Here is a 261,582-nt window from a genome sequence, read left to right on the forward strand (position 1 = left end):
CCCTTTCCTTCCCCTTCGCAGCTCTGAGCCAGCCTGTCCTGCTTCCAGGGTCCCCCCTCCACCCTCCCACCTGCAGTCCACCCCCTTCCCGTGCAGAGCCCTGGGCTCCGTCCCCAGGGGCTCCCCAGCGGGCCTGCCATCCTCACACCCATCACCTCACCATAAGTGGTCTCTTTAGGATCTCCCCTCCTTCGAAAGCAGCCAGAAAATCATAAATAGCAAGGAATTTTGCGCTCTTGTGACTAAAATTTTTCTGTCACTCGTGTATTTGTTGTAGTCCTGCTTCCCAAAAGGAGTAATCTCTTTAAAGGCAAGGGACCTTGCTTCTTCCTTGTAATTTTGTGTGTTCCATGTGAGTATGTGTGTGTGGATGACTATTAATGTCATACTCTTTCTTTCTTTATTTTAAACTTTTAAAAATTGAAGTATAGTTGATTTACAGTGTTTTAGGTGTACAGCAAAGTGATTCACTTATATACATATAGGTTATTACAAGATATTAAATATGGTTCCCTGTGCTATACAGTAGGGCCTTGTTGTTTATTTATTTTATATACAGTAGTGTGTATCTATTAATCCCAAGCTCTTAATGTATCTCTCCCCCGCCATCCTTTCCCCTCTGGTAACCATAGTTTGTTTTCTATGTCTGTGAATCTGTTTCTGTTTTGTAAATAAGGTCATTTGTATCATTTTGGAATTTGACACAATATTGTAAAATGACTATAGCTCAATAACAAAAGGTTTAAATAGGAAAATATGTATATTTCACATGTAAGTGATATATGATATTTGTCTTTGACTGACTTACTTCACTTCGTATGACAATCTCTAGATCCATCTAAATAGCTGCAAATGGCATTATTTTATTCTTTTTTAGGGCTGAGGAATATTCCATATTATATATACCACAGCTTCTTTATCCATTCATTTGTTGATGAACATTTAGGTTGTTTCCATGTCTTGGCTATTGTAAATAGAGTTGCTAAGAACATTGGGATGCATGTATCTTTTCGAATTAAGAGTTTTCTCTGGATATATGCCCAGGAGTGGGATTGCTGGATCATATGGTAACTCTGTTTTTAGTTTTTAGAGGAATCTCCATACTGTTTTCCACAGTGGCTGCACCAAACTACATTCCCACCAACAGTGTAGGAGGGTTTCCTTTTCTCCACAGCCTCTCCAGCATTTGTTATTTGTAGACTTTTTTTGTCACGGCCATTCTGACAGGTGTGAGATGATACGTCATTGTAGTTTTAATGTCTTAATCTTTAGATGTTTTGTGACTCTCAGAATAATAGCAACAAAACCTTAGAAATATTAATGTTGTGTATAAAAATGAATGTGTTGGCAATTAGGGGAATTAAGTTCTTATCTTATTTCCCAAAAGACAGAAAGCCTCTTAAGAGAAGTGGGATTTCATGGACTTTGAGCTAAGAAAACATAAGTTTTCTTTTCTTAACATAATCTAATGAGTATAAACACATTAATTTAGGCAGACTTTGCAGACTGCAAAAGCACTCTAATTCTCTCCCGTAACATGCAAAGAGAAAAAAGAAATTTCTATTTTGCTAGCTCTTTTCTCCTTTTCTCTTACTTCTTCCAAATGTTCCCCATCCCTGTTCCCTTTATTTCCCTCCCCCAACTCCCCCTGCCACGCACACGCATGCACACACGTACACACAGAAGCAGAGGAAAGATGTGTCAAGTTGGCATATAGGGAATTCCACCAAGTCAAAGTTGTATGATTTATGGTTGAAAAAATCTATTTTCCTGTAGCAGTGTTCTGCTTAAAGAGCCAGTTCCAGTAACTCAGCTCCTTTCCAAATGGACTTTGTACAGTAATGTTGTATCTCTCATTCCATCCCCTGGAACTTAATTTTTATTTGATTTTATTGACGCTGCTTGATTGGAATGTGTATCGCTTGAGCTCCCATGGAGACCCGAGCAGGTGTGAGTAAAGCAAAACATCTTTTGTTAATAGAAGTACACCCCGGGAGTTCACGGAGATGCTGTAATTTCAATTGCTTTTATGAAAATTCTGTAAATTCCCATGTTGTGAATTTCAAACAGAGCTTGGGAGACCAACCGTCTTTAACGCGAGCCAAAGATACGGTTATTTCTATGACTGAAAGAAGTGTTCTGCTTTCTTTCTTCCAAAAAATAAATTCAGGAGTTTAATTGGAATGTTTAAACTGGTAGAAAATCATATTAACTTTGAGTTTGGCTTTCAGAGTTCTTACTGTGATCGGCCTACAGAAAGATGACTTTGGGTTTCCCGGGTAACTTCTCCAGCATGAGAGTGCTCACCCCACCTTCCTTTGGGTCCAGAATGACTTCACAACAGCATTGCCCACTTCCAGCTCAAGTATTCACACATATTTATATTTAAAAACCAAGGGAACAGGAGGAGATTCTCCCCAAACTCTCAGCTTAAGGGGGTGATGTATGAATTTTAAGTGTCTTGGGTCAGCGGTCCAGAGAATCTAGGGGTGAGGCCGAGCCCCAATTTCGTCTTGGTTCAGAGCCAGGCATGGATAATGCTGTCTCCCAAGCTGGAAGGAAAGATGTAAGCTCAGTGTATTACAAAATTGCATGTGTCATTAGAAAAAGATGTCAGAGTGCTTTATTTAAAACTTTGTTTTCTCAGGTTGTGTTGCCCAAGTGTATGTTGGCATAGACAGCCTTAGCTTCAAAAATTCCAAGATACATAAAGAGGTTCACGTAGCTGAAGCTATTATGTTTGGTTATATGCCACTAACACCTTTTTCCCTCTTCGTTCTTGCAAGAGGAGCAAAGTGGTGACTGAATTTCCACTAAAAAATGTGTTCTCTCCTCCTTGCAGTCACAGGGTCTGTTCTTGGCAGAATTATTTATCCACTCCAAAAAGAAAAATGTGGAGTTCACCGTGATGTGGGACCTTGGGGGATTTCTTGGACAAGGCCTTCAGAGGCAAAGCTTTCCCCATTCCAGGACAACTTGCAGAAGAATTATCTAGCAGCCTGCCCTGGTGAACCTGCCAAATTTGCTCGTACTTGGCCAGAAACCACGGGCGCTCGAAAGTCTCTTTTCCCCCTTAGAGCAATGGAGCATCACTTGACAGAAACTCAGCGCACTCGTGTGATGTCTCTGGGAGTGCTTTTCAGGCTGAGGATAAACTCTTGTAAAGGATTTGTTTCACCTGGCAGCTTAGACATCTTCACATCCACTTGGGCTGAAACAAAGGTCACTTATGCAGAAGGATAGATGTATCTTTTTTAAACCTAAGCCCTCCTGGTCTCTGATGCCACTTGGTAACTGGGTGGAGGAGTAAGAATGGCTTTATTTTTTTCCCCAAACTTTAGACTCTTATGGGGTGTGGCCATTCTTAAGTGTAAAGGTTCTGATGGACTTGAGGGTGCTCCCGTGCACCCCATAAACTTCTCTGGAAACACAGTCCTCCTGGGCAGGGGCTGAGCCTCCCCTCCCCAGCCCTTGCCAATCACCCAGCACAGAGAAACTGAACTGAGCTGGATGCATCCCCAGAACCTCACTTTGTTTCCAAACTGCATTACCTCAGCCTCTCGAAGTTACCACAAGCAATGTTGGAATTTAATTTTGGTCCCCTTGGTCACACTGGGTAAGAACATTTGCTAGAAAAGAGCAAATGGAAGTCCAAAAGAAAAGAGAGTCAATAAGCAGTTAACAGAGAGGAAGAGATCCACCGTGTCACTTTCACAAGGGCTTAAGATCCCGCCGCCTAACACTGATGCAAAATGAGTTGCGATTGGAATATGCCAATAAGATGGTGTGATGCCTAAGTGGAACTACCTGGTGACTGGGAACGCGGGGACCAGCGGGAGGCCCAGCTGTGCCCGGCGTCCAAGTCTCCTGCGTCACATGCTCACCTTTTGCCCAACCAGAGCCAAACTGATGACGGAAAAGGAGGGGCTGTGTTAGGAATTAGGACACCCAAGGTCAAGGTGCAGAGGCGCCCTGAATGAGTTCTGAGCCCTCAGGTAAGTGACTTCAATTCTCAGAGCCACAAAATGAGAGGTCTAGGCAGCATCTGGCTCATCCATCCCGGAATGTGAATCTCCCCACATATCCTCACGCTGTCCCATTAATGCTGGGTGACCAAACCCTCCTTCCCACCCTGGTAGCCCATGGGAGAGTTTGGTGGTGAGGCTGCTGAGCTTCCGGGAAGGGATAAGGGAGCTAGGGCTTCAGAGAACACCCGCAAGGGACAGACTGATGGCCGGCTCCCCCTTCACTCCAGGAAGGGAAGAGATGAGTTCTGACGTCTGATGTCTCCAGCATCTCCACTGTAGGAAACAGCACACCTGACCTGGCTCGCGTTCTTCAGCTGTGTCCTTCCAACACCCTTCCAGCTGCCGCCCCCGCCTCTCTCTCCTGCTGACTGCAGAAATGCTGGCTTGAAATGTTTTAAAACCACAGGAATCACAATCATTTCGGTAAACAGATTCACGTTTGTGCCTAATTACCAAGCAGCATGACAGCAGTGATGTGTTTTAGGGTCATTGTAGTTGGAATGAGATTAATGCAGTGAGAGCGCTCTGCCTGGCCTGTTCATGGGTGTTCAGCCTTCCGCATTCTGAAAGATAATTGGATCATTGATCCTGTGTATCATCCAGGCACCCGGAGTTCTAGATACCGAAAACCGAAACCAGTGGTTCTCTGATATTAATATGTAGAAGAGTGTGAAAGTTTGCGAGTCCAGATTCCTGGGCCACCAGGAGTCCTGGGTTAGTAGGTCTGGGGAGGAGCCCGGAGTCTGCCCTGTTAACTAATCCACTAGTGAATCCGGTGCTTATGGTCAGAGGAGGTGCAACCAGAGAGATGCTGACCCAGACCCCATCCCTCGGCCAGCTCCCTTACCTGAATGCCTGCCTCCTGTTTCAGACCTTGGCTGGCTCCTCCTGCCTCTCATCTCCAAACCTGGTGAACACAAACATCTGAGTACCACGCTGGCTGCACAGCCAAACCTCATCCTCCCTGGTGGCTCAAGAATCATCTCCAATAAGCCTGAGTTCCAGTCTTTCCTGCTACATCCTTTATCTTGTTCTGTTGGCCTCACCACCTACTGTATTGAGCTAAAAGCGGTACCCCGTGTTTCTCCTGTTACATTATTTGTGTTTATACACCCTAAAACTTCTTTGGAAAATGCCTGCCAGTTCGAACAGGGGATTCCAGAGTCTCTTTTCCTGGAGCAAAGAGTCTAGGGGCTTATTGGTCACCCCAGACTTCCAGAATGATGGACTCGGTGACCTCTCACTGCTGGTACCGAGTAGGCAGCTCCCAGAGAAGGGGCTACCCGGGGATGGGTGGGGTCACCATAGGGGCTCCGCTCCCCGACCGCAGTCCCCTGGGCTGCTGCCTTGCCTGAGAAGAACTCATTCTTTTTTTTTTTTTTTCTCCCCAAGAATTCTTGGGTTTGTCCCATTGCTTTGATTTCCACTGCACCCACCTGTTTCTTGGGATCAAGGCTTCCTTCCTTCTCTGGCTACTAAGCCTTGGGATCAGCCATAAACACCCTCCTCCTCTCCAACCCCTGAAGTCAACCACAATCTGTTAATCCTTTTGAAGCTGGAAACAGCTGAAAACAGACTGAGGGTAAAAAGAGCAAACAGAGACCCACTGACATTCGTCCAGAGACTCCCAGGCCACTTCGTTACCCAGGCTCCTGGGCCTGCAACTGGAGCCAAGGTGGGGATGCTGACCTGCACGCTCCTCGCTCTTCGGAGGCCCCTCCCTCGATGCTTGAACCCCAGGCGCTGATCCTCCTTGGTCTCTCTCTTCCATAGTCCTCCCTGTTTCAATTTATTTATTCATTTCATGCTCCCCCCACCCTCAACCTCCCTGGAGAGGAGGAGGAGGAAATCAGGAAAATGCTAATGATGGATTTTAGGATTCTCTAAGGTCCCCAGAAAGTTCCCTTTGTACAGTCATCCCTTTGCATCCTTGGGGGATGCGTTCCAGGACCCCCGTGGGCACCAAAACCCACAGATGCTGTCATATGAAATGATATATTTGCCTATAACCTGCGCACATCTTCCTGTACATTTTAAATCATCTCTAGATGGCTGGTAATACCTAAAACAACATAAATGTTCTGTCAATAGTCACAGACGCAGCAAATTCAAGTTTTGCTTTTTGGAACATTCTGGAATTTCTTTTTCTGAATATTTTTGATCCGTGGCTGGTTGATTCTGCGTATGGGGGGCCCACAGATACGGAGGACCAACTGTATTAGACGCTAAGCATTACCCTTACTGTTTGGCCTCCATCTGCCTGCTCCTTTCTCGGTTGCCTCAAAGATCTCCAACGCTTTAATTCAAATTGTAACTCTCTTTCCCATCCTCAGAAGCAGCCTGTTTCTTAGCAAGCTGCTTTGGAATTTTTCTAAAAATGTATCCAATTTCTTAACACCATTTTGGCCACCTTAGATAAGCTACAATGCATGTTCACTCACATGCAGTTGATCAATAGGAAACGAGGTTAGCAGGACTGGAAGTTGTCTTGGTTCATGGTCTCTTTCTGGGCAAGGGGTGCTGTTAGAGCAGCAGCAGAATTATAACCTTGAGCAGAAAAGAAATAAGAAAGCCTTCTTATTAGCACACCGGCAGTTGGAACCTACAAACTGTATCTTTAAGAAAATAAACATGACCTCCAGGGGTCCCTCCCTTAGAAGTAAAGCCCAGCCTGTGTGGCCCTCACCTTGGGGCAGTGGCAGGACCTGGGGTGCCCACCTTCCCAGCAGTCCACGGCCTCCCCACCCTGTGCTGTGCAGCCCTGCCTTCTCTGTTCTGATGTAAATGAGCGGGGGCCGCCCCTCTCCTGTTTGCTGTGGCCTTTTCTAGACCCCCTGAGAGCTGCCTACCTGGGCTCTTGAGATCATTGTTCCAAGAACCAATTTCTGTTTTTTCCACTGCTCTGGTTGTGAAGTTGCATCGTTTTGAGTGGCCCTGCTCCAACCGTTTTTCTTCATAAACCCAGTTCCTTTAGTAAACCACACTGCAGAGCACAAAGTTTTGTAAGGAAACATATCACCTTAGAGCCGAAACACCTGTCTAATTATCATTACCTTGAAGACACATTTCAGTGCTTAATTTCAACGTGTCTGCATGGTCTCTATAAATGGATTTCAAGTGCTCTAAGTCTTGAAGTTACCAAAAGGAAAATTTAGATGTTCATTTGCCCTGAAATGAGAGGACATTCTGATACTCCTTCATCTAAGGTAGCATCAATCCAGCGTTGACTAGCTTGTCAGGTCAGTTGCAGATGCCAACTAGACTCGGGTTCTGAGTTACACAGTCATCTTTGTGTGACCATTTTAGTTTATTTTATGTCCTGTTTGTTCACTTTCATAGTTTCTCTCTTGCTCTGTCTCCCTCTTCCTCTCTGTCTCTCCCTTTACTTCTCTCTCTCCTTCTTTCTTTCCTTGTCACTCTTGGAGGGGAGGACTAATTTTATTAAAGCCTGTTTCTTAGTGACTGGCTTGTTTTCAGTGCTGTCAGTATGATCTACCACACTGAGATAAGAGAAGATTTTATATTCTTGGGAAAAGAAATGAAGAAAAAAAGATGCACCACATTAACAATATGAACTTAGAGAGATCTACCTGTCAGTATTTGTATATAAGGCCTCAGTTTCCTTCTAGTGTGACATGCGAGTCATTTGCACTTAGTGATGATGACATCAAGTCAGAAAAACTTAGTTGGTGTTCACACAGAATATACCTCTTGCCATGAAAGACACACAGATCAAATCCTTGTTAGAACATTTATTGAACACTTGTCATTTTCTTTCTACACATTTATTACTTTAAAAATTATAATATTTTAACAGGGAACTATGTTCAATATCTCATAATAACCTTTAATGAAAAAGAATATGAAAATGAATATAGCTGTGTGTATGCATGATGGGGACACTGTGCTAGACACCAGAAATTGACACATTGTAACTGACTGTACTTCAATTTTTTTAAATCTAAAACATAATAATAATAAAAATAAAAATCATGTCTTAACAGATTAGCAGCCTGTGTTGGTTTTTTATTTTAAATCTTATTTTGTATTGAAGTGTAGTTGATTTACAATGTTAGTTTCACGTGTACAGCAAAGAGATTCAGTTATACATATACATACATATATATATATATATATTCAGATTCTTTTCCATTACTGCTCATTACAAGAAACTGAATATAGTTCCTGTGCTACACAGTAGGTCTTTGTTTATCTCTTTTATAGGTAGTAATGTGTATCTATTAATCCCTGTTGGTGTAATGCTTGCTACGCATAGTCAAGTACTCTTCTAAGCATTTCAGTGGTTTTAACGCATTTAATCCTCAAATCACCCCCAAGAAGATAAGGACTCTCATTATGCTCATTTGTTTCCAGGAAAGGAAACTGAGAAAGGTTAATGGGTCAATCTGCTGGTGCGTGGAGGCCAAAACCCAAAGCCAGGCTTTCTGCCTCCAGAGCTTGCAGGATAAACATCCTGGCTCTCACCATGCTGGGCCAGAGAGGAAAGAAATGTCATTCCCATCACATAGTTGAAGAAACTGAGGCTTGGGAAGATAAAGAACCTTGTCCAAAGTTGCAGGTGTTCAGGAGTAGAATAGAGATTTGAACTAAAGTCACAAACCCTTGGCCACTTCATTTCTTCCTGAATTTCCTGCTTGTCCATCGTCTCAGGCTCCTGTAACTCCACTAGATCCCCTTGTCTCTTGAGTATTAAGACTTCAGGTTGGAAAAGCCTCAGTGCTTTTCATTTATTACTTTTATATTTGCATGTTTATCATTTATTTCTCAAGTGTATGTGGAAATAAGAGTATCTGGTTTAAACAGGAAGTCTTTAGCAAAAAGACTTCAATTTAAAGGAGTTCTCAAAACAGTCCTCAAATGTGCAAACACTTTTTTTCCCCCTCGTTTAAAAACTTCTGAATTAACTTGGCAGAAGACTGGCCGTTCCTAATAACTCTAAGAAGCCTCCCAATTTCTCTTTAAAATTCCCTGGAAGATAAACAGCAGATTAAAGTGAAATCTAAAAGCTGAGAAGACCAGGTACCAAAGGCCAGCCTGAGCCTCCACGCCTGATTCACTCAGGGGGTTCTGTAAGGGAGCACACTTTTGGATTAGAAGTCACACACTCCAAAGGCTGAACCAGAACAGGACATGTGCTCCCCAGAGAGACCAGAGAGGCTCTGACTCACATTCTCTTACTGTGAGACACCATGTTGGTGCTAACAAGGAAAACAGACATACCCCCCAACTTTTGAACCAGTAAGAGCCATACTTCTGCCTCTCACCTACTGTCTCCTTTCTGTTTTTGTCAGTTTCTTCAGCTGTTTACATGTGGCCCAAAATAGTGCAGAAGATGGGGTGGAGAGAAGGGGGTTGGGGTATGGAGAAACAGTTTAGTAGCTCCCGCTGGACGAAGTTATTGCAGATAAAGGGGCCTGTTGTTCCCAGGAGAAAACGGAAGAGGGTTAGGTTGGTAAACCTGACTGGGGTCCAGGAGATCCTGCCATAGCTGAAGACTAGACTTTATAAGGTGAGCTAGATTCTTCCACACATCAGTCATACTCTCCAACCTGGAGACAAGACAGATGCTTGCCAGTGTGTCCAGACCCCCATTACCAGCCAGTGCATCCATCCTCCAGGGGCTGTGAGCTGAACCCTCCTCCAGAGTTGACCGGAGCTGCCTCACCTGGAAACAGGGAAGATTCCACCCTCCCCCAGTCATTACCCTCCGCCAAAGACGGGCACCGAGCAAAAGACCAGCCGCTTGTTGAGGATGGGACAACCTGTGGGGCTGCTCACACTCCAGAGCTCCCCGTGGGCTCAGGCTGATGATAGACTTCAGCTGGACCCATAAATTCACCCAGTTTTTCCTCTGTCCCATCCCGGGCCCCTCACTCCCTTGCAGGTTTTATCTGCAAACACTCACTAAATCACTGCACAACCCTTCTCATCTCAGGCCCTGTTCCTGGGGACTCCAACCTCAGAAAAGCTCCTGGACGCATTACCAGCCATTCTAGGCATGCTGAGCATTGTGTAAATAAAGGTGATGCAAAAACATGTATGAGTTTAGCTTTTGCTCCCTAATTTTATAGGTTTCAAATTCAATTCCAAAAACCACAGAGCTAGAATATTCTCTGATTCTTGAAATGTATTGCCATTTTGGGGTGGTTTTTTTTTTTTTTTTGCATTCTTTTTTATTGAAGTAGAGTCGGTTTACCATGTTGTGTCAATTTCTGGTGTACAGCATCAGGTTTCAGTCATACATGTACATACATATATTCCTTTTCATATTCTTTTTCATTATAGGTTATTACTACAAGATATTGAATAGAGTTCCCTGTGCTGTAGAGAAGAAATTTGTTGTTCATCTATTTTATATAGAGGAGTTAGTATCTGCAAATCTCGGTTATTTTTACAGATTTCTTTTTGTAGAGCTTGTCCCGATTAGATCTCCTCCAGCAATGTTTCAGACTCAAGATAACAGCAAAGCAGCCAGCAACTTGGAACCAGCATAATTCCAAACCCTGAAGGTTATCTCATGGCCGTTTTTATTTGTGTGTCTTGGATTGCAAACAAGCTTACCCACCCCGCCTCCCCACATTTGTTAACGGGCTGTGGCTGTTTCTTAGGTGGACTTCCAATCTGAAAAGGAAATTACATGCCAGGTTTCCAGAGGTTTCAATGCAGCGAGATTAATCTCGTCGTGGGTGAGGGCGATTCAGGTCCATGTGAGACAATTCCAAGTTTAGAGCCGGGTCCAAGCCATCAGGGCTGCTTTTCCTGTGTGGAAAGGTTAAAGCAAAGCAGATGTGCAGCGAGCCTCCCACCTCCTTCCTCCCGCTGCATTGCTGGTCAGGGAGCGGCCACTCTTGAACTTGCAGGCAAAAGAATGGCTGAAGAAATAGTGACAATGACTTAATAGTCATTACCGTTACTTTTCATGTCACTTTCTGAACAAAAACAAGTGTACAAAACAACCAGAGCTTCGTTGTAATAAGTGACCTTCTTGGCCTTCGTCTCTCGGCCTCCACGGCAGACCCTCCTTGTGCTCCTCCCCGCCTTCTTCCCTTTCTGCTTCTCAAGTGCCCTGGATGGAGGTGTTCCCCTAAAGTTATGTCTGTGGTACTCCCTGTCCCTACCTTTCCCTTCTCTTCTCATAACTGACTTATAGCATGAAATTAAACCCTCTAGATGAAACACGCCCTTCACGAGGAAGTGCCACTGAGATAAAATGGGCGTTTCTGCATAATTCTCGCACCACTACCTGGCGGCTGACTGAGATGGCAGGACAACCTGCTTTCCGCCACTGTGGGCTTCTGTTTTGGGCATAAAACAGAAGTTGTTAGATGAATTCAGCCCTTGGACGTGTGCTTCCTGCCTGTGTTAAGACATTAAGTTACTCACCAATATCTAAAAATTGGGAGAGTTCATATCCAATTTCTAGCTTCTCCTAAAAAAAAGATAAAATATTAGGTTCCAACTTCCTGCATGAGAAGAATCTATAAGAGCCTGGTGATGGCTCCCTGCTTTAATGAGGCAAGTTCTCCCCCAAGTTACCACAGTCCCCACCACTCCCTATTGCCTTAAACCTCCTCACACTTCTTTGCTTCTTTACTTAGTAGCCTTCCTTCCATCCTCCCGTCCATCCATCCTCCCTACCATATTTTCTTTTCTTCTTTCCTTCCTTCCTTCCTCCCTCCGTATACAAACTCTCTCCCTGTCTGAGAGTCTCTCCCCTCATGTTTTCTTTAACTTACCCCTCCACGAGGCACAGCCTATTCAGTTTTAGAATCCTGCCTGCTGTCACCTCTTCCATAAAGATTTTCCTGACTTCCCACTGTCACCACTACCTAGTTGATCACTGACTCTCCTCTAGTTAACTCTCTGACTTGTTATCTGCACAGTTATCTGTAAGGACTGGGCAGCCAATGTGTATGGGGAGACTAGCATGCACTAGACACTCGGCGAGGGGCTGCCCGTATGAAATCAGATACAGTGTGGTCCTGGGCAGCATGGGGGTGCAGAGCTGGTGGAAAGTGCTGGGAGAAAAGGCTCAGAGTGTCGTGGATGACAGAGGAAAGGGCGTGCCATCTGAACTAGGCTCTACAGAGCAAGGGACTTACGTGATCCGAGATTTGCAGGATGCAGAATTCATTGCTTCACTAATAAATTGAGGAAAAGTGAATTTTAGGGAAGGAAACCATCCTCTGAGAAGGCACCTCAGCATAAAGGGAATTGCAGTCATCTCTATTTTGTTACAGATAAGGGTGCATTTCCCGAACTAGCCAAAAAAAAAAAAAAAAAAAAAAAAGAGGCAAGAATTGTTTTAACTTGCTCTCTGTTCAAAACCATGGTTCCTGTGATTCCATTTTAAATTGTAGAATGAATTAAAGATAACAATTAAATAGAGGCAATTGGATTTTAGAAGGAAGATTTAATTTTTAACTTATGAGACCTGTATTTTTTATCTTAGTTCTGTGATTTTATGTGCATAAGGAGACTGCCATGAAACGTTCTTTGGAAGCAAGAGTTTGGAAGGGATTTTGGAAGCAAGCACACAATACAGGCCATTTTTAACATCAAGTGGATCATGCTGCTTTGTTTTCTTAGGCAGGAATATAAAAATTAAGGAGAAAAGTTTCACAAATATAAGCAGTGAAAATTGGATAAGGGTAAACAAGGACTACTCACTTATTTGGGGTAAAAAGTTTTTATTTTACCCCCGATTTTCCCAAATTATTTTCTGGAAGTTACAATGAAATCAAATTTGATTCCCCAAATCTTCTCTTGGGGATTGTTTGGCAAATATGAAAAGTAAGTCAGTAAATGTTTCCTTCCAAACTTCCAAATGGAGTTTTCTGCCACAATATCACAAAAATATTACCTGAATTTATCTTGCAGGCAGACTAGATGTTATTTTACATTTTTTTCCCCTAAAATCACTTTCAAGGATTAAGTCAGAAAGAGAAGAGAGCATTTTTAACACCATTGTGCTCTCTTGATAGCTGGATTTTGGTTATAACTGCCAGAAGTATACTTAACACACATCAATATTGGTGTTTACTGCTTAAAATTTCAGGTTCCACATACAAAGTTCCAAATATGTCTGCCAAATATGGCAAACCCCAGTGAAAGTTATTAGTTTTGAAAGTTCAAAGTAATTGGTAATTGCTTTGGTGTTCTAAAAATAAGGCCCCTGCATTCTTCAGCCAAATAGCTTTCCTTTTGATAACTAATACACTTCAGGATGGAGTGTAAGAGCTTTGTCGTGAACATTCAAATACTCACAGAGGAAAGCGTATCCTTAGTACATTCTATGGCGTTGACTGCCTTGGTAATGATACATGAATAACTCTCTTCGATGGCTGGGCAGGGTTTTAGATGCTTGGCAGTGGATAAGTCTGATTATTCCCCCCCTGCTGAATTCCTCACTGTGTTTATCTCTCTGGTGTTGCTTGAGCACCATCAGTACACATCCCAATCAATTTTTTCAAAGCTCATTTGTTGAGGAGAATTTTGACAGGGCTTCAAAGATATTATTGGTGTGGTTGTAGCCACAAAAAGCTTGAGGAATAACTTCTTTCCTTCCACACTGTCTTTAACCACAGGTCATGCATAAGTACATGGTGAAGCATGAAGTTGTTGGCGGGGCAATCATAAGATGTGTCAAACTAAGAGAAAGAAAAGCAAGGATTTGATCTTTTGCAGAACTTAAAAGTGTGGCACCATCAGGTAAGACTTTCTAATGCCTGACTAGAATTTGAGAAAGAAAAATTCTGGAATACCTTCCATACATCCTCTCAAAATAACTTTTGACAGCATTTGGAATGCATTGTTCCCTGAGAATTTCTCCAGGGTTGTGAAGGTTGGTTCTTCAGTGATTAAAAGGGATACTTTATACAAAATCTTCACAGCCATGTGAGTTTTTTTTAATATGTTCTAATATTATTTAATATTATAAGCTGCAAAGAATTGTGCTCTAATAATGCCTACCCATTTAAAAGTAAAGTTTGTGTGAATCTGATTTAAATGCTGTTATAGCTGAGGTTAGGGCTACATGGTTCCTTTGATCAGTGTCCTTGGGCATAAGAAAGTTGAACTCTTGTTCACAATAACCCTGGATCAAACCGTGATACAAGTAAGCCTCATCAGATTTGTGTTTTAGCTGCATCTTCAGATGCCTTATAGAAAAATAAATTTTTTAATGAGGAGTATTTTCAAGAGTGCCAAGCTGATTTTGAAGAGTAAAGTGATGCTGATGGCAGAAGATGACCCTCAACTTTCCCCTTACCTGAGCCCAGGCAGCAAAATATTTGTTTTATGTATACACCTGTGTCAGCCTAAAATACACCACCATTTAATGGAGACTTAGATAATATTTACATTGTTTTATGAGCCTCTGATTTCTTATTTGCTGTTGGACTAAACTCCATTGTCAAACACTATAGAGATATCAAAAGAAAAACGTGTAATTCTCCTCTTACAAACTCATCCTTCTGAGATAATCAAGTTATCTGTCCACTCTTTCCTTCACGTTCCTACAAATACATATTTATATTTATTTGAACATACAAATGCGTAGTGTTTTTATTTTATAAAAATAGTGTTATATTGCACATTTTCCTGCAACTTTCTTTATTACTTAGCTTTTCTTGGATGAGTCTCCTGGTCCATACAAATAATTCATTTTCACCTTAAAGAACACCCAAAACTTCAGATTCTGGTTCAGTTTGCATTAAAATGTATTAAAATGGGGAAAGAATTTTAAAGTCATACTATATTTCTGTCTAGTAGCATAAGTTTTCAATTATTGAGGTTTTATGTCCTTCAAGGAAAAAAGTTTTCATGTAGATATTGTAATTCTTTGTTAAATTTATTCTTTTTAGAGTTTTTTTTACTGTCATGAAAAGAAGGGTTTTTTTAAACTGAAGTATAGTCATTTACAATGTGTCAATTTCTGGGGTACAGCACAATGTTCCTAGTCATGCATATACACACACACACATACATATATACACATATATATACATAAATATATTCATTTTCATATTCTTTTTCATTCCTTTCATTATTACAAGATGTTGAATATAGTTCCCTGTGCTATACAGAAGAAATGTGTTTTTTATCTATTTTTATATATAGTAGCTAACATTTGCAAATCTCAAACTCCCAAATTTATCCTTTCCCACACTCATAAGATCGTTCACTATGTCTGTGAGTCTGTTTCTGTTTTGTAGATGAGTTCAGTAGTGTCCTCTTTTTTTTCTTTTTTTAGATTACACATATGAGTGATACATGGTATTTTTCTTTCTCTTTCTGGCTTACTTCACTTAGAACGACAATCTCTAGGTTCATCCATGCTGCTGCAAATGGCATTATTTTATTCTTTTTTATGGCTGAGTAGTATTCCATTGTATAAATCTACCACAGCTTCTTTATCCAGTCATCTCTCAATGGACATTTAGGTTGTTTTCATGTCTTGGCTATTGTAAATAGTGCTGCTATGAACATTGGGGTGCATGTATCTTTTCAAAAAAAGAAGGGTTTTATTTTCCATTTATATTTAACTGGTTCTCACTGGTGTGGTGGATTGTATTATTGGTCATTATCTACTCCCTCTGTGGTAAAAGAGGTATGCTTGTTGGGTATACTTTGTAATACCTTCTTAGAGATGAAGCATGCATCCTATCTCCCTTTGGATTGGCCATATGACTTGCTTTGGCCAATGAATATATGACATAAACCCATCCGGACAGAAGCTTTACATCTGTGCGGCTGTGCGCAGCTTCACTTGCCCTCTAGACCATGTGGCTGCACTTGCCCTCTAGAGCTTCTGCTCTCTGGCATGAACATGTCCAGGTCGGGGCTCCTTCTTCAATCCAGATCCTAGAACAAGAATGCTTGTGAAGCAGACCTGCAGTCAACCCATTGCTTGGAGCAGAGCAGCAGCCCACTGTCAAGAACTGTGAAGAGGGTCATGTCTCGCTTTACTTTCAGGCTAAGATGTTAACTTTCCCATTTCCTGGATGCTGACACAACTCCTGGGTCAGAGACAAAAGACAGCAGCCAGAGTGTCAGTGTGTTTGTGTTGCTTCCCTGAGTCTTCCTTCCCACACTGGTGATGTGGAAGGGCCCAGATGGATGCCTGAACACAACGGAGGTTGCATTTACAGGAGAGGGACACTGAACGTGAAATCCCAGCATTTCACAGCAAGCAGTGTGCAAGCCTGCTCTTTGCCCCAGAGGTAGGTATTATCTCTTCCCTCAAGGTTGCTCACTGCAAACTCAACCCTGAGAAATGACTAGGAAAAAAATGATCAGGGTTTTGAAGGCTTAGCACACCCAGCAAGACATGTAGGGACACAAAAGACTCATGGAAGAGTATCTCCCAACACCAACCCTCAGTCCTCATGGAATGTCAGTGAGAAACAAATGTATCAGAGCTGTTTTGTTACAGAACATAACACCTCCACTGAACTGAGAGATCCTTGAAAATCAACACATCAGTACCTTACTATATAGTCAATAGCTCAGTGTCTTACAAGAGCATGTGACTGATGTTTGTTGAGTGACTAAACACACTTAACGTATCTAAAGTTAGTCTACTTTTTGAAGATTAGCATTTATTCTGTAATGTAAATTCTAATTTCCCACATTTAAAAATATTTGTAAGAAATTACAATACATAACAAGGGATACATTTGATATTAATTCAAGCCAATTTTTCTGAGCATATGTAGGCATTGCAGAACTCTGAAATTTTAAAAATTGCTGATTATCCTGTCTCCTTAAATGTTTCTTCATCGAGTTTTGAAAATTCTCTAACATTTAGTTAATAGCAACCATTATTTTGTATACTTTTGAGTTATTGCACTGTTTTGTGATGTAGATTGTATCAAAATTACTTCTTTTACCAGAGGATTAAAGACAAATTAGTAGAAGATATGCATCAAAGATTCTTAATGTATGAAACCATTTTCAACAAAATGCTTTTTATTTAAGTCAAAATTGGATTTCCATGGTTTGGGGCTTCAGGGCTTCGAAGGCTTTACTCCCACAGATTTAAGACTTGAACGAGACATCAAAGGTCATCACGTGGGCCCTTCAAGGCACTAGCTAAGGGATTTGGCAACTGTTTCCATGCTTTAGCTTTGCTTGAATCCTTCCCTTCAAAGCAGCTGTTACTATGTCGTTGAGATTAAGTTTAAGGACAAGATGTATTATAGTTTATTCGTATGTTTTTTAAATTGCATTTTAAGGACCTTCTCAGTGCACAGGCAAATACTGGCAGGCCGGAAAGTAAAAATGTATCCTCTACCACCAAGGATTCTGCAATATAAGGGAGAGACCACATGCAGCTCCAAATTTTACATAGAAATAAAATTATAGTACAAGCTTTCTGTTGCAATCCCAAAGCAACAGGAAGGAAAAACCTATTACAATGAAACAAGCACAGAGCTGAAGTGGCCCCTTGAGGGCTTTTCCCTTATTTGTTTTTGTTGTTGTTTTAATTCCAGGTTCTCATTTTATGTGATTTGGGGGCTAATGATTGGGCATTTATGATCATGATCACAAAGGATCTTTTTCTCCCATCCTCAGCTCATGTTTGGAAGCAGTAATGTAAACTATGGTAATAGAAATTATTCTCCAACTATTTGTTTTTTTTCACCTTCCCTACTACCCTAAAATTTATAACTCTAATTTTCATGATAAGGAATGATTGGTATATATCCTTTTTGCTGAAACATGGTAATTTTATCAAGCTTGGTCTGGATTTATTTGAGCAAATACTGTATTTTAATTTATTATGTAGCCTGAAAGTTCAATTTAATTTATTTATCTCAGCTTATGTGGTTTCCAGGGGAGGTGGGGGGGGGAGTGCGGGGGGGCGGTTATCATACTCCTGATGGTGAAAAATCCTACAGTTTTGAAAACTGCAAATAGAAAGAGCTATTCTGATGACTGTCATCTGATTTTAGAAGCAAATTAGGGCATAAACTATAGTCTGATTATATTAAATATGGTCTCCATTACTATCCTCTATTTTTAATCTCAGTTTTCACTTCGCCTCTGAAGGTAGATTCTTCTTTTCAGAGGTTTTCCTGAATTTTGATTTAAAGACAAGGAAATAAGAAACGCATTGAGTTTATAGGGTGGTAAGTGACAGACATGAGGATCTGTTGCAGGAAATTTAAACGGCAACTTGGGGGAATTTGTTTTTCTTTGAATTAGTTTTATTAGGAAACACAAATTTTCTCATTTACATCAATTATGTGATATTTAAAAATACTAGAAAGTTGGCCGTTTAAAATTTCACACAGTTGACTTTAAAGAAGAGGTTTGTTCAATGTTTTTCACCAACTTTCTGGAACGCCAACCATAGGATAAAGCATAAGACACACTTATCTATTTTTAATATGGTGTTGTCATATGGCTTAAGAACTGTTCAGTGTTCTCTACAGTTTTTTTACTGTTTTAATGTTTTTTTGTTTGTTTGTTTGATTTTTCTTAGTTCATTATTTTTGAAACAGTAATGCTATTTTCACAGAAAAAAAAAAAAAAAAAAAGCATAGACCAAAAGAAGAAAATTATGTTCAGCAAATGTTAGGAAAAATTTACCTAGGTTTTAAAATTGAATGGATGCTTTTGAGTTATGAAGTTTTGAGTTTTGTTTTAATCAAGATTTCTCAGATTTTATGAGAGTGATTGAAATCAGGAGACGATCCTGAAGGAAAAATAGGGGGGGAACGATGAAAACAGAAAAATGGAGAAACTTCAGCAAATGCGTTAGTCGCACAGCAACATCTTTTCTGTTTTGAAAATAAATCTTTGCAGGTGTGTTTCCGATCCAGCTTTCTTGCTCAAGGAAGAATGTTTATCATTTTCTGAATTTACCAGCAATTGGCGTGCGCTGAGGGCTCATTTATTTTGTACAAAATGTTGCTAACTCACTCCTGTCCTCTTAAATTTAAAACAGCTGCTACCTACTGGCAGGACCTAAATCTTAACAGAGACAGAAATCCAGACTCTCTCTATGGCTGTATTACACTCTTGTTAATAATAATCTCTGTCCATCAAGGTGACGACAGGATAATGTGGGTCTACACACTTATTTTCTCTGTCCATATGTAAAAAGCTAAGGCTTTTATTTTGTTAATAAAAAAAAGATTCAATTTTAAAACTCCCTCCATTTGAAGCAGTGTAATTTAGTTTTGCTTGAAGCAACCTAACTTGCAATGTTTCTTTTCTACGCAGTTACAGTTTTAATATCATCTGTGAGTTGGAGTAGCTTATTAACTGAGAGAAAGGAGCAGAGGGATCCAAACTAAACGTTAAAAGGCAAGGCAAATTTGGGGAGAGAAACATTCTTTAATTTTCAACTGTTTCGACTTTTATTTTCAGACTACATTTTCATAAATAGAACTTACAATCTCAACGTTTACTTGTAAAGAAGACAACAATTTCAACTTTTTCAATGACTGCCTTACTGTTTAAGAATTTTGACATAAACTTTAAATATCTGGATTTTCAGTCAAAACACACTTTTTTTTTTTTTTTTTTTTGGTCTTTAGCTTGTTTTCACCCTGTTACCTTACCAAAAAGAAATCATTTTCTTTCTCTTAGGTTTTCTTGCAGAACAACCATTCAATGTCTATAAAGATAGATTCATCTGTTTTAAAAAAAAAATGCTAAAGGTTATTTTCATGCATAAGATAAATCACTGAGAGATATAGTAAAGAATTCAAAAGGTACTTCATGTCCTACCAGAGCGAAATCCCAATCATCCTTCTCCACAGTGAATTCATGGTTTCCTGCAAGATAAGATCTCATCCTGCTGAGGACTTCATCTTCGAAGAAAAGAGAACATCATCTCTCAAGGGAACTCCAGTATCATAATTCATAAAGTCAAATATATCAGTAAGTACAGCCTTATTTTAAAAGTCATCCAAGTCTCCAGAACCTACACTATTGATGTTAAATTGTAATGTTCTATGATAACACAAATTTGTAAAAGATCATTGTTTAATTATTTAAAAGTTTCCATTCTCATGAATAGAATTTAAATGCTCAATAATCCTTAATTAATACATTTAGAATCCCTTCCTCAGTGGTTGAGAATTAACTTTGCCACTTTACAGCGTGAAAAAGAAAGATAAAAAATAAGCCTCTTGCAATTGGGAAGAAATTTTCCAGTCTCTCACCAGCCAATCCAATTTTTAATCAGCTCTCTCTCTGTCTCTCTCATTCTCTCTCTCTTTTCTGAAATCATTGGCATTTCCAGCCCCAGGACTCCTCAGTCCTTTTTAGAAAACATAACTAACTTTACAGATCTGAGTTTTGGATTTCATTTCACCTTGAGTTGTTTGCCTAGATTGCTTCCTGGTCAACATGATAGTCCAGAACTCAAAAAAGATTTTTAAAAAATTACAGGCTTTGCTAAAGAAGCTACATGATATTCTAAACAGAAGATACCAGGAACCAAATATAGCAAAAATTTCCAGAAGTTTAATACTTTTCCTACAGTGCCAGCTTGTCTTGGTATTTATTATTCATTCATTCACCAAACATTTATTGAAAATCTATAATCCACTGAAGACAACACAAGAGCCCAGAATTCGGTCTTTGCCTAGAGGAACTCACAATTTTGTAGGAGGATCAGATAGGTAAACAAATAAGTTTCAAGATTAGACAGTTAATTCTCATTTAAAGGGTTGTGGGGAAATACTGAGAAGACTTCCCGGAGGAGGTGGCATCCAGTCCAGGGCAGAACAGAAGGATAAAGCAGAAGGTGGGAAATTTATCCATGGTAGGGAGAAGACCATGCCCAAAGAAGTGGGTACGGGGAATTTGGGGATATGGACATAGGGAGTTGTCTGAGGGACAAAATCAGTGGTGACTGAGGATGGAGAGGCAGATTGAAGCCAGCCTATGAAAGCCTTTATATGCCAAATTAAGGAGTTAATACTTTAGTCTGCAGGCAAAGGAATTCTAAGCAGAGAAATGACATAATCAGCTTTAAGATTACCAGAGGTAGAATCCCCTAAGAGATAGGCACTGAAACCCTGAGATTTGCATGCAGCAATCACATGGGGAATAATTTTGGGAAGAGGACCTATAAGAGAGTGAATAGAAGGAGAGTTGTGGAGAGGGGATGTTGGGAAGCCATGCAGATGCATCAGAGCCTGCAGCTGATCCCACGGGGAGCTCTGGAGCTGAAGGGGCCACTCAGAGTTGTCCCATCTTCAGTTGTCCCACCAGTTGACAGGCCACATTTCCCATACTGAAAAGTCACTGGATATGAGCTGTCTGCAGGTGAGAGCAATTCCTGGAGAGAGACACAGCTGTGAGCCATCACCAACCCACACATCCAGCTGCTGGAATGAGTGTCTCCATCCAGAAGAGGCATCTGAGGGATGTGTCACAGAATCCACTACAGGGGATTTATGAGTTCTTAAAAAATCTTGTTAGTTTATTTTTTAAGCCTAAACCTGACTATAGTGGAAGGATGGTCTTGACTGAGGAAAGATTGGTTAGAAAGCGCTCAGATGGAACTTTGTGAATAAAGGATGATGTTGGAGATAATGTCAAAGTTGCCATGGTAACTCGGTGGGGGGGGAGATTGTCTTCACAAATGATGCTGGAACAGTTGGCTACCTCTGTGGAAAAAAGGACCTCAGCTGTTGCCTCACACTATACAAACATTTAACTCAAAATGGATCAGAGTTCTAAATATAAAAGCTACAACTGTAAAACTTCCAGAAGAAGTCAAAAGAGAAAATCTTTGTGACCTTGGGTTGGTTCAAGCTTCCTTAGATCAAACACTAGATGGACAACATCAAATGTTGTTGAGAACGGGAAGGAACTGGAACTCTCGCACATTACTGATGAGAGTGTAGAATTGTGCAGCCACTTTGCACAGCAATTGGGCAATTTCTTAGAAAGTTTAGGATATACTAGTCATGAAATCCAGACCCCTTACAAGGTATTTATCCAAGGCAAATAAAAACATGAGTTATGCTCCAAAGTTTATAGCTGTTTAATCTGTAATGGACAGAAACTGGAAACAATTCAAAGGTCTATGGACATGTGAGTGGACAAGTAAATTGTGATATATCTGTAAAAATGTATACTGCTCAGGAATAAAAAAGGTTTGACCTACTGATAACAACAGTATGGATGAATCTCAAAGACATTGTGTTAAGTAAGAATGCCTGACACAGGGGACTATGCCGTTCTATCTGTATGAACCTAATTTCTCTAAAGGTGGAAGAATCACTGGTACCAGGGGCAGGTTGGGGAGAGGGTGGGGAGGGGGTGGGGAGACTGACCGCCACGTGGTACAGAGGGGCCTTCTGGGTGGTGGGTCTGTTCTATAATACATACCGTAACTGTGTGGTGGGCACATGGCTGTATATACTGGTTAAAACTCATTGAATTGTATATTTATTATTTATGAATTTTATTCTATGCATCTAAATTCTAAAAAAAGAAACAAAAATAAATGAGCAGCACCTAAATGGCCACTAGGCCTTATTTTCTTCAGTTTCTGTTCCTCAGAAAAAGTGACTTTGAATAACTGTCAGGACTCATTCATGGAATGAGGACCAATGGTGTACCAGGCTCTGCAGGTTTTTTTTTTTTTTTTTTGGAAGTATAGCTGATTTACAAAGTTCTGTTAGTTTTAGTATATAGCAACGTGATTCAGACATACATATATATATTATTTTTTAAAATCTTTTCCATTATAGGTTGTGTGCTTTTTAAAATGGCCCAATTTTTTTTAAAGAGAAGGAAATCTAGGAATGAGATGACTGTAGTTTTAATGCTTTAGCTACTAGTGAATTGATCACCAAGCCCATATTAAGAAACTAGTCTATTTTACTTGACAAGGATAATATAATATTTTTAATCAAAAAAGAGGCTTTAAAAGTAATATATATAAAAAAAATTCAAAGCAACTTAGTATAAAATGGGCATCTCTTTTCCTGCGTGTGTGTGTGCGTGTGCGTGCGTGTGTGTGTGTGCGTGTGTATGTGCGTGTATGTCTGTGTGTGTGTGAGTAAAAATGTAGTAGAGCTCGCTTAGTTGATGTGGCAGGAATGAACATTTTAAAGTGAAAAAAAAATATTTTTGCTTCTATAAATAAGAAGATGCTGGTAGCAAAGCAAATGTCTAGATAGGAAAATATTTGACATTTTTCTCAACTGTAAGAGTCAGAAAACATAACCCTCTCCCTGTGTGAGGGCAGCACCATTTCTGTCTGGGGCTCTTTACATAACACCCCAAATTTCTGCCGGCATTCCTCTGCCTCTCTGCTTTGTATTTCACTCGAAAGTGTAGCTTCGTAGTTACGATGGGATCATAAGTAGAGCATAAGAACCTGTATAGTAACAATAAAGCGTTATTCAAATATAAGGTATTTTTCTGCACATATATCACTTTTTTCATATCCGTAATTTAGCTCAATGATACATAAGTTACAAGAACTATCAGATTTCTTTAATTTTTCTAAATTAAAACCAGTCTGACTTAGCTTCCAACCTAGAGAGGCAGAAAATGCTATCTATGTATGTATGTATCTATCTACATATCTATCTATCTATCTATCTATCTATCTATCTATCTATCTATCTATCTATCTATCTATCTATTCTCTTTCCTGGTTCCTAGTCCCTGCCTCGGCTTGTACATAAACCACAAAACAATGGGGAGGAGCCTCTGGTCTTCAGGGCCCCATGGCTGCCGTTCCTGGTCATCCTTGCCCTGGGCCTCATCTACTCACAGATGCAAAGCCTCATGCCCCTGAATCAGGTTTGACCCCAGGACTCTGTAAGCTGTGCTTCCTAATGTCAGGCTTCCCCGGGCACACATCCTCTGTGGGGCCCTGCGCACAGGTGAGCCCCTGTGCACAGGTGAGCCCCTGACAGCACCTACCATTGGTGGGAATCCCCTCCTCCCCCACCCCTCCCCTCCTGCCACCCCCACCCCCAACTATCAGTCCCTCTTTTGCCTCTGCAGCTGTTCTCCAAGTACAGACCCTGGACCTGCGGTGTCACCTGAGAATGGCTTTACATTTGAATGTTTGTCAGGCAACTGTCATGTGTGGTCAGGGTTGAGGATCACTGTTCTGGATTTAGGAACCATGAGGATGACAGAGATGTGGAAGCTTTACATTCCATGAATACACTTTAAAGTATTTAAATGATTAAAGTAGATTTTAGGTGAATTGAGAAGTTACCAGTCCAGTCTCTTAATTAGGTGAGAAAAGCTTCTTGGGGAAAGCGGGATTTGAGGAGGGTGAGCAGAGTACACTCAGGCCCTTCTCTTCCTGCCAGCTGCGGGGTTCCTGGAGCTGGGCTATCATCCTGGGTCTGAGGTGATGCTGGGGGTGTAGGTCTGAGCAACACCCGGGGCAGAGCCCGAATCCCTGCCAGCGCTGTAGGCGGACTGGCCCTGGACCACCTGTGTCCAGGCATTTTTATGCACTGAGAAATAAACTTCAAACTTGCTTAAGCCTGTTACCTCGGGGGTTTTTCCATCACTTACCACCAGACCTTACCTCGACTGATGTCAATAGCTGTACCGACCCCATATGACTAGAGAATCTGACCATAATAATAGACTAATTAAATACCCACATCGTATACAGCCTTGGAGCTGACTTTTGCGTATAATTCTAAGGTGACTGAGGCTACCATTTGTGGTATAGAACAAAAGATGAACGTGATAATTAACAAGATAATTAACTTTCCTTTTCCCAGTTGTTACAAGAGACCAGAGGCCAAGGGAAAGAAACTTCTCTGACTCTCCACTGGGACAGTGTGTCCTGTGAATGCAATTAGCACCACAGCCACGTGAGCCAGCCGTACTGTGCACCCATCTTCTATTTGGCACTTCAGTGTTTCTGAAGCATCTTTTTCTTTTGTTTAAAGACCAAAAAGCCATATCTTAGTGCTTGCTTCAGCAGCACATTTACAAAAAGCCATATCTTAGTGGAAATCCTCTCATGCACAAAAAGTTTATTCTCTAGAAGACAGATATAAAAACTGTGAAAAATCTATCTTCTTGAAAGGCAAAATGTAGCTACTGAAAATCATTAATTCACTTAGAACAAATAACAGATTGCTGGGCAAAGCTGTTTATTTTGCAGGTTTTCTGATCTTAAGCTAGAGACTTATCAAGTCCTTCACTTTCAAGATTCATCACAAACTCAAGTGCCTTCAGGGGCCAAGTGGACAGGTTAAGTAGCCCCCACGTGGGGGTATGGGAAAATGGGGACCATCTGTGTTTCTGAACTGGGCAGCTTCAATCCAGCGATGAATGGGGTGACTGCGGGGGCAGGGACCAACATCATCAGAGCCTCTGATTTTTTTGGAAGAAGCCAAAATGCTTGCTTGTTAAATGCCATCTTCTGATATTCAACTCAAAAATTTAAAAACACAATGTGGACCAAATCAAACATCTCAGTGAAATGAGTACCACCTCTAGTTTAAAGTCTAGATACAACTGATCTTTTACAAAAGAGTTCATAAAATCAGATTTTAAAATGTACAAAAAATTTTACAAAATCAGATTTTAAAATTTAACTCTAATTTGGCCTTATTATATTGCTTTAATTGATTACACATTGCGTGTACCCAGCATAAAGGGTGAATAATAAATGATAATTTGTCAAGTAGAGAAGAGACACCCTGAATTAATTGCCAAGGGGAACCATCACATACCTTTAAAGCCAGATAGAACTTAACTGGGAGAAAACTCAGAGAAGTTGTAACTTTGTTTTCCCAGAATATCAGGGCCTTGGGGATAATCAAGAGTTTTGGTGACAACAGTGATGACCTGTCACCTGTCCAGGAGATGAAATTCCTTCTTCAGCTGAATTCAGGAAACTTGTCCAACATCTTTTATCTACCAGAAACAATGTTAGGTGCTAAGATCACAAAGGTGAGTGAATCAGTCTCTGTGTTCAAATAATTCACAGCTTAGCTGGGAGAAAAAAGCAAAGCAATGATAATACAATATCCTGTGTGTTGTTAAATCAAAATGCTATCAACTAGAAGATACACCATTATTTTTTTATAAAAAAATTTGTGTATTATTTTGGTAAATCTAAGAAAAAATTAATTAAACTGTGCTATCCTTCCAATTTTAAGAGGCATTCTGATTTCAGAGATACTTAAATATCATGGGCTACGGAAGTTTCGATCAAGGAGCAGAGGAAAGAGGTAATCTGACCACCTGAGCAAAGCAGGGCCCTCCAGCGACGTACTTAAGGCTGAAATTGGGAGTCAGACAACTTTAAGCTGTGTGACATAGGGCAGGTCACTCAGCCCAACCTCTTCTCCGACCCATAAAACACCGTAAAAACGGTAGCTACCCCACAGATCTGTTGTAAAGACTCAGTAAAAGTTTCACATAGAGTGTTCATCAGTGATTAGGGTGGAAGTGGTCAATAGAGGTTGGCTCTTATTAGCAGAGGTAATTAATGATAGGACTGGAGCTTGAAGAAAGAGTAGGGTTTTTCCAAGAGATAAGGGGGAAGACAAATCCCAGGGAGGAAGGAGAGCCTCTCGAGACCTGTTTCTGGAACATTCTGCCTGACCACTGTGCCATTCTAGGTGAGGTTTCTTACTTGGGGAATTCTAAATCTTTTTGACACCCTCTTCTTTCTCCTGCCCCCTCCTCCCCTGCCCTCCAGTCCCAGCACACCCACAAAGGCAGCTGGCTTCTCTCCGCTTTTTACTCAGAAGCTTGCCCCCTGGTCCTGTGCTCAGTCATCAAGTTGGTTCCTCGGAGCAACACCACGAGTTTACTCGCCTTCCCTTTCCCTCCTCACTCTCCCATCCCAGCCTCTTGCTGTCAGGAGAAGCCTTTGTCCCACATCCTTTGTCTAAGAGGATTAATTGCTGTTCCCTGGTGCCTGTCAGTTTCTTTTAGGGAACTACATGCAAATAAAGCTTCAGGTGGCCTTCCCTGATTTCCCAGAGTTCCCCAAGGGGGACACCCTGTTAGGACATTCACTCTGAATAACGTTTAGTAAGCCTAACGCCCTCTGAGGTTTAGAGAAGTCACCGGACTTCTCCAAATAACCGGGCACAGAAGTACCCAGTGAATAACAGAGCTGGCCCTGCTCAGGGTTTTGCTGAGTTACACTGCACCAGCAGTCACAGTGTTTGTTTTTCACCCTATAGGATTTCTATTCTCAGTATTATTTCTATTAACACAGTGCCCCTTTTTCAGAAAGCAACTAGTATCTTGAGAAAGAAACCCAGCCAGTCTTTGGATTTGAGTTCATGCATCCATTTATTCCAACACACATATTTAGTGAGTATCTGTTCAGGGTGGGGTACTCAATTACAAGTGAAGATCTGAGGTCAGACAAGATCAACATTGTCCTTATTCTCACAGAGCTTACAGTCCAGCAGGGGAGGAATTTTTTTTTAATTGAAATATAGTTGATTTACAATGTTGTGTTAGTTTCTGGTGTACAGCATAGACATTGAGTTATACATACATATGTGTGTATATATATACATATATATATGTTCTCTTCATTATTCTTTTGCATTATAGATTATTACAAGCTATTGAATATAGTTCCCTGTGCTCTACAGTAGGACCTTGTTGTTTATTCTGTATATAGTACTTTGTACCTGCTAATTCCAAACTCCTAATTTATCCCTCCCCATCTTTCTCCTTTGGTTTGTTTTCTATGTCTGTGAGTCTATTTCTATTTTGTAAATAAGTTCATTTGTGTCTTTTTTAAAGATTCTACATATAAGTGATATCATACGACATTTGGATTTCTTTTAATGGCTGCATAGTATTCCATCGTTTGTATGTGTGTGTGCGGCATGCACGCGCGCGTGTGTATGTATATCTCACAATTTCTTTATCTAATCATCCAGCAGGGGAGGAAATTAAAATCATTTCCAAGGCCCAGAGCAAAGGCAGCTTAGGGAAGTCTTCTCAGAGGGGGTTTCTGCCAAGTAGAGAGCAGTGATGGAGAGACTGAGCTACGTACAGGGATGGAGAAAGAGATGTGATAAATGAAATATGAAATGGTACTTTGCAAATGGTGTGACAGCTGATGTGTTAGATCGTGGGGTTTTTAAACAGACATCACTTTGCAGCTCTCCAATCTCTGTCCTGGGTCTTCCTTCCACCAAATTCTCCATCTCTACTCCTTTCTCAGAACAACCTCTCTTTTGTTTAGTGTAACTCTTGTTTTATGGATGTTTATTCTTTTGCTAAATTATTACGACACTCTTGGGTTGTGCTGGAGACCAGAGTCCTTTCTGGATGTAGAAGTGGCCAGATTATTGTACTGATTACCTGGGAAGAGAGAGCTCAGACCAGATCCTGGAGCTGAGACGGATGCAAGGGGGCTGTAGGGGAATTTGGTTTCTCTTGATCTTGATTCTGAACAATGAAATCCACATAGAAGTCAGGCAAGGGGTGGTTATAATAGTGTTTCCCAAACTTTTTGGATTGCGGTCCCTAGTAAGAAATAGATTAACATAGCAACTCAGAATACGCACGAATTACAGAAACGGTAGGTTCTCAAAGTCTATGTTTTGGGAAAAATTACATGTGATACATTTTGATACTTTGGATTTTGGATTTTGGTTAGTGTTTCTCAGCGTGAGAATCCATCAGTGGGTCACAAAGTCAATTCAGTGGGTCGAGATGAGCAGCTTAAAATTGAAATACAAGTATCCGTGCGGAGACAGAAACAGTGAAGAAGGCACCCCTACATTGTTGTCAGTTTACAGGAGCCAGAGTTTGCAGAGCCAGCATTTCCCAAGTCCCTGGTTCTTGCACGGTTACATGAAACTCAATCCAGAGCAGTGGTTGTGGCTGCAGATTCTGGAATACTGGCGCAAATCTTGACTCTGCTGCTCAGAGGCTGTGAGACACAGGACACAGACTCCTGCACTCTGCCTGCCTCCTGTGCAAACGGGAGACAAGGATTAAATGAATTAATGCAGTGTCTGGTGCATATAAACACTCAACCAATATTAGCCCTTATATTTCAATCTCTTTTATTTTCTCCTATTTGCTAATAGGACAAAGGGAAGAGTTATGAGCTGAAGGACCCTGGAAGCCAGCTTGCTAGGGGCAGCAGGGACCAACGTGAAAGGGGAAACTGAAACCAAGAGGGACCAGACTGAAGGTCCTTAGTCCTTCCAGTGCTAACCCTTGAATGTCTGGGCATTTCTTGTGTCTTTTTGTTTTTTTGTTTGTTTTGGTTTTGGTTTCTTTAAAAAAGCAGTTTCCCTTACAGTTCCTTTCTCTAATATCAACACACGTTTGACCCTACCTTCTGGCTCCTTCTCTAGATCAGATTCCAGTCTGTTACAGAAACTTGACTGAATCTGATTATTTCCCACCAAATTCCTACTTGATATTCCCTGAGGTTCCTCTCCTGGTTTCGGGTACCCTTCCTGCTTGTCAGTCTTCTGTTGGCTGCATTACTTCTTTCCTGTATGTAGCAATACAGGAGGGTCTGGGTTTTGTTTTGTTTGAAAATCCTAGGGTGTCATGAGAAAAAAATACTAAATAACAATATGAGAAGAAAAGAATGTATCCTGTCACATACCACCTCACAGAGGCAAAAGTATTTGGTATTAAAAAACTTTTAATGCCTTTGGTGGTATCCTTCTTAACCATTTCCATTCCATAAAATAACAAAACATTCACACGTGGGACACTCCCATAGGTGTATCTAGAATCTCATTAAAAAGAATTCCAATTTTGGGGATGACATACATAAAATATTTTATCAGCATGTACATAAAGAAATAGCAATTTAAAGGTTTCTTAAAATTGTTGCTTTGCAAGGAAAAATATAAATAGTGCTCTTTTTCAATATGTAGATCTTTAAAAAAGCACTAATTTTCTATAACCCTGCTCCACAGAACACAAACATTATTTTTGTTAAAATTGTTACAGACTTTACAAATTTCTTACATTTGATAATGACCATTAAAACCTTGTATGATATATTAAGATAAAATGTACAAATGATATCCAAATCAGAAATGTTTTTCAACTTAAGATAATTTTTCCTGAATAATACACGTTTATTTTTAACCAGCCCAGATATCAAGAGTTAAAGGTTAACATTCGTCATCACTCTTTCCTATGAAAATACTACAGTATTTTCAAGAAGAGTGTAAACAAACCATTGTTTCATTGTTTTATTTACTCTGGAGCTGCCTGGCAAGATTTCATGCTTTATCTAACTATTTGTCTTAATTCCAAATAAGTTTTCAAAAGTGAGCCTTCCTCTCTTCAATACTTCCTCCTTAGGGTCTATTTCCAAGGCCTATTTTTCCCGTTCTTTCTTCTTCCCCAAGACATGTGTGTGAGCCACTTCTTACCGTAACGTTTGTTTTGTTTTCTGGCTGTAAGAGTGATTTAAGACTCCTACAAGCCAGAAAAAAACTGTGGGCTCTTCGAGCCTTCCTTCCCTTTTCCTTCTACTGAGCCATCTTTTAACCAGAACTGTCACTTGTGGGAACACATAACAAGCATGAAAAGGCGCAGATCCGTTGGGCACAGGAAGGTGTCGTCACGTGAGCGGGAGGTGGTGGAAAGTCTACACGAGTGAAGAAGCGTTTGTATCTGTTTTCACAGATCAGCGTTTGTTAAACTTCACAGAGTGGCCTTTAAGTAGCCTCACTGAGCCAAAGCGGAAAGTCCAGTAGGAGGGGGACAGGCGAAAACCTCCAGGAAAACGCCGGGTAGGCGCCGCAGCCGGGCGGGGTCGCCGGGTGCCCGCCCAGCACCGAGTGGGAGCCGGAAGGGCGGCCCCGAGGGGGGCGGGGCCACGTCGGGCGGGTCCGGGGGGCGGAGCCTGAGGTGGCATAATCGAGAACGGGCGGGGCCGGTCCCGTGAGGGCGGAGCTAGGGCGGGGCGGGTTAGGAGCAAGGGCCGGTGGGAGAGCTAAGCCCTCCCGGCCGACCGGCCGCAGCACCTGATGGAGAGCGAGTGGTTATTTCCGCACGTGGAGAACTTTTAACGGACACGTGAGGGAAGGAAGGCAATGTGTGTGGAAAATCTCTCTCACGACCCTGGCGTCCCGCTCCAATCCCCTGGGCGACAGCTGGTTTGCTGTGTTCCCGGGGGTCTCTGCCAGCTCCTGCGGACCCCCCGCCCCAGCCACACGCCTAGAGCGCCGCTCTCTCAAGCAGCCCCGCCCCCGGCGTCCGGCCTGTGGCGCCCGCCCGGCGGCGTCCACGTAGGCCGTGTGCGCCTGCGCCCGGGCCCCGCGGCGAGGGGGCGGGGTCCTGAGGAAAGAGGAGTCCCTCCCGCCGGCGCTCTGGGGGCGGAGCCGTGGGGCGCGCGGCCGTCGCCCCGCGGCCTGACCTCCCCGCGTGGGGCCCCGTGACGTCACCTCGCTGTGACGCGCTCGCTGTAGGAAAACTGTAAGTGTCCGAGGACTCCTGCAGCTCCCCGGGCCCGCGAGCTCGCCGGCGCTTGCACTCCTGGAGCTGGTGGTGGCTGTCGGTTCGGATCCCGGGGCCACCCGGGAGGCCGCCTAACGCGGGGACGGGACAGGTGCCCGCCCAGGGCGGGAGCGCGCCCTCCGCGGCGAGGGGACGGGAGCGCAAGCGCGAGGCCGCGCCCGCGGGCAGGGCCCGCAGCTCGTCCCCCGGGCCGGCGAGGAGGCCGGGAAGGGGCGGTACGGTTGGGAGAGCCCCTTTTCCGTCTTCCCTAATGCGGGGACTGGATGGAATTTGACAGGCTGGGTCAGGGTTGTTGGCTTCCTTCAGAAGCTCCACATGCGGGCTTCCTCTGGAATCCCGAGAGTGACCAGGTCGCTGAGGACACGTTGAATAGATAGCGGCTTGCCGCCTCAGTTTCCTTGTTGTGTAAAATGGAGGATATACAGCCTCTGGGCTCCCTACTGGTCATCCCACGGGGCCGAGGGCGTTGCGGGACAACGTGAGGTAACACAAGCATGTGACCCTGTGGAGACAGGCGGTTATGCTGAGAACGCGGTGGCCCGCGGCCGGCAGACGAAGGTCTTGTAGGTAGGGGTCTTTTCCCCAGTTTTGCCTTCTCACCTCCCTCCCCTCATCTGATCATGGACCATGCTTTGAACCCGATGGCCGATCTGAACTGTTGTCACTGAACTTGGTGGAACAAGGATCAAGAAATCACTGGTACCATTATCACAATGTTCTTGTCAGTTACGAGGTCCCCTTGTCTGGTTTCCGCAGAGAAAATTTGAGCGTCCTGGAACGAGGACGTACTCAACACCGACACTGAATTTTAGGGGTTGTTGCTGTGTCGGTTGTAATATCGCGTCATCATAGCTGGCTGACTGACTTTCTTGGCTTGCCAGGGGCTGGTACATTATTGATGAGTTAGTGCTATGCTTGAATACTTCTCAAATTCCGGGACAAGGATTTGTCGGGAACTCTGAAGGGAAGACTATTGGGCACGCCCCAGGGTGTATTTATTCAGGAGATTGAGAGATCACATTTCTGTAAATTCGGCTCAAGGGCGTAACACCCTTCCATCTTAGTCTAAGGATCCGTAGAATCGGAAAGCAGGGGTTCGCATTTTTGCGCTGGCAGTGACTATCTTTGTGTCCAAAGATAAGTCACCCAGACTTGGAACTTTCTTTTTCCTCTCTAAAACGGGAGACGATGGTATGTCAGCTGTTGGCTTTTCAAGGATCAAATGAGATCATGAATGTGAAAATGAAAGGGTGGCTAAGTATGGTATTGTTACTAAGAAATTTACACTGGTCCCCTAGCCTGGATAAGAGATGTGTGCTTTCAGAGTCAGGTTCTGAGTCAGAACTAGAAATAGAGCAGCAGATAAGATGCAGTCTCCACCCTAGTGGAGCTTATGTTCCAGAGGGGAATCAGGCAACAGAGAATGGGGACATGATACTGTTTCAGAGTGATGTGTACAGTGAAGCAAAGGAAGGCAAGAACAACAGTGGGAGAGCAGGGCAGGTGGTTTCCGATGCGGTCAGGGGGTACTTTTCAAAGGAGGTGACAGTAATTGACTGAAGAGAGAGGAAGAGCCTGATGGAAGAACATTTCAGGCAGGAATGATCATCTCAGTAAACACTTACATAGAGCTTACTAAAAGAGGCAGCCTTCTAAACACTAAATGAATTTTTTACAACCTTCTGGGATATGTACTGATATCTCTATTTTTATAGATGAGGAAATGGACACACAGATAGGTTAAGAATTTGCTCAAGATTGCACAGCTAAAACATAAAAGGGACAGTATTTGAATTTGGGCAACCCGACAGTTGTACAGTCCTGCCTCACAGCTGGGGCACCAACAGAACAGTGCTCTGAGGTGGGAGCAAGCCTGAGGGGGCCAAGGCACAGCCAGGTGAGAGTGTTTAGGACACGGCAGGAAGGGGGAAGGTGGTGGTGGATGATGTGACAGGGCCAGACAGACTCTGGGGGCCCTTGTAGGCCATGGTGGCTTGAAGATGCTGCTCTAAGTGTGGTAGGAAAAACCTCTGGAAGGTTGGCATCCAGGGAGTAGCATGTGCTTTCAGTTTTGTTGGATGGAGAGTTAGCTGGAGGGCCGTGGAGGGGAAGTAGTGAGTGGGGAGATGGGAGGCTGTCCCCTGGGGGAGAGGTGCTGGGGTCTTGGGTGGGGGAGGTAGTTGGAGAGAAGATGGTAACTTTTGAAGCCAGAACTGCTGATGTGGGCTTACTAGTTGGCGTGTGAGGAAAAGGAAGGAGCAGTGACTTCTTCGGTTTTACGCTGGAACAACTGGATGAATAGTGGTGCTGTTTATGGAAAAGGGAGAAAGGGGTTTGGGAAGAAAACCGTGACTTCTGTTTTGGACAAGTTTTCTATGCTGCATGGGCACAGCAGCAGCAGCACTGGTGCCGGTAAAGACAGTGAGTGAGCCGTGGCCGCGTGAGCTGTGCACTCTGTGGGGTTTTAAGCATTTTTACGTATATGAATTCATTTAACCCTTAAAACAGTTCTCTGTGCTAGGAACCATTGGGATCCCCATTTTACATGCGAAAGGAGAGGCATAGAGAGGTTAAAAGTCACCTGCCTAGTGGGGAGGGGATGGCTCAGTGGTAGAGTGCCTGCTTAGGATGCACAAGGGCCTGGGTTCAATCTCCAGTACCTCCATTAAAATAAATAAATAAATAAACCTAATTACCTCCCTCCCAAAAAAAGGGGAAAAAAAAGTGACGTGCCTACGGTCATCCAGCTTGAGAGCGATGGAGTGAGCTGGGATTCAAACCCAAGCAGTCTGGCTTCAGAGTCTGGGCGGTTGGTCCCAGTAGCTACCCCTAAGTCGACACATTGAGTAGGCAGTTGGATGAATGAATATGAAACTTGGGAATGGTCAGGGCTGAAGACATGAAGACACACATTTCTGCTTCTGAAGAGAAAGCCTGCTTTTGGTCCTCATCTAAGCCTCGACTGGCAAGCCCGGGGCTCTGCTACCTGGCCTTTCAGTACTTGACTCTGTTCATGTAGCCAAGAGTCAGTACCCCACTTCCGGGAGTCTCCAGAGGGTGAGGTCTGCGGCCCTGGCCCTTCTTTGTCTCTAGTCCCTAATCCAGAGCCTGCCATGGAGGGGAGGCGAGGGATGACTTTGCAGGACACTGGGTTAGGTTTGGGGCCTTCAGAGATGAATAAAACATAGCTGCCTTTCTGGAGGAGCAGAATACAGGGAAGGACCTGCGGGAATAAAACTAGAGCAGGCTAAAGGCATCACTGCAGGCTGATGACTTCAGTCTGGCCTTCTGGCCACCCCCTTGTCCCAGACGCTCAAGGAGTAGGGCAAGAATGGGTCAAAGGAGACAGAGAATGAACAATCCTAGGGTGGATTTGAGGCTCCTGAAGTGTCCTTTTCAACAAAAGAATTACTCAGAGTGCGTCGGTTACTATATTTGCATTCGTTTTGTTTGGCAACTGTATAATTCTTACCAAATGAAATAAAATTCGATATTTGAATATCATGGGGGAGTGATGAGTTTTCCCAGTTCTGTTACCTCAGTGTTGACAAGGCGCGCTAGTGAAATAAGGGAGTTGGCTTGAAATGTTGCAGCTTGCGTACTAGAGGGTGACGGAGGGGTTGTGTGAAGCATTTAGGCAGGTTTCCACCGGTTTAAGTGTGTCCTGCCAAAGTTCCACACATTGGAGTAAGTTTGAGTTTCTCTGCTGATCGTCCCTTTAACATTGAGCAAGGTTTTTTGTCATGGAAAGAGGATCTGGTGCTATTTGCCATAGGTGGAATTGTAGATCGCATCTCTTATATGTGGAATGAGGTGGAAATGAGAAACTTGAACAATACAGACAAAAATAAGGATTTTTATTTCTGTCGATCTCTTTTAGGGCATACAGTAACCTCCACACATTTCTCATGAGTTTGTTTCTTCTTAATAGAACTATTTCAGATTCGAGCCATTAAAAGATTGTATACATTTACACCAGTGTAGATTTTATGATTGATTTCAGTTTGTTTCTTACAATATATAAAATTATCTTTTGTTTAGCTTTTTGAGCTTTCAGTGGGAGAGTTGACCTGAATAACCAGAACTCTATATAAACAGGAACCCTCCACAAGTACAGATGTGGAGATGTGCTGTCTCATTTTGCAGGTCACAAAATTTTAGATCTGCTGTTGTGACATCCCTAAATTTAATGCAATAGAAGTGATTAGTTTTTTTTTTTTAAATCACAATGGCGGTTAGCTTAATGAACATTACATGTGGTAGGAAGTAGAACTTTGTCTTAAATGGCCTGTTGATGTCTTAGGCTTTGTCATTGCCTTTTTAAATTCAAATATTATTTTATCACTTTCAAAGTTCAGGCTCTGGGAGAGCAGGTTGATGGTTATTTAATTGTATCAGGTAGCACCCAGCAGAGAGAAGGTAAGCCCTTCTACTTTTTTTTTTCTTTTTTTTTTAAGCCTTTTTCTTTTAAAGGAGCTACTTTATAAAATTTTATTTATTTATTTATTTAGATATTATTTAGTGGCAGTACTGGGGATTGAACCCAGGACCTCGTGCATGCTGAGCTTGAGCTCCCACTGAGCTATACCCACCCCCTCAAGCCCTTCTATTTGAAGGCAGCAGAAACCACTCAAACACTGATCAGATGAAATATAGCATCCTAGGTAACTTATCCAAATTTCTTTTACATTTACATAAGCAGATTTAAATACTACTATGTTATGTTAAGAGTACTGATGTAAATATATGGAAATTGCAGAAAACAATGTGTCTAGCCCACTGATGGTGTGTAGTGGGCATTATATATTCTTAAAATCCCACTTGTGTTTTTTTTTTATTTTTGCATATTTCTTTCAGCATATTAATATGATATATTTGCAGTAATAGCTGAATACTAGTTTGTGTACTTTTACTTAATATTATAAATGTTTGAATATATTTAATTTTAATAATTTAAATAGATAAATAGCATTTAATTTTGATTCATTTCATATTTGATTACTTAGAAATTAAAGTTTTGAGGCTTGATTTTTTTTTTCAGTTAAACACCAATTAATAATAATTAGGAAGTCTGTGTAGAGACTAGCTTTAGTGAGAGATTAACCAAGTTGTCATCTTAGAGGAATTCCCAAGAAGGGAATTCTTAGAGAAGGGTAAGCAAACACAGCGTGTTGATGGAAGAGATCATTTAACCATAACTCCCTGCCATACCTATAACTCTTCTTAAGATGTTCCTGCCCTACAGACAGCGTTCTTAAAGCCAGTTCTCCTACTGCAAAACTGCTAGTTTCAAGCTGCACTCTAAGCCGTCAATCTACAGAGAGAGAAACATGAGGTAAGTACTGGAACTCAGTACTGTGACTGTAGCTTAGTGGACCTCAACTGGGGATGACTTTGTCCCTTCCTCCAACTCACCCTGGGGACATTTTTGGTTGTCACAACTGTGTGTGGGAGACATTGTTCCTGTCATCTAGTTGGTGGAGGTCAGGGATGCTCCTCAATATCCCGCAGTGCACGGAGCAGCCCAACATCAAGGAGCTTATCTAGTTCAAAATGTCAGCCCTGCTGATGCTGAGAAAGCCTGCAGGCTGTAACTTTCCTCTTCTACCTCTCCCTGTGCTTTAGAAATGGAAGTGGTAGTTGTAAATGGCAAACACCTGACCTGAACAAAAGACTGTGTTGAACTGTGGAGAGCTGCGTTCATTTGGTTCATTTATTGTATGGAAAAAAGTTCTTGTAGCTGATAGCCTGGAATTTCTGTGTGGTTGCCAGTCTGTCTAGTGTTTTGAGTATGTTTTTAGTTTTCAGATTTTTTTAGTAAAATTAGTTTATTGTAGCATTAATATTATTTTTATAATAGATATTTATAATATAATAATCAATAATTGGGCATCCTGGCTTGTAACAGGTTTGCTAGTATGAATCTTCTTCATTTTTGTGCATATGGAATGAACTGTCTCACAGTTATATGGTTTTGGTACATTTAAAAAAAATCCTTTTCACATTAGTTTTCATATGTGATTGTCATAAACACCCCATGAAATATGTCGAGCAGGCATCACGCTCCCTATTTGACAGATACAGAAACAGAGATCAAATGACTTGCCATATGTATTATAGCAAGTTAGTGGCAAGAGTGAATCTAGGACTCAGAGGTTTTGATGTTTAGGATATTTTTTAAAGCTGCTAGTTATTGTTATCTCATTTAATCTTTGTGACAGTCCTTTGCAATAGGGTTATTATTCCTATTTTGTAGATGTGGAAACTAGTTCAAAGATACTGGATTGGTCACACAGTTTATAATGTAGTTTTGACTGTAGTTTCAGCTGCCTTTCCACATACTCTAAGAAATAAATTTGGTACTTTCTGGATACATTTGCCAAATCTATGCCTAAGCTAAGTCGGTCAATCTCCTGACACTGTAGGTGAGGGGGATCCTCCTCTGCCCTCTTTGAGTCTCTGGCTGGGCCTAAGAGTGAAACTGACATAAGACAGACTAACAGGAGAAAAACATGCAGATTTTATTAAACTTTTACATACACCTGGGAGCCTTCACGGGAGAATCCAGGCCTGAAGAAGTGACCAGAGCAGGAAGCTGTTGTACATTTTAGACAAAGAAACAATACATTTGTGAAGAATTGACAAGACAGAGGGGTAGTAAGCGGGGAAGAAGGAAGAGGAAGGGAAAGGGTAGTGTAATAAGATTTGTTTGTGCAGATTTCTCAGCCCCCAGTTCCCGTCTCTGCTGATAAGAATGTCTTCCTTCCTCCTGGTCCAGGGAAAGCACCTTTCATGTGGGAGTTTTATCTCTTGCTTTCAGGAAGGACAGAGGAGACTCACCGTGTCCTTCGTGCACCTGATATTTCTTAAATGCCTTTAATTCAAAATAATCAGTATGTCAGAATGGCGTATTTTGGGGTGACTTTCTGGCTTCCTTCAGCACGTAGGCAAATGTTTGTGTGGTCAGTTGAATCCACGGGTAATTCATGTTTGTACTCCTTCTCTGATTGGACTTGAGTGGAGACTTCACTGAGTTGACAGACCATAAGGTAGCACCCCTTGCTATTTAGAATTTATTTTTTGAAAACACGAAGCCCAAAAGCAGGCTAAGGACGTGGCTCTCAGTATTAGAGTATACTTGGGGAAGGCAACCCTCTTGCACGGTTCACTTTGCCAGTCTGATGGAGGGATTTGTATTTGGGGTAGGACTCCCTTTCACTCTAATTTTCTTTTCCTTTTTTGGGGGGTGGGGTGGGGAGGGAGGTAATTATGTTTATTTATTTAGTTACTTTTTTTTTTAGAGGAGGTACTGGGGATTGAACCCAGAACCTCACACATGCTAAGCATGTGCTCCACCACGTTGAGCTATACCCTCCCCTCTCATTCTAATTTTCTAATTAGAATCTATATTATTCTCTTCAGCCATCTTTTATGTCAAATTTGAGACAGTTGCTCTTACTTTTTCCCCATGCTGACCTAAACCTCAAACTGACTTGACTTCAACAACAAACAAAATGATAACATAATGGTTAGGTTTTATTTTCCTTTCTGAAACATTTGGGGTTCATCTTACTCTAAGTGAGTACATGCATCCCTCTTTGTGAGGTGCTGGGAGCTGGTGACAGTCACTTCATCTTCTAGACTGAAAAATGTAAGAGGAGATGGTCAGTTTACCCAAGTAAACCAGGCTCAAAGATAGGATTTAGCATTTAGGTTTTAAAAAACCAAGCCACACTATCATTTCTATCAGATCAAAAAGAGTATCTACTTAAATATTTGATCAGTTACCATTTTGTTTGAAGATTATTTGATGATACTCAGTTGTTGCTACTAGTTTTAGTAATTGGAGATTTTAATATTTCATATGATATCCATCGGCTGGATTTGGACCACTAATGGTATGAAATTGTGGGTCTGCGACTTAGAGAAGGAAAAAGTACACCTTTGTTAGTGCAGCTGTCGATCCGGCAAGAAGGATTATAATTAGACTTAAAAGGTGAAGATTCCCAACTTTCCATAAAACTGAATTACCATAACAAAAATATTTTTCTTACCTCCATGAAGAAAAATGCTAATACCCAAGTAACCATAATATTTATTGTGTGATGGAAGGGCGAGACCGCCACTGGCGTGCAGCTGAGACAAAGCTGAATTTCATACTTGCTAAGCAAAGGAGAACTGTGCTTGCAGAATATAGTTCTCAAAGCAGGCAGAGATGTACTTACATCGGGTTTTGAAGAAGCATAGGGTTTTAGGATTGATTTTTATTGAAGTGTGAGATAATTTAAGGATTGGTTGACTTTAAACTTGGAGTTTAGGGACTGGCCGGCTTTGAGGAGCCAGGGCTCTGACAGGGGCAGTTGCTGGTCGGCTGCCTTTCTCAGCTGTGTCCTTCAGGGGAAAAACTGAGTGGAGTTTAAGGATTGATTGGGGCATTTTTAAAACCGGTTCTGTGTTTACTTGTCCTCAGCTTGGGACAAGCACCAAAGAATCATCTTTTCCTTTTCTTGAACTTGGAAAATAAGTACTTTGAATTTTCCACATTTATGTCAAACCTTTAGCAGTTGTGCTGATACAACACTTTTGATTTTACTTTTCTTCTGAAACTTAAAAATAAGAAATGAGCACAGAGAATATTATTTGTGTCCTGTTTGCAAGTCTCAGGGGTCCGTGACATTTGAGACCCAGGCCGTTTCAAGGATTATTTTTATATGTAGTTAAAAAAGGTCATTGTCATTTATGGAAATACTTTTAATGCTTTAAGTATTACGGCGAAAGCCGTGTCACTTTTATGTTTATCGGTCTCTCTCGTGGCAGTGTGTTGTATCGTATGCCTGCCAAAATTAGGCTTGCTGGATGCTGAATTCTAGATCTAAAAGATTTTTGTTTTTGCTGCTGTTAGAAACATGTCTAGAAGTGATTACCACTTGCAAGTTTGCTAGCAGTTCTTATCAACACGTTAGAAGGTTTCATAATTATGTTGTGTGTCTTTTATGTAAGGTAGGCTGAATCATTGTAGTTTCTGTGAATACCACGACTATTATTGTATCATTTAAAGTGTTTTGGTTTAATATTTATTTTAGAATATTTTTATTCTTCAGAATGAAATAGCTGTTTATGACTGTTAACCAGAACTACGATAGAAAGTAGATATTTTTCTAAATTGATCGAGTTTTCAAAATGTTTTCCTGTGGAGATGTTAAATTCGGAGGGCATCATTTATCTTAGAAGTTAGAGAAGGCAAAGTGAGTTGTTGGTATACCTTACTTATTGTATTGACATTTTATTTAAAACACCCTACATAGGATATTGACATGAAATAAGCCCATGATATTTAAAAAAGAATGGGTGCTGTGCGTGTTGTGTCTGTGTTTATGCAGCCCCTGTTTCCTTCTTGTGTCTGCCTTCCAGATAGGGATTACCCAGGCTAAAGCCGTGTTTGTGATTTAGATAAAGCATTTTTCTGTGAAAGCTCTTTGAGAATGTGAAGCCTGATTCTTGTTTTTGCTTATGGTCCAAATTTCTGACCTGATGTGATAGTTAACCTTAAGAGGTTAATCTTCACCTAGTATCAAAATTAATATTATGATTTTCTTTATGGGAGCACTGTTGTTTAACTACCACATGGTACTCAGACATATTCATCCTCAACATATAATTTTTCAAAATTTATACTGAATAAGTACTTAAACTTTCTAGGAAGAAGTCGTTGCTGCCTGAGTATGGTTATTGGTATTACTCCTGCGCAATCTACAGTATGAAGTAATGGATTTGAAATGTGTTTTTTCTCTCTGCACATGCGGTGAATAGTTGGGCTTTTATTGCCTAGTGATATGATCAAAAAAAGAATCTTACGCTAGGTGATCTTTCATAGTAAAATGGAAAAAAAAAACGGTTATATGCGCTTTAGTAAAAGCCTTTTTTTCTAGACTTTGCTAACACAATGTATAAAGTGGTATCACATAGTTTTAATTTGCATTTCTTTGATTACCAGTGAGGCTCAGCTTTTCCTCATTCTCTTGTTAGCCGTGTGGATTTCACCTACAGTTGCCAGATTTAGCAAATAAAAATACAATACGAGACTCTGTTAAATTTGAATTTCGAATAAACAACAATTTTTTTTAACGTAAGTATATACTATACAATAGTTGGACGCACACTAAAATTCTTTTCATTGTTTACCTTTAATTCAGACTTAATGGGGCATCCTGTATTTTATCTGACCCCTCTAATTTTACTTTTAGTGAATTGTCTGCTTCTTTCTCTTACCAAGTTTTCAGTTGCATTTCCTGTCTTTTTATTGTTATTTTCCAAGAGTTCTTGGCATACACTGGATATTAACTCCTTTGTGGGTTTTTTTGTTTTTTAGATGTTGCAAGCACATACTTCCAGTCTTTTGCCTATCTGTTAATTTTGTCTGTAGTGTCCTTTGTTGAGTTACAAGTCCTTAATTTTGAGGGAGTCAGTTCCATCAAAATTCCCCCATGTTGTTTATACCCTTGTGATCTTTCATCACTCAGGGTCACAAATGCATTATGCTGCTTTTTCTTTCATTAGCTTCCCAGTTTTACCTTTCATAGTTAGATGTTCAATCCATGTGGTGTTTATTTTATGGAAAGAGTATTAGAAGATGCCCTGAGAGAGGTCCTGGGGGTTCAGATTGCGTGGGGATTGCAGGCCGTTGTAAGGACTTGGGATTTTATGCTAACTGAAGTAGGAAGCCCGTGGAGGTTTTCACAGAGGGTGCCACAGTCTGAGTTGTGCTTTTTGAAAGCTCTTTGATAACTATATAGAACGGGGTGTGTGGGGTACAGCGCAGACTGCTGCGTCCTGCGCAGTGTCGTGCTCCTTCTTCCCTTTTCAGCATCCGAGCTCCTCTGGTCTAGCTGGGTACATGGCTCCTGACAAAAAGATGTATTTTCCACTTTCCCTGCCTGTAGGTGTGGCTGTGTGATTAGATGTTTGGGGCAGTTAGATGTGAGCAGAAGTGATACGTACAACTTTGGGTTGATCTACTTTAAGATAAGGTGCTTGTCCTGTTCATCACCCTACCCCACCCCCACCCCCTTCCTACCAGCTGGAAAGTCCCAGCAACTATAATGGTAACAACTACCTCGAACCCGGAGGTGGAAGTCCTGGGATGCACGTAGCAGGGCCTCCCCCCCATCAGCCTAGCTCCCTGAGTGACACTGTGGAGCAGAACCAACGACTGTGATCACTAAATAAGGTGACCCTTATTATGTTGTGGCAACACACTTGGTGAAACTGTCACCTCTGATAACTTGGAAGACAGTGTGTCTGTCGAGTTGGTAAATCAAGGGGAGCGATTAGAAAGACTACTGAAGTGAGGGGACCGCTCCCTTCTGCTTCAGCAAGGACCTGCAGGCCAAGGGTCAAATGAAGGGATGATGAGCTGGTTTGCAGCTAGACTTGGGAGAGAGTCTAGTTTTGCTAAAGGAGGTTCTTTCTGCCTGTGGCCTATGCTCTGAACAGACTGAAAGGACAATAATATGGAGTATTGCAGGGTTAGAAAAAGCTGCTTCTGTATCCCAAACAGCGAGAGGTAAGATTCATTCTCAGGAGCCTCCTGTTAGATTTTCTTGGCCAGACAGTAGAAGCCAGTCCAGGCAAGGAACAAATTAAGGATTTACCGTCCCGCCCGAACCTGTCAGCTCACCTAGGTAAAGCCCCACTTTCAAAGTCTCGGTCTCCTGCACTGTGAGGGTTTAGTTCTTACTTATGGCACGCTCGTGGCTCTGTTCCACGTCCTCTGTTGCTCCAAGCCAGAGGGACAGGCCTTTGGGGGACACTGCTGTTCTGTGGCAGAGGGAGAAGAGACGGCAGAATCAGGTGCTTGGAAGTGACCTGTGTTACTTTTGTTCACGTTTTATTGGCCAAAGTGAATCAAATGGTTGAGCCTGCAACCAGTCAGGCAGGAAGAACCAGCGGAAGAACCATCTCAGGTTACATGGCCTGCCCGGCTGACAGTGGGACATGGTGGTATAACCTTCCTTTCGTGAGTCAGATGACCTCAATGTAGCTAACCTTAGATCGAGGGAGAGAAAGATGGATCTGCCACAGAAGACCGCACATCAGAGGAGGAATGACAGCTTCATATCTACGACCAGACCAAGTCTTTAGTTGTGGTTACTGTCACGTGGTCTTGACTGAAGGCAAACAGACCTGTTGAACTTTTGAGAGGATTATATGGTCAAAGATCCCACAAGTTTGGCTTGCAAAAGCCCGTGGTGGGTTTGACACTGACACCAAATGCAACCCTGGACCCCCCAGTTTGCACCATGTCTTTGCTGCCTCTTTGGAGCACAGACTTCCCCTATCCACTTCATGCGTGGCCAGAACGGATAATGGGGGGAAAATCTTCTAGAGGCAAAGCCAGGCTCCAGCAGACAAGGTGACAAGGGAGATTTCCCCCCACGTCCCCAGACAACAGGACTGAGTGTAACCAAGGCTCTGGCTTCCCTGGCTGGTAGCATGGGGATTCTTTGCCGTTCTTGTCCAGCCACATTTCATCATTGGTAAGAATATGTATTTGCCATTCTTCTCTTTTCAGAATGGAAGATTTAAATGGATTCATCTTGTTTTCCTTCCACTGTATTTGGGTGGGAAGGTGGTAGAGAGGTGGTTACTGGTCTGTTAGTTTGTAGGTCACTGGACTGGGATGGAGCTGTGCCAATACTCGCAGAAGAGACCGTGCGTCGCCCAGAGATCGCAGGCTGTGAGCAGAATCCAGTAGCTGGATGGGACTTCGGGAGATGCCTGCTCCGGAGTTGGGGGAAGGATGCGCTCCCACCTCTGATACTTAGTTCAGCCCAAAGCCCCTATGTAGAAACTTTATTTCTTAAGTTTCTTGTAGGCAGTTGAGGCCACATATCTTTAAGTTTTGGCCAGTAAACGGGCGTGGACCTGATCTGTGCAGTTTCTAAACCTTATCTGCAATCAGATCTGCTTGTCAGTCATGTTCTTTTTTCCTCACCCCCGTGAACAAGGTGTTGGTGAGCAGCTTCTTCCATACAGACCAGGACAGCATCCCCAGGGAGCGGTGGGACACGACAGAAGGAGCCTCAGTCTCTGGACCTTCCTGGACTATTTGTCTGCCCCTGAACTATTGTGTGAGAGAGAAATAAACCCCTCTTTTGTTTGAGCCACTGTTCTTTTGGTTTTCTTACAGCAGACTGGCCTATATGTTAGTTAATACAAATGGCAGTGGTGTAAACAGGAAACAAACATGGAAAGTTAATTTGAAATTGTTCTTAGTGATTTTTTTCTCAGTGGAAGCTTTTCATCTATATTTTCTTCCTATGAAAAGTTATTTTTCAAATTGTTTGGCAAAAAGTTTAGAAATAAACTTTTTTTACTTGGACATCACTCCTATTGTGAGTATGGTATATTCCTTTTTATTTCATATGCATATGTTTTACATATTTATATAAAATTTCGTGTCCTGATATTTTCACATGATAATCGTTCTCTTTGTTGCTTTAGAGGCCTTGTACTTGCACAGTTACTGTTATCAAACATCCAGTTTTACCACCTTGACGTGAAATGTAATTACTGTTGGCTGCTATGGACTGAATTGGGTTCCCCCCAAATTCATGTTGAAGTCTTAACCCCAACTGACTGTACTGGAGATGGGGCTTGTGAGGGGGTGATTACGGTTACATGAGGCCGTCAGGGTGCATCCTGGTCCTGTAGAACTTAGAAGAAAGGGAAGAGACACCAGAGATCTCTCTCTGCCATGTGAGGAGGGGGCTGTCTGCAGCCCAGCAAGAGAGGTCTCACCAGAACCCAGCCAAGCTGGACTTCGGCCTCCAGAACCATAAGAAGGGAGGGTTGTGTTCTCGAAGCCACCCGGCCGTAGTGCTTGGTTACGGCAGCCCAAGCTGACCGAGCCAGAGCCCAGGCTTTTAACTGCGACACCACATACAGAGGCTTTTCTTAGATAGCAAAGCAGACAGCGAAGAAGTGTCCAAAAAAGTTGAATGCCAAGAAAGAATAATGTACCTGAAGCCAGGAACGAGCCCTTTAAGACGGAGGATGGCCGTATTTAACTGACAGGTCTAATACATCCAGAATGAATCTTCAGCTCAGAAGTCACCTGTTTTTTGGAGAGAGCAGTTTTGTGTTTGCAGGCAGCATCCAGCTCTCAGAGGGCAGGGGCGTGGCTTGGGAGCAGGGAATAGGAGCTGTGAAAATACTGAGTCCAGGCTGTCTTACAAGACACTTGGCTGTGAAGAGAAAGGGCCAAACAGGACGGTGGCAAGGGAGAGACATGACGTCTGGGGGAGTGTATCGTCCTGTTGGTTCATTTGTTTTATGATGGGAGAGATTTAAGCATTTCTGTGCAGTGGGGGGAAAGCCCAATGAGAGAGGGAGATTAAAGATGCGGGGTGGGGGAGGAGAAAGGATGACATCAGATCCCTAAGGAGGTGGGCTGGATGGCTTGAGTTCCAGGGCTCTGGCTGGAGGTTAGCTTCGGGCAGGAAGAGGGACATCCTTCCTCCCGCCGGCCAGGAAGGAGATCAGAGTGGGCGTGTGGTTGTTGATCGGTGGGATGGAGGAAACTGAGGGAGCCTGAGCTAGTGACCTCTCTTTTGTTTCTGTGGAGGTGAGGTCATTTGCTGAGTGGAGGGGAGAGCAGGAAGCTTGAAGAAAGTGCTGGAAGCTTGGAATTCTTTCTGTGGGCTGGGAGAGGGGGACCGGATTGGAAACCTAAAAAAGACTGGTGGACTCCTGATGGGAGACTGTGTGTTTGCAGGTCCGCAGGTGGCATGGGTGGGAACTTTTGTCACAGTGATCTCTGGATGGTTGGGGTGTGGAAGTGAAGAAGTAGATCCTTAGGTTGGTTCAGGAGATGGACAGGCTGGCAAGAAAGTTGAGAGTGCAGGCAAGGTGAGGGCAAAGCTGGGTGATCAGATCCCAGGTTACAGTGGGCAAGAAGGAAAGCTCAGGGTGTAGTTGATAGATCAGGATAAAAAAGGGGGGGTTTGAGGAAAAGCTGGAGGCCTAAACATACTTAAGATCAAGTATGACTTACTCATTCACTCACTGAATAAACATTGAACATTTATCTTCCAGACACTGTTCTCGGTGGTGTGGCTACTTTGGTCAAAACAGTGATCAGAACAAAGCCCCTGCCCTAGCGGGGAGGTAGGCAGCAAACAGATACATAATTGCAGACGGTAAGAAAATGGTAAAGAGGAAAATGAGGAAGGGTAAAGGGTTAGAGAGTGGTCATGGGAACCGGGAAGTGACCTCTGAGCAGACTTGAGTGTAGTCAGGACGGCAGTGCATGTGGGTCAGGAAGCATCCCAGTCAGAGCCCTGGCCAGTGAGGAGGGGAGAGGTGATGAAGGCGGGGGCCCGCGGTACATCCGGGCCACAGGGAGGATTTAGGATTTTATTCAGGTGTCATGGAAAAGACACCCATCCATCAGAGGAGAGGCTGTCTTACTTTCTGATGGTTCAAGTTGGCTGCCTTGTGGGGATTTGATTGGCTGTGGGAGGCAAGGAATCTGGGGAGCTAGAAGGGTGAGACTGCAGCCTGCAGGCAGCTTTTTGGAGTTTAAGATTTTGGCAGCTGAGTTCCTCTGGGTGAAGGCGCTCACCAGCTACGGTGAGCAGACAGACACACCCACTCCACAATAGGCATTCTTTTTGTGGATAAAGACCCGACCCTGACCCTGACCCTTGGCTTCTGCTACACCCTTTCCTGTTTTTGACTCTGCGCCCCACCAGCTTCATTATTCATTCTCCCCTTTTGTCCTTACCTTGTCTTTCAGATCTGATGCGCATTGTTGTCTGCCTGGCCAAGACTTCCTCTAGTTTTAGGTTTTCAGATATTTGTGTTGCAATCTGATTTGCAGTTTTCAGAAAACGTCCATGGAGGCATAGTGTTACCCAGTCCAAACTTGTTCTGCTCCTGCCACAATAGGCCAATAAATCAGGAGATGAGCTGTTGGGGCAAGGAGAACAACTATTGGGAAAGCCAGCAGACCCAGAAGATGGGGGACTAATGTCCTAGAGAACCATCTTCCCCCAGTCAGAATTCAGGCTCCTTTTATACTAAAAAGGGGATGGGGCGTGGTTGGTTGGTGCAAACTTCTTGGTGTCAGAATCCTTTGGTCTTGTTGATCTTTGTTCAGTCACTCCTTTGTCCTGCCCACGTGGGCCATGTCATGCTGTCCCTGTAAACCTCCAAGGAGACAAGTCTTATCTTCTATTCTTCAACTTTTTCTCTCTCTGTGAATAGGAAAGTGTTATCCCCTTAAAGATCAGAGCCTGGAGAATGGGCTGTCCTGTCTATTTCAAGCTCTAGGCCATGTTCTCTTACAGAAGGTGCAGAACCAGCACGACTGAGCACAGGCAACAGAGCGCAGGGTTGGGGCCAAAGGATTAGATCCAGTATGGAGTCAGGTTGGTTCCTCCCTAGGACACTAGCACGTGAGACGGGTGAAGTGCAGTACTCTGCCCACTAACTATTCTCTGACCCTTTAAAGCAGCCCCGAGACAGCTGCAGAAAACGCCCAGCCTCCCAGCTCACAGTGTGGAAAGCCCTGCCTTGCACCATGATGCTGCCTTCGGCAGTGGGCCCTCCCTGGGGTCCTCTCGGGTCACGCTGTCCCAACTTAGTTGTACCTTCTTAATCCTTAGGCACCTCCAGCCAAAGGGCAGTCCGGGAACCTCCGGTTACAAAGTGGCATGCTGGGGGCGCTCAGAACCATGAGGTGGGTGTGGTGTAGCTTCCCCTGTGTTAGTTTTACTTGCTGGCTGTTATTTAATTTATTATACTTGCACAGTAAATATGGATGTCATTCTAATTATAAGCCACGAGTTCTGTCTGTCCCACTCAACAAATTTCTTATATTGACCCTACTTTAAAAATGTTAAATGTTTTTTATAACAAAAGAATGTAGATGCGTTATGGTTTAGATTAGAACATCTTTGGGAACTCTTTAAGGGAAACAACATGCCCTCTGCTCTGCATTAGTAATTTTTTTTTTTCCCATTGAAGTAGAGTCTGTTTACAATGTTCTGTTAGTTTCTGGTACAGCATAGTGTTTCAATTATATATTCATATATATATGTATATATATATACCCTTTTATATTCTTTTTCATTATAGGTTATTACAAGATATGGCATATAGTTCCCTGTGCCATGCAGTAGAACTTTGTTGTTTATTTATTTAATATGTAGTAGTTAGACAGACAAGGTTAGAACTACCTTTTTAAGTTGGTGAGTTTTTAATTCTTTATTTTCATTTTTATGTTTAATGGAGCTATTATAACATTTGTATTCAGCATGGCATAGGAACTGGCCGTGAAGCTTTAGATATTTCTGATAAAAATAGGAATATTTCCCTCCTCTAGTCAAGTTTCATTTTGACAAATGTCATTAAAGTAAGCACTGCTGCATTATAAAAAGGATTTATAAGAAGCGAGTGATGGCCTGTTAAGGCTAGCACTCAAAACAAGGTCATCCTAGGCCACAAAATAAGTTTGACACTTTGGATTAATTTTTTTAAAAAGATATCACTTACATTAAAGTCTGTAATGATTCTTCTGAATTGACAGTGGATCTTTAAGCATTAAGATAAAAAATTACTCTCTTTGGATTATTTGCTATTAAGAAATTGATTCAGGGTCAGGGATTTTGCATAATTCTGCCAAATTATAAGACTGATGAAAGAGAAGGGTAAAGCTCAGTGGTAGACTGCATGCTTAGCACGCAGGAGTTCCTGGGTTCAATCCCCAGCACCTCCATTAAAACAAACAAACAAACTTAACCCCCTCCCTGCCCCCCCAAAAAACCACTGATGAGGACAAGAATTTGGTCGTGCTCACTAATGCGTCCTGAGCTAGGAGTCAAACACAGGCCTGCTGCTTAACACTCAATGACTGTTTTTCGAGTGAATGAATGAACCTCCTTTGATGTCACTTGGGAATAATATTGTCTGGTTATAGATACAGGGCAGCGTCAGGGTTGAACTGAGGGAAACTTCCTGGGTGTTCAGTCCCAATGTTGTTATCAATATGTGGCCTCTTTCAATTAAGAAAAACAGGGACACAGATGTAAACTTACTTTTGAGTCTACCAGTTGTCAAGTCTGTTTAAAGACATGACATGAAAATTCTGTCTGTAAAGGGGATGGCAACACAGAATCTGTCTGTATGGTGCAAGTAGCTGCACTCAGATGAGAGGAGATACCCAGAGTGGGAGAAAATCCACAAAAATTGTGTATCCGATGGTGTATTTGTCTCCAGAATTTATATAGAACTCTTATAACTCAGTAATAAAAAGGACAAATAACCCAACTGAAAAATGGGCAAAGGATCTGAATAGACACTTCTCCAGAGAAGACTCACAAGTGGCTAATAAGCACATGAAAAGGTGCTCAGCATCATCAGCCATGGGGTGTGCAAACCATAACCACCAGAGAAGGCACTCAGAGCCAGTGCTCGGCTGTGATCAAAGACAGGTCATGACAGGTGTTGATAAGGTGATAGGTGTGGAGAAATCGGAACCTTTGTGCATTGCTGGTGGAGATGTACGAGGGGGCAGCCACTTTGGAAAACAGCCCAGCAGCTCTTTAAATGGCTAAAACATGGAGTGACCGTTTGTTACCCAGGAATTCCATTCCTCGGTTTATACCCAAAAGAAATGAAAACATACGTTCACACAGACACTGGTGCGTGAATGCTCACAGCAGCATTATTCCTCATAGTTAAAAAGTAGAAACAACCCAGAGGTCCATCAGTTGATGAGTGGAAAAACAAAATGTAGCACATCCACAGAATGGAATATTATTCAGCAAGAAAAAAGGAATAAAGTACTGACATATGCTGCAACATGGATAAATCTCAAAGCATTATGTATTGTCTGATTCCATTTATCTGAAATGTCCAGAATAGGCCAGAAAGTAGGTTTGTGGGTTGGGTGAGTTGGAGGCGGGGAGACAGGGAGTGACTGCTGATGGGGAGGGAGTTTCTTTTCAGGATGATGAAAATAGTCTAAAAGTGCTTGTGGTGATGGTTGCCTAACTCTGTGAATATACTAAAATCAATGCACTATGAACTTCAAAAGGGTGAATTGTTATGATAGGTGAGTTATATCTCAATAAAGCTGTTAAAAAAAGAATAAATGAGGTAACATGTGGGAATATGCTTTGAGCTATTTTGAGAAGATACGAATAATGTTGTGGTCTGACTGAAAGGCTTTTACACAGTAGCAGGATAACTTAGATATTTTTCCTTGCTTGCAGGCCTGTGGGTTTTCTGCCACGACTCCACTTTATAAGGCTATAACTCAGCAATGTAAAATATTGAAAATGTTGAAGTGTAAAATGAAAACTGCTTGGCTTGCTATTTTTTATTTAATAGGATTTTCTGATTCGGTTAATTAGCAATAAGTAGAATGTGTCATTAAGGAATTAGATTTTAGAATCATAAAATTTTAGAGCTGGAAGAAATTTTAGAAGTCATGTCTCCTTGGCTCCCTCATATTGTGTTATAAGTGAGAACACGGAGTCCTACAGAGGGTAACCGAGATATCTTAGGTCACAGAGTTGAGTAAGCTCAGGAACTGAGTTCTTTGTGTTGACAACTGTTGGTTTTAGCTCTATTGATGGTATTAGCGCTGATAATACCAATAGCAGCCACTTAAATGCATTCTGTACTAGTACCATATGTGAGTTATCTTGGTTAATCTGCCCAACAGTTTATGAAGATGTTTTGCTTTACTTGTGTATTAGTTTCCTGTTGCTGCTGTAACAAATGAACAAACACTTCATGGCTTGAAACAGCACATGTTTATTATTTCACAGTTCTGGAAGTCAGAGTCCAAAATGGGTCTTCCTGAGTGTTGGAAGGGCTGAGTTCCTTTCTGGAGGCTTTGGGGAGGTAAGTTTTCTTGTCTTTTCCGTCTACGAGAGGCTGCTCACACCTTCTCAGCTCGTGGCCTCCTTCCATTTTTAAAGTCAGCAATTGCAGGTTGAGTCTTACATGATGTTTCTCTGGTTCTGACTCCTCTGCATCCCTCTTCTTCCTTTGAGGACCCATCTCAATAATCCAGGATACTCTCCTTATCAGTTGATTAGCAACCTTAATTCCACTTGCAGTTTTAGTTCCTCTTTGTCATGTAACCGACCGCATTCACAGATCTCAGCGATTAGGATGCGGATCTCCTTGGGGGAGGCATCATTATTCTGCTTCCCACAATCTGTTAATTAGATTAAGAGATTTAGGTTCAGAGAAGTTAGATAAATTGTCCAAATGTCGCAGCATTAGTAAATGAAAGAGCTAATATGTTAACCCAGGTCTTTCATGTTAACGTGGTCTTTTCCACAAATGCCATTTGATCTTGGTCTGGAAGAGTAAGTAAGATGCTTAGCAGTATTCAAGTAGTGAATAGCTCTTTCTTATCAAAGTAAAATCACATTTACTTTAGTAATCTCAAGAAATGGGCCATACTATTATGAAGCAATTAAAAGCATGATAGAAAATTATATTTATTAATGTGGGAAAATGTTTATGACACCTCAGATTTTAATTCATTAACTCCCTCCCCCATTTTTCTGTATTTATTAGTTCCCTCCTGTCATCAGTTCCTTCCTTATCCATCCTCCTCCTGCCCTGGTTCAAATGACTCTCCTGCAGATTCTCTCCCTTCCTCTGCACCTCTTTGATCTCTCCTGTCTGGCAAAAGCTCAGGGCTGGATGAGCCCGACTACCTGCCAGTTGGTTTTGCTTTAATGATATACTCAGCAGCCTCAGAATTGCTCAGCCGCCTTCCCACGTGTCTCTTTTATCTCACTCCGCGCAGCATGCCTCCTCCATTGTTTCCAGCCTCTTACCCACCGGCGGTACTTGACATCTTCGCCATCCTCCACGCAGTTGACCACAGTTGACCACGGCTTCCATTCAGGGACACCCTCCTCTTGGCCTGTGTCACACCACCCTCTCCTGGTTCTCCTTTTCCCATCCTGACTGATCCTTTCAGTCTTCCATGTCAGTTCTTCCATCTCCCAGGTTGGTTCTGCCTGACTTCTGAGTGAGGAGTCCTGAAGGTTTAGCCTGGCTGTCCTGTGAGTGGCGGGATGGCGAGCAGCGTCTCTGACCTCCACCCACTAGATACCAGGAGCACCCCCTCTGTCCCCGGTGTGATAGCCAGAAATGTCTCCACACATTGCCCAGTGTCTCCTGGGGGCAAAATCACCCCCAGTTGAGAACCGCTTATCAAGCCTGAAGCTCTCGTCGGAGGATCTAAGGATAATGCACCTCTGTTAGCCCCACTTGAACGTCTCATCACACATTTAACATCACCAAAGTGGCTCTTGTTCTTTCTCCCCGATTCATTCCCCTCCAGCTTTCCTCCCCTCAGATGGTTTATAACCTCGCAGGGTGTTGGAGCTTTTATTCTGATGATCTGTTTTCTTAGGGAGCTATCAGAGAGTTTGGGGCTAAGAAATGACAGGCTCTCACTTAGGTCAGCTTTTTGTTGAGAACAGACTAGAAGTTGGAAGGTTGAAGCAGGAAGACTAGCTAAGAAGCTACCGTGGTGACCTATGTGAAAAGGTTGACCAGGCTGGTAACAGAGGAGATGGCAAGAGGTGGTATCTTTTTTTTTTTTTTTAGAGTTTTGCCCACCTTTTGTTTTATTTATTTATTTCGATTGAGGTATAGTTGATTTACAATGTTGTGTTAGTTTCTGGTGTACAGCAGAGTGATTCAGTTATACATATATATATTCTTTTTCATATTCTTTGTCATTATAGGTTATTATAAGATATTGAGTATAGTTCCCTGTGCTGTACAGTAGGACCTTGTTGTTTATCTGTTTTATATAGAGTAGTTTGTATTGTCCAATCCCAAACTTCTAACTCATTCCTCCCCCTTTCCCCTTTGGTAACCATAAATTTGTTTTCTATGTCTGTGAATCACTCTCTGTTTTGTAAATAAGTTCATTTGTATCACTTATTTTTAGATTCTACATATAAGTGATCTCATACAAATATGTCTTTCACTGACTTACTTCATTTAGTATGATAACCTCTAGGTCCATCCATGTTGCTGCAAACAGCAAAAATTCATTCTGTTTTATGGCTGAGCAGTATTCCATTGTATAAATATACCATCACTTCTTTATCCAATGTTGATGGACATTTATGTTGCTTCCAGGTTTTGGCTACTCAGAAATGGTACCTTTGGTTCAGACTTTAAATACAAACCTCCCTGAGAAGAAGAACGCATTGTGCCATCATAAGATCAGTCTCTAAGTGTGGTTTGTTTATCAGGTGTTTCCTAAGATCTTACAGGAAACAGTGTTGGTGGATCAGAGCTAGAAGAGACTAGCCAGAGCCAGGAACCTGTGGAGCTGTGACGTGAGCATGTGCAGGCCAGGGCGGCCAGTGACATGAGAGACCCCACAGGAGGAGCTGACGGGATGCCCCATCCAGCCAGGCCCCGCACAGCCTCCCCGTGGGCCGGCCCTTCCGCTGTAACACAAGCACGAGGGCAGGCAGATAGGACAGTGGAAGTCCGGAGATTCGTCTGCACCAGACTTGGGAAGCAGGTCATTTGGGGCCGTAAGGCTCCTAGCTGCAGTGACGGAGTAGCTGCTGGCTTCTGGGGGGGAGATGGGCCGTTTTTGTGTAGGATGACCCTAGACGTTGTGGAACACTCGGGATCCCTGGTCCCCCACTGGTAGCCATGTGTGCTTCCTCATCGTGGCATCTGAAAGGTGCCCCTGCCCCCCAGCTTCCAAACTCCCAGGGGAGTCAGACATGTCCAGCTGCAAACCGCTGCAGACTGAGCCCTTTTCTCAGTTGGAAAATTGCCTTCCATAACAAGAAGTCCAAGGCTGTGGCATTGGCAGGCCCTTAAAGAAAATGCAGATATTTGATTTCTAGTTTGGGGGACTTACAAAGTAGAGCAGTGAATATTGCAAGCAATACTTTAAAATTAGGTCCCTAAGATGTACCTTAAAATACTAGTTCTTAATTTTTTTCTAGAAGGTGTGGGTGTTTCGGGGCCATCTCTGAGGACAGTGCACAGAACACCTGCTCCAGCCGCTCCCTTCCTGGCCTTGTCCCATGAGGGAATCGGGATGAGAGTGAGTGAGGAGTTGGGATGAAAGGGATTGCCTGGCTGTGTCTTAGCAAAGGGGTGGGAGAAGGGTTGGGAGAGGGAGGTTTAATGTCTCTCTGTGAATGTTTATGCACATCGTGCCTCCATCGGGTCTAGCTGATAGCAAGAGCTAAGTATGTTTAAAATCACATTTTAGAAAGAGGAGTGGAAAATAGAGTGTAATATTCATCAGATTTGTGAAAGATTGATAACTCAGAATTGGAGCAACGAAAAACTCACCAAAGATCATCCGTTACAATGGAAAAATAGCAGAACAGACGAGGGAAGTGCTCCTCTCCAGTGTGACTGAGGGTTAATATCTATAATACCTGAACAGTTCTCTCCAACTTAATGGGGAAAGAAATGCCAAGATTTAATGCATAAGAGGACAGAGAATTTTAGCAGATAATAAGTAATGCAGTTAGTACTAAAAATGGGTAATCAAAGAAATGCATTTACAGTCAAACTTGAGTTACCCCTTCTATTTGCTCAGAAGTACTGGAAATTAAAATCACTCCCAGTTCTGGCGAATTTTTGAGGAATTGGGGCCATTTGCTCTTGTCTGTGTCTTGTGCTCCACCTCCTCCCAGCCGCTGCCTTCGACCCACAGGACGTGTGATCTCTGACTCTCGTGCCGTGTCCATGCTGCATCCTTTGCCTCTTCCTCCTGAGTGCTCTCCTTCCAAGAGCAGCCGTCAGGTGGGAGCAGGCATCCCACCCAAGTCAGCACTGCTGGGAGGCCGCCTTCTGACTTGCGCTCAGACTACGCACCAGGGCGGCCAAGTCCTGGGTGAGTGGGTCCAGGGGCTCCTGAGATCAGGGGTGGTCGTTGTGCCTCACAGCCCTGCATAGTCCTTGACAATAAATGTTGAGCTAAATGATTGGAATTGGGTGAGTGTTTTCATGGACTACAGTATGTCAAGATGATGGGACAGCATGATCCCTGTAAGTGTAATTATAAGTGTAATTTATGGCAAAAGTGTGCAGCTGCGTAAAAACTGGTATATTTAGTGTGATGTCAACTGCATTTGAAAAGTAATATGCAAAAAATGAAAATTTGAAGATTTTAAATTGTAGGTTAAATGACTTTTCTTTAGTATATAAAGATAACTCTTTAATCTTTATGATACAATGTATAATTAAAAAAATCAACTGGCAGCCTGGACACCCTGGTGTCCTCATAAAAGGCTAAACTCTCTTGTGTCCAGTGATCTGGTGTGTCTCTCAGGAAACAGCTGGGCCTCCCTGGAGGGTTCGCTCCCGAGGATAGCTGATTTATGTGAATGTCAATTTGGTCTTCAGACATATTTGAACTTTTACTATGACTGGATGTATATGGTTTGAGAGATGTTTATATTTTTTAAAAAGAGTTTCTAAATGATCCATCTCATAGGCACGTATGTGGTACCTTGTATTTTGTGGTTTATAAACGCACTCAAGTGATCAATGACAAATTCTGTAGTTTTGATGATGTCACGTGTGAAATGGCAATTGACTGAAAATTTTTTTGCGTATCTTCTGTCTGCCAGTGATTGAGATACAGAACGCCTTTAGGGAAGTCCTGGTCTGGCAGGGAGGGTGGACGGCCATGCTTGCCTAATGAACAGGATGCTGGGGGAGGCGGGCCTGGAGAAGCAGCTCTTTACCAAGGAGCCTGGGGAGATAAGACACCTCTTCCCCAGTGAGGTGACTCTTGAACGGAACCTCAGAAGATGAGCAAGATTTTTGCCAACAGGAAAAAAAAAGAAAGATGCATGAACCAAAAGGCGGAGGTGTGGAGGAATATGGTACGTTCAGAAGCCACTGAAAGACCTTAGAGAGGGATCAGATGTGTATTTGGAAAAGAAAACTGAGGTCAGGATGGAGAAGGTAGCGAGAAGACTTGATTGAGAAGGGTGGTTCTCGATCTTTTTTGCTTTTAGTTTTGCATCCTTTCCCCTGTGACTTCTGTGATCATCCCTAGATTTTCCATTACAGCATAGAGGAGACACGCTTTATCGTGTGTGCAGCTCCAGCCAGCCAACCATATGGTCTACCTCAAAATTCATAGCTGTACGGCTGAAGGTCGCTTCTGACATTCTGGACGAGAACCGCAAATGAGAGGTTCAACTGAGAGACCATCACAGGGCTCCAAGCAGGAGGTGGCTGAGCCAGGACAGTGATTCCAGAAATGGATGGGAAGGAGTATACTGGGGCTGTTTTCCTGTGTATAGAGTTAGTGACAGAGTTGATGTGTGAGGGCTAGGGAGAAAAAGGAATTACAGGTCAGTGTTTCTCAAACTTTAATGGGCATAGGAATTGCCTGGGGGTTTTGTTAAAAGGTAGAGCCTGAGCCAGCAGGCCTGGGGTCGGGCCAGAGATTCTGGGTTTCTAACAAGATTCCAGGAGGTGGGCAGCACGGTTTGTCCACGGACCAGTCTTTGAGTAGGAAGGGTCAGGAAACTTGAGTGTAAAATTCCAGGGACCAGATGGTGATGTCGTTATCTGCAGTGGGAAACACAGGAGAAGGAAGGTTGGGGGGAACCTGGGAGATGGAGTGAAGTCCTTGTGGCACATTCAGGTTGAAAATTACAGACAGCTGGAAATTTGGATCCTTATACTCAAGAGAAAAGCAGGCCTAGAGATACAAATTTGGGGATCAGCCCTTCGTCAGTTACAGAAAGTAAAAGCCATGAGGATGAATGACATTATCTGCAAGAAAGAGATGAAGGTATTATTAGAAAATATACTTATTCCTGTTTGCTAGTTTTTTTTTTTTTAATGGAGCTACTGGGGATTGAACCCAGGAGGACCTCATGCATGCTAACTAAGCACACACTCTACCACTGAGCTATGCCCTCCCCCCACCAGAATTTTATTGTTCCATTTAAGTTACTTTATAAACCAGCAATGGAGAAGAAATTGGGTAGGTGAGCTTCCTTCCTTGGACAGGAGCACAATCTGTAAGTGTAAATTCAGAACCGGAGACGTCTTCTTTGGAAAACTCCTTTATTCCTTAGTAATGAACATAGATCAGGTTACATATTCCATAGATTAAGTTTTTTAAAGGCCTTGAAGCACCTTCTTTTATGAAAGTTCATTTCATACAAACAAACATGTTTTAAACATCTTCAAAATGCCAGCCACTCTTCTGATCTCTGGGCTTAAAATAATAACAGATAAGATGTATCCCCACCATGAAGGAGACTGGCAAAGGAATACAATACAGTGTAGCAGGGACACACGGCTCAGTGTGGGGCCAAGGGACAGCTTTCCTGCGGAAGTGAAATTTCAGCTGAGACCTGAATGCGGAGTGAGGGTGACCAGGAAGAGGGCCAGAAGCAAGGATTTAGAGAGGAGACAGCCCCACAAGTTGACAAGGGGCGGTGTAATGGGCGCATAGAGTGGGAGAGTGGAGATTAGTGAGGGATGAGGCTGGGGAGGTGGGCAGAGTCCATGACAAGGCTCGGTCCCCTGGGATCTGGTAGTGGGTGAGGGAGAAAATGGTGTATTTTCCAAAGGAAAAAGTATTATTCACACAATAGTCCTATGCATATGGTTTTATAAGACTTAGGGACTGGCGTAGTAGTGGAATGACTCCTAGTAACATTGTTTCTATAGGAAAAAGATTTTGGGTTTCAAAATCTGACAATTGAACTTTTAAAAAATTTTTTTCACCATTTGGGGACTGCTTGGACAGGCCCACAATCCTAGTGCTTTTTGTTATTTGTGCTCAAGTAATGCTTTCTCTGGTGTTTATCTCTGTGGCTGCCATGTGGATTTTTCACCCTCTGATAGGAATCAAAGGTATCATTCCACAGATAGAGTTGAAATTTTGTTTTCTTTTCTGGAACATACTTAGAAAGTATATGGAAATAAAAACAGAAATCTTTTTATAAATTGTTTGGTTTTCAGAGTGTTTGTTCTTTAAAGTTACGGATGCCTCTCTAAGCTGTGTTGTGTCGTGTTGTACACTATGTAAGTATGAAAAAGTGAAACTGACATGGAAATTGTTATAAACAGAAAGTAGGAGACATTGGCGTGGTTTCAGTCTTGAAGTCAAATGGAATGCTGAACGTAAACAATACCCGGATAAAGTATCTACCTTTTAAAAATACTTTAATGACTATGAGCTTAGCTTACATCATCATAATTATCAATCATTATCTTCATTACTAGCTTTTGTTATGAGAAATACTAGATTTTTTTTCAAAGCAGGAAAGAGCTGTTAAGGCCAGTCCCCTTATAAAGTAGGTCTATATAAGCTTCATTTTGTTTAATAAGTGAAACTTCAGGCTAAAACTCCCTCAAATTTCCCATGTCTCCAGTAGGCAGAGTTCATTTCATCCCCACCCATCTCAGTGAAAATGTGTCTGTCTGTATCAGAACGCTTTTGGCTGGCAAATAACAGAAGATGCAGTTGTAAATAGCTTAAATAATAAGTAAATGTAATGATCTCATATAATTAGAAATCTGGAAGCAAGATGGTTTTCTAGTTGATTCATGCAGCGTCGAACTGGCGTCATGAGGCTCTTGGGATCTTTCTGCCGTTCTGTTCTGCCATCATGGATGAGTTAGCTTTTGTCCTCAACCTTGTCCCTTGTCTCAAGACGGCAGGCAATTTTAGCTCCAGGATTTTTATCCTCATAGCAAAGTACCCGAGACTATAAGAAAAGGTGCCTCTTGTCTTAGTTTGGACTGATAACAAAATATTATGTACTGGGCGACTTGCATAGCAAATGTTTTATTTCTCACAGTTCTAAAGTCTGGGAAGTCCAATCTCAAGATGCCTGAAGATTTGATTCTTCTGAGCTTTCAGATGATGCCCTTTTCCTGTTTCCTCACAGTGGAGAGAGAGAGCGAGCTCTAGTAGCTTTCTTATTTTATAAGGACATTAATCCATTATGGGGCTCCATGCTCATAACCTTGACTAAGCCCGATTGCCTCCAAAGACCTCACCTCCATACACCTTCACACTGTGATTAGGGCTTTAACATACGGGTTTTAGGGGAACACAAACATTGAGGCCATAGCATCTTTTATGTCTTTTTTTGAGAGTGAAAAAAACCTACCCAGAAGCCTTGCCTTCACTAGCCAAATTTACATCATGTATCCCATTTCTAAACCAGTCAGTGGCAAGGGGTATAGAAGTCGTGTGATTGACTTTGGCTACTCCAGATTCGTGGCCCTCCAGCCCTCCTCCCAGGGGAAAACAAAAGTAGGATCCTGTTATCCAGCAGGAGAGTGGACTGGGAGGGCAGCCACTAGTGCCTGCCACCCCTCCCAGGCCAGCTCCTCTGCCTGGGCTCGCATCTTTTCTGCCGCGTGGAGGACTTCATTCTGTGAGTCATTTTTTTCTCATCTTTATTTTTCATCTGTCTTTTCTCTCTTCAAGCTTAGTGAAAGAAGAGTCTCCATGTGCTGTTTCATTTCTTTTCCTCCAGTGTATTCTTTAAATCTCCTGTAATCTGGATTCTGCCCCTCTGGATAATAAACCTCCCCTTCAGTCATCATCTGTGCCCATCTGATTGCCTCATCCTTTGCAAGTATTGCTGGTAATGTTCGGCAAGACCAGTGGTTCTCCGGGTTTAGCACCAGAATCACTTGGGTGATTAAAATATAGACCCCTGGGCTCCATCCCCACAGTTTCTAATTCAGTAAGTCTGAGCTGGGACCTGCAGAGCTGAGCTTCCTTAAACTCTCCAGGGACATCTCATAATATTGATTCTGCTAATTACTGCTTTCTTTCTGAGTTTCAAAACTCGAAATTCCCTCTCAAACCCACACTTCCTGTTCCTCTTGTATTCCTTTTTTTTTTAAATTAATGAATGGCAGGGTCCTTTTCCTCAAGTAAGAGGTCTGGAACTCACCATGATTCCTTATTTTCCCTTACCTCCATATGCAGTCCTTACTCTAAACGTTCCTCAAGTGCATCCTTTCTTTTCCATCCCTGTTGTCTCTGCTTTAGTTCGAGCCATTTCTTTTCACCCATGTTGCTGTAATGATCTCTAAAAGTGCTTGTCCTGTCTCCAGTCTCACACTTTCTCTTATTTATACTTCATACTGTTGCAGAGTGATTTAAAAAAAAAATATGCAAGTCTATAATCACATTATTCCTGTGCTGAAAATTCTTTGGCCTCCTACACCTTCCAGATACAATCCAGACCTGCTCCCACACAGGCCAAGGACTGCGGAGTCGGGTGCCTGCCTGCCTGCCTGGTGTTGGTCTCTCGCTCCTCTCTCCCCGGCTTCAGTGCCGACGTGCCTCCCTCCTGAGTTCTCTTGGGCTTTGGAGGCTTTGCATATTTTCTCTTTGCCTGGAAGACTTCTCGTTCCCCCTCCACTGCTCAGCTTCCCAAACGGCTCAGGGATGCCTCTGCCAGCTCCCTGCTGCCCTGGTCCCTTTTCTGTCCCTGGGGATTAGGTGCTCCTTTTCTTTACAGCCATGGCGGTGTGTAAGTTGCACTCATTTAGCACTTAAACATCCAGCTCAATTCTGGAGCTTTATTTGGCGTTTGTCCCCCTCTAGCCTATAATTTCTTTAAGGATAAAGATTATGCTTTTCATCTGTTTCTTCATATAGTGCCTAAGATAACCATTAGTCAATGTTTGTCGAGTGATTGAATGTTAAGGACCATTTGCAGTGAGAGGAATTGGTCATAAAACCCAATCTGAGGAACTTAGGACTGGGGGACAATTTGGAGGGTGACAAAAACACTGTAGACTTTAACAGTTAGTTGGATTTGTTCAAGATTCTGGTGGAATTCGTGGTTCTTGGTGGATGTGACAGGCCAGGGATGGATGTTGGGGATATATTGTAGACATCACCTGAGTGATGTTCAAACCAGGTTGCCATTTTCATTACCTTGAGAATTTGGATGAAATCTGGGAATAGGACTGCTGTTAAGAGCTCTTTGGCATGTTAAGAACTCTGTCCAGTGAGACAAGAATGTCTGATTCCAAACTTCTCTGATATATCTGTATTTATATGTGTTATCACTGTAAAAACAAATGCACTCTATCTTCATTATTTACAGATTCCATTTTGTGAATTCTCCCTATTCACAAAAATTTATTTGTAATCCCCACTTGGCACTTTTGTAGTCATTCAGGGACATTTGCCGAGTAAGAAAAAATCTGGATTGCCCAACATGCTTGTTCCCAGCTGAGTGTGTAAAGCAAGGCTTTCTTCTTTCAGCTCTCAAACTATAAATAAGTGTCCTTTTCATGGCGCCACTTTTCTTTGTTGTTGCATTTTTGTGCTTCATGTTGGTGATTTCACTGTTTATAGTGGCTCCCAGGCATCGTGTTGAAATGCTATGTGTTGTTCCTAAGTGTATGAAGGCTGTGATGTGATGTAATTTACAGAGAAAATACGTGTTTCAAATAAGTTTTATTCAGGCATGAGTGAGTGCTGTTGACTGTGACTTCAATGTCAGTGACTCAATAATGTATATTAAATAAAGTGTCTTTATACAGAAACATGCATAACACAAAGTTATGTTTGATCACTTGATGAAAATGTAGCCAGAGGCTCACAGGAACCTAACTGTGTATTTCCCCTGTGAGCAATAGTTTGATATTTGCTAATTCAGTGTTTGTGGTGACTTTATGGAACTTAATTACTGTGAAAAATGAAAACTGACTGTAATTGTATCTTTGTTGTTGAACTTCCCAACTGAGTTTAAATCACAGCAATGTCAGATGTTTCATGTTCTATAGAATGAACTTCTAAAAGCTTTACTTTGATCTGTGAATTGGATGAAAACAGTCAAACCTTTATTGGAGGTAACTGATTTCTATTTGATGTATCTCCTGACCGTGATAAAAGCTGGCATCATTTAAGTGTGAAAAATTTCTTCTGCTAATAGAGCCAACAGAATAACAGCTGTCACTTAACTTTGGCTATGTAAGCAAGATACTTTGTATCTTGAGCAAAATTAAAGACCAGTAATTTGATCTAAATGAAAAGTCATGCTTTATAGAATAAAATATAAAACATCTCCTTCTGCATTTCTTAAATTGGTATCTTTAAGGTAGTCATAGGGGCAGCAGCACTGACTGTTTCTTCCACCTCCACCCAAGACTGAAGGATGCAGATGTCCCTAGGCTCCTCCTGTCCCAGTGCACTTCCTTTTTCTGCCAGTGGTTTGTGTGCTGTCTTTGAGAATGAGGTGTCAGTTACAGGCCATCCAGAGATGTTACTGCTCAGGGTCTTTTCGTATTTAACCACATGTTGAATTGACAGCTGGGTTCACTGCACATGTATCCCACACTGCTCAACGAGAACATAGCAGAGCCTGGAAGTAAATGCTCTGACTTATAATGCTATCATTAAAAAAAAAACAAAACTAAACTAAAAAATGGAAAATCCAGGACAAATAATAAACTGGGTGGGACCTTTGGATAACGGACTTAAGTTGGGACTGTCTCAGGCAAACTGACACATATGGACACTTTACCAGACTCATGTCTTTCCAAAAATCCGCTAACCCCAAACTCTGGATTACTGTTTCCCCCTCACACAGGCTGTGCCCTCAATATGATTCACTTGTTTGTGACTATTTAGTAATTTCTACAGCATTGTGCACATGGAAAAGAATGTGAAGCATTCTCCCTAGTTTTGTTCATTGTGGAATTTCTTTTTTTTCTAGAACATTTTCTATTCATTTTTAAACTTTTATTAAATTTTTCATGCCTTCATTTTTAAACTAAAGACGTAATACATTTATGGAATTATTCTTCCTTAAACTGGTTCTTTTGTTGTCTTAATAAAAATATCATAGAGTAATTAAAAATGAAATTTGGGAATGAAAGGAATGCAGTTTTATGTATATTTGATAAAAATGGATTATCTGAATATGATTATGATAATACTTCATGTTCTGTTACAGGACTAATTAAAAGGATTTATCGTATGACTCTGCTGGAGCCTTGGGGGATAGGTAAGTGACAAGCATTTTTTGAAGAGATATTTCTGAAAATTAAATGATTTGATTCCATAGATTCCTGACAAAGTGGGTGTGGGGCATATCTTACTATAGTGATTTACCTCTTTTTCTCCTCATTAAAACATTAGTAGAAATATGTTTACATGAATCGTAATGTATCATTTCTCTGATATCCAGTAAGTCGTATTTCCTAGGGAGCTATAGGTTTATTTTCTATAATAATTATAATGAGAATATTGTAAATAAACATATGAATTTGGCGTATTTCAAAACTTAAAGCCCCCAAAAAATGATTAAATGCAACATGGTGCCCTAGATTGGATCTTAGAACTGAAAAAGAGATGTTAGTGAAATCCAAGCAGTCTGTAGCTCAGGTAACAGTAGTGTACCAGCATTGGTTTCTTAGTTTGACAAATGTACCGCGGTTGTGTAAGATGCTAACATTAGGGAGAGGTGGGTGAAGGAAATACAGGAACTCTGTAGTATCTTTGCAACTCTTCTGTAAATCTAAAATTACTCCAAAATGAAAATTTTTCTTTAACTGCCCCCCCAAATCAAAGTGTATTTATTAATTTTATTGCAGTATGGTTGGTTTACAATGTTTTGTTAATTTCTGGTGCACAGCATATTCAGTTACATGTATATAACTGAATATATATATATATATATATTCCTTGTCATGTTCTTTTCCATTATAGGCTATTACAAGGTATTGAATGCAGTTTAAGGTACTGTACAGTGCTGTACAGTAGGACCTTGCTGTTTATCTCTTTTCTGTATAATAGTTAGTATCTGCAAATCCCAAACTCCCAACTTATCCCTCCATCCCCCATTAACCCCTGGAAACCACAAGTTTGTTTTCTGTTTCTGTTTCTGTTTTGTAAATAAGTTCATTTGTCTCATCTTTTTAGATTCACATATAAGTGATCTATGTTATTTTTCTTTCTATCTGGCTTAATTCACTTAGTATGACAATCTCCAGGTCTATCCACGTTGCTTCAGTGGCAGTATTTTATTCTTTTTTATGGCTGAGTAGTATTCCTTTGTATAAATATACCACAGTTGCTTTATCTAGTCATCTGTTGGTAGACATTTAGGTTGCTTCCATGTCTTAAATTTTGTAAATAGTGCTGCCATGATCATTGGGGTGTATGTATCCTTTCAAATTAGTTTCCTCTGGATATATGCCCAGGAGTGGGATTGCTGGGTCATATGGTAAGTCTATTTTTAGTTTTTTGAGGAATCTCCACACTGTTTTCCATATGGTTGCACCAACCTACATTCCCACCAACAGTGTAGGAGGGTTCCCTTTTCTCCATACCCTCTCCAGCATTTATCATTTGTGGATGATAGCCATTCTGACCGGTGTGAGGTGATACTCAGTTTTGATTTGCATTTCTCTAATAGAGTTATTGAGCATTTTTTCATGTGCCTATTGGCCATGTGTATGTCTTCATTGGAGAAATAACTGTTTAGATCTTCTCACTTTTTGATTAGGATGTTTATTTATTTATTTATTTTTTGTTATTAAGTTATAATGAGCTATTTGTATATTCTGAAAATTAAGCCCTTGTCAGTTGCATCATTTGCAAATATTTTCTCCCATTCCATAGGTGGTTGTTTTGTTTTGCTTATGGTTTCCTTTGCTGTGCTAATGCTTGTAAGTTTAATTAGGTCTCAATTGTTTATTTTTGCTTTTATTTCTATTGTCTTGTTGGACTGCCACAGGAGAACATTGCTAAGATTTACGTCAGAGAATGTTTTGCCTGTGTTTTCTAGGAGGCAAGGATAGACAATGGAGAAAAGACAGCCTCTTCAGTAAGTGTTGGGTGTTGGGAAAACTGGACAGCTACGTGTAGAAGAATGAAGTTAGGACATTCCCTCCCACCGTAGGCCAAAATAAACTCAAATGGCCTAAAGACTCAAGGTGTATTTATTTGAAAATTATAGTTTAGAAGTAGCTTTTCTCAGTAGTAGTTTGCAAAATCAAAATTATTAATTACCTTTAGAAAAATTCAGATTCCATGAAATAGAGATACAGGGAAATATGTGACTGTAGGCTCCCTTCTTCAGTTCATAGGCGGCGTGGGGTTTCATCTTCTGGACATGGGCGTGGTGTCCGTGAACATCTTCTTGTACTTGGTTGCAGACTTGCTCTTTGATTCCTTTAAGGTATGCACGTGTTCTTGGGTGGCTTACGGCTCTTTCTATTAACACAAACAGGCCCTTTAAACAGTTCCCAGTGGACTGATTTTATTTTTTTTCTTTTTTTTATCTTTTTTCTTTTTCTTTAATGTACTGTTAGAGGCAAAGAGGCCAGTGATATGCCTCCGTGGTTTGGAGTTGAGACCCTTTTAGTGGAGCTGTGTTCAGTCACACCGACTTGAGCTTCTAGGTCAAGTGCTAGACACAGCTGACCTGTCGTTCAAGAGCATGAGTAAGGAGGAGCATGGCTTACACAGCCATTTCTGTAGTGCAGCTACGATGATTGATGGCTGTCAGATAATTGAAATTCTGTTTCCAAAATGAACTCTGGCAGTATAACTCTTAAATTTCTATAAATATTAAAAGACTGTAAGAAGGGAACTGTGTCATTTGCTGAAACTATTGCATAACTTTTCATTAATAAAAGTAAAATAGCCATGCTGGTCTTAGAAATGGTTTCCTGTTACTGTTGCCAACTTCAGTGATTTTTGTTAAACTGAACTTTAATAAAGGGAAATAGAACTATATTAGACTTAAAGGATTAGAGACATTTAAAACAACAGACTCAGGCCTCCATGACTCTTGCAGAATAATTGGTAGGCGTGGAGAGTTCTGTTTTGCTTGATAGTATTTATTCAGATTGGGTGTTATCAATCTCGTGTTAAAAGAATTTATATCTTTACTCCTGAGTTATGCAGTACAATTGTTCTAACCTTGGCAGGCAAGTTTAGAAAAAGGGAGGGGCATGTTTTTCAGGACAAGTTCAAATTCCACTGATCATATAATAGTTTATACATAAAAAACAAACAAACAAAAAAGCCTTTTAGTATTTTTCTATGCTTGAAGATCATTAAAAGTGTTGTTTCTGCTTAATGATCAAATATGGAAAACATTGTGATGTTTGTTCCTCTGTGATCAGGAACAATGTCAGGATGTGCACGCTCATCACTCTCATCAGCCTTTTATTGGAGGTGCTACCCAGGGCAGTAAGACAAAACAGATCAATAAAGGTAGCAATTATCAGGCAATAGAAATAAAAGCAAAAATAAACAAATGGAACCTATTAAACTTAAAAGCTTTTGCACAGCAAAGGAAACTATAAGCAAAACAAAAAGATAACCTACAGAATGGGAGAAAATATTTGCAAATGATGCAACTGACAGGGCTTAATTTCCAGAATATACAAATAGCTCATTACAACTTAATAGCAAAAAATCAAACAACCCAATCCAAAAATGGGCAGAAGACCTAAACAGACACTTCTCCAATGAAGACATACAAATGGCCAATAGGTGTATGAAAAATGCTCAATATCACTAATTATCAGAGAAATGCAAATCAAAGCTACAGTGAGGTATCACCTCACACCAGTCAGAATGGCCATCATTCAAAAGTCCACAAATGATAAATGCTGGACAGGGTGTAGAGAAAAGGGAGCCCTCCTACACTGCTGGTAGAAATATGGTTTGGTGCAGCCATTATGGAAAACAGTATGGAGATTCTCAAAAAACTAAAAACAGACTTGCCATATTACCCAGCAATCCCATTCCTGGGCATACATCCAGAGGAAACTGTAATTTGAAAAGATACATACACCCCAGTGTTCATGGCAGCACTATTTACAATAGCCAAGACATGAAACAAACCTAAATATCCATCCACAGATGACTAGATAAAGCAACTGTGGTATATTTATACAAAGGAATACTACTCAGCCATAAAAAATAAAATAATGCCATTGCAGCAACATGGATAGACCTGGAGATTGTCATACTAAGTGAAGTAAGCCAGAAAGAGAAAGAAAAATACCATATGATGTCACTAATATGTGGAATCTAAAAAGAAAAAGAAAAAAGAAGACACTAATGAACTAATCTATGAAAGAGAAATGGACTCACAGACGTAGTAAACAATCATGGTTACCGGGAGGAAGGGGGTGGGAAGGGATAAATTGGGAGTTCGAGATTTGCAAATATTAAGTACTATATATAAAATAAATAAACAACAGATTTCTTCTGTACAGCACAGGGAACTACACTCAATATCTTGTAGTGACCTGTAATGAAAAAGAAGATGAGGACGTGTGTATGTATGTGTGTGTGTGTGACTGAAACATTGTGCTGTACACCAGAAGTTGACACACTGTAAACTGACTATACTTCAATTTTTTCAAAAAGTGTTGTTTTTGGAGACATGCTTTACTGTTCAGCTGACTGGTTGTTGTTTTATGGTCATTGAAAGTATAAATGAGAAAAGCTAATAGGTACTGAGCAGTGTCTGTGCACCAAGTATTTTATTTACCATGATCTCATTTAATCTTCACAAACACCTACGAGACAGTTTGGAATTTCCATCATAGGTGAGGCTAGGAGCAGGGCAGGTGTCTCCAGGCCGGCCCTGAGGGTAGGGGCAGAAACAGCCAGTACCCGTGGTGTGTGGTATCTACAGTTCAGTTTAGAATGTTGCCAGCCGCCGGTGCACCCAGAATCCATGGACACATGGTAAATTTCAGGTGACTTCAACTCTCCAGTGTAAAAGGATGTCTAATCACACCAGGTGACCTAGAGCAGATTCCCCTGGGGGTGACAAGCCTGGCGTACAGCCTCCTGCCCCCCGTTCCAGCCTTGCTCTGGCTCCTTCTCCTGTTCCCCGAACTTGTCACTTGTTCTCTGTCACCTGATTAATTGCTGAACACTCACTCATTGTGTGCTTCATTGATCACCCGCCAAGAACTTTTGGCAGCTCTGGGGAACATGATCTCAGCATGCCTCCTGGTCAGAGTTGGGCAACTCGAAGTTGTTCGTGGGGGTGAAAACTTGGATTCGGAAGCTAGGACACATGCCAGAGGCCGAGGATGGGGTAATTGAGCAGCTGGCATGTGATATGTGGCGATCCAGAGTCAGTCTGCAGGCCAGGAGTCAGAAATAGAGTTGCCCGTGACTTTGAAAGTGGTTTTTGAAGAAGATTATGATGGCTGGCTATGGGTTTTGTAGTTTGTAGATATAAAATAATTCCAGTTGCTTTTTGAGGAGGACTAAGAATGTTGCCAACTGATTCATTGTAGCGTTTGTTACACTGGGTGAAAATATTTCTCTCTGTAACTTTGCCCGTTCGGTTCTAGCTCTGTCTTCCTGCGGCTTTAAATTTCCAGTCCCTCGTAAACTTGAAAGCATAAAATACATGTCAGATACAAAATCTCCTTTGCTCCCACCTCTCCTTCATGGTCTCTGAAAGTTGGCATTCTTTACAGCTTGGCTCTTGTCTGCCTTCTACATCATTCTCTTTGTGATGTCACGTGATCCCTCACTTTAAATGCCATCTGTCCTCCCAGGTTTATTTCTTCACCGTAATTTCTCCCTTGAGCTCCAGGCTCCCACCTGTGCCTGCCTATTCAGCATCTCTATTCGGAGGTCTAATGAACCTTGCATACCTAACGTGTCTGCGCTGAAACTCTTGAACTCTCTTCCCCAAGCCTGTTCTGCCTCCTCCTCCTCCTTCATCTCAGTAAGTGGTCCACTCAGTTGCTCAGGTCTAAAACTAGAAGTCACGTTTGATTTTTTCTCTTTCCTTCTTAACCCACATCCAGCCTATCACTAAGGCTTAGAGACTTAGATGTCTTCCAAAATACATCCCAGATCCCCTCTGCTGCGCCCCCCCCCCCCCCGGCCAACTACTCTGATATAATTTAACTTATCACCATCATCAGTTACTCAGCTGATAGGCATAGTCTTCTACTTGGCCATCCTAATCTCCTTGTGCCTTTCCGGTCAGTTCTACATATGGGAGCAAAAGTCTTGTTGTTGTTGTGGTTGTTTCAGTGTTAAACAGTTCCTGCTATTCCCCTGTCCAGAACCCTTCAGTGGCTACCCATCACACGCAGGATAAAATTCTGTGTCTTACCCTGTTCTGCCGGGCCCCATGTGCTCTGCCCTGGCGTTTCCTCCTGGCTCCCAGTCCTGCTCATTTTGCCCTAGGCACAGCTGCTCGCTTGCTATTTCTTACATTCTCCAAGTTTGTTTGGAATCAGCTAAATCCCTCCTACGCCCCCTCCCCCCTCATTCCAACCAGTTCAGCCTTTAGCCAGGTACCAGAGGAGACGGATTTCCAGAGACGTAAGTTTCCAAGGCTCTCTAGTGCATGTAGAGGGAGAGGTGGCCCTAGAAGTTTTGCAGCTTTGTTATTCCACATTTCTGTAACTTGAATTGCTTTCAAGTGTAAGAGGGGCTGGAGACCTAGAGCTGCAGAAAGACATGGCTGGGATTGCTGGGGAGAAGTGACTGGGAGAGAGAACTGATCAGTGAGCACTTTAGTGAATAAGTCGGTAACAATGACATCTGCATATAAATAGACCCGGCTGCTACCGAGGACAGTGGGTCCTTTGTCACAGGCAGTGTCAAGTTGAGGGTGACCGACCTCCGGGGATGTTGCGGAGGAAAAAGTGCTCTGGAGGAGGGGAGAGTGGTTATTAAGGGCTTCCCAACTCTGTGCTTTTATCGGGTCTTAGAATCTTCAGAGAAGTCATTCTCAGCATCCTCCTTGGGCTCATTCTCCTGGATTTGCTTTGGAAGCTTTTACCCCTAAAGCATGAAGCCCCTCTTAGGGGAGTTCCCACTATATGAGGTATGAAAGGAGCTACCGTCAAGCTAGTCAGGTGCACAAGTGCTCAGCCAAGGAATTCACTTTGAGGCATTTTTCCTTCTCTCATTTTTTATTTAAAATGGATTTTGATTGATTTTAGGTCCAAAATAAATTATATGTATATGCACAAATCCCTGAATGGATTCTATTTGTTTATTTATTTTTAATTTTTTTTTTTAGTGGAGGTACTAGGGATTGAACCGAGGACCTTGTGCATGCTAAGCACGTGCTCTAGCACTGAGCTATACCCTCCTCTCCCCACATAGATTTAGTTATTAAATAGAGTGTGCTGACTGTCAGAAGTAAAGAGCATGATATTTGGAAATAGCCTTTGGTCAGAGTTTGCTGGAGTGGGAAATTGACCTCGTCCTGTCCCTTAGACCAGAAACTCTTTGAGAAATAGACACTGTGTTCCAGTGTTTCACTGAGGGTGGTACAGCCATTCCCTCATCTTTCTCTTGGAAAGACAAAAATGTGATTTAAGTAATAGAGAACTTTAAATTACAAGTGCTTTTAGTTAGACCTGAATAAGGCTACCAACGCAAATGTAGATTTCTTATCACGGCGGGACGGTGGAACTTGGAAGGAGTGATACGGGGAAGAGTGACTTTTCAGGGCCTCTGTGGTACGGAAGTCCTCTCTACTGGACTGCTCTGGTAGCTAGCGCCTAGTAACAGGATGCCACATCCCGAAGTTGCCTCCCACCTGACCCGGCTCCCTGAGCACCCGCCCCAGTCCCACACGTGCTCGGCACCCCACGTGGAGTCAGTGTTCGGATGAATACACTGTTCTGACTCAAAGGAAGGCCTGAACCCTCTAACACGTTCTCACCTAGAGTCTCTCCTTGTTTCTCTGTCTCCTCCAGGCTCCTGACTTTGCTGCCCCCTCTCCCAGCACATCTCTCTCCCTCTTCGAGATTTGATGCCTTCTTGATTACTGTTTGGACTTCACCCAAACAAAACTGCTGCTCTGACCCAAAAACGTACAGTTGGGATTATTTCCTGCACTGACGTCCTGTCTTGACTTGAGCCAGGGACCCTCCCAGGAGGAGAGAAGCGGCAGCATCTCCTGGATTGGAAAGGTGCCAGGATCAGTGCACAGGTGTCACGGCTCGTCATCTCTTGCCCTAGACAATTAGATTAAGTTTTGTGCCTGGCCTTAGCAGAAGACCAGTTTATCTGCACTCCTCTTAAAGCCGATAATGAAGTACTAAAGAAAGGGAAAAAGCAATTTCTCAAATGCAGTGCACTTATCTGTCAGACTCAGCTGCTTAGACATGAGGTGAGATGAAAGATGTGTTTAACCTTCATATAGATGATGTTTGAAAGTTCAGACCTTAAGATGGAATATTAGGTTCACTTAGAGAATCTTTGTTTACTCATTTTTCCTCTCAGTAACAGTAGTAAACACAGACATAACTTACTGTGTTCTAAGTCCTTTATGTATTTTGGCTAATTTAATCTGCACGGCAATCCTGTGAGGTATATACTATTAAAAACCCCACTTAACAAATGAGGAAACTAATACGTCTCGGACAGTTTACATCATTGCGCAGTTACACAACTTGTTTTGTCAGAGCTGGGATTCGGGCTCAACTCTATGACCATTTGTTCTATTGAGCTTTGAATTCTCTGACTGAATTCTAAGAAACCTGGTTAACTGGTTTCTCAGACCACAGCTAGTTAGAAGTTACAGATTATCTTGTAGTAGCTCACGGTGAAAAAGAATATGAAAATGAATATATGTATATTCCTGTATGACTGAAAAATTATGCTGTACACCAGAAATTGAGGCATTATAAACTGGCTATAAAGAAGTTACAAATTTAAAAGCGAATATAATGACCTAGGATCCCCACTTGAATATGTCCCTCCTAATACAATAATTACTCGTGAACGGGAAGATGTGCAGGGGAGTTCTGTGTGATGTTGTCATAGCAAAGTAACTGAAAGTAATACAGCAGATCAGTAACGGGGAAAATGATTAGGCTGAGGACTGACCGCCTTTCAGACTGTGACGTAGGTACAACTCACTCGGAAATCTTGTTAAAATGCAGATTTTGATTAACTCACTCAGAAATCTTGTTAAAATGCAGATTTTGATTAAGTTCGTGGTAGGGCCCAAGATTCTGCATTTCTAACAAGTTCCCAGATCATGCAAATGCTTCTACATGCAGCCCACTCTGAGCGGCAAGAATTTTGCTGTGCTCCTGGTATGTTTGTTAAGAACAGGGCCAGGGCCCAGGGGCGATGGGTGGGGTACCTTACCCTAGTCCAGTTCCTGGCAAAGAATCACATTTTTGGACAAGCTAGTGACTCTCAGCTATGTTTGTAACAGAATGAAAAGGAGGTTCAAAAGTGGGATGTGTACTGTTATTTCAATTTAAATTAAGACAGATGTATGCATGTATATAAATGTATGCATATATGTACGTGTGTATATGCTTAGCAATATTTGTGGGGACACATGCCTTATTTTCACAAGTACTATCCTCTTACTGATAGATTTACAGATGGCATATGTTTTCATCCTTATATATTTGGCATTTTTTAGTTTTCAGCCGTGAACCTGCATAATTTTCTAGATATAGATTATAATTATGAATGTTATTACAACGTCAGATAACTATATACTCAAATTTGGTTCGTAACAGCCTAGCCTGGGAGGAATCATTTTCTTCCTGCCACCTACTTACCTCTCTTCAACTGCCCTCAAATCATCTGCTCACTTTTTTTTCTCAATCAATGAATAAGCTATTTGATGGTTTAGTGGGGGCTTCATTGTAGGGCTTGTTAGGTACCAACACAAATAATAAAGCACAAATATTTTTAAGAATAAGAATAATCAGATGAATACTTTTTTGTTTTCAATTTTTGTAAATTTTTTTGGTATTCAATTCCTAAAGAAAAAAAATATTGAAAATAAGCACCTTTTATCTTGCCACCTCCTCTCCTGGTGAGGCCTGCTCAGCGGGTTTTTTTTAGAGGGACAGCAGTTCTCCTTTCAACCTTCAAAGTTCAGTAACCAAATGTAAAAGTGAAGGACCTGACTCTTGCTATGGCTCTGGGAAGGAAGTAGCAAGGAGGCAGGTTAGAATAGCCCTATGCATTCAAAATCTCACCTTGCTAGAGAGGTGGGTGTTGGACAGAGCAAGAATTTCCGAAATCTCCGTAGGGGTGCTCTTGAAAATTTGACTGAACACCAAACTGTGTATGCATAGGGTAAAACCCCCCCGAAACTGGCAAGGACACCTTGCCAGTGAGAAATGAAAAATTACCAGATCCCTGTAAGATTGAGCCCTCGAGTAAAGGTTCCTCTACACAAGCCCTAAAAGAGCTTAAAACTAAGCCGCAAAAAAATCATGTTAATCCACAAGTCACAACTGTCTGCCAGAAACCCAACACTCTTTAAACAAAGACAAGAAAATCCAGCGCTCAGCCAGATGAAATAAACCACGGATTGCATCCAATCAGGTATCACCAGGTAAACAAAGCAGCAGGAGAAAAAAAAAATCCCATAACCAGGAGCCAATAGAAATAGACCCTGAAATGACAGAGATATTAGAGTGAACAGATAAAGACATTACAACAATTATTGTAGGTATGGTTCATATACATGAGCATAATGAGGAATGAAAGAGAAGATAGAAGAAAGAAAATATTGGAGCACCCAGAGAAATGGAGTAATTGAAATAAAAATTTTACATGATGGGATTAAGAGCAGATTAGCTCTTTTAGGAGGAAAGTTCAGTGAACTTGAAAACTTAGAATTTAACCAAAAGCACAGAGAGAAAAAAAAGATTTAAAAAGATGAGCAGCAACTTGGTGTCTCATAGGATCATAACCCCGGGTATAACATAAGTGTAATTGTAATCTCAGATTTTAGGGGGAAGGTGAAAGAGAAAAAAAATAATGGCTAAAATTTCCCCAAATTTGAAGAAAATACAAACCCACGGGTCCAGAAATTCAACAGACCTTGGCAAAATACACACAAATATCCCCCCCCCAATACATCAAGAAAATTGCTGAAAATGAGTGATAAAGAGAAAATCTGAAAAACAGGCAGGGGGAATACAAAAGTATTATATACAAGGGAATAAAATCAAGAATGGCAGCAGACTTGCCATCAGAAACTGCAAACCAGAATGCAATTTAATAGCAATTTTCAAGTGCTAAAAAAATTGTCAACCTAGTATTCTATAGCCAATAAAAATATCTTTAGAAAGTAAAGGAGGGAAGAAAATAAAGGAGAAATAAGAACTCTAAAGGCAAAAACTGAAACAACTCATGACCAGCAGACCTGCATTGCAGGAAATATTAAAGGAAGTTCTTTAGGCAAAAGGAAGATGATACCAGTTGGAAATTTGGACCATGTGAAGGAATAAAGAAAGCTGCAAATGGTTCACGTGTGGATAAACATAACATTTCCCCCTTCTGTTGTAGTTTCTAAAGAAACTGGCTGGTTAAAGTAAAAAATAATGACAGTGTCTATCTAGTGAGATTTATGGCATATGTAAGAAAGTAAAATGTATGACATCAATGGTTCAAAGGATGGGCTGGGGGAAAGAAAACACACTGTGGTAAAGGGTCTCATACCTGAAGTGGTGTAATAATATTTTTTGAAGGTAGGTTGTCTTAAGCTAAAGAGAGCATCCACTAAAATGGTTTTCAAGAAAAGAGTTTTAACTAGTAAGAAACCAGTGGTGAATGTGAAATGAAATCCTAAAGATTAATCCGAAAGAAAAAAAAAAAAAGAACGGAAGGAACAAAGAACAAATGGGCCAAATAAAAGAAAACCTATAATGACGTGATAGGACTGAGTTTAGCTGTATCAGTAATCACGTTAAATGTAAATGATCTCCCCCAATCAAAAGGCAAAGATTGTCAGATTGAATAAAAAGCCAAGATAGCCTTCCAAATAGGTTAGAAATAAAAGGGTGGAAATGATGTACAGTGTAAGATCTAAGTATGAGAAAACTGCAGTGGCTGTATTAATATCAAAGTGGGCTTCATTACAAGTGGTATTAATAAGGGTAAAGAGGTACACTTCACAATGATAAATGGGTCAGTTCATCCAGAAGAAATAATAACCTTAAATTTAAATGAAACCAATACTACATTGTCAAAATACATGAAGCAGAAACTGATAGAACTGAAAGAAGAAATCAACAGATCTTCAGTTACAGTTGGAGATTCTAATACCCATGCCAGAATTGATGGAATTAGTAGAAAGACTATCAGGAAGGACATAGATGTACTTAATAACACTGTAAGCCAACGTGACTTCATTGACATTTATAGGACATTCTACTCAACAATAGCAGAATATGCATTCTTTTCAAGCACGCTTGGAACATTCGCAGATAGCCACCATGTGCTAATGTGTAAAACAAGTCTCATTAAGTTTAAAATGATGGAAATTTTGCAGAGCATATTCTGTGGCCACAGCATAACTAAGTTAGAAATCAATATCAGAAAGATAGTGTGAAAATCCTCACTATTTGTAATTACATCACATATTTCTAACACATTGGTCAGAAAAAAAGGGGGTGATGAAAAGATGTTTTGGAATGAATCACAATAAAAACACATCAGAATTTCTGGGATATATGTAAAGCATTGCTTAGACAAATATTTAACTTTAAATGCATATATTAGAAAAGAAGAAAGGTGTAAAATAATTGGTCTAAATGTCCACCTTAAGAAGCTAGAAAAAGAAGAGCAAATTAAAACCAAAGTAAGTAGAAGGATGGAAATAATAAACAGAAGAACAAAAATTGCTGAAATAGTAAACAGATGAACAACAGAGATAATCAAGGAAACCAAAAGCAGGCTCTTTGGAAAAAAATAATTAAACCTCTAGCTAGTCTAATCAAGAAAAATAAAGAAAAAGGTGCATGTTACTGAATTATAATATCAGGATTGAAAGAGGAGGCATCACTACAGATTCTATAGAAATTAAAGGCGTGCAGAAGGAATATTACAAACGTCTTTTGGAAATAAGTTTGAAACTAATGAGATGGATAAAGTTCTTGGAAAACAAGAATTACTGAAATATTCAGAAAGAAGGATAAAAATTAGACTAGCACCATATTTATTAAAGAAGTTAATTTCCTAGTTAAAAACCTCCCCACACAAACTAACCAAACAAAACCAAAACCAAAACCCCCAAAAACCTCTAAACCCATAATCCCTGTTTTAAATGGTGAATTCTCTCAAACATTTAAAGAAGAAATAACTCAGAAAATAGAGGAAGAAGGAACACTTCTCAGCTCATTTTAGGAGACCAGCATTATGCTAATACCAAAACTAGGTGAAGACTTTATAAGAAGAGAAAACTACGAACAAATATCCCTCATGAACATAGGTGAAACATTTGTTAACAAACCACTGGTAAGTCAAATTCAGCAGGATATAAAAAATGGGTTTATTATAGGGATTCAAGTTTGATTTAACGTTGGAAAATTCACTAGTGTAAGTTGTCACTTTAGCAGGAAAAGGGAAAAAAAAGCAACATGATCCTGTCAGTAGTTACAGGAAAAAGCATTGGAGTAAATTCAGCATTCACCCATGGTAAAATGTCTCAGAAAACTAAAAATAGAACAGGATTTTCATAACGTGGTGAAAGACATCTACACCTAACCTCTAGCTGAAATCACATTTAATGTCGAAGGATGGAATGCTTTCCTCCTAAGATAGGAAATATGCCTGTCTCCTCCCTCTGTCTGTCTAGTACTGTAATGGAGGCCCCGGCCAGTGTAACAAGCAATGAAAGCAACAAACGGCGTACAGATTAGCAAGGTAGAAATAAAAGGTGTTTATTTGCAGACTGCGTTGTGATGTGTGGAGAAAATGCTAAGAAATCTCCCCAAAACCACTAGGATTTGTCATTTATTTGGCAAGATTGCAGGATACAAGGTAGATACAGAGAATCCATTGTGTGTGTATATACTAGCAATGAAAACCTAGAAACTGAAATTTAAAATTTGTATCAATATACAAGTGTCCTAGAAAAGTGAAAAAAATGACAATAATAATATTGGAAGGCTTTTTAGTACTTAATTTCAAGACTTCCTCTACAGCAAGATTCATCTTTAAAGCTACAGTGATTAAGACACTGTTGGCCTAAGGTAAACATACATATCAGTTGAACAGAATAGAGAATCCAGAAATAGAATCCATACGTATATACATGGTCAGTTGATTTCTGACATTGGTGCCAAGGTAATTCAGTGGGGAAAGGATGGTCTTTTTAACAGATGGTACTGGAACACCTCGATATTCAAATGTAAAAAAATTAACCTCAACCCTTACTTCTGTATACAAAAATAACTTGAATAGAATCATGGATCCAAATATAAAAGGCTAAAACTCTTAAAACTTTAAGAAAAAATTGCAGGAGAAAATATTCGTGAACTTGAGATAGGCAAAGATTTCTTGAGACCCAAAAAGCATGAACCAAAAAAGAAAAAGTGACAAATGGGACTCCCATCAAAATTTAAAACTTCTATTCTTCAAAAGACATCGTTAAGAAAATGAAAAGGCAGTCTTTAAACAGAGAACATATTCACAATACATATACCTGACAAACGACTTGTGGCCAGAATATATAAAGAACTCTTACAGCTCATTAATAATAAGGCGACCCAGTTAAAAATCTAGGCACAAGAAAACACAGGAAAAGGGATTCAACATAATTAGACATCAGAAAAATGCAAACCAAAATAATGAGATACTATTGTATATTCATCAAAACAGCTAAAATTAAAAATTCAAAAAGAACAGGTGTTAAGAATGGAACTTTCATATATTGCTCGATTAAAAAAAAAAGTTTGGCAGTGTGTTACAAGGTTAAACATATTATCATAAGATCCAACAATTTTACTCCTAAAAATCTACCCAAGAGAAATGAAAATATATGTTCATGCACCCACTTGTACATGAATGTTCATTGCAGCTTTATTCATGATAGCCTCAAGCTGAAAGCAACTTGGATGTCCATCAGCTAGTGAGTGGGTGAATGCACCGTGGTAGGTCCATATAGTGTTAACGCTACTCAGCAATTAAAGGGGATAAAGTACTGATACACACAACGACATGGATGAATCTCAGAAATAAGCAGGCAGATCATTGTCTGCAGCTGAGAGTGATGTGATTGGGCCTGGATGGGCACGAGGGAGCTTTTTGGTATGATCAGTGAGTTCTGTATCCCAACTGTGGTAGTGATTACATGGAGATATATATATGTTTGTAAAATTCACTGAAATGTACACTTAGAATATAACATATTTATACCTCCAGAATGTTGTTTTTAAAAAAATTCCACAAAATTTGAAAGTTACTTTACTAACAAAAGATTAAGTTCTGTCAAATATTAGAAGACCTCTGTGTGAGGCTGAAACTGAGTTGACCCGAAAATTACATTTAGATAAATCGGTATACCCAATATAAATAATAACACATGAATTAAATATCCTTAAACAAAGAAAGAGAGTTGATGAATTCTCAGCATACTTAGCATATGATTTGAGTATTGGAATGGGACCCTAGCATCCTTAGAATTCATTGATACACTTTTTAAATTTCTTAAATTGATATCAGGTTGTATCTTTAGTGCTAAGAAGAATCCCGCCAAAATGAAGTAATTACATATAATCTGCTCTTCATTTTGCTTTATTGTTCTTTTCTTTTTTTTTTTTAACTAGAAAGAATATGTGGAAGGTACTCTAGTGTCCCATAGAGTCTATTCTTTGTTTTAGGAGTGGGCCTCCTAGATTTATCTGAGCACATACATGGCTGCCCCTCTAGAAACTGCATTTATGATCAGTTTTGGTAAAGTTCCACAGAACTTTTTAAAGAAGTTGCCTTTTTTGTAAGATACCAAAATATTTATTTATTACGTTGTGCAACCTTTCTATAATCTTTTGCCTGATCTATCAAAGGCTTAAAGATATAAATCAGTTATTTCTTCCATTAATTTTTCTTTCTATTTTTGTCAGTTTTTTATTATGGTCTGTGTGTTAATGTATTATCTACTGTCAATATCTCAATTGAGAAATATATTTTATCAGAATAATATGACTTTTTTCCTAATGTATGTCTTGTGTTTTGTGTTTTAGTTGACATTAATATTGCTACCTTAGTTTATATTTCCCTATATATCTGTGTACTTCTTACTATATTTACCCTTTATTTGTCATTTATTTTAGATATATTTTCTATAAGTGGAGCATAGTTGAATTTCATTTTTCAGCCTAATGAGAGGAACCTTTATCTTTTAACAGATATTTTAACTCATTTATATTTGTTGTCAAAATTGATCTGTAATTAGTTTTATTTCATTGATCTCTTTTCTGTCACAAAGTCTTTTTATTTTCCATTGTGTTTTGGACTTTTTGCTATTTCGTTTAAATTTTGTCTTTGTTTAATTTCTTTTTGGATTTTGCCTGCTTTGAAATCTGCTATGGATTATTTTTAAGTATTTTTGAAATCTTAAATCTACATAGTATCTATAATTAACAGTCAAGAGTGAGATGGTATTTTTTGTTTTCCCTAAGTAGGAGATGAGAAATTTAATAAGATTTTATTTATCTGCTTCTCAGTTTTCATAAATATCTGAGATTTTATCTCAGACTGTTATTAAATTGCAATTTTAAATAATTTGTAAAATATTTTTCGATCATTTTTATAAGCATAAAAATTATGAAAACCCTGATTGTCACAACTTTAAATAAATTGCCATTGTTTTCCAACTCTATCAAAGTGAACCTTAAAGTCATTAAAAATATGCTATTGTGCCATATTACATTAGTTCACATTATTTTCTTGATTGCTCTCTGTATTGTATCTTAAAAGGTCACTTTTTCTTTTCATCGTTGCCCACCTTCAGGCCATTTCCCTGCTCAGTAGATCAGGAAGAAAGAAGAAATAGAAAAGTCAAATTTGAAATTAAGATGTCAAATTTGAAATTAAGATACCAAATTTTGTATTTGATGTTTGCTATAGCAAAATATAAGATTCAGAATAGGTTTGGGATTATTGAATTAATGGATTTTATGGTGATAAACATTGCCAGCTATTTACCAGTAAACTTGTTTTCTGAGATGTCCGTGTCAATTACCAGGTAGCCCAGGGCATAATCTTTACATTCTCATTGTTTGTTCGATGTCAGAGGCTGTCCTTTTGCTTTGAGTCTCTGATGGGCTTTTATCCCTACCTTGGATGCTCCTAGTCATGTAAGCTTCTTCAGGCGGCATCATCTCCATTCCCTCACTGTAATAAGGATATATTGTTACTTGTATATGGGGCTTCCCCATTGTTTCAGAATCTGCTTGAGGACTATTTAGGGAAGCAGGCTCTTGGAGGGCACTTAGCCTTGTCTTGGGAACAGTGTGGAAGGAAGAAACCCATAGCAATTGCAAGGGGTAATATCTTTAAGAAAATATAATGTTGCTAAGTTACTTTGAAATGGAAGACTGGTCTTTTTCCTATTTTTTTTAAACAGATAATTATGTAGCTGGACTACCAGAGAGTAGTGAGGTGAAGCTGAGAACAGTCTCTCCAGGATTGTGGGTCAGGGCGAAGTTCTTGGCAAGAGGCTCCCTTTAGTGTGGTATGTGGGAAGCAAATGGACCGAGGAGGCGGGAAGACCTTTATTCTTACTTTGCTTCTCTGTTTTTCTCTGTGACCATGGCAAACCTCTCAACTTTCCTGGGCCTCAGGCTCCATCTGTTAAATGAGGAAGATGACTCTCTCAGAGCCTTTCTAACTTTAAAACTGCAGGGCTGACTGGCACACCAGGGATAGCAAGGAAGTTTCCATTTGACAGCGTTTTTATTTTTAATTTCATTGAAGCAAAGAAGTCAGCTTAATTTCATCTTGTAAAGTCAAGAGGAATAAATCACTTACCTTCCTGCCTTGAGTAAGGAGAATGAGAAGGAGACATCATCTGTGACTTGTGTACTCGTGCTGTGACCTGATGTTAGTAAGTGACACGTGTGGTGGTGTGGTGGCCCAGTTACAACACCTGGAAGTCATCTGGTCATAGAATGAGTCAGAGGAATCTGAAATCACCATTTTTCCCTGAAAAAAAAAAAACTGAGAAAGATGTATATCTAGACTCTGTGAAGGTTGCTGCCTTTTGCCCTGGGATGTGCACATGTCTCGAGATGAAGGGTCCTGGGAGATAGGCCCACGGTGTGGCCTTCGGCCAGGCATCAGCCTGGAGGCCATGCTGCAGATCGTGCATTGATGAGCTCCTTGGTGCTTAAAAAAAAAAAGGCTGCTAGCACTGAATTCATGTTTCACAAGCTCAGCAATAGGAGGCTGCCCAAACTGGCTTTTTGTCCTGAGCTGAGCTGGGCCTGGTCACAAGCAGGGTGGGCAGAGAGAGTTTCCAATAATGAACATGTCACAATTGTGAAAGGGCTAGGAAACAGTGCTGACCGAATGAGGTCTATACAGCCGTCAAAGGGTGGCCCTTTTGAAGAAGGTCTTTGTTCGGGCTGGATTCTGGAGGATGCTTCCGACAAAGGCTCCATCCAGAGCAGCATGGAAAAAGATCGTGGCTTCTCTTCTCTGTAGTCATCACTTTGAACCTAAAAAGTCGTTGAAAAGTCTTATTTTCTGCTCTATCAAGAGCTTCTAGGGAGAAAAGAAGAGAGAATTGTTTCATTTCAGAAATGCATTTTGTTTCAGTAAATAAAGACATGCTCTGAATGTCAAAATGGAATGCAAAATAAATTCAAAACTTAAATAAGAAAATGTAGGTGATAGGCTTTGGTTAAGTAACACTGGATGGTAGGCCCTTCTAGGGATACAGAGACCAACGTTCAGGAGCCTCCATCCTCAGGAAGTGAACTTGACTGAGGCAGACAGAGGAATGGCTAATCCGTGTTGTGTTCCAGCTGCATTTTCAAAGAGCATCTGCTGTATGCAGGACACTGGGCTAGATGTTGAGGCTACAGAGTGAGGTGAATAGATTCTCTGTTCTGAAGGCATCTGTAGCCCAGAGTGAGGTGTGTAACCAGGTACGTGGAGGCACACAGGGAGTCATTGGTAATTAGAATGCACGGGAGGGAATGAGGCCGGTGACCTTGAATGTGTTCTTAAAATAGAACTCAGTCTCAAGACAGCTATTCTGGGTTGTAGTAATCTGTGCTTGACCTTCTGCTCCCAGAGCTATATGGACGTTTCTGACGTTAAGGATAATAATAATAGCCAAGACTTTTACAGCCCTTCACTCTGCGTCAGGGACTGCCTAGTGCTCTAAGATAGCAGTTTATGTAGTCCTTGCACCCATCCTATAGGATGGTTTAAATTAATATTAGCCCAGAAACCGAGGCCCACTAGCAGGTGGGGGGGCTGGGGCTTGGTCACAGAGTTCACGTTCCTTGCCACCATGCTGGGTTAAGACCTCGAGCATCCAGGGAGTCAGCCGCTGGAGGAGCGACTGTTGTGGTTTTTGCAGATACAGCAGCTTCATATTAATGAGTCCACAGCTGAGCACCTGGGAGAGAAAAAAATTGTTGATACATGTGCCTTTCATTTTCTAGAAATGAAGCTGTGTATTAGCATTGTTGTTGTTGGAGTTGCCCTATGCCTTCTACAAATTAGAATTTTTTATTTGAAATTATAGGAAGATACCTTTTGATCAAATGCTGTTCCCCATTAATTTACAGACAAGGGCTTTCTTGAGTCAGAGATATATATCTAAAAGATTGCAGGGCCTCGCATGGTCACTGACTCCATAGCGCTTTGCGGTGGAGACTTCCTGTTCAGCCTGGTGTCCCCCTGATCAAGGAAGAGGCTGCTTTCTCTGTCTCCCATCTGTCGAAACATCAGTCTCTTTTTGCAGCCCTCGAGGTCTTTAATTTATAAACTGGATTTGTAAATTGCAGGGGCCTTGCTTCTTGGGCCCGTGGTACATGTGGCTTGCCTCCTCACCTCAACCACAGGGGGCCCACTGTTTGCTGCTCGGAGGGAGTTAATAAGAGCTTTTGTGACCTGGTTTGCCCACAATTTATAGGCTCAAATCTAGGTGATCTGAAGGAAAAAGAATTGGATGAAAAAGTCAAAGTTATGGTTGTGAACTAGAAGGAAAGTTAGAATTTTCAAACCAGCATCAATATGGCACAGGCAAGAATTAGAAGTTAGGAAGAGCCTAGGAGGAGAGGTTTTTAATTAGAGCCTCCCTCAAGACATCTGAAATTGTTATGATGATTTTAAATTAGGCAATCCTTTGGCCTTAAAAAGAGTCAACGACTCTACTTTCTGTATGTGGTTTATGAAATGTAAACACATAGAAAATTCAAGGGGAAAAGGTACTCTTTTTATGTAAAACTCTTGATTTATGGCTTCCTGGACTTTGAAAGCCTCCTTGCACCTTGATTAAATACATTGAGTGGTTTTAAAACGTTAGAAAATTGTAAAGAAGTTTTTTTGTTTTTTTTTTTTGTTTTTTGTGCAAGCAGGTATTTTCAGGATAGCAGTCAGGAGTATCATTGGGAAGACTGTTGAAAGCAATGTGTAACATAAAGCTTGAATGGCATTACCAAATAAAGAAAAGGCAGGTTAGACCTCATTTGGACACTAACTCCAAACAAAAATACTTTTTCATTTAATACTGAAAACAACTAAAGAATCAAAGAAACTTAGTAAGATAGTACTTTGTGTAAATATAGTTTCTATTTTGCTTTTTTGAAAATTAATTTTATTTATAGACAGAATACATAAATACTCTTGTTTTCTTTAGAAAGTATCTCTTTAAAAATCAGGTGAAAGTTCCCTTTGGCCATCACAGTCCCACCTTCCCAGAGGTCATCATTTTGGGTGAAAAGCTAAAAGCATTTCCTCTAACATCAGGAACAAGACAAGGATGTCCACTCTCGCCACTTTTATTCAACATAGTTTTGGAAGTCCTAGCCGTAGCAATCAGAGAAGGAGAAAGTAAAGGGAATTGAAATCAGAAAAGAAGTAAAACTGTCACTGTTCACAGATGACATGATACTGTACATAGAAAATCCTAAAGAGGTGCCCAGAAAACTACCAGAGCTCATTAGTGAATTTGGTAAAGTTGCAGGACACAAATTAATATACAGAAATCTGCCGCATTTCTGTATGCTAACAGTGAAATAGCAGAAAAAAGAAATTAAAGAAACAATCCCAGAGGTCATCGTTTTGCCATTTATCTTCCAGATCTTTTTCTGAATACTTACATGCATATGTTTGTATGCCTCAAACAGGTGTTTACATTTGGTATAGATGTTAGTAAATAACCCACAGAATGTATTGTTTTGCTGGTTCATTTAAAGATGACCATTATATGTTTTGTTTTTAATAGGTCAGTCATGTTACTGACAGCAGCTGACATTCATTGAGTAGTTACTATGTGCTAGGCGAGACATTTAGCATTTTTCATATAATTTAGTCTCACAATTTCGTAATAAGCTTCAAAGGTAAGTAAAAAAAGAAAAGTTGATTTTATAGGAATAAAATTCCACCTGCCTTCTATCTCACATTTACATGAAATTACTAATGCCAGCAGCTTATCATTCTTTAACAAGACTTCAAAAATAAAACACTGGGAATGAGTTCTTTCAATTGCCAAGAATATAACTTTTTGTTCTGTTAGTTTGTTGTCCTTGCACAGTTGGCCCCTCCACCAGGTCGCCGGGGTGAGTGTCTGTGCGAAGCCAGCAGCCCGACAACGTGAGGGGGACTGCTGCCCACCTTCTAGCATGTGTTGTATTTGACTCATTCTAAATGAAGAACAGACAACCCCAGACATTTCCTCAGTAGTTCAGGATTTTCAAAGCCTATTCCTGTGTGATGATGTCCTTATTTGGGGGGGGACAGGTATAGGATGCAAGTCCTAGGTGGAAGCAGGTTTGTTTTTGAAAGAAGCTTTCGCCGCAGCCTCGGCTGTCTGGTACGAGGCCATAAAGTCTCCCGCAGTGGGAACTCCCATCGTTTGTATGAGGATCGGTAGAAAGGGAGTGATATTTGCTGGGTTGAGAGGGAAAAGAAAGATTCAGCTTGTTAGGTATACTCTGATTTTAGAGTTTGGATAAAGATATTTGCAAAATTTCATGGCAAAGTAAAGAGCTTGTAAGGAATGGGACGGTCGTCGGAAGGGTTTCTGCTCAGCTCTGCTGCTTGACTAGCTGGGTGACTTTGAAAAGGCTGCTTCATGCTCTTGCAATCAAATGATTACAATATGTACCTAATAGAGCTGTGGGGTGAGATGACCCATGTGCTTTAGGCATCGTGAAGTGCTGTATGGATGTGTAAACGTGAGGTGATGTCCTTACCGTCTCCATCATCAGACCTGTTGTTGGAGCCGTCTGTGGTTTGCCCCTTTTACTGTTGCCTCTGTCCTGAGAACTTAACCTGCCTCTTCTGTCCTTTATTACGCTGGAGGGAGTACTGTGTAAGAGCTCTGTTATCTTCAGACTAGGACAGAGGGCCTTACTGCTGAGTCACTGAACAAATACTGAAGTACCGGTTGGCCTTTAAGGACTGAGCAGATCATCCACAGTAACTCAAGGAAAGGGGATGTGCGGAGGGTCCCAGTGTTGTCAGCGAGAAGGTTCTTGTCTCGTCGCAGAAAGAATTCAGAAATGAGACATGGAGGTCAAGGAAGCAAAGCAAGGATTTCTTACGGGATAGATAGATAGTCTGCTCTCAAGGAAAGAGCAGAAAGACCCAGCTGAGTAGCTGCCCCAAGTTTCTTGGGCAAGCTGATTATACAGGTGTAAAAATGAATGGGCAGAGTATTCATTGGCAGGGAGGGGTTGGGGGTCATCTTTCCTGATCTTCATCCCAGCTCCACCTTCCTAGAGGGAGGAGGGATTTTTTTTTTTTTTTTTTTTGGTCCTTATTTTGTCTTGATTGGAAAGTCGGATGAGGTCATAATGAACAAAAGGTTACATTTGGATGGTGGAGATTCCTGTCTTGTCCCACCTTTCTTTGTCAGCCCAGAATGTATGGTTTCTTATCAGTCTGGAGGTTCCTGTTTTTCTTGGTCTGCCAAGGACCCCAATTGTTCACAAAATGTATGGTTTTCTGCACTTTGGCCCCGTGACTCTCTTTCTACGCTCATATCTAGCTACCTGCCTGCTTGAACACCAAATCTGTATCATTTCATTGTCATCAATGTGTAGTGTTTGTAGACGTATTGGACGTACCTTTTTGTCTTCGGGATAAAAGTAAACAAGTATTAATATCTGTCTATTTCTAAAAGTATTTATTAATAAAGTCTGTTGCAGTAGGACATGGTTTGAAAAATAGTCAGGAATTCTCTTGCTGTGGTTTCCTTTTAATTACACTACTTAAATTATTTTGAAATCTCAAATAACATTGAGAGAGGGTATGAGGTTTTTATGCTTATCAGAACAAGACGTGGGTTAAAAATGATTAAGAAGCACTGCAAGTAAGCCCTCATTTCCAGATGAGGCATTGGCACCATTGAGTTTGGTCCATGCAGTGATGGGGAACTGGTCCTTGCTTAGAAGCCCAATCAGAAGTCTGGCTCATTAGTTGGATTTGGTTTCTTCCTTTTCTCCCTCCCATTCTGCTCATGTCGTTCCTGGTATAAGTGTCATAACAACCTTGGGAAGAACAAGCACCCTCAGCTTGTTGAAGAGCCGTGGGTCCGCCTGTCCGTGAGGCAATGCCAGAGAGACGAGAATCTAGTGTGCCTACTAGTTTGTTAACTAGTGTGTTAACTGAGAAGTCTCCAGTTGAAGTCTCTGTTGCTGTTTGGGTGACGTGCCATTCACTACAAAATCACTACTGGTGTAGGTTACTTCTTGAAGAAGGTACATGTGCTTTGGAGGAGACACATTGCTGGAAAAAAAATGGCACCTTTGGTTATGTTGTTCTCTCTTCTGGATGGTTTTAAAAAGCTAACCCTGTTGGCTCTTATTGGTGGTTTGCTTTGTCATCTTTGTATTCACTTTCATTTATTTCTTGACCTACTCTTTTTGGCAAACCATCTCTATGCTGGTTATGCCCAGGGAAGAAGTTACATCTTGTTTCGAAGTGATTTATGACATTCCATTCTGTATTGTAAATTTAGTCCGTTGGAAATACTCCTTTTTTCTTCATCTTATTTTGCCAGCCCACCATCCCCTTACTGTCTGAGGACCATGTAGTTTTTGTCTGTTGTTTTCTAGTGAATGTCTCTCAAACTCACCTGTTTATAGAAACTGGTTTATAGAAACTCCCTTTTCCAAGAGGCACTGGTGGCCAGAGTAGCTTGTTTTTCTTGAGATTCCCAACCAGGGGGTCTCTGAAGGGGTCTGGAATTTGCACAGTCAAATTTGCTTTTCCAAATTAACAACTAGAAATATCTGAACTTGCCTTGACTACAACAAAGCAACTCTTAAAAAAAAAAAAAAAAGGTTGCAGTCAGTTGAGTTCTCTACGCTTCCGGCTTACAATACTGAAGAGACTTTTCCATTGAGTTGATAAAGGATGGAGTGAAAATTTCAGATTTGATTGCATATTATTTATTGTGGAAAGAATGTTTTCCCTACAGACCGGCTAGGAACACGATGTTTAAACATAAGCCGGGGCGGAGACCCGTTTGTTTGGTCAGCTTCAGAGGAACCACGTTTCCCTGATCATGGAGAGTCTGCCAGCTCTGCTCTGCTCCCCACCCGCGCCCGGTTCTTCACATTGCTTTGGAATTTTCACTCGGGGCCCTTGTTGGCTACGGCCATGATATAGTGCATACGTGGCAATTAGAAAGACTAAAGGCTGTTTTCTGGAGCAGCGTGGTTTCATCATGTCATTCTGAACTTATGTTGGGTGTGTGTATAAAATGGCTTTCTGCCTTTTTCCCAGCCCCCTTCTGCTCTTGGCTTGTGTGTTCACAGAGCTGGATGGGGGCAGGACTCATCCATCACAGGCGGTGGGAGGGGACACAGAGATATGAACGGGTTACTGTTCACATTTCCTGTGTAATTCCCTCTGATTTTCTGGGCTGTAATTCCTTTCTTGATGTTAGACATCCCCAGGCTCCTTGAGCCCTCGAGCCCTTGAGCCCTCGAGCCCTCGAGCCCTCAAGCCTTCAAGCCGGCCACACTAGCCAAGTCTTGTCTCTGGTGATCATGTAGGCGAACCTCCTGTTTTTAAAGATTAGAAATTGCTCCTCCCTCCGTGAGACAGGCTAAGGGCTCCTTGCCGTGCAGTCCCAGAGGAACTCCCTTTGATTCCAGACAAGAACAGAGCACTAACATCTTCGTCTGAAAATTCAAACTTAGCAGTCAGCCACCAAATTTGCTGTCAAATTAATTGGGTTAATTTTAACAACTACTAATTCTGGGTTCCGACTCTCTGGTTAAAGGAAAGCCTGTTGATCTAGTAAAGATTATATTCTTCCTTTTAAAAGCACACTTGAAAAATAGGTTCTGATTCTAGAAGGGTACATTTTGACGCCATCATCTTACTTTTAGCTTAAGTCATCAGGAGACGATGTTGACTTGCCTCCGACGTGAAGGGCTCAGCTGAAGCTGCAGCTTTCCTCCATCAGCTCAGTCAGGACGCTGTAGCTGAGCTAGGGAAGGACTTCTTTTCTACTTCCACTCTGGTTTTTAAAGTAGATAGCAGCTCATTTTTATTCCACATCTTTTAAAATACACATTTTTGTGGTTGGCAAAAGGTTTTCTATTTTTGCCTTTTCCCCTTAAGTTTTAGGAGAAAATGTTAAACGCTCCTCTGAAGCCTCAGGGTGTGTCATCAGCTGCTGGTGACCTGGTAGGGTCATGAAACAATGTCTCTCTGAAGGAGCTTCTAGGATAATTTAAGCTTACTGGGTTTGACGCCAAAGTGAGCTATTTGCATGCCTTGAAGCAGTGAGATAAAATGCTTTTCATGCACCTTATCCGTGTGGGATATGGTTTTCCAGGGAGGTGGGGCGATGCGTTTTCAGGTGGACTCTGTTTGGATCTGCCTGGGAGAGCCAGCGTGACTGCCTGATGTTTCTCCTTCACCTTGAGTCCCCAGTGCTTGAAACAGCCTGTCACACAGGGGACTTTCAACAGAGGTCTGTTTGGATTAATGAATCAAACAGTTGGATTACTTTTGTAGATTCTTCATTGTTCCACGTGCGCGTGGTTAACTACAGGTCTAATCGTGTTACTCTCGCCTTTCCTATTAGTCTCTAATGACAGATCCTGTTCAAAGTGTTTTCCAATTAAACAGTGAATTCCTTCACAGCACCCTGAGCCCAAGTCCTCAGGTGCTCTGCACCTGGCTGGCCCAACTGTGACACTGCTCGGTCATAGAAAATAATGACACTTAGCCATAAATTACTTAAATTACAGATAGTCTGTTAACATTTCCTAAAACCAATAAGCCCATTTATTATTCTTACGGTGGAAAAATGCTTGTATTTTCTCCCAGAGATGAACTGATCCTCTGACCATCATAAAGCACTGAATAGTAGTGTTGCTCAGTCAACAGCTACTTATGGGTACTTGTGGAATGCTGACATGAGCAGCGTAGGGTCTGCTACTGTGACTTCTCCAAAGATTGGAGATCTTGGTCCTGCCACCTGAAGCCTAGACTTCTCAACACACAGGATCGTACACTGGTCAAATTAAACAGCAGCATAAGGTACATAAATGTGATTCTGTGCTAAGTGAGAGGCCAGAAGGAGAGCCATGTGGCTTTGAGGAGGGAGAAGTCATTTTACTTGAGTTCGAGAGCCGTGAGGGATTTCATAAAGCTTGAGTCGGGCATTAAACAAATAGTTGGGGTTTGGATATAAAGGAGTTAGGTTATCTGACATGTATAAATACGGGTAATAGTTATCACACTTGGCGCTTCCAACAGCAGTGAAGGATCAACAACAGAAAACTTAAGTATGTGGTGGAGATGATTCTCCATTCCCTCTTATGTGGAGAATTTATCCTCCTGTTCTTTGCAGGTCTTCAACTAGTGAGACGAGGCCCACCCACGTTACAGAGGGCAATCTGCTCTACTCAGAGTCCATCAATTTAAATGTCAATCTCATCCAGAAACACTATCTGAGAATAATGTTTAACCAAATATCTGGGCACTGTGCCCAGCCAAGCTGACACATAGAGTTAACCATCACACCAAAATAACCCGGCAATTCCACTTCTCAGAATCTACTCAAGAGAAATGAAATCATATGTCCACATAGACTTGTATGCCACTGTTCATGGTAGTTTTATTCATGATAGACACCGATGAGAAACAATCCAAATGTCCCTGAGCTTTTAAATGGTTAAATGAAAAGTGGTATGTCCAAACATTGGAATACTTTTCAGCAGTTAAAAAAGGAAAATACTGATGTATGCTGACACATGGATGAACCTCAAAAATATCATAAGTGAAACAAGCCAAATTTAAAAGACTAAAAATCGTTTGATTCTGTTTGTATGAAATGTCTAGATAGAGCAAATCAGAGGAGGTTTGGGGAGTGGGAATGGGAATTGATAGCATATGGATTCAAGGGAATTGGGAAGGGAATTGGAACTGTTCTAAAACTGGATTTTAGTGATGATTGCACACCTCTGCAAATTGACTAGAACATCAGTGAACTGTACACTTACAACAGATAAATTTCATGGTGTGTAAGTTGTATCTCAATACTGTAAAAATAATGGGGGGGTTTTGACAAAAATGGGCCAGGTGGGCCAAGGGTAGGACACGCAATGCATCTCATCAAAGCTCCTTTATTTGCTTGAGGTGGGTCACAAATTTTGCTCTCCGCTCTCTAAAGAGACCTGTCAGAAGATGAGCTGTGTTTTCTAGTGTTCCCAGAGTTGGATTTTATCACTGTTTTAGGAGAAACCTAGTAATCACAATGCAGTGAAAAATACACCCCTTTAGTCATAGTGCGACACACTCGGCAGCATCCTTGGAGTAAATAACTGAAGACGCTCTTCTCCACATGTGTTTCTTCAGCCTCCCTTCCACGCAGTCTGGTGGCTGACCATTGAGGACAGTTTACTAAACACAGTTCTGTTGGGTGAATAGGGAGGAGGCAGTAAAAGGACAAAGCTAAGAATCTTGCTCTTTAGTGATATGTCTTCAGACACGTGGTTTTAGAGTGATGAATGGCTGGACTAAATTTTGGTAAAAACTGAGTAGCAGTAAGTTTAGCATCTTACTCCCTGGCGCGTACCTAGAGTGTAGTTATTCCCAGTTAGAGGTTAGATATGGGGCCGGCTGCTTTAATAACCAGCCAGGTTGGGCATAGGATTGACATCCTCTTGGGTAAGTTGGGGAGCCTGAGGAGGCAATGTATATTTAAATAGATTATCTACCTCCTACAAATATAAGTAGCCTGAAGAAATATGTGTTAATGGGTTATGATTCTTGCTGAGAAATCATGTTGGCTGTTTTCCAGTGCTTAAACCAAGGGATCATTCAGGCTCTAAAGACAGTAGAATATGGTCATAGACATTAGCTTGGAATGCTGTGCTTTTTGCTGTGAATTTTCACAAGTAATACATGCTTGTTGTAAAACATTTGTAACAATTGAATTCATATGTCAAGTATAGAATACGTAGAATAAAAAATTAAAGTCTCCTTTCATTTCTCTATTCCTTTCTTAGCTATTTCCCTATAAATGTATATTGAAATTGATTTCAGTTTTTAGCTGTTATAATGCCGCAGTAAACATACTGGCCCCAGGCACTCCTCCATTTATAAAGAGACATGAGTGTGTGCACGGACACACACCTGTGTGTGTGGGGGGTGTGTGTGTGTGTGTATACGTATATGTTATCACCTTAGTAACAGCTACGACCTGGCCTGTATTTATAATTTATCTTTATACACCAGTACTTCTTTATGTTCTGTTTTAAAATCACTGTTTTAGACTACTACAAATGGTCCTAATATTGCATTTGTAATTCCAGTCTTGTTTCAATCATGAGAAATTATCTAAATAAGCATTTGTTAAATGAACTGAAGGACAAGCTGAGCACGCATCTTTTGGCTTGATTATGGATGCACCGTAGCTTATCTAGTAAGAAGAAAATGGTTGGTTTTAATTGCAATAACTTAATTAAAGTTTATTATGTTTGGGAAATTGTTTTATAGTAGCTCTGGGAAAGCTGGCTTTTTTATCTGTAAGAAATAATTTTACCTTATAGTGAACTTTACAAATTATGTCTGAATAAGATCTAGGTTTAGGCTTCTGCTTCCATTTGGGTTGTAAAGGGTAGCGCCAGGACATTGTAGCTCCCCAGTAACTAAAATAAATGACAGAATTCATTGTTCCAGTGATCTGTTATTACATAATAAATTGCCACAACACTTAATGGTTTGCAAACAGCAGTTGATTTGTAGCTCATGATTCTGTGGATTGGGAATTTAGGCAGATCTCAGCTGGGTGTTTTTTCTGTTCCATGTTGCATTGACTGAGATCACTGGATGGTATTCATTTCATGGATGGATTGCTCTGGAAGGTCCGAGATAGCTTTATACACACACACACACACACACACACACACACACACACACACATATATGGTGCCTGGGCAGAAACAGAAGACTAGGTTTACATGACCTTTCTAGCATGATAGTCTCAGGGTAGTCAGACTTCTAATATTGTGATTTGGGACTCCCTGAGAGAATTTTCCAAGAGATAGGAAGGGGAAGGTGCCAATGTCTGAAGGCCTAATGCTGGAAACTGGTACCACATCACTTCTACTGACTATGTTGATCAAAGCAGTCCCAGAGCCCTCCCAGTCTCAGTGGGATGGGACATAGGCATGGCCTCTCAGTGGAAGAGGTATCAGAGAATTCGTGACCGTCTTTAATCTACCACAGTTCACCTTCTGGCCACAACTGATTTACATTTCTTCTGTATTCAAAATATTCTCACCCCCACCTCCAAGAATTCCCAAATTCTCATCCCACTATAGCTTTAGCCTCAAGCTTAAGGTCCAGGAGCTTGTCATTTAAATCAGGTCCAGATGTGCAGGAAGCTCCTTAGGTGTTCAGGTCAAGAGATAACTTACTTATCCAACATGTACTGGAGAGGCAGGCATAGAGTAACTGAAGTAAACATTGCCATTCACAACCGAGGAAACAAGAGGCACATGATGTTCACTGGTTCACAGTAATTTTGAAATTCTGATGTTGTCCTTTCTTTATTAGGGTCATTTCTACTCCCTGGAAATGATTACCCATGGCTCCTGACTTCACCCTGTCTATTCTGAGTCATCCATCTTTTTCTATAAGAAATGGTTCATGTTTACAGCTGGGTAGTCTTTCCAGCCTTACTTCCTGCTCATAGAAATTTGAGAGTCCACAGGCCTCTTTCCTTTTTTTCTCTCTCTGCTCCTTTCAGTCCAATCTGACATAATTCCTTTAAAAGCTCTGTGAGCTTCCTGTGTATCAAATTACAATCCGCTCTGTTAGCCACACCCACATTTGTTTTGAGATAGGCTTTTTCTACTTCAGACTGTGAGTCAAGGCATTATAAGACAATACCCATAAAGGCACACCCTCAAGATTTCTAGAGGCCTTTTATCTGGAAGAGAGAGTCTAAGAGGCACACTCTTAATATTCTTAGAACTGCACTAGATACAACTTTAAATCATTTTGTAGTTTCAACATAGTATTTTACAGCCACACTCCAGAAATTTTTACCCTGAAACTGTGCTTTACTGGCAAGTAGACTTGATCTTTAATCTGAAGCTATTTCTTACGTTTCTGTCAGGAGAGAATCAGGGATGAAAAAATGTTTCATTTATGAAAACAGCAAGTCCTGGCTCCTCTAAATTCTGCTTGAAAATGGAACAGTTCTTTTGTTAGCTCATCTTTCTCTTTGAATTCCATACCATACTTGGCTAAAAGAGACTAACACCTTCAACCTTCTGCCTGGCGATCTCCTTAGCCAAATGTATCACTTTATTAGGCACATTTTCTCTTTTATATTTTATGCAAGGAATAGTGTTGCAAATTTTCCACCACAGTGTAAGAGGGGTTTGTCATTTCTCCATCTGTTAACCTTTTCACTGATGTCATTCAAGTTTTCATCAACAGTATTCTTGCGGCCCTTCCTGTTCCTGCTCACCACCTGGTGTCACCATTTAAAGATTGTTATTACAGAGCCCCACTTCCATGTACCACATCTACTGTGGTTATCTCATTCTGTAACAAATCACCTAAAAACCGATCATCTTAAAACAGCAACCATTGTATTGTGCTTCCCAATTTGTAGGTCATTGAAAAGGGCAGGCTCAGCTGGTGGTTATTATTGTCCGTGCAGCTGAGGTTAGTTGGTGGCATTTAGCTGAAGGATGGACTGGTTTGGAGGGTCCAAGACAGCTTTACTCACATTTCTGGTACTTTGACAAAGTTCATTCAAAAGCTAATCTTAGCTGGAGCTATAAAGTAGAGTGTCTACATCTAGCTTGTTCCTGTAGTTAGACTATGATGACCATAGCTCAAAAGCCAGGAAGGAGGAAATAGGTATCTTCTGTTGTAAAATTCTTACCTATATGTGAAGTGGTGTAATGTTAGAAGTTAGATTGTGGTAAGTGAAAGGTCTATAGCTTAACCACCAGAGCAACCACTAAAGGTACAAAAAAAAATTAAAATTAAAAAAAAATAAAACCAGGTACATCTAAGATGCCAACAGTGGAGATAAAATGAAATAGTAAAAAAAAATATTCAGTCCCAAATAAGGCAAGAAAAAAATGGGAAAAGGAAACAAAGGACAAATTGGGACAAATAAAAGTAGCAAGAGAGTTCATTCAAATTCAGTCATATAAATAGTTATATTGAGGGTAAATGGTCTAAATGCTCAAAAGGTAGAGGTCATCAGGCTAGATGAAAAACCAAGACCTACTAACTACATACTGTCCACAAGAAATTCTCTTCAAATATGAACACATTGATTAAAAGTAAAAAGATTGAAAAAGATATCCCATACAAACACTAATTATTAAGAAAACTGGACTGGCTATATTAATATAAAAATAGACTTAAGAATGGGGAATATTACTAGCTATATTGAGAGATATTTCATGAGGATAAAAGAATCAATTTATCAAAAAGACATAATGCTAAATGTCAATAATAGCTTCAAAATACTTGAAGCAAAAATTGATGGAACAGAAAGGAGAAATAGGCAAAACTACAGTTGTAGTTAGTCTCAAACATTTCTCTCTCTGCAGTTGATACATAAGTAGGCAGAGAATTAATGAATAGAAATCTGGAACAACACTGTTAACCAGTTGGACTTAACAGATGTTTATAGAATATTGCACTCAGTTATAGAAGAATACACATTACTTTCAAGGAATTTCATCATGATAAGTCATATGTTAGATCAGAAAATAACAAAAAATAAATAACTGGAACTAGTGGACTAAAGGACAGTTCAATGGGAAAATGTGCAAGCTAAAGCACAGAAAGAAAACAGAATGGAAAGAACAAAGCAGCTTGAGAGACACGGGATGGAGTCACTTCATCTAACATACATGTAATTGGAGTCCCAGGAGGAAAGTGAGCAAAAGCAGTATTTGAAGATAGTGACCAGAGATTGTCCAAACTGATGAAAGATAGCAATCCACAAATTCAAGAAGCCCAAGAAACTTAATATAAAGAAAACTACACCAAGGTACAACTTGTGAGACTTGTGAAAACCAGCTATAAAGAGGAAGAATCTTTTAAAAATGGAAGGAAATAAACCACACTACCTTCAAAGGAGCAACAATAAGACTGATGGCTGACTTTCCTATAGACATTATTAAAATCGAACACAAAGGAATGACACCTTTAAATTTTAAGTCCAGAAAGGAAAAATACTGCCAAGTTGAAACCCTATACCCAGCAAAAATATTTTTTTAATGAAGGCAAAAATAAAGATGTTTTTAGACAAAAGGTGGGAGACTTTATCACAAGTAGACCCATAGTACAATAATACTAAAGAAGTTATTCAGTCTGAAGAAAAATGATCCCAAATGAACCACAGAACCTCAGGAAAAAATGAAGAACATAGGTAATCATAAATATGTGAGTAAGTGTAAAAGATTTCAGACTATTAAAGGCAATAATACTGATTTTTGTGGGGCTTTAAATGTGTATAGAAATAGAATATTTGAAAACAGTGGAACAAAGGGCCTATAGGTGTAAATGGAGTTAAACTGATATTTTTGTCTTGCTCAGGAAGTGGCAAAAGTCAGTTGTAATCAAGGACGTATTTATAAGCTCTAAGATAATTGCTAAAAATGTTACAAACTTGTTTAAACAAAAAGTTCACAAGAGAGAAAATGCAATAATAAAATACTGATTAATCAAAAAAGGAATAAATGAAGAAAAAAGAGCAGATGGAATGAATAGAAAATTTATAACAGAAAGGTATCCTTAAATATCAGTAATTAAATTACATGTAAGTAGGCTTTTTCCTCCAGTTAAAAACCAGAATTTTGAGACTAGATTTTTTTTTTAAAAAATACAACTATATATAGTTTGCATAAGACACATATAGAAGGATATGGAAAGAAAAGGAAAGGTACCATTATACAAATACTAATTAAAAGAGATCTTATATATTAATATCAGACAAAGTAGACTTTAAGGCAAGAAGAATTATGAGAGATAAAGGGGACATTTTATAATAATAAAGGGTCAATTCAATAGGAATACAGAACAGTTCTAAATTTATATGTCCCTAACAACATAACTTTAAAATACGTAAAGCTAAAATTGACAGGACGAAAAGGAAAAATAGACAGATCACAGTTGGAGAACTTAACAACCTTCTTTAAACCACTAATACATAACAAGCAGATTTTCAACAATCATTAAGGTGATAGAATATTTAAACAGTGCTATTAACCAACTTGACCTATTGCTATTTATAGAACATTTTTCCCAACAACTGCAGAATGCACATTCTTTTCAAGCGTGCATGGAACTTTTACCAAAATAGAACATGTGCTAAGCCAAAAAGCAAATCTCAACAAATTTTAAAGGATTTATATCATATACTGTATGTTCCATAGTGGAATTAACCTAGAAATATATAACAGAAAGATTTGAAAAATCCTCAATATGTGTGGGAAATAAGCAGCATGCTTTTAAATAATCTGTGGGTCAAAGAAGTACTCTCAACCACAATCAGAAAATATATTGAAGTGAATCAGTATCCAAACTAGTGAGACACCAAGTAGTGCCTAGAGAGAATTGTATAGCTTTACATGCATGTGTTTAAAAGGTAAGGTTAAAGCCAATTATCTAATCTTCCATCTCAGAAAGCTAGAAAAAGAAGTGCAAATTAAATTCAAATAAACTGGAAGGAGCAAAATCATTAAGAAAGAAGACATAAAATAGAGAAAATTAGTAAAGTCAAAGTTGTTTCTCTGAAAATATTAATAAAATTGGTAAAATCCTACTAAGAAAAGAAAAGAAGCTCATATCAACAATATGGTATAAAAAGGAAACATTACTAAAATCTAAGAGATAATAAAGGATAAGGAAAGACTGAACAACTTTATATCAATCCATTTGGCAGTTTGTACAAAATGGACAAATTCTTTACCAAAATGACACACAAGAAAGTAAAAATTGTGAATAGTCCTTTATCTTTTAACGGCATTGAACCCATAATTAGAAATCTTCTCATCTTGAACAGTATTCTTCAGCTGAATTAGGCTCAGTATTAGGTCTTTGATCGAAAACTTCACTGTATGTGACTAGATCTATGTTTATCTCCCCTTCCATATAATTTCTTTCAGATTGATTTCCATTTATTTACTTTTATTCCTTTTTTTTTTTTTTGAGTTTGAGGGGACCAATTAATTATATCACATTTTCCCTTCGACTAACTGTTCCATCTGAACAGGGTAGATCTCTGACTTCTTGGAAAGAAGAGTGTAATGAGAGTAGGATTTCCCCCGGGATGATGTGACATAACACCATTCATTCATTCATTCATTCTCTCTCTCTCTGCTGTATCTGTTTGATGGCAGAGGGCACACGACTGGCCACATATGTCACTGGTTTCTCACCCCCTTTTGTCCAAACCCACACACATTCTCCTCTCATCCACATAGTAAACTCAAAAGGGCAATTTGGATCAACCCAGTTTAAATGGTTAGGACGCCTAGAGTCAGATCTTTTACCCAATTTCCCCACAAATGAAGTTGACATTTTTATTCCAATCTGAGCTATGGCTGCTTCTCCAAGGGTTCTTCCTCAGTTGTGTCAGCGTCAGTCTTGAAACTGTCCTCTGCACCACGGGTGTCCCCACACCACGTGACTGTTATCTGTTTCTCCTAATTCATGTTTTTGGGTTTCTCATACACAGAACTCGTCATTCTTTAACTTGTTCAGAGTCATTTGAAGATCTCAAATACTGAAAGCCCCTCTGTTTTCTTTCCTTTCTCCTCTTCTCTGGCAAGTTTTTTTCTCTCACACTCTTAAATTCAGAGTTTTTTATTCATACACTGTCTTTCCACCTCTCCTTCCTTCCCTGTTCCCCTCTCTGTCACAATATGTGGTCCTGCCATTGACCTTAACTCCCCAACTTTATACCCTTACACAAAATAATTTTTATTTATATACATCACCCACCATCTCTTCCATTTCTAACCATGAAGTTTCTCCCTGCATGGTTCACTCTGCTAGGCTTCTTGTTCCCATCTTCTCTTGATTTTGCCCCATTATTGATCTCTCTTCCTTCCTGTGTATCCCTTTTACTGGCATTAAACACACACAAAAAAAAAACATAACAACACCAACAAATCTTGTTGAAGATTCAGCTTCTCTTTCAAATCATGCCTCTTAGAAGAATAAAATTTGCTAGTTAATTCCATTTCTCCTCTTTGTTTAATCTCTCCATTACTAGAAGTTCTGTTCTCTTCTGTTCTCTTCTGTAATTTCTTTCTTAGGCCACCAGTGGCTGTTAAGCTAGTCTTAGTCGTCCTTCTGCCCTGAAAAGGCAGGACAGGGTGCTCACTCCTCTCTCTTTTTCCTTGACCTCATTGGTGGGCATCCGTTTTTTGTGGAAAGCTCCCTCCTCAGATAAATAAACCTTTTAGGAGACAAGCATACTGTTCTATTGACTTGCTGTCATGAGACCACACAGATGATTCTGGAGTGGTGCCTCCTTTAGGAAATGAGTTTAGGGTTTTTACTGAGTATAGGCTGGGCTTTCAAGTCCTAGGGTAAGATGTCAGAAGTGGGGTGAGGCTTCGGATTGGTTGATTTCTTCAAGTAGTGGTCAATGGAGACAACGCGTGGAGGCCCAGGACTCTGCGTTTGTGACTGTGTCACTAAATGGTGGTGACTGTGCCTGTGTTCAGTCTCGCATAACTGATTGGGTGGTTATTCTGGTTCTCATTTTCAAGCACATCTTCAGCGTGTTTTTGACTTTTTAGTTCCATTGCGATTGCCCTGGTTTCTTCTTACCTTGACTGCTGCAGTAACAAAACAGGTCTCACTGCCTTTTGAATTCTTCCCATAGTAACTCCAAAGCCAGAGCCATCTTTCTAGAACACAAATCGAATGAGTTTTCTACTAAAAACCCTTGATGGCTCTTTTTGTGTGGAAAATAAAACCCTATATACTGCATGTAGTATTCGGCCCTCTTAGTGTGACCTCAGCCCTGCATTCCAGTCCTGGTCTATCTGTTGATCTGTCCTCCCTCAGCCTCCCTGCCTCGCCTCCTCCCAACCTCCCCACCCTGCTCATCTCTTTTCTTCCCCCAGCCTGTGCTCTCCCTCTGTTATGGAAGTGTATTGACTCTGAGCTCACCCTCTACATTGTGGCCCCTATGCCTAAAATAAAAGTAATTTTTGTTTCTTCTTGGAATGTTATTTGCTTCCAAACCATACCTTTATCTGATTGTTAAAAAGTCCTATCTCTTTTAAAACCATATTTGCAGGCTGTTACTTTGCTAGGACTTCAGAGGGAAATATTACAGACCGGGTGACTTAAACAACAGAAGCCTGTTGGCTCAGTCTTGGAAACCAGGCATCCAAGAGCAGGGTATCTGCAGGTTTGATTTCTTCTGAGGCTTCTCTCCTTAGCTTGCAGGTGTCCTCCTTTTTGCTGTGTCTCCCGGTGGTCTTTCCCCCACGTACACACATCCCTGGTATGTCGCCGTGTGACCTGACTTCCTCTTCCTATAGGGACAGCAGTCAGATTGGATAAGGGTCTGCCCTGAAGGCCTCATTTTAACTTCCTCACCTCTTAAAGAGCCTTATCTCCAAATACAGCCTGAGGTGCTAGGGGACGAGGGCTTTAACATCTGAATTTGGGGGCGTTGGAAGTCACAGTTCAGGCCATAGCACAGCCTTCAGGCTTTGCCCCTGTAGGATGGCCCCGCCCCCAGGCCCCACAGCGCTCCTTCCAGCTTGCAGCTCTGGTTGTGTCGGTCTTGATATGGGTCTGTCCGTGTGTGTCTGCCTCCTCTGGCGGCTGGTGGGTTTCCTGAGGGCACGAACTCTCTTTACTCAGCTTCATCTCTCCTTGCTCTCTGTGACATGGTACTGAATAGGCTCAATTGTTGGTGAAATTTTAAATAATTCAGTGTTAATCAGGCTTAAAGATCTAATAATATATTTTCTAGAACTTTTAGGAGATTGACATAAAAATATATGAAGGGAATGTATTAGATCTCCTGTTTTAGAAGTCGAGCATCCCTTGAGATTTTTATCTTAGGCTCTTAAATTATACATAATATAACTAATGTCAGTTTTATAGAACTAAATATAACTCTTTTATGGTCTGTAAGGTGTAATCATCTAATTGGCTTCTGTAAGCTGCTTACAGTTCTTTCAGTTTCATTACTTCCATTCCACTTGTTTTCAGATAAGATGAATGCCATGTCTCAACCAACACTGAAAATTTGAAGTTCAGAAGACATTTACTCAGTCAAGTCACTTCACGTAAGTCTGCTCACATCTGTCAAAGCACCAGCTTATGACTGATTTCAAATGTAAAGAACTGTCAGGGGGGTGTATAGGTCAGTGGTAGAGCACGTGCTTAGCATGATTGAGGACCTGGGTTCCATCCCTGGTACCTCCATTAAAAATGAATAAATAAGTAAACCTAATTACCTCTCCCCCCTCCCCTCAAAAAAATCCATACTTGGTAGGGACTTTTTACAAAATAAATAAATAAAAATAAATTGTAAAGAATTAAGTCCACAACCTTTGATGCTGTCTCAACACTCAGATTTCTCAGAATATCTCATAGTCAGTCACCATGTGTATCAAATCACTAGTCCTGGAAAATAGTGGAAAGATAATTACTTACTAAATTTCATGTGCTTATTAAAATGTGTTTAAATTCATGGTATTATTTTTTAAATGAGACTAGCACCTCAAAATCATCGTTTATTTTGTATCAAGTCTGGGTATCAAGTCCCAACTATGTGCCAAACCTAATGTTTCTAAAATGGTTTTTCACTGTAGCAAGTATTTTGTTTTTCAGTGTTTTAAAGTCTTTATACAGCTTTTCTAAATGAATCACATGTTCTTGGTCATTAAAGGGAAATATTTAGTAACTAGCCATCACTTGAACCTTTAACATTTAACTATTAATTCAAAAACCTAGCTTGGAGAGATCATCTTAACCAACCGCAACTATTATAATTACCTCCTAATGGTCTTCTGTTTTCATTCTCTGTTCTTCCGTCCTGTCCTTCGTTGCCAGGCAGATCTGCATATAGATCCACTCCAGAAATTTGAAAACCCTTTAGTGGCTCCCTACTCACTGCCGGATAGAATCCACACCTTTGTCTGGCATTCAGAGCCCTCTACCAAGCTCCTAAAAATATCCCCCACTTTAACTTTAGCACCAGCTGGACTCCTCTGCCCTGTTCTGAATTCTCATTGTTGTTCACGCCTCTGCATCTTGACTTGCACTTATTTTCTTGGTGTTTCTCTGTGCTGTTCTCTTTTCCTCCCTTACTGGTTTCTCTGCCTGTTGAAGTCTTGTGCAAACCCTCAGGGCTCAGCTCACGTCCAGACTCCTCTGTGAAGCCTTCCCTGATCACTCCAGCTGGAAGCACGAACTCTCCCTCTCCCTGCTGACCTCATCCCGTATTTTGTCTTTATCGCTATTTCAGCACATTTTACCACACAGCTTTAGTATTTATGCCTGTCCTGTCTCCCACCCTGGGTTGTAAGGACTAGAACATTAAACCTCTCGTCTAACTTATTTTTGTCTCACACAGTGTTCCACAGAGCCTTTAACAGTGCTCAGTAAATATTTGTTTAACAAATTAAGAATGTGCCTGGATTTTTCTCCCGTCATCCCCTCCAGCTTTCATCCTTACAGACACATGTGGTCCGTACTCATGGCAACCGTTCATTGTTGTTATGCGCGCCTGGCCGACCGCCACGCTGCCGTCTTATCCCAGGAAGATACTGACCATAGTATAATTAACAAGATAGTTCCCAACCTCAGAAGTAAACTGTATTCCAAGATTTCATGTCTAATTCTGCTGTTTGGAATGCAGAAAGCATTTTTCCACAAAAACAGTGTTATAAATAGTGGCTACGTTTCTCAGCCAGCCCTCCCAATGCTGTTTAACTCATAAATACCAGTGCTGCTTTAACCACAGGCAGCCCCGACGTGGAACGCTGTTTCATAGAGAACTTCTGGCTCCTTACGTGGGAGCACATCTCCCGTGCTCCAGAAGCAGAGCAGTGACTCTCTGGGCACCTTGAGCAGGAGGAGGGTCTGGGCTGGGGCTCTGGCAGTGGCTGCACATTTTGGATATTCTCACACTATCAGCTTTTTGGTTTTTAGTATTTGCATAAGAGGCATTTCCCTGTAGGTCACTGGTACCCTCGTGCCTTCTAAATTGAGGGCAAGGGAACACTTGCTCTTCCATCCTCCCCACAGTAGAGTAGGATGATAAATGGGGCTTCAGCTGTCCTATTACACGGGTGGGTCATTTTGAAGTCAGGTATCAGCAGATTAGGATCTATTTCATTACTTCCCCCTTTTAGTTACTTTACAAACTTATGGAAATTGAATACATAAATATGGAAAAGACTTCTGTCTATAGGAAAAACACATTTATAGGCATCAGCCCTGTATTTGACATCTCATCAGTTTGTGTGGACAAGTGATTATCATTTCTACATGGGCATAGTGATGCTTCCCACGAAACGCACACCTGTGTGTATGAGCAGCCCTGGAGGCTGATGGTTTATGTTGTCAGGCTGTAAAAAAAACACTCCATAAAGTTAAGAGAATTTAATTTGTTCAGTCATCATAAGCTTGGAGCACACGAGTGAGCGTCAACTTTGTGTTTAACACAGCCATAGATGTTGGGGGCTGGAAACCGGAACCAAAGATAATAGGAAAAGTTTGCTTTTCCTCCAGGAGCCTGAATGTGGGGAGTGAAGTATGAAGGGAACATTCCCAGTGCAAACAACATGATATTAAATGCCATAAAATACTTCACAAAAGTAACAAATGTCCTTAGGATTATCAGAATGGCAATACCACTGATTCACCACGGTCATAAAGACAGTGGTGAGGTTTCAGTTGGTCTTAGAGCAATGGTGAAGATTTAAGTAAAGAGTTAGGAGAGGAAATGGTGTTCCAGGTTGGAGCAACTACATGAATAGAAGACTAGACAAACAAACAAACAAACAAACAAACAAAACCGCTAGAAGAGAAGGTCTGGCTTTTGTTGGTGAAATAATAGGAGAGAAAATGTTGCCCGTGGTTCGACCCTGGCTGTGAGGGGAATCATCACAGATATTTTTAAAAATGCAAGTCCCTGGACCTTACCCCAGAACTAATAAATAGAATTTCTGGGGCATGAGACGGAAGCCTGTTTATATTTTAAAGCTCCTCTTGTGGTTGAGAACCACTGAATTAGAAGGACGGGTGAGTTTAGGAGAGCCACGAACGCCTTTCTGGGGAGTCGGGCCTCTGGCCCTCAAGCAGTGGGAACTGCAGGGGATCCTGAGACGGGTGACATTGGTGTTTGCCAAGATAAATGACTCGTCAACTACATGTGAATGGAAAGGAAATAAGAAACAGCTTGAATTGGAGCAGGGGTGGTGGGAAAAAGAGAGGTTCACATTTTCAAGTGTGCTTAAATGTGTGGGAGGTGGTGACGTCAGCCTTGACCGTGGCATGATTTGTTTTATAAACTGATGATACTACTTCACCCTCATTAATTTGATCTCTTTTCCTTACAACCTGGCAACTTAAACAGTCATTTCCGCCAGTTTGCATTTAATGGAAGGAGACCATTGTCTACCCACGTACACGTCTAACTGCTAATAGGAAGTGAAGTGATGCAGATGAGAAATGGGACCTTTCGCCTGATCATAACGCATTGAATCCCCACCCTCGTATGCACTAACACAGCCCCGCTTCTGCGGGACTGTGCCAAGAGCCGGAGTCACGCAGATGAGAGGTACTGGCACATAATTCTCCAGCGTTAAGTTGATACTTGAAGAAGTAGTCTAAATTATGCAGTGCATTTTAACCTTTTCAGCATCAAATTGATCATTACTTCCTTTTTGTGGTAGCAGACCCCTGACAACAGCAGCTGTTCTTACTCTGAGTTTATGCTTCTCTTTTGCCTCACCTCCTACTCGGGCCCATCCCCTGCTGGTGCTGGCCCACGAGCACCCTGCCCCCGACCCAGTGAGCCCCAGACAGGGGGTCAGAGGTGTCAGAGTTTAAGTTCTCCTGTGGCACTGAGAAGCCAGATGGCCCCGAGACGCACACTCCTGGCCGTTGTGGGACATGACGGCTGCTGGGTGTCCACATTCAGAAGTCCCGAACCATTGTCACAGCCGGACACATTTCATATCTCTTTGATGTGTTTTACATGATTTATGGCAGCAATGGGCCATATTTATTAGATGGCAAAGAATAAGTTCAAGGTGTGATGTTTTGATGTGACCTGTCCCCTTTAAAAAGACTCATCCTGGACTTTTTTTCTTTTCTTTTTTAAAAATGTATTTTATTTTTTTTAATGGAGGCACTGGGGATTGACCCCAGGAGGCTGGGCCTGCTAAGGATGCACTCTACCACTGAGCTATACCCTCCACCCTCATCCTGGATTTTTTGAAAAGAACCACTCTCTTGGCTGTTCTGTAATAGTACAACGTGACAACAATTTCTGCTTTGGTCTTCCCTGCCTGTGACAGTGAACTTGTTGTGTTAGCAGTATCGCCATATCCCTTGAATTACTTTTTTATAACTACTTTGGTTTTCAGTAACCATCCCAGTGTTTAACAGAGAATGGGTGGTCTGCTTAGATCTGAGGGATACGGCAGGAGAAAGGGAAGAAGGGAGCTGTCGTTCGCTGTGTGCCCTCTCCACATCGTGTACTTTACACGTCTTTCATGATTTTAAGTCTACTTTACAAAGGAGGAACTGGGGATTTAGTGAGGTTTAAAAGTTCTGTCTGATGGCAGAAGTCTAGTCAGCGATAGAACTTGGTTTTGATCCCAGGTCTGGTTATCTAACTATTTAAACAGCCTGGTCCTCCAGGTCTGTGTGACTTTTACTTGTTGGGAAGATCAGTGAACTTGGAATTGGGGGCAGGGGCAGGTTTGCTTGTAAGCCTTACCTCTCTCGCTGACAGCTGTGAACAACTCGTTGAATGCTCTCAGCTTCAGTTTCCTCATCTGTCATATGGGGGTAAAGCCTGCTTTCCTGACCACTTGGGATTGTTGGGAGATAATAAGCTAGTGAATTTCAGTGTGATTTTACAGGTATGAAAACCCATGGACAATTGAGAGATTTTTAATTCCAGTAAAAAACAAACCAAAAACCCAAAACACTATATGAGATGACTTGGACAGATTTTGTGCTATTTCGCTTCTTAACATTGCTGTGCAAACTTTCCAAAGTAATGTTTGCCAGTTTGCCATGGTGCTAAGTCCCCGACACCATGGAGTGCCAAACAGCATCTCTGAATTTAATATCTCAGTGTAGCAGAGAGAGTCCTGGCAACGCTTCAGGTGTCTCCTTTCACTTCCCAGAAGCAGTCATTAGTTTCTATACCATAGCAAACAGGTCTGCGCTCTGCTAGATACTGAAGACATGTTCGTAGCCAGCGGAGGACTCAGAAGAATCTAAGGCTGCTAAGTAGTGGTAGACTTACTGAACTGGAGTTAATGTGAACATTCTCAGAACAATTCTTTATACTTTTGAAGTTTTTAATAAGCCTGGGTAATAAAGTCACATTTTGCAAAACTGCTTTCACAAACAGTGTTCAGGTTTCCGGGCAAATTTTACAGGTTACAGGACAGTGAATACTGAAAGACAGCTCTGAGCTATTGTGATCCACTTACACTTCTTTCAAGTGTACATAGAAGAGATAAGAAATGAAGGGAATTCATTAAGTTTAAGGATAGTGCTGTGAATGAAGTGGCAGTGAGCCTAAGAAGTACCAAGGTCATGTCCTAGGCTTACCCAAAACCTTTACCCCAGTAAAGCCCTAAGTCTCTCATACATCAGACTGATGCCTTAGGAAGACCAGCTGACATGACAGAAGAATAGTATTGGTATGCCATTACAGTGGAATACTACCCAGCCATAAAAAAGATTAAATAATGCCATTTGCAGCAACATGGATGGACCTAGGGATTATCATACTAAGTGAAGTAAGTCAGACAAAGAAAAATACCCTATGATATCACTTATATGTGGAATATTTTTTAAATGATGCAAATGAATTTATTTATAAAACAACAGATTGACAGATATAGAAGACTTATAGTTACCAGGGGGGAAAGGGGATGGGGAGGGATAAATTGGGAGTTAGAGATTTGTAGATGCAACCTGCTATATATAAAATAGCTAAATAACAAGATTATACTGTATAGTACAAGGAACTATATTTAATACCTTGTAATGGGCTATAATGAAAAGTATATATATATACACACACACACACACACACGTATAATTGAATCACTATGCTGTACACCAGAAATTAACACATTACAAATCGACTATACTTCAATAAAAAAAAAAAATAGTATTAGACTTCAGATATGGAGCCAGAAGGGTGCACCTGTTCAATCTTGGATTCGTGAGTGTGTAGGACTCTTCCGCATCTGCCAGGCTCAGTACATCCCAGGAGGGTCCCCTCATTCTGACGTGCTGACTCCCCTGACTTCTAGTGCCAGCACTGTGCCTGCTTCTAGATCTGTGGATGGAGGACTCCAGAGAGAGCCTGGCCAAGTGGGGTGAAGGGGAAAGGAGACAGAGAGAGCAAAGAAAATCTACACGCCATAGAGATCATGGCCCGGTTTGGTCCATAGATGTGGGCCACATTTGACCTGATGTTTGTTTTCAACGTGAATTAGTTATTAACTAGTGTAATTTTTAACTGGTTGCTGTTTCAATTTGTTATTAACTAACTTAACGTACAGATTTGAGTTCTCTTGGAAACTGTATGATCTGGGCACTTCAGTCCTGTCTGTCCAGCGGCTGTCATCAGGAGTCACCAGCAGACTGAAGAGAGGCTGCTGCTATGAGATGGGAGCCTGTGCTGCTCAGTTCTCACAGCCCCACCCCTGGCTGCTGAGTTTCTTTGAATATAACTCAGAGGAAAGTTAAATGTTACTTATACTGCCATTTGTGTTAGAATTGGAAATAACAGGTTGATAGGACAGCATATTTTGGTATAAGTGAAAGACAGTGCGTTGTTTGCCTGGGGCTGTCATCACATTGTACCATAAACTGGGGAGCTTTAAACAACATTTGTTTTCTCACTGCTCAGAAGGCTAGAAATTTGAAATCAAGCTGTTGCAGGGCTGGGCTCCCTCTGGGGCCTCTAGGGGACAAGCTATGTCACCTCTTTGGGTGACACTGTCCTTTGTGGCAACATAACTCCACCGTCCGTCCTCCGTGGCCGTCTTCCCGGAGTCCAGATTTTCCTTGTCTTCTAAGGACAGCAGTCGTGTTGTATTGGGGCCTACCCTAGTCCAGTACAACCTCATTGTAACCTAGTTATGTCTACAAAGACCCTATTTCCAAATACAGTTACCAGGGGTACCAGGGATTAGACCTTCAACATAATATTTGTGGGGACACGATTCATCCCATAAAGGGGATGAATATCTGTATATCTGCAGAGCAAAGAGCAATAGCTGAGGAGCAGAGATCCTTGAAATAGAGTGCCTGCATTCACATTTACACCTCATTTGCTCTGTAATCTTGCACAAGCTGACCCCTCGCAGTGTCTCCACACCCTCGTCTGTAGAAGGAGGACAGTGGTACCAGCCTCCCAGGGATGAGGTGAGGACAAAATGAGTTAATACACAGAAAGCACTTAGAACAGACTGTGTGGCACAGACTGAGTTTCAATAAACTGAGCTATTATTATCTGCATCATTATTCACTATTACTCATACACAGTTTCTGTGCATATAGGGAGTATCAGTGCCAAACAATAATTATGTAAGACAAACAAAATAGACAAATCATGGATAAACTAAAAACAGATAGAAATGCTGCATGACCAAAAAAAAAAAAACCCTTAAACCAATAAAAAACAGAATATGGAAACTGGAATTTTAATAAGATTTACATTTTAATGCAAGTAACCTAATTGCAATACATTAAAAATTGTTTAGCCTTCTTACTCTATTAGATGACCTGCCTGGCCTTGATACGTGCTTGAAATGGATAGAGACCCAGGCAAGAACGTCAAACCCAGAGGCTTAGACATTGACTGTTGGGCTGACAAGCACAGTGGCTTGTAGATAATATTGAAGAGGTCATCACACCATTCAGAATGGCCTCATTCAAAAGTCTACGAATAATAAATGCTGGAGAGGGTGTGGAGAAAACAAACCCTCTTACACTGTTGGTGGGAATGTAAATTCATGCAACCACTATGGAGGACAGTATGGAAATTCCTTAAAAAACTAAAAACAGACTTACCATATGATCCAGCAATCCCACTCCTGGGCATATATCTGGAAGAAAAACTAACTCAAAAAGATTCATGCACCTCAATGTTCATAGCAGCACTATTTACAATAGCCAAGACATAGAAGCAACCTAAATGTCCATTGACAGGTGAGTAGATAAAGAAGATGTGGTGTGTGTGTGTGTGTGTGTAGATATAGATATACAATGGAATACTACTCAGCCATAAAAAGAATGAAATAATGCCATTTGCAGCAACATGGATGGTCCTAGAGATTATCATATTAAGTGAAGTAAGTCAGATAGAGAAAGACAAATATCAGATGATATTACTTATATGCAGAATCTTAAAGAAATGATATAAATGAATTTATCTACAAACCAGAAATAGACTCACAGACATAGGGGGGAAAAAAAAGCTATAGTTACCAAAGGGGAAAGGAGCAGAGGGAGGGATAAATTAGGAATTTGGGATTAATATACATATACTACTATATATAAAATAGATAAACAACAAGGACCTACTGTATAGCACAGGGAAATTTATTCAGTATCGTGTAATAACCTAGAATGGAAAAGAATCTGAATCAGCTTGCTGTATACCTGAAACTAACTCAACATGGTAAATCAACTCTACTTCAGTAACAAAAAGGAAAAAAAAAATTGGAGAAGTCAGTCCAGGGAGAACATGCCAGGAACAGCTGACTCTGAGCATCCCTGCCTGCCTCCGTGGACGCGTGCTGTTACTGTCTGCCTCTGCCCCGCAGATCCTTGGGTTGAAATTATCCTGGTCTCCAGTCTCTGGATCAGAGGCTTAGGCTGAATAATTCTTTACATTTAAACCATATTTTCTTCCGAAGGGAACACATTTCTTGAGACATACTATTTCCATTTTTCCACAGAGCCCTTGTGTAAGATAACCATACAGCCTGAGCTTTATAAAAAATTGAGCTCTGATAGAGAAGGTTTAAAGAAATGACAAGACTTTTTAAAGTACCTGGAGGAAAATTGTTCCATAGGTTAGTGACTGTTGGGTTTACAGTACTACACAATGTAAATATGCCTCATTTTCAAAGGTACTACTGCCCTGAAAAGATGAGAATATTCAGATAAAATCAAAGGATCTCACCTAAATGGTGAAAGGGACATATGGGTATGATATCATGATTCGTGATTTTACTTTAATGAAAGAAGTTAGGCTGTTTAATTTTTGGCAAAGACGTGGTGTTGTGCAGTTTAAGTATTAGTAATTTGGAACATTTCAGTTAAATGATGAATTCGTCAGGACTCCTTCAGTTGCAAATGAAAGAAAGCCAGCTCAAGCCAGCTCGTGAAAATTAAAGGACTTAATTGTTTACATAACTATGGTTTCCAGAGGTGCATCTGGCGTCGGGCGTGGCTGCAGCTAGGAACTCGAGTGAGCTCATCTGGACTCTTTTTCAGCCCTGCTGGTTTCTTTATTCATCCTTTTCCAGACAAGATGACCATGGGCAGCTTGAGACTGTCATCTTCCCCGTTTAGCAGGCTGGACAAAAAGGAAACTTGTGGGGCCAAACACCTTGCTACCTGCCTTAGAGAAGATGCGGGTTGACTCTCTTCGGCCCCATGTGTGATGAATAATCCCTGTGGCCCAGAGTAGGGGCATGCTTTCCTAATGCTGCAATAGAGGGGTGTGGCCCAGTGACTGAGAGCCCCACTGGGGTCTCGTGGATTAAGGGCGGTCTTCTCCAAAGGAGAAGGAATGAAAAGAAGTGACATGGAAGAGTGTCCAGCAGACCAGAACTGTAGTAGATTCAAACCATTACAAATCATATGTGAAATAATTTGAGGCTGTTAAGTTCTGATTTTAAGATGGCGAAGAGAGAACTTTCTGCCTTCTCCTATTAAAAAAAAGACCATCCAAAACAAAGGGAATAAGAAACATTTCTAGCTCTCTCTTTGTTGAAAAATAAGTGACATCAGTAGCTCTTACCCACAAATAGGAACACAGAAAGTGCATAACACTGTGGTTGAGTAGAGGAAGGTGAAATCCTAACCAGCTACAGAGGAGAATAACTGTGACAGGAGCAGTTTTGCCTTGTAGAACCTTGGAGGGCCCTGTGATTAAAGGAATCGGGTTAGGCTGGAGCAGGAGGTAAAGTGCGAGGCTAGAAACAGATGGCCAGTTGAAAGTCTGTAAAGGGACCAGCTGGACACTCAGGTCCCTGTCTCACCCCAGCCAGATAACTACCTTCCCCACAGCCCAGACGATGGGAGGCTTTATTCTCTGGAGAAGCTGAAACTTCAGAGAATCTAGGGTCAGGGACAAAGGAATGGTGGAAGGTGGGGTTAAGTCAAAGTCTGCCCTGCTCTCAGAGCACCAGGAGTCAGACTTCTCTAAGTCTCAAATAGGGTGCTGGAGGAGTCTCTAGAGACACTGTACGGTCCCAGAGAAACTCTGTAGTGCCCCCCCTCCCCTTAGGAAGAGCCAGCCTGCTGCCCGTTGCCCTTCATTGAAGCTCACCTTCAACCCACGAACAGAGCTGCCAACTTGCTTTCCTGATAATTACCATTAAATAGGAATAGTCAGCCAAGGATCAACAGATACTGGGGATGCCTCCAGTATGACAGCAGAGATAAAGGAAACAGAAACAATGCTGATGAGACAGAGCTACAGAGACAGCCGTAGGAAACTTAACAAACTATAATTACTGTCTTTGAACATACGAGATTTTGCATAGAAAATAGTCTTTTTTAAAAAAGAGAATTAAAGGAAAGGAAAATTAAAGAAGAAGTAACTTACAAAAAGTAGAAATATGGTGGCTGAAATAAATTTATTAGACGGGTTGAAAGATAAATTTGAGGGAGAAATAATTAGAGCCACAACCTAGGAGGTCCAGTTGCTCACTAATACAAGAGAGGGTGGGAGAGAATTATCAAAGAAATAATGCAAGACACTCTCCTAGAACAGATGGAAGAGAGAAACATTAAGGTTTCCAGAGAAGAAAAAGTGTCATATACAAATATTTTGGATAAGAACAAACAAGAGACTTCTCAACATCACTACTGATATGGGAACATGTAAATTTGTGAACTATCCCCTTAATGGATAATTTTTATCGTTAAAAAAGCATTTCTCCTTTTACCTGAGAGTTACTGGCAAACAGTTTCTCCTTAGCACATTTAAAAACATTCTACTTACAAATGTTCCATTATTTAAACTTATTTACATTTTTGTGTAATCTGAGGTACACCTGCAAGTTTGTGTTTCAGAGGTAAGGAGGAATTTTCATGGTGCTTATTCTGGTTCGTTAGCGTTTTGATTCACTAACTCACTGAACAGATAATTAGAGTGATCTTTTTTCAAGGTCCTGTGGAGTTGATATTTCTTGTTTCATACGGTAGTCCAACATCTGGTCCGTAGTTTTGTAGCTGGTGGTGATCAGTAAACAGGACTGATTTAGAAGCCACTGATGATACTCGGGTATCTGATAGTAGGACCTGCAGAATGTTTGCCATTTTTCCTTTGTCCCAACACACAGTGATTTGAAGTGACAAAATTTGGATTATAATCTCTTAAAATATTTGGCTCTTATTTTTATACATGTATACAACTATATTATGAGTAACAAAGTATCAGTGTAGAATCTTAGTTTTTGTCTTACCTTTTACCAATGAATGCTATTTTCTTCCTGAATGCTATTTTCTTCCAAAAATTAGAGGCATCAAAAGTTGAATTTTAGCAGACATAGTTTTCAAATTTTAATTATTTGAAACAATAATATTTTCAGGATTCAATGAATGTTAATGTTGAGCATGTAACTAATAAAATATATTATTATGGTATTTTTAGATTAAAAGTCTTCTCCAAATTGCATTTTGGTTTTTAAAACATTCTAAATGTTAGTCTTTAAATATTACAGAAGGATTGACATTTTTAAGTGCAGTGGAGCTCCCCCCCCCCTTTTTTTTGGATCAGTTTCTAAAGCCTAATGAAATGGAAGGCAAGTGCCTTTTCCAACTTAAAAGAGGTTATATTTTATTCTTTAATGTACTATAAAAAGAGCAAAATAATATAGAAAAATCAAGAAATGAAAAAGTGCCAGGATTTTTCTTGCCAATATAACTTTTTAGAATAGTGCTGAGTTGGTTTTGCTGTAAAAACAAGACCAGCTAGTCTATTATGGATTCTCCAGATAATGGCTCAGCGAGGTCAAGAATTTTAAATTAGAATTACAGTACTGGAAGGCATCCTCTTACTCATTTTACAAATGAAGGAACTGAAGTCCCAGAGATATCAGGATTTATCCAGGGTCTCACAGTTAATAGCGAAGGTTGGATAAGAATCCTGGCCTCCTGGCCGGCAGTTCAGTGATCTTTGTCAAAGACTCTTTCGCTTTATTCTCAACACCATCACATTCTGTGCAATATCCAAAATTTATTGCATTAGGTCCAAGTAGCAGATAATGTTTGTGTTTCATTTTCTAGAGCTGAGGGGACATTTAGAATTAGGAATACTGACAGTGACCAAAAAAAAAAAAAAAAAAAAGGAGTGGCCAAAAGCATTTGGAAGAACCTTTGCCTAGAGTGGAAGATGTCCCTTGATTAGACTCTGGCCCTGCTCGCTAGAAGAAACTCCACTGCTTGTTATTCTCTGGGACCTGAATCTGGCTTCTGGAAGGTTCTTCCTTGCCCATCTTCCTTCAGGGTCACGCTTATGTAGACGTTGCAGGATACGTCCTCCTTGGAGGCAATGTGAACTTTTTTTCCTACTTTCTGACCATGCAATTTTGGTGGCCTGAGCATTGCTTTAAGAGTCAGCCAAAGGCTTCGAGGCAAGGCGTGTGGGTTTTTTGGCAATATTATTCCCTCAGAAACGTAGCTGGCTTCTGATCTCCATCTTTAGTTGATTCCACATGCTAGTGATAGAGAGACTCCGTGTCCGGGTCTGGCGGGGACCATCTTAGTTTCTGTCCCTTGTGCACGTGAAGTAACAGTGCCCTCGTTCACGCTCAGAACTGTCCCGAGTTGGACAATAAATTGTGCATGGTCCCTCTGGCCAAAAAGCACACCCCGAAGTCCTAAGGCTGATTTATTCCTTTGCTTCCTTTCTCCAGTTCCCCCCTCTCTCCAGTTACTGGGGGCCCTTGCGTGGCCATGTGAAATGGGTTTCATGGGAAGTTGACATGCTTAACCTCATCCCTCTGTTCACCTGGGAAAGCATAACAGGCCGTTTTTGCCCAAAGTCTTTTTCAGTCTTTTCTCTCTTACTGTGTAAAATGCAAAAGCAGTCAGATTTTCTAACCCCGGGAGCCTCCAGATTTCTGGATTCTCCACTCCCTTTCATTTCTGCTGTCAAACCCAACAGTTCTTGGCTAGGCAGATTTCTTTCCTGTAAGTTCTCGATAAACACAGCAAGTGATATTGTCATTCTAAGACTCTGCTTCCCTTCTCTTTTTCCCTGTGGCTCCAGACTTTGACACTTGTTCTGCCTCTAAAGCTGTCTCAGGCATTTTCAAAAATTGAGGTGTCATTTACATACAGTGAACACACAGCTCTGAAGCATTTGGTTCAAGGAGTTTTGACAATTGTATACAATCGTAAGCCACCACTCAGAATATGACAGAACATTTCCGTAGCCCAGAGGGATGCCGGTTGCCATGTAATCCCCTGACTTGCCCCCTCGGAGGCAACCTCTTTTTGACTTCTATCACTGTGGACTCCTTTTTGCAAGGAACACTTCTGTTAAAATTTTTGTGGCTGTGTGACAGGGCAGTCTTTCTGTCCTTTACTTGGTTTCTCCATTTCCTGCTGCTCCGATGCCAGGCAGTTACCATATATTTTAGATTTTTAGATTTTTTTTTTCTTGGGTCTGCACCCCACTTCCAGATACCATTTTTTATGTTAGCTAGCTAAATAACTACTCTAATAAGCGGACTACAAAAAACATAATAGCTTAAACCTAATTAGAGTGTATGTATTGCTAATGAATAGAGCCTTGAAGACATTCCTGAGCAGTAGGTGACCTTCTGTAACCTGGGCCTTTGAGTCCTCCAGCCTCTGGGGAAGGAGCGTGAACACACCTCACTGCTCCTGAAAAAGCTCAGCCTGGGACCTGACGGTCAGTCACTTCCACTGACATTCTTTTGGGGAAAATGATGTACAAGACCACACCTAGTGCGAGGGGGGAGGCTTGGGAACTGTGGACTCTGGCCTCGCCGCTGCTTCCCCGGGACAGCTCCACACTGGGACAGGGAGCACAGAGTTTGGAGGATATTAACCAGGTTAATGTCACAGTTTTTCTTTTGTCTTAATAACATAATACCAGATTGCGTTTCTTTTTCGTCTTTGTGTTATTTCCTTTTCTTTGTGTTATATTTTTTTTATACTTTTGAATAAACAGTATTTAAAACTATTGGGAGTGGGTATAGCTCAGTGGTAGACTGTGGGCTTAGCAGGCGTAAGGTCCGGGGTTCAATACCCCGCACCTCTATTAGAAAGCAAATAAATAAATAACCTAATTATCTCCTCACCCGCCCCCTCCCAAAAAAAGCACACAGAATTTTTTTTTTTAATGTTAAAAACAAAAAGTATTGCTATCTCTACGGTAGACATGTTCAACGCGAAAACAACTAATTTTCCTTAGATTATTCTGATGAACTTAAAATGATCTCTGGGCCTCAACAGATACAATTTAACTCTTAAAGGATGAAGATCACCATTTCTATTCCATGTTGTACCGGAGATCCTAGACAATGGAGTAAAAAGGGGAGGGAACCTAAAAAACAAACAAACAAACAAAAAACCATGTAGGAATGATAAGGTAGAAAAAAAACTGTCATTATTGGCAAATGACACAATTGTCAATGTAGAAAATTTCTGGAACTCTACAGAAAAATTCTTAGCATTAACTAGAGAATTTAGCAAGGGTTTTGGATACAAAATTAGTCTAGGGAAGCCAGGTGCATTTCTGTGACCAGCAACAACAATAGAAGCAAAACAGAGTATGTAATTAAAAAAAAAAAGCAACATTTATTTTGAAATGATTAGCATCCTACACAGCCATGGTGTATCTTCTCAAACTACGAAATTAGCATTGGTACACTGATGTTAACTAAATTACACCTTCATTCAGATTTTCCCAGTTTTTCCACGGATGTTCTTTTTCTGTTTCAGGATCAAACCCAGGTGGCTGTTATCTCTCTAGTTTACTCCAATTTGCACCAATTTCTTGGTCTTCTCTTTCAGGGATCTGACACTTGAAGAGTGGTAGTCAGATATTTTGTAGAAAGGACCTCAATTTGGGTTTGTCTGATGTCTTCTCATGATTATATCATATCCTTGTCAACATGACACCACTGGTAATGTCAACCTTGATCATTTGGTTAAGGTGGTGTCTGCCGGGTTTCTCCATAATGAAGTCACTATAGAAGAATGTAATTTTAAAAATATACAACTTACAGTAGAAGCAGACTATAAATAGCATCTGAATAAATCTAACAAATAATATCCACAACCTTTATTGAGAAAGTTACAAACTTTTATTGAAAGATATTAACTCTGAGGCAATTAAGTGGAGAGAAACACTGTATTCATGGATTGGAAAACTGAATGTTGCAAAGATGTTAATACGCTCAATGCACTTAGAATCAAATCCCTAACAGGTTTTGGGGGTTTTAACATCACTACTGTAAGTGTTGTTGTTTTTGTTTTGGTGATACTTAAATAATTCTGAACTTACGTGGAAGAGGAGTGGTCGGAAAATTAGATGCTCCTGAAGAACAAAGTGTCTTTCCTACCTTATGCTGTAACTTAATATAAAATTATAATAATTAAATCAGTGTATGATATAAAGATATACAAATTGGCCAATGGAAAGAGTAGCGAATTCAGAAACAGATCCATCTATATATGGAACCTAGATTTACAGCACAACCGGTGTCGTAGATCAGTGGGGAAAAGGACGGGTAGATTTTTCAATGTATCACGTTGGGGCGAGAAATCGCACATACGAACGAGTGTAATATCGGATTCCCAGGTCACGCCACGCGCAAAATGGGAAATGGTCAAGTTACAAGTTGTAAATGAATGATTAGAATTAAATTGCAGTATAAAATTAGAAGCAGAACTCAGGAAAAAAACAGCTGAAGGAAAAAACCAAAACTACCAAAGCAATGAAAACAGAGTTGGAAGGAGTACAAGAGACAGAGTGAGGTCACAGAGATTAGAAATGAGCAGAGTGAGCCAAGTCAAGTAGGCATTTAAAAGCTGATGTCACACCTTTGGCTTTAAAATGTCACTGTTTACAGTGCGCCAGAACCGCATCGTTTATGAACTTTTCTCCCCGTGCTGAGTAATGTGCCAGAAATCCAAAGTGATCCATAGATTATGTTAATGATCTGTCTGGTGACAAGTCAATTACCCAGTCATTTGTGGAAAGCAAAGGGTTGGAAGCCATCTAAATTTGAAAGGGATTTATTATCACTTTCTCAGGTTGGGGAAGTTCATCAAAAAGTCTTAACTAAGATTTATCAAATGTCTGTTATATTTATTACTCTTTTACTTAGAGTCACCTTGTTTAACCTAGTATGCTTAGAAAGTGTTATTTAGAAATACTATTAATTTTAATATATATTTACCAACATACATGATTTTTAAAGGAATTTTTTTTTGTCTTAACATATGTCTGAGATATATTTGTATCAAAACCTTGCAGCTCTACTGTAGATCACTCAGTTTAGGGGAGATGATTGCCATTTAATCTAATTGACAAAACTTAGTCATCAATTTGAAACCTATCTTCCAACTCAGACTTCCTTCTGTCAGTTAAAGTCCAACTTGATTTTTCAGCTCAAATAAATATGTTAATGTAGGTGTCCATGACAACCATCACACAGTGAATTCTGATTCTAATACAGATAAATAGGTAAGGCACAGAGCCTCACTATGTGTTGCCTGGATACAGTGATACTGCTGCCTTCAAGCTTTCATTGCTTTGCGCTCACTAAAGTCTCCCAGCGTTGAGTTGATTCTTTTACAATAATAAGGGTATTGATTGGAAGGTAAGGTCCTTAAGTAAATACCCCCTCACTATTGCTTCATTCTGCTATACGTCTGAATTTGTAATATACTAACGTGGGCCCACATACTCCACTTTTTAATAAAATATACATGTTATGTGTATGTGTATGTGATGGGGAAAGAACAAGTCCTTAATGTGGTGCTTTGATTAAAGGAGGATTTACAGGTTTGGCTTCCTGGAGGGTTTTTATATTCCAGGGCAATGCTCTAGACAGGATTAGTGAGTGGTATGCATTTCTTTGTAGAGTGAGAAAAAGCGTGGCTGTGAAGGACGGATGGGAAAAGCGAGTGAGAAAGAGGCTGATGTGATACCTTCTGCAGGTACCTTCCCAGAAAGGTCAGTAATAGGATGGTTGGAAGTTGAGGATCTGGAATTTGATTGCCTTAAAACTATCTGTGCCCACGTATCTCTTAGAAAGTCTTCGTATAGATCCAAGTGTACCCAAACTTGTAGACCACTGATATAGCAGACAGGCAGAGCAGATCCATCATATATATATAATATTATACATACAAGAAGACACCCAACTAATGAAATAAAGCCAATGTTTAGAGATTAAGCTTTTCTGAAATACATCTAGAATCTGCATATTTAAAGAGCATGCTGTTTGTACGTAGTAAAGTCGCTGAACCTCGGAAGTAAAGCAAAGATTCCTTTGGGGAGCCAGGGAAAACAGATCAGGTTCTTTATAAGGAGAGGAAATTATGTTGGCTCAGATTTCATTGAGTGCAACAAAATGGAATATACTGAAAAGATGTTCAAGAAAAGATAGGTAATTTACAGATTTTTTGTGTCCGTCTAAATAATCCTTCAAGTTTAAGTCAGCAAGCAAATAGTTTTGAACTGGAAAATATTTCAAAAAATTATTCCCTTTGAGCCTTTATTGAGGTGAAACTAGAAAACAGATTTTTTTTTTTTTAAACCTGGCTTTGCAGGGTCAAGATGTACTTGGAATTGCTGGAACAGGATCTGGCAAGACTTGGATTTTTCCTTGTCCCAGGACTGGAAGCTTCTCGTCGTCTGTAATAGATCTTGACAGGGAGACTTTGGGTTCTGATAATACTGCCTGTGAGAGAACTTATGTATTTCTCAAGCCTTTGGTTTTCTGAGAATTAGGGAGGAATCACGGCTTTTCAGCAATCTCATCATTGATGGAAGGGATCTAAGGCAAGATGTTTGACAAGCTCCACCACATAAGTATGCTCGTTTGCACACAGGTTTGACTAGTATTAAACACGAGCATGAAGCATTAAGTGTTTGTGATGCAACTCTCCAAAGGTTAGTTCCCGATGAAGTAGAATCTTGGTCATGAATTTTGCTGATACTATGAATACTGTTATCAAAAAAATCTTTCTAAAAAACATTGACTTTATTTTTTTTCTAGACAAAACAAATCAAATCTGTAAAAGACCTTGTACCTTGTTTGCTTAAATTTGAAAAGCTCTGTACATGTTTGCGTTAATGAGAAAAGTAAAACATAACAGCCTTGTCACTTTGGAACAAAACTTAACAGATTGTGAGCAAAAGTGAAAAATAAGTATCCTATATTCCTTTTTGAGAAGTCGTCTGAAAAAGAGTAGTCTTTTTTTTTCCCAGTTGTAAAAAGTTTCCATCTCTAAACCGAGTTTTCTACTGCCTGTGTTCCAGTATTTCTATCCTTGACTTCTGTGGTTGACAGCTGGAGATGAGAAAAATGGGAGTCTGTAAGAAGTTTATCTGCAAGAGAGTGAACAGTGCTCTTTGCTCCTGAGACTGCAGCCACGGTGTTGAGTATTCAGGCCATGAATTGAGGTCTTCGGTTTGATTGCCCAGCGGATGCCAGCTCATATGCATGGAGCTGAGAGACCTGCCAAGCAGATGATGAAGCTTTATTAATTTTGCTTCCCTCAGAAGAAAAAAAGGGTAGTGCAGCAACTTGTTGAGTAGAAAGTGCCTATGACGGAAATAAAAATCAATCCAGAAAAATGTATGGACATCTAGAAAGAAGAAAAAAAGACAATGGAGTCATCCCAAGATCAACAGTGGAAAAGAAAGAGGTCAAAGGTGTTTTGTTTTCTACATATGCTAGTATATCTGATGAAGGAGTATTTGATTTGAGTTACATTTATCCCAATATGCTGTATTTCTTTGTCTTGCTGTGAGCAAGTCCTTGGGTGAGATTTCTTCAGAAAATGTAGGAACAGCAGACCAAAGAGGAATTACTGAGCCTAAGGCTCTGTCCCTCACCAGTGACTTAAGTGGAAGCATTTAGAGCTTAATTAGAAAATGTCCATCCTTAAGTAAGGTGGAAAGAGACCAGAAGCAGAAGAGACGGGGTACAGACTGGCCAGTGGTGCTAATAATGAAGAGGAGGAAGCGGTAGAGAGGCAGATGGGGGGGAAATGGAAAAGAAAGTGGTAAAACCAAAGGGGCCTCAGATTCAGTCGGCTCCTAATACTGATGAGGCCCAGAAAACCAAGGAAATCACAGAAACAAAAGAAGTAATGAAACATTTTAAGGGAATGAGAAAATAGCATTTACTGATGAAGGAAAGTTGGTTGACCAGTGGCCACCAATGTAGAAATCCATTGTGAAGGATGCTAAGGAGGTGGATTGTGGTTGTATCAACCTTGATAAAGCAAAAGAAAGGCTTCAGAAAGAGGGCCCATTCGATCAAGAAGAGTATGAGAAGCAAGTTAAGGCAGAGCATATGGAGAAAAGGCTTTAAAAAGGAAACCAGAAAAGAAGCCAGCACGAGGCAAGCAAAGGCCAGAGATGAAGGGTGGGATGATGCCTTTTAGGGCCGGATGTGGTGGTGATGAAGAACTTGATCCGTTGACTCTCAGATCCCGATAAATACAGAAGTCTGAAGACTAAATAATGAAGATATGGAAAATGAAGTTAGTGCTGCCAGGGAGAAGCAGAGAATGAGGAAGAGGACAACAGTGGAGAGAACAAAGGGAAACATGCAAGTTGTAGAAGGAAGGCCAAGTAGGCAACCTGCAAGCCTTAGGGTACAGGCCTGTCTCTCACAAGGGACAAAGAGCTTGTGTTGTATCTGCTCAAAAGTCGAAGCTAAATACGCCTTGCTTTGTTCTTGCAACCCTTGGTTATGATTACATGGGCCAGAAGTCAAAAAGAGTTGGCTTTGTAAGAGTGAGAGGTACCAAGAGTCCCATGCTTGAAGTCCACCGAAAAAGATGTTCACAAGGACAGAGCATGCGCACGTGTAACTTCATCCATAACAGCCAAAAGCTAGAAGTAGACCAGGTGTTCATCAGTGAGAGAATGCACAGACAGACTGGTGTAGACATGAAACAGAGTACTACTCAGATTAAAGGAAGCAAAGCTCTTACACCTGCAACAACGTGGCTGAATCTCATTGTACTAACTGAAAGAAATCTTACTCCAAAAAATGCAGACAGTACTTCTGCATTTTCATGAAGTTTTAGAACAAGCAAAGTGTGTGAGGGAAAAGAATCAGAGAGTGGTTGCCTCTCGAGGCTGGGGCAGGGAAGGACTGGGAAGGATTACGAAGGCACTTTCTCTGAGGTGATGGTTATGGTTTGGGTTACGAGATACATGGATTTGTGAAGACTCATGGAATGGAACACTTAAGGCTTGTGCATTTCACTGGGTGAAAACTGCACTGCAAAAGGGAGAGGGCCACTTCCAAGCTGCTAGCAGTGTTCTCTTCCCTACACTCAGTGGTGGGAAGACAGGTGTTCACTTTATTATTTTTCTTTATAACTTACACACAGGTTACAATATTGTTTGGTATGTATTCAATATTTAATAATAATTTCATGAAAACATAATATACATGTTAAAATTAAATACTCTATACAAATTCCTCAGCAGCAGCAATGCAGCACGCAAGGTGTCAGAAACGGGCTTTCTGGTATCATGAATTCAGTCATTTATTCAGACGTTGATCCCGTGCCTGTCTACAGCCTGAGAGGGATGTGACATTGGTTAGCTCCTTATTTGGAAGCTGAAGTTTTGGTAGCTGTGTCCTAAAATGAATTAGAAAAACTGCTGAAATCTAAAATGATGACAGTCTTCCATAGGCCCAGCTTTGACCTCAGTCCCCTGGTGCCAGTCTGGCGGACTCCTGAAGGCACACTTTTAAGAATTGAAACATCACTCAAACTGATGACCAGTGACCAGTAGTCATTCAAGTTACCTTACAGTCAGGTCATGGAGAATGTCCCCTATAATTTGTGTTCTTGAAACTTAACTATGAGGAGGATTCTCAGGACACTGTGGCAAACACTAGACCTAACTGTTCTTCTGTTGAATCTTAAAACATTTTCAAGGTATTTATAGATTTTTCATTTCAACCTTTCCTGCAACATTTGTGACTATTTTTCATTAAATGTGAACTCAACAGAGAATGCAGATTGAACTCTGGCTATAATGTGGTCCTAAATTTGTAGTTTAAAATTAAAAGGCTTTTACCCAGTCCTTTACTCTTTGTAAGTATTCAAACATTCTTTTGGATGCCAAATAATGAATTCATAGTGCTAGATACCCGACAGGTTGACAGTCTGGTTGCCTGTATGAAGTACTTAAATATACAATTGCAATTCCAAAGCCTTATTGCTTCATTTATCACAGGAAGTGCCAGAGTTCTGAAATATTTTGTAAGGAAAGCTACTCTATTTGTGTGAATTCTCATAGGGAGAACCAAGAGTATTATGCCAATTTCATCCTAAGTATTGAAGTTAGGGTTCGAAATGACATTTAATAGTATGATTTATTTTCTATCTTAAACTTTATAGGTCACAAAACAAGATCCTATCCTTTCATATTGCTTTTTATTTTTAAAATGTCTGAGTGATGATAAAAATCTTAAGCTTAAGCACTGTCAGGTGATTTATGATATTTCATTTATTTTTCAAAGCATTGGGGTGTCACCAGTAAGCCTGTTACAATTGTAGGTTTCAAGTTCCTCGATTTTAAAAAAGACCAGCTGCGTAAACAAGTGTGTTGGCTTTGTAATTTAATTCTGTATGGTATTTTTTTTAATACTTCAAAGTACCAAAGAAGGCAATTTTTCTTAGGTCATAAATACTTATTTATGTCATTATGATCTCCGACTTTCAAGTACATTTCAAGATCTACTTTTAACAATATGAATACATTTTTATTGTGTTCTTTACAACCTCAAGACATTTCTCCATTTGTCTTCCTAAACCTGCCCTTCTTTGTGGGCTGACATCAAAAAGTGGAATGTGGATAAACTTGAAGAAGGGTACTTTAAAAAATTGAAATTCTGTAGTCAGGGATGGATAACACAAACTATCTGTGAGAGTGTGCTGTAAGCACCTTAGAGCTATTTTTTGTTATTAAATTTTAAATTTGGGAAAATTGTAAGTTCACATGTAGTTTTAAGAAATAATGTACTCCCCATGTGTCCTTTACACAGTTCCCCCCAAATGGTAATATCTAGGTTATTAGCATTAACACAATGCAGATCCTATTCAGATTTTCCTAGTTATACTTGAACTCATTTGTGTGTGTATATTTAATTTCTACGCACTTTTCATCACATGCACAGCTTCTTGTATCTACCATAGTCAAGATACAGAGTAGTGCCATCACAAAGACTTCTTGTGTTGCCATTTTATAACCACACCCACTACCTCCCACGCGTCCCAGCCCTAACTCCTGGCAACCACTAATCTGTTCTCTATTTCTGTAATTTTGTCATTTCAATAATGTGATGTAAGTGGAGTCTTAGAGGGTGTAATCTTTAGGATTGACATTCATTTAACACAGTTCCCTTCAGATTCATCCAAATTGTTGTGTGTATCAGTAGTTTGTTCCTTTTTATTACTAAGTGGTATTCCATCAAAATTTATTTTCATTTTTAGTTTTCATACGTACACACATAAAATATGAGCTAATTAAGATATTAGCTTAAAAGTCCATTAAGACATTATTACAATTAACCTGTCAATTAAAAATTACAGGTAAACTCTTAGTATCTTTTTAGTCAATTTGATTGGATTTGTCTGTCTTAACATACAAAGACCAGATGAGTTGCCACCTGTGTACTGAACACATATTTCCAGTAGGAGGAAAAAAAAAGATATTTCTATTTCCTAACAGTAACTCATTCTGTTAAAAATGGGCAAGATTAGAAAAAAGACCAGTTGTTGATACTTTGCAAGAGAGGTCCTTGTTTTGATTCCAGCAGATTTGCTGTTTAGTTTTTTTTCCCCTTTCATATAGTCCATGATTACCAGCTGGCTCTTTGCACACAGACTGTTCTACAGGTAGCCCTCTTACCCTCGTGCCCGTGTTTGTTAGATGTGATAAAGCTGCAGAGAAGGAGGAGCTCTCCTAGGGAGAGACTGTAAAGAGAGACCTGATGTTTGCCTTGAGGAGCTCCAAGATTTAATGGCCAAGGATGGCCAGCAGGAAAGAACCAGGGCCTTCTGGTTCATGGATGCTCAGAGAAAAGAAGGTATGAAGAAAGGAAATAAGACTAGGGCCGAACGGCACCTATGGATGACTTTGGCAGAAGCGGTTTTGGTGGCGTGGTGGGACTAAAGACCATGTGGAGAGGGAATGGGAGATCTGGAAATGGCAACTCTGTAGAGTTTAAGTATCTCAATAGGCCTGTGGAATGTAGAGGAAGAGGTGGGACCAGATGGTTTTGTATGTGTTGTCGTATTAATGGAAGAGACTTGGGGGTGTTTAAAGGCCAGGGGAAAAGATCTGGTTAAACAGAGGTTGACTGTAAAAGCTGGAGGAGGAATAACATTCTCATGCTGTTGGGGAAACAGGAGAGGATGGAACGGCAGGCTCGACCAAGGGCCTGGCACATTCCTTCTGTTGTGTCTCATCAAAATTAGGAAGGACTAGAGGACACTTTGGGAGGTTGTGTGGGATACAGGGAACATTAGTGACTTCCCCTCTGATAATCTCTGTTTCCTCTGGGTCTAGAAAAAGGGAGTGTGGAGGAGCATGGTAATGGAGGTGTGAGTTGTTAAGGAGAGAAGGTTTCATATTAGTCACTGAGGAGACTGGCTCTTGTGTTCATAGAATATCTGGGCAATGGGATTCCTGGTTGACCACAACATCCTTTCTGAACAGTTGCAAGATGTGAGGAAATGAGTAGGGTAGGATACAGAAAAAGGTTTGGTTTGCCCTACAATACAGCTCTTCTATCACATGGCCATTTCTCCGGGGAAGGAGGTCAGTACTAAAGCAGAGAGACAAAGTGTAAGGTGTTATACTGTGGAAAATGTTAAACACATTTTTTAAAAGCAAATATTTGTTCACAGTATAGTTCAAATACGATCCTTTGTGTTTGTGTGGTATTGGTTGTAATGTCTCCTCTTTCATTTTTAATTTTATTGATTTGAGTCTTCTGTTCTTTCTTAGTAAGTCTCCCTGAAGGTTTGTCGATTTTGTTTATGTCTTTTAAAAAGCCAATTCTTAGTTTCATTCATCTTTTCTATTGTCTTTTTAGTTTCTATTTCATTTACTTCCACTCTTATCTTTGTTATTTACTTTCTTCTGCTAACTTTGGGCTTTGTTCTTCTTTTTGTAGTTCCTTCAGGAATAAAGCTAAGTTGTTTGAGATTTTTGTTTTTGTTTTTTTTTAATGTAGGAACTTTTGCTGTAAACTTCCCTCTTAGAGCGGCTTTTGGTGCATTCCACAGGTTTTGGTATGTTGTATTGGTATGAACAATAATGGTCTAACAAATTGGACAACCTAGAAAAAAATGGATGAATTCCTGGAGGCATACAGCCTACCAAGACTGAATCATAAAGAAACTGAAAATCTGAACAGACTGATTACTAGTAAGGAGATTGAATCAGTAATCAAAACTCTCCCTTAACAAAAACAAGCCCAAAACAGATGGCTTCACCAGTGAATTCTACCAAACATTTAAAGAATTATTAATACTAGTCTTCTCAAACTCTTCCAAAAAATAGAAGAGGAGGGAACACTCCCAAGCTCATTTTATGAGGTCAGCATTGCCCTGATACCAAAGTTAGACAAGGATACTACGAGAAAGGAAGATGGCAGGCCAGTACCCCTGATAAGCACAAACACAAAAATCCTCAACAAAACATTAGCAAACTGAATCCAACAGTACATCGAAGGGTTTATACACCATAATCAACTGGGATTCATTCCAGGACCCCAGGGATTCAAGGATGATTCAACAACTGCAGATCGGTGTGGTGCAGCACATTCACAACATGGGGGATGCGGATCACGTGATCACCTCAGTCGACACAGAAAAAGCATTTGACAAAATTCAACATTGTTTCGTGATACAAACTCTCAACAAAGTGGATATAAGGGGAACATACTGCAACCTAGTAAAGGCCATATATGGTAAGCCCAGGGCTAACATCATACTCAGTGATGAAAAGCTGAAAGCATTTCCTCTAAGCTCAGGAACAAGATGCCCACCCACTCTTGCCACTTCTGTTCAGCATAGTTCTGGTGGTCTAGCCAGAGAAGATAAGCAAGTAAAAGAAATAAAAGGCAAGAAAAAGAAATAAAAGATGTCAAAATCAGAAAGGAAGAAGTAAAATTGTCTTTATTTGCAGATGACATGATGTAATATATAGAAAACCCTGAAGGCTCCAGCAATAAAACTGTTAAAGGTAATAAATTTAGTCAAGTTTCAGGATACAAAATTAATATAAAATAGTAGTTGCGTTTCTATACCCTAACAATGAACTATAAGAAAAAAATTTTAAAAAAATCATAAAGTTAACCAACGAGGTGAAGGCTCAAGCTATGCACTAAAAACTGTAAGACACTGATGAAAGAAATTGAAGACACGCTTAAATAAAAAGACATTCTGTGCTCATAGGGTGGAAGAAGTAATACTGTTAAAATGTCCACACTACCGAAAGTGATCCACAGATGCAATATAATCCCTATAAAAATTCCAATGGCATTTTTCACAGAAATAGGAAAACGGTGCAGTAATTTGTATGGAGCCATAAACGATCCTGAATAGACAAAACAATCTTGAGAATGGAGAAAAGAATGAGGCAACACACTGCCTGGTTTCAAACTATATTACAAAGCTGTAATACTCAAAACTGTATGGAATTGGTATAAAAACAGACACATAGACCAGTGGAACAGAATAGAGAGCCCCCAAATAAACCTATATGTACAGTCAAATAATTTTTGAAAAAGGACCCCAGAATATAGAATTGGGAAAGGATAGTTTCTTCAATAAATGATGTTGGGAAAACTGGACAGACACATGCAAAAGAGTGAAACCAGGCCCAGCCTAACACCACACACAAAAATCAACACAAAGTGGTTTAATGACTTGAATGTAAGACCTGGAACCATAAAACTGAAAACATGGTGAGTGAGCTCCTCAATATTGGCCCGAACTATGAATTTCTGGACTTGACACCAAAAGCAAAGGCAGCAAGAATAAAAATAAACAAGTGTGATTATATCAAACTAAATAGCTTCCGCACAGCCAAGGAAACCATCCACAAAATGAAAATGCAGCCTACTGAAAGGGAGGAAATATTTGCAAACCGCATATCCCATAAGGAATTAATATCCAAAATACTCAAAGAACTCATACAACTCTATAGCAAAAATAAAAAAAGATCCCCATTAAAAAATGCACAAAGGACCTGAATAGACATCTTTACCACAGAAGACATAGAGATGGCCAAGAGGTACAGGAAAAGGTGCTCCACATCACCCATCATAAGGAAGTGCAAATCAAAACCACACTGAGATATCTCCTTACCCCTGTCCGGATGGCTTTTCTCAGAAAGACAATCAATAGCAAATGCCGGTGAGGATGTGGAGAAAAGGGAACCATTCATTGTGCAGGGTGGGTGGGAATGTCAACTGGTCAACTGTATGCTTCTGATGGTTTTCATTCTGGGATGGCACGTTCTGATTTATGTTTTGAAAACATCACAGTGGCCGTGTTGGTTAGAGAAGGAGCAGGAATAGAGGCAGGCAGGAGAGTATTCGCGGTCCTGCTGGGGACAGACAGAGCACCTGGCGCCAGGTAACTGGCGGTGGACTTGAAAAGTAATGGATGCATCCGAGGGCTTTCTAAAGAGATGAAATTGACACGACTTGTGAAAGTCAAGATAGGAAACGTGAGGGAGAGAGGGGTCAGGCCTGACTCCTGGATGCTGGGCTTTTGAATGTGAGTGGGTTGGAGGACACTTCTACGCCAGAGACTTTCCTTCAGTACACACTTGGCATGAACAACTTCACGTAACGTGATCGATACTCTTTTTTCTTTTGAGAAATAGCTCTTTCTTACTGAGGCAATCACACATTATATAGAACTATGCAATTTAGTGATAGCAAATATTTTGGGAAATTAAAAAACATTTTGAGAAAACTAGACAGATTTTTTTTAATATTTGCCAGAAGACCTTTGCTCTTGGAGTCTCTTCTGTCCTAGCCTGCATCTTCACTATCTTATATACTTGGCCTTGCTGATGGTCTCCAATGCTGTGGAGGTCATCTGTCCTTTAAATTTCCTCGTTTTGATGTAAATATTGAAAATAGACTCTGAAATAATTTTCTGGCAAGTAACTACCTCCCAATGAGGAAGAGCTAGAATGAATTCAGTTTGAGCAATTCTTATTTTCTTGGCCAGCCAAAGGCTTCAGATATCAAGTTCTTCTGAGATGTTTTTATTCTGCAGTTATGGGGAGTGATAGTGTTTTATTATAATTTCTAAAAGCCACTTTGGCAATTGAAGGCTGCACTGAAATGAATTTTAATCTACACCCTTAAATGTGTTTTTTTTCTTTTTCAAATGAACTTTGAAGAGTTAGTTATTGAGCATCCACTTGGATTTGGAATGTCAGCATAGAGAACCAAGAGACAGGTAAAGACCTGATGGAGAAAACAGATCATGCCAGTAGGTTGTGATTTAAGTTAAATTTGACTGTAACTGTTGCAAGAAAGACCCTTCTGCTTCTTAGTATTTGTGGCTAATGTACCAGTAATAGATAAACATTATAAATCTATAAATGCCATTTGTGCACAGGAAAGCCTGAAGCAAATTTAAATTAGGAGAATCAAAAAGAGTCATTTAGAGAAAATCGTTGTCACATACCTTTTGGAGCCTTCTTCTGGGGCATTTTCACTAAAGCCAGCATACACAGGAGGGACTCAGAGAGCCTTGTTCTGCATTTTTCCATGAGACCACTGAAGCTTGCATCCCTCTGAGTCAAGTTTCCATTTTCCTTACTGTCGGTAGAGGCTCAGTCTAAGGATTAGCTTTTTATTGATAAGTGTTAACTGTCTTGCATTGTTTTCCATCTGTGTTTATTCTACCATACATTTTAATTTCTGAGACTTGTCCTTTGAAATGGGAACTTTAAGGAAAAAAAACAGGGAAATTCGGGAGGTTAGAGGCAGTCCTGGTTAAGAACAGAACCTAGTGCCTGTCTTCAGACCTCAGCTCCACCATTTACTAGCTGTGTGAGCTTAGGTAAGTTACTTAACCTCTCTGTGCCTAATTCCTTATATGTGAATGGGTGGTCATCAAATACCCATCCCAAAGCTGTGGTGAGAATTAAGTAAATCAGTACATATTTTAAATGCCTGAAACGCTGTTTGGAAGAAAGTAATCTCAAAATAAGTGTTAGGTACTGCCACTGCTGTTCTACCAATAAAATAGCTCACTAACTACCACTTGAAAATTAAGATGTTAGAATTCAGGTATAGTGGTTGTTTGTGTTGATTTTGTTTTTTATTTGAGCTTTTTGGTGGAGTAAGGACAAGGTTACACAGCTAATAAGTCATGTAAAATAAACCAGGTTTACTAAAGAGTTGGTTTAGGTCAGGAGTTAGCAAACTGTGACTCATAGGGGCCAAACTGGACCTGTTTCTGTGTAACTTGCAAGCTAAGAATGTTTTTACATTTCTAAATTATTGGGGGAAAAAATCAAGAGAAGATAATATTTTGTGACACATGAAAATTATATCAAATTCAAGCTTAAGTGTCCATAAATAAAAATTTATTGGTACACAGACACATGTATTCATTCATATTGTCCATGGCTACTTTCATAGGCAACAGCAGAAAGAAGTATTGCAGAGACTGTAAGGGCCCATAACACTGAAAATATTTACTGTACGGCCCTTTACAGAGAGAGTTTTCTGATGCCAGGCTTGTGGGGTTATTAGTTACATCGATTGAATGAATGAACTATCCTGCTTTGAAAAAAAATGTAAGCTTGCATGAGAAAACTTATGACCTTAATTAGTTATCCTTGGGGCCAGCAAACTTTTGTTCTGATCTAGAAAAAGTATAATTTTCCACCTTGGCTAAAATTCTGTTGAAACTGGCATACAAGTTCATGGTAGACCTAATTCAACTGTGGTAGATTGCTTAAGTGTAGACTTACCAAAAAAACATACATTTTCAGTAAAGAATATTAAGATTTGGATTCCTTTCAAGAATTGTCAAAAACCAAAGTTCAGTCGTGTGCGTGTATGTTTGGTATTTGCCACCCCATAATTCTTTTTAAGATTCTTGAAACAAAAGAATTCTGAAACAGTCTGCTAATCAGATGAATTTTACAGTGATAATGTCCTTTAAGAGTGTAGTGTTATAATTCCATTTTAGACATTACTTGTAGTTATTTTTTCCAAGGCTTCAGCTTTGTGACTCAGCCTAATATTTTTAAGACGGCCAGAACTCAGTAGGCTTTTGGCAACTATGCCTGAAGAACATATGCCTTGATTTTGTCACACTGATCATTTAGGCAAATAACCTCTTCTTCTCCCCTTAGGCTATTTTTAACGATGATGTGGAACTTTTTTATTTGGTCGGTTACATAATCCATATTTAGGACCTATTTTGCTCTTGGATATATATCAGTCAGTCTTGAAACGCCTTTTGTTTGAGTGTATTCATCAAATACTTGGGAAAAATTTCTCCCTGCCAAGGCCCCAGGGCGCATGGGAGTAAGACAGAGCTGAGCCCTGCCCTCGGAGAGTTTTGAGTCTGTCCAGATGACAGACATTAAATTAATGTAAGTATGATCAGTGTTGGGAAGACGAATTAAATTGTGCAGTGGAAACACAGACTAAGGGGACCTGAACTAATCATGGGAAGTCAGAGAATATTGTTTCTTTGGATTTTTTTTTTTTTTTTTTGCTATTCTTTTTTTCCTTTTAGTTTTGGACTGATTTTGAAAATCTTTTCTTAACTAAGTATCTGTTCCTAAGTTGGAATTATTTTAAGTTTAGCAAAAGTACGGAAAGAAGAATTTTAAGAAATTACATCTAATGGCCTTTTTATTAATACAGGCACACTCTACTAATTGCTATTTATTGATAGTATTAGATGGTTAAGTGATTACCTGGTGCATTTGATTTTGACAGAAAATTATTTAAGTGTAATGATCTCAGTGAATTGGGGATGAGAAAAATACCAAGTGAAAAAAGACTACCATTTAGTTTGTTAATTACCACTTAAAAATCAAATATCTATTTACCCTTCCTGAACAGAAATGTGTTTTAAAAGTAGATTTTTTTTTCCTCTCTTTTGGAGCAATTATTTAGTGTAGTTTTTTTTTTGTTTGTTTTGTTTTTTTTTTTTGGAATCTCTTCCAAAAAGAGATTTTTTTCTCTCTTTTGGTGGAATTTTTTTAATGTTTATAATATAAAAATAGATGGTTAAGTAGTTTTATATATATGTACACACACACTGTGTTTATGGGTATGTTGGTATATGTATAAACATACACACAAAAAAAGTTCAAAGGAAAAAAGGAACGTTTCACCAATTCAAGCCCCGAAGATAACCACTATTGACAATTTGCTGCTTCTCTTGGGGATATAATGTTTTCTTAAAGACAGATAGCGTCAGGGTATACTCGCTGTTCCACAGTTTGCTTCACTTAAGATTATTTCCTGGCCATCTTTCCCTGTCAGTATTTATTGAGAACCACCTGTCTCTCCATCCCTACTTCATTCTTCTTGTTGCTGTTGATAATGTTGTTTTAAGGAGCACATCCACAAGGCAAAATATTCAAAAGGTTTCCAAAAGGGTATACAGTGGAAGTCAACCTCCCTCCCAAATGTACCTCCCAGTTCTCTTTCCAGAGGCGGCCACTCTCAGCAGTTTCTTATTCTTTGAAATCGTTCTTTTATTTTTATACGCCTTTACTTGGTAAGACTAAAATTAACCCCCTGCCCAGTCATTTACAGGGAAACCAAATGCTTAGTGAATTCGCAGCAGCAACCAATTGATTTTGTAATGTCAGTGTTTAAGATTGTATAACAGAATGAGAAAAGACTTCCCATTAGTTTTGTTTCAGTTTGGGATTTCATGCTGTGAGATTGTCTAGAGGATACAGTCTGGAGGAGTACAGGCTTCGCCAGCGTGATCCTTACAGTGTGACTGGATGTTCCCAGCAGAAGCCCCAAAGGCCTCCAGGGCATCTCCCCCCTCCCCCTGTCCGCTGGGCTCACTGTCCTTGTGGATACAGACCTGGGTCTCCGGCAGCCTGAGAGGAAATGGCCTTGCTGCTTTAATCTCAAAGCTAATTGAGGGATTTGTGGCTAATCTCTGAGAAGCCTATGCTTATTTTAACCTGGAACCACTTGGGTTAACTTGATTCCCTCAACTCAGTTTTTGGTAGTGCCAGAGCCGGGGGTGGAAGGGCTGGTGGAGGGATGGCTGGAGTGGATTGAAGCTGGGGGTGGGGCTCACCTCTGCCGAGCCCACCTGGAGCTGAGGAGGTGTTCCTTATGACGCGCTCTCCCTGTGACACTGGCTCTTTGGGCAGCACCTGATACTAAGGTAGCCTCAAAACAAACATTGTCTGGAAACCCCTGCCTCTCTCATAAACTCACCAGAGAACATGGGGTGATATGTGTTTTGGGGAAATAAAAAGAAATAAACTAGATCCAATCTTCCGAGTGGCTATGTTGACAAGTAAAAATAAAAATAAATAAGTAAAGCTAATTACCTCCCCCCAAAATAAATCAATAACTGGTAAGACATTATACAGGTCCTTAATACATCATTTCTCTTCACATAGATACATGTCTAGTATAAATATTGTATATTTTTTGAATATTCTTTAATTTTATTATTTTTCTTCACAATTGGACACATATATGCCTGGCTAAAGTCCAGTGTGCTTCCAATAAAGGTTAAAAATTTGCCCACTTAAAATATCCTGAATGATTGCCTTTTTTGCCTAAATTTATATTGTTCACAAGACTTATGACTTATGACTATATATCACTAGTATAATCAAATTTACTTACAAATTGTTTGTTTGTTTTTGAGGGGAGGGTAATTAGGTTTATTTATTTAATTATTTTTTAATGGAGGTACTGGGGATTGAACCCAGGACCTCGTGCTTGCTAAGCACACTCTCTACCACTTGAGCTATGCCCCCCTCACCACAAATTTACTTTTTAAAAATTATTTTAAAAGCATAACAAAAAATTTACCATCTCAACCATTTTTAAGTGTACAGATCGGTGGTGTTAATCAGTGGTGTTAAGTATGTTCACAGAGTTGTGCAACCAATCTCTAGAACTTTTTCATCTTACAAAACTGAAACTCTTTACCCATTACACAGCACATCCCCTTTTCCCCAGCCCCTGGCAACCACCATTCCACTTTCTGTTTCTGTTGATTTGTTTACCCTACATGCATAATGTAAGTAGAGTCACAGAGTATTTGTCTTTTTGTCACCGGCTTATTTGACTTAGCATAATATCCTCACAGTTCATCGTGTTGTAGCAGGTGTCAGAATGTCCTTCCTTTTTAAGGCTGGATAATATTCCATTGACTGTCTATTCCACATTTTGTTTATCCATTCATCTGTCAATAGATAACTCGCGTTGTGTCTTGCTGTGGTGAATAGTGCTGCTATGAACATGGGGGTGCATACATCTCTTCGAGATCTTGCTTTCATGTCTTTCGGATATATACCCAGAAGTGGACTTCTGGGTCATATGGTAATTCTATTTTTAATTTTTTGAGGAATCACCATACTGTTTTATAGCAGCTGTGCCGTTTTTCGTTCCCACCAACAGTAAACAAAATTTCCAATTTCTCCTCATCCTCTCCAACACTTGAAATTTTCTATTTTTTGATAGTAGCCATCCTAACGGATGTGAGGAGATACCTAATCATGGCTCTGATTTGCATTTTCCCTATGATAAGTAATACTGAGCATCTTTTTCACCTGCTTGTTGACCATACGTATACCTCCTTTGGACAAATGTCTTTTTAGTCTTTTGCCCATTTTTAATCAAGTTATTTGGTTTTATTGTTATTGTTGACTCGTAGGCATTCTTTATATATGCTGGATATTAACCCTTTATCAGATGAGTGATTGGCAAATGTTTTCCCCCGTGCCATAGGCTGCCCTTTCACTGTGTTGTTTCCTTTCCTTGGACAGAATATTTTATTTATTTGTTTGTTTGTCTATATGTTTGAACATGAAATTCCTTTATTCTGATGCAAACCAGTTTCACTTGGATTATACTTTTCAAAAAGAACATTTTGTTTTTGATGTAGTGCAATTTGTCTATTTTTACTTTTGTTGCCTGTGCTTTTGATGTCATATCAATCACATTTACTTTTAATCATTTGAATTCCACCAGTTTTTCTGAAATCATGAGAGCAAAATATAATGTAATTGTCAAATGATTATAAAACCACTGTTGCATAGACAAAGGTGGACACCCCTTCAAAGTCATCTCTTGACTGCCAGGCAGCACCGTCATGCACTCGCTTAAAAAAAATTACTTCATCAGCTAATGTGAAAATGGATACATTTGGAGCACATAAGGCTGTTTGAGATGTGCATCTATAAAGTACAAAGAAATAGATCTGGGGGACACAGTCAAGTACATGAAAACAAAGGATCAAGAAACACACCTAATCGTATCCTTCTAATTGGAATCCATGTGTATGCACAGCTGACCTTTGTGGAAAGGCTTGCAAAACCAACTGTTCCTCTGTTTCCTTCTGCATTCTTACGTTTCTCATCTTTCCTATGTGGTAATTACCTCATTGTCAGTTAGCATCTCTAAATAAACAGAGATGTTTCAGAATTTTTATTCTAAGCCGAACTTTCAAATGTAGAGAGGGAAAAGAGGCTCTTAAAATATTTAACTTTATTTAGCTCATCTTAAAGTTTTGTAAACTGTTGCAGTTGATCAGCAACAAGACCACTTAACAACCAGTCAATAGTTGCTGACCACTAAGACTGCCAACAGACACACAGCCTTACAGGCATCATTCTGACTGAAGTAGAACCCATGAAGAACTGGCACTTAACTGATTTTCTGTATCTTCTGAGATAGTTAAAGAAACTGGAATTTCAGTGCTTTGTTTTCATCACATGCCGTTTCCCCTTTAAAAATAATGTTGCATTGTTCCTTGTCTCCTCCCACTTGCTTTTTTCTTTCTTTTGCAATTATTTCTGATTAGCCTTTCCCCTGCTCATCAGTCCCACACAGATGTAGCGAGCCCTTCTCCTTACCTAACTGTCCTTCCCAACCACCCAGACCCATCATTCCATCACCATCCTCAGCCCCCATCTCTCCTCCAGCCTTTGTAGGATGGAAACGAGCCCAAGGGAGTCTCCGTGGATATCATTATGATTTCAGGTTACTAGGAGACACACACAGCAAATGCTTCCTAAGTAACCAGGTCGGGCGGCTTCCTCTCCTACCTGGTCCCCCAGCCAGGTGTCGGGAAGGTGGTGGGACCCCGTATCACCAGGAAATCTTTAAGCTTAGATGTAGCCACTGGACCATCTTGTCCTCCAAGCACCAAGAGCAGATTGAGTCTTGGAAACTTAAGCAGAAAAAATAAACTACTCAGATGCCCTCCCCCTTTGTTTTGTTTTAGTTGTATATAATGAGGAATAGTTATGAGCAAAACATTGGACCACAAAAAACAAATGAAAACTATCCATGACAGGTAAGACTTGGCTCAGTGATTACCCATGTGAGGATTTTACGCTTTAGATAAAGCTTTGTAACAGATACAGAATTTTCTGCAAAAAAGATTTCCATGTATACTTATTAAACTTTTTAGTTAAACTTCAGGTGAGTGAAAATTCTGGGTTTTGAGCAGTTACTTTGTTCCACTGGTCCTCTGGTGAGTACTTTTTCTCTACCAGCGGATGCAGTCATCTTATTTGAGAACTTTTATTCATTAACGAAAGATAGCAAAATAAATTTAGCTAGGGTCACAGTGTTTAACTTAATAGTATTACAATAATAACCACCATAATTAGTTTCAGATTTGCCTTCCTTCCCAGAGGACAAGATTTTTTAGTTTTTTGATGCCTATTTAAAGCATGAGAATGACAGGAAAATTAATGTCCTGACCTTTATAGCCTGTGTATGGCTTTTCCACGCTGTACCCTAAAGGATTTAGGGAATCGTGTGCATCCAAAATAAACCACTTAGTACGGACAAGGAAAAACTGGGTTAATTGGGTTCAGCTGATTCTTTACTGGCCAAGACCCCATTTCACGTTAGACAAAGGAGCATCATTTTTACATGATAAAATTATCTCTCAAACTACACCTGTCCATCCTGTCATGTCTTGAAAAGGAAACATTTTTTAAAGGCCAATTTTTCAGATATGTCAGATTTTTCCCGTCCTATCATTTTGTCTGTTTTGTCTTTTTCAATTAGGAAATCACTTTGTCTTTTCATTCCTGTGTCAGGAACACGCTGACACCAGCTAGTGGCCGGTGCTCTGTGACCCCCACACCCCCTTCCTTTGGGTCATGCTGGGCAGCAGCACTGTCTTCTGCAGAGACCTCCTTTTCCCTCGTCTAGCCCATCAGGGACGTCCCATAAGCAGTCACACTTCTAACCTTGCAATGGGAAACTTGGTATTCATTTTATTGTCAGGGTCTGTGTATTTCAACAGAGAGCAGTGTTTGTCTGGTCACCTAATCTTGAGGACAATATCTAGGCATGCTGGAATCTTTGAAGCTTTGGGATAGTTGATTGAAAAACTCCTGTGGCAAATTTGGCGAACAGTGTTTTTGAAGCACTTTCATACACTGTTGGATGAGTCAGTATGACTTCTTTGAATGACAGTTTGGTAGCATCCATAAAAACTACATTGACCCAGAACTTTCTTACCATGACTTCCCCCTTCAGATGGACTTGCACATTTTGGCAGAGGTGTATGTATAAGAATGTACCCAGCGTTTTGGTTTGTGAGAGCAAAAGGCTGAGAACAACCTCACTGTCTATCAGCAGGTGACTAGTTAATAAACTGTGGTTCCACGCAGTGAAATACCATTCAGCCCTTACAAAGAGTGGAGAGGATCCGTAAGTGCTGATTTGGAGAGCTCCTGGAAATATATTAAGTGAAAAAAGAGAAGCATGTATAATCTGCTCTAATCTGGGGATGGAAGAAAGTGATAGAGGATATTTCTGCGTGAGTTAGCTGGTAGACACACAGACCGTTTCTGAAAAGATCCTCGCAGTGGTGTAAGTGTTGTTGCCTCTCAGGAGGGGAATTGGGGTTATAGGACGAGAGTCAGGCTTGTTCATTTTTCATTTATTCATTTGTTTATTAATTGAAGTATAGTCGGTTTACAATGTTGTGTTAGTTTCTGGTGTACAATGTAGTGATTCAGTTATATATATATATATATTCCTTCTCATATTCTTTTTCATTATTGCTACTGAAAGATAGTGAATATAGTTCCCTGTGCTGTACAGTAGGACCTTGCTGTTTATGTATTTTGTATACAGTAGTTAGTATCTGCAAATCCTGAACTCCCAGTTTGTCCCTCCACCCCTCACCCTTCCCCTCTGGTAACCACAAATTTGTTTTCTATGTCTGTGAGTCTGTGAGTCTGTTTTTGGTTTGTAAATAAGATTTGTATCATTTTGTTTAGATTCCACATAGAAGTGGTATTTGTCTTTCTCTGTCTGACTTACTTCCCTTAGTATGATGATGTCCAGGTCCATCCATGTTGCTGCAAATGGCATTATTTAATTTCTTTTTTAAGACTGAGTAGTATTCCGTTCTATATACATACCACATCTTTATCCATTCATCTGTTGATGGACATTTAGGTTGCTTCCATGTCTTGGCTATTGTATATGGTGCTGCTGTGAACTTTGGGGTGCATGTATCTCTTCGAATTAGAGTTTCCTCCAGATATATGCCCAGGAATCAAGCTTGTTCATTTTTATTTAGCTTTTTGTGTGTTGGAGATCATCATTTTGTGATAACCTAAATATTAGGCAGTGCCATCCATGTCAAGGAATAAAAAAAATTTGGTGATGCTGCAGAGGTGAACCTCTGTCCACAGTCTCCAAGGAAAAGGTGAACATTTGAATCATTTTAGAAGAAGAAAAATTGCCAAAATCATTTGCAAAGCAGCAGTTCACATACTTGCAGAAACATGAAAAAATATAAAGCATAGGTGAAATTGGCAGAATAGAGCGCAGAGCAGTGGGTTTGTTTTTTTAATTGAACAGTCACTGATGGGATTTTAATTTGATGCAGAAACTGTGGAGGAGGGAAGAGTGAGATATGGGAGCAGGGCTGAGAGAGGACAAGGCAGTACCAGCCATGCCTTGAGGAGGCTGGAGTGAAGGAGAGGCAGGAGGAGAAACAGAGTGTGTTGTTGGTACCCCAACTGGTCTGCGATGATGTGGCCAAAACTCTTTGGTGCTCGGCAGCAAGTAAGAGTTAAAGAGAAAAGGAATGTGAGGAACCCAAAATGATCTTAAAATTGTATCAATTTTTCTATAAACCTACTTGATTTCAAGATGATTTTGTCACTGAATGTAGACAAGGGAACAGCAAGAGTGGTGGAAATGATCATTTCAAAGTAATGAATTAAATACAAACTGATGGAAACAAAGCTAGCAGATTGATGGAAGGAACCCAGGTAATGGACAGTTTCACAGTGTGTGTCTATATCGCAGGCATGTAAGTGACAGCCTCTTTATTTCATAGTGTTTTTGTTTGTTTGTTTTTTGTTTTTTTTACTGCTGTGTGTCACTTGATACCACATGGGGCAATTCTCTTTTGAAATGTTTTCACCTTCATCATGATGGTAACGTCACTGGCTGCAACGATTCATTCTTCCAGGATTGAGAAGCCAGGCTAGAAATTCCAAGGATGCTCTGTTTGATGGAGAAAGAATCAAATATGTTTCTTACCTCTGTATCTTTTTACATTTGAATAAATAAGGAATGGAAGAATGCCTGTTTGTTAAAACCTGCCTAAAACTGGGGTCTTTTTAGACTTAACTAAAATGCACTGAGGACTTTTAACAGAAAAGCTGGATTGTCAGATTACTGCATTTATGGATAACGTCAAGAATCATCATTTCTCAGGACTTGTTATCAATAGACAGTGATACTTAAAACAATGTTAATGTATCTGAAAAGTCCCAAGCCTGCTACTAGAGAAACTGAAGAAACTAGGACTTTTTTTTTTTTACATTTACAGAAAATAATTTTAAGTCATTTTAAGAGTGGTTCAGTCCTTCTAAAAACACAACCAGGCAATCCTCACCGATCAAAGAAAATGTATTACTGAAAAGACTAACTTAGTCAATTATCTGTCACTTTAAGTTATGAAAAAATACAGTAAGAGCAAAATTAATAAGATACTGTTTCAGATTCCAAAAATCACTATTCTTCTAACAAGTGACGCAGGTTTTAGAAACTCATTTATTGAAAATAAAAGATTTAAGCCTCTAGTATGAAAAGTACTAGATGGAACTGAACACGTATTGTTAAATAATTTTGAGCATGCCTATTTTTAACAGGATTATTGATATTTATTCATTCAGTAAGCATTTATTTAGTATTATTTTAAACAATTTTTTTAATTGTTTAAAGTTTTTTTCCTTCCAGTTTATTGAGATACAACTGACACACAGCGCTGTGTATTTTTGGGGGGTATAATTAGGTTAAGATATTTAGTGGAGGCACTGGGGAGTGAACCCAGGACCTCGTGCATGCTAGGCGTGCGCTCTACCGCCGAGCTACACCCTCCTCACCAAACCTTATTATAAACCAGGCACTCCTGGTTCTAGAAATATAAATAAGGCACTGTCCTTGCCATCAAGAAACACACAAATTAAAGGGGAAAATGGACAGATTTCAAAACAGATGTTATGTCCTAAGAGAGCCAAAGTGTGTTGAAAGATAATCAGATCAATAGAGAGTTCTTGAATTGGCCAGGTAGACGCTGCGGAGGAGTTGAGTAGGAACTGGATGGCAGGGCAGGGGAGAGAAGGCTATTCCATGAAGAATCGTGGAGGCGTATGCGGGAGGGCTGGCTTGGTAGGAGGACTTTTGAGATGCAGCTCTTAGTAAACGTAGTGGTGATAACCACACAGGCCAGTGTGTGAAAGGCCTCATGTGCTGTACAAAAGACGCTGGGCTTTATCTCATGGACAACGGGGAGCCACTGAAGGACTTGAAGCATGGGAAAAACATAATTAGATTTGCATCAAAAAGACCCTTCACGGACTATTGGGTAAAGATGACAATGGAACGCAATTGAAACACTGAAAGATGAAGTTAAGGAATTTTTCCCGAAAGAGCAAAAATAAAAGAGGTTAAAACATGTGAAAAGGAAAAAAGAAAAAGTATAGCAGTCCAGGGAGGGTAAACATCTGAATAATTAGGGTTCAAGGGGAAAAGAGCAGAGAAAAAGAAATGAGGAAATAGCAGCAAAGTAATTGAAGAATATATCCCAGGATCTAAGACACAGGAGTTTCCAGAGAAAAGGCCCACCAGGCACTTGTCAAATAGATGAAAATGGGCTGAGACACTTCATTCTGAAATTTCTAAACATTATTTCCCTAGAGAAAAAAATAAAATAAAAATAGATTGCATGCAAAGGATCACAAATAGCTTTAGATTTCTTAACAGCAACATTGGAAACCAGAAGAGAGTGGAAATTTCAACCTGGAATTCTGTACTAAGAAAAAATTATTAAGCCAGACTTTTGTGGAGAGAGAGAGAAATAGAGATAAGTCTTCATTCTTCACAGTGGGGCATCCCTAGATACTGCCTACAACTGAACAGTCAGGAAGTAAGGCTATAAGCAGGTTATTGACAGATACAGGATTAATACCAGAACCACTGGCTCTAAGAATTCAAAGTGCTTGTTTCTGGGGGAAGTTAGGTCGAATAAGCTCTGGAGATCTAATGTGCAGCATGGAGACCACAGTTAATAATACCATCTTGTGTTCTTGAAATTTGCTAAGAGAGTAGACCTTAAGTGTTCTCACCACACACAGAAATTAACTACATGAGGTGATGGATGATGTGTTAATCAACCTGACTATGGTGCTCATATCCCAAAGTATACATATGTCAAATCATCACACTGCACACATTAAATATATACAATTTTATATGTCAATTAATTATACCTCAATAAATTTGAGAGGAAAAATTAATTTTAGGAGGCAGAAGCTGCATTTAGTTTGCAAGTAGCCAAATGGAGAGATGTAGTAAGCAGAGAACATTTCACCCTGGAACCTGGGAACCAGAAATATAAATGTAGAGCTATGGTTAGAACCTCAGGAGTTGAAGAAATTTTATAGAAAACCTGTAAAAGGAAAAAAAAATGAGGCTGGAGGCTAGAACTTATTTTCCTGGATAGATTTTTATTAACATTGAAGAATGCCCTTCTAAACAATATAAACTGCCTTCCTTGGTCATCTGTGGAACACATGTTAAAGAACACCGAAACCTGTACGTGCTTGCACTGTATGAGGGTAAACGATGAGACCTTACAGTTGAAAATGATGTTTATATTTCTAAGTATATTCTAATACATTCCTTTTTTTTTTTTCTTGGAAATGCCAAAGATGATAATAACCTTTTTTTTTTTCTTTTGGAAGAATCCTGGAGAACTTTATTACCATATAAATACCCTGTTTTTTGAGTATTTTTTCCTACAAAATATTTTCAACACATAGTATCTAATTTAATCCTTTCTTCCACCAAATGGGTTAAGTATTATTCTCTCTCCCTTTCTAATTTAAGGAAACTGAAACAGGAAAAAAAGATTAAATGACTTGTACAGTCACACAGTAAGTTTCAGTTGAAGACATACATCTGCCCCTGTGGTTCACTGATCCTTCTACAACATTTTAGCTCATTGCATTGTTGAGATTGGGCTGGACCATAGTCCCAGAATTTGAGTCCATCTAGTCTTTTAGGGTTTGGGTTTGGGTTTGGGGAACAGTAGGGAGCATCTGATAAGACCACCTTAGCAACAGTTCTAAAAAATTAGGGGAAATAGGATGACTGCCAGAGGTTCCCCATCTCTCAGTAGAAAGGAAGTGCCTTGGAGTGTCTTAAGCAAACTAGTCCCCCCAGGACAACTCTGTAAAGCATTGTACTATGTCAATGGCTGGCATTCAGGAATATCTGAATTTAAAGTGGCATTTTTTATTGAACTCATTAGCAGAATGCAACCATTTAGGGGAGGAAGAAGATTGTCAAATACATTACATCAAAGCAAACATTAGTATAAGCAGCTATGAATTTTCTAAGTGGATCAAAATTTGTTCTGTAGATTATCTTTCACCTCTTCTAATCCTTTAGTACCAATTTGAGAATTTTATTATTTGTTTCTTAAATAGGACAGACTGAGATAGGAATAAGCCTTTATTATAACTGAGCAAATGATGACTACTACTGTTAGTCAGAATTGATGTACCGTAAGGTTGTATTATTTAAGTAAAATTGAGCTCTAAGATATTGGGGTCCTCTTATTTATATACAGATCTTGGGAAACTTGAATACCATCATTGCTCAGAAAAGGTTTTCTTTTTAAATCAATGAAATATAGTAAAACCACTTTAAAAACAGGCCATTGTGTATAGTTATACCATTCAGCAATTTCATGCTAAGCTTTCACCCAAGAGATATGAGTACATTTATCTCCGTAAAGACTTGGGCACAAATATTTATAGCAATTTTATTCATGAGAGCCAAACAACAGGCTACAACTCAAATGCCCAACCATGAGCAAATGGATAAATAAGTTGCATTATATTCATAGGACGGAATACCATTCAGCAATAGAAAGAAGGGATCTACTGATCCACACAATGAAAGAATGCATACTGTTTGGTTTATATGCAATGATAGGAAATTTGAGAACAAGGCAAAACTAATTTATGGGAACAGAAAGCATCCATGATTGCCAGGGGCTGGGGACGAGGGGTGGGAACGCGAGGAAACTCTTCAAGGTAACGAGGGAGCTTTCTGATGTTAATGTTCTGTATTTTCTTGTAATATATCTGGGATTTGCTTTAATCGAGTATGGTAAGGTTACAGACACAGAAACAACTGCCTTTGAAAGAAGAATTTGTACTTGTAGTTCCCCAAAGAGGGAATGTCAGGCATTCAGGGCCACGTGGGGAAGTTCCAGGGTTGGTGAGAAGGGGTGGAACAGTGTGGCCTAGAGCCTTTCTTGTGTTTTCCCTGGGAAAGGCGAGGTGAGCAAGATAAACAGTGTAGGATTGGCTAGTATGAACGATTCCAGTGGCTCCAGGGTGTGGGGTGGTCCTCACTGTCTAGTACCTGACCCTGGGGTGATTTAAGCCAGGGGAAATTGGCTCACTGTGTGAGAGTCCCAGAAAGGAGGCGATCGGGAGTATGGACTTTGCATGGGTTGGATGTATATGAAAGGTGTGTTCACTTGGTGAGTTAGTTGTTTGCTATTTCTAGAATGATCTAAACCTGGAAGGAGCAGTCTGTCCAGCCAGGCAGACCCCTACTATGTCAAAGCATCATAAAATGTAGGGAAAAAAGAATGTGATTACTACACCATTATATACGTTTGTGTGTGTGTGTGCTGTATGTAAATTTTACCTCCTTAGAGTGTATTTGAAAAGTTAAAAAAAAAAGTAGTGAAATATAACAAGCACATGAAATGACTTTAAACAAACTAGGGAATTCCTCCTCGAGGGCTTTCAAAATGTTCAGACAGCACCCAGGTATATAAGAGGATAAGAACCACACTGCATACTTGACAAGTTCAAGTTCATTCAGGCAGTTCCTTTCTTTCCGTCTCTGTGTCATGGTGGCTGTCATTTCCTTCATACAGTGAAAGAAAGGTGGCTTTTTCAGTTAGATGATATCTGGGGTGATACAGCCTTTCTGAGTCCTTTCCTGCCATGTTTCTAAAGTATACTGTGAGTATTCTTAGGGCTGGGCAGGAAAAGCTTCAGTCAGCTTCTTCTTGAACTTTCCCAGTGGTAGGTTCAGTCTTTGATACAGCATATTATGGAGTAGATTCCATGGCTGACTATCGGTAGTCACGAGAAAGTTCTTCTGTGTGTCCCGTTGACATTTGCTTCCTCATGACCTGTCTGCCTTACTGGTCCTAGCGCTGCCCACTGGTGTTACGTAGGATTCCTCTCATCCATCTTCTGAGTAACTTCTCTCCCAGTGTATGAAGATGACCATCATTTTCCCCTGGGTTCTTTCATTTCCCAGGTTCACTGCTTTCCCAGCTTTGCTAAATCATTTTTTCCCTATTACTTTGTTCCTATTCTTAGTTTCACCGATTTTCCTTGAATTCTAGTATCCAGCAACAAAAACATTCTCTGTACGTTTCTACTGACTTGGTCCACATTTGTACGTGTGTTCACGAGAGAGAAAGAGGGAGGGAGGGCGGAGCAGGAGGGAGACTCTGGATGCAGGGGAGCGTGAACATGTGTGTGGATTGAGGAGGCAGAGTGCCTGGCAAATTGATTCTGGTGCGTCCTGGTGACCTTGAGCAAGTTACTTAACTTCTTTGAGCCTCAGTTTCTTGACTTGAAAGATGATGACAATGCCGATTCCCTTATGCGTATAGGAGGGGTGTGTGTGAATTACCTGGTAGGTCTAGCACATGATAAGCCCCCAGCGCAGAAGAGCTACAGTGTAGAAGACGGTGGAGGTGAAGTCGCCCGTGGATTCACCAGCTCTGGCTCTGGCCTCAAACCTAAAATCTGCAGGGCACTCTGTGCAATGGTTCGAAGTCAAAAGCCATGAGATCACAGTAGGACCAAAACTAGAGGAAGGTCTATGAGACGAGCAGCTGCCTAATAAGTGGTAGCATTTAAAGAAGAGCCTGTGACAAATTACCAATGAATGGTTAGACACCCAAAGCCTTGATTACCTTTTTGTATTTTTTCATATTTCAAGTTCTCATGACCAAATTCATTTTATTATGACATTTATCTGAATGACAGTGATTCAGCCAGGTGATGGATGACATGTTTATTTTCTAGGAAAGTGTTCCTTGGAAATAATTGCCTAATGCTAATTAGTTAATATTAAGTTCCCTTAATAATTGAGGGTAACGTCTGCATTGCAACTCTGGATGGTACCCACATGCACACACAGTGGCTTGCACTTAAACGTACACCATGGGTTTGTAAGCTTATTGAGCATGCAGCAAATTATTTTCATTTATTCGGTAAGATTCTTCATCTGAATTTATTTTTAGGAACCTCAGCAAGGCAGCATAGCAAAGAGAAGGCAGTGTGTGCCTTAGGTTTGTTCAATCAGGAATAAATGGAAGATTTCCATTCTCAGTACCATCAGGCTGTCACTTCTCAAGTAACCAATTCACCTAATTTTCATTTTTAATCAACTCTGTTTAAACATGACACAGTAACTAAAATTAAAATTAACCATGAGTGATTTATAAAACGTATTATATTAAGTCTTGCTATAATCGATGGCATTCACTCATTGCGTTCTTTAATTTTTGTTCCTTTCTGATAGATTGATCTACTTAATGTCCTTTTCAGCCTTGAAGTAAGAAAAGCCAGGTTATGATTATCAGGGATTCCGCAGACTGTGGGCACAGTGGCTGCCAGTGCTGTATCATGGTCCCTTGAGTAAAGATGCCCGATGACTTTGCTTGTGTGGTATTTGAAAGATACTCATGGATCTTACGTGCCTTTGTGATGCATCTTTTCCTCTAGCATGTTTATATAATGGCCTTTCCTTTCCAGCCCAATCAGAAGATGCAATATAGTAATTATTCAGGTGTTGTCTTTAATAAGCACTAGGTGTATTTGTTATGCAATTTTTCATTTTTCATAATTACAATAGAGTTAAGTTCCTTCATGCTTTATGTGGCAGAAGAAGATAACAGACACCATTTGAGTGCATTTTCTACTTTAAATACAAAGATTGGGGGTGTATAGTTGGAATTATTTTAATGGCAATCCTTATCTAACACAGCATTCCAAAGTAATCAAAATTAAAACTCTATTTTTGTTTTGTTTTTTCTTCAATTACGGAGATAGTGTTTGTTCATTGGGGAAATTTAGCAGCATATCCACAAGCATAAAAAGAAAAGTTAAATAGCAATTTAATTCCTCATTCGGCAAGAGCCACTTTTCACAGTTGGTAGTTTTTCTCATGTGTATATAGGGGAAAAAATTGAACTATATCACTCTGTAACCAACCCCTTTCACACAAAACTGTCTGGTAAGCATTTTTTCACAATTTGAAATATTTTAGGAAATATTATAATAGTTTTATTATAAAAATATATCCTAATTTGCTTAGGGGCCTTATAGTTTGTGTGTATCTTAAAGGGCACCCTGAAGAATTTTAAAAATTCAGCGAGGGTGATGATGATGAAGATGGTAGAAGATAGCTTTGCACCTTATCGTGATGATTTTCTGAAGTGGAGGAAAAGTCTGAAACAAAAGGAATGGAGAATTTTAAGGCTCAGGATACATACTGCAGAAGTAACCCCCACACAGTTTGCATGCATCTCTCTGGAGACTTTTTCCAAGCATGCATCGTTTTATCTGGTTTTGTTTTTACCAGTTTGTAGACAAAGCAATTTTATTTCTGAAATTTGCACTTCTTTGATTATTAAGGCTGAGCATTCTAATGATTACTAGTTTGTCTTCTTTTATAAGTTTCTAAAGTCTACTAGTTTTATGGAGTTCTTTCTCATTCTTATTAATTTGTTTACTCCAGACCTGAGCACAAGGACCATGTCTGCCATATCCTTGCAGAGCAGCACCTCCAATACTGTTTGTTAAATGAATAAATGAATGACTATATACCTATTGTAACTTTTCCATTTTTTCCCAATATTTGCCTTAATTTTTGACAGCTCTATTAATGTGTAATTGACATGCAGTAAATTACACATATTTAAAGTGCAGTGTGATGTGTTTTGCTATTTGTAACACCCATGAAACCATCACCACAATGAAGGTAATGAATAGCCTTCACCCTAATGGGTGGATGTATGCCCATTTGTAGGCCCTTCCTCCCAACCATCCCTGTGTCCCTGTGCTTAGGCAACTATTGATCAGCTTTTTGTCACTATAGTTTGCATTTTCCAAAATTTTATGTATGTGAGGTCATAAAGTATATAGCCTCTTTTTATTTGACTTCTTTTGTACAGCATGATGTTTTTGCAGATTCACCCATATTGTAGTGTGGATCAGTAATTTACTCTTATACGTTGCCAAGTAGTGTTATATTGAATGGATATATTACAGTTTGTTTAACCACTCACTTGTTGATGAACTTTTGGGTTGTTTCTGGTTTGGGGCTACTACAAACGAAGCTGCTTTGAACATTCTTTGAATATATACTTTCTTTTCTCTTAGATAAGTAGGAAGGGACTGGCTGGATCTTATGACAGGTTTATCTTTAACTTATGAAGAAAATGCCAAAATATTTGTCCAAGTAACTGCACCATTTTACACTATGGCAGCAATGTACACGACCTCCACTTCCTCTACATCCTTGCCAACACTTGGTATAATCTTTTTTTCCAATTTTAGCCATTCTAGTAGGTGTGTGATGATACCTCTTGGTGTTTCTAACTTACATTTCTTTAATAACTAATGATGTTGAGCATCTTTTCATTTCCTTATTTGCAAGCCATTATCTTTTTGGGTGAGATATCTCTTCAGATCTTCTGACTGTTTTTTAAAAAGGCATGTTTATTTTCTTATTATTGAGTTTTGAGGGTACTTTATTCTAGATATAACTCCTTTATGTATTTATTATTTGCAATTATTCTCTCCCACTCTGTGGCTTATCTTCTCTTAATAGTGTTTTTTGAAGAGCACATGTTTTTAATTTTGGGATCCAACTTACTAGTTACTATGTGGATTATGTTTTAAATGTCCTGATATTTTTGCATGATGAAAAGTCATAGTGTTTTAGAAGTTTCGTAGTTTTAGGTTTTATATTTGGGTGTGTGATGTCTTTTGGATTTGTATGTGATGTGAGGTGTGTCTCCAAGTTTTGTTTTTGTTGTTTACATGTGGATATCTAATAAATAGTCCAAGCGCCATTTGTTGAAGTGACTACTTTTTTCTCCACTGATTTCCCTCTATACCTTCATGACCTTATGTGTGTGGGTTTATTTCTGGAACCTATTCTGTTCCATTGATCTATCTGTCTATATGTACACTGTCTTGATAGTTTTGGCTTTATAATGAGTTTTGAAATTAAAGTAGTAGTATCCTTCAACTTTTGTCTTATTTTTAAAAATGATTTTGGCTATTCTAAGTTCTTTGCATTTCCATGTGAATTTAAGAATAATTTAAGAATAAATTTAGGAATTTAAGAAATTGAGTAATTTCTACAAAATGTCTATTGATATTTTGATTAAGATTATTTTGAATCTATAACTCTATTTGCAGAGAATTACCATTTTAACAGTATTGAGTCTTATGACCTGTGAACATGTTGTATCTCTCTCCGTGTATTTAAGTCTTTAAAAATTCCTCTCATCATTGTTTTGTAGTTTTCAGTGTTCCACATCTTTTGTCAGATTTACCCTTAATTATTTCCTATTTTCGATGTTGTCACAAATAGTATTTTAAATTTTAACTTCTGATTTATTGTTTCCATTTCTGATTGTTACTAGTATATGAAATGTAATTGATTCTTGTCTATTGATCATGTATTCTTGAACCTTATTAAACTCATTTAGTTATTTGTATAGATTCCACTGAATTTTCTACATAGACAGATCATGCCTTCTGCAAATAAAGACAGTTTTATGTCTTGTTTTGCAACCTGGGAGCATTAGTATTGCATTTTAATGACTGGAGAAAGAGAGAAGGTGATGAAGAGTGTCCCCATTTAAAGTGGTCACTTGTGTACTGATCAGCACATGCCAGAGAGGAAGCTCCCAGAGGCCCAGGAAAGATGCAAGGTGCCCAACACTCACAGATGGACAGGAATATTGCCTGTTCTATCAGCTAGGCTGAAAAACTCCTAATTCACAGGACATTGCCTAGAGTACAAAGAAGAACCTTGCTTTAGTGAGGGAGAATAATTAGCCCTATCCAAACCATCTCTCTGGCTTCACAAAACAAATCTTAAGGCAAGATCTAAAAGGATGGAATTGTTTCCAGGCATCTCAGCTGTGTATTTAAATCCTCCTAGGATCTGTACTCTCACGGCGTGGATTCACTGCCCCCTCTCTCTCCAGCTACTTGCTCCATTACTCTGGGAGTCTCCCCCAGGGCTCTCCCTTCCTGCATCATAGCTGGTAGGGCTCAGCTCATTTGTTTCCTGTCTCACAAAATCAGGACTTTGGGACTTGATATCCAGTATTTTGAAACATTGTTTCATATAGTTTGTCTATGTCTTGCTTGTTTCAGGAAGGAGGGCAAATCTGGTCTTTGTTACTCAGTCTTGGCTGGAAGCAGAAGGCCTGTCCTTTTATTTTACCTAGTTTTCTGTTTAAAAAACATTTAAAAATTTAAATGGAAAAATTCATACATCTTTACGTTAATGGCTTCTGTCTTTGATATCATGCTTAGAAATACTTCTGTGTTTGAAGGCTTATAAAAATATTTACTTATATTTTTTCAAGGACTTTGTCTTATTTTGACATTCAAATAGCTTATTACTGTGGAACCTTGTATTCTAGGCAATTTGGAAAATAACTAACATGGAAAGGAAATGCCTGTAATTACATCACCAAAAGCAAGGCCGATGTGCATCTTAGTACATTTCTGTCGTGCATTTTTCTGCGCCTTTTTTTTTAATGTAGTTGTTTGCCTAGTGTGTCCATCACTTAGTATGTTCATCCAGTACCTTATATCATCATTTTCCATGTTGCTACATATTCTCCAAAATTGCCCTTTAATGATGGAATTCTGTTTCATCAAGCGGCTATGTTGCAGTTATATTACATTTATCTGTATTGTGAAACATTGGAGTTGTCTCTTCTTAAACAGAATATGTCATTACCAGGCAGGGCATTTGGAGGGAACTTAACTTGGCCTGCTCGCACATCTCCTGACCCTAGGAGGGCAGAGGTGCAGGTACAGCCCCTGTCTGTGTCCTTGTTGCCCTCTCCAAGCCCAGACCAGTGCATTCAGAAGGATCCTGTCTGTATAAAAAGGAGAAGGATGTAAAAACATCAATTTCCTAATAGTCCAGTCCGTTTCTTACTGTTCATATAATTATCAATAAAAAGACTTTAAAAATTTTTTTTTTAATTTGTACTTTTTTGTACATGTTGACATGGTATCTCAATTATTTTCTAATTATTATCTGTGCTTGGTTATTTTCAGGGAAGTTATTATTCAAGTCAGATACTTCAGAATGAAGAATTCTTTATCAGTCCCACCAAAAGATCAAGGTAAGAGAAGCCTTGCTGAGGAAGACAGTAATGTGTGTGTTATGAAGAGTTTTAATTGACACATTTAATGCCACTGTCCTCAAACCATAAGGTGACTTACTTCCTGGAACTAAGAGCAACAGTTCTGATTTTATATGAACGTTGATTTCCTTTGGCAAGTTACTTGGGTGTACATGGATTACTGAGTTACAAGGACACGTAGCCTTTACTGAGAGCCCCTTGAGAGCCAGGCCATCTCATTCCACACAAAACTCACAAATCTCAGCCCATTAGCTGGCAGTTAACTGGCGCTAATAGATGTCAAATGAAATTACAAAATATTGGCTTTAATGAAGCAAAACAGCACGTGTTCTATGAGCAGAATATATACAAGTATATGCACATAATACTCATGCACACGTATGCACAGACAACACGCCTGGAGAGAGGGAGGGTGTTTGCTTATACATTTTTGGTCTATGTCTTCCCATAGGCCAATTTTAAAAAAGAAACATAAGAAAAACTATTTCCCCTTCATATAATTTTTTTAAAAAATCATGATTTTAAAAAATAAGAGCTCCTGAACCTTTCAGAAAGGCAGTTTACAGGTGGAGATAGAGTCCTTTCTGAATAAAGAATAATTACGTTTTACTCACTGTAAAGGGCAAAGTTTTTTTAAGACGAATTCACATCTTTCCCCTTCCTCTCTGTATTCTCTCCCATACAGAAGAGAAATCTTGATGTGTACGTGAGAAAAATAGTGTCTTTCAATGATTCAAAATTGGGCTTCCTTAGTGGAAGGCGTAACTTGCAGTGAATGGAGGGGATTTGCTGTAAAGAACCCTTAACTGGAGCAAACATTCTTTGATTGCTTTACCAGAAAGGAAAGTAGCATCGTAGCTGTAAAGAGCTCGGAGTCTTTTTGAAATTCATTGCTGCCCCTGGATTGTGTAACCTTAGGTACATCACTTGACCTTAACTCTGTCACCTATAAATCTGTAAAATGAAGACAGTAAGTCCTACCCTGTAGGTTATGTGGAGATTGAAGGAGATAATACATGTAAATCACCCAGCACATTGCTAACGGCATAGCGGGCACTTAGAAGACGCTAGTGGCTGTTGCTCTTAACGGTGGTTATGACTGTCCGGGCCCTCTTCATCCGTGGGGGCTGATGCAATGAGAAGAGGCCAGAGGCCAAGCGGGATCCAAGGGGACCCAAGGGAAGTAAACACAGGCCGACCCATGGGCTTGGCAGTCATCCAGGCGTCTGGCCAAAGGGCGAGTAAGAGTCCTTGAGACACACAAGATCCAGCCCCGAACACTAGGGCAGGGAAGGAGAAGGGCGTCAGAGGGAGGAGAGCAAACCCTGCCTCAAAAAGCGTGTGTTTCCCGTGAGTGTCTCTGGTACATTTCCTTGTGGATTTCCGCAGTAGAAGGTGCCTGATCACGGGGCTTGACAGCTCAGTGTCCTCACTGGTGTCACCTCCTTAGAAGAAAGAGCGTTGAACGAATGTCAGGAAAGCTGGGTTCCTGTCCCGGATCTGCCTCCCGCCAGCTATGGAAACTCAGTTATTTTGCCCCTAAGCCTCACTTTCCTATTAGTAAAGCTGGGATTACTAGACATTCTTTCCCAGCTCTAAGAGGTAGTGAGTCTGAGTAACTAAGCAATGAGCCGTAGGTTTCTGGCTGATGCAGGGATGCAAAGTGGGTCCCCACTCAGCCCTCTTGCCTACTTTGCTCTCATCAAGGTGTATTTTGCTGTTTTTGTGTCCACCTCCATTGACTTGACCAAAATATAAGATGCCCTCAGGCCTGCCTAGGATTCAGTAGCTCTGGTAAGTTCTTCATCAGTCTCTCCAACCAAGGATGCTTAAACCCCAACCCAGAATTTGACAGAGAAAGAGATACAATAACTTAAAGAGCTCACCAAGCGCCTCAGTGGGATAGTCCCCCTACTACCACTTTACAGCCTTTGTTTTATTTAGCCTCACAATGTTCAGTATAATGTTTATTTCTGTGGTTCAGGGAGATTCGATTCTTTTACCAAGGTCACTGACCAGTTAAATGACTGAGCTAAGATTTGAACCAAGATCCACCAAAATCCAAAACTCACGTGTTTGTCCCAGTGTCATACTGTAAGTTTATAAAGAATACCTCTAATCTATTTTTAGACCATTCCCCCTTTTCTTCTCTGTTCCAACATATTATGCTTAATTACATGTATGAATGCTTAGTGCTGTTTCATTCCAGAGTAGGCAGAAATTAGAATCTGTGTCATGGGAAGTTACATCAGTAAGGAAAACCAGTGTTATGCATATGAGGCCTAGGAATAGCCCCGTTTTTCCTTAATTTACTCATTTATCAAATGCTTCTGTGTGTCCTGGATTACTATTAATATTTATTAACAAAGAAAAATGCCAGATTTTTAAATCAAGATTTTGTTTATATTTCTTTTATCAAATATAATCATTTCTGGGACATGAGTTTGCTAATCACATGTTACTTATTAATTAAATGCTAAGTGAATTATTTAAGAAACTGTTGATGGTTGTCTGTGAATTGCAGCACTTTTGAATTTCATGCTTGTAAGCGCGCGCGCGCGCGCACACACACACACACACACACTATACACATCAACGTATGAAGTTTAGGTGGGACACAACAGAGTTGTGAGGCTTAAAATCCACAGCATCACTTACCATCTTCTAACAAAATTTCTTACGTCGGGAGCAGATTTAATGATCAGCAAAGCAGTGCTTACCAGGAATTATGCCAGATGCTGTGAGAGCTCCAAAGATAAATCAGACAGAGCGTGTGCTTTTACAAAACATAAAATCATATTAGAACTGTAGCCATGTATGTAATTAACCAGGATAAAGAATGACAAATTCTGTCCTAGCAGTGAGTATGACAAACTGTGAGAACCTGGGTGGAGGGACAATTGGTTAAGTCAGAAGTTGTGAGGTGGGTCAGGAAACACAGCAGCGAGGACATGGTCTTTTTTCAGGACATTCTCACACGTGTCGAAATCAACCAAGTGGAGATTAGAGGTCAGAGGATGTGGGTTTGAAGCTAGGAAAAAACTAGAAGAAACCAATTAGAAATCCCTTCTAAGTGTTTTCTGATTTGGGGTAAAGATTTTTAACACTGTAACATCGCTGTGATAATTTGTACTATATTAAAAGCTTTCCATTTTGATAATGTCTTTATTATTCTTTCTGTGTGAACGTGTTACTTACAGAATCTCCAGAAGCTCATTAGACTTATTTTGTTACAATTTTCTGTCTTCTCGTGCATTCAGGATTGGGAGATGGGATTTATGGTTTTCCCATAATTTTCTTTTTTTGTGTTTAATATTTTTAAATGATAAATTAATAGAAATATAAGGACATGCATTTCTGTTGGAAAATAGCAGCAAATTGTAGCAAGTGACAAACCATGTTTTGGTGGAGGGGGGGAAGGCATGCAAACAACATAATAAGGCCAAGTACAATTGTAGTAATCACCACTTTCAATTTGTTGATGGAAAGAAAGCCAACCACCACAAGGACTGAAAATACAAACAAATTTATTTACTTGCCGGATAAGGAAACACACAAGTGAGCAACTTTGCCAAATGGCTCTCTGAGAGAGAGCATTTTTGTTTTTTCATGCGTTTGGAGGAAGTTCACTGTGGTGGCACCAGTGAAGGATTGAAGTGTGGCGCCTGGAAAGGGCAGGATGAGTTTGAAGTCCCCACACCACAGTTAATTCGAACAAGTCCCGCTGTTCATTGGTCAGGAAAGAGTCTTAAGTCCAGGGAGGCTCTGTGTTACTGGAGTCATTCAAAACTCCGAGACATTTCCCAGCGTCACGATCCAGTTTTGACGTTTCCTCGGGAAGCCTGCTGTAAGCGGAGAAAGGTCTCACGGGGGGCCTCCAGCACTTTCTCGGCTCCGTCGTAACGTTTGTGTTGCTTGAACATAGTTATCTGGTTGTGAGGGCTGTTGCATTCAATGACAGTAATAATAAATGGAGCTGAGAACATGGCAGATGTTTTGAAGCAAGACATAGCAGGTCGTAATGACCCCCTTCGGCAGCATTGCAGTTAGCGAAACGTGCCCTGTACAACTCCTACTAATTTTCGAAACTGGTGCATTATTTACCTGCGAAGCCATAGTCATTATTGTCCATCATGTGAATTCAGATTTGGCATCTGTTAGAAAAGAAAAAAGCCACCCTGGATTTTCTTATTCAATAAAATACTTTAAAAAATAATCATGGTACAGCCTAAAATATATATTCTTCTGTCTTACAGACATAAAAATATGTCCTAGGAGGGAGGGTATGATTCAGTGCTAGAGCACATGCTTAGTGTGCATGAGGTCCTGGGTTCAATCCCCAGCACCTCCATTAAAAAAGAAAAAACCTAATTACCTACCCCCTACAAAAAAAATGATGTCCTTACATCTTACTGACATAAACATTTTGGTAGTAGTGAATATATATCATTTTAGACCTCAAGGAACACTTAGGGTAGCTAGTTAATATTCATATTTTTTAAGTTTAGGAAAATGATCTTACTTATTTTAGACTCTTAGTACCAGGTTCTTTGTAAACCTCTCAGTGACTTTTCTGTCTCTGGCAGGCTTTTAAAGCACCCTGGCATGTAGTGGGTTCTCAGATACATACTAGATTTTGTTGAAAGTGCTTGAAACTCTCATTTTTTTTGAAAACATTTTAATTTTTGTTTTTTAATGAAACACCAAGCTGAAGTTCTCGAGTCTGCATTCATTTAACAAATATCTATTGCCTTTGGAGAGGCATGAGCAAGGAGCAAACGGGGCAAAAGGAAAAGCAAACTAAGTTCTTGTCTCTTATAGCTCAGTTTCAGCGAATAAAACTGGGCTGCCTATCCAAGCAGGAGTTTACTTTTTATGAGGATTTAACCTCAAAATGATTTGCTGTCTTGTTATCTAACTGCAGTCTTGCTCTTTCGAACCTGGTCTTGGAGCTGTTTCCTAACCTTTCCTGTTTTCCATCTCTCCCCACGTCCCCCCGGGTCGGGGGAAAGACCACGGAACTAAGAGCAGGACAGCTGAGCTCTCGTTATTCTTCCGCCCTTCTCTCTGCGCTCTGTGATCTTGGCTAAGTCAGGGAGCCCAGTTAGTCCCTTCATCTTTGAAATGGGGATAATAATTCTTGCCCTGAAACAGTCAAATGAGATAAGGTACAGAGGAGTCTCGTCATTCACAGTTGTCACGTTCTGTAAAGTCACCACGAACACTGAATTAGCGATTACTGAACCACTGTTCTAGAAGAGATGCACGGTTAGGTTCCTGTGAGCCTCTGGTCACGTCACCTGTCATTACATAACCTAGTTTTATGTATATTTCTGTTTAAAGATGCCTTATTTCATGTATCTTGTTGATTCGTTAGCATTAACTAAACCCACAGACACATTATAACTCAACCCTGAACAAAGCTTATCTAGCAGGTGTATTTTTTCCGAAAGGCCCACCACAGTCTTTTTATGCTTACGAATGCTGGACAGCATGTCAGCACTATGCTTGAGGGTTTTGTTAAACAGTGAAATCACTAACAAAAGGAGAAAACTACCCCCCTAAAAAATGTGGCACTAAATAGACAACAAAAAGGGCATTTGTTTATAGCACGAGAGGTGAAACGAGGCAGAGTGCCAACCACTGCCGGGAGCGGGATGTTCTTTGCCTGTGCCTGTCCACAAATGACCACGAAAGGGCCACCAGTATGGATCGGGGGGTGGCAAATACATTTTAGCAAGCAGGTGAATTCACAAATACAGAATCAGCAAGTGAGGATCCACTGTTTATGAAGGTGCTTTGTAAACTCTTAGAGCACAATATAAATCTCAGAACAATTTGCAGAATAAGACTTACTGTGGAACTCAGACATAATAACTCTGTGTGTAGTTGATATTATCAATTTTAAGTTAATGAAGTAATAAATATATTATTGGAAAGCAACCACAAGTTCTTAGCTCAGTGAAGCTACAAAGACAACCGTTACTGTGAATTCTTTGGCTCTTCAGCACTCATGTTTACTGCACAGTAGCCAGGAGAAGCACTGTAATTTGATGCTTTGCATTTAGTGGTTAACGTGGCTTTGTGACCCCATTACGGGGCGGGGGAGCATTCCCTATGCATTACCAAAATATTATGTTTCTAAATATGTGACACCATATGGAAACATTTTGATCGTAACTAGTGGTGTAAATGCTGTTCGTGGACTTTGGGTACCTTTTTATGTTGCAGACCAAGAACAGGTTGACATTTTCAAGCTGGTTTTGGTTAACTCCTTAATGTTGGAAATTAGAACTTTCCAATGTAATAACTCTGAAAAATACTGCTATGATTGTTAGTATGGTACGCTGTTGACAGAAATACAAATGGAAAACACACACATACCTGTGAAAGTTTCCCTCTAGAACAAAATGGGAATGACTGGAGTGGCCTAAAACTTACCAGGTAGACCTCATACTGGAAGTTATTCTCCTATTTGAGCTAAAATACTAGACTTTGGAATGTTCTTATTAGTAAATTCAGCTTATGAGTATTTTCGTTGTTTGAAATATTTACCGTATTTACACTGTTTAAAAAGCAGGCTACTGGTAGCATGTTTGGGATTTTCCATGTATAGTGTCATGTCATCTGCAAACAGTGACAGTGTTACTGCTGCTTCTCTGATTTGGATTCCTTTTCTTTTTCTTCTCTGATTGTTGTGCACCTGAAACTAACATTGTAAATCAACTGACTTCAATAAAAAATTAATTTTTTTAAAAAGGCAGGCTACTAATGAGATCATCTACTCGGCCTGGATCAATGTCAGTGTGGCCATGCAGCAGCAGAATCTCTGAGAAACTCCAATTAACCATGTAAATATATTTCATAGCATCACATCTCACTTTTGTCAGAGTCCCTGCTGCCTTTATATTATTAACATAAATGCAGGTGCAAATAGCATTTACGTACTTTGATAGCAAGCAGTTGGAGACATCTCTCCATGGGACCCAACACTTTCAGATTGTGTACATCTGTTCAAATAATGTATCCAGCCCCAGTGACATGAGCCCAAGGATGGAAACATCTGCCCAAGAGACCGTCTGCCATGCAGCAGGTGCTTACATCTTTGTTTATGCAGATGGTTGGTGGGATGAGTGAGCAGGATAATAGCAAAGGAGTTTGACAGGGTATTTAGGATGTTATGCAAGCCAAGAGGACTGGCTAGGCATTTTTTTGTCTGTAAAAGTCTAACACAAATAGGAATGGATATTCATAAATCTAGATGCTTTTAACAGAATAAATGTATTCTTCTTTTTTAATGTGTTGAATGACAGACTTTGGGGATTTTGTAATTTTTTTAATGGAGGTACTGGGGATTGAACCCAGGACCTCTTCCAGGCTAATCACGCGCTCTACCATTGAGCTATACCCACCCCCCAAACACATTGTTCTTTAAATTAATTGGCACCAAAATCCTAAAAACATTTACAGAAGTTCCAATGTCCAACTTACATTAGAAACAGCAACTAATGATTATTTTGGTTTTGATAAAATAGCTTTAAATGATTTTGAATGCATTTTTTTAAAGAAAACATTCTGGAATTGAATCCAGGACCTCATGCATGCTAAGCAAGCACTCTACCACTGAGCTGTACCCACCCCTGCTCTTGAAAACTGTAGAGGACTGCAGAGAATATTTGGAGATTCCAGATATTCCAAAGAATATTTATGTCAATTATATCTTTTGGGATTTACCATATTTTGTGATCATAAACTGAAAAAAATATGTATTTGTGAATTTGTTTTAAAGTAACAATAATCTCACTACAGCTTAACGTAAATGGCATACTTTATGTAATTGGCTATATTTTCCAAAAAATGAGTGAGAAGGCTAGCATTGATTTACATTTTTTGCAAATCTTTCAAGTCTGGCTTCATTGAAAACGGTTGGAGTGTCACACCTGGTCCTGCATTCAGTATGCTGGTTGAAGTATTTGAAGAAAATCCAGCTTTACAGCAACTGGAAAAGGAGGGAATATTTTAATAGCCTTTTCAGATAATTGTGGCTATTTTTCTCTGCTGCTACACCAAAACGTGTCAGAGAGCTATAAAGGAGTGTAAACCAGTCAGTTAACAGCTGGAAGTTTAGTTGTAATGTGAAATTGGAAACCACGTCAATGTATGTCTTGTGTTCTGTTACATTTTGCTCTGTCTTAAGCTTGAGTCTTTCCCCCATCCATGCAATGTCACTGGTCTTTTAGAAAACATTAGTTCACTGAATTACGCAGATTTTCTACATATGTCATTTTATATAACACTTTTAAAACCATACTTCTTAGAGTAACCACCAGTCTCATCTGAAAAATCAGGAACCTTCAAGCTCCTGGTGATGGATCCAAGTTTTCCAAAATTCTGATGGTGCTCGAAAGAATGATTTTTATCTATGGCAGTGGATACCGTCAGATGTTTTTTCTCATGACAGGCTTCCTTCGTTCACTTTTGAGAACGTGTCTGCTGATTACCCACGTCTAAGTGGACTGTTCCAACACGTGTCTGTCAGACATTCTTTCAAGTAAAGACAGTTATTCCCTGAAAATGCAGCCAGTTCAGCTTTGCCACTCAAACCATCGCACAAGCGCCTGTCCTCAGGGCACTATCATGCCCCAGGACATGGCGGGAGACCTCTGGGGGCATGCACCCCGCCATTGCACAGCATTTTAAAAAGGCACCCAAGCATCGAGGTTTAATGAAACTAAGGTTTTGTCCTGCTTTTGTGTTGTTCTCCGGAGGGTGCGAGCTGGCAGAGAAGACGACTGCAGGGACAGGCTTTTTGTTTTAACTAACATTGTTTATACTTTTTATTTTGTTATGTTTTTATTGAAATGTAGTTGATTTACAATGTTAGTTTCAGGTGTACAGCAAAGTGATTCAATTATATATGTTTACTTTTTCCTTTTCAGATTCTTTTTCAGTATATGTTATTATAAGAAATTGAATATGGTTCCCTGTGCTGTACAGGAGGTCCTTGGTGTTTATTTTACATATAGTAATGTGTGTCTGTTGATCCCCAGCTCTTTCAGGCTAAGGTACCAATACAGTTTTACCCAATTACCCCCTCTGCCCCATCCATGCAGCACGTTCAGAGGTCGACGAGGTAGAAAAGGCAAATGACATCTTATTATTAGTATGGAAAAGAGTGCCAGGACCCTCTCTGGGCTTTGCAGACCATACTTTGAGAAATGATGATCTGGTCTGATCGTCTCTTGGTAAAATGGGGAAATTAAGGCCAGTAAAAATTATCATCGTGCTCAGCCTCATCCCAGCAATAAATGAAAGGACCGAAGCCAGACCTCTGCCCTGCTTCTTACATGTCATGCAGTTTATCTGGTGTCCCCAAGGAGCACCCCCACCACCACCCAGAAAAGGAGAATTCAGATGTTCTGTCAAGTTTCCTAAAGGGGCAAGACCTGCCACATGAGGAATTTAGAAATTCTTTCAGCATTTTCAGACTTTTTCATTCAGTTCTAATGTTCTTCAGTGACCTCAGTTTTGGAAGCAGGTGGAATAGGATTCAAAATATCTGGGAAATATGTATTATATATCTAAAATTCTAAAAAACCTTAATTATGATTTTTTTTCATTTTTGCTCATCATAAAAAAAAAAAACTACTTTAAGTCAGGACCTAAAAGTGTTATTAAATTGATGGTGTAATTGTTGCTTTCAAAAAGTCACATTTTGGCATAAGCCTGAGTGGGTTGTTCACCAGAAACTCTGTAGGAGAATCAACCACCAGAAGCAGCCTGGCTTTTAAGAAACTCCAGGGCTTTGAGAAGGGACTCACCCTGTGTCTGTATCCTTAACTGCATCTCCAGCCAGCCATGCTGTAGAGTCTTTTTAGAAGGAGGCTCGCTCTCTCTCCTGATGGTTACACTCTGTGATTGGAAAAAGTTAGTAAAAAAAAAAAAAAAAAATCTTTATTTTCTCAACATGGAGATGGATAATGTGGTCCTCGCATCCACTGGAGGAGACTGACATATAAACAGTCATCGCAAAAGCCCTTGGTGAGTTCAGTGAGTGGGGCCAGACAGACCTGGGTTCAAACCCATCTCTCACTTCCTCAGCTTGTGACCTCGCAAGAAAGATCCAGTTTCCGCGTCTGTGGCCTGGAGGTGTTACCCTCAAGAGCTGGTGGAAGATGAAGTGAGATCATAGGTTCAGCACTGAGTTCAACTCCTGACCGAGGGGCATCTTCGTCCTTCACACGGGAGTCTAAGGGTTTCACTCCCATGGAACCAGTCTGGTCAGCTCCTTGAGAGTAACTACCGCAAATCCAGGACCTCAGCACCAGCGGCGTCTGCTGCTTCATTTTCTTTTTCTTTACTTTCTTCTGCGCATCAGTATCGCAGGAGGTCCCTCTGGCTAAGGTAAGGGGGACCTTGATTGAAGAAGTGAGGCACAGTCAGGGCTGACCAGGTGGGGGTTCAGGGAGTAACTGCCCGCAGACCAGAGGCCTGCATGGGGCTGCGTGTTTGTGCTCACAAATCATGAGCTATTTGACATACAAGCTGAGATACAGAAAAACTTGCAGAAAAAAAAAAATCTTGTAAATCAGTGTGAGTTGAAGATACATCAGAAGTGAAGATAAAACATCTGTAAAACAAGACCGCAAAGCAGGGGAGCCATTATTTCATTTTTAAAATTCAGTTTGCACCTTCCTTAAAAATGCCCGTTCCATATATACAAAGTAAATCTATTTTTTGAAATTACGGTATAACAATAAGAATACCTTTGTGATTGGAGTCCCTTGCTTTTAACTAGACTGTTGTGGAAACATTGTGATCTTCTTCACCACTGTAGTTTCATAATCATGGTCTTTTGACCAAAGGCAAGAACTTCCCAGCCTTCTGCACACGACCTAGTTTAATTGTTCCAACCGACTGCACGTTCCGGTGTTGAAACCTCGTATTTCTGTTTATCCCACTAAGGAAAAGGTTTTCCGCACCAACTGTCATCTCCTCAGTCATCCCAGGTACTTAACTGTTCCAACTGATACTGAAATAGAAGCTGTGACTAGAAGGGGCCCGTTTTTAATTTGTTGATGGAAGATTTCTTGCCATGAGACATTCATGCTGCTCACAAGAAGCTCTTTTGTAGGAGATGTTTCCACGCTCACCAGTCCTGTTGAGAAACAGCTGACTCAGAAGATGTCGGAATCCCCTGGAAAGACAGTGTGTACAGGTATTTGTTAGTGGTAACAGGACATCAGATGAAAGCGGGGAGGGTTTAGCTCAGGGGTAGAAGGTTTAGCTCAGCTTAGCATGCACGAGGTTCTGGGTTCAACCCCCAGCACCTCCGTTAAAAAGAAAGAAAGAAAGGAACCTAATTACCTCCCCTCCCCCCTCAAAAAACTGCAAACCAGATGAAGTGACTGGCTGCTTTTCCCCTGATGGAGTTCAGTTAGCAAGGCCTTAATTTCAGCTACGAGGTTTAACTGAATGTTAACAATTGTGGCAATAGTCACAGCAGAAATAGTAACAGGAGGGTGGGCTTGGTAAAGCATTTCAGAAGTTCCCCATTGTCTTGCTTTGGATCCCCCACAGACCACTAGCTTTTAGCTAAATTTTGGCACCACTCAGTCATTCTTAGATTTGTGTAAAGATACAAAATTCACTGCCTTGTCGTCATGAATAAAATCTGGTACCCGTTCCAATTTTTTTTTTTTTTTTGCCAAAAAGATAAATAAGTTCTTCTTTCTAAATGTATTCAAAATAAGAATATTTCATACAGTTTTCAAGTGTATTTCATCAGAAGCACTTGAAATTAGAAGCAGTTCCTCCCAGAAATCAGGACTGATAAAAGGGGCATCATTAAAATGTAGGGGAAATGTGCTGACATTGAGCATTATTACAATGTATTTTAAATGATGGAGCTTTTTACGTTTCCTTTTCATTTGGGACATTAATTACATGACCTGAAAAGAACAATTAGCTACTTGAATTTAACAAAAAAACACATTGTGGTATTTTTTTTCTTTTATTGCCGTTAATAGTTTAGGTCATTGTCTTTTAAATTTGTCCGTAAAGAATGGCTGTTTCCTCCTGCTTCATACTGTATTTACTTATCTAATCTGTTCAGTTTTGTGGGCTTGGTTCCTCTTTGAGTGCCAGACTTTACTTTCTAGACACAAACTATCTTAAACTTATTTCCTCGGCAGAACACTGAAGTCTACAAGAAAGTGGTCTCAAAATTCTGGTCACCTGGCCCCTACCCTCTGTGAGGGTCCACGTGTTTTCTCTCCTGAATTGAGAAAACGCGTGGCCATTGCTCTCCTGCCTTCCAGGGATGTGGCCAGAGGCCCTAAAGCCCCATCCCTGACAGGACCCCTGAGGCCTGGACTTACTCTCATCCCCTACCAGGGGGTGTTTCTCCTCTGCTGAGCTTGAAAGAACCGCCTTTAGCAGCAATACTCAAAATAAACAAAAGCAGGGGAGAGTGTCCCCTTAAAACAGCTCTTTAAAATGCACATATGTTAATTCCAATTCACTGACTTGTTAATCTGATTAGCACTTTGTCAGACTGGGATGTAGACACTGGGGGCCTGGGGAAAAAGGGAGCCTGGTAGATTGGGGGAGACGGACTGAAGGCTGAGCTGCAGGAGTGGAGGGGCAGGAGAGGCAAGAAAAAGAAGCGTCCCAGTCTGACTGGGAGCATTATTCACAGGTGACCGTCCTTTCTCCCCGCTCTCCTCCACTTACCTCTCAGAAAAGAAGCGCCAGTCGAAGGATTCGGTACTATTTCCGTCTGCTTACCATTCAGGATTTGTGCCTTTTTTCCCCCACCAAAAATAAATATCAGAAGCCTCGTGCTGCTAGGCGAGAGAAAGTAGACAACGAACATCTGATGTGGGGTAGGCGCTCCCCTGGCACCTTTATGGGTACTTTATTCATTTAATCCTGACAGTGACCAGATTCTATTATGCCCATTTCATAAACAAGAACATTTAGGCTAAGACAGTGACTGTCTCAAACCATGAGACAGAACCAGGAGTTGAAACCACATCTGTCTGAAACCCCCAAACCCGTGCTTTTTCCACTAGAGACCAAGGTGGGGGTCCGCACCTGAGAGTAAAGCCTCCAGGCAGCGGGCGGAGCGGGGAGGGGCCTCTGCAGGCACGTGGGCCAGGGTCTGCATTCCAGCCCGTTGAGGACTGGCTTCAAAATCTCTATCTGTAAAATGCACACAACAGTCATTCCTAACGCAGCGGGATTAAAGGAGATAATGCGCCCAAGGTACTTTGCACAGTACCTGACACATAAAAGATTCCTTATCATTAGAATGAGGTTGAAGAAACAGTGGTGATTAAGTGCTGGGAAATGGAGGCTCCGGTGCTGAGAAAATGAGAATTCCCTTTCTTGCTAAGCTAGGCAATGGATTCACTGGGCAGACAGCAAGCACTCAAGGGCTGCGCTGAATGGAAGATACCGGTACATCATTGGTGTGGCTGCAGGAGCAAGGGGGAGGGAGGGACTGAGAGCGTGGTCCAGCAGAGCGGGGCCTGTGTGCCCAGGAGCGTGGGCACGACCAGACGCAGGAGACACGAGCGCCCGTTGGAGCGTGCTGGCTCCCTTTGTAGGGTGTCAGGTTCCCTGACATTGGGGTCCTAGCTGAGTGGCGCCAGGAGGTCTTAGCGCTGCAGATCCATGGGCAGGAGCGACATGTGGCATCCTGAGTCCTTAGAAACAGCGCGTGTCCTGTGCGTCCAGCTTGGTCTCCGGTGCCCACTCTGCCCCCAGCACCCAGCACACCCCTGCAGACTGAGCCTGTGTCCCCCCGGGGAGGGGTAGGCAGTGGCTCCACGTGTTTGTAAGTCTTTCCACAAAATCAGGTTGAGCTCCCTTGTGTTCTGAGGCATTTCTTTCATCTCAGACTTCTCCAGGGTTTTACCAGATTTGTTTTGACCCAGGACCATCCTGGGAAACAGTCTCAACCCCACCAGAACTTACTATTTGAAAACCAAGTGGGAGGGAGAACGGGGATGCCAACCAAGACAAATGAAGATAGGGTGTTTCTGTTTGATAAAAATTAAAACCTAAAGCACCCCTAAAAGCTGTGGCTCTTTTGTGGCCAAAACTTGGCAACCCTTTTGTTCTGAGCCTGGAGCCAGTGAGGTTGTGGCAAGAGAAGGGACCCTCTTTCTCTCCCTGCTCTCTACTCCGGACTTGGCAGTGGGCCCCTGGGTCCCCGCAGATGGACGGTGGAACTGTGCCCAAACCAGCCAAGGGACGGGCGGGAACAGCTTTGTTCAGAAGCAGCACCGCAGACCTCGGTTCTGCCAGGGGAAGTCCAGATGTGAGGGGTGTGCAGCAGCTGGGAGAATGGCCTGCCCCGAGTGCTTGTCTCTCCACGTGGTCTGCGCGGGGTGTGTTGTGATCAGTTCAATAAGGCCGGCTTAGATGTCGGCACGTGATCCCCCTGCGCTCTCCTCTTTGCCCTGCTGACCCATCTCCACCAGACCCAGCCCCTGGTGGTGATGGAGGAGGGAGAGGAGCACACACGTACTTTCTCCAAACAAACGTCTGGCCACCGTGTTGGATTTGTCAGAATCATCTGGGTAGTAAGCGGTAAATTCAACTTGAAATATCAGATGACTTTTACCTTCAGATGACAATTTTCACAAGTCCTCTAGTGAGTGGGCTTTCGAAAGAAAGTATCGTTTACTGGTCATCGAAGTTTGGGGCTATGACAGGCCATTTCTATTTGCAGGTTTTTTTTTCCTTAAATTTCAGAGATAATACTATATTTTGGAATCAATTAGGGCAATTCTGCATAGGATGTTTCCCCCTGCTGAAGGGAGGATGGAGGAGAAAGGTCATTGCTTCAAATTGGAATGGCACAGGTCTGGTTGTGTCGACTTGGGCGTGTTACTTACCTTCCTCAAGCCTCGTTCTGCTTATCTGTGAAAGGGGAGTGATATTTATTTGCAGAGTTTGCTCGAGGGTTCAGTTAAAAGACCTCGCATGGATTCTAGCCGTAGATAAGGACTCAGTACCTCCAGGCTTCCCTGTAACCCACAGTGGGGTCAATTTCTCAGCAACTGTAAATGTCACTCTTCAAAATAATTGTTTTTAATAGCCCATGTTTAAAATCCTAAGCATTCACACTGTATAATTGTGCAAAATTAATTTTACTGAGTGAGCCTTTTATGTTTGCAGTTAATAAAAAGTCCACGTTTACTGCCTGAGAGTCCTGGGAGTCTCTTTAACCATGTTATGGGTAATTTCGCAGGATTTCCAGAAATTATGAATGTCAGTGGAAATTCCGACTGACTGTTGAGTGCACGGCTCCCTGAAATCTGTCATTTAGTAGGTGACAGGGGAGGGGTTTTAGATCCACACCATCTGGGAGAGGCCTTGCAAATGTGTCGTGGAATAAACCACTGTGGCAGCTACATGGCCAAGAAAGATGTCCCACAACCACGCCTCCTCAGTGTTTTAGAAAACTTAATGTCATTTTCAGCTTCTCTAAATACTCCTATTGTTCAAACTACTTTAAGAAGAAGAAGAAGAAAAAAACCTGTCATTATTATAGCATAACTGACCTTCATTGCAATTTGCCTTGTTTTATTTTAAAGAGCCAAATGTTGGGAGAAGGGTTCTCAGGACGCCAATTGTCCTTGGGAGGTAATGAGCTCTGATGCTTCTCAGGGTGAACTTTGCGGGGAGGCGGGGTGGGGATATACTGCCTGTCAGATTATTTGGTTACCTTCCTTATCCTTCGCATTTCTTGTCCTGAAGTAGACAAGGGAAGGAAAAACCTGAAATGCTCTGTGTAATCTGGACACAGTCACTTACCCATCACAGTATCATCAGAGATGGTCCCTTTTCAAAACGGATTCAGAAGGAGAACTTTCCTTTTCCCAACAAATACTGATCAGTGCATCCTGTGTGCGGGGCAGAGTGTTCAGTGGCCCACGAGCATCCAGCCCTTGCACGTGTGCTCATTTCATTAGTTTCCCTTGGGAGATGTTCCGTGCGTGTGTTGGAACATAGTTGTGTGTGTGTCTTGCTACTTTTTAAAAATCCAGCTGGTAGCAGAAGAGAAATCTCCCATCCTGGAGAGGACCCCGAGTCGGTGTAAGCCTTCTCCCTTCCCACCCCGACAGGATCGTGCGTGTGGCCGGAAGACTGTTGCCTTAGTACCTGCTTCTGGGCCTTTGAGTCAGTCCTGGGGGGCGGTGGGGCTCTCCGATTTCTGTGGCCTCGCCCTCTTTCTCCGGCCTTGCTTTTCTTCTAATGCATCATTTCATTCCCTGTCGCTTCGTCCTGAATAATCGATTCTGGTGGAGGGGACTCAACACCACCTTCGTGAAGACCCCTGCCCTTGTATGTAACTCCCAGTAGATCCAGGCAAACAGGAGTCAGTTCAGTTTACCCTGGAAGACCTTATCTTCTCACCCCGCAGATTTCTTGCAATTAGCTTGTGATTTTTAATAATGAAGTCAACTGATAAACTTTTCTGCCCCAGGATCCACTTTTCTGAATTGCAGGGAACTGGAGGAGACGGACCCTGTGTGTGTAGCGGGCCCCTTACCTGTCCCCAGGACTCTCTTGTCTCCCATGGCCCAGGCAGCTCACTGATCTGTGTTCTCCTTTGCTGGGACAGTTACCTGAAGGAGTTTCCTTTGCTCCTGGGCCGCAGTCGGCCTCCTTTTCCTCTGAACGTCGTTGTCCTTCCCGTGTGATTTTATTTCCACGCTAATGGAGACACTTGTGATGGTCAGTCGAAGCCCATCGACTCGAACTGTTCCGTAGTTAGCTCTCTCCCCCCCTTTTGGAATGGCTCAGTAAATACATCTAGTTCCATTTCTGGAAATCTTAACTGTTGGAAGGTTGCTTTCTCACCCTTGGTCATAAAACCCAGGAAGCCCCTTCCCACCTGGGGTCCTTAGGGCCCTCGCGGCGACCTTGGCCACCGGTTGTCGCTGCAGCTGCCTGCTCTGTTCTTTGCTATTTCTGCTCGTCTCCGTGCTGACATCGCCTTTCTGTGCGTCTGACTTCAGATTTCCCACTTCTGGCCGCGCTTCCCCTCTTAGCCCGCATCCCCCGTCCTTCATCTGGGTAGGCCTGTTTTCTGCAAAGCAGTTTCTTCTTTGGAGCTGGCTTGTTTCTTTGACTGTTTTAGCTTGTGCCCCCACAGCGTGATTTACTGTCCTCGCTTACTAGTTCCTCGGATGGTTCCTCACTTGGCCTCACCGATCCCCTTTATCCTAAAAAGTTTTTTGTGCTTTTTTTCCCCTAATCACCATGCTAACCCATTTCCTTGTTTTGGCAGTGGGCAAATAAAAGTGAAAAAAAAAGTTCCAAAGATGTATAATCTATTTCTTTTTTAATTTTCAGAGTAACTTGGTAGTGTTCAAGTGTGCTTTTAAGTTGTGGGTTTTTTTATTTTTCAGCCATTGATCACTTCGTTGCAAATACCACCTACAAAGTCTACCAGTAATGATCAGATTCCTGACCCTGTTCTGGGACCGAGATGCAGATCACCTCCCCGCCCTCGAGGAATTCAGTCTGGGGAGGGCAGGCCTGTAAGCGGGCCCCCACGTGAGCCGTGAGGTGGAGCGAGAGTGCTGGAGAAAATTAAAACAAGAAGTGGGGTGGGGAGTTCAGAAGGGAGGTACAGGTCTAAGTAAGGTGGTCAGAAGATTCACCACGAGAAGCCCGTTTGAGCAGAACTGGAAGGAAAGGCAGCGTCATGTCCTGGGCTCACCTAAGGATGCGTGTCAGGGCAGTGAGGGCAGCGGGCACTGAGAGCCCGGGGACTCAGGTGTGTGGCGCGCGTCGGGGCGGGCCTGGAGGGACGGAGTCAGAGCGGTCCTGGAGCCCTGGGGCCCCTGCAGGGACTTTGTCTCTGACTCCAGGATGAAGAGCCGATAGGACAGACAAGTGAGGTGACGTGTGTCGTGCTGTGATGCGCGTTGTCATGTACTATTTCAAGAGGACTTAGGACTAATTAGGGACAGCCTAGCCTTTCTTCCAGCTCTTCGTGCTGTAAATTTTTGTGCTCAGTTAGGAGTTTGAACTTGATATAAACGACCCAATTTCCTCCTCCCTTTCCTCAGCCCTGATATGCTGTGCGGATGCAAAGACCATCATTACTGTTAGTGTGATTCTTTAAAAAGCTTTGTCGCTAGGCAACCAGAAGCTATCAGTAGTTTTAAGCTCTCTGCAAACTCTCAATCTTGATTTTATATTTATTTGTTTATTTGTTTGTTTGTTTATGGAAGGACAGTCAATTTACAGTGTTGTGTTAATTTGTGTGAACAACAGAGTGATTCATTTATACACATGTGTATTCCCTGATTTAATATATTTATTTACAAGTTACTTCAGTACGTCTTCCAAAAAGATGAGAAGATGAGGCTTAATGTGGAAGACATTTAAATTGAAAGGCCATGAAATTAGAACTAAAAAATGAATTAAATTATGTAGGAAGACAAAGCAGATGTCACAGATCAATTTAGGTGACTACTGTGAAGTGAGGAGGGATTCAGGTGACTACTGGGAAGTGAGGAGATGACTGGCTAATCCGTTTACCTGTGAACTTCACGGCAACAAAGCTAAAAAGGAAAACACCACATTTCGTAACTACCCCGGTCTGGCTTCCCCAGACCATAGCACTGCTGTCTTTCCTCCTTACTCTAACGCAAGCAACCATGTGAGCAGGTTTTTAATATCCCTGTTCTTTACCCAACAGCGATTCTAAGGTACATTGGTCGATTGTACCATCTAAGGTACATTGGTCGGTCAGTACACATTTCAGCCTGATTCCTACTATGTGACGTATTTGTTTCTTTGCAGAGTGTCATTTTTGCTGGGGGACAAAAATCAATTTTCTGCTAACATTGTTAGTTCACTCACTGTGGATGTGAAAATCAAGGTTGACTTTTTTTAAAGTTTAATTGTCTGTTTCGCTCAGTGGCCAGCCACTTAAGGCAGAAACCATGTCCGTTCATCTTTACGTGTCTGGTAGCTCCTAAGCAAACCTTTCCTCGATCCCTGACCTCCAACCGCAAAATCTAACAGGCTCTGAAAACAGAAAGTTGCATCAAAAGTCGGGCGCCAAAACTCATTCAGAGGCCAAGCCTGAACTGAAGTAGGACTATTTAAAAATCGCCATTCGCCCCACTTGTGAATACTCAGGTATTTCACTCACGCGTAGTAATAGGTTGAATTACTGGTGCTCTGCGAACTTTGCTGGGCGTTACATACCCTCTGGTGTCTACAGCTTATTACTCTTCAAAATATGAACAGATAAATTCCAAAATGCTTCTGTCCCCAGTGGGATCAGAAAAGGAATCATGGGCCTGCAGTGGCCAAGCTCTAGAATGGCAGGGGTACCTAGTCAACGCGAGCGGGAGGGAAGCTTGACTAATACGAGGCACTTAGAGATGGGAGACTGTTCCGCAACCAGGCCTTGTGCACCTGAGGCCTCAGGGAGTAAAACATGATTCAGTCCTTAGAAAGCAGCGCATCGAAACATTCCCTGACTTGTCCCTTTGGAGAAGTCACAATTGCTCTTCTGCCAGACTAGTAAATTCTAGAAACATGAACTGTTATTCCATCAGTTGAAATTGTTGCTGTCAGTGTCCTGGGAGGTGCCATGTGTGTTGTCTCTGTATCTTTTCTTACCACTTTGGATCTTTTTGTTTTCCTGCCAGCATTTTTTTTTAAGGTGTCACATCAGCTTTTTTTAAATGCTAGTGATTTAATTGCAAAAGCACACACATAAACAGTGTGAAAGGTGTGAGAGGAAAATTCACAAGTCACCTGGGAAACGGCCACAAAGCCAGCGTTCAGTCTGGAATCCATCCACCGCTCAAAGCAAATCGTACTGCCGGTCGGTCAGACGGGCATCCTGAAACTGAGCGAAAAATGAGTTTGATACAAGAAACATTTGTTTCATAGGGAAGATACAGTGGGAACTAGCAAGACAGTTTCAATACTGGCCTCACCCACACAGAGCTTAAGTTTAACAGGGAAAACATTTATGTAAAAGGAATCCAGTCCACAGCAGAGCCTACCAGTGGGGGTGCAGCCAAGAGACCAGGAGAGGAGGTGGGGTTGCACTGGTCTGTAAAAATGAATTCAGTTAGGTCAATGGAGAGAATGGACTTGTGGAATACAAGGAGGAAAAAGACACAACCCCAGCTCTCAAAAAGCCCTGAGTTTAGTAGTAGAGATGCACAAACAGATTATTGTGGAAAGTGCTCCTGGTCCCATGGAGGAGCACAGTAATCAGTCCTTAGGAAGGTGGGGAGGAGCAGACCTTCACACTGGGATGCGGTAGGCAGGGTAGTCTAGGAATGCACTCCAGGCAGAGGAAATGCTAAGATGCTTATCTGTGCCCTCACAATGGGACAGCGACACCAGAGTGAGTTTATATTGTATTATCCTTGCAGGTGAACCAAGCACCCCTTCCGGGACCGTTCAGACTGGGAAAGGTCTGCAGAGTAAGAGTCAGTTTAGAACCATCGCTCCAAAAATCGTGCCCAAAGTCCTGCCACCCCGAGTGCTCACGTGCCCGTCGCCATCCCTCCCTGATCAGGCGAGTCCAGGCCCCCGCTTCAGCTCGAAGCCCCTGGGGATGCCCACCCAGAATTATGCGCTGATGCAGGTTGCTGGCCAGGAGGGGACATTTTCTCTGGTCGCTCTGCCCCACGTTGCCTCTGCTCAGCCCATCCCGAAGTCCAGACTGCCTCTTCCTGAGAACCTAAAGCTGCCTATTCCCCGGTACCAACCCCCAAGAAAGAGCCAAGGAGCGAGAAGAAAGCCTATGCCCAGCTCCTCTGAGAGCAGCTGCAGCAAACCCCCTGCCCAAACCCAAGCCCCCCCCGCCCTGCCTGCCCATCCTGAGCCCCCGCCCAGGCCCCGTCCACCCGAGCTGGTGCTGCCACCAGACCAAGTCCTGGCAGGTGTGGGCACCGCCGTGCTGACCAACGGGGATGACCACAGAGACTCCCGGCCTCCAGGGACCAGTGCCCATGCAGATCCAAACCCTCCTGCCACCCCAGCATCGTCTACACCTCAGGGGCCCGCTGCCAAGCTGGACCTCCCAAAGACGTCAGGGAAAGCAAACCATGCTGGCCAGAAAGCATCCAGGAAACCTGCCACTGTTCCCAGTGAGAAACTTAAAGGACAGGCCAGTGTTGCCAAACCCGTGACCCATTTGTCACCAGCTGTATTTGGCAACACGGTTCAAGTGGTCTCTTCTGTCTCTAGAGGTAAACTGCCCATCCTCCCTTACTCAAGAATGAAAGCACCAGAGGTTTACAAGAGTGAATCGGCCGTTCACACTGTGGATATTTCTTTACCTGGGCTCCGGGCAGCCAGTGACAAGACCTTGGGGGTCACAGAAGGCTTCTGTGTGGTGCCACAGGTGGCCGACAAGGTCCCTGTCCCACCGGTGTTGAAGCAGAACCATGGTGAAAATGCCTTCAGTCTGGCCACCAAACCCGATCTCAGCCACAAAACAAAACTGAACGGTGGGGCAGCAAAGAGAAAAGGCAGGAAACGAAAGGTACCAGATGAGCTTTTGACATTTCAGGGCAAAAGAAGGAAATATGTCTTGAATAAGTGTAGAGATGGCAAAGAAAGGGTCCAGGCCGATCCGCAGGAAGCCAGAGGCCCGACGCCTGGGACTGTGAGAAAGTACCGGAGCATCATGCCCAAACCTGCCACTGTCCCACCGGCTCCGGGCCCCCCGGCCTCTCCCGTGGCCCCAGTCCAGCCCCCGCCACCCAGCAGCCCAGCGCGGGATGTGCTGCTGAGTAATCCTTTCTCCCTGGAACAGCTGGGCTCTAAGCAGGCCGACGGCCCTTCCCCTAAGCCCAGCGCTGCCTTCAGACGCGGGCTCTCCGGCCTTAAGAAGCCTTGGCACCGATGTCACGTGTGTGATCACCACTTCCAGTTCAAACGGCACCTCCAGGAGCACATGAACACACACACCAACAGGCGGCCCTACAGCTGCCGGTTCTGCCGCAAGACGTACATGCGGCCAGGCAGCCTGAGCGCCCACGTGCGGCTCCGGCACGCGGACAGCCGGCCCCGGAAGCTCATGTGCTGTGAGCTGTGTGCCAAAGTGTTCGGCCACTTGCGAGTCTACTTTGGCCACCTGAGAGAGGTTCACAGAGTCGTCATCAGCACCGAGCCCGCCCCCTGCGAACCGCAGCCCGGAGACCAGAGTGCCAGGGAGCCGGAGGGGCCAGTGGACAGGTGAGTGCTGCTGGGATGCGGGCCGGCAGGAAGGAATGTCCGGGTTGGAGAACAGGGTGGGATTTCACACCCAGAAAGATGCCTTTGGGAAAGCGTCCCTCAGATGGAGATTTCAGAAGGTCGCCACCTTGTCCCCCTGTTCCAGAAAGGGTGGCCTCCTTTCCCTTCATTTCCAATCATTCATGATCATTAATTACCCCACCATCTGGCAGCCAGGACACAAATGCCAGCTTGGGGTCCACTGGGGACCATCAAGCAAGAGGTTATTCTTGCATCTGAAATATGAGTCACTTAGTGTATATGGTTCCTGGGTACCTCTACAAGTAATTTCCCCCAAGCTCATGCCCACAGAATTTCTGTCTAAAGAGGATCGTTTGCCCCAGATACAGAGTGACCAGTGATGGGGACTGGGCGGGGTCTGCTGCGTCGGCCATCCCCTCGGGTGCCAGACCAGACCCTCTCCGTTGGCCCTGTTTTCCTGACGGGCCGGAGCAGTATTTCCTGTGTCATTGCCCCCGCGCCCCTTCCCAGTTTCATAAACACACGAGCTGAGTCATTGGAGAGCCTGCCATGCAGGTCTGAGAGGAGTAAGTAAGCCAAGGACACACCCTCTGTCTGTCCACCTGGCTCTAAATGACAGAGGGGTCTCACTGAAACGAGTTCTCATCAGCACCATGAAAATGAAACATTCTCCAGCACTTTTGATTCTCTGTCCCTCGTCCTCCTCAACTGTCCTGATGATTCTCAGACCTTTCTGTCCAACTCTGGCTTGGTGGATCATACACATTAAGAATAAAGTGCACCTGTCCTGTTCCTGGCCGGCTTCTCTAGAGTTTCTCTGTGTCTCTTTAAGCATTTCTGCCCCCTTTCAGACACCTGTGCCTTTTACTAATGTACATAGCAGCCTCCCCCAAAGAAACCTCACTTCTTAATGATTTAATGGAATATGTTTCAATTTTTAGGTAAAATGTCCAAACTGCATTTGGTGCTCAGGTTGGGGAGGGCACCATGGGAGGGGAAGGGGGAACAGTCAACTCCGCTGGACCCAGTGGGTCCCCACAGTGCTTCACTTGGTACTTCCTACTCTCATGGTGATTACACCTGTTCCCATGGTAACCAAAGAAGACTTAGCTCCCGAGGAGATGCGTAAAGGGAAACCCTCTTTCTGAAGGGGCCCCCGCCAACCTGAGAGGTGTGAGGCCCCAGGCGGGAGTGACACTGCTGCTCCCCGCGGCCTCTGCTCACCCTCTGCACTTCTCCGCAGCGCGTCCATCTTAGACCCCGAAAGGCCAAGAGCTGGAAAGACGAGTCCCATTTTTTTTTTTTCCGGGAGACCTGATCCAGGCTATTTCCCCTCTTTTCAGGGAGAACAGGCCCGGCCTTGAAGAAGACCTCCTTCTGGACCAGGCCGACGAAGTCAGATTACAGATCAGATGCGGCCGCTGCCAGATCGCTGCCCCGTCTTTTGCTGAAATCAAATTTCACTTACTCCACGTCCACGGAGAGGAGATTCAGGGCAGGCTGCAGGAGGGGGTCCTCCCCGGAGGCAGAGGCGCTCGGGATGGACTGCGGAAACACGCTGCTCCTTCCTGGAAACCGCGGTCCGAGAGAAGAAAGATGTTTAAGCATCGTCCCTCTGATGAGGAGCTCCACGCATTCCCCACGTTGAAAAAGCAGCTCTGCCTCCATCAGCAGAATGACGTGGAAATCCTCACAGGGCACGAAGGAGCCCCGCCAGGACCCTTTGAGCCCAGAGGAGACCCCCAGAGCCCCGAGTGTCCCGGGCCCCCTACTGCCCCCCTCCCAGCCCAGCCGGGCTTTAACTGCATCCTTTGTGCACAGACGCTGGGAAGGAAGGAGGACCTGCTCCTGCACTGGGAACAGCAGCACAACTGTGAGGACCCTCCCCAGCTCTGGACCATTTTCCACGCGCTCTCCAACCGGGGAGTCATCACACTTTCCAGCGAAACCGAAAAATGAAACACAGGGGCAAGGAGGAGTTAGGAGAGGCTTGTTCTCAGCTTCCTCTCCGGGCTTTGTGGTGCTTAATTACAGAAATCAAACAAGTTAGGATCAGCATTAATGAGCAGGAGTGGTTTTTGAACATAGTTCTGTTTTGTTATGAAATATATATATATATGTCATTGATGCATTTTTCTAACATATGCAGGTTTTTTTAATTTGATGTACTGTTATGTTTATTTCAGATTCAATAAAAAGCTAAATTTGGAGGTTGAAATATAGAAGATGGTAGGCTGTTCCTCAGATACAGTTTTTAGTAGAAACACGTGTGAGTGTGTGTGCGTGCGTGCGTGCGTGTGGGCTTTTGTTCACATGGCTCCTGTTTAAGTAGATCACCAAATGTGATACATTTCCAGGTGACAGAACCACTCCGTTTTCAATCCTACTATATTGTTGGTCTTTATCAAATTCTCTGGTTGATTTGACCATGCCATACAGCAGTGTGTTGGATAAGGTTCTCATCTCTCATAGTTTAAAATCCATGTTTTCAGGCCATAGGTTTTTTAAGTTCTGTTTTCTAAAATACACATTCCCTTGAAGATGAGATGTCAGTAAATCATCCAGCTGTTGTGTTCCATATCAAAGTAATCAAAAATTTTTTTAGTACTTCAGCTTTTTTGGTAAGAAATTCTTTTTCAAATAGTCTTTTGAGCTAGAAAATTTACAACCTGGGAAGTGAACTAGATAGTTCAATCCAGATGTCCAGGTGTCGCAACCTTCCCTCCCTCCCCAGTAACTTCAGAGGGCTGTGGCTGGCGGATCAGTTTTAGATGCAATGGCCCAAGGTTTCAAGCCCAGGTTCTCTTTGAAAGTCAAGAGTAAATGATTGCCTCTTAAATTTCTGGGAAGTTATCTGGAATCGAAAAAGTTGCCATTTGAAGTTTCTGGCCATCCTGGCTGCAAAATGTTTTTGGAATAGGGGAATTTCAGCCCTCATCCCACTAGAATTCCAGCCTTTGGTTGATAGTATTGTGCATGTGGCCAGCCCCGTGTGCCTGAAGCTTGGCCCAGGCACCTTCATAACAGTTTTCTGTGTTAAAGGAAGTTACCTGAACAGAGGAATAACTAAATTCTACTTGATAAGCTGGCAGGTCTTCAGTCATCTCTTTTAGTGTCTTGTTTTATTTTTATTTTGTTTTGTTTTGTTTATTGTAATACAGTCAGTTTACAGTGTGTCAGTTTCTGGAGTAAAGCATGTTTCAGTCATATACGTATGTATATTCGTTTTCATATTCTTTCTCATTAAAGGTTGCTAATACCTCATTTTAAAAGCAGGTGTTCATCGGCCTGACTTGGCTCAGATAGCACAGAAAGAGGACACTCAATCTTTGGCTTTTTGCAAATAGTTTTATAAATTTGAGAATAAGAGGGTAGGGATAAAAAAATCTCTGAAAGATGTTGCTGTGGTTTATCGATGGATCACCCTCTGCCTAGTTTCAGAGAGACATCAGTATCAGACTTCTACAGAGGAGGGGATAGCTCAGTGGTGGAACGCTTACTTAGCATGCACGAGGTCCTGGGTTCAATCCCCAGTACCCCCATTAAAAAAAATTTTTTTTTAAGAAATAAATACCAGACTTCCGCTGTTTGGTATTTTTAGAACTGGGTGCACAATGGAACGACTTTGCCATTGAGCACAGTCCCTAGTTTGTGTTTGGAAGATCAGTCTTGAAGACACTAAAAAAAAAAAAAAAGAGAGATCTACCAAGAATACTACTTGAATTCAAACCATGAAACTTTATTCCAAGTATAAAGTAGTTGATAGACCACCCCGCCTCAGTCTTCAGATGCTAAGCAAGGATTTCCGAAATGCTGGTCAGGATGCCCAGGGGCCGAGGAGCGGGTCCAGAGTACCGATGGAGGCATAGGTTTGAGGACAGTGTGTCCACCGAGCACGTAAAGGGGTGTCTGCAGTTCCCAGGCTTGTGGAGACACCTGTGGCCGGTGTTTAATCCTGTATTCTTGCAGCGAGGGCGAGGCAGTGAGGGCGAGACAGTGAGGGTGAGACAGCGAGGGCAGAGATGGCCTCTGGAAAGAAACGGAGGGTTAGGAATGGGACCAAGAGCAAAGGGAGGGAGACGTGATTGGCTTGGCATTGAGCGCCCTGGCTGGGGCCCCTTTCTCATCAGCGCCACCTGTGATGAGGCGTTTCTTGCCCTGAATGGTGGCACTTGTACAGTGAGATGGTGGCAGGAGGGACCCCAACTGGGGAGGGAGGAAAATGAGGGAAAATTCAGCTAAAGGACTGGGAACAGCTCACAGGGATGAGCCAAGGGGTCTTGAGTGATAAGCCTTCCTTGGGTGTAGACGTGTTCTTGGCTCCCAACCTGCATACGTAACCGAAAGGCAGTGATGTGCAGAAGACAGTACCATGATGCTTACTGCATGTGACCAGGAGAGAGTGACTGTCCTAAGCTCCATTCCCCCGTCGGTAAGACGAGAGTGATGACCCCACCTCAAGGCATTTTTTCTGAAGAGTCAATGACACATAAAACGCGTGGCACACTCGGGCCACGGAGGAACTAGTGGTGGTGGTTATTATGCTTTTGACCCAACTTGGAAGAAGAGGTACATTATGTCATAAAAATATCATTTAAAACAGCTCAGGTCGGCCTCAAGTCCAGAATTCAAGGATGAAAAATTCTGCAGCAAACCGCAGAAAGTGGCATCTCTGCATAAAAAGTACATTTTAATTTTGAAATAAACCGGGATCGGTATTACATGGCGGTTTGGTAAGTTGCTATGTAATCAATACAGGAAGCGAAATTGATGAAATTGTTTCCCTTTCAGGCTCCACTTTGGGCCACAGATTCTCCCCTGCAGCTGTCCTGCTTTGCCTCCCCTGGGCCTGACCCAGCTGCTGTCACCCAGGGTCCCGACCTTGACAGTGGACTTGTCTGCTTCCCACTCTAGACCGTCAGCCTCTGGAGGGCAGGGGCCGTGTCTTTGCTTAGCAGGTAGCCCTGGTGGGTCTAGGACCTGCCGAGGAAGCGTGCACAATATCTGTTGATAAAATGGACACGTTCGCTGAAGACAGACAAAAGTGCCACTTCCCCTTCTATGAATAAACCCAGCTGCAGCTGCAACCACACTTACAGCCGGGAAGGCACGGAGGGAACTGTGGTCTTCAGTGCAGCACATTCGTTTTGCTTAATGTCTTTTGCTTCTTAGAAAGTTGTCCCAGAGCCAGCAAAGCGGGATTTTTTTTTTCCCCTTTTCTTTTGGCTCTAAATTACTTCTGAAAGTTACAGCCTTTTCGATTTGTATTTTTTATTAGCTGTCATTTTCATTCACGTCCCCTTTTGTTTCTCCTTCCCTGGACCTCTTCCTGGTCAAGCTTGACTGTTCCTCCGTTAAGCTGTTCCTCACATGGAAAGTTGTCCCTGCGTCAGCACGCCGTAAATAATCAAGCCGGGGAACGGGCGCTCGCCGCCTCCGGCTCCAAGCCCCTCCTGCCTCCCAGCTGCCCGGCTCCAGTCTTTCTGCGGCCTCAGTGACATGCTTGTTGGCAATACATGCTCAGTTTCATTTATTTATTGGAATTCTCAGATCTGGACTGGTCTCTTGCATTCAAGCCGCCGACATCCTTTGTTTGGTACAGATTTTATAGAGTCTCCCCTTTTCACTGAGCTCTGAGACAAAGCGCCCTGGTAAAGGTGAACTTGGACTTAACAGATTTTTAGCTTCAGCTTTATTCTGACACCCCTGACATTAGACAATTGGCAGCTTATCTCGGGTTGGGGGTGTAATTCAGTATATATTTTAACTATCTCCACCTTTTCAGAAATGTTCCTTTTGGAGGTGAAATGTTTATTGTATCCCATATTTGGCTGTGGTCATGGTTCTCCCGCATAATGAAACTGTAACCGCAGTTTGGCGAGCTTCATTTAAACTTGTATTTAGGATGCAGACTTGAGGTCAGTCGTACATCACATCTTCCAGCCTCTGAAGTGCGAGGATGTTTCAGTGTGTTGCTTTAACCCTCCAAGAAAATCCGCTGTCTATTGAAGAAAACCAAATGTGACAACAGGAAGAGAAGTAAAGGTTACTTGTTCTAATTTTGATGTGAAGCTAAACAGGTTTGGGTTCTTATTTTTTTCAATGAAACTTCCTCCCATGTTCAGAATTGCCCCCCTCGCCGTGGTTAGCTTAGCCGTAAAGAATCCACCCCTCATAGGTGGCAGTGCCGCTTTCAGTATGTTACAGAATCGCAAGCAGTTAGCATTATACTAGATCACCAGCCACTAAAAAATGAAAGATTTTACCTTCCGTCATTAAGTATGAATTTCACCTCCAACTAAGATTTGTGAGGAAACCGACCAGTAGGTGTTCTAAGGGCATTCACAGAAATGGCAGTGAACTCGATCAGAGCATTGCCTGAGTTGTCATGCATATCTCACCACAAAAATGTGGCCACAGAGGAGATCCAGGTGTCTCAAACCTGAGCCGCAGGGCCCTCCCAAAGCTCTGGCTATTTCCAGAAGTAATCTCTAAGACAATGCTCTTAGGAAGTTAACACACTGCCTTTTCCTGGTCTCATCCAAATTAAAGCACAGTGAAATTTTTCACAAGACATTCATTGAATCAAGCCTTTTTGACAATCGTTACAACTAAGGAAAGTTAAAATATCCAAGAAGAACTAAGTCTGTCGAATGGTGTTCTTGACGTAAAGAATGGGGAAGGGAGAACCAACGGGAGGGAGGAAGTTTGTCAAGATGCGGCATGAGGGACTTAGATGACAAAAGGAAAGGCCCCTGGGGCTCTGTAAGCTTAGTGGGGAGCCTGGATGCAGGGTCCAGGCAGCAAAATGATATATTTTGGTACCACCTCAATGAAGCAAACAAAATTTGACAATGCCTATCAAAATCTTTTTCAAATGCTGTCCTTTTTGACCCAGGAGCTCCACTTGTAGGAGTCTGTACTACTCATGTTCCACCATGAGTACACAGACAGGCTTGAGGATGTTCACTGCAGCATTGTTTATAATAAGCAAAGACTGGACACAACTTATGCATCCATCAGAGCTGGTTTTACAAAACTCACAGTGTGCCATATGGTGGACCATCGTGCTGCAGGTGAAAAGATAGACGTAGCCCTTCATGTGCTGAGATATGTATTGTGTGTGGGAAGCAAGGTGCAGACCATGTGCAGTGTGTTCTCATTGGCTTTTGTTTGTTTTTTTGATGGAGATGCTGGGGACTGAACCCAGGACCTCGTGTGTGCTAAGCATGTGCTCTGCCACTGAGCTGTTTCCCTCCCCCTCATTTGCTTTTAAAAACAGAAGAAGTAAGGGCTGGAGAGAAGGGGCGGGTGTGTACCAGTACATGCAGAGAAACACAAGGTGGCTTCAGGAAAGGGGTTCCCTGGAGTTAGAAGAGGGGACACTTACTTTTGCATTATTGGAATGTTTTGCTGCATTTTTTTTTCAATTGAAAAAAGACTCTACTGGATTGAGCAGTAGCTGGGCTGCATCATTCGGGAAGGCGTCAGCAAAGTTGTGAAGGAGGGAAAGCATCCTACTCCTCAGCTTGGGGCCCTCGTGCACTTCCTCACCTGAGCCCCTGCTGCCTGACGGTGCCGCACCCCGGCCCACAGGTACCTGCAAACAAGACCGAAGTTTGATTTTGTAAAAACAATAGTGTATGTAATAATGCACTTTGTATCTTGAATGTTCTGTTGTAATTTCTCTTTTTTTTTAATTGAAGTAGTGTTGTGTTAGTTTCTGGTGTACAACATAGTGATTCAGTTATACATGTATGTATTCTTTTCCATCATAGGTTATTACAAGGTATTGAATATAGTTCCTTGTGCTGTACGGTAGGTCCTTGTTGTTTGTCATTTTTATATACAGTAGTTTGTATCTGCTAATCCCAAACTCCTAATTTATCCCTCCCCCTCCTTTCCGTTTTGATAATCATAAATTTGTTTTCTATGTGAGTTTATTTCTGTTTTGGAAAGAAGTTCATTTGTATCATTTTTTGGTAATTTCTTTCATTCTGGCGACCTTTGCACTAAAGTGATCTCATGACACACCAATGAGCAAATACAATCTGAAATATGCTGCTACAGATTTGAGGCTTGCTGCCCCTCCCTGTCCCATGGTGGCCTTCCTGGGGTGTCTGTCACCCAGGCCCTGGGCCCTGCTGTCAGAGGTCTGATAAATGACTCTCATTTCTCCCCAGATTTGCATTTTATAGATCTCCTGAAGTGTGGCTTCAAGCTGAAGGGATGACTAATGCTGGGATGTTCAGACACCCTGTGGTGGGAAGGAAGGCCTTTTGGTGCCTCCATTAACTCCCTGCAGGGCTCCTGAGTGCCTCTGGGAAAGGGTGAGGTCATCACTGAGAACCAAGAGACATTGCCACCCAGCTGGGGCTCACCCGGAAACCCTTTCAAAGCTTCACCTGACTAGAGTCCTGACTCCAGGTTTGGGTTAGGCTGGAAACTGCTTCTCATATCTCATCCCGATTCAAAGAAAGTGATGCGGCAGAAATTGAGTCCTCTAGAGAAGATGCAGATTCTGGCGGCATCGGAACCTCTTTGAACCGACAGCCTCCTCCTCTCCAGCATCCCCTCTTCTCCTCGCCCGCGCTAAGGAGCCCACGTCTGGCCGGTTTCCCTGAGTGTGTGGGTAGAACCGCCTCCTCCTCCTCCTGGCCTCACTGTTGGAATGTTCTGCAGTCGTCTGGGCCTGCAGTGGAACCGGGTCACTGGGGTAGAACACGGCCGAAGAAAGGACTTCCCAGTGACCCCTGTCCTTCCCTCATCTCCAGGGAGTGATTCTGAAATTAGACCGAGTCTCTCACTGATGCAGACACACTCCCGCCCCGTCCATGTCAGACACCCAGCGCCACCGTGAAGTTGGAATTCTACTTTCCCCGCTTCTGCCACTTGGCCCCGCCGTTCAACAGTAACACCTAGTGAATTCACATCCTCCTGTGCGTGTTCCTCAGAGGTCCCTGTTTCTCAACAGTAGTGCGTTAGCTTGAAGAAAATTGGCCTGGTCCCCCTTTTTATTACAGCTTAAACCTGTCCCAGGTTGCCCAAAAAAAGTGTTTGTGGAACTGCTCACGGGTCCTCCAGGGAGATTCCCAAACCAGCACCCACACCGGAGTGCCCTGTTCACGTGGAGACCCGCACACGCAGCCACTCTGGGGCTCACTGGCTGGAAAGCCAGCCCGGCACAGAGCAGCGCGGGTCTGGGGAAGATCTTGAGGACTTCTGGTCACGTGGGCTCCCCTGGGCAGCAGGCGCTGCTTTTGCACTTGCACGTGGCTGGGGGTGTAGACCCTGACTCTCACTGAGGGTACAAGACAGTAGCGGAGAAGGAAATTGGCAGGGATTCGCCAATGATCAGATGTTTTCATTTGGCTTTGATTTGCATCAGTGCACTGAAATACCACTTCAAACATCTTCATCGCCTTATATGGAAAGTGCTCATCACAGTAATAGCTGTTATAACTCTTGAGGGCCTTTATTATTGAACGAGGAGAGCCTACGCCTGTTCCTCAAAGGGCTTGTGCTTTTCTGGGTCCCGTGGGATACATCAGGGATGTCAGTTCAGTTACAGTGGGGAAAATTTCCACATCACAAAATCCAGCCCCACCGTGGACACTAATTGACCTCCTAGCTGACAGCCCAGAAAGCTCTGGGCCCCGACACCGAGTTATTTGCTGAGGGGTCAAGGCGGTAGAAGGAAGCCACGTTGTCTGGACCCAATGTTTATTCTCCGCTGGGGATGAGGGAGATCTGGAGGGGCTGCAGAGCGGTCATTGCCACAGGTCATCCATTCAGAAGCAGCAAAAGGAAGTTAATATAACAAGGAACTGAAGACAGGTTCAGCCAGACCTTCAGCATCTCCCGCATTAATAGTCTTTTAACACGGTGGGGTAGAAAAACACTGAATTCCAGTTGGTGGCCAAGCCCACAGAGGGGTAGGTGAAAGCTAGTTTTCCTGAAGTGAGGGTGTTCAGGAAAGCAGGTAAGGACTCTCTCTGTGTGCCTTGTGGCTGGGAGGCATGATTTGCATGGACCATGGTGGTCTCAGGGACGGCCACTCAGCCCTGTGACACTGAGGTTTGAATTAAACCTTTCACACTCAGCACCACAGCCCAACCCGCACCTGATCCTGAGCAGAGACCTGCTGGTTTCCTAGTAAGTGCCGCCTGCCACTGGTGCACACGGCCAGCAGCGGGCTCTGAACTCCTCCCAGTATTTTCCCTCCAATTCAACTACATCTTCAAGAAAATATATCAAATATGTGCTTCTAGAAACCCATTAAAATAAGATCCACAACCACTGAAAAGTCTGCTGGATCTGGAGCAGGTAGAAAATCCTTCCCCCATCCTCCACGGGCTACCTTAATTCCCCCCTTTTAAACCAATATTTGTCATGTGACCATAGTTTTACAGCCAAGTCATCTTGGACATGTAGCATCCAGGGAATGCGGGTGAGAGTAACTCATCCCTGGCTCTGAGACCTCCTCCCCTTGGAGCTGGCCCTCCCCGCCCTGCCAGCCCTGCTTTCTCCTCTGCTGATAGGGGCTGGCCCCTGACTCTGCCCTCCTCACCTCCCCAACTGCCCGACTGTTCACATGACCAGTCCCACCGGATGACTCTGGATGGGGCCATTTCCGTGGAGGCCCCAGCTGTGTTTCCATGCCAACCACAGGAGGCTGAGCCCAACTCCTCAAACAGGAACACAGTTTTTTCTGGGCCCCAAACTGGGAGGTAGCTGTCAATTTCTTTTTGTTTGTTTGTTTAATAAAGTTATAGTCAGTTTACAATGTTATGTCAGTTTCTGGTATACAAAACAGTTTTTCAGTCATACATGAATATACATATATTCATTTTCATATTCTTTTTCGCCGTGAGCTACTATAAGATCTTGAATATATTTCCCTGTGCTGTAAGTATAAACTTGTTTATCTATTCTATATACACCTGTGAGTATCTACAAATCTCGAAGTCCCAGTCTGTCCCTACCCATCCTCCTCTCCCTGGCAACCATAAGTTTGTATTCTATGCTGTGAGTCTGTTTCTGTTTTATATTTAAGTTCATTTGTCTTTTTTTTTTTTTTAGTTTCCACATATGAGTGATATCATATGGTATTTTTCTTTCTCTTTCTGGGTTCACTTAGAATGACATTCTCCAGGGACATCCATGTTGCTGCAAATGGCATTATGTTGTCATTTTATGGCTGAATAGTATTCCATTCTATAAATATACCACAGCTTCTTTATCCAGTCATCTGTCAATGGACATTTAGGTTGTTCCCATGTCTTGGCTATTGTAAATAGTGCTGCTGTGAACATTGGGGTGCAGGTGTCTTTTTGAATTAGGGTTCCTTCTGGATATATACCCAGGAGTGGGATTGCTGGATCATATGGTAAGTCTATTTTTAGTTTTTTGAGGAATCTCCATACTGTTTTCTACAGTGGCTGCACCAAACTGCATTCCCACCAGCAGTGTAGGAGGGTTCCCTTTTCTCCACAGCCTCTCCAGCATTTACCATTTGCGGACTTTTTAATGATGGTCATTCTGACTGGTGTGAGGTGATACCTCATTGTAGTTTTGATTTGCATTTCTCTGATAATTAGTGATATTGAGCATTTTTTCATGTGCCTGTTGGTCACTCATATGTCTTTACTGGAGAATTGCTTGTTTAGGTCTTCTGCCCATTTTTGGATCTGCCCATTTGTTTTTTTCCTATTAAGTCATATGGACTGTTTATATATTCTGAAAATTACGCTTTTGTTGGTTTCATCTTTTGCAAAAATTTTCTCCCATTCCGTAGGTCGTCATTTTGTTTTGCTTATGGTTTCCTTTGCTGTGCAAAAGCTTGTAAGTTTAATTAGGTCCCATTTGTTAATTTTTGCTTTTATTTCTATTTCTTGGGTAGGCTGCCCTAGGAGAACATTGCTGAGATGTATGTGAGATAATGTTTTGCCTATGTGTTCTTCTAGGAGGTTTAGTGTCTTGTCTTATGTTTAAGTCTTTAATCCATTGTGAACTTATTTTTGTGCGTGGTGTGAGGGAGTGTTCTTTCAGTGACCGTTCATTCTTTGTTTAGCTCCTCTCTCTGCCCACACTTGAGTCAAGCTCATGGGAGCCTCGCCAGACTCGGCCCTCCTGTCACCTGCGAGCTCTGTGCCCACCTTCTCCCATTCTGGGTGCACTGTCTGCACCCAGAGCTGCAGCCTGGGGTGGGGGTCGCCAACAGTCTTGCAGCTTCCCCTGCAGGCACACCCTCCCCACCTCCCCTCACCCCACACTGATGCCTGGATGGCCCAAGAGGCCGACAGGTGCTGCTCCCTTCCTGTTGGGAAGCCCAGTTCTGTCTTGTTGTGATTCACACAAAGGGGCACGGAGTGAAGTCCTATCTTCCGAGGGGGTGAGTTTGTTGATTGGAAAAAAAAAAAAGCACAACCTGAAAGTTGGGAATTATGCTTTATTCAGGGGTCTGATGGAGGACTACAGCCTGGGAATCAGCCTCTCAGCTCTAAGGGATGGTTCCAAAGAGGGAAAGAAGGAGCCAGGATATATACAAAGTTTTGCTGGGAAAATAAAATGTAGTTGAACATCAAAAGATTACCGTTAGTCACAAAAACAGACATCTGAAGCTAATGGTTTTAGTGCTTTCTTATGTATGGGAAGACGCAAGAGTCCGGGCTCACTGAGGTTATTCCTGTCATGTATATCTTAACTGTCTAGGGCCAGGATCCTGGTTTTCTCCATCCTGAGTTCCCCTCAATGGGGCAGCTGCAGTAGCTGATGGCTTGACACTGGCGACATTCCTTGTTTACCGGAGTGGCAGGCAATAGTCTTTGTCCACAAGTTCTGACCTCCACAAGGAAGGCAAAAACTGTAAACTGTCGAACCTACCTCAAAGCACAGTTCCCTGGGTCTTGTGTGTGAATTACAGTGCTATCAAGCGACGGATACAAAGTACAAGAGACGTGGTACCTAACTCACAGAATATATGCAGAATACACATTCACAGTACTTTTGATGAGGAGAGACGGAAGCTGAGGAATGAACTTTAAAGGGAAACTTTCAACCTGCAAATTGCCAGGATGAAAGTGGCCGTTGGGGATGGGCGGAGTGTTCCAGAATAGGATGGCCATTTAAACAGTATCGTCTCTCAGTGGACCGCCTCTCTCTGGCTGTTGGAACATCAGAGGTTCCCTGCTGGTAAGTTACAGGCAGGTGTGTTGGTGTGTTGAGACCCCACTGAACATCTTCACTGGAATCGGCCCACTGTGGAGGTCAAGGGGACCTGCTGAAGATTCTGCTTTCCCAAGTAAGGTGTGCCTCTCAAGGGCCTTGGGCTGTTTCTTTCATGGAATGTGATTAATAACTAATTAAATGAAGGAAGGACAGTACTTCCTTCAGGACTTCAGATAGCACAGGTGATTAACAGGGCTCCTGCTCCAGACAGGTCAAAGCAATTAATGTGTGAACTGCACTATTTGTGCGTTTCCAAGGCTGTAAAAATGATGGCCATGCTAAACAGCTGAAAACACATGCCTGGAACACCAAGTCCACTCTTCTATGAAACACACGGGCGTTCCCTTCTCTGAAGCCAGGAACATCACCAACTCGAAAAGGAAGCGCAGGACTGGTTTCTCTCAGGCACTGGCTCTTCCGAGGTGGGGAGCAGGGCACAGCCCACCGACAACTGCTGATTGTGATTTATTAGTGGAGAGAAATTCAGAATTGAACTTTACCATTGGGATTTACTTGCATTTGAAAGCAATGCAGTCCATCTTTCAACACTGAATGTATTTTCCCCACTTTTCTATCTTTCTGATGAATTAAGGGCTTATGTAAGGTGAGGGACTGAAAACAGCAGCTGATGCTCTTAGTGGACCCGCTTGCCAAGTTGGGCTGGATGGAAAAACACAGGGGCCAATTCTACATTGTTTCCCCAGCAATTCGTATCAGCCGTAAACTGGGGTGCTTTCCTAGGTCTTCAGCGAATGCATGATAGGGATTCCTGGCCCTCCAGTTCTCCAAGCTGTTTTGAGCAAGTTCTACTAATTAAATTCAGTTGCTTGCCGTTTTAAATGCTCTGTATTTTCCACAGAGCAAGAATATATTAAACTCATTTCGTCTGTCATCCGAGAAGAATTAGAGCCTGCATTTTTATTACCAACTGACTTGCGTTCACCTTCCTCCTCGAATTTTTTTTGAGATGTTTACAATGTAATTAAAAACAATCAAGTCAAATTATCTATTTGAATTGGTCCCTTTGGGGGAAGATTATGGAACAGAGGAGGTGCTCACAGTGACATCATTTTTGCTGAGCATTGCTCCCTCCTCACACAGAAATACAACATGTACCTGGTCACCCAGAGCATTCAGTAATGTCTCTGGTGATTTAACAATTACAAAAGATTCCAATTAAACGTTTGAATGCTCGCTTACATTTGCCCATTACAAATGATCCTGGAACTTGATTAATTTCAGCGTTTAGAAAGGTCCCGATTCGGTAATACTGTTTCCTACAATGCCCACCTCCAGGGAAAACTATGATTTGAATCCTGAAGTCAGACCCAATTAAAGCCTTGCATTTCCCTCACTGCAGCTTTAAGAGGAACCACATTTTTCAAGCACTGGCTCAAGCAGGCTTGTCCAGTTTCTGGGGCTCTGCCATGCTCACTGCCAGCCGTGAGAAAGCCTTTCCTAGGAACGGTCCCATAACAGGGAAGAAAAACGATAAATCCACAAAGACGGGGGCCATGGTGCGAGGTTCCGGGTGCAGCGCTGACTCAGCAGCGGGGCCGCCTGGACCTGGTTGGGGGCCGGCCTGCTGGTGTAAGACTTTGACACTCTGCTGGTCACAAAGAGGTAGAGAGCTGGGGTGTCATGGAGCAGAAAATGAAACCTCTGTATTGAAACCTCAGAAGGGAAGAAAAGGCTTGCTGCAGAATTTGCCTTGGGGCTGTCTAATTGCAGGAGCAAATCCTTAGATAAGCTGTCAAATAAGAAATTAGCAAGCAGGGACCATTGATCACGTCTCCTTATTTTTAAAGTGACTTTTAATGATTCCCCAGGCGATGAATAGAAACCACGTTCATGCCTTGAGTTTCTCCTCCAGAGAGTTGAATGTTGGGTTAATTTTGCTCTATCTGACGTTTTCCGTGACTTTGGTATTACATAAACAAACACCACCGACAACGGAAACCTCCAGGCTAATTAAGATCAAGCAGATGAGTTGTCAAAAGAAAACTTCGTTCTCTTCCCTGGGGGATGGTTGCCAGTTTGTTTGCTTTGGAGGATTTAAACAGCTCTGCCCTACTGAGCAATAAATCCAAACCCCAGATTTGCTGCACCCAACGTGGTTTTTAACGAAGGAGATTGTTTTTTTGCATTTTCCTCTCTGAAGTACTTTTAAAGTAGGAGGTCTTTGGCATGTAATATAGATACCAACTTCTTTTCTCTCTCTTATTTTATAAAGCAATTGGACATAAGGTTTTCAGCATCAGAGGTGAGGCGGGCAAGGCCACCGTGATGAAGCCTGCAGGACCCAGAGACCCTCACCTGCTCTGACCCCCAGCACCCCCACCTGGCGTGGAGGTGAGGTTATCAGTACTGACGCTCCATAACCTGTCCCCTCACGTCAGTATATGCCTGTGCATTGATACCTTTAAGATGAGCCCAAATCCTTCTACCCACTCCCCAAAGTTCAGCAGGGTGGTGGGATTCTTTTTTTTAATGTGACTTGAGCAACAATTAGCTAATTCTTTCTCTTTAATGCTCGTTCATTATTAACCACGTTACCTAATTGAAGTTCTTGTGCCTGATGCGCCGTGAGGCCAAAGAAACTGAAACGTCAGAGTTTAGAGCAGAGAAAGGGTTACTGCAGGGCAGAGCAAGGAGGACGGGGTGGCTCATGGCCAAAAAAACCCTGCAGTCCCCAAAGGATTTCAGCAAAGCCTATTTAAAGGCCAGGGGAGGGGGAGGGGTCGCAGGGTACATGATCAGCTCATGCAGTCCTTTGATTGGTTGATGTGGAGGGAACAGTGCGGTCAACACTGTCAGCCTTCAGGCTCCAGAAGGTCTGGGGACCACATGCTCTCGATCAGCAAGTAGTTAATCTTCTCCCTTTGGTGGTGGTTTTTAGCATCTGAAACACTCAGGAAATATGAATGAGATACTATTATCTGGGCCCTTCAGGGAGGAGCTCCCGCAGAGGATCTAGGGGAGGGGTCTGTCCCGGGAGGGCCCCACAGGCTCCTGCTTGAATACAGCCAGTCAGAGCCCGACAGTGTTCATAAAACAATGTTAATTTGATGTCTCTGTCCTTCTCAAGGTCCTTGTCTTCCAGATGGGTGCCAGCCCCACCCCGGGGTCAGAAGGGAGGTGGCCACACGCCTCCTGCACTGAGCAGAGTTAGCCCGGACAGGCCTGGAGCTGGACAGGTCGTGCCGTCCATCATGCCCCCATGTCTGAGTGGGGGTGAAGGAACGTTCCAGGGTGACCATCAGTTCCAGCGTGTGGTCTGAACAGAGACTGCAGTACCACCTAACAGCCTGGGGCTGGAGAAAGACCCTTACCGTCAACCAGGAGGGGGTTTGTGGGGGATGCGGGAAGGGAAGTCTGCTCAGGCCTCCCGCAGCCTGGAGAGCTGGGGTCCCCAAACCCTGAGGCTCTTGTTAAGCCCACCCCAGTTAGCAGCTCCCACCTCAGGAACCACCAGGCAAAACCTCCATGACCCGTGATCATCTGCCAGACCCGAAGCATGCCGAGCGCTGAGCCCGGGAGAGGTGGATGGGAGGGGTCAGAGGATGCAGAAGAGGAAGAAAAGTGGGTGGAGGAATTGAAGTCTCCAATGGGAACGGCCAGCCCAGAAGGACCTTCACAAGCCTGGCAGTGACCAGGCCGAGGGGCTGGACCAGGCAGGGCCCAGGCCGGGCCCAGGCCCCAGCCCCCCGCAGCTCCCCCCGCCCCTCACAGGGAGTCACCAGGGCGAACTCTGTGGGACTCAGCTCTGCTTTCTGAAACGAGAGAGACGCTCACACTGAACCTGATTCTCCATCTTGGTGCTTCAGTTGAAAAATCCCATTCCAACTTGAGAAGCCTGGCTGAATTTATGGCTGGAGAGGGCTGGATGAGGGGAGAACTGACCTGTTTGTGATGCCTGCGACCCTCCTCTGTCCCCGCCACCCCGCAGCCCCGGCAAGGGAGCGGGGCTGAAATGCACCCTTATTACCCTGCTAGGGACCAGGGATATAAAACAGGATTTAAAGGCAATGCACTTCCTACCGGGCAGCCTTATCTGGATGAATTGCTCCAGCTTTTCAGCTGTGAGTGTGGATGGGAAAGATAATTACTGTCGCGTGTTACCTGAGATTACAGGGTTGTGTTCCAACTAATGATGCCACGAGAGCCAAGCGGCTGTTAATATTTAATCAGTCTCTCAGCCTAACAATTGGATAAATGAGGTGTGTAATTACATAATTATAAGAGACATTTCAGATAGGAAGGGCTGGTGTTCATTCTAAAGGTGAAAGCTGGTGGAAACAGACCCCCCAGGTCAGTTCAGAAATGTGACCAAAGGAGGCCCTTCAAGGGGAGGGGCTCCCTTCGGAAGTGGTCAACACAGATGGAAAATCTTTTCCAACGTGGACTTTCTCTCTTCCTTCCGAGCACCGTGTGTGGGACATCAGGCCAGATGTTTGGATGACATCACAGATAACCATCACTGGGGTATTTAATGGGACCCCGAGAGACAAGCTCCAGAGTTGTCTTAATTGCCTTTAAAAGGTGAGTGACGTTTAGTGGCCCTAAGTGCTGGTGGATTTTTGCTGTTTTATTTTTTAATTTTTGCTTGACATTTAGGAGAGACTGACCTAAAATTGGACAGTGAACCCCCATGTCACCCTCCTGGGGCTGCCACTCCCACCCTGGGTGGCACTTGTGTCTCCAGGGAGTGGCCTGCCTTGTCCCTGCTCCAGGATGCTGCGGCCATCACTGGGTGTGTGCCCCATCCCCCCGCGGGGCCCCAGCTTCTCTCCAGTGCTCGGGGCTCCTCAGTGGGAAACGCTGCTTTCATACTGGGGGGCCCGGCAACCAGTGAGAGAGGTATTCTTCCTCTACGGCCAGTGCCTGCACAGCACAGCCGAGGGCCCATTAAGGGCACCCAGCACATTTTCGCACCCAGACTGGAGCTGCGACCCATCAGAATGAAGGCTGTTCCGTGACGTGCTTCTGAGTGATGTGTGTGGACAAAGCCGAACCCCTCGAGGATCATTTGTCAACGTGGCAAAACCCCCCTCCCCATCCCTTTATCATGTTAGGAGTCGCCTGAATTTGCCAATGCCAGTGCCCAGCGGGGACTTCTAAGCTGCCAGGAACACCCCTCCCCCCACCCCCATCTGGCAGCCCAGCCTCCACTCCTCCTCCAGGCTTGGGACCCCCTGGCTCTGCCTGCCTTCTTCCTGGGCTGAAGGGGAGGATGATTCCAGAAGCCTCCTTTGCGCCTCACCTGTCTTGCCATGTCCCTCAGTATGTACCAGTGCCAGCAGGAAGCAGGGTCCCCCCTTGAGTGAGCCCTGGGGCCTCTCCCGAGAATGACACCACGACTCTGGGGGTGAGTGAGGACACAGAGGAGTCTGGAGGTCGTTCACTTTGTGATCCGAGACCAACCCTCTCTCAGGAGACTTCCCCAGCCTCTCTGGACAGAGGGTCCATCTCCCCTGGCCCTGGGACCCAGCTGCCTTTTCAGGGCTGAATGGCCTGTTAGAAAACTTTGGGCCTAGGAGCCAGACAGATCCGGGTTTGGATTCTGGCTCTGCCCCTCACTGTGGGCGGAACCAGAGGTGTGGGGGAGGCTTGCCTTCCCACGCCTTCATCTCTTCTGCCGTCGGATGGGCTGGTCCTCTCAATCAGAGGCTCGTGGGGAGGAAGGGAAGCCCAGCCCTGGGGCAGAACTCTGGAGATATGGGTTTTCTTCCCCTCCCTCTGGCTCGACTTACTTCCCGGTGCCACCGACTGAGTTTCTTCAAAGCAAGATCATATGCGTTTCAGCTCAGTAACGCCATTTGTGCCCACAGGAAGCTCTCGGTGAGCGCCGGCAAGAACTCTCAGTCATCTCGTTTTGTCCGGTGGCTCCTGTATCTTTCATAAAAACCAAAGCTTCATGTTTTACCATCTCTGCTTAAAAACAAAAAATTCCTGACGTGAACTCCCATATCCAACAGTTTGGTCAATAAATGGAACTGCAATGAATGTGGAAAGAAGTCACCCTCTCATAGGAGCCCCTACAGGTCCCTGGATGACCACCATGGCCCAGGCTCCGAGCAGACACACCCTAGATCCATCCTAAGTGGGTGGATCAGAAAAGTTGTCAGCCAGAATTGTTACCAAGTCCAAACTTGTTCTGCTCACCGAAAACAGGCCAGTAACTCAGGAGATGAGGTGTTGGGGCAAGGAAGAATGACTTTATTGGGAAAGCCAGCAGACCGAGAAGATGGGGGACTGATGTCCTAGAGAACCATCTTCCCCAAGTCAGAATTCAGGCTCCTTTTATACTAAAAAGGGGACGGCATGTGGTTGGTTGTTGCAAACTTCTTGGTGTCAGAATCCTTTGTTCTTGCAGCTGCCCACGTGGGGCAGGTTATGGTGTTCCTGTAAACCTCCCACAAGACAAGTGTTATTTTCTGTTGTGCAGTTTTTTTCTCTCTGTGAGTGGGAAAATGTTATACCTTTAAAGGTCAGAGCCTTGAGAATGGGCTGTCCTGTGTGTTTCAGGCTCTAGGCCATGTTCTCTTACCAAAGGAGCAGAACCAGCACGACTGAGCCCAGGGCACAGAGCACAGGGTTGGAGCTAAGGGAACAGGACCAACATGGAGTCGTGTTTGTTCCTCCCGGTTACAGTTCTAGAAAGTAGACTCCCTGAGGTTCTCTGCACAACGCTGAGCTTTTGAGGCATTCTCTACAGGAATTTACCGTTTTGAGGACGGCAATTTGAAGGAAATGTTGTGTTTCTCTGTGAACCTGTTGAAACCTTCGTCGTGCTTGCCGGGCTCATCTGTTACCGTGGCTGTTTGCACGTCCATCTCTGGCTGCAGGATCACAAGCTCCCAGTAGGTGCCTCTCTGCTTCTCTGTCGCTGGGTTTGGAGCCTGGCACATAGTAGGTGCTTTAATAGTGTCCGTTGACCAGATGATTGGGTTTACGGAGGTCTCAGATGACAGTGGCAGTGGGAGAGGAGAGAGGGTTCACAGCAGTGCTTGAAGGGCTCGCCCCCTCCTGGAGAGAACCCTCCCAGGCCTAGGCCATCGGCCCCAGAAGCCGCTGGTGATGCTCAGTTCCCACCAGCAGGCCGAGCTGGCATCTCTGAGCTCCCTTCCTCACTCCCCTTGTCTTGTCCCCTCCTCCGTTCCCACTTCAAATCTACGTGCTCTTCCCTTCCACTTTGCGCTGGGCGCTGACCCTGCCACAGGATCCCGGCTGGCCGACGGGATGGGCGACTGTTTTCCCCACCTCTTCCAGGCTGCCGGTTTGGGCGTCCTTTAAGGGCTGGGCATTGTTTGCCCATGGCTAGAAATGAAGGAGCCCCTTGGCAGTGAACTTCCTAATGGTCAGCATATTCATTGGACAGGATGCCAGGAACAGAAACTCAACTCAAACCGCCTCAAACCCCACATGAGGTGGCGGGGGGCAGGGGTTGCCCCACGCAACCGGAAAGCTCAGGCAGCTGCCTCCAGACGCCCGAGAGACGTTATCAAGGCTCCGTCACTCATTCCACTCTGGCTTTGTTGGGTTTATTCTCCAAACAGACTGCGTGTGGCCACCGGATGGAGGCCTGCCCACGCCTTGGAGCTCGCAGCTGCACAGAGCAGCCTCCCACCTTGGCCAGCAGAAGTCCGGGGGAGGCCCTGGGGCCCGGGACCGGAGTTTGGGCTGTGTGCAGGCCCGGCCCAAGGTCTACATGTCTACTCTGGATGTGGGGCAGGATGGGGTGCGTAGAGAGCCCCCACCACCGAAAGCACCCAGGAACACCTGCTCTACGGAGACGTGGGCTTTCCCGGGAACACGTGCTGGACACACAGAGTCAGAGGTCTGTTTCAGTAACAGGGTCGCCCAGGCACCTTCTTGCCTCATTGCATCTGGAACAGATTTTGGACAAGGATTTCCTCTCACCCAACCAAAGAGAATGCCGGGGACTCCTGTTGGAAGGCCCTGGCTGGGGTTCAGACGGCGGGGAGAGAAGGCATGATGACATGGGTCTCTCTTTACGACTGTGGCCACAGCTGTGGCGCCTCCCATCCTCCCAGGGCCCCAGGGCCCGAGTGACAGCCTCCACCTGGAGGAGGGGCCGGGCTGCGGGGGAATTTGGGAGCAGGGCCTGGGCCCGAGCCGCCTCCACTCCTGGGGCCCAGCCACAGCCTGAACAAAGCTCACCAGTCACATCCTTCTCTCTGATCAAAATATTTATCAGGCTTCTTCAAAGGCCACTCTGGCTCTGGAAATCTTTCCCGGCAACTTACATGGGGCCAAAACCTCTCATCACAGAGTCTTGCTCGGGGGCAGGGCTGCTCTGGGGCTTGGGTGCTGCCCCCCAGGGCAGAGCTGACAGCTGGGCCCCGGCGGGTGGCTTGGAGGTGCCACCTCCGAGGAAGTGGAGACCTCATGGGCCCGGTGGCGTGAGTGTCTGCCATATGCCACTTCCAGAACCAGCCACCCCAGATGCTTCCTCTCCTCTGAGCCTCACAATGGCCCTCCAAGGGGATGTCGTGGTCACCTGCCCCCAGATAAGGGACCAAGGCTCAGAGAGGTTGAGGAACTTACCTAAGGCCACACAGCTGGCAGGGGAAGAGGCAGAGCCGGGAGGAATTATTCAAAGAGCGATTTCCTGCTTGCGTTCCTCTTGCTACACCACCTCCGAGCCTGAATCTGGCCACTGGATTCTCCTGGAAAGTCCCCACAGCTCGGGCAGGGACCCGCTCCATCCTTCCTGGAGGACTGGATTCCACAGCTGAGGCCCTTCCCAAGTTGCTCCCCACCTGCTCTCCTCTCTCTTCCCTCACCTCCTCTCTGTGTCCCACACCCGCTTTCCCGCATCAGAGTCCTCGTCTTCTTTAGAGAATTTTAGACGTCAAGGGCTGGTGGTGGTGGCGTCTCTCAGCCCCACCATGACGGCAAGCCTGTCTCCTCACCTCAGACTGATGTCCTTGGACTCAATTCTCTCCAGATTTATCACCGACGTCTGATCCACAGCTGCAGCCACCCCCGGCCCCAGTGCCGCCCCCTAGCTCTTAAAAGATGTTTTACAAGCAAAATTTTCCAAGCAATCTAGAAAAATAGTAAACTCCTGGTCCCCAAAAGAATCTAGAAATTTTTATTCAGCTCTTTAGCAGAAAAATTTCACTTCCAGAGTGACATCATTTCTTTGGTGCTAAGAAAGCGGCACATTTGGTCAGCTTCACTTCTGCGTCCTGGGGTCTAGAAGGTTCCCAGCATAAAGCAGAACCTAATACGTATCTGCCGGGGAACAGAGGGACCTTATCTTGACTTGGGTCAAGTTCAACAGCCTCATGCGTGTGAGACGACGTCACACATTTGAGATGGGGCTCTCCACCCAAAATGCAGATGCCGCCTCTGAACTTGAGTGAATCAAAGAATGCTGTCTGCTTAATCTCCTGTAACAAACAAAGAGAGTTTGCTCATGAACTCTGGCCATCGGTCGTTGGCGTCGCTGTCCCCTTGTCCTGGGCGGGGGCAGATAAATGCACTTGGCAGAGAGGGACGGGCATCTGCTGAGCATCTGCAGAACTCCAGCAGGAGTTAATAAGCCGCACTAACAAAGTTAGTTCTGGGCCTTTTGCTTTAAAAGCATCATCAAGCTTTTGGGAGAAAAGACCCCAAACAGGAGGCAAATGCTCGTCTGGGAATTCCTCTTGAAATTCTCCAGGCGTTGGTCAACGATAAACACAGCCAAACAGTGAGTCGTTGCTCAAATGTGCTTTCTCCACCACGTCGTACACTGTTGTGTTGAACATTTCTGCTCTGGCTTCTTGGATTTTGTTCCTTAAAAAGATCCCCCCAAATATATTAATGGAGGCAAGACTCTGAATAAAAAGTTCAATCCAAAAGGGCATTTAATCAAAGGCAGTAGCTTTCTAGGTTGGGGAGGGAGGGCATATGCAGAGGAGGGGGAGGGGGACCGTGAACTTAGCTGGCAGGAGTAAACGAGATCGCTGCCCCCGCTCCTGTCAGGAAGAACGGAATGAGGGTGAAAGCAAGTTTTATTTTTTATTTTTGTAAGAACTAGTTTATCCCAAGTCTTGTAAAACGCTCCATACACACCCAGCAAAGTGAGTATCGCTTCTGTCCCCGGAAAGCACGCTGCGCTGAAGGCCGCTTGCGAGTAGCTTTCTAGAAACCACTGGAAGCAAGTTTTAAAACTGAATTCTCCCAACATGACTCTGGGGTCGTCAGCCTGATGCCAGTTTTCAGCTGTTTTTTTTTTTTAACAGATGGCTGAATGGGAGCTCACAGCCCCAGTCTAATCTTCAAATGAAGGATGAGGACGTCTGACATATCATATGAGCACGAAGTTGAAAGGCGCTCTTCACCAAAACCTAGACAAATACCTGAATGCGTATTTTGGAAAGGGAGATGATGTCCAGTTGGTCTGTTTTATAATATGTCTGTGTGCGGGGAATGGGGGAGGAACCAGGATTTAAAAATACAGCCGTCTGCCTCAGAGACATGGGTTATAAAAGCATAGGTTTTTCTTTCAGGAGTCTCTGAAGTTGGAAAGTATGAATTACATAGACTCATTAAAACTTTTTATGTTAAATTCAAAGAGTAAAATTAGAAGCCATGTTAATGATCCCGCCAGCCATACAACAACTGGCCAGCAGATGCTGGAGCCTTATGGTTAAGAGATTACATGGTTTGAGGCGGCGATTTACTGGATGTGTCCCGGGCAGAGAGGACGTGCAGCAAACATGTTATCAGACACAGAAAATATGCCGCCCTGGACAAGGGACGTGCAAACCTGATGGCCCGCGATGCTTTCCAAGCTGTGCATTTTTCCACTAAACGGTTATTCCAGAGAGTTGGGGTTTTTTTTCTTTTCGTTAAGAATGAAGAGTTAATCTTATCCAAGTTCAGAGCCAGAAACCTGTCATATGAAATCCCAGCAAAGACCAACATTCTTTCCAGCTTCTTCACTTGCTGTGGGGCTGAGTTTTCCAGGGACCCACGAGCTGACTCGCTGTCAGGCAAAGCAGAGCTCTGCCATTCCAAGCTGGGGACGGCCCTCCTGGTGCATGGGTCTCTCTCAGGGGAAAGACGCCGCTTGCAGGGAGCAAATAAGGAAACCTGCCAGGCTGGGAGGGACTAGGGGCTGTCTTGGTTCAGGACACTGGGAGGTCCTAGTTTTGGTCTCCTGCAAAGGTGCCCAGCACACTGGTGTCCCAGGCGTCAAGCTTCAAGCCTGCAGATCTGACGCCTAGCCCTCCACACTGCAAACCTTCAGAATGAGGAAGAGCTGCAAGAGAGCTGTGAACGAAGGTGTGTCCACGGGATGGGGAGAGGATGCCACCAGGGTCCGCCATTGGGGGAATGTGTCCCGGGAGATGGCACACGCAGCCCTTTCCACTCTGTTCTCTTTCATGAGCAGGAGGGGACAGTGTGACACGATTCTGCTGGGTCTGAGCTTCCAAGCGCCTTTCTCTTGTCCACATGGCTTGCAGCAATTTAATTCTTTCTTTCAGGGACCCGGCAGGGCACCACTGTTTTTCTGGTTTCCAGGGTGTACCCTATGCATTACCCAGGGTGAACGGGGGATGAATCCACTTTGAAGCGTCCTTGTAGAAGACACAGCTGCCTGCCCTCGAAGGGAATGACAGATTCCAAGAAACTAATCACGAGGCAAAATCTGGGGGTCCACACCTTCCACTCATGCCCCCCCCCACACACAGGCTCTGCTCAGGCTGGAAACACGCAAACGAGGAAGTGTGCCCAGGGGCCAGGTGGTGAGCGCCTCGCTCACCTAACCAGCTTCTCATAAACACCCACTGTGTACCGGGTTCTGAGCCAGCCCCGGGGCGGAGAAGCAGGGCTGAGCCCTGCGCCCAGGAGCTCACGCACGGTCGGACGGGGAGACACACCTGACATCCGGGTCCCCGCTGCTCTGAGCTCTGGGGGAGGCAAGTGCTTGCCACCAGCCCATCTGAACTTACGGCCCTGGCCTGTCGCCTGCCAGCCCTTGGGTGGCCGACCTCCAACTACTCTGTCACCTGACTGCTTCTTGGGATAGTTCCTGGTCTCCAGGCTGCCCTAAGGTCCCAGCGGAAGAGGAGACAGTCCCTGTGTCTGGGTCACCACTCCCATTTCCCCAGTTGGCCTGCCTCCCTCTTCCCCTTGATGTCTGAAACCTAGAAGGCTGTGACTAAGTATAGCGGTGAGCCACCTGGGGATGCGGGAAATGCCGGGGCCAGGTAACCACAGGTCTTCAGATGAAAAGTTGTGACTTGTCACCACAAGAGACCCTGTATTTGAGAAGCACGTTTCTCCACCACGCCCAGGACGGGCCGGGTTTCCAGGTGGCAGAGCTGCACCTGCGCCTCCTCCGTGGCGGGCGGTAGGTGCCTATATGGAGAGGGACCGAAGTGGGCAAAAGTCCCCGCACCCCCCACCGTGAGGGAGCAGAGTATGAGAGCAGAGACGTAAACCGTGCATTTTATTAGAAGGGAAACTGTCATGGAGAGAGAAGAATCAGGAAAGAGGGAGAGGACGCATTGCAGGGCCAGGTGGGGAGGTCATTATAAAGAGGGACCCATGGTGGTGGCAGTTAGAGCAGGAATTTGGAGGTGAGGAAGCAGCCATTCAGTTATCTGGGAGGTGCATTCCCAGTGGAAGAACAAAGGTGAGAGGTTGGAGCCTCCTGGAGTCAGCAAGGGGCTGACGTGGCCAGAAGGAGGAGGGCGGAGAGCGCAGGATGTGAGGCCAGAGGCACAGCCGGTCAATGTCATGGTCATGGGCCTTCTGCTCTGAGCAGATGGGGCCTGGGGGCTCCGCCCGCAGCAGGACGCACAGGGTGAGGGCTCGCTCTGCAGAGCAGGAAGCAAGGGCAGGAGCCACAGCCACGATCCAGGCAAGAGGGCTCCTGATCTATTCGTGGTGGACTGGGTGTGACCTGTGGAAGCAGGAAGGAAATCAGGGACAACGTCAAGTGTGCTGGCCTGGGTGCCGGGGTGGGTGAAGTTGGCATCAGGGAGCAGGCCTGGTATAGGGGCAATCGGAGTGAAGTTTGAGACACGCATTAAATACCCAGGTGAGGATGTCAGGTGGGAGGGGTTTAGAGGAGGGGGCAGGCTGCAGACAGGAGGCTGGGATCACCAGCACAGAGATGCTTCTCCAGCACCGAGGGGCACCGACCAGCTCGCGGGGGAATGGGGCGTGGCTAAAAGGGGCCCGAGGCTGAGTCCTGCAGGCAGGTGAGGTTAGACCCACTTCACCTCCCAGATCCAGAGGAGTCTCTTATTCAAGCTGCGTAAGGGGGTCTGCTTGGCCCTGTCCCAGCCCCTGTGGCCTCAGGAGACAGGCCCCTAGCCCACGTCATCTGGTCTCTCGGGGTTTTCCAGGCCAGGAGCATCAGTGGTGTCGCTGAGGGCCACACGAAGCCAGGTGACCCACACGACCCCCCAGTGCCACCGACCAGACAGCAGACAATCTGCTCAGTGTGGCCCCAGCCTGGCCTGGGCTCCAGGAACCAAGGACAGGTCAGTAACTGCACGATTCTGCACAAAACGGTCCTGATATGTCCTGGGGCTTATGAGCAGCAGGTCAAACTGGCCTCCCACCAAACCCCAAACCCACTCCCTCTCCTGGACCAAACCCCAGGATGAAGGTTCCAGAAGGTTCCTCAGCCCGTGCCCCACTCCTGGCCTCTTCCACAGAGTAGCTGGGAGTTCCGGTGACATTCCCAGGTTGAGCTTCCTCAGGCAGGAAGTCACATTTCCAGAACCCAGGCGCCTGGAGATCCCTCTCGATTTTTTGATTCCCGTATTATTCTAGAGGAAACCCGGCCCCCTTGATTCACTCGAAAAGTATTGACTGTAGAAATCTACACATGTGGTGTTTTTTGTTTCTGTTTGTTTGTTTGTTTGTTTTTGAGCATATCATTAGATTTTTTTTTAATCTCATTTGGGCCAATTTCTTTTTTAAAAAAATTTTTTTTGAATTATAGTTGCTTCTTTGCAGTTTTTAAAATTTGTTTTGAGGGGAGGTAGTTAGGTTTGCTCACTTACTTATTTCTTGATGGAGGTACTGAGGCTTGGTCCCGGGGCCTTGTTCAGGCCAAACACGTGCTCTGCCACCAAGAGTGTGATCAGAAAGTCTGCAGGTTCTGAGTTTTTTCTGGGGGAGGCAGTGAGTGGCCTCCCTGGGAAAGGGTTTGAAAGCCCAGCTCCCAACTTGCTTGCCTCTAAGCAACGCCTTACTCTCCTCATCTATGAAATGGGAGTAATAACCATCCCCGGCTCACGGGGTCAGATGAGCTAATAATTGTCAAGTTCTTAGAATAGTGCCTTACCCAGAGTGAGCCCTCACTGACCCCAGTGGCCATTATTACTCCCTGCAGGAGCGTGACAAATGGACAGAGCCCTCTCGCCTGGACCAGGTTGGAGCTGTAATCAGAAAATAGAAAGTTTTACATTATTTAAGCTTCTGCACAGGCCAGGGCCCGTGTCACATTGATCCGCAGCGTTCAGGGGTCAAACAGGGACATCTCTGGAGTGACTGGAGTTTCTCTCTCTTACACGTTCAACACAGCCTCGCCGGGTGGGCTGGGAGCGGTACGCATGAGAACCAGCTTGTCCCAAGAATGAAATCGAGGTTTGGAACCCAAAGGGACAGAAGCCAGATCGTAAGGCAGCCAGACGGGCAGAAAGCTGTCCCCATTGTGGCATTTTCTTTCCATCCGCAGACTTTCTTGTGTGTCCTCAGGCATCTGTCTCTGCTGGGGACCATCAGGCTTTGCCGGGAGAGGTGCAGATGTGGAGGCTGGGTTCCTGAGACTCGGGGGGCACACGTTAATTGCTCTGGTTTTGACAAGCAGCTGAGCTTCTGTCCCCCTGGTTGCTGGCTGGAGGGGACCTAGTGGGGCCGGGGATGCAGGCTGAGTCCATGACCCTATGGCCACACCTCCCTGGCCGCAGGCAGCAGCTCCCTCACACAGTCGGGAGACCTTCCTTCTTGCGGGGAGCCCTGAATTTTCCTGGGCATCTATACCTGCTGTCACCAGTGGTCTGCTCACAGTGGTGTTTCTGCTCCCACCTCAGGACATCAGCAGCCAAGCATTTGCTGGAGCCTCTGGGGCCCCCGGCTTCAGCCTCCACTGAGGCAAGAACACCCAGGAAAGCACAGATTTGAGGTCCTAGTTCATACTTGTCCTAACAAGTGTTAAAACACAAACATAACTATTAAAATAAAAAATGCTCATCTGGGTGACACCAAGGTCACCCAGCTTGCCTTGAATGGACTGTCCTCATGCCTTGGGATGGGCCATATGGGAGGCTTTCCCTGAGGACCCAGGAGGGTCCTTAGACTCATCAGAGAACCCATTTCAGACATTTGTAAACTGAGGCTCTGGGACGGTAGAACCATCCTCGATGCAGAACAGCTGACGCCCTGCTGCGCCCACCCACCCCTCCCAGAAGGTGCTCCTGGACCCCTTGCCTTCTCCGGGATCCCAGCCCCAGTGGCCTCTCTCCCACTCTCCCTGATCTCTCAGAGCTCTGCACAGCCTCTGGCTTGGGCATCTACTCCTGGCTGCCCCCCAGACTGTCTTCCTATGATCCCCCAACCTCTAGGCTAAGCCCCAGAGGCCATCCTAGAGACACAAAGGGAAATGAAACCCAGTTCCAGCCTTGCACCAGCAACACGTGGCCCCTGGGGTGACCCTTTGGCCTCAGGTTCCGCCACCACAGTCAGGGCTGCCCGGAGTCTCAGGCAGGACCTTCCTGGAATTGTAACTCCAGAGGCGGGAAGCCCTGGTGTCCAGCGAAGGGAACCAGACCACGAGGGAAGATGTCGGCCCAGCATTGGGGATTTCATTTGATGCTATAGAGCTTGGCTCTGTCTGCTGTTCCCAGAAGTGGGGTTCCGTGGAATGCTGGTGTTCCTTGAGATGTCCTGTAAAAGCAGGCTCTGTGATCAAGGAAATTTGGGCAATACAGCAGACTCTAATTGCCCTTCGGAGCTTTGGACCCTGTTAGCTTATAAAGGACTCCCAGTAATCCTAGAGCCGAGAAATTTGTTCAGCCCAGCGTGTTCCCATCACCTCTGATCCCAGAATCCTTTCCTTGAAGACCACAGTGGAGAGGATCATGGCGGGGGAGGGTAGAGCTCAGTGGTAGAGTGCATGCTTAGCATACGTGATCTTCTGGGTTCAATCCCCAGTACCTCCATTAAAAAACAAAACAAAACACTGAGTTATGGTAAGGTCCTTCCAGCTCAAATATCTTTTTTCCTCTGATCTGGTGGCGAGCTCTCAAAATTTGGGACAGAGCGACTGATCTTTCAGTGATGGTAACAATTTCTGATAATTGCTGGTTAGAAGCCTTCTTTCCTCTTTCTCCCGTAAGAAACTGAACCACCGGGGGAAAAATAAATTTCTGGCTTCAAATGGAAGTAAACAGCTGGAGCTGATGAATTCCAGAAGCAAGTGTTCCTATAAGCATCCATGAGAGAGCGGGACAGGGAGACAGGGATGCCACGAAGCCTGTGTAAATATAATTACTCCTGAGTGGAGCAACTCCAGCATTTTCCACCGGGTCGCAGGGAGGTCACTGGGAGGCCAGCTGTCCAAATATGGCTGCTGATTCCTCTGGGTCAGCAGTGTATTAAAAAAGGGATCTTTGGGAGAGAAGTTTCTTGCCACATCCTAGTAAGTATCTCCAAATGTATGAGATCTTACGTTTAGGGCTGTGGTTTCCGAACCTTTTTCCAAAGCATGAAAAGCCCCTTTTCCAGGGGAAATCTTACTCAAAACCCCTTCCCATAACCTCAGGCCAGCCTCTGAGGCCGCCTCAGGAAACCCCAGGAATCCAGGCTGAAAACTCACGGTCCGGGGCCTTGGGGCCCAGAGCGCAGGCCTCAGACTAGAAACTTCTGGAACCTGGGTGCTTGTTAGGCATGCAGCCGCTGGGCCCCACCCAGACCCACCCAACCCGAGGCTCTCCGGCCTCAGACCATCTCCGGAGGGGATTCGTGTACATCACCGTTTACAAGGCCCGTGGTGGTGGGAGGGGGCTTGAGGCCCGAAGATTGCTCCCTCTGTTGGATCGTTCTAAATGCCTGCACGAGGCGTCTTGCAAATGAGTCTGGAAATTTCGGCTCCCCACGCAGGTACCGCCCCAAGTAGGGTAACCCAGGACAGCCCTGTCACCGGCCTGACGCTCCTCGTCTGTCAGGTCAAATGTGTGCCCCTCCCTGAGCTCATGGAAACCGCAAGAGAGAAGAAGTGAGGGCGGCCCAGAAAGAGGCAGGAGAGGAGAGAGCAAAATGGTGAAAATAGAAACTGTGATTCCAATTTCTAAATTCCAAGCCCTGGAATTTACCAGAGTTCCAGGGCTTGCGCCCAGCACTCCCGCCACCCCTCTGGGTGGCCTCAGGCAGGTGAACGAAGGCGCCGTCCCATTTATCTCCACTGTCAGAGAGGGGCAGGGGATGATGGCGAGGAGGCGGGGGTGCTGGTGGTGCCCTGAGATGACTGGCAGGCAGGAGGCACCCAGAGCCGCCCAGGTGCCCAGGACGTATCCATCCCGAGTCAGGAGGCCTGGACCCCGGCCCCGGGTGGCCCCTCTGCTGGGTGGTGCTGGCCCCAGAGGCCTTTCTGCGGCGTACTAGGAGCCTCTGCAGCCTCTCTGGTTTCTTGGCACCTCAGACCACTTGATCTCAGTCCAGCGATTTGCTCTTATAAACAAGAGAGGGAAAAAAATAGAAGGGTTGTAGAGAACTGACACAGAGAATTAGGTCGCCCTGGAAATGCTAAGACATCAGCAGAGCGCTTGATGAGCAGGACTCCGCTTGGTGACCTCTGACAGCCTCCGAGGGCAGAGAAGGCAAGACAGGACAGGCAGGCCAGTGGAGGTCAAGGCGGACCACCCTCTGACCTCTGCCTTCCTGCTGCAGAGGGCGAGCCAGCGGCCCACCCCGATGGTGAGTGCCTGGGACCTGGGATCTGGGAGTCTGGGATCCTGACACCCGAAGCAGGCTGCCCCTCCTTGGGCAGGTCAGCATCTCGCTCTTCTAGGAGCAGGATGCTAAGCTGCCCTCCCCTCCTTCCAAAACCCGTGGTCCAACTTCTGTTCCCTCGGTTCTGGTGCCGACGTCGTGTTCACGGGGCTGGAGCTGTCACCACCATTGGCCCTGCAAAAATGCCTCAAATGATGAAAGCTGGTCTTCCACTCTACTGTAAGCCTTGAAGCCACTTAGAAGACTATTTTTACTCTAAATGCCTCTTTGCATAGACAGTCACCAGCCGTGGGAACACACTTACACCTTGGAGCAGCAGAATGCATTTTAATTGCTTTAATAAGAGCTGGGAGAATGAGCAGAGAGGGAAGGCCCTCTCCTGCTCAGTTAAAGGTGGCTGGAGGAGCCTGGGGCAATGGACCACCTGTCTCCTGGAGCCGGGGCGGCAGGGAAAAGGGGGCTGCCACCCATCCTGGGGGAGGAGGGAGGGCCTGGAAGGAAAGGGAGCTTATAGGTGGTGACTGGATTTAACTAAAGAAAGAAGGAAATGGAAGAAGCCTTGTGATGCGGTGAAGTGAGCACTGATCCTGAGATTAGTTTTGAGGCAAGTTATTTATCGATTTCCCCATCTGTAAAATGGGTGCAATGATATAACTCTATTCATGTGATGAAGATAAAAAAAAAAAAAAAAGAGGTTTCCACATCCATTAAGCACCATGCAGCATACGGTCTCTGCTGTCGATCAGGCACTGACTACGAGACGGGCCCCGAAAGGGAGGCAGTGATCGCTGTGCCCATTTTACAGATGAGAAAAGCAAGGAGGTTAACTAACTTGCCCAGGGTCGCGTGGCTGGCAGGCAGGGGAGCTGGGCTTCAGATACAGGACTGCTTGTCTGCGTCTTCACCTCAGGAAACATGTGTGGCTGCGATGCTTCCTGGGGACTGGGCAATGGGACAAACCCACATGCCTGAAACAGCAGCCTGAGTCCATGAAACAGCTCCTCTTCCGCTCAGCTGCACCCCAGTGTGTGCCCCCGCCCCAGTGTGCACCACGCTGGAAGGGGTGGGGCTCTTTTGTCATCCCAGTGCCAGCCCTGAGTCAGAATGGCAAGGAGCTGACTTGCAAAAGTCCTTCTTCAGAATCCTGTGCCCCAGGTTTGGTTAGATGTTGAGGGGGGTGTGGTGGAGGCGGAGGACCAGAACATGCTCTGGCTGGCAGCAGGCTCCTGTGTGGGTCTACACTTCCAGAGGAGAGAGTGTAGACCTCCCTCACTGGGACTCGTCACAGTGACTCGGGTCAGTCCCGAAGTGCCCACTGAAACCCACTCCTTCCAAGGGGGCTTCGCATGAAGAGCTTCCCATCCCCATTCTCGGTGTGGAGATGTCAGGAAGCCACCTCCATCCAGGTGCCTGCTCTCCAGGGGACACACCCCTGTCCCCTTGTCCATGGGGCGGATAAGGCCGAGCCCTCAAAGCTTCCAGCCTCCTGCACCCAGAGACCCTCCCCTGGTTCCGTCCACCCCGCGTCTGTTCCCGGTCCTCACCAGCATGTGACAGCAACAGGACAACCCATTCTCCACCTCCACCAAGAAAGAGAGCATCCCAGGTGGTGGGAAGGCGGGAGCACGGGGGCCCTGCAGGCAAAACCCTTGACAGCACCCGTTCCCAGGAGAGCTGAAGAGGGAGGGGTCTGTTGTCACTGGGTTCATGCTCCAGGGATGAAGATGGGTTCTCTGTAACTGTCCACATGACATTGCTGCTACTTCATCTGCATTTTTGGGCCCCAAATGCCTCCTTGAAATCCTAAAAACCTGGAAAGCCATCAGCCATTCCCCTTCTGAGCCAGTGGGAGCACCAGAGAACAAAGCCGCCAGCCAGACCCCCTGCTCCATGGTGCATGGGATGTGTGACTTCAGGTTTGCTGTGTACCTTCAGTGGGAGGGAGTGATGCTGGGTGAGGCACAGAGAGGAATCCAGTCCAGCTGGACCCAAAAGCCCCAGCCCTCTGCCCTCACCTCCAGCCCCTCGTTCCTGGGCCTCCTGTCTGTCTACTGAGTGCCATCAGGTCCAGGCCAGATGGGGAGTGGAGGGGTTGGCTCTGTCCCCTGGAGGGAGGACGGCTCTTGCCTCCTCTCCCTCCCTCTGCTCTCCCCTTATGAAAATACAGTTACGTAACTAACAAGTCAGATGGGTTCCCTGCGGTGCGTCTGCTGGTCCTGCACCCTCCCAGAGCCGGGGGTCCCACAGGGGTCTGAGCAGGGCCAGCGCCTGGCCAGGACTCTGGGACCAGGCTTGGGGGAAGTCTAGAAGGAACCCTATGTCCCCCCACCCCGTATTCATGTTCCTAAGCTTTCTGGGAGAAATTGCTCTCAAACTGAAGGCTGGAAGGAAGGGGTCAGAGGGAAGCAAGCGGAAACCAGGAGAAGAAGCCTCAGGAAGGAAGGCGAGCTGGGTCAAACTGAGCTAACTCCTGTCTCGTTCGAGGCAGATCCCGTGCGCTGGCCACCTGCCAGTTGGTTTTCTTCCCTGGTGGAGACGCTGGGTCTCTGCGAGGGACACAGAGCCTGGATTCTCCTGGGGGAAATGAGGGAGGAAATGGATGAGACACATCTTCTCTTCAGAACATTCTGAGCTGTTCAACCCCAGATCCCAGAGCATGAGATGTTCATCCCTAATTTGAACGCAGACCCCTGTGTAACAGCACAGTCTCCCACACTTGGATCATGTTTCCTTTATGGGGTTAGGAAGGGCAAAGGAAGACAGGCCCAGCCCCATTCCTCTGGTGTCTGCCCAGTGTCACCGACAGGCTGGGGTTCTTTGATTAAATCATAACCTCCTCACTTGGCTTCTTGGCATCGGGGAGGGACATGGGTCAGGCTGCTCATGCGATATCTGTGACTTCACGATTGTTTGCATTTCTCTTCTGTTGTTTATTACCAAACAGCTGGAGGCCCGAGAGGGAGTTTGCCAAACCGGGATGTCCGCGGATGTTCTCAGGGGCTGACACCATCCTGGCAGGCAGCCCTGGGACCAGGGGGAGGACCAGGAGCCGCAATGTTGGTGTTTGTGGGACTTGAGTTCATCTCACAAGGAGCCATGAGGGCCTTTCTCAGGCCTCTTCCGTGGCCTCTGAGGATGGAGCTGGGTCCACCTTCTCGTCTCCCTCCCACCACACCTGTGCCAAATCCCCTCCTCCGGGGACCGTCTCTGCCATGTCCATGCACCATACATGACAGTCTGCTACCCACTCGATCTTTTTCCCTTAAATGGGCTCACGTTTTACTTCGATGGATTCGTTAACAATTACTGCACTAAATGAGGAGAGTGGTCTCATTCGTAAGACGCAGGAGTGAACATAAAACATGTCCTCAGAAGGTTGCTGCTGCCTGCAGGCCTGCTCTCTGCTCCTTGGGGAGGGGGGAATGTCATGTGGGGAAGGGGTGCAGGGACCTGCAACGTGTCAGGGCTCCCTCTGACGTCACCGGGTGGGGCGGAAGAGGATGGGGATGGGGGTGTCTCTCGCCGGGGGTGCAGAATCACTTGGCTGGTCTCTGGACTGTGATGTTGGGATGATCCCCACCATAATCCGGCCCCTCCCTTGCCGCCTCATGTCACAGTGCTGTGGCCTTGGGACCTCTGGGTGGTCCAGCTCCATGTCATCATTGAGTCCTCATCACAGCGCACCTCCCTGCAGCATCCGATTCCCCTTCCCTCCAGGAAAGCTCTTCCTTGGCCCTGGCACCATGGCCCTGCCTTCTAGATTATTCCTCCTGTTCAGCCCCGTTCAGAATTCCTCCCTCTCTCCCCATCATTTGTATGCCAGTGCAGTGAATGGCCAAGAGCCATTTAGACATCTCTGGTCAAGAGGACCAGGGGGCTGCCTCACTACCCCAGCATCCTTGGACGTCACTCCAGGCCAGGGACCCGAGCATTGCTGGGCAGGGGCAGGGAGTGTCTGGGGGGACCCAGAGCCTGCAGCCAGGTCGGCGTGGAAATGTTGCAGAAAAATGTGTTACAGCTCGGTATTATAGCTCGGTGTTACAGCTCAGTTGTGACAGCAACCTGGATCCAGGAGAGAGACCAAGCAGCACTCGGAGAGTTGGAGAACTCAGGTTTAGTTGGAGAACTCAGGTTTATTACGCCAGCAGACCCAGAAGAGTTAACACTCCAAGTTCTGGACCCCGTCTGCAGGTTTACACAGGCCTTTATAGGCTGCCAGTTTTACACTTTGCAAGATCATATGCAAATAAAGTGTAACAGAAGTTGACCAACCAGGAACAAGCTTTGTAGAAATAGACCAATCAAGAGTGAGATAAATAACCAATCAGGAGTGAAGGAAATAACCAATCAGAGTGAGCTCAGGGAACCAATAGAATTTTAGGGGTAAGTAAGCCGTTTCAGAGGCAAAAAGGGAGATAGAGCCTCTGGGCCAGGGAACCGGATGGTGCCAGCATGAGAGTAGTGGCCCTGCTTGGGGGGTCCTGCCAGTCTTTTTATAGGGCTTCCCACCTCAGTACCAGCTGACAATAATCAGGGCCTGGCCTTGTTGCTTCCAGGTCACTGGACACTTGATGCCTAAAGGACAGTCAGAGCCTGTCAGGGTCAGTGCGGCTGTCAGCGCAGCCGGTGACCCCAGCCCCTGTGTCTCTCCCACCCACCCACAGATTTTGGGGCCACTAATTGCTACTGAGACCTTACCTGGGGTGAGGAGGGCCCCTTGGCACCTGTTTCTTGTTTCTCAGAGGCTTCATCCTCATGTCGGGGACACCAGAGATGGTGCCACTTCACTGGGTCCTGTTTGTGACTGTGCTGGGTGTGACTGTCCTGGGTGTGACTGCAGTATTTTTGCTCCGATGGGCAGGAAGAGCCCAAACCTTGTGTCCTGTGCCTCTTAGGGTGGGAGATGCAGGGAAACAGAACTCACCGTGGTCCCCGTCGCGGGGGAGCCCAGTGATGGTGGAACTGCGGGTGCTGCTGCAGTGCTGAGCGACCACCTGCCCCCACGGCTGCCCATCCCGGGCCTGTTGCTAGCCCGTCCCGGGGACGGCAGGCTGACCCTGGCCGCCAGGCTGCCCACCTCCAGGGCTAGGCGCACTCCTCGTGGCGAGAACAGATGAATCTAGCACGTCTGGTGTTTTCACCCCTACTGAAGTGTGAGCACGCTTAGCTGAGACCAGGATGCTGAGTAATGAGATGAACTCCACTTTGCCTTATCCGACAGGTCCTTTTGCTATGCTGTCCTGCCCTGGGCCCCAGGCATCCTCAGAGCAGAGAGGGAACAAAGGCCAGGTCTGGAGATACAGTTCTTTGTTTGAAACAGAGACTTGGGTGGGGGGGGGGGGGTGGAAAACAGTATTTTTCCCCACCAGGCATGGCACAGGCCTGGCATGGGGCCTGGAGGGACCCACTAAGTGCTGGGGTCCTGAAGTCTATGTGGCAGGGAGCTGGGGGGCTCTGAGGATGGAGGTCTCCCCTCACCACCACCTCCCCTTCGGTGCTGCCAGCCCAGCCTATGCCCAGGTGCCCAGCCTTGCTGGGGGCCACTGGGTGGACACAGGGTGGCCCCCAGGATGGTGGGACTGGGTTGTGCCAACCTGGGATACCGACAAAGGAAGGCCAACACGACCCTCAGTGGCCTGACTCATCATCACGGGACTTCAATACGCAGCTCCTTGACAGAAAACACAGAAACGGTGACTTGGCTCTATTTCAACAGATCATGTCACCCTTTGCCCTTGGAGATGTTACAAGGCCGTCAGGCACAAGGTCCAGAGTCTAGTTTTACGAGTTGGTTGCTTAGAAGTGCGACTGTGTGTTGAATCAGTGGATGCACAAATCTTTGGAGGAGTCAGAGGTTAGGAAAAAAGATTAAAGCAACTATAAAACCACAAACTGTGTACAAAATGTATTATGGACTTTAATTGACAGGTTGTTCTTTTTTTGTTTTTGTTTTTTGTATTTTTCTGCCTCATACAGCTTGAGGCAGTGGTTTCCAGAAGAGTCTGTAGTTTGGATTTAAAGTGACCTTGTAGAAATACTCCATTATCAAAGATTCTGTCAGTCAGAGTGCTGGCAGGGCCCCAGGAGGCTGGTCCTCTGGGTGACTCAGGCAGGGGCTGGGCCCGGACCAGGATCTCCTGGAGTCCACCCTGCATGGGGACAGGGCTGGCCAGGGTCAGCCCAGGGGCTGAAAATTCTTAAGTCCAAGTCCTCACTTGTCTCTCATCTGCCTGCCTGACTTTGCAATTAAGAAACTGAGTCCTAGGGGCTTATCTGCTGCTCTTTTTTGTTTCCTCCTAAAGAGTTTGCATTTGGCGCAGGCCTTAGACACAGGCTCCTCCCCACCCTGACCTCCGGAGTCCTGGGTGGCTCTGGTCACGCAGCCCAGCACTGGGAGGCCAGACGGGGCGGGAGGCCTCCGTGGGTGGAGACGGCACTTTACATTCTGGACTCTTCCTCCGCGTGTTTCGTGGGCGCTGAGAGCCCATAGGCCGTGGGTGCTGTGGCCTGGCCTCCTGCGAGTGTCTCATTTCGCACTCAGTGGGTGAGCTCCATAGAGCCAGAACCCAGCCTCATGGCCCCTTGCTTTGCCCTCGTATTATTAAGAAGATTCAATACGTCGTCTGGATTGAATGGAATGTCCCAGACCGAGTATTCTGACCTCAGACACCTGGGCCTGGAGGAGGGCCATAAGAACAGCCAAAATCTATGGGAAAGGTGCTGGCCACAAACTTGCCATTTGAGTCTTAATCAGGACAGCATCCACTCAAAGACAGCATCCTTTAAAGACAGCATCCCTTGGCCCAGGTGCCGCCATCTTGTCAGGCCTCACACTCAGGGAAGGGGTCTTCAGTGCCCATTTCCACCCACACGGGTACCCCTGCAGCCCTTCAGCTCCAGGCCGAGCTGTGACCCCAGCGCCGCTTGGAATTCAAAGCCAGTTCTTTCCTGAGCATGAAGGTCGCAGAAACCTCAGTGCAGAGAGGGCCCAAGAGTTCGCTGAGTCTTGAGACGCTGAGCCCACCTGGCCTCTGTATGTGCTTCCCACCTGGAGTCGCGGGCTGGGGCTGCTGTAACTGAGAGAAAACAAACAAAGAACATCTCCCTACTCTGGATGCGCGGGTCTAAAAGCAGGGTGTCTGCAGGGCTGGCTCCTCCGAGGGCTGATGGGGAGACTGTCTCAGGCCTCGGCCCTGTCTTTCTGGTGCTTGGCTGGCAGGCTTTGGATAGTCCTTGGCCATAATCCTTGGCTCACAGCAGCATCACCCCCATCTCCGCCTTCATGCTCACGTGGTGGTCTTGTGTGCGTGTCTGTGTCCAAATCTCCCCTTCTTTTAAGGGCCCAGCCATATTGGATTGGATCCCACCCTAATGAACGCATCTTTACTTAACCAACTGCATCAGCAACAAGCCATTTCCAAAGAAGGCCGTGTTCTGTGGATCTCGGGGTTGGGACTTCAACATTGGAGCTAGTAGCTCAATGCCATCCTGAACTTTCACATGGAAAAAGAGCTTCTTGCTATCTCCTACTTCATAGTTAATGAAGCCAAACTGATCTTTCACACACTCCACTGTGGCCCTACGTACGCAAGGGTGTGATGTCATAGGCCATAGTCTGTGCACTTCGGCCCAGGACACATAACTGGAACTTGACACTCTCCCCCTTTTGTAGGCAGTCCCCTTTGTTGGCCATCCCAACTATGCCAAACGGATAGACTTCACCTTTCATATCCCCTTCCTCCACGATCTCGATCATTCCTTGGTACTCAGTCTGTGTTGGATCAACACTTCTCAAGGGGTGAATGACTTTACCAGAGTAGATGGTGGGATCAGCTTCCTCAGTAATGCCATTCACTGAGTGTGTTTTGTTCACTTTTTCTGCACTGACTTTGTTGCCTTTGCCTTTGGACAGGCTGTACTCGACCATGTCCCCCAGTTCCAGGCTATCAATATCACCAGAGAACTCACTGTAATGGAAAAAGATTTCCTTATCATGATTGGCTGTTTCAATAAATCCAAAATTATCCTTCAGAGTGACCACATAACCCAAGAGCCTCTTGGAGTTGGAATTACGACCTAAGAGTCGTACACAAGTTGCAGTCTGCTGTCCAAGCCTGTTTGTCACTAATACTAAATTCAACCTTGTCTCCTATTTCAGGAGAAGTAGATCCTTCCACATCCTTGGCTTGAAAAGCAATAGTCAATTTCACCGCACAGGCATCATAAGCAATAATACCATTCTCAGCCTCCTTTTCTTTGCCTTTATTTGGGCTAGGGGTTTTAGGATTGGAAAAAGTGGCTTCTTTTTCTACAGTGCCCAGAAAACGATGTTCTGAATGGGAGTGGAACGAAACCGTGCCCTTGGGAAGTTTTTTAATTCTAATAGCATGATTTCTTTGGTCAGAGAGCATATCAGGAACCACAGTAAACTCTACTTCATCTGCAATATGGAGCTGGTTACCATCCAGAATTTCACTGAAGTGGAAGAACATACGAGCATCACGATCCACACACTTGATGAAACCAAAGCCATCTCTCATGGCAGCAATCACACCCATTTCTCTGGCTTCATTAGTGAACTGAAATGTATTTGACAGAACTTCTATGTTGGTTGCTCGCTCTAATTTGTCACGATGATCTGTTGAAATATTAAACCTAACATGGTCGCCTTCCCCCAGGGTCACCTTGGATTTCATATCTTTGTCTCCAAAGGGAAGTTCTTTAGGAATCACAAAATCAACTTTGATGTGTCCTGGCAATGGGTCATTCTGGCTTTTACTGGGTAGTTTTGGGATAACTTTGGTTACAGTTCCTTCAAAATGTTCAATGCTGATATCTTCAAAAATAACTGTTCCTTGAGGCAATAGTCTGACATCAGTTGCAATTTCTTTACCATTTCTGTCCTTGATTGTGAATTCCACGTCATCTCGTCTTGAATTCATCTGCGCGCAGTGTCACGCACCACATGATGGGGAGAAGGTTGAACACGCTGCTGTTCCCGCAGAGTAAGCAGTCCTTGTAAAGCCGGACTGCGTAGGGTGCTTTGCGATACGGATTCCCCCCCAACCCCGAGTTATTAGAATATGTTCAGTCAGCACATTCGGGCTGTGTCTCAGCAACACATCAAGTGAACGTCTCAGGCTGTGGGCAGGACCTCAGTTTGTCTTGGAAGGTAGGGCTGAGGGAAGCAGGGAGGTGGGGAGTGGGCGCTGGCTAACTGTGGTCTGGAGGACAGAGCCAGTGCATCTAGGTGTATCCAGTGGCCCCTGTCCCTCCCTCCAGCCTGCATCTCAGGTCTGATGCTCCGCCAGGGTACCACTTGCCCCACATCTGCTCCTACAGTGCTCTGCACACAGTAGGTGTGACTCATCCAGTCTCCCTCTGCTCAGCAGACATGCCTGAGAGGAACCACACCTACTGGTGAAAACTCCCACCGGACCTGCCAGTCGGGCTGGATGGCTAATGGTGGTGGGGGAGGGGCGGGGAGGACAGGGAGTCAAACATGGTTTGCAAAGTCTTCAGCGAGAAAATCTGCTGTGTAATAGTCCTGCTTGGCTCTAAAACGAGCCCCTCTGGAGGTAATTCTGGACTCTGTAAGACATAAAAAGCTGGAGCCCCAGGAGTGGCGATGAGGGCCTGAGGGCTGCCCCTCTCTCTGGGCTGATCACCCACCAGGTTCCACACCTCCTGTCTCTCTGGGTCGGGTGAGACTGGGCTCTGACCACACAGTGCTGATGCCCTCACTCCTTCCACCTCCCAGCATTACTGGATTCTGTGCTAAGCTGTTGGTTCTACTGGCCAGGCTTTCCTTTGCTTTGCAATGAAGTGATGCAATGGGACGTCCAGACTGCATTGTGCGTCATCTTGGAAAAACCACCTGTGACTCAGAGGGTTCGGGTTTGAGGTACCCACTTCATAGACAGTTCGGGAAGCTCACCTCGTACCTCCCGGGGCCATGCTAGGTTTTGCTGTGATCCTGTCCTTGGGATCCAAGGACATGAGAGGCAGCCTCTAAGCAGGAATGCTCTCAGTGTCTTTGGGCGCAGTGCCAGAAGAGCCCTTCCCCTCCCACCACGGGCTCCACCATCACAGCCACATGGTCAGCACCACCGAGCCTGCCAGTCTTTTCCTCATGCTACAGAAAGGCAGCTCCAGGACCTTCTCCTCATTTGCTAACATCGAGCATCACCACGGCCAAGCTTCCAGAAGCCTTCCAGGCACTGTGAGGACTGGCTCTGGGTGTCCTTGCCACGAATGGAGCCCCAAGTCATGAGTGACACCCCCAAGTCAATAAATTCACTTAAAGCCACTTATTCCCCCACCCCAGTCCGATGCTGTCGAGAGCTCCTCCCACCCCTGCTCCCCCCAGTGCCTGCTAGACTCCGAACTCCTTGGATGTGGAGACTACCTTCTCCTGAAGCAGGACTGCATTTCCCCACCTGGGCTGGGCTGAGACCCAACCCCGATTGTTCTTCCAAAGGAAAAGAGGACGGGGAAGATCAGTGTCCCTGCTCAGTAGTCAGGCAGAGAGCGAATTCAAGCTGCTTCTGCCTTCTTGTTCGAGTCAGACCCTCAGTGGAGTGGAGGATGTCCACCCTCATGGGAGGGGGCATCTGCTGTACGCAGTTCACCAGTTCAACAGCTCATCTCCTCCAGAAACACCTGCCCAGACACCCTCAGAAATCACATTTAACCAGCTCTCTGGGGATCCGCGCTCCAGTCAAGTTGACCCGTGAGATTAACCATCATATGTGGAGATGAATCTTGAAAAGGAGAAGCAGACATCATCCTGAAAGCTCCTTGTTCAGGGAAGACCCTCTAGGGTCTCCAGGCAACAAGAGGCTGCTCTCCTTTAAAAGAGGGGAGCCTGGAACACTCAGGGAAATCAGGGGTCAAGATGTTGGGGCTCATGTACCCAACATCCCCATTTCCAACCTCAGAGTATCTGAATTTGACCTGGGACATCTGTCAGCATGGTGCATTCAATACTGTTCCTGTTTCTGCCTATCTTACAGTTAGATCGCAGGTCCAGCTTTCTGCACAGTCTGCCGTGCAGTCAGCAAGTGGTCATTGTCTCCTTCTAAGATGTGCCAGAGGCTCTTGGCTCTCCCAGTGTGCCTTGCGGTGATACTTGGCTGTGCTGAGGGTGTCAGACACCAGCACCTGGCCAGTTCCACAATGACCATCGTCTCCATACTGGTCAGAAGCCACAGCGACCACCTGTCCCAACCCCTCACCTCTTCCCTGCACCTCACCCCCCACCCTAGGGAGCAGTCGGAGGACTTACGGTGCTATGGCTTCGTAGATGCCGTCGCTACCCTGACCAAGTGGCCCCCCTATGGGCTGCTGGCACTCCTTTCTGAGAGAGCGTCTGAAGAATTTCTGAGTGGCTGCTCAGGACTGTCCACCGGGGAGACAAAAGGCAGAGCCCTTACCCTTCAATTCCTGCCCCCTGTGGGTGGAGGATGGACCTGTGGGCATTACGTCCTCCAGGCTCCCGAGATGCACACGTGTAAGTGCCAAGCAATTTCCTGTGGTTGTAGGACACACTCAGCATCAGAGATCCAGAGGCAGGTGCACTGCAGGAGCCTGGGGCAAAGATTGTCAGATCACACCCATCAAAGCCAGCGGGTCCACGTGGAACTGGTCACTGGAACAGGGGCTGGAGCACAAGATGGGAGCCAAGAGGATTTGAAGGGAGGCCTGAGGGCTGTTGCTACAGCCGCCCACACTCAGGGAAGAATAGATCATGACAGACAACAGGCCGTGTTTGATTTGGGAATACTTTTAGCATTTCTTTTCTATAATGTCTGCCTTTTTAATTCTGTTGAGCTCAGGTTAATGTTAAAAGGATATCAAATTCCCTAAAGATACCCAGATAGTCACGGATGGAGGGGGAAGGGAACCCCGATCTGGTGTTTGAAATGCCCAGCACAAAAAACCCACATGTGATTTGTTCCTTGGACAAATAAGCCTGCTGTGGGTGCTAGGATTGGAGCAATGAACAAAACAGAAAAACTTTCTCGTGGGGAGCCCATGCTATGCAGAGGGGGACAATGGTAACAAAAGTGAATGAGATCGCACACTGGAAGGTGAGAAGTGCTCTGGGAAGGTATGAAGGCAGGGAGAAGGAGGCAGCGCGGGGGGGGGCGGGGTTGTTGGCTTTACTAGGGTGCTCAGAGAGGGCCTCCTGCGCAGGTGACATTTGGGCAGAGACTTGAAGCAGGGGAGACATGCAGATCTCTGCAGACAGCTTTCCAGGGAGAAGGAAGACCAGTGCAAAGGCCTGTGGTGGGAGCTGACCTGGGGAGAGGGGGCCAGGCCCTCAGGGTCTGGCGGGGAGTCGGGAGTGAGCTGGAGGGCTGGCAGGGCCTCACGGTGAGGGGGCGCCTGGGAGCCATGGGCGCGCCACCTGCTTTTACTCTGAGGGAGGGAGTGGGTAGAAGTCACTGGGGGGCTTGAGCAGAGGACAGGGTGGTGCCCTGACTGTAGGTGGACTAGGTGTAGGTGCAGGCTCCCACGTGCAGGTGAGCACACCCCGTCTCCGCGCAGCTCAGTCTGGTACTGCCGCCCAGCAGGTGTGGCACGTAAATGTGACTGCCCGGGAACGGGATGTCCAAGGTCACCATCTGGCCTCTTAAACCACGGCAGGACTTAGGTCATAGCTGAGACAGGGCTGCTGGTGGAGGATCCAAGGCACAGATAACCTTCCAAACTGTAGATGGCCCAGGCGGGGGGACCCAGGCACCCAGGGTACACCGGGGGGTAGCCCTGGCCACACTCAGTGCTAGACTCACGCCGTGGGGCACACGTGGTCCCGGGCGGAGGCACCTCTGCCCTCCACTGTCTCGTACACTGTGTCTAGCCCAGAGTTTTAACTTGTAAACCATGATGTTGACAAGCGTGGCAATAAAACTTCATTGTTCCCGATGGCAGTAGTCTGTTTTTTTAACCTTTGGCTTCCTTTTTTCCTGGTACTTTTATACATCTGGTTCTGGTAAAGTGAAAAGATTCACTCCATTTACAACTGTACTTCCTGTTCTGGCCTGGGCTCCCCCCCACCTCCCTCCCCCGCACCCTGAGCTGACGTGGAAGTGACAGAGCCCTTTCTGGAGAGACCCTTCGTGGGGCAGGACAGCGCCCACTATGTCCCCAGGGCTGGGAGAGGCAGCCCCTCCCTGGGCCTGGCCACAGCACCCCCGTGGAAGTCACCACTTAGGAAGGGATGTTTCAGGAGGTCACATTGGGTGCACAGGGCTCCCCCCAACTAGGCTTTACTGGGACCCCAGGTGGGATGAGGTGCTGAGAGATATTCCATGGGACAAGGATGCCTCCTAAGAATGTGGGTTCTTGGTGCTATATGGGATATTTTTTTAAATTTTCTTTTTTATTGAAGCATAGTTGATTTACAATGTTAGTTTCAAGTGTGCAGCAAAGTAATTCAGTTATACATATACATACATGTGTATTTTTTCGTACTCTTTTCCATTATATGTTAATCATAAGAAATTGAATACAGTTCCCTGTGCTATACAGTAGGTCCTTGTTGTTTATCTATTTTATATATGGTAATGTATGTCTGGTAATACCAAACTCCTAATTTATCCCTCACCCGCCCTTTCCCCTTTGGTAACCATAGTATGCTTTCTATATCCATGAGTCTATTTTTGGTTTGTAAATAAGATTTGTGTCTTTTTTTTTTTAGATTCCACATATAAGTGATATCATATGGTATTTGTCTTTCTCTGTCTGATTTACTTCACTTAATATGATAATCTCTAGGTCCATCCATGTTACTGCAAATGGCATTATTTCATTTTTTATGGCTGAGTAGTATTCCATTGTATTACATATCACATCTTCTTTATCCAGTCACCTGTTGACTAGTCCTCCCTTATCCACAGGGTATGTTCCAAGACCCCCCAGTGGATGCCTGAAACCATGAATAGTACTATGATTTTTCCCTGAACTTACATATGTACAAAAAAGTTTAATGTCTAAATTACATACAACAAGCAATTAACAACCATAAATAAAAATAAAAATAGAACAATTATAACAATTCACCATACTAAAAATTATGTGAGTGTGGTCTCTCTTGCTTTCTCTCAGAACATCTTATTGCACAAATGTAACACCTTTTCCATCTTAACTAAGCACTTACCACCCTTTGTGGCCCTAACTTCTGCAGTTGAAGATGCGACAGCAAATCTAGCACAAATTTCTTCTTCCTTCTTCACAATTTCATGAAGATTCATTCTTCTCACAGATCTTAGCAACCCTAGTGAATTTCATCACACTACACAGACTGGCATGCGATTTCAAATTTATGCCTTGCTTATTTCTGTAATTTTCTATTTTCAGACCACTGTTGACCACAGGTGACGGAAACCTCGGAAGGTGAAACTGCAGATAAGGGGGATGACTGTATTTCCTGTTGTCTCTCTGCTGCTGCGTTTGCTGGTGTTCAAGCAAGGTGCACGTGCTTCAGCGTGGGGGAAGCCACTCACCTGCAGATGCTTGTGGAAGAAGAAGGATGCCAGACAGAAGGGCCCTTCGAGGTCCACGGGGAAGGCTGCTCAGTGGGGCTGGGAGGCAGCAGGGAATTAGAACAAAGGCTCCTGGGTGCCCGATGAGGGGCTCACTCTGGGCCCTCTAACCTCGAGTGACACATGGGCCACCAGGCCAGGCCTTAGGCTCCCTGAGACTCACAGTCAGATGGGCACCAGATGTGCACCAGCCAGATGCCTGCAGATGCAGCTGTGCAGCAAGAGAAGGAAAACTGGAGACTGCCTGAAGTCCCTACACCAGGGGGTGGGTCCTGGGGCCACCCACCTGGCCACTCCAGCAATTGACCTTGAAGTCATCCTTTGTTCCTTCCTCACATCCTGTCAATGGCCAAGTTTTCTCATTTCCACTTCCTCCCTTAGGAATCTGACCATTTCCCAAATCCACCCATTAGCACTGGGCTACAGCAGGACTTCCTCCAAGAGGCCTCACCACCCCTGCAGTGTGATGTGTGGTCCTTTTCCATCGCACTCACCCCCTTGGTACCGACTGGCTCCCCACTTCTGCCTCTCCCACCAGGTGGTGAGTCTCCCAAGGGCCAGGCTGACTGTCTTGTTGACTCTTATGCCCCCAAAGCCTGGGACAGTGCCTGGCTTACTCCATGAGTGAGGAACAAGCAAGTAGAAGAAAGACTGTCACTCAGCTTTAAAGCCATATGCTCAACAAGTCCAAATGGCAAAAATGCTTACAATACCATATTAAACGAGAGAAAAGCCTACAAACTGGGTCTATAGCATGATGTTGACCTTATTATGCATAGATACATGTGTGAAGGCCAGATGAAAGGCACTAAGTTGTTGGCAGTGGTTATTCCTGGCCATTTGAAATCTTCCTTTATATATATATATATACACACACACACACACACATATATACATACACACACATGTACTTTTCAGGTATTTTACAAGAAACATCCATTTCCTTTATAATCATGAAAAGAGTGGATGAGATAGATGGATCCCGGATTTAGAGAATTAACCATAATTTGAGTGGCTGAGGCATCCTGGGGATCAGCCATGTCTGAACTTGCCCACAATGCCTGTCTGTTACAGCGTCACTTCCAGAGCAGCTCTGTATGGTCACTGGTGACCCCGCTAACAACCGGCTCCTTCCCACCTCATGGGGACCACTCAGGCTGTGTGCACCAGAGGTGACAGGTAGTGGTTTCAGAGAGATGACAGAAATGTTTTGCTGCTTCCTAACAGAAAGTGTCAGGTAAACGAGTTTGCTTGTTTTTCCTCCCCCTAAGTCATCATACGCCACATTCAGGCTCTGTCGTTAGAGGCTCTTACGGGAGGACTTGCTTTCAGGCCTCTGCCTTTTATTGTCTGCAGTAACTGTTGAAAGGTGCCAACGTGACAGGCCCCACAGTAGGGCCATCACAGGGCCTCTAGGCCAGCCCTCCCCAGGCTTGGGAACCGGTACAGGCCCAGGGGACCAGCACACAGGTAGATGGCCCTTAGATGGACCCAGGGACGATGGGACCTCATGGGAGGGCCAATGGTGGAGCTTGGGACTGTGGTTTCAAGTCTGGACCTGGACCTTGGATTTCTTCTATTGCCTGATTTCTCAGCATCTCAGTTTTCCCATCAGTTAAACTGAAGCATTTATGCACCTGTCTGAGAGTTTTAAGAAGGAGGAAAATGTATAGCACTGCCTTTGGGTATATGCCCTCCTGATCTTCTGCCCAAAAGGTCTCTTTTGAGCAGATCACCAAAGGGGGAACGGAGTGGAGGGGAGCAGGGCTATTCAACCTAGAGAAGAGTGGGAAAAAAAGAGAACAGGATGTTGGAGCCTAAGCATGGTCATTTGTTCCACATGGCTTCCCAGACCAGAACTGGAGCCAGAGGTGGAAGCTCTAGAAAGTCAGACTTCTGCTTCACTTAGAAAAGAACCTTTTAGAAAAGAACCCTCCTACACTGCTGATGGAAATGTAGTTTGGTGCAGTCCTTATGGAAAAATTCTAACAGTTTCAGATAAAGAAGTTGTGGTATACACACAATGGAATACTACTCAGCCATGAAAAGAATGAAACCATGCCATTTGCAGGAACATGGATGGACACGAAGATCGTCATTCTAAGTGAAATACTCCAGAAAGAGAAAAATACCACATGATATCAATTATATGTAGAATTAAAAAAAACCACAAATGAATGTATTTGCAAAACAGAAACAAACTCACAGACATAGAAAACAAACCTATAATTACCAGGGGGCAAAAACGGGTGGGAAGGGATAAATTGGGAGTTTGAGGTTTGCAGATAACAACTACTATATAGAAAATAAACAACAAGTTTCTACTATCTAGCACAGGAAGCTATATTCAATATCTTGTAGTAACCTATAATGAAGAAGACTATGAAAAAGAATATATGTATGTATATGCACAACTGAAACACCATGCTGTACACCAGAGATTGACACAATATTGTAAACTGACAGTACTTCAATTAAAAAAAAAAAAAAGAACCTTCTAGGAACAAAAAGCAACTCAAAGGGCCACCCTGTAGGGCTGTCCTGAGTCACCATCACTGTGAATATCTCTGTGGGGCTGACTGACCACAGGGCAGTTTTGGTAGAGGGATTCAGCGTTCAGTCGAAGATGAGACAGATAACCTTGAACATTCCTCCCAACGCTAAGAACCTATGTTCCTGCCACTTGGCCTTTCTGACTTTGGAACTGCTTGAAAGTCATGTATAATTCCTCCCCCTCATCACGCTACCTCAGTCCAGCCAGAGCCACAGTTGCCAGAAGGCCCCTGCTCACCCCAATGGTGGAAACCTGTCTGGTTTATGACTGTCTAGCTCCTTTCAGGCAAAGCTGACAATGAGTCCTGTCTTCCCAGATTAGAAGTCTGAACTTAAATTCTCAGCCTCCACTGCAGGAAGGGTAAAGTCCTGACCCTTCAGATGCACATATTCAACACTGAATGTGGAAGAGAACGACCTGAAGGGGGAAAGGGGAGGGGGAGGAGGAGGGAGTTTTGCCTGGTGCCTCCCACTTTCTTAATAGTGTTTTGGGTGAGGGCAGAGACATCTGGCTTTCAGTGGTGGCAGCAGTTTCCTGGACATTGCAGGGTCAAGGCCTGGACCGGAAGTTTCATGTGTGCGAGCAGAGGGGGCACGTGCATCCAGGCAGGCACCTGGCATTTACTGTCTCTTACACTCCACAGTTCCTCCCGGAGTCTGAGGCTGGGTTTGGGGGATGCTCCTGGGTGCTCAGCCTTAGCTCTTACCCCACCTGCCCGTGACTCTGTGTGCTCTGACATCACCTAAGAGAAAGGCTAGATGCTCACCAGACCCATTTTTCTCTGGGTCCCTGGGCACACACAGAGCAGGACTGCCTTTCCCAGCCTTCCTTGCTTTTGCATGTGGCCACATGACTGTGTTCTGATAAACGGAATGTGGGCAGAAGTGACGGACTTCACGCCTGGTCCATGAATCCCCCAGTGCAATCCTCCATGCTCTTACCTCCCCGGAGGGTTTAGAGGACCCAGTGGAAGAAACAAGGTCCCTAGAAGACGGTAGAGCCACTAGAAAAAAAGGACTCTGGGCCCTTGAATCCCCTCCAACTGGACTGTGCTGTGAAGTAAGCCTCTTATTATATTAAGCCACTTTGATTTGGGTGTTGTGATAAGGTTAGCCCATTCTAATTAGTATGCCTAATACATCCATTTTCTGCTGAACTAGTCAAGGTAGATTTTATTTTTTATGACTAAGAGCCCTGAATGTTTCAGTTCGCTACCTGAGCTGCCCTCAAGAGGTCTGACTTGTGGCGAGGCAGTCGCATCTGCAGGTAAGCTCCGGTTCCCTCAGGCCAGGAGGAACCTCTCCTCCACGCAATCCCCACCCTTCCTCAGACCCCAGAGGTGTCTCTGAGAGTCGGCTTCTCCTCTGTGGTCATGGTGGGGTCTGTGACTTCACTCCTAACTCCCTGCTTGATGCTGAGGGAAGTTGGGCATGTCCTTCCTGGCGCCGCTGAACTCTCTAAAATGAATCCTGCCCTTCCTCTCTATCATAAGGCGAAGCTGGCTCTGGGTCAGGGGCCCAGAGAGCTATGTCTGAGGAAACTACTCTGTGCCTCGTTAAAATCAGGCTTCCAGTTCACCCAATGGATACCTTTTGATGTCTGGCCCCTTCCACTCCTTAAGTCTCCCCTACCCATGTGGGTGGGCCCATGGCAGCCGTGTTTGTATCATGTGACTGACCCGCTTCACAGTTGATTGGATGAGGGCCAGGCAAGTGATCCAAGTTGGGCCAGTCGGAGACTTTGTGCCTGAAATCCAGAAATGCCATCTCATGCAGGCTGCTCCGAGCCGATCTGTCCATAGGGACCATCTTCTGTGCCAGGTGGACTGAGAAACAGGCCTGGAGGAAGCCAGTCATCGAACAAAAACAAAGCAGCAGAAATAGAGAAGAAAAGGTGAGTGAGGGAGAAACTAGGAACTTTCTGAGCCTGGCTGCATCCTAAGTTGTGGGTCCACAAGCAAACCCTCTATCCATAAAATACATTTGCTTGAGCTAGTTCAAAGTAGTTTGTAAAATCTACAGTTGAAGAGTCTCAAACGGATACAGAAGTATAAGATGTCACCCCACAGGTTGCCACCTGGTGGAAACCTAGGCACCTCCTGGCTTGTCATGAACTGGGAAACCTAAAAATACTCCGGGTAGGGAAAATAAGGCGGCTGGATAGATCTCTCGGGATCTGTCGTCAGTGCAAAGTACCTGATTGATTTTCCAGCCCAAAAGCCTCACGTCAGAGCAGAGAACCCAGCGAGGCGGGGTGACTCACCCCCGCCCCCGCCCACAGGCAGCTGGGGCTGGGGCTAGAACTCCTGCCCCCTCAACCTGGAACTACCCTTGGAATGAGCATCCCTTTCCTGTACTGAGCGCGGGGCACAGGGCCAGGCAGGAGCTATCAGGAGCCATCAGCACGTGTTGCTAGGCTGGCGACAAATGACACGGCTAATTCCCTGGCCCCACCGGTCCCCTCACCACGGAGATGGGTGCTCCCTGTGCACACGTGCGCGCTGGGCTGGCGCGGGAGCAGCTGCGGAGGCCGGGCCTCCGGGGAACGGATCGGGCCAGTGCCCCCAGCATCCCGTCCCACCCTTGCACAGCGGGGAGGGCCCGGCCAGCCGGGCCTTTCAGAGTTAATTAGCCTTCATGCATATGGATGGTACTGCCGATTGAACACCGTGGAGGGGTCGTGACCTGACCCCGGTGAGGCGAGCAGAAAGAAACGACTGCTTTTCCCAGCTTGGCCCTAATTGAAAGCCCAGTTGCCAGGAGCAGCGCCTGGGTGTGATCGCCGCCGCCCCATTTCTCCCGCCAAAGAAACACTTAGGGGGGCGCTGTCCCGGGCGCCCAGCCCCCATTAGCAGCCACTCTAATGACCTGCAGGGCTGTGCAGGCGGCCCAACGATCGTCCCCCTGATATGTCGCCGTCATGATATCTGCACTGGGAATTTATTCTGAAGCTTTCCTTTTTCCATGATGGTTTTCATTTCCTGTCATTTAAAGCTGGAAGCACTTACGGAATATCACATGGTTTTCGTTTACACAGGAAATCAGCTGCAGTTGTGAGAAGATACTGACCGACTTTTTTTGTTTGTTTTTTAAAAAATTCTCCGCCCCTCCCAAAAAAGAAATTGAGAGAGAGAGAAAAAAAAAGTCCAGCTTGCAGCATTTTGTTTTGAAATAGTTTTCCTTTTGATCCCAAGTCCCTGCTCTCCACAGTGGTCTGTGGTTATACAGAAGGCAGCAGTTTCCTTCTGACACGTGGTAATCACTTTATGTGAAGAAAGCCCGGCACAGAGAGATGCTTTTGCTTTTTTCCAGACCACGGGAGTGAGCTGCGAGGGGGAGTCTGGTGGACGCAGCTGCGCGGGCAGCTCTGCCCCACCCGGGATGCGCTGGGGGACGTGATGCCATCCGCCTGAGATGCTGGGGACCGGGTGACCCTGGAACTGGGTTTACCCTTCTGGAAAGATGGCACGTACTGTCCAGTTAAACAACTGGGACCCCTCTGCTTGAACCTGAAAAGGGCAGTGTCCTGCCCCATCCCACCCCTCACCTCCAGCATGAAGGACTGCAATAGAAGTCTGTCCTTGACCCAGCCACAACCCATGACCCCAGGAATCCAAGAGTCGCAGGGCTTCTAACAGGGATTAAGGATGTTGTGGAAGAATTTGCGATCCGTTCTTTAAGCTCCGCCCTCCAGTTACTAGTGAGTTATGAAATTCAGAGCAGAAGCACCCTGCAAAGACGGCACCATTGTGGTTCCCCTCCCTGCCAGTGTGGTTCCAGCTGCTTCTCCCCCTCCCCCCATCCCAAGGCAACTAGACGGCCCTAGGCAATAGCGCCACCTCGTGCCCAGCATCCTTCTTCAAGCATTTCCTCGCATCCCTTTCTAGGATGTTGAACAAACCCTGTGGTCCCACCTTAGTGCTCAAGGGTGCCCAGAATAGATTCAGGGCTACAGAGGAGCCCCCACCTGGGGATGAAACGGCTCCTGCCTCCTTTCTTCTTGTCTCTGAAGGCACTTAAAGTACAGGGGACAGGAGGTTCTTTTTTCATGTTATCTACTAAGATGTTCTGCAATAACAGACCCATTCCTTTGACTTAAGGCTGACCCCTCAGTCACATGGAAAATGCCCTTGAAGAGATAATTTAGGCACCTATTTAGGGTGAACCAGTGTATTACCTTCTTCCCGTGGGAAAGGGGGCTTCTACAGAGGGGAGAAAGCTGAGAGGCAGGAGGCCCCCCTGATGCCCAGGAGGGCAGGAGCTGGCCCTGTGGCCATCATTCACTGTGGCCATCCTTCAAGGGCAGGGGCCATCCATGTGGTGGGACTAGGAGGCGGGGAGGTGGTGGCTCTGTGAGGCAGGGTAGGGACAGGTTTTTGCACATTTTCTGGGTGAGCAGGGAGCCCTCACAAAACATCAAGTCCCCATTGGGTCCCCAGGACCCAAGTGTCCCTTCGTGGTTCCTGGGTCCCTAGCAGCTGAGACCCATTTAATTGAGACTTTCAGGCAGCCCCGCCATGACCTGCCTCTTCCTCCCCTCTCCCTCGGCCCATAAAACCAACAGCCCTCTGTGTGAACGCAAGCCCCACGTTTTTATGGGCTGTCTGCTAGCGGCTGGGTCGGGGGGTGGGGGTGGAGGGGAGGCGACAAGAAGGGGACAAAGCTGCAGCCCTTTCAGTCTCCATATATGAAACTGTGTAACGTGACCTGGGCTCTGAAACCAGATACTCGCAAGGACACCCAGAAGCCAACTGGCTACCAAATCTCTTGATCAGGAGGGTCATTTGTGCTGTGAAAATCCCACCTGGGAATTTCTCTTGGCTTCCGAGGGTCAGCAGCGGGCAAAGCCCCCCTCTGTTTCGCAGGGAAGCCGGCCGGCACAGCCGCTGTCACAGCCCAGCTCCTGATGGATCTGGGTGTGCAGACGGAATCTCCGGCAGGCTTGTGAGCTGAATGAAAGAAGCCCTGTTCCTTCCTGCAGCAGGCGGCTCTGGTCTCCGAGGCCCTCAGCTGTTTCCCTCCCAGGAAGCTGCCTTGGCCTCCTGTTGCTTATTCTCTAATTGGTGAACTACTGGAGTCAGCATGGTGCTACTTCCAGAGTCTTTCTTCAGCCCCGGGATTAGCTGTTTTGGGGAGACCATTCATTCCATGCCCAGTGCCCTGATGGGGCACATCATTTTCTTTGCTGGATGTCTTTTATTTTTATTTTATTTTTTAATGGAAGTATTAGTTGATTTACAACGTCTCACATCAGTTTTGATTGGGCACACTGTGAGATACGTCTTCTTGCATTCTCCTGCTCTCTCCGCCTCGCACCCAGCACTCCCCTTTATCCTCGCTTCTCTTGGAAAGTACGGAATTTGTTGGTCTCTGCATGGGAGAAATGATCTGAATTGCTGTAAGATCCAGCCCCTGCCTGGTTGTTTAGGGTGGTTCCCAGTGAACCCCAAGGCCCCTTACATGTCAAACCTTCTCCACTCAGGACTCCTCCTGGTCCCCCAGCATGACTCCCATCTGGAAAATGGGAGGATTTTCTGAGGGAAGTTTGGGGAAGAAAAATCAGATGCCTGAAAGCATCTCAGTGCTGCAGCTCCTCAGAAGCCCCACATCTCTGGCCAAGTGTGAGCCCTGGGCTTCTCTCCCCTAGAGGCTGCCTCGCCCAGAGAAAGCCTTCCCTGAAACGGGTGAGCTGCCCAGGCTCGTTTCCCTCCTGCACTCATTTCAATATATATTTATTCCTGTTGCATTTAAAAAAAAAAAAAAAAACCAACAGCCACCTTCTGGTGATGCGCCAGAATGAGATACATAATGATGCTGTTTAGCAGCAACTGTGTCATTCGGTGTTGTTGACAGTAAAATAAATTAACATAATAAACACAATTTGCTCAAAAACGGCTAAGGAAAAGCAGATGGTGAGCACATTTCGGCAAGACCTGTTGGTCTCAGTTTGCACGGATGTTTAGACATGGTGCTGCCTACAACAGATGCTTGCGGGGTCCCCCCGTGACGGGCACAGGCGACCCCGCACTGGCCTGGGGACGGGTGGCCCCACCGCTGGGAGCATCCAGCCCGGGCTGGTCCCTGGAAGGCGGGGCGCATGGCGGTCGCGCGCAGGGTCTGAGCCAGGGCAGCCGCCTCCCCCCTCTGAGCCGGGCCTCCCAGCGCCCGGCCCATTAGCATTCAAGTCCCGTCACAGGCCCAGCGCGCAGCCTTTGTGTGCCTGGAACAAGCGAGCTTTCTTCCGGGGGTGGATGGCGCTGAAGTGCTCTGGCTTCTGCCTACGAGCTTCCCAGGCCTCCCAGTGGCTTCGGGGACCACTGGGCTTCACTTGTGCCCAGAGAGGGTGCCCTCTGGCTCTCAAAGGAGAAGTAAAAGTTACTTTTGCAGCAGGAGGAGGTTGTGGCTCCCCAGTGTCTGGGAAGCAGCGGATTGGAGGGGGGGAGGTGTCTTTCCCCCAGGTTGGAGGGGATGGGAACTGCAGGTCGCTGTCAGCCTGGGTTTTGGTGGCCAGGCCCTTCTTCCTCCTGCAGCACCATTCTATGGCTGGAGATGCCAGGCCTGTCACTGGAAAGGGGACCCTTACCGGAATTCAGATGGGTCCAAGAAGCTCTTGGAAATGTCTGTACTGCCCGAGTGCTTCTGGATGCAAAACTCCAGGGTTGATCCTGGAGTCTTTAGAGATGGTTCTGATGGGGTTTTCCAACAGGAAGGACTTTAGAGTAGGAGACCCAACAGCATATGAAACAACCAGGCAGGGGGAGGCTCTGCTGTCAGCCAGCGCACGTGCCCCACACCACACTCAGCTGGGTGGCACTGCGCAGGGTCCCTGAGTCCATCACCTTGTTGGGTTGTGGGATTGTCATGAAGACTGGATGCCATGATGCTGACAGCATGCTTAGTGCCATGCCCCATGTGTGCTCCGCGCCCAGTAGACAGTTGTCAGCCTGACTGCATCATGCCAGGCGGTTTCATGGGAAAGGCAGCGTTGCCCCTTAGGACCTCACCCAGCTGGCTAATGGGCCCCTCAGACAGAGCGCCACCAAGACTTGCCGTCCTCAGATTTGCTCCTGCCGTATCTCCAGCCCCGTTGCCGCTACAATGGGCAGAAAGCAGAAAGTAGCGCTCTTTTGCTCAAAGCCTGCTGTCGCGCCAGCCTCCCTGGGAAGCAAGGCAGGAGGGAGTCAGATGGCTCCAGAGGGAAACCTGGGAAAGACAGAAAGAGAGAAGCAGCAGGAGGAGGCTGGTGAGCCTTCAGACCACATTGCAGGTCTGACACCTGGGACAGGAGAAAAGGAGGGAGAGACATGGGTGCAGCTCAGACACGGTGCAGCTCTCAAAAGCCCAGCCCCGCCCAGAGGGCACGCCACGTGCCAGTCCCAGCTCCTGTACCCTGCGGTGGTCAGTCACTGGGCAGACCGTGCTCTCGGGTGGAATGCTGGGTGGATCTTTTTTCATTTTTATTTTTTTAAATTGCAGTATAGTTGATTTACAATGTTGTGTTAGTCTCTGGTGTACGGCATGGTGATCCAGTTATGTGGCAGTAAAGATGGGGGCTGGCGGCTGGCTCTCCCCCGGCAAGTCCTCCCTGGAAGGACTGCAGAGTGGTGTGCCCCATCTCTCCAAACTCCTGCCCACCTTGTCACGTTCCTCTTTCCCCCATCCTCCCCACCCCCATGCCACCGGGCTCCACCCCACAGAGCCTCAGATAAGCCCAGCAACTGCCAATGTTAGGGCTTGCAGCTCTGCCTAGAGCACTGACCTCCTCTCCTTCCCATGCAGGCTTCATGCAATTCTGATCTCAGTTCAAATGTCAGTGCTACCCAGCCCAAGCTTGTACTGCTTGCTGCAGGAGAGCCAATAAATCAAGAGATGAGTTGTTGGAAAAGGAATCACAACTTTGGAAAGTCAGTGGACTGAGAAGATGGGGGACTAGTGTCCCTAAGCCCCATCTTGCTTGTTTGGATGCTAGTTTCTTTTATAGAACAAAAAGGGGGAAGTGAGGAGGGAAAGTAAAAAAAGGCGATAAGTTGTTGTAAATATTTCCTGGTTCCAGCCAGACTCTGGAAGGGATGTGTTCATTTCTTCTTTCCTGAAGCCATTCACGGTGGTCCTGGTCAGGATGTTTCCTGTGAGCTAAACAAAGGATTCTTAGCTCAACGCTTATTATATTACCTGGGAGGCAGGATTCCCAGAGATGGGCCATTATATGTAACGTAAGCTATAGGCATCCCTTTAGTGATTAACTTGTAGCCAAAGTAATAGAATCAAAGGTTAAAGTAAAGGAAACAGGTCCAATATGGAGTCAGGTTTGTCTTCCCTGTTACATCAGCAAGCCCTCCTCTGGACCTTTCTCTCTGACACAGCCCCTACCCCCATCGCTCTCTCCCTGACTCGCAGAGCCCGAATCACTGTCTGTGCCTGGAATGCTTCTTCTTGTTGTTTACATATGTACACAGCATCACTTTTGGAGATCAGGGGCCTTCTTCTTGGCACTCGGTAGACACACAATACAGACACGAGGCCAGACCTGGAACTGCTGGGAGCACCGGGATTTAGCTGCTAAGTGTTCTGGGCGAGGCTCTGCCCGCTGTTCAGAGCAAAAAGAATCGGGTGCTGCTTATGAACCTCACTTCCTGTCTCCTGGGTGCCTTGGGCAAGTCTAATAGGAAAATCTAACAGGGAAAGTGCTCTGGAAAGCCCAGGGCACTGTACCCTGGTGGTGTTTATTCCTTTTCTGAGCCTTTTAGGGCTTTTAGCATAACCACCCGCCGCTGGGATGCGCTACGCGCTAGTGAAGGAAGGAAAAGGCCCACATCCCCTCTCTCTGTGCAGCTTCTAAAATCCTTTAGCACGAAAGGCCTGCTTTCATTTTCCAGCCCAGGAGCCTGGCTCGACTGTTGGCAATTTAGTTATTACCGGTCAGCTTGGTTCTAGAACATCCCGGAACTTTGCTCTGTGACCTTGGGCACTTTCCCAGCATAATTCTGAGGTTATTTGGGGGGGGCCAGTGGGATGGCATACCTATACAAAGTTTTTCTGGCCGACGTTTATAAACAAATGTTTCCAACTGATACATACAAGCAAAATGTCCTGTTGGAGCCATAACCCAAAACAAGCCTAAATGCCCAGAACTTTCCAATGATCCCAGGTCTGCCTGACTAGCAGAACACAGCCCTGTTAGTACTGCGTGTACCGGGCTAGCGGAATCATCCCCCAACTATTGCAAAAATCTCAGTCAGGCCACGGCAGCTGGCGCACAGATGTTCTGCGTAGCGATTAGAACATTTCTGGGTATCAGTAAACACTCTCTCTGAGCCAGAAAACGTGAGCAGGGAACTTGAAACTGGTAACAAGAGCTGTGCAGACGGTTCGCAGGGAAATGGAATAAGACTCAGGACGGAGGGTGAGCCCCTCCCGGGCCCCTCCCGGGCCCCTCCCTCCCACACGGAATGCCACTCTGTGATGTTGGTGCTGAGTGATGGCAGGACCCAGGCTCAGATCTCTGTGCTGAATGGCCCGTCTGCTCCGAGAGATGGATGCCTGGAGTTTGTGCTAAACCTGAACACCCCAATCTGTGGTTCTCAAGCCCCAGGCCCACCCGTCAGCATTTGTGTAGCAAATGTCTCCAAGATTTAACTCAGCATTAACTGCTTTCTGAAGCCACTCAGGCTGTGCTAAGCTCTAGATGTTGTGGGTTGGCCACAGCCAGTTTAAAAGAAACAGATCCCACTGAGATACTAGCCCTCCAGCATAGCCAGTTGGTGCCTTCCTGCCCTGCGTTATGCTGGGACAGGCAGCCTTTAGGGATGACAGACTGCTACGTGGAACCTCAAAATTCACAGAGGCTCCCTGGAGGAGGAGGATGGAGCAGTTCACTGGCCCGCCAGCAGGAGGTGCTGGAGCCAGTGCCGTGTTGGCGAGCACCACACACTTGGAAGGCACTTACGAGGCAGTCTAGCCTAGCCCTCATTTTGCAGATGTGGAAACCTGGGCCAAAGCAGGAACATGATCATTCAAGGTCACACGGCCGGGAGGAAGCAGCCAGACCTGGACCCCAGGCCAGGCTGATGTTTGAGGCCCTCTTCCCCTCACTGTTGTTCAGACTCATCTTTAAAGTGCAAATCACTGTGTGGGGGTGGGGGTGGGAGAGAGGGATTAACAGATCCTCAATTAAAGGGAAATTCTGCCATCAGTATCTGACATTAAAAAAGAAAGTCAACACAAAGCAGTGTATCAGCCCTGAGGCCCTGAGTTAAGAGGCTCTGACCAAGGAATGTGGGGAGGACACGAGGGTGGAGACAGGTCAGGGACAGACTTCTCACCAGGAGAAGTCTTCCCTGAGCCTGTTCTGGTCCAGACTAGGGTGGGCGTGCTGGTCCCCGACCTTCACACTCTGACTTGTCTCCCATGGCCTCCTGTGCCTTTAGGTCCGGGCCGTGTCCTGACCACACCTGCCCCGGCTCGGGGGGGGGGGGGGGGAAGCCCCCTTTCAAAGTCAACATTTTCACTGGCGTGGAGCCTTCTTTCAGAAGACATCCAAGTCGACCATAAACAGGTCAGGCCTGATTCACTCACTTGCTATAAGGACGAGTGTTACCGAGTCCAAAATCTTTCTGCCCGCCACATGACAAGCCAATAAATCGAGAGACAGGGAATTGGGGCAAGGAATGATGACTTTTTTCAGAAAGCCAAGAGACTGAGAAGATGACAGACTAATGATCTGGAGAACCATCTTCCCCAAGTCAGAATTCTGGCTCCTTTTATACTAAAAAGGGAAGAGAGTGTGGTTGTTGCAAACCTCTTGGTGCCAGAATCCTTTGTTCTTGCAGCTGTCCACACAGGTCAGGTCACAATGTCCCTGTAAACCTCTAACAGGACAAATGTTATTTTCTATTCTGCAACTTTTTATCTCTATGTGAATGGGAAAGTGTTATCCCCTTAAAGGTCACAGCCTGGAGAATGGGCTTTCCTGTGTATTTCAGGCTCTAGGTGACATTCTTTTTCAAAAGGTACAGAACCAGCATGACTGAGCCCAGGAAACAGAGCACAGGGTTGGAGCTAAAGGAACAGATCCAAGATGGAGTCAGGTCTGTTATTCCCTATTACACTGGGGCCACAAGAACTGGGAAGTAGGCTGCCATCTCTACCCATGGCAGACGCAGGAGGGCAATTGTTTCTGGTCCATCAGAAAATACCCCGAGGCAGGGCAGGGTGGTGTCCTTTACGAACAGCATCTTGGGCAGAGGGCAACTCCAGTGAGCCTGGCAGGGTGGCAGATGCTGGTGGGCGAGCATCTCGCATCCGTTCCTCCTGGACCACTCAGGGGAAGATGGGGACAGAGGCGCTGGCATGAGCTCCTTATCCCTCAGATGTGTGGGCAGATTCCCATGTGTGCACACACCTGGCTGCTTTTCTAGCACTAACCTATTTGTGGGCCAGATAGATTCCTGAGAAGAGGAGCAGCAGGAAGTGCCTGCCCCCTCTCCCTGGCCCTGTGTGCTAAGACAGGCGTGGGTCCCCTTGTCAGTACCTGTCCTTCCTTCCTGAGGTCCTCCTGCTGCTTTTGCAAAAGGGCATGCCTGCCATGGGTGAGGCCTGCATGGGAGTGGGGGTGGGTTTCCTGGATTTCCAGGTGTATTGGGTCAAACGTGGCTGTTACCAAAGGCAAGTTCATGTGCCCGACGCACCATGAAGCCAAACAAACCAAAATGCGGGAGTTTGGAGCAGAGAAAGGTTTATTGCAGGGCCGAGCAAGGAGGACAGGGTGGCTCATGCCCAAGAAAACCCCAAACTCCCCAGAGGGTTTCAGCAAAGCCTATTTAAAGGCCAGGTGGGGGGGGGGCATCACAGGATGCACGATCAGCTCGCACAGTCCTTTGGTTGATGTTGAGGGAACAGGGCGGTCAATGTTGCCAACCCCTGGGCACCAGAAAGTCTGGGGGCCACATGCTCTCAATCATCAAGCAGTTAATTTCTTCCCTTTGGTGGTGGTTTTGAGCATCTGAAACACTCGGGAAACATACATGAGATACTGTTATCTGGGTCCTTGAGAGAGGAGCTGCAGCAAAGGACATGGGGGAGGGGTCTGTCCCTGGAAGGCCCCACGGGGTCCTGGATTATTACTGAGACCTTGGGTTGGGCTGGGAGCTGCAGTGTCCAGTCCTGCCCAGGTCACTGGATGCCTCTCCTCTCGGCGTGGACCCTGAAAGCAGGTGAGGAAATGCTCCCCAACACTCGCACCACCCCCCAAAGCCTTTTCAAATGAATGTCATTATACACAAAATGTTATGATAATTCACAGAGAAAAAAATGTGATAATGAGTGTGTATATGTCCATGAATGACTGAAAAATTGTGCTGAACACTGGAATTTGACACAACATTGTAAAGTGATTATAAATCAATAAAAAATGTTAAAAAAAAACAATCAGAAGTGATTGAGAATTAATTTTCAGAAGTAGCCCTTGCCAAATAACGCGTTACACATCCTCTCCCTAGGGGTCAGTTCGCTCACTGTCGGGCCTTTAGTGCTTACAGAAAGCTGTGCCGAGTTAAGCCCAAGTTTTTGGTCAGAATATGCCATTCTCAGCCACCTTCCTGATTCCTGGGCCATCTGATGTCCCAGCAGAGTCCACCCTCGTTCTCTGCAGACCAGGACTGCAGAGGGGGCGGTCTTGCAGGGCGTTGGGTCAGGGGACACAGGCCAAGCCAAGAAGTTATCACTTATATGTTTATGTCCTCCCTGATCTTTCTTCCTGATTGTTGGGCAAAGACAGGGAACAAGAATTGAGCGATCAGGACGTCTTCCCTACGGCTCAGCGTTGGCCCAGGGCCAGAGTGGAGCTGAGGCTGCCCAGCAGGGGGGCCTGGTACCCTGTCCTCAGGGTTTACAGTGGGATGGGGAGTTCTCTGAGGTGGGTTTATGTCAATGAGCATCTAGTGAGTGAGGGAAGGCGCCTGCCGGGGAGGTGGGCAGCGGGCCAGAAGGGGGCGGCCAGCTGGGCTGCATTTTCTTCCTCCTCTTTCCAGTCTGGCCAGCGGTTGGCTTTGCTTTTTCCATATACATGGCCTTGTGGATGCAAGGCTGCTGTGACCGGCTCAACCTGGAGACCCAAAGGGCTGTGACCCAGGCCCTGGCCCCGTCGTCACCTTGGAGAATTGAGATGCATGCACTCGGGGGGTAAAAATAGCAAAACCCCAGTGATGGTGGAGTGTGGTGTCAGATGAGGGGCTTGCACAGTGACTCCTGCAAGAGTCAAGAGACGGAGCAAGCTCTTTCTCTGCGATCCTGGGAATTCTTCCCCGAGGAAAGATTCGACCTCTATCTGAAAAACATGGTAGAATTTGGAAGAAGGTGTGTGGGGGCGTGGGGGCAGCAGGTGTAAACACCCAGGCGCAGGGCAACACAGGCGTATTGGACAGTGGGTTCCCCAGCTGGCGGACGTGGAGGGCAGCGGGCAGGTCCGGCCGGGAAGGTGAGTCAGGGCTAGCCTGGGCCTTGGATGCTAGACTTCAACCAGCAGGAAATTTGCTCTGGAAGAAGTGATGAGAGCAGGGTTGTGAGTCCAGGGCTCTTACAATGGAAGGTGCTGTAGGGGAGCTCTTGCCAAACCCTGTATGTGATGCTTCAGGAAGCTCACACTATCGGATGGGGGACAGATTGTTAGGGTACAGAACAGTTGCCTCAATCTGCAACTCTGAGCTACCGGAGGATTCAGCATACCCCAGACTACTGCTAGGTATTAGGCTGCAAGTGACAGAAAAGCCCCAAATCACAAGGATTTACGAATGTTTTTTTCTCTCTCACATTTTAAAAATTCAGGGGTAGACAGTTAAGGATTGGATGGTTTTCCTTGGTCTCAAGGATCTAGACTGCTTCTGGCTTACTGAGCTGCGTGTATACGTTTTCTTCCCAACAACTACTCACGGTCCAGGATGGCTGCTGCAGCTCCAGCCTTCACATGTTACGCCAGGCAGCAGGAAGAAGGAAGAGATGAAGGAGTATGGAAGACTAAAATGGCCATAAATTCCTTGACAGTCCTCCCACTGAGAAGTGGGGATATGTCATATTCCCTTGAGTGAACTACTTTGTTCACTAGAAGATGGAAGTAATGATGTTGTGTCAGTTTCTAAATCCATGTCTTAAGAAAGTGACAGCTTACACAGCCTCTAGGAATATTCTCCCTCAGAAGAACGAACTGTCATGTGATGCCCCTGACCATCCTTTCTGCCCTGCTGGAGAGGCTCGCTGTAGTGACTCTGGTTGACAGTCTGTCGGTCCTGGTCTTCCAACCACCTCCACCAAAGTGCCGTTCAGGTGAACAAAGCCATCTTGGCTCCCATAAACCAGCCCACCTACCAGCTGAATGTCACCAACTGACCCAGTAGAGGAAAGAAACCTATCATCTAGTGGGCCCTATCCAAGTTCCAGATCCATAAAATTGTGAAAAACAATAAAAATGATTGTTGTTTTAAACCACTCAGTTCAGGGGTAATTTGTTATGCAGCAGTGGATAACAGGAACACAGCTTGGTGCCTGGAAGTGGGTTTCTGCCGCAACAAAAACTTAGCACATGCCCTTGGCTTTGGGACGCAGCATCTCAAGGGAGGACCTTGAGAAGACTGCTAATAAAAGCTGGAAGGATCGCAAAGAAACTTGATGAGAGACTGGAGGACAGACAGAGAGTAAAATGTTATTGGAGGCTGGCCAGAGAGTTCAGCAACACTGTCACCAGTGTTGCAACAAGGGAAACAGAGGGGCTAACTGATGGACTCAAGGGCCTGGCTGAGAGGACTCCAGGCAGAAGACAGAACATACCACGGGCTTCTTCCAGCTGCCTGTGACGAACCGTGTGAAGAGAGAGGTGGACTAAGGAAATATAAAGGGGCCGGGGCTTTCTGGGTGTGTAACAAAACTCTGCCTCTTTGCCACTGTCTCCCTGCAAGTGTCTCACAGTGAGAAATGGCTTCAGGACACAGATCAAATCCAGGGCACCCTGTGCAGTGCAGAGTCTTAAAGGCGGGCCTCATAGACTTTTCTCTGTCAGACAATAGGGCTTTTAAAAATTTTAAGGATGCTGGGAGCCCCTCCCTGAGAGGAGGACTTGGTTCTAATCAGGAACTGGAGATGTGTGTCTGGCTGGATTTCCAAATTGCTGTGGACCACATTGCTGACATAGGCTTTCTCTCTTCCCCGACTTTGGATTCCCTCTTTGGGCGGAGGGCGGACCGTGGCATTTCCCTTCCTGACGTGACATTGTTTGTTGAATGGGTGGGGTCACGGTGCTCTTTCTCTAGTTCACTGGTCTTCAGAACAAGAGGAGCCAGACTTGAGTTGCTGCTCCTGGAGAAACACTCCAGTGCACCTGGACCCGCCTCAGAGGATGCTCTGCGGGACCTTGAGCCTGAGCCTGGGCTGTGTCAGGGAGAGGCCTTGGAGGGGGCGGGGAGGCTTTGGATTCTGTGCCTGGAACTCACCTAAGTAGTTTGGGCCGGAGGACGGTCTGTGGCGGGTCGCCCACCATGCTGTGGGTCTGAGTCACAAACTAGCTGGATTTGAGGGGTTTGCATTTGAGGCAACTTTTCTTTTTTTTGTCTGTTTTTGTTTTTTACTTCCTTTTGAGGCAACTTCCTAGTCCAGTTTAAATGCAAATGGAAACCTGGCAGGTTAATCCTTGGGGACTACAAATAACTGGTCAGCACTTCACCTCTGGAAAACCCAAGCTGGACTCTGCACGATGACATATGGATGACAGCGTGTGGGAGGTGACTCCAGCCTTCCCCTTCCTGCTTCCGTGGGGGCTGAGGAGGGGCCTCTTGCTGGGGAAGGTGACTCAGTCTAATGGACTCCATCTGCTATGACCCTCTTTGAGGCCACGCGGGGAAGGGCAGAGGTGGGATGGATGGATGCTGGAGAGAGTCCCCGGATGTTTATTCCCCTCCCCTCCCGGATATTCCCTCTGCCCTCTCCATAGCTGCCGGGGACTTGGCATTTGCTTTTTTGGCCTCTTCCTTTAAACAACTGAACCAAATGGCTTCTGATGCCCACAATCATAACTGCCTCGAGTTAAACCCAAAAAACTTTTGACCGCTGTTCTGCATTTCAGTTGTCACAAAGAAAGTAAAGGGAAATGTGCCAACTTGAGAGCCCAGACCTCAGTTCCTCTGGGGACAGGAGCTGGAGCTGTCAGGTGCCCAGCAGCTAGGGCTTCACTGTGCTTCCCCTGTAGGAATGGGACGGCTGGGGACTGAGTGACACAGACAGGGACGGGAGGATGAGGAGGCTGGTCGGGGCACAGGAGACTGTGTGCAAGAGTCCGGGCTTTTTTTTTTTCTCTTCCTCATTTTTTCCTAAAGGAGCCAACCCCCCGCTCTAGAAATGTCAAGCATTTTCCAAACAACGTTCCAGGTAAAGTCCATCGGCTCGAGTTTCTGAGAAAGCACTTAAAGGCAAACTTCAGGAGCAGATGTCAGCATTCTGGACTCTCCTGATGTTATTAAAGGTGCAGGTGGCGGTTGACATGGCTAAGTGGACGGGGCAGGAGCTGGTCCCTGGCCAGAAGGCATCACAACTCATCACTCCCTAAAATACCCATCAGGGAGATGGACGAACCCTGGGAAAGATGGGCCGTACATTTGAAGATGCTTATTTTTCCTCCAATTACGTGCAAATCCCATTATAAGAGGGAGCACATGGTCCGAGGCTCAGGACCCTAGGTGATGGGGGATGGGGCCCATGCATCCCCGAGGCTGGCCAGAGAGCTCACAGCAGAAGTACACCCTTGCACTGGTCTCACCCGCCTTCTGGATGGCACCCAGGTACCCTGCCTGGACCACTCTCTCCAGACTGCTGGGCTGCAAGAGCAGAGCAGCCTGGGCCTCCCAGGTTGAGGGAGGGCCAGCAGCGTGCCCACCTGGCATCTTTGCACCTCTTGGGGCGCTGCCTCTGTGGGCTGCCCTGTACTCCGATCAGGCCACAGTAGCAAGTGTTCCCGGCCCGGAGCTTGGGGCTGAACTCTGATCTCATTTCAGGAAGCAGCGTGGCCTCCCTGCTAATTGTAGGGGTGGGAGCACCAAGGCCAATGACGTGGGCCGTTCCTTTGCCAACAAAAAGGCTGGAGTGCGGTCTTCCCAGGATTCATTTCAAATAAGGCTAAAAAAAAAAAGACGCCTCATTTCGCCTAAGTGCCGCCTTTGCAGAGTGAAAACGGGGACTTATTTGTCTCTGCCTGCTGCCTTCTCCACCCCATCTGCCTCGGAGGTGGTCTAATGGTAAATGGCTCATTGCTGCTAATCAGTTCCAGGGCCTGGGACAGGGAAGGGCAGGAGGCCGGCTGCGGGCGGGGCAGGACGGGGCAGTGGTGGGGAGAGCGCTTGACTATGGCTCCTCCCCCCTGGCCGTGAACCTGGCGCGGTCTCTTCCTCCTTAGGCTCTGGGCTCACCTGAGTGCCTTCTGGGGAGCCCTGACCTGGATTCAACTGCGGCTCAAAACTCTGAGAACTGCTTTCTTGCTCAGGCCTCTTGAATTGGCCATGGGGTCTGACCTGGGGCGGAAGGAAGCTCTTTCGGCCACCCCATCAGCTCCTGGTGGGCATGGCCAGGCCACAGGGCCTCCATGAATCCACTGGGCTGTATTATCAAAGGAGTGCTTGATTCATGAACGTCAGAAAACTGTAAACCCCAGCCTTCCTTAAGCTTTAAGTTCAGCTTTTAATCTAGTGTTCATTTTTTTGACTTTTTTTAAATCGAATTATAGTTGATTTCCAGTGTTGTGAATCTAGCATTCATTTTTAACTTAAAACGTTTAATCCCATTTTAAGCTGTCATCCTACCCAGCTGGCCCATTTAAAAGCTTGGAAGGACTTCGTGGACTGTCCGTAACATTCTTAGCTTTCCCCACAATTCAGTCCAAGCTGTATTCCTGTCCATCTCTCTTTCTATCCAAAAGCCCCATTATCTTAAGGGAAAACATGACTTGGGAAACAGTGTTCAAATGTGAATTTTCCTCCCATGTTAATGCGGAGGCTTGGGTCTCAGTCTACTCCCTTTGGCTGGAAATGCTTTGATTAGGTGGCATGTGAATGTTTTTAGAGTCCAGGGCAAGCTGCCTCTTCCACCACTCAGAGCAGAACATTTAGGAAGAAACCCTCTCTCTATCTCTTCTCCCATCTGGGAGGCAAGCTCAGAGCAGGCATTAAGGTGGGCTGTTGGCCCTGTACGCCAACCCCACAGAAGCCTGGCGGTCCACCTGGGGAGCCTCCACCTCTGTCCATCCCTGAGCTGACCCGAGGGCCCAGCTCCATCCTCAGCTGCTCGGTCTCCTCCCAGGCCTGGGAGTGAGGTGAAGTGACCTCCTCATCCCATCCAGTCTGTTCATCCAACCTCCCCTCTAGACCCCACCTCACTTCTCTTATTCTGCACCTGAATATCAGCCACACACAGCTAATCCTTTGGGATTTTTCCAACCAGATGTTTTGTAGTTCATAAGACTGTTTTTGTTTTAATAGACATTTCTATGAGAAGTGATCTTTCAGGTAGGACTCAGAAGAGAACTTTATCGCTGGCAAGTTGGGGAACCTTCAAAATTTAAACACACACACCATGAACTTTTGCAAGAATGGATGATCAACCAAGCCTTTGTGGAGTTTTTATTGAGTCTGCGTCCCACGGCGGCCCTGGGCTGTGAGCAGTGGTCATTAACAGTCGGGGAACTTGAGTTACCCGCGGAAGGCGTGCCGGCTGCGCCCCACCATTTACAGGCCTGAGCCACACCAGTAACAGGACCAGCCACGCGCAGTCTCGGCTTCGCTTGTTGGAAACCAGTAGCTGTGTAACACTCTGAAAGCTGCCCTTTGGGAACCATAGATTTTAATTTCAATCCCTTAATTCACAAGCAAGTTTATTCAATGAGGAACAGGCACAGGGGATTGTGCAGAGTTAAGAAAAATGTCCTCTAGGCCAATTACCCCAAGTCTGGGCCCTTCACAGCTCTGGCGCAGGGCAGGTCGTGCCTGTAAGAAAACGCAGACCATTTCACTGCTTGGTTTGCCTGTGTATCAGGGAGGAGGGGCTTCTGCTGTCACTCAGATTGATTGATTGCGTTTTCTTTTCCTTGGTAATCGTTAAAAAACAAAATAAAACCTCCCGTAAGCCTTTTGGAACTTCTGGAAAAGTCCCTGTGCTGAGGACCGCTGAATCTGAGAAGAGTCAGGAGCAGAGCTGGAAACCACTTTTCCGCACCCCTCTTCACTGGGCTGGGGACCCTTTCCTTCCCCAGGATGTCGTGGGTGAGTGGGAAGCCATCCCGGGCCAGTGAGCAAAATCAACCAAACCAGACTGGGTTTGCACTGGCAGGAGGCCCAGGGAAACCTTGCTGATGGCAGGAAAGGATGGCCACGCCCTGGTGGGCGTGAAATGCCCTCCTCACCTCTAATTACAAAGAAGGAAAAAAAATTGCTAAAAAAAAAGATGCTTCACGTGTCTTAATATAACTGGAAGCGACCATCTCAAGCTTTGAAGGCCGCGTCCTTTGAGGCAGTTTCCAAAGGAACTCCACGCCAGGGGGTAGTTGATGTGGTCGTGGTGAGGAGTCTGTTTCAGATAAGCATCCTGCAGTCCTGGTTGGGGGCTCATCCTAGGAGGGGCGCCTCGGGGGACAGACGTGACTGGAGTTGGTTTGATTGGACTGGAAATGGGGTCTTTAGCCCCGCTCTCTACCAGCTGCCAGCACTCCCTGGGTTCTGCTCTGCCCTCTTGGTCAGTGTCACAGAGGACACCCAGCCACCCTTTGGGGCTGGGATCCAACGCCTGACACTGACGTGGTTGCAGGGACTTGCGGACGCATTCTTCCCCACAGCTCTCTCTGGGGCTGCGTGGGCTGCGGGAGGGGTGAGGACAGAGTGAGGACCTCCAAGACCTCCAGGCACTGGGCTCTGTGTGGTCCCCCAGGGGCAAGACCCTCCCATCTCATCCCCATTGCTGTCTCTTGCTTTTCTGTGTTAACTCAGTTGCATCACCCTCCGCTGTCCGGTTTCTTCAGGAAGCAGTGGGATCATAGGAGGCTCCCTGGTCCTCATCTTGAAGGCTAGCAACTAGGCATCTCCCAGCTGTCATCCTCCAGCCCATCAGTGTTTCAGGTCTGTGATGGAGCCCGGGGGAGGGGGTTGATTACCTGGACGCATCCACCCCCGCCTCTTCTCACTTAGAGCCCTCAGTGAAGTGGGTTCAGGTGGAAGCCCTTTGGCCTTCATGCTAAGCTGTGGCCTCCATGCTAAGCTGTGGCCTCTGAGTGACCCACCAGGACCTCCGGCAGATTCCCATTTGTGTTGAAAATTGCGATTATTTGCAGGGCCCTGCGCAGAAAATTTTATGGATAAATGATGGCCTTAATCTGTCCTGTTGAGTCTTTGCTGAGGGATTATTTTCAAGGCATTGCTTAGAAATTATCCAAACAAAATTCCCTCAGTTCTGAACACACATTGGTTTGTCTACATACGAACATTACAAATCGTGTTTACAGGGGTTTATTTGCTGGTGTCCGACTCCTTCAGTTCTGAGGCTGCTAGGGAGCCGCGTACTGGCCAAGGGAAAGTCGTGATGTGTTAGTGCAGCTCTGTAGAAAGCTGATTGTTAGTCAAATAGATCCCAGCCAGATTTGGAGAGTCTTATGAAGAGCTGACCTCAAAGGGACCTTCAAGATCATACACTCCAACCTTTTCGTTTTTTGACTGAGCTACAGTTGATTGACAATATTGTGTTAGTTTCAGGTGTACAGCAAAGTGATTCAGTCATATACATATTCCTTTTTAGATTCTTTTGCACTATAGGTCATTATAAGATACTGAATATATTTCCCTGTGCTATATGGTACATCTTTGTTGTTTATCTATTTTACATATAGCGCTGTTTCAATTTCTTCAAAGAAGAACCAGAGGGAGCCTTAAAGGCCTAGGATGGGCTGGCACTTTGGTTCACCCCTCCTTAAAAGAACTTTGAAGCGGAGCGGGTATAGCTCGGTGGTAGAGCACATGCTTAGCATACGCAAAGTCCTGGGTTCAAGCCCCAGCACCTCCGTTTGAAAATAAATAAATAAATGAACCTCATTCACCCCCCCCAAAAAAAAACCTACAAAAAAAGAGAATTAAAAAAATTTTTTTCTTAATTGGCCTTGGCTGGTGGGGCGCAGAGTCTGCAGCTGGCTGCGGCCCACCTGATCCCCGCCTGTTTCCCAGATGCCCCCCAGGGCGGGCGGGAGGCAGCGCTGCTGTGCGGCTTATTCAGCCGGAGCCTGGGGCGCCAGGCCCGGCCCCGCCCGGTGGAGACTGGTTCTCTGGCAGGTGGGGGCCAACTCCACCCGCCCCACACTCTTCACACAGAATGTTCTCTCACTTTCTTTGGAAAGTAACCTTATACCCGTCCGTCCCAGCCGAGGCAAGGAGGTGGAAGTTTAGCATCGGCCCTGTTGGGAAGCAGGAACAAAAATTAAACAACTCGAGAGATGAGCCCCTCTCCCACTCCAGCCCTGGTTCCACAGCCTCCAGCTGGAACCAGCTCCAACATCTGGGATTTATCAGTCGCCCCCACATTAACCCATTGGTTTCAGGAGTTGGGATTTCCTAAACCCAAAGCACTAAATTTGGCAATTTTTTTTAACCTTTCCTTTCTGACTTTTAAGGAAGCAGGGAGCGTGTGTGGGCTAGGAGGCCAGTTTGGGTAGTAGCAGGTGGTTTCACATCGGCTACCCACAGTGAACTCAGAGAAAGGAAAGTGAACTCAAATGGCCCTTGTTTGAGTTCCTCGTGGGTGTGTTGGGGTCTCCAGGTTCCTGCCCCAGTGCTGTGCCTTTTTGCCTCTGGCTTTTGGAAGACAAAACCCTAAATAACATTGACCCTCATAGGCCCTCACTGAACTGATTACTTAAAACCTGGGGCTCTTAGGCTGGAGAGGGAAAACTCCCCCACCTCAGGGTGGGGGTGCTCTCAGGTCCCAGGAGAGCTCGGTTCCCTCCTTCAGCTGGACCCAGCAAACAGGAGCGACAAGAGGCCGTGGGCGCACGCGCCGGGGAAGGGGTGGCAGAAGCGGCTGGGGAACAGCAGGCTGACTTGTTACGCGCTCTCACGATTGGCTCCATGTTTCTCTTGTCCCTCTTCAGAGAGCTGATGGAGCGCACGGACAGGAGTATGTGGGTACCCAGGCTAGCAAAGGAAATTAACTGCAGTGGCATGGGGGGCCCACTCCCGCCCTGGCCAGTCGGCTGCAGCGGCCCCAGGTCCCGGGGCCACGCGAGCTGAGCACACTTGATGCTCCTCGGCAGGCTGGAGTCCATGGTAGCTCCCGCTGCCCGCTCAAGATCCGCATCTTAGGCGCCCGCAGAAATTCCCCTGTGAAGGTCACCACCAGGTACGTACATGTCGGGCCCGTGGTCTAGTGACGGGTGTGTGACTGGCCTTGGTAGTTTCCAATGAATTGCAACGTGCAGAACCCAGGGGCCGGGGCTGCACGTACCCCGCATGCCATTCCCGCCTCCACCCCTGCTGCCCCACCTCTCCCTGGTGGGTCCCTGCCCCGGCCCGGGAGCTCAGAGACCTCCGTCTTCAATAAGCATCTAGGCCAGTGGGACCTGCACGACCCTCACACATCCCTGCAGAGCCCAGGGGAGTAGGGTGGGGCGCCCAGGATTTGAGAGAAAACAGCAGAGGCCACGGTACTAGCTTGTAGAGGGGTGGGGGGGTCGTTTTCTCACAGCCCACAGGATCTTTTCTTAACTGGGACCTGGGGTCTTGGGGTGTCAGTACCCAAATGCTGAGGAAAGGCAGCCCTCTGGAGACCAGGCTGAGTGAGGGCAGGGGACACTCTGTCTCCTGACTGCAGCCTGGGGACAAGAAAGGGGGATGCCAGCAGTGTCTGCACCACCAGCCGGGAGAGAGGAGGAGGCTGGCTGGGCACCGCCAATGGGCCCAGAACAGAGGCTTCCAGAATGTTCCAAACGCTTTGATGTATGGGACCCAGGATGGAGCTCTGAGCTGCCCTCTGTCTTGAAATGGTACCATTGGTCAGAGCTGCAGGGGCCTGCATCCTGGGGGCTGCCGTCCCCAGGGAGGGTGCACCAGCTAGAGTGAACGGACTGGCTTCCTCCAGGGCGCAGCCCCTGCGGGGCCGACAAGCAGGAGGAAGGGAAAGAGAAAGAGGATCCGGCCATCATATTTTATCCCCGTTACAGTGATGCCCTGGGCGGCCCTGGGATCACCCGGTGAAACTGCCTTTAAAGAAGTCAGTAAGAAAGGCCACAAGGATTCTTTCCCTCCCATCTGACTTTCATTTGCTTACAAACACCTGAGAAGACAGCCCAGACTCCTCGCAAAGGCCTGGGTGTTGATTAAAGCGGAGCAGAAGCAGGTGGGAGACTGCGCTTAGGCTGGCCTGGAAACAGGGGAGGGGAACAGGCAGCAGGGATGGGCCCCGTCTCTGCGGGAGGCCTGGAGACAAGCCGGGGCCCAGCGAGCAGTGGAGGGAGCTGGGGGCCTGCTCCAGGGCCGCTCTGATCGGTGATAGAAAGGAAAGGTGGAGAATATGGAATTCCTGATTAGGCTGCTGCCTGATGTTCTGATTCATCACCGGCTGTGGATCGTTTTTGTGACAGTGAATAAATGGCGATGATCTGCATAGTGTCACGTGGGTGGAAAGGGCCTGTGGTGACTGGAGCGCCAGCTGTCCTGTGCAGGTGGGGAGGTGCGGCCGATCTGTGCTCCGCGGTGGCTCTGGGGCCGCCCGGCAAAGCCAGACCTGAGAACGTGGTGACTGCAGGCCGCTTGTCATCACGGCTCTGCCGCAGAGAAGGGTGCAGGCCCCCAGACCCTGCTGGGGAAGGAGACAGAAGGCCTGGTCCACGTCACCTGTTTCTCTAGCAGAAGCCCTGCTGGGAGGGGCCCCTCTGCTCTGCGGCCACCTGCAGGCACAGTGATCAGGCCTCATCTGAGTTGAGTTGGAGGAAATTTGGGGCTGCTTTACTGTCTGGTCGGCGGATGGGCAGGCATCCTCCCAAGTAGGGGCTGTCACATCCTTTCTTCATCTTGCTGTCCCTCTGGGCACCGTCTCTAGATCCAAGGGCAGTGGAAGCTTCAGGCTGCCCGTCGTGGCCGGGTAACCCAGGCACTGGGCTGCAGTCACATGTAACTTTCTAGAGCTGTCACATCTCAGGGGCCCTCAGCCTTTGGAAGACTTTGCCTCCTGGGGTAGGAGAGCTCAGCCTGGCCTCCACGGTCCCCTGTCTGTGCGCTGAGTGGCTCTGGCTCCTGTTGCCAGCGCCAGGCCATCAATGAGCTGGTGATGTCAGAGGGTGGACTGCCAGCCCTCCTGGCCACCGCTCCTGGATTCCTCCCCCCTCCCCACTTCCTCAAGACACAATTCCAGCTTCAAGTTTTCCAGTGGGCTACCCAAGACAAAGACAAGAGCCAGGTGGGGGCTTGCAAAGGCCGACGGGGACTCCGTGGGCCTTGGTACCACCTGGAATGCTGGCTCTCAGGGAAGCAGGGCTTCCTGGGCCCCGCTCCCACCCCGCCTGCAGTTTCCTTCCTCTGGTTTTGTCATCGTTCATTACCCTTTGTCAGTGACTTCATCGTGGACACAAGGCTCTGTCAGTTCGGCAAGTAGGGACTGAGCCAGAAAGTTTCCCTCCCCCTCAGGCTGGCTCCACACAGATGCCATTTCTTTCCCTGCGTGCAGCCCCCTCTGCCGGCGGCCGGCCTCCACGGCACCCGGGCAAGGGCCTCGGGAGGGGGCGGCCGACAGGGCATCTGGACAAGGGAAGTGGGCTCAGAGCCAACAGGCGTTTCCCATGGCCCCTAAAATAACTGACGATGGGAAAGAAAGACAGAATTTGTTTAGCTGGTCATACCTAACTTGGGAACACCTGCTTTCCAACTACCTGTGTGTGTGTGTGTGTGTGTGTGTGTGTATTTGCGTGCGTGCATGCACAAGTTTACATGCACCTTCAGCCATGTGGAGCCATCTAGCCAGAACACTGGGGACACGTCCCCCGATGCTCCAATGAGCTGTATTGTTTTAGGTCCATTTTCCGTTTGCTTCTTCACCCAGAGACCTTCCTGATTGCCAGTGTCGGGCTTGGAGCCCCACTCACAGCAACCTTGAGGTTTCTGAGTAAATGTGTGGGTGACTGTGAATGACTCGGGGAGGGGGTTGAAGCTGTGTGGGAGGAAGGTCTGGCCCACCGAAATATTGCGGGAAAAAGAGGCTCTGTTATCTGACAGCCCATAGGGCCAGTCACCACCTTCTCTCCCAAGTTGTCCAACCTGGCACCTCACCGCAGACCACCTGTCCCCGCCGCCCGACCTCTGTTAACAGCCCACCAGCACCTGCAAGTTGGGAATTCTCACATCTTCCCACGTGTTGAAATTCCCAACAGTTGGACGGTAGGGTAGGCATGTTGGCACCAGGCAGGCCGTGCGGGATAAAAATAGACCAATGACCCACACAGGGCTTTTTGTTTTTCGGGTTGTTTTTTTTTTCTCGGTTGTCTCTTGGGCCGGATTTCCTGAGGAGTGGGAGTGTGAAAGCCGTGAGCCTTTGTCACTGGCCTCAGGAAATCCTGACTCCCCAGATGGCAGGAGAGCAGATACCTCTGTAATGTCCCCCCAGAACCTTGAGGAGGCCTGTTGTCGTGGGAGCCTGTGGGACGGGGTCAGGAGTCTCTGCAGTGATGGGCCCATCCCAGGGGAAAGTCATCACCCACCACGTCTGAGCAGAGTGAGGCTCTGGGCTGTGACTGTCCCCAGTCCTCCCCCCAGGCTTGTGTATTAGCTCCTTCCTCTCAGCACCAGCTTGTCCGGGGTCTGTGATGGCAGGCCACCTGTCAGGACAACGTGGGAGCCAGGGAAGGCCCTCCCAAAGGTCGGGGGGCCCAGTTGTTCCAGACGGGTCTCCCCACACTGGCCAGGCCCATACACCCTTACAGCCCCATTGCTGTGGGGACCAGCCCTGCCGGCCCCCGAGGCCTGACTTCTTCCCAGATCCAGACTCCTCTGACAGCTCCCTGAGGCCTGCGTCCTCTGCCCCATCCCCACAGCAGGCCCCTCTGTCCTCCTGCCCCAGGGGGTCCCCTCCTGCCTTTGCCTCAGCTCGCACGGCCTCCTTCCGCCGTTTCCCGGGAGCCTGGAGTGGTTCGTTCATCACCCTGGTCTGAGTGGAGCCTGCCTGGTGCCCCCCTTTCCTGAGCCCTGTGGCACCAACGTCTGGGCACCGGGCTCCTCATCCCTGCTTTGACAGATTAGCCCACCTCAGCGGGTCCTGCTAGGGGGCAACATGTCCCACGGGGGACATTTGCCAACATCCAGAGACTGCTTGGTTGTCACCATGGTGCTGCTGGCCTCTGTTGGGAAGAGACCAGGGATGCTGCTGAGCCCTGTGCCCCCAGCACAGGAGTGTCCGGAGAGTGACAGCAAGGAGCCGGCCCAGCCTCCGTCTCCTCACCTGTGAAAGAGGAAGGTGGTGAAAAAGTCCACCCAGATGATGGGTGTGAAAGCCGATGAAAACAGTTGCTGCAGGGGGAGAGGGGCATGAGGTCCTGGGTTCAACCTGCAGTACTTTAAATGAAGAACAACAACAACAAAAAGTTATTACTGAAAAGGAAACAGTCAATACGACTTGTATTCTGCTTCCTCCACCCCTCCGACAGGACATCTTTCCGTGATGCGGGCAGAGTGGGCGGTCAACAGCCAGCATCAGACTTGATGCTGTTACCGGTGGCCCCCCTGGAGCCTCGCAGAAACCCAGCTGCAAGGGACAAGTGTGGTTCCCACTTTCTGGAAGAGGAAACGGATGCGCAGAGCCACCAGGAGGGGCACAGGCTCGTGGTGGAGCTGGCCTTTCCCAGCTCACACTCTGATCCCCAGTGTCATCACCTGGAGACCGTGTTTGTGAAAGCGTTTGAAAACGGTGAAACACTGTGCAAACGTGACCACGATTCTCTGTCTGGAACCCCTTGGGCCACCACCTCCAACAGCATGGGACGGGGCTGGGCTGGCCCCTGAGACTCCGCAAATACCCGCAGGTTCATTCAGTGTGAGTCACTCCGGTGAGTCAGGAGAGGCTGCTGTGTGGCCGGGAAGGAAGTTCAGTCACCAGAATCTTGGAAAGCGCTCGAAGCTGGGAAGAGCCCCAAGGGGCCGGAGACCCTGTGAGTCACGGCCGCTCAGAGTCTCCCAGGACTGGGAGCCGCTGTCACAGGATCAGCACCCAGTGTACTCGCTCGAGCAGCCAGCAGGAGTTGGTAACCGGTGCCCAGGCCAGTCTCCCTGTGGCATCCGCACGGTGGACGGAGCAGTGACACTCACACCCGTGGTGCTGGACCAAGAGCTGGCCTGAGCGGGCAGCCCGCATCCCAGTGTGATGTCCTCAGCATGACTCTGCCCACTGCAGGGATGCCCCACTCTCCGTTGAGAAAGATTTTCGCCTTCAGGGAGAGGCTGCTGACTTCCCTGTGGGGACACATGTCCAGGAGGATGGAAGGTCCCACCTCAGCCACACGCTGTCCAGCAAACCGCAGTTAACCACTGTCTTCCTCTATTTAAAGAGCAGATGAAATCAGTGTGGCTGGTACCACTGTGAGCTGGCCAGCTTTGAGGAACAAAGTTACTCCTCACCGTCATCATTTCCTCTTGAGTTTTTTCCATTTGGGAAGTCAGAGATTCAGTTTGTGGCGGGAAATCTCTTTCCAAGATGCTCTGAAAATAATTCTGAGATTAGGAATGGTGGCTCCCATGCTCTGGGCATTAATGCCTCTAAGACAAATGACGTTGATGAAATTCTCTGAGCTACTCGCAGGAGACAACATAATCCTTCCAGCAGGAGAAACACCAGCCCTGAAAGAAGATAACATACTGCCCGTTTCCCCGTAAATAACACCGCATCAACTTCTCTTCTGCCTGTGAGTGTGGACCGATTTATCAGGTATCCACTGAATAATGATTTTCCAGGGGCAGCAGCTCTGATGATGGAATGTTACTGCTCCAGCCACGTGATTATAAACAGCGTCCAATTTATGGCATTAGGATCAGAGGCATTCCTCAGCGATGTGTCACCAGTACCTAGAACAAGCCATAAAATCTAGGCTGCCACGTATCTTCTGGCTGCAGACTTGCAACAACTCATATTCCTCTAAAGCAGTCTTGATCACCAGCCCAATTTGGAAATTAGTTATTCCATCTGATGATTAAATTCCAGAGCTGGAACCTGCTGGGGCCAACTGTGAATCACCTGCGGTGACACATCTTGTGCCCCTTCTCAGATGGAAGGGACTGTTTGAGACACTGGGGATCTGGGGGTGAATTTCAAATGAGGCACCTTCCCCTGAGGAGGGTGCCAGTCTTATTTGGTCTTCTGGAGCAAGATGAGTCACTGGTGTTTCCTGCATCCAAATCCCGTGGCTGTCCCCTGGGCCCGAGTCGGTCTACAGACACGGCAGACGCACATCCAGGAGGACCCTTCTCCTTGCCAGGTTGAGAATCTCAGCCCTGCTCTCCCTGAGAGGACTCAGGTGGGTACCTTTCTTCTGCAGCTCGGGGAAGCCACGTGGAGCCACAAGCCTGGGGGGCCCTGATGAGAACTGGGAGGCACAAGAGTTGGGGCACTAAAGCGTGGGTGCCCGTCTAGAGTCTGCCACCAGCGGAATGATAAGTGATGGAGCCACGGTCACTGACTGATAGGTTATTTTAAATACGTGGGCAGAGCCATGCTCAAAATTTGCATCCATACCCTGTCGGCAAAATAGCATTGTTTTATGCTTGGTTTGCAAAACTGATTTCAGCATTTAGTTCGCCTGGAAACCAGTCCTGTGTGTCCTTGGTCGTTCCCATAGTGCTCTTTTGTGTCTCTATAGGCTCCCCAGATGGATGAATTTCCAAAATGGATTTCGCTGTACTCAACATGGTGTTTAAAATCAAACAGCCAAGAAGAAACCACTGCTCGCTGATGGTACGTGTCTGGGGAAACGGAGGCTGGTACACACGGCCCATGAAGGTTCATGCTGTTAAGAAACTTGGGAAAGACAGTTTGGCCATAAGTAGTGAAACCAGCATCCTCTGACCCGGCCATTTCACTTCCAGGAATTTCTCCCCGGGAAACGAGTCAGGGGAGGGTTGCTGAGCACAGCATCACTTGTGCTCCCGGATGTCCAGCACGAGGGGAAGGGCTAAGTGCGTGTCGGGGCATCCACGCAGCGTAGTGATAAGCCGCTGTGGAAATCGTGTTCTGGAACATGTGGTAGGTAACATTGCTCAATGCAAAGTGTCACTTAAAAAGCACATATCGGGTGGTCTCAATTTCATCTAAAAAGGATATATTATATATGCTTAGGAGAGAGGAATTCCCCAAAACATGAGCAGTGATGATCTCTGTAGGTGAGAGAGCGGGAGAGTGTCAGTTTTTCTTCTTTGTGCTTTTCTGAGTATTCTAGAATAAACACTCATTACGTTTGTTATTGGAGAAGAATCTGTGTGGTTGTTGAAGACCTTTGGCCGGTTGTGAGCAGGACTTTCACAAAGGCTGTAAGAACCTGTGTGATGTATTATCCTATATGCTCTCATACTGCACTGAACTGTAAGGCTCTTAGTCTTGAGCGGATGCATCAGGGGCTTCGGAGCGGTTCTGTTTATGGTCAGATGGTCTGGAGGAGAAGTGGGGAAGGGAAGGCCAGGGCCAGTTGAACACGGGATTTTCTGAAAAAATATCATTTACGATTGACTCATCTTGGAAAGAAGAGATGAGGAGTGTGCTGGACACGTTTTGGTTTGGCATTCACCAGAAATTGGAGAGAAAATGGTTAGCTTAGCTCATAACATGGCTTTGAATCTGGGGAGCATTCAACTGTCTGTCCGTGTAAAGTGGAGCAGTGGAGCCAACGTGAGTTCTGCCCCCACTGCTCAGAGTGGGTTTTGTGCCCAAAGAACCAACAAGAGAGGAGCCTGGCCTAGGGAGCTGGAGCTGGGGAGCTGCGTCCACTAGCATCTTGGTGGCGCCATGAGACCCAGCCCTAAACCTCCAGGTTCCCCAGACAGAAGCCGTGGCGGGGAAGGTGAGGATGACAGTCCTCGTCCAGGACCACCCGTTAGCACCACCTCCTTGTCAGCCGCAGTCCGCCCCCCCGGAGTTCATCCACCGTTGTGTTGTGTGCACGCCCCTGCATGTGCACCCACCCTGGTCCAGACAGTCAGGATCCTGCTTTGTTTTGACACCAGGACGGGTAAACCCAGGTTGAGGCAGCTGTTGGGGCCTCTGCTTTGTTCTCTGTCTTAATGAACAGCTGTTTCCTCTTTTCATGGGACTGAGTGCTCAGTTCCTCAGAACCATAGGCACGGGGGGTGGGGGAGGCTTGTTAGGGGAGACGTAGCTCTGTCCTTCACGCAGATTCCCTTCAGCGTTTGACAGAAGTGCCATTGGCATCGCAGCAAGACAAACGCGCTGCATGGGACTGACCCCACATTGAAGGCCTTTCACTTCCCCCAAAAGAATCCTCCCGAAGGAATACCAGTGACCTCGTGGTCACAGGAGGTGATGGCCTCACCGCTCTCCCAAAGCCACGGCAGGAGCCCGCCTGAAATCTGAGGTTTACTCTCCAAACAGAATTGGGTTGATTCTCAAAGCCGTTGGACCCGGCCCCCTGCTCCATCTGTGACCTCCCCTCCAGGAGAGTGACTCTGAATGACCACACGCATGTTTGATAGCCTTCCTGTTTGTTATTCCTCGCTCTCCAATACCCCATCCCCAGATAATTTCCTGTCCCTGTGGCTACGTGGAACTCGTGGTCTTGACCTGTGTTGTAAGTGCACAAACCCTGGACTATCAAAGGATGAGTCAAAGCCCGGATATCTCAGCTCACTCACTCATCCTTTCATTCCTTCATTCGTCCGTGTTTGCTGAGGACCAGCTATTGGGCTGGGGCTGTGTGAATGGGTCGGTGGGGGGAGGGCCACTAGTGAGCAGAGAAATCAACCCAGCAAGTATGTTCATAGTAAGTTGTTGCAAAGTGAGGTGCACATTCTGAAGCAGGAAAAGAATAAGATTAAAGGGAATTTGTTACAAAGGAGCCACCTGGGCTGGGCCGTCAGGGAAGGTTCTGCAGTGAAGGGCTGCTTGAGCAGAGAGGGGAAGACCAGGCAGGGGCCAGCTCGATGGAGAGGGGGGTCATGCTGGGATTCGGTCATTCTGGGTGGAAGGAGCTGCGTGGGCAAAGGCCTGTTTGAGAGCCGCTGGGCCCGGAAGGAGGTGCAGGAGGCAGGGTGGGCGGAGCACAGCGGCCACAGGCACCTGGAGAGGGGGCTTGAGGCTTGTTAGAGGATTGGGTTTTATTTGAGGAGCCCTGGGAGGGCTTTAGACCAGGAGAGCTGGGATCGGCCATGCCTTTTGGAAAGACCATCATAGATGCAGTGTGGGGATCTGACGGGAAGAGAATCTAACTCAATCCAAAGAGGCAGCCCCACGTTGTAGTTGACTGTACTTCAATTAAAAAAAAAAGGTACGGGATTTCTTGTTGGGGTGATGAAAATGTTCTAAAATTGACTGTGGTGACTGCACAACTTGGTGTATTTACTAAAATCTGTTGAATTGTACACTTTAAATGGGTAAATTATGGTGTGTGAATTATATCTCAAAAGCTGTTTAAAACATTAGAGGGCATTGCCATAAAATTATATCGAAAAGGTCAATAAAATCTCATAATTTAAAAAAAAAAACCCAAAACAAAGAGGCGGCCCCCACAGTGGTCCGGGCAGGAGATGAAGGCGGCCTGGCCCAAGGCGGTGGCCACGCAGGTGGAGGGGGTGGGCGGGCTCAGGGGACACTCGGGAGGCGAGATGCTAGGGGCATGGTGATGAGTTGGTTTGGGTGGTGAGAATAAAGGAAACCGTGAGGATGACAGTTTTCTGGCTTGTGTCACCTCCAGGGAGGAGGTGGGTGTCACTCACTGAGGTAGAACTTCAGAGGGACCACGGCGGGCTGGGGAGAACTATGAGTTTACTATTGCACCATCTGGGCTTGAGGCGTCTGAGATCATTTGAGGGGACGTCAGACAGGGAAGTGCTTTGGTGGAGGGAGGGTGGTGGGCGCAGGGAGGCGCCCGGACAGGATGTTGTAACAGGGGCTTGTAGCTCTTCGTGAACATTCTCTTTCCGTCGCAGTTTTCTCTCCTTGGTGGTTCGGTTGGACGCCGGGGTGGCCACTCAGTGCCACGTGCAGCGAATGCTTGCTGGCCTCTCTCGAGGGAAACAAGAGGGAGGTGGAACTTCTCTTTAAAGACTGTGTATAAAATAGGATTAAAAGTAACATTTTGTTCTTTGAAAACCTGGAGTAACACCATAACATGCACGTAATCTGGGATCTGTTTATGAACCAGCAATACTGATGAGTTAGGAGTGAAAGGTTTAGAAAGCAAATCTGGAAGCGTTCTCACTTGCTTGGATTCTGTAAAGTGCTGCCCTGGCGAGCCTGGCTCCGAGGGCAGGGAGGGCCTGGCTCTGCCAACAGGGGATGGAGGCCTCTGCCGGCCTTCAGGAAGGTTCTCCGAGGCCCCTGCCTGGGGCCGTTCATGAGCAAGACTGTGTTTATAGTGTCTCCGAGTGTCTCCCTCCCGACCTGGAGGAAGGTTGAGATGGTGAGGTGAATTCCGTCGCCAAACCCAGTTCTCGGATTCTCCAGTTCTTCCTGAACTGGGTGTTCAGGAATTCAGCTCAATTCTGACCCTCACTACCCAGAGTGAGGCAGACCCTGCAGATTAAGGGGTCCTTCTCACAAGGCTGGCCCCCACTTCAGACACAAGTTGCAAGTCCTGGGGGGGGCCCTGCTCCCACCCGCCTGGCTATAAATCAGGGGCCCCTGTAATAATCTGCTAGAACTCAGGAACACGCCACACTTCCACTGACCCATTTATTATAAGGGAAGTGATAAAGGACACAGATGGACCCAGATGGAGAGAGACACGGCGAGGTCTGGAAGGGTCCAGAGTGCAGGAGCATCTGTCCTGCACACGTGGGGTGCACCCCCTTCCTGGCACGTGGATTCATTCCCCAACCTAGAAGTTCTCTAAACCCCATGCCCTTGGGATTTTTACGGAGGCTTCACCATGTGGAGGTGATCGATGATTTACTCAGCCCCAGCCCCTCCCCTCCTCCTCCAGAGGTTGGGGGTTGGGGCTGAAAGTTCCAAGCTTCTCATCCCGGTTTGTTCTCTGGTGACCTGCCCCACCCTGAGCTCTCTTGGGACCCACCAAGAGTCACTCCATCAGGACAAAAGAGTCTCCTATCACCAGGAAGTTCCAGGAGATGCTCCTGGGGACAAAGACCGACAGTAGAAAATGAAAGACACTCCTATCGCCCCATCACTCAGGAAATTTCGAGGGTTTTAGGGGCTCTGAATCAGGAACCAGGGACAAGGATCAAGTACTTTTCTCATGCTATCTGTGGCTCGTCCACCCTGGAATAGGGTAGGGGCACTCCCTGGGCATTCTAGAACCATCTGCAGCTAAGCTTCTGCCGCAGTTCCCACCTGTCCCCCAGCCTGCCCTGAGCACCACCCTTACCTGCAGGCAGGGGAGCCCATCTCCAAAGCAACAACCGCCTCTGGCCCGGGCTGGGTCAGGAGGCCCCGAATCTGGGCAGCTAAGGGGCAGGGGACAGGGTGTGGGGTGGGGAGGAGGCCTGTCCATGCTGCAGGCTTGTGTCTCCGGGGCGTGACTGTTTCATGCACGTGAGACTTCCCATCACAGGCATGTGTCAGCTGCAAGAACTGGGCAATCCTCCACTCACTGAGTTTCTAACCTGAGCAAATCTAACATCATCGCTGATCTGTACATGCTGCAGGGAGGCAATAACTAACTCCCATTTTATAGATGTGTAACCCAAGGCACGTGGATGTTTGAAAACTGGCTCAAGGTCACAGTTAAGTGGTAGAGGCAGGATTCAAACCCACATCTCTCAGGTGCCAGTCTGTTCTGATGCCTCCAGCTTCATGTCCCCAGGTTCTGTCCCCTGCCTTAGGGGCTAGAAGGCAGACCCCAGGGCTGATCCCTGGAGGCTGACCAGACCCAGACCACAGGCGGCTAACTCACCTGTCAACTAAACCAGGGAGACAAGAGCCCAGACATGCCCCCGAGACTCCGTCCGTGGTTTATGGCCTCCGCTGGTCTCGCAGGATGGAGGTGAACTTCCTCCACGCTTTCCAGGCTGTCCTGGTATCTCTAGGACCCTACTTGGAGGCTCATGTGTGTCTTCATCATGCAAACTTCCTAGCCGAGAGAGACACCTGGCGTGGCCCCTCTTCTCCCCAAGACAGGCCCCCGTCCCCCCACCGTGTGTAGCCATTTGCGCAGGACTCGGGCGTGGTGAGTCCTCCAGCTGGTGTAGACAAGCCCTAGCGCTCCGCATACAAAGGGCTTTACCTCAACCCTCCTGCCCCCCAGTGCTCCCCCGTGTATCCTCTCCACCAACGGCCACTCAGCACTTTCTTAGCCAAGGAGACTGATGGGGGAGGGGAGCCCAAGATGTCCCTTCGGGGCGACTCTGCTTCTGCATTCAAACTCACAGATGCTTCAGCGGCTTGCTCAGACGCCTTCTCTCTGCAAAGCCTTCCCAGCCCTCCAGCCCACACCTCACTCCCTCTCTGAACCCCTCTGATTCCAGGAACATGGTAAAGATTGCTCTCCACCCTGGGGAGAAGGAACTCTGAAATCTTGCCTGTAGGTTCGAGGAGAACATCAAGATTCCCCTCCACCCAGGAAAGAGAGGCGCCGAATTCCCTCCCCGCAGGAATACAGATGCTCCCCTGTAGGGGTTATCTCTCTCTCTCTGTCCAGGGCAGAGAGGAATGGCGAGATTAAGCTCTGAATTTGTGAGAAGCATCTCTAAACACCTCCCTGCGCAGGACAGGCAGCAGCCTCCTGATTCTCCTACCCAGGGCACAAAGGAATCTCCGATCTGTCTCTTCTCTGGGTAGAGAAAAATGATCTGTTTTAAACACCGGGGTCTTAAGGACCTTGTTGGCGAGGGATGGGGTGGAATACCCGACGAGCATCACCCTTTAAACTCCCACCGCTCCAAGTCCCTTTTTAACCCCCGTGGGTGACTTGACATACATTTCCCCATCATGGGAAATGGTGGTGTGCATGTGCCATCCCGCGATTTCCTTCTGGAAATGCTCATTTTGGAGGCACATCCCGCACGGGGACAGCGGTAGTGGGCCGGCCGTTGCCAGCGGCTCTGCAGCGGGCTGTCAACTCCTAATGTGTCAGGGTTTGCTTCATCACTACAGGATGGCCGGGGATTTGGGTTGCTTCCAGCATCGCTATTATAAATAGCATTGCTGCCTCCCAGTCGTTTCTGCATTTAATCACCCACTGCTTAGCTGTTTAACTGTTTCCTGGAGATAGTGCGACCTCACCAGAGAAGCAGGAATGTGGTTTGACCTTTGGAACCCTCCTCCCTGCCCACAGGGGTGCTGAGCCCAGAGAAGAGCTTCACCACAGAAACAGCTAGTCATTTCTTGAGCTCTTGCTCCAGGCCCAGCACCAGGAAAAGCACTTTCTGTGTGTGATTTCATTTCATCCTCACGGCAACCCTGTGTGGTAGGCGCCCCTGTGATTCTCATTTTATAAACAGGAAAAATGGCACTTAAAAGTGATTGGCTGGTTCCCAGGGGGAAGGGGCGGGAGGGATAAATGAAGAGTTTGGGATTAGCAGGTACAAACTTCTATATATAAAAGAGATAAACAACAAGGTCCTACTGTAGAGCACAGGGAATTATATTCGATACCTTGTAATAGCCTATAATGAAAAGAGGAAAAAGAACACATACGTATGTAACTGAATCACTATGCTGTGCATGGGAATTTACACAACATTGTAAATCAGCTAAATGTCAAATAAATAAATAAAATGTAACCCCAAAATAAAGTGATTGGGTAATTTTCCCAGTCACATAGCCAGTAGGAGGTGGGGCGTGGATCTCACTCAGGCCATGGGACTCACACGCAGGGAATTTAACTGCGCATGGCAGGTGCACTCTTGTGGCCACCCAGTGTGACTCCTGGCCTGTCCCAGGCTGACTTGCAGCTTGGGAAGAATGTTCCTCAAGGTTAACCCCATACAGGACATCGTGGTGGAGCTTTAGTCACCATGCTGCTAATTTCAGGTCCCGCCAGGCTCAAAGTGATCTCACTATTTCCATTCCAGCTCCTGAGTCCACAGTCTGAGCTTCCAGCACAGGAGATGTGGTCTCCCCTGGTTCCCATGAGGATGGGGGATGCTGCCGGTGGGGCCCTGTGCACCTCGGGTACCCTAGAGGAAGAGCCTGCAGACCTGCCCTGTGTCCCTGTGGTGCAGGGGGTCTGACGGGGCCATGCCCAAGGAAAGGAAGGGGAAGAGCTGCCTCCTTTCTCTTTCTTTCTTTTTTTTAAATGTACATATATTCTTTTTTTTTGTATGTACATATATTTTTTTCATTGAAGTGTAGTCAGTTTACAATGTTGTGTCAATTTCTGGTGTACAGCACAATGCTTTAGTCATACATGAACATACATATATTCATTTTCATATTCTTTTTCACCATAAGTTACTACAAGATATTGAATAGAGTTCTCTGTTCTATACAGTATAAACTTATTGTTTGTTTATTTTATATATATTAGTATTTGCAAATCTCAAACTCTCAATTTATCCCTTCCCACCCCCTTCCCCCCTAGTAATCATGTTTGTCTTCTATGTTTGTGAGTCTGTTTCTGTTTTGTAAATTAGTTTGTCTTTTATTTTAGATTCCACATATAAGTGATATCATATGGTATTTTTCTTTCTTTTTCTAACTTACTTCACTTAGAATGACATTATCCAGGTCCATTCATCTTGCTGCAAAAGTCATTATTTTATTCTTTTTAATGGCTGCATAGTATTCCATTGTGTAAATATACCACAGCTTCTTCACCCAGTCATCTGTTGATGGACATTTAGGTTGCTTCCATGTCTTGGCTATTGTAAATATTGTTGCTGTGGACATTGGGGTGCATGTAACTTTTTGAATTAAGGTTCACTCTGGATATATGCCCAGGAGTGGGATTGCTGGATAATATGGTAAGTTTATTTTTAGTGTTTTGAGGAATCTCCATACTGTCCTCAATACTGGCTTCACCAAACTGCATTCCCTACCAGCAGTGTAGGAGGGTTCCCTTTTCTCCACAGCCTCTCCAGCATTTGTTGTTTGTGGATTTTTCAATGATGGCCATTCTGACTGGTGAGAGGTGATACCTCACTGTAGTTTTTGATTTGCATTTCTCTGATAATTATTGATATCGAGCATTTTCTCATGTGCCTATTGGCCATGTGTATGTCTTCATTGGAGAATTGCTTATTTAGGTCTTCTGCCCATTTTTGGATTGGGTTGTTTTCTTTTTCTTATTAAGTTGTATGAGCTGTTTATATATTCTGGAATTTAAGTCCTTGTCAGTCACAGCATTTGCAAATATTTTCTCCCATTCTGTAAGTTGTCATTTTGTTTCGCTTATGGTTTCCTTTGTCGTGCAAAAGCTTGTAAGTTTAATTAGTTCCCATTTGTTAATTTTTGCTTTTATTTCTATTGCCTGGGTAGACTGCCCTAGGAGAACATTGCTAAGATTTATGTCAGAGTATGTTTTGCACATGTTTTCTTCTAGGAGTTTTATTGTGTCTTGTATTTAAGTCTTTAAGCCATTTTGAGTTTATTTTTGTGTAAGGTGTGAGAGGGTATTCTAACTTCATTGATTTCCATGCTGCTGTCCAGTTTTCCCAATACCACTTTCTGACACCACTGTCTTTTCTCCATTGTATATACTTGCCTCCTTTGTTGAAGATTAATTGACCATAAGTCTGTGGATTTATTTCTGGGCTCTCTCTTGTGTTCCATTGGTCCATATGTCTGTTTTTATGCACATGCCACACTGTTTTGATTACTGTAGCTCTAAAGTATTGTCTGAAGTCTGGGAGGGTTATTCCTCCAGCTTCATTCTTTTTCAGTATTGCTTTGGCAATTCTGGGCCTTTTGTGATTCCATATAAATTTTAGGATTGTTTGTTCTAGTTCTGTGAAAAATGTCCTGGGTAATTTGATTAGGATTGCATTTTAAATTTGTGGATTGCCTTGGGCAGTATGGCCATTTTAACAATATTGATTCTTCCAACCCAAAAGCATGGGATATCTTTCCATTTCTTTAAGTCATCTCTAATTTCCTTCTTCAGTGTTTTGTATTCTCCATGTGTAAGTCTTTTACCTCCTTGGTCAGATTTATTGCTGAATATTTTATTGTTTGGATGTGATTTTAAAAAGGATTGTTTCTTTACTTTTTTTCCCCCCTGTTAATTCATTGTTAGTATATAGAAATGAGTTGCATTTCTTTATGTTAATGTATCCTGTTACCTTGCTGAATTCTTTTATGGCTTTAGTAGTTTTTGTGTGGGCTTTTTAGGGTTTTCAAATTATGCCATCTGCCTATGGTGACAATTTTACCTCTTCTCTTCCAATTTGGATCCCTTTTATTTCTTCTTGCCTGATTGCTGTGGCTAGAACTTCCAGGACTATGTTGAATAGGAGTGGTGATAGTGGGCATCCTTGTCTTGCCCCAGATTTTAGTGGGAAGCTTTTGAGTTTTTCACCTTTGAGTACTATGCTGGCTGTAGGTTGGTCATATATAGTTTTTATTATGTTGAGATATGTTCCCTCTATACCCACTTTGGTGAGAGTTTATATCATAAATCGGTGTTGAATTTTATGAAATGCTTTTTCTGCATCTATTGAGATGATCATGTGGTTTTGTCCTTTCTCTTGTTGATGTGATGTATTACATTGATTGATTTGCATATGTTGAACGACCCTTTCCTTCAGTGCTTTTATCACCCCCTTTTTGAAGTCATGATCTGGTAGATTGTCAAGGTCTATCTCATTGTTCTTTCAGGGGGCTTCTCTTATTCTTTTACTTGGGAGCAGTTCCTCTGCTTCCTCATTTTTCTTATATCTCTCTGGCTCTATGGATTATGGAGTATCAGTTATCTACGCGGTCTTGAAGGGCTGGGTTTGTTTTTTAAAGAGGGTGTATTCCTGTGTAGACTGTGCGCCTCTAGTAATTTTATCACGAGGTCTGTTCTTAGCATGGATGGTTGCCATGTCTTTCTTCCTGTGTTGGCTGTTGTCCCTTTGATTGGGGGTGTGGCCAGTGTGGTGGTGATCAGAGCCTGCCTTAACAAAGTGGGGCCTCCTTTTTGTTCTGTGGTCATCACAGTCCCGACAGGGGCCAGGTGTGTCCCCCTTTTGTTGGAGTGGAGGCTTCCAGAGCTGTTTCCAAGCTGCAGTGCGTGGTAGGTGGGGTTGGAGTGCGTCAAGTACTCCTTGTTGAGTCTGCCCGTGTCCCCGCTTTAGCTGTGGGAATGTCAGTGCTCTGCTCTGGTGTCCCACAGGTTCAGTGCCATCAGAGCTACCAGTGCAGATCTGCCGACTTCTGGGTCACACACCTGGATCGTGGCACACCGTCCGGTTGGTGCCGCCCCAGCGCAGCATCCGGGTACGGGTGGCAGGCCCTGCCGCCTGCCGCACCAGCCCCGGCCACACTGTGCTGGAACGCCACTCCTTGCCCGTCTGTCTCAAAGGCGCAGGCCTGCAAAGGCCCCCGCAGAGCAGGCCAGCCCCCTCTGCCTGGGGCTGTAAACAAATCTCAGCCCCGCCTATGAGGTTGCAGAGCCCGCGGGTATGGATTCAGGTTTCAACCTCGCCTCCACCTGGAAGCCCGTGCCTGTGCAAATGTGGTGGCTGCCCTGTGGCCGGCCCTGCCTCTCTTCTCAGGAGATCACGCCGTGATGGTGCTGCGGGTCTTCGGGACAAAGGCGCAGCGCCCCTGCCCCCAGTGTGCACCAGCAGTGTTGGTTTGTCCTTTTTTTTGTTGTTGTGGGGAG

At 44.5% G+C, this 261,582-nt stretch overlaps 1 protein-coding gene, 3 long non-coding RNA genes and 1 pseudogene across 22 annotated transcripts; 2 read left to right on the plus strand and 3 right to left on the minus strand.

Moving 5' to 3' along the window:
- Positions 1 to 7,604: 7,604 nt before the first annotated feature.
- Positions 7,605 to 20,378, minus strand: LOC123617962 (uncharacterized). 2 transcript variants are annotated; one of them, XR_012504245.1, is made up of 5 exons: positions 19,794 to 20,378; positions 13,317 to 13,699; positions 12,152 to 12,309; positions 11,433 to 11,478; positions 7,605 to 10,808 (listed from the first exon to the last, which is right to left on the minus strand). It is a non-coding gene; the product is annotated as an uncharacterized LOC123617962 (long non-coding RNA). The 2 variants fall into 2 exon arrangements; XR_006726294.2 differs by lacking the exons at positions 12,152 to 12,309; positions 13,317 to 13,699 and having other exon boundaries at positions 19,794 to 20,372.
- An 8,195-nt stretch (positions 20,379 to 28,573) lies between these two features.
- LOC141576018 (uncharacterized) lies at positions 28,574 to 31,570 on the minus strand. Its single transcript, XR_012504179.1, has 2 exons — positions 31,433 to 31,570; positions 28,574 to 28,980 (listed from the first exon to the last, which is right to left on the minus strand). It is a non-coding gene; the product is annotated as an uncharacterized LOC141576018 (long non-coding RNA).
- On the plus strand, positions 31,042 to 175,517 carry ZNF438 (zinc finger protein 438). 18 transcript variants are annotated; one of them, XM_074358132.1, is made up of 13 exons: positions 32,080 to 36,169; positions 36,734 to 36,840; positions 51,347 to 51,422; positions 54,533 to 54,633; positions 55,238 to 55,437; positions 63,521 to 63,571; positions 71,286 to 71,701; positions 101,239 to 101,315; positions 104,615 to 104,818; positions 150,932 to 150,999; positions 162,155 to 162,238; positions 171,459 to 173,271; positions 174,636 to 175,517. In XM_074358132.1, exons 10-13 carry the CDS (start codon positions 150,963 to 150,965, stop codon positions 175,249 to 175,251), a joined length of 2,550 nt encoding a protein of 849 aa, XP_074214233.1. In that variant the 5' UTR covers positions 32,080 to 36,169; positions 36,734 to 36,840; positions 51,347 to 51,422; positions 54,533 to 54,633; positions 55,238 to 55,437; positions 63,521 to 63,571; positions 71,286 to 71,701; positions 101,239 to 101,315; positions 104,615 to 104,818; positions 150,932 to 150,962; the 3' UTR covers positions 175,252 to 175,517. The 18 variants fall into 18 exon arrangements, with proteins under 18 accessions (XP_074214229.1, XP_074214239.1, XP_074214230.1 ...); XM_074358135.1 differs by having other exon boundaries at positions 71,286 to 71,521; XM_074358126.1 differs by lacking the exons at positions 71,286 to 71,701; positions 104,615 to 104,818 and adding an exon at positions 118,608 to 118,699 and having other exon boundaries at positions 32,079 to 36,169.
- A 36,382-nt stretch (positions 175,518 to 211,899) lies between these two features.
- On the minus strand, positions 211,900 to 213,473 carry LOC105071861 (cold shock domain-containing protein E1 pseudogene; annotated as a pseudogene).
- Positions 213,474 to 240,765: 27,292 nt separating this feature from the next.
- Positions 240,766 to 248,441, plus strand: LOC123617912 (uncharacterized). The gene is made up of 4 exons (XR_006726190.2): positions 240,766 to 240,904; positions 241,625 to 241,753; positions 243,769 to 244,016; positions 248,308 to 248,441. It is a non-coding gene; the product is annotated as an uncharacterized LOC123617912 (long non-coding RNA).
- The last annotated feature ends 13,141 nt before the right edge of the window (positions 248,442 to 261,582 follow it).

The sequence above is a fragment of the Camelus bactrianus genome, chromosome 35 (genome assembly GCF_048773025.1).
Source record: "Camelus bactrianus isolate YW-2024 breed Bactrian camel chromosome 35, ASM4877302v1, whole genome shotgun sequence".
Taxonomy (NCBI): domain Eukaryota; kingdom Metazoa; phylum Chordata; class Mammalia; order Artiodactyla; family Camelidae; genus Camelus; species Camelus bactrianus.

Bases quoted from the DNA above. Each gene is read 5' to 3' on its own strand.
- ZNF438 (XM_074358128.1), top strand. From the start codon at position 118,638: ATGGGAAAAGCGAGTGAGAAAGAGGCTGATGTGATACCTTCTGCAGGT. The intron at 151,000-162,154 runs GTAAGAGAAGCC...GCTCTTTTGTAG, and splicing joins AGTCCCACCAAAAGATCAAG to GAGATGTTTCCACGCTCACC. The intron at 162,239-171,458 runs GTATTTGTTAGT...TTATCCTTGCAG, and splicing joins TGGAAAGACAGTGTGTACAG to GTGAACCAAGCACCCCTTCC.